General features: G+C 40.9%; 4 protein-coding genes and 1 long non-coding RNA gene across 12 annotated transcripts; 2 read left to right on the top strand and 3 right to left on the bottom strand.

Annotated features, from left to right (window-relative positions):
• FHL2 (four and a half LIM domains 2) lies at positions 46,113 to 72,591 on the top strand. Of its 5 annotated transcripts, none has more exons than XM_021414008.1 (7): positions 46,113 to 46,421; positions 51,612 to 51,638; positions 57,962 to 58,136; positions 66,581 to 66,755; positions 69,149 to 69,318; positions 70,777 to 70,963; positions 72,432 to 72,591. In XM_021414008.1, the coding sequence occupies exons 3-7, from the start codon at positions 57,981 to 57,983 to the stop codon at positions 72,581 to 72,583; spliced, it is 840 nt and encodes a 279-aa protein (XP_021269683.1). In that variant the 5' UTR covers positions 46,113 to 46,421; positions 51,612 to 51,638; positions 57,962 to 57,980; the 3' UTR covers positions 72,584 to 72,591. The 5 variants fall into 5 exon arrangements, with proteins under 5 accessions (XP_021269683.1, XP_021269674.1, XP_021269666.1 ...); XM_021413999.1 differs by having other exon boundaries at positions 57,957 to 58,136; XM_021413991.1 differs by lacking the exon at positions 51,612 to 51,638 and having other exon boundaries at positions 46,117 to 46,421.
• On the bottom strand, positions 73,172 to 87,431 carry C1H2orf49 (chromosome 1 C2orf49 homolog). Of its 2 annotated transcripts, none has more exons than XM_021414030.1 (4): positions 87,268 to 87,431; positions 84,851 to 85,017; positions 80,045 to 80,417; positions 73,172 to 76,860 (listed from the first exon to the last, which is right to left on the bottom strand). In XM_021414030.1, exons 1-4 carry the CDS (start codon positions 87,394 to 87,396, stop codon positions 76,804 to 76,806), a joined length of 726 nt encoding a protein of 241 aa, XP_021269705.1. In that variant the 5' UTR covers positions 87,397 to 87,431; the 3' UTR covers positions 73,172 to 76,803. The 2 variants fall into 2 exon arrangements, with proteins under 2 accessions (XP_021269705.1, XP_021269709.1); XM_021414034.1 differs by lacking the exon at positions 87,268 to 87,431 and adding an exon at positions 87,118 to 87,247.
• Positions 88,667 to 122,380, top strand: TGFBRAP1 (transforming growth factor beta receptor associated protein 1). 2 transcript variants are annotated; one of them, XM_021413970.1, is made up of 12 exons: positions 88,667 to 88,849; positions 91,941 to 92,642; positions 99,283 to 99,477; positions 100,475 to 100,629; positions 106,145 to 106,227; positions 110,263 to 110,604; positions 111,892 to 111,949; positions 112,261 to 112,404; positions 113,032 to 113,175; positions 114,824 to 114,983; positions 117,231 to 117,664; positions 118,487 to 122,380. In XM_021413970.1, exons 2-12 carry the CDS (start codon positions 91,958 to 91,960, stop codon positions 118,673 to 118,675), a joined length of 2,589 nt encoding a protein of 862 aa, XP_021269645.1. In that variant the 5' UTR covers positions 88,667 to 88,849; positions 91,941 to 91,957; the 3' UTR covers positions 118,676 to 122,380. The 2 variants fall into 2 exon arrangements, with proteins under 2 accessions (XP_021269645.1, XP_021269637.1); XM_021413962.1 differs by having other exon boundaries at positions 88,667 to 88,907.
• LOC110406883 lies at positions 133,597 to 137,800 on the bottom strand. Of its 2 annotated transcripts, XR_002443618.1 has the most exons (3): positions 137,419 to 137,800; positions 135,487 to 135,704; positions 133,597 to 135,379 (listed from the first exon to the last, which is right to left on the bottom strand). It is a non-coding gene; the product is annotated as an uncharacterized LOC110406883 (long non-coding RNA). The 2 variants fall into 2 exon arrangements; XR_002443617.1 differs by having other exon boundaries at positions 135,487 to 137,800.
• MRPS9 (mitochondrial ribosomal protein S9) lies at positions 143,653 to 176,984 on the bottom strand. Its single transcript, XM_021413937.1, has 11 exons — positions 176,815 to 176,984; positions 171,158 to 171,337; positions 162,414 to 162,476; positions 162,287 to 162,317; positions 159,954 to 160,033; positions 153,701 to 153,783; positions 151,081 to 151,156; positions 148,389 to 148,557; positions 146,206 to 146,314; positions 145,223 to 145,392; positions 143,653 to 143,965 (listed from the first exon to the last, which is right to left on the bottom strand). The coding sequence occupies exons 1-11, from the start codon at positions 176,896 to 176,898 to the stop codon at positions 143,874 to 143,876; spliced, it is 1,137 nt and encodes a 378-aa protein (XP_021269612.1). The 5' UTR covers positions 176,899 to 176,984; the 3' UTR covers positions 143,653 to 143,873.

Raw genomic sequence — 231,788 nt, 5'->3', positions numbered from 1 at the left:
CCTCCCTGGGCAACCTGTTCCAGTGCGTCACCACCCTCTGTGTGAAAAACTTCCTCCTAATATCTAACCTACATCTCCCCTGTCTCAGTTTAAAACCATTCCCCCTTGTCCTATCGCTATCCACTCTTGTGAACAATTGTTCCCCCTCCTGTTTATACGCTCCCTTCAAGTACTGAAAGGCCACAATGAGGTCTCCCCGGAGCCTTCTCTTCTCCAAACTAAACAAGCCCAGTTCCCTCAACCTTTCCTCATAGGAGAGGTGCTCCAGCCCTCTGATCATCTTGGTCGCCCTCCACTGAACTCTTTCCAAGAGCTCCACGTCCTTCTTGTGCTGGGGGCCCCAGGCCTGGACACAGTACTCCAGATGGGGCCTCACAAGAGCCGAGTAGAAGAGGACCACCACCTCCCTCTCCCTGCTGACCACTCCCCAGAACATAGTTGGCCCTCCGGGCTGCCAGCGCACACTGCTGGCTCATGTCCAGCTTCTCGTCCACCAGGACCCCCAAGTCCCTCTCCACAGGGCTGCTCTCAAGGAGTTCTTCATCCAGTTTGTATAAATTCCTGGCATTGCCCTGGCCCAAGTGCAGCACCTTGCATTTGGTCTTGCTGAACCTCATTAGGTTCTCGTGGGCCCACTTCTCCAGCCTGTCCAGGTCCCTCTGGATGGCTTCCCTTCCTTCCAATGTATCGACTGCACCGCTCAGCTTGGTGTCATCTGCAAACTTGCTGAGGGTGCACTCAATTCCATCATCTATGTCACTGATAAAGATGTTGAAGAGCACCGGTCCCAGGACTGAGCCTTGGGGGACACCACTCGTGACCAGCCTCCACCCTGACATAGAACCATTAATCACAACCCTTTGGCTGCGACCAGCCAACCAGTTCTTAATCCACCGAACAGTCCATCCTTCAAATCCATACCTCTCCAATTTGGAGAGAAGGATGTGGTGAGGGACCCTGTCAAAGGCTTTGGAGAAGTCCAGGTAGATGACATCCATCACCCTCCTCCCATCTACCGATGGCATCACTTCATCGTAGAAGATTGGTCAGGCAAGATCTGCCCTTGTTGAAGCCATGCTGGCTGTCTCGGATCACCTCCTTGTCACGTATGTGCCTTAACATGTCTTCTAGGAGGATCTGCTCCATGATCTTCCCAGGCACAGAGGTGAGGCTCACCAGCCTGTAGTTCTCCTGGTCATCCTTTCTTCCTTTCTTAAAAATGGGAGTAATGTTTCCCTTTCTCCAGTCACCAGGGACTTCACCGGACAGCCATGATTTTTCAAATATGATGGAGAGCGGCTCGGCAACCTGCTAATATGTCATTTTTTCTGCTACTCATACTGCATAGCACATCCAAACCTAGCTAACTGTGACCTTTTATAATTTTCCTGAATCTCTCACTCAGGCATGCCATGCTTTTCTTTCTTTAGATCAATGTGATAGCGATTTTTGGAGACTGAGAGACTACTGTGGGAAAAAACATTCCTATTCTTATTGCGACATACATCTTTTCGGCCACTTTTGGAGACAGGTGACTGAAATGATTGGACTTTTGGTCATATGTCATTATAGTTCCCTCCCCACAAAAAGGAAATTATTTTCTACATAACGGCATACATGGACAGGCCATGATCATGAGTTGCTTCATAACTCCATTCTCCACGTCTGCTATAGTTTAGACAGGTTATGTTTGTAGTGCAGAAGCCTTATTCCCTTGATACCTTTCCCAGGTAGATAACCTGCAGTAGGAAATAACACTGCGGATGGACCAAACTCGTTTTATTTCACAAGGGCTAATGAACAGCCAAGGTATGGCGGAAATCTTTATGGCCTCCACTTAGCTTATATGAAACCAGCTGCCATTTCTTAAGGGAAATTTCAGACTAAAAATCAGTCCTATGGACCATTCAAAAACTATGAGTGCACTGAGCACTGATCACTTTCCTTCTGGACTGTGTGTTGACCTTTGCACGCATTCTCTCTAATTTACTAGTGGAGATGTAAAAACAAGCAGTGGAAATATCGAAGCGGAAAGCTGTCTACGTGTCATTTAATCCTCATCAAAAGTCTCAGAGTACTGTGATGCAATTAGCTGAGATGGTGCAGATGATTGTTGTGCAGGTATCGGATGATAACTTAGTGGAAGAAGCAAGCTGAAGGAAAAGATGAATCAGTAGAAATGTAAGAAGTAAAGCAGCTTAGTTACCATTCTTTGTAACCTGAAAGAAAATCCAATAAAAGCAGAAAACAAACCATACAACCCAGTAGTTCAATAAAGCCATCATTAAACAGGATTTTTTTCTCAGCATTTAAATCACTTCTGCAGCTGAAGAAAAAAATCTACGTGTCCTTCATTATTAATTTAAAGAGAAAAGGCCAAGAGCAGTGTCCTCATTCACTTCCATGACACAGCAAAGTTCTGAAAAATGATCAAAGTAATATACCCTAACTTGTAGTCTATGCAACATTTCATGTATTTATTTTTAATGGCTATCAAAAACAGAGAAGGATTTCACACTATTATCTTAAAAGTTGATGAGTAAGTGCCAAAACCCTTCTTTTTCTGAAGTCAAAGAGGGTGGGATCCAGTGCCTTCTGCACTGTTTGAGTTTATCCTGGAAGATCAGAACTGAGTTCAGGGGTAGACAGGTCTTTTTGCTCTACCATGGTCTAACCAGGTAAGAGATTTGGGGTCTGCTGATGCTGATGAGTGCTTGATCACACTGTTGTCTGACGCATCTCCGCTTGGCCCTGACCCTCCTGACTCTTTCTTACACAGGAACCAGAGACAACCATTTCACATTAATTATCTCATCTCTCTATCTTTCTGTCTTTTAACACTTGAATATGACGTAGGATTCCTGTCTGGACTTGACTTAACATTTGCCAGTGAAGGCCATTAATCCCAGAGACAGGGCAATCTCTCATCTCGTTTTCTCTTCTGCTTGAAGACTCCTCTCCTGCTGCTCCCGGCCTCTCCCCTAACCCCATCTCAGAGATAACAGCCTCTCCTTGGGGGCGGTGGGAACTGGCTAGGTCCCCAAGGGGAGACACCCTGACTCCATTTGGCAGGTCAGCCACTGTGCAGGTATGAACTTGGCACAAGCACGATCTGATCGACCCACCCTCCCTTTTCTCCTCCTGAGGTCAGCATGCTTGTTTTCCTTGCAGCTCCTGAGTGACAAAACTAGCAAGGCTCTGGAGATAAGGCAGAAAATTACTGAGCAATTGAGGGCTGAGAAAATCCAGGGGTAAGATGGAGAGCCAGCAAGAAACTCTAGAGCTAGCAGGCAGCAGAGAATTGGCAATAAATCTCCATAGCCCTCCTTGGGTTTGTATAAACTTTCTACTTTTATATCCACGAAAGTGACTCATAGCTCCCACAGAACTGGATTTCAGGATGACGAGGCAGAACCTGGCAGATGGCCATCCTGTGCTGCTCCTGCTCTTGCTCAGCACTATTGCTCTCCTCCCACATGGCACTTGCTTTAAAACACTAGAGCTGGTTCTGGGGAAAGTCTGGAAATGCTAACATGAAGGCAAAATTGGGAACATACCTCTAAAACAATTTTCCTAATTCATTTGATATAGAGGAGACTGTTTAGTAAGGTTTTCGGGTCCCTGGGCTCTGCAGAATGCTGTAAGACTTTTAGGAGTGAGCAGCATGTTAGCTACGTAGCTGTAGATGTCCTTTGTATAGTCATCCTGAGTGTGTGCATCACACAACCACTAAGACCCTTTGATCACTTTCACATATATTGGAAGAGGGGTAGTGCTCTTAAGTATCTGTGTTTTTTGTGTTGTTTTTCTCTTCTTTCCTACAAGAATCAAGAAAATAAGCAGCTAGTTAGAGAGAAAACAAAACCAAAAACCTAGAAGCATGTAGTGTTGGGGCTGTCACCGCATTAGGTGTCAGAGTGCGTACGTATGCCTCAGACAAAGGGGAGTTGGCAGTTCGAATTTGTGCATTATTTGATACTGCTGAGTCTAACAAGAAGACAAAAATACTTTTCCATTTTATGTTTGATAGAGTAGAAGGACCTACTTCTTGTTTTTAACCACTAAAAGGTCTCTGCTCATTGTAATTAGTGTATATGTCGCGTATATTCTGGCATTTTTTCAGATTTATTATCTTGCAGATTATAAACCTCAACATGTCCTTATTTTAACTCATCAATCCTTTAATTTGTATCATGATCTGAAAGGTACTAAGGGATTTGTCAAACAAATGTAAGGATTTGCTATTAGCTTAAAATCTGTTACCTTCAAAAAAGAAGCATTGTTCTTTATTGTGTGTTTCTGGTCTCTGTTGGCGCTCCCAGGCACTATGGCAATACAGATAAATAATAACTTCATCAAGTGCCAAATGGCACAGGTGCAAAAATAGTTTGTACCAGCTGAGCAGTGCTTTACCCTTGTTTTGCAAGGAATTTTTATTTTTTTAAAGAAAAAAAAAAGGAAAAAAAGGGATCAAAATCTCTGGGTTACTACTTTGGTTAAAAAATATTTTTAAAATAATAAGTAAAAAATAGAACAAACATGTTTTAGAAAACCCTCTGAAATGGGTGATGAGAACTGTTGATACTCCCTGCAGCTGTGCTACCCTGCTGCTGAGGAGCAGAGCTTCCCGGGATTTGCAGCGCTTGGGGACATGATTTAGTGGTGGGTTGTTAGAGCAGTATGGTTAGGTTGCGGTTGGACTTGATGATCTTGAAGGTCCTTTCCAACCTGAGCAATTCTATGATTCTATGATTCAGTGCTATGGGTGAGGAACCAACATGAGAGAGAACAGCCTCTGGGCCGGCTGAACCACGGCTCTCGTAAGATCTGAGTGTCAAAGCCTCCATTCATCTCAGTTGTTTTCCCAAGAAACTGAACATACATTTCAAGCGTCAAATATTTCAGTGAAAACGAAAAGCTAAAATTTGTAAAAAATAAAGAGAATAATTTTGAAGGCCATTTTTTAATCAGTTCTAATCTGGATGTAGAATGTATTAGTCCTATATGGATGGTTTGTGATTCCCAGTGTCTGGACAAAGGAAGTGGAGGATCTACACAGTCACAAAATCACAAAAGCAAACAAATTTTTTCCTGTATGAGTGCATACTTATCCCAGTTCTTCATTGTGGTAGAGGATTACCATATGACATTTTCATCGTAAACTCAGATGGCTTAAAGAGAAGGCAGCCAGATGTGTTGCATGCACTTTGACAATGTTTCTCATTTACCATTTCATCCAGTGGTTAAATAATCTTTAAATCTTTTACTCCAGGTCCTGAAAACACAGGACTGAGGAAGTTCATCAGCTTTCATTTTTCAAAACGACACTTTCAATCCTTGTGATAGATAAAGAAAGCCATTAAAGGTAACAACTTGTCCTTCCCTTCCCACACATATCCAGCCCTTCCTTACACCACAAGCTGAAGCACCAGGAGGCCATTAACACAATCCAGAGACACGCTTTTAATCTCTAGTTTGTTGAAATCTGCCTCATTGTTTGTCTTTTTCTTAACAGTTGGCATTGGCAATAATTAATGCTGCCAATGTTTTCCTTCCCAGGAAAGATGTTTCTTTCTTCTCTGGAGCTCCATCAAGGCCCAGAGAAACCTTCCCCTGTAGCTCTGCCTCTCAATCCTCACTCACAGGAAGAGCAACTAAGGAGAGTGAAGGAAATCTTATGTCCCTCTCAGGAGGAGAGAGGCATTTCCTTGTGGGAAGGAGGGAAAACAAGCAGTTTGGATCAAGAGCAATGAGGAAAGAGTCAAGGATCTCCAAACACCTTTCCTCTTTCTTCTCCATTCCCGCAGAAATTTGGCTCAGAAGCTGCTGAAAAGCTCTCTTCTCCCAGGAACTGCTGATGGCAGACAGCTGGTGGTAGAACTCAGAGCAGGATGGACCTGCAGCCTGCTGTAGATTGAGCCACAGAACAGAGGCTATCAGAATCAGAACAGCTGGGTTTTCTCAGCAGTCTATATCCTGCCTATGGGTTAAAACTCCTCGCTTACATTGATATGGTAGTTGGGGTTAGGATGAGCTCTACACGGGGCAGATCTCCACCTACTTCTTATTTTTGCTCTCCCTGCAAGGTGGGGTGTCCAGGAGAGGCATTTTTTGCTGGCCATTTGCAGCAGGATGATTGCTAGCTCCTTTTCACCTCCTGAGCTCCCCAGAAGTGCCAGATCAGATTTGAGGATCTGGCCTATTACTTTTTGATTACTGTCCCAAGGATAGAAGAGCACCCTCTTCACTTGTCAGCAACTAACAGGTCACAAGTTGGACAGTTTACCAAACACGAAAACAACTTGCCAACAGAGAGGACTTACACCCTAAAAGGAGAGGATGTGCTTTAGCTGGCAACCTCGTCATCACCCTGAACAAAGGAGAGATATAGGGTATCAGTGCTTGTTTTTAAGTTGTCCTGAGTGTTAACTTGTTTCTGATTTCTGGCTGCCTGTCTTTTGAATCTTACTTGCCTACTGCTAACAAATGCTCGGTGAGCTAATACTTCTTAAGAGCTGCTATCAGTCATCCACACCACCCAATCTGGAAAGTACATACAAAGTTTCTGATAGCTCAAACCTTATCCAGCTGAATCAGTGGAATTCTGCCACTGGTAATAAAAGCCAGAGGGTTAAAGCCAAATTATTTTGCTTCCCATTGTCAGGCTTTGGTAATCTTAAACATTCAAATGTGCTGAAAGGGTTTAGACTTATTTCATTTCAAATGATGGTAGTGACATAGAGACAAAAATTCCCATTTATCCTTGATAGTATCTTAGTACATTTTCTTCCTTCCTTCATACAGAGAATTCAGAAATGCCAGTAGAAGATTAACAGGGTCTGGAAGTTGTATGGAGGTTTGGGGGTGTGGACAAAAGGTTTTAGCATGGCCAGCAAGGAGCTTCCACCATTGCCCAGGCTGAGTTCCTGTAGCCCTTCTCTTGAACTCTCCCAAACTTGGCAACATGCCTCCACCAAGGAGATGCTTTAAACGGGAAGGGGACTTCTAGGGCATCAAAATGTTGCCTTCCGCTGTGATTCATCTGGGAACAGTGCCCTCCATTTGGCCCTACAGCACACTTCAGAACAGAGGCTGGGCTTGGCTGCCTGAAGTTCACAGAGTTATAACAGGAACACTTTTTATTCTTATTAAGGAAATGAGCTGTGTGGTTATTTAGGGTGTTGGTGGGAAAATTCACCAGCCCTGATAGAGGGGCCTGCAAGTCAGGGAACTGATTCAACTGCTCACACAGAAGTGACTCACACAGTGTGAGGTGCCAGGGGGTACCCCGGGCAGCCACAACAATACAGTCACCTCTAGTTCCTGTGCCATAGAATCACCCATAGATAAACAGAATTGCTGGGGTTGGAAGGGATCTTAAGGACCATCCAAATCCAACCTCCTGCCATGGGGAGGGCTGCCCCCCACCAGCTCAGGCTGCCCAGGGCCCCATCCAACCTGGCCTTGAGCACCTCCAGGAATGGAGCACCCACAGCTTCTCTAAGCAGCATGTTTGTCCTCTCTGCCTGCCCCACATGAGTGTCTCAGAGACTCCAGGGTATATCCAACAGCATTCATCAGATCTGTCTGGGCAACAGCCTGGATCCCTGAGGGCAGAGGTGAGTACTTTGGCCTCCCTTTTTCAGAGATCCATTGGTTTCTCCAGAGTACAATTAAGTATCTAAGGGATGTCAGATGAAGAGAAATTGATTCTTCCCTTCTTTGGTCATTCCCACAGACTTTAGACATAACTTTCTTGTATATTAAGTGAGACAAATCCCACTTATTCTGTAGCAAAACACGGTGTGGTCAAAATAGATTTCCAGCATTTTTTAGAACTTTCTTTTAGGATCAAGTCATGGATCAAAACAACATACAAACCTCTATTTACCCTCTTTTTCCATTCACCCATTCGCTTTCTATTTTTGTGCTTATCTCTCAGTTTTCCCTTTTAATGACTGCCAAAAGGACAGCTACGTACACACTGCCCTTCACCACGGCAGCCCCTGATGCACCACATTTAGCCCCCCAGGTGTGATTTCCAGGGGATGAAGAGAGAGTAAGCATTGGCGGGGGCAAGCGTACGCTTTGTAGCAGTGTGACGATGCAGAAAAGCAGTATCTGCAGTGTTGATCATATCAAGGCAGCGTTACCAGGAGACACGCAGACACGCCGTTGGAGTCTCTTCACCCTTGGAGAGGCAGTGGGTGTAACACTCTACATCTCTCTCACTCACACATGAAGGACGAGCAGCCTAACAAGGTCACATTTGTTAGAGGCACGCATATTTCCATCTGCTTGGGCTGGTGGCAAGCAAAGTGCCTGGCATGCTGCGAGGCACTCTAATAAGGAATTGTTTAGGAGGGAGCAGCTAGGCAAAACTGAGGAGGTGAGTGGTGGTTATTACACTGCACAAACTGGATAGTCAGAAACACATTAAATCAAAACCTCACTTATTTACCTAGTAAACCAATAAAAGCTCCTTTTGATTTTCAAAATCTTAGGCTGCAGAACTGTTTGTGCTTACTGCTGACACTTTTCTAGACTTGGAAAACCTTGACTTTACGAACACTGTTCCATCTGGTGAGTCTTAGACACAAGAACCACAGAAACGCAATGATGGTTTGGGCTAAGGCTTGAACTTCTTTCATGGTGACCAAAGACAGGAAAGACCTCTTTGATGAAAAATGGACACTGTTTTTGAGGCGAGAAGTCAGAGTCTAAGAAAATTTAACTGTGACCATGTTTTTAGTCTAAATCTGTTTGAGATGAAAGCTTTAGTTCCACTTGTTTCATATCCTGGACTCAAGGATCTCCAGAGTACCACTGGTTCAAAACCTGTTATCCTGTAAAATCTGATTTCTTGAATCTATCATGATACTAGAAATGAAGATGTTCATTAGGCTTAATGTTGAAAATATTTTCTTAACTGAAAAACTGTTTTGGCTATACCAAACAACTGACTTTCAGATATAGATGAAGAATAGTGGATTGCAAAGGAATAAGGAAGAATAATGTATATAAATAACAACATTGTCTTTTGAAGTTTTTCTTTTTTGGCTTCCAGAAACATTGAGTAACTAATACAGAAAGGATATGAGAGTAGTTAATAAGGAAGTAAAGGTGTATTTTAATCAAATGATTAGTTTTCCATTTGGGCATCATTAGGATATGTTTTGTGGTATTTGCTTAGAAGTAGACCTTACTACACCCTCTTTCAGAATAACTAAGTTTTAAGGAAATAGCATTGTTCTCAGTTACTTCCTGAGAAGTGCAGCTCTTGTTTTAATACATACTGACATTTTCAATCAACAGTTATTTTCTTTCTATATAAAGCTTTCTTCAAGATTTGTGGATTTGGAATGTTCCAATAATGCAACTATCAAAAAGACACATTAAACTCAACTAAGTTTTGCTGAGACTGCTGTTTGAACTTTAGACTGCAGGAGATGTTTCTGCTTCTGGGGCCAGGGTTCCCTCCTCCATGCCTGCCTTTGACATTGGTGTGAATTGATGAGCAATGGCATGGCCCCAAAAGACAAGTTGGACATTTAGTCATGAGAGTAATGGTTGGCAGTGCCAGAAGGGAGCCCACCAACACAGCATCAGAGAGCCTGAGAAAGTCACATCCCCTGCGAGGGACTGACTAATTGTCCATCTGCATGGCTGGACACAAGCCATGGATGGGCCACACTATGATGTAGGTCCTCCAAAAATGACTCAGCCACTCTCCAGCCCCTGGGCTGGATGGGCACTTATCATAGAATTGTAGAATCATAGGATCATAGAATCATTAAGGTTGGAAAAGACCTCTAAGATCATCTAGACCAAGTGCCCAACTCGTGCAATAGCAGAGGTTAGAATGAGACAAGGCATATCCAGGTGGTGCTGAGCGCTATAACCCGTGTGGCAGTGTCTGTCATCATGGGCATCTCCAAGCTCAGGGACTGGAGACAATGGGCATGGATTGGTCCAGATTCCTGGGTGCTAACTTGGGCACCTGTGTGTGTCCAGTGAGTCCCCATAGCCTGGGGTCTGCTGCAGGAAGGCTGAGGAGCACTGACTGTGGGGAAGCCCCGTGCCAGCCAAAAATATACGTTTTGTTCAGAGCCAATGATATTGGCCAACACTGACTCCAATAATGCACTGTATCATCCCACCAAGGGTTTTCCTGGAAATCCTTTTCATGCTCCTAGATGAGGCTGATAGATAATGTGAATTGCTGTCACTGGTGTGGATTGACAGCATGCAGGTTGCTGTAAGTTGGACATGGCATAAAATTTCAGCCATGCCAGAAGCAAGATGACATTGTCTAAAATTAGGAGCAAATATAGCCAGAAAAGAACTACCTAACTCATTTTCTGCCGATGCTAGTATATAAACATACAGTAAGAACATTCCTGGGTATGGTTCTTAAAGCCAATGTTGGTCTTTTACTTGGCTTAATTAACAGATAATGGCAGACACATGCCAGTGGATAACCACAGAGTGCCTTAATCAACATTGAGGACTTATACAGCTCCTCATGGTGTTTGACTCACTTGAAGAGGACTATCAGCAGCAATTCATCACCTCTGAAGAGGGGCTGATAAGCACGAGAGAGCTTTCTCAGAATCTCCACTCCTGGGGAGGGACAGCAAAGTTTGGCTCTGCAAGAGCAGCCCTGAGGTCAGCAGCAGCAGTCAGGAAGGTTCTGCAGGGGCTGGAGTCCCTCTGGCTGCCCTGCCGAGGCAGCTGCCCTAAAACATGGGGGAAGGGCATAACAAAGAGTTTTCTCTGGATAAGTCAGTGAAGAAGAACCACTTTACTCTCTCGTTTTTTGTGCCAAATTGTGGGGTGTTTTGGATGGATTTTCAGCACTCTGGACTCCTTTTTTTTGGTTTTTTTGTTTTTGTTTTTGTTTCACATTTTGCAGGCAAAGATCTGGATTTCTGATTCTCTGGAAGGCTTCAAAAGGCCCAACTGCAGGAATAAATAATGTTTGGCTGCTCAGAAACCTTAGTGGCAGCTAGGAAGATAGGCTGCTCCTGAGGTGGTAGGCTTCCCTGCACTGAACTCATCAGGGAAAGGGGATAAAAAGTCCCTGGAGCCAGAGGTCCTGAATGGCAGACTCTGATCTGCATGAAGCCATTTCACCATTTAATAGCAGCCCTCTACTTCTGCCATTGTATGAAAACATGAGATATTGAAGGTACCAATATGGAACAGTAACATCCTTTAACTTGCTAACAGGGTTCATGTTCATTAACAGGTCTCATAACAAGTCCTTATTTCAGGAACTTTTACACAGAACATGAGACTGTGCTGATACAACCTATGCTAACTGAAATCTTTTTAAAAGCAATAGCCACATTTGTTTTTAAACAAATATTTTTAATTACGATAGCACTACAGAGACAGCCAGGTCTCTGATCAAATTGTGCAAGGTGCTGCACAAAAACAATGCAAAAAGGAATGCTTACAGTCCCACTGCACAGTTAAATGCCAGCCCACTCCACATTTAAGCTGAGGATAACCTTCCTCAATGTGCCTCAGTTACAATTATGAGGGAAAGACTTCAGAGGAAAAACTCCTGCAATTCTTATCCTTGGTGTGAGATGTCCTCCTTCCATACACTCCTCCTAAGCCTCTCTAGAAGTACAGATCAGTGCTTCATCTGAACATTACATACTGAACACTGGTCTGTTCAGCTAAACAAAGACTCTCACAGGCTGTGCTCAAAATAGCATCACTCCCCATGCAGACAATATTCCCAATAGTTTGTTCTCCTTAATCATGAGATGGAATGCTTCCTGTTCTTTGAATCTCTCAGGCAGACTGCATGTCATCTTATCAAGAGCAAAAAAGCGAAATTAAGATCAGGTTATGGCCCAAATGCAGCTCTGCTGGGCTTCTGTTCCCAATTCTCTTGTACTACTACCATTGCTTGTGGGGGCTCCACATTGAACCAGCTGGAGAATTGGTTGAGTTATATTCTTTTTTCTTCTTTTTAAGACTATTTTTTGAGGGTGGTTTGGTTCTCCCACTGCAGACTTGCACAGAGCTGTAGCAGCCCCGCCAATCCAGCTGTGCTCAGGGTTGTGGTAGCAGAGGTGAAGACTAAAGGAAATAGCAGGGACAGAGAAGGATTGGGCTTTGCTGGATTTGTTACCTGTGCATGTTGTTTAGTGAAGGGAAAGGAACCTGTGAACGAGCAACATATTTAGGAGATTGGAAAAGGGCAAATAAATTACCCCAGGAAAATCTCCTAAAGGCTTTCATTTTGGGGAAGTCTGAGTGTATCAAACAGGGAAGAGAATGCCTGAACAAATAATTAATGCAAGCTTTTGAGGTAGCAGTCCCTAAAAGATGTCTTCATGAAAGAGGAAGGTGTGATGTTTATAAACCCTATCCCCAGAGAAGCTAAGCATTGGTGGCCCATCTGATCTTCCTGTTGCCTTGTGCCACTTCTTATCTCCATGTGAGATAGACTGAGGTAAAAAGTGCCACAAACACACCTTCAGTGCATTATTATCTTTTTAATGACAGTTTAATTCATCCCTTTTTCTTTAATTTCTAGCCATTGAAAGAGTTTGACATCTCAGGCTCATCCTCATTGGGAGTGCTCAAGTCAAATGGGACAGGTGCAGAGGGCAAGGGGTTGCTATAGACAGACTAGGTTACAGCTGCCACCTTAAGAGTCAGTACTTGTTGGTCCAAAATCAGATGGATGCAACCTGACAGCTTTGTTCAGGGCCACAAGTAGCCCGCTGCAAACCCTTCCCATGGAGGTTTCCCATGGAGGTGTTGCTGTTGTACTGCAGTTTACAAATGCTGTATGTGACCTTCTATACTTCTCACGTCTCCTTACACTCTTGCTCCTGGTCACGTGCCTGTAGTTTTAACTTCAGTTTTAAAGTGCTGAAGAGCAGTAGCAGGCATTTCTGTGACATATAAATGTGTCTGGAAGCCTGGGCCCCAAAGCTGATTATTTATAGGCTGCTTGACATGCCCAGCTCCTATTTCTGAAGTAGGCACTTACCTCTTACATTTGTGACTATTGTGACCCGTATACATCTCATGCTACTTAGGTGATCTCTTGTGCTGTCTTTGCATAGAAGATATAAGTTAGAACCAAAATGAGTTTTTGCAGAAGCAATGAGCCATGAGCAGAGGGTTAGCTATTGTTAGTGACGGATTTGCAAGGCCACAGCTAGGTGGCTGACCCTAACACCAGAGCTGAGCCCTTGGAAAGAGCAGGGCTCTGCAAGCAGAAGCAGAGTTGTACTGGGCGAGCATGTAGACCAAGGAAATGTATGTAAGGCAGACCCTGAGCAGGGGCTTTGAGGTATTTTTTGGGTGACACTTTTGGACCGAGATTCCAAAATTCCCATCTGGATCTACCCAAGTCATGCCCACAACAGGTGAAGGCAGGGCATGGGGACAAAGTTAGCAACTAACAGTAAAGATTTTGGAGAGGGCACTCCAAGTGATACAGGTCATATGCTTTTCATGTGGACACTATATCTCCAGGTCAAAAGGGACTGAAAAACAGCCGAAAACCAACATTAAACCTCCCTCACCTATTCCAGTCTGCTTCGTGGATTTGTCCTTTGAGATAAAGAAAAGAGCAAGAAGAAAATAGCAAAAGCCAAAACAAGAAAGCTCGCTTAATTCTCCAAATATGGGTTGCTTCATAGCTGAAATTCCTCAAGCAAACCAATGTTTTATTAACAAACAAACAAATGGGGAACATCAGTCTTCCTGCAAGCATGTGGGTGAAAATCCTACTGCCACTTCTCTCCTCTTGTAGCAGGCAAGACAGCACAATCATTTGTGTAAACACCGGAGTCACCTCACCTAGCCATGATGCTTGTTCACATTGTGGGAATGCAAAGAAGTTACCAAGGAGAGGGGTTCAGCCAGCTCCCTGTGCACGGATTGTGCCAAAATCTCAGCAGTTCCCCACAGTTCCACGTTTTGGACCCCCTGCCAAACTTGTATCTGAGAGTTCTCAACAGATAACTCAGACGGAGTGAGAATTCAAATTGTGCAGGGAAGAAGCTTCATGATTTCCCTTGAACAGATCACTGAACACATGATTATGAACCCTGGTTCAAGAAAACATTCAAACGTGCACCATCATCCATACTACCCAAGATAAGTCATCAGCACTTTCGGTTTCCAGAACTAAGCACAGGTGCCTTCCTCAGGCTGTGGGCTCAAAATCCAAGGCTTGGAGCTTACTCTAGGGGGAGGGTGTGGGGTCGACATGTGCTCAGGTACCAGGAATTTTCCTTCCCCCCTCCTTCACTCATCTAGGCCAACTCCTGGCACCTCTTGCCCACCTTGGTGTAGAAAGAGCAAAGTTTAACCTTGGAGAGATATTGGAGAAGATGATAGACTCACAAGAGCAATGCTCTGCATGGAGAAGTGTCTATCCCCAGGGCAGCCTGCCCATTTGATAGCTACATTGCTGGTTAAGCAAAATTCCATTGCACACGGCTGCACATGAAGCTTAGTCACAGACGGAGGAAGATGAAGTGAAGAACAGTGAACCCATGGAGGTTGGTGGAAAGGACGATGGACCTGATTTCCAAACAGACTCAGCCACAAGATCTGCCCTTCTCAGTTGTAGGGCCTCCTCCTTCTCCCAAGATTGTGCTGAGACCTCACATAGTTTAGAGGCCACCAAGAGAAACTATGGGCCTCTCAGGGGCACCTGGCTAGAGCTGGGTGAGTGGTTCCTTGGGGAACAAGGTCACCACCATCTGCAGTGGCAGTAGTGATACACGGACAAGAGAAGATTGTCCTACAGTGAGCCTGTAGCAGTATTTTCCTCTTAAATAAGTATTAATTAATCCTTAAAGTCTCAACCCAGGCAAGCATGTGATATACAAGGACTCCTCATGGCAGCTCAGGTAAACTATGTGCTTTATAACCTTTGCTTTTAGTGTCTTATTTTAAAAGTCTATTGACTTAGCATATAAATCACATCTTTTAATATTATAAAGTGAATTTGCAGGCATTAGAATACAGTCTTGATTACTGTTCTTCCTCAATACTTCAAATTATAAGTGGGCTATTAAAGGCCACACTGACATTCACAAATAATGCTGTTTAAGCTGGATGGATATTTAAACATAAAGGTCCTGATTCTCCTTTATACGAAGATCCTAAAGTGATAGGAAAAAAAAATATCTAAATCCACTTCAAGACCTGAATATTTTAATTAAGAGTAATTTTTATAGCAGGTCTAATCCAATCTAATCTTGCAAAAGATGGTTTAGTAGATTTAGTAAAAAATATATGATAAGAGATAAAGTGAATATATTTTGCCAGTTCTTAAAATGTGGTTCATAATTCCAGTTCAAACACATATCTGTAAGAGCTGCTTTCCATTTCAGTGAACTTTCTGCTACAGAGAGGAAATAAATGATTTCTCCACATGGCTGAGCATCAGGTTTCTTTGAGTAGGAGAGGAGGCTTGTAAATGCTCAGTGTTTATGATTGCCTGTCTCCATCAGGCGTGTTTCTGACATGCAAATAACCTGCCATCCACTGGCACTCTTTAAGTAGCTCTACTTAAAACCTTCTGCAACCCTGTGTCTGCCCAGCCCACTGCGTGCACATATTTGCTTCATTTCAGGAGGCTGTGTAATTTCTTTGGTGCTGCACAGCTATTTGAGTAAGAAAATTATGATGGCCAAGCAAGAATCCACTGCTTAACACAGCTGGATTGCAAGAAGTTTGAAGGACAGGGACAGAAAAGCAATGCTGAGATAACTAATTGTCCCCAACAGTGGGGGGTAAGAGGGCTATTCTGTGTGTGAAGAGCACAGAGTGACAAAACAAGTGAAGAAGGTATCTGTGGATCATTTTCCCCGGCTGAATGCACTTCTGAAGATAACTTGGAAGAGCACTGGGGCAGATTTTGGACTGGATGTTGACTTGGAGCAACTCATTTTCCGCACTAGTTTCTACAGTTAATAGCTGGTGGTTTTTGTCTTGTTTTATTTTAGTGGTGTTCACTGTTTAAACAAGTGAGGATGTTTAAACAAGTGAGTTTTAAACAAATGAGGATGTCCTCATACTTGTGGGTCAGCTGGATAGTGCTTGGGGCTCCACAGACTGTGCATGGCGCCTGAGGATCTCACTCTGATGCAGATTTAGGCTGCAGTGTCCACATGCTCTCAGATGGTACCTTCCCCTTTGTACATTTGTACATTTGACTTTACAGCAAAAGAAATAAAATGACTGCATTGCGCAACCAGATTTACACCATGAAAATTCCACGTTCCCATCTGGCAGCTCAGGAATAACCTCAAGGTGAAGCTGGAGGCTACGTCTGTATTTGAAATACTTCAGGGTTAGCTGCTTCTAATTCTCACTCAGCAGAGAGAGGTCCTGCATGTAGCTTTCCACATGTGGCAGCCCTGACTATTGGGCCTCCCTTGTAAGGTCACCCCCTCTCAGAACCACAGGATGGCTGAGGCTGGTGGGGCCCTCTGGATCCACTTACGCCAACTCCTGCTCCAGCAGGGCCACCCAGAGCAGAGTGCCCAGGCCCAAGGCCAGGTGATTCATGGAGGTCTACCTGTTCTCCATGGCCATACTGCTCCTGCTGCGCCAGATCTAGCAAACAATACAGATGGAAAAAAAATAAAAAGAAAGAATAAAAAAAAGACAAAAAGAAAAGATGGCAGAATTAAAAACAACAACAACAAAAAAGTTGCCAGTTTCTCCCTGGGTGTCCCTGGTCCATGGAGGGTTTAGAGTTAAACAAGACCTACATTGGGAGCAAGGGGTGCAACCCCCAGGGTTGGCCAGGTCAGACCAGCACAACGAGCAGTACTTCTTGCATGTCACTATACATCCATGCAAAAATAACTGAGTTCAGTTAATATTACAGGGCAGCCAGTATTACCGCACTTTTCTGAAAGGCAATCCAGCCATGGCGGTGCTGCGCAGCTGAACACGGGGCTCCCATAAATAATTAGTTTTGCAAACCCTCACCTCGCCTTTTATCTTTGTCACAGCGACTGGAATGCAACCCACTACCATCTGCGATTACACTTCACGCGTCACTAAAACCACAAGGTATGCTTTTTATACCGCTGATGTCCACCTCTCCACCCAGCAGCTCTGCTCATAAATCTCACTTTTTTCCAAAGATGTTAAGACCCACTGGCAACATCTGAAGACCTGCCAAGCATTTGCCTGAAATATTAATATATTGTTGAAAACAGAAGCCCTTGACAAAAGACATATCTGACGTTTCCAAGGAGTGTCTGGTGAGTTAGAGTATCTGGAACGTGTCTGTTGTGAGCATGATGGAAGAAGCGGTTCAGAATAATCTTTTGCAGCAGGAAGCAGTTTTTGCAAGGATCTCGCTTCATTGAGAGGGAGATGCTGATAGAATCTGTCCTTAAATAGCTGTTACGTTTATTGCCATTGTGAACAGTATTGATTACAATAATAGTACCAATCTGAGCTACCACATTCAAGCAAGATGTCGTGTATTCCAAAAAATGCAGAGCGAGTTGCCTGCAGCAGGCTAATGGCCCCACAGCTTTATCTGCTTCTTTATCCACAGCACTGACTGCATAACAGAAGAAAAACAAAAAGAAACAAACAGCTGTACATATTTTTAAGATCCACTGCAAGCTCTGTATAAGCTGTGAAAACAAGTACAGCCCAAACAGTGAAATAAAAATAGTGAAGAAAATAATCCCCCTCAGACAACCCAAACCAACAGCCTTTTCTTGGGCACGCTGCAGTGATCCTAACCAAAGCCAGGGACTCTGCTTAGGGCAGAGGCTTCCTCTGGAGAAAAAGCCCATTCTCCAAGGGATCCTCGCTCATCTCAGTACCCCCGTGGGCTGATAAAGTGTTTTGATTCTGAAGATTCTTTCAGTACCCAAAACGTACTTATTGAAGCGCTGCCTTTCCCTTAATCTCACAGCTGACCCCAGGGGGCTCATGAGTTCTTATCGATGGGCTGAACTAATGGCTTGAGTAAAAAGACAGAAACACTTCAGGTAGACTGATGAGTATTGCACGGGTGCTACAGATGTTTAAGAACAAGCTGGCAATTTGTCAGAACTTCTGTCAGAGCTGACATGCCAGGAGCTGATCTTGCCTGGGGGTGATGGATTCAGCCCAGTGGCTCTTCAGTACCACTAAGTCCCATGGGCAGGAGGAGGAAGGCTGGAGGAAGCCACAGAGATGCTGAGATTCTCAGAAAGATGTAACATCTTGGAAAAAAAAGTTAATGAAGGCAGGCTTTAGGGAAATGCAAAGAGTATCAGAAATTGAAATTCTGAAATTTGCCTAGGGCATCATTTTTAGAAAAATTAAGCTACTATAAAAATCACTGGCTTGATGAGGGGGTTTCCTTACAGCAGTAGCATGTGTTTTTTGCTAAATGATTCAGTGCCTTTGTGAAAAGGCCCAGTGAGAGGCTTTCATAGACCTCATCCTGAGCTGTGACAGACACAAACTGCACCAAATGGATCTTGCTGAGTCAATGCTGTCTCTAAGTTTCACCTCAGCCATTTGCAAAGCAAACTCTGGGGAGCATATCTGGTCTAACTCACAGGAGTTGAAATGAATCAGAGGGTTTAAAACAGGCCCATCACCTGAGCCTCTACTTCTTTGTTCCCCAGGGGTCAGTGCTGGTTAATGAAGATGTTCAACATCTTCATTAACAACCTGGTTGAAAGGATAGAGTCCACCTTCACCAAGTTTGCTGATGATACAAAGCTAGGTGGATTGGTTGACACACCTGGAGGCTGTGCTACCACTCAGCATGACCTGGACAGACTGGAGACTTGGGCAGGGCAGAACCTGATGAAGTTTAACAAGAGCAAGTGTAGAGTCTTGCACCTGGAGAGGAATAACTGCATGTACCAGTACATGTTAGAGGCTGACCTGCTGGAGAGGAGCTCTGCAGAGAAGGACCTGGGGGTCCTGGTGGATAACAAGTTGGCCATGAGCCAGCAGTGTGCCCTGGTGGCCAAGAAGGGCAATGGTATTACAAAAAGTCTGGCCAGAAGGTCAAGGGAGGTGATCCTCCCTCTCTACTTTGCCCTGGTGAGGCCACATTTAGACTACTGTGTCCAGATCTGCGCTCTCCAGTTCAAAAAAGACAGCGATCTCCTAGAAGGAGTCCAGCAGAGGGCCACAAAGACGATTAAGGGCCTGGAGCATCTCCAGTATGAGGAAAGGCTGTGTAACCTGGGTCTGTTCTGCCTGGGGAAAAGAGGACTGAGAGAGGATCTGATAAATGTTTATAAATATTTAAAGGAAGGTGGAAGGCATATGGATGAGGCCAGGCTTTTCTCAGTGGTGTGTAGTGATAGGACAAGGAGTAATGGCCTAAAATTTGAACATAGGAAGTTCTGTACTAACATGCGGAAGAACTTCCATATAGTAAGGGTGACAGAGCACTGGAACAGGTTGCCCAGAGAGGTCCTGGAATCTCCTTCTATGGAGATATTCAAGACCCAACTGGACACCGACCTGTGCAACCTATTGTAGGGAACCTCCTTTAGCAGGGGGTTGGATTCAATGATCTTTTGAGGTCCCTTCCAACACCTGTGATTCTGTGATTCTGAGAGTCTGTGCCTGCCTGCATGTGGTGTTGTTTTTATGGCCAAATCTTTATCCAGCCTCTTTAATAGCTGTGGTGCAAGGGCTCACATTTATAGGCACTCAGGTTTGGTGAGGTTTATCAATCTGAGGTGTCAACCAGTGCCTCATCTATTAGACTGACACTGAACATTTGCTTGCAGATATTATTTGCATATTGGATAATGATATCTGAATGTTGACAGTTCAAAACACAAATGGCTTGGGCCAGATGGACAGTTTGGTGACACTTTGAAGAAATCATATTGAGTTCTACAGCCAGACCTGAAGAAGCAGTGCATTATCTAAAGGCTTACAGTGTTATCAGGTAAAGTGTCATGCAGTTAGAGAGTCGCAGAATGATAGAATGATAGAATAGCTTAGGTTGGAAGGGACCTTAAAGATCATTTAGTCCCAAAATCCTGCTGTGGGCAGGGTTGCCCACCACAGGGCTCTGAGTGAAGCTGTGCAGTCAAGGACCAGGAGGTCCTCAAGGACCACTCCTGTGACAAGGAGCTCTACTGGTAAATGACAACTTAATTGCTAGGAGAGAGCCTGACCCATTCTCCTCTCTGCTGACTGGCTCCTCTTTCAAAAGGAAAAGGTTTAGCCATTGTGGCACTGGAGGGACCTGCTCATGGGCTGGAGGAACAGGGAAAGGTAGATAAATACTTACATAGCACTGACATGAGACACTACTAGGACGTTTCTAGTTTCACCCTGAGGATAAGGGTGAACTTTTTAATGCCCTGCATTCAAGGTCTGACTCAGGAGACCTTGAAAACTTTCCACTGAGTTCTGTGAGTTTGGATCACACCTTCAATCTATCCAGAAGCCTGGAAAGGAGAAAAGTTAAACAGACTTTTCCTCCTGGAAAGATCCAGGAAAATGGCTCAGGCAGAGCGAAGGATACTGTGTTGTTGTGTGGGAGATTTTTAATGTAGCTTTGTTTTGTTTTGTTTTTCCACAGCAGCTCAAGCCTGGATTATTTTTAATGTTACATTCTTCTCCCTGTTGTGATTTCCAAGGAGAACAGCCTGCGGTCTGTCGGACCCACAGATCATTAACGGAGCAGCAGGATCTTATGCAGACCAGTGCAGCTCATGGCCCAGCTGGCAGCCGTGCTCCCAGCAGGATAGAGAATGGAGGGGTCATCAGGGAGGGAAAGCACAGAGCCCTGCGCACATGTCTCTCAAGGTCTTTGCTGAACAAATGCTGTCATTCATGGTAGAAAGAGTTTGATAGAAGAGCTTGCAAACTCCTCATGAGCTTGCAAACTCCTCATGGTCCCATCCTTATCGTGGACTATCCCAGTGGCTCGTGAGGAAGCTCAGATAAATAGAGTGATTTGTGGCTCCTGATTTTGGCTAACACGAGCCACACTGCTGTTTAGTTGGATCCGAGTCCAAAGTCACTGTTCTGCTTTGTGTCCTGGCTGAATTAATTTGCTGTTCAGTTTTTGAGAGACCCAAGAGAGCTTGCTCCTGGTGTGAGAATCCTACCAGCCAGGATGCTGACGTTTCATAAGCATCACATTTGTTTCTTTTCGCATCCTTTTGGCTTAGGAGTACATAGATATGTTTAACAGGAACACAAGCCCTAAAAATAACGTCTTCAAAACAGTTGGAAAACCAAGATTTGTAGTTTTTAATGATTACCTTAAGCAGCCCTGTTTTATGATCTGGTCTTGGAACTGGAATTAGGCAAACAAAAAGAGTTTTTATACTGTGTCACTTTTAAAAAGCCTTTGAATGGCCTTCCTATTAATTATCTACCATAACTTCCAATCTTTTTGCAGAGCCTCAATAAAACCACTCCTCGTTACGGTCTTTCATTCAAAGTACATCATTAAGAGACAAGCAAGAATGAAGGTGCTGCTTTCTCCCCACTAGCGGCCACTCCAGCAGTATCCTCCTGGACACCAGACCTGCTGTGTCAACAACTGGCCAGGAGAGGCTGGGGATGGGGATACCCCACAGCAGTGCTGAAGGGGCCAGGCGGACAGAGCAGAAGACTGTCACTATCACCCCGTCACAGGCTTGTTTGCTGCTAGAGGTAACCGTGATCTGTAGTCTCCAGCCTGGGATACAGGGAACTTACTTACAAAGCCTGCAGCCCTTCAGAGATCACTGTGCAGCTGTCATGAAGCTCCCTTACAGCTCTCCTCTTTCTCACAGGAGAGATCTTTAGGCAGAGCAATGTGCCAATAAACACGATGTCAGTAAAGAAAAAAAGCCATCTGAGCACAAATAAGAAGAGTCAATGCTTCTTTAGCTGTGGTCAGCCTCTAACTATCTCCATGAGCTAGATGTTGCCAACAGTAAGCCCAATTCTTGTGCTCTGCCTCTAACAAATGGCTTTGCTCATGCAGAATCAAGCATTGGCAGGACTAATATCAATAGTGGATATTAGAGGAATACACACAGTCACACTAGGGAACAGCAAATGATCTGGAGCATGCCCTTGGGTGCCCATTTTAAAATGAACATTCAGAGTCTCAGTCCTCCAGCAGTCCTCAGCTGAATCAGCCTAATGCCATATCCTCAGGATATGTCAGCATGGATCACACTGAACATCGACCTTTCTAGTCTTACACTGTAAGCTGGCTCATTATTCCCAGCTAACACAATTATCTCTGCTCCTATTTTCCACAGTCTTAATACTACACACAGACATTTCAAACTGATAGTTTAATTAAATTTTGGCAGACGAGGTTATTTCAGTTCCTGGATTATCTGAGGATAAATCTGGCACTTGTGCTTTCAGAGAAGGAAATAGACTCTATTGATCCCTTCCAACTCAGCATATTCTGTGATTCTGTGCTCTATGTGGAGATTAAGATTTCAGGGAAATGAATTTCATCAGCATCTGAACCCCCTAAAAATCATTATCCTTTCATGCATTTTGAGTTGGACATTCCAGGACAAAAGCCATCATGATCACCCTCTCTTAGGCACACAAGATCTGGAAATCCAGCTATTCCTCCATGCTAAGGAAAGATCTTGAAGAGGTTTAGACAGCATCCATGCAGCCAGGATCTGCTTGGCCATGGCTTTCACTAGCCAACTAAAGAGCACTATTTCCATGTGTTACGTTGTGTGACTTAGAGGTCAACCACAGCCACTAGTGGGACTAGCAAGGATCAGATGACAGATGAGGACATCCTAGTGACCTGACCAGTGCAAATGGGACCCACTGAATCTGTAGCTCCCTGCAGAGGGGATAGATTAGACCATTCCCAGCATGAATCCTCCCACAGTGGGACACCCAAATTAGTCAGACAGCCATGCAAGCTGACTGAGAGGGAGATAATGCCTAACAGGATACAGGACTTAGTATGGTATGCACAGGACAGAGAAATTAAGCATTGTCTAAAACCTCCTATCGATTCTCAGGGGACTGTGGGAATATATGAGTCTCAATAAGGGATGCCTAGGGGAGAAATGAGGGATCAGTGTGACTTGGGAAAATATCAAACATGAGGAAATGGAAAAGACCACTTTGCAGAGATATTCTGGCCCTGAAAATTATCCCTTCCAAGATCAGAAGCCTCATTATCAACTTTTTAAATGACCCATGCAGCTCACAGAGGAATATCTGGCTACCTCTGGCTTTGAATCTTTTATAGAACGGTCCAACACTCCCATTTTTACTGAATTGTCGCCTCTTTGGGAATGGAATGACGGTGGTTTGCCCGTTATCCTTAAATCAATCCTACAGCCAGACAGGCTTGAAGATAAAATAAGGAATGAATTTATTCAGGAATCCGAAGATCAACAGTACAATCTCCTTATTTAGAGGCAGCTGTACAGAAACAAAAGAGGACTTTGCTTACAGCTGCAGACAGATTATTCTCTGTTCTCTGTTTAACCAGTTAAAAAGCTCTCATCATGCCTGCACAACTTTCTGCTAGAAACCCATATTTAAGCAAGATCTGATCCAGAGCAAGTATTTCATTGAAGGGATCTTGGTTCAGGGATATGTACGTCCTCACATATCTCTTTTGTCCCCTGGGTAATTTCAGGTATCCCTTGCACCTCTTGCATTTGCTGCCATCACCTAACCTGCGAAGTGCCGATGCCTCCTGGATAGGTGGGATCTCCTCCTGCCCAGACCGGGAAAAAGTATCACCATGGTGGTGCTTATCTTAATGTGTGCTGACTGTGAAGGAAAGCTCTACCTTGAAGGCAGAACAGAATTCAAGTCTCCTTGCATCAATTCTTTATGTGCTCAGAACACTAGCTCGTATATATGCATAAGACAGCAATCACAGTATATATAAACATATGAACAGTGATAATGCATATAGTTAATTAGACCTGGACTGAACTGAAACAAGAATTAGTGTTAACCAAATCATTTCAGGATGACAATGACATGAACATGCTTGGCATGAGCAATGATCTTGCAATACCCTGTGAGGGCATTTTATTCCTTCAAAGTTATGGATCTACCAGATGAAAGTGTTCTGGAAATCTAGTAGTCATTTTTAAAACCCAAAATACTTTTAAAACCTAAAGTCATTTATCTTACTCCATATTCTATTATCAGAGTTTTATTTTCCTGTTCTTCCAAACTCAGGATCCACATTATAAGACACTTTGCATCAAGTTATCCCTGTGTTTGGAACACATGTGACAATGGCACCTACTGTCCCTTGCCAGTTTTCAAAACAAATCACTAATGACAAACATATGAATTTTTCTACTTCTTTTTTAAGGTTTGTAGACATATTTGCCACTGTCATATCAGCATGAGTAAGAACAATCTTGGGTTGTTTGGCCTTAACCTGATCTCATGCCTGTGAAGAGTGATTTTGAGCTACAGGTTATTTTGCTTGCCCAAGAACCACTGGCTGGTGAGTGTTATACAGGAGGGTAGCCCTGTTAGTAAACAAGGTGGTTTCCTCTTCTCAAGGTTGAACAGTCCCAGCTCTCTCAGTGTCTCCTTTCATCCTCTTGGTGGCCTTGCATTGGACTGTCTCCAGTATACCCATGTCCTGGACTGACCAGCATTGGGCACAGTGCTCCAGGTGCAGCCTCACCCTTACCAGTGCTCATCAGTACCTCTTCTGGAGCACTGAGACTTTTTCTTTCTTCTTATTTTTTTTTTAAGATATAACTTCTGCCATTCTATTAGATATTATTAATGAAATTATTGTCTTTCTATTTTTTTTCTCCTAAATTTTGGTCTCCAGAAGGCAAAGCCAACTACAGGGCTCTTCCAGCACTGGGATCTAGTGTTGTTTTAGGATTTACTTTAATGATGCATAGAGTTGAACATTATCTTTTCCCTACAAGCTCTTCAGTGTGCAAGGCAGCAATAACAACTTCTCCTTCTTTCTACTTGCTTGTCTCCCTTTGCTTCCAGGCTCTGCAATGCCAGGAGACCTTTCTTTTTGTACTCCTCTAGGTTTGGCAGCTATCAAACATGTTCAGGCCCACGAACTGCAAATCATGGGCGATACCTGCTGCTTGCACAGGGACTGAGAAAAATATCTTCTTTTTTATATGCACAGGAGCGCATTCTTCCTGAAAGCCAGAAAGAAGCACTGCTGTCAGCTGAGCAGAAGCCAAGTTTAGTCCAAGCACACAGCAAGGAGAGGCATGAACCTCTGGAATCCATCCTCGCAGAGTGCTCTGTGGAATATTTAATGCCCGTGCCCAAATGTTAAATGGCAGGCTTGTTTACAGAAGAGTTGTCCAAGAGATGCTTGGGCTATGCTCGACAGCTGCCCTTTTCTCCAGCCACTGGCATACCTGGCGGTTGATTTATCGATTGAAGTTGCTTTCCTCCAGCCTCCTGCTTTCAGGGCACGGCTGTGCTCCAGCAGCTGTGGAACAATGGCTGCAGCTCTTTACTCAGTGTGCAGCCCCTGCCAAAACTGTGCCAGACACATGCTCTTGTGCACAGCTTCATGAACACGGAATGAAGCGAGAACATTCATCCACTGAAAATGAAGAGGAGCCTTAGGGAGCCCAGGTTGAATGGGGAGGTGCGGGGGTGAGGTGAAGGGGGAAAATTGGTGGGATGAAAGAAGTAGTGCTGGAGCGCTAAAGACGTGGAGTTGTGAGTTGCATGGCTTGAGCAGAAGGGGGTGGCCAGCAGACTGGTGCCCGGGGCACAGGAGAAGAGGGAGACGCATGAATGGTAAAAGCTAAGATAAAAAGAGGTGGTGGAGCTGCAATGCTAAGTATTACATTGGATGGTGGTTCTGTGAAGCATATAGCTGGCAATTAGAAAAGGATCACAAAATTCATAGTCAGGATACATACAAAAACAGAACTCAGAATTTGCAGAATGGACATATGTCACTATCCTCCCATTGTATTTTATGTCAGCATATCTTTTTTGCAGTATGTGTTTTTTTTTCCGTCAATCAGAAAATCAGAGCACTCTTTGCATATTGTGATCAGTGTGCAGCTAACAGCTAAGCTGTTTCAGCTGACAGGGCACACATAGTAAAGACGTGTCACTTCCCTGCTCAGCATGCTTTGCATTTGGTTTCTGCACTCAGACACTTAATGGCTAAACATGTCTGTCAAAGCCTGTAAATTAACGCTTGGCCATAGAACTAATTATTTACGTTTGAATCCCTTTTGAAAAACCTGAGATGCTCTGATCACGATACGAGTAGTTCTGTTCAACTGAGGATCATAAAATGCTGCCATCAGGTTAAATGTCAGCTTCTCTGTGCAACCTGAGAAACAATCCTGGCCATAAAAATAGGGTGCCAATTTTTATATGCGTAGTTTCTTCCAGCTCTGTGAGTTGTCACAAAAGGCATCACTGAAACAGCTCAAGTATTAACATAGCCTGCTAAAAACTTCCTGTGTGATGGGTGAGAAAAGATGCAAATTGGTGACTCAACTAAGAGCAAAAACAAGCATTTGAGGCTTATTATAGTCACAGGATCTGGAGACGAGGAACGAGTGAGTGTCAGGTTTAATACTCGTTTTGGCACATGCATCCAGACTAATCTAGACTTTCCAGCAAAATTTTTCACATTGTGCTAAGTGGCCTTAAAGTTATGTGGTCCCCCTGGGCTGTGCTTCTATCAGCATCGCAATGAACAGCTAGAGAAGATTGAGTTACTAGTTACCCAGCTGGGTACATCTCCAGGGGAAGCTTGTACACCATGAAGCCAGCACCTGCTGTTTATAAACAAAATTTGTTAGCATGGCTATGCTTGTCTCCAATTGCACCAAGGCAATGCCAAAGAGGGAGGCCACCTGCTCTTGATATGCAGAGATGATACAAGGCTTGAACATTTTGTGGAAGATCTTAGATTTATCATCACTGCCAGCTGTGTCATCACAGTTTCTTTTTTTCGCACTGTTTTGGGAAGTGCCTTTGAAGGTAATATAGTGGTCATACTAACTTTATAGTTGAATTCCTATCTAATACGTCCTAAGAACAGCCTAGTGATTGTGATGTTGTTCATGCAGAGGGGACAGTTTTGCTGTGAGGTGGGCAGAATTGTTAATGAAATTGGAAAAATCCCCACATTATTAGAAAAAAAAGTCATAGACCCAACTTTGAGACAGTTCAGCCAACCTCTCCAGAGACTTCAATATAGTCTTCTTTGAAGCAGCAAAAGGGAGCTGTTTCTCTACAACACACATCCAGGCCCCTACGCAGCATGGGCCTTGAGGCAGAAGAAGCAGAGAAGGGGCATGATGGAAGGGTAACAAAGATGGGGAAGGGTATGCAGGGCAAGGGGTCTGGGGAGTGGCTGAGGCCCCTGGGCGTGTTCAGCCCAGAGCAGAGGAGCTGAGGGGAGACCTCATGGTGGCTGCAGCTCCTCACAGGGAGCGGAGGGGCAGCGCTGAGCTCTGCTCTGTGACAGCGACAGGGCCCGAGGGAACGGCATGGAGCTGTTAAGGGAGGGGCAGCTGGGGGTTAGGGAAAGGTTCTGCACCAGAGGGCCATAGGCATGGAACAGGCTGCCCAGGGCGGTGGGCACAGCCCGAGTGCAGAAGTTCAAGGAGTGTTTGGATACCACTCTCAGACACAGGGTTTGAATGCTGGGTGGTCCTGTGTGGGGCCAGGAGTGGGACTCGATGATCCTTGCAGGTGTCTTCCAACTCCAGATATTCTGTGAATCTATGATTCTTCTAATGGCCCTCAAGGCCTGGGAAACTCTTGGTCTCACTAAGGTGGGCTTTTCTTTTTGAGATCTCAGTGTATTCTTCTGATCTTGTTTTCGGCAATGGTCTCTCATAGCTTCCCCTAGGAGTGGAAAATCCGAGACTCTGGAAACTTAATATGATTTTTCAAAGTGCTCAGCACATGCAGCTCCCCTGCTCTTCAGTGGGACCTGTGTGCACTTGCCAGTTTTGATAATATGGATGTGTCATGTCCAAGGTCACACAGTGAGTTAATGCCAGAACTGGGATTGTTATTACTTATTAGGGGCAGGCTGGTGATTATACCTATGCTTAAGGCAATCCATATCTTCTATTACAAAACTCTGCTTTAGTCTCTTCTGTATGCCAAAATAAAACAGCTTAGACTGAAATTCCTTATCCATACAAGCACATGTGCACTGAGGGCAGGTAAAGCAGGGCTCTTGCTTGCTTCATTTGCTTGTGGCAATTCCCAGCTTTCACTGCTAGCTTCACAAAGCCGTACTTCTCTCAGATAACAGTTATCTCATGGGAAAATGCCTCTCTTCTGAAAGAAGCCCTGAAAGTTTCTTTTGCAGGTGTACTCATACTCACCAGTAGAGTGAGGTGCACGGTGATAAAGATGTTAATTCAGACAGGCAGGTGAGTTTGCGAAAAGGGCATGGAAATTCAGTGTTACTGGGACTGATTCCCCCATCCTCTCTGAACTCAGGCAATCCCGTGGATCATTTTGTCCCTGCCACCCACAAATAGTCATATCTCTGCCTGTAGTTAAGTGAAACCTGCTGAGATTTATTAGGACTTAGGTTGGTGGCTTATGAGGGTGGATTTAGCTTTGGACTGAAGAAGTCTTAGCATGATCCAAAAACAGCAGCTAGTGCAGAGTGAACAACTATTTCTGCCAAAATGGGAAAGGGCAGACGTGGGGGCCATGAAACAACTGCAAAGAGCAGTGGCCTTTGTGAGCTGTAACATTTGCTGCGCAGATAAATGGAGGAGTAAAGAAGAAATGAGTCCCACTTTTCCACCCTTGTTTGCACTCTGAAAATATGTCTAGAGCTCCTTCTGACTAAAGAGGCACAATTCTGTCCTCCATTGGCTCAAGGCAGTTGTCACCAGATGTGCAAAGTGTATCCTCAAACAGGGCCATTACAGAGGAGCAGGAAGGCAGCAGTGTAGACTAAGGATGGATCAGTCCATCTTGGTGTGAGTGGGGAAGGGGATGGAGAAGGGACAAAGAGGAAGGTTCAGTAGGTTTTCCAAGAAAAGTTTGGATTTAGAGATGTTGGTTGTCTGAATTTTCATGTTAAGGCATCATTGACCTTGGAGGGGTGTGAGCTGCATTGACTGGGCATGGTAGGTTTTATACATCTCAAGCTTTTGGGTTCAAAATCAGCTCAAGAAATTCATGGAAAATAAAAAACAAATCATCAAGGTCATTAAATACAGTTTGCTTCAATCTCAAGCAGTCCCTGGGTCAAAACCTGAGGGAATTCAGTCGAGTGTTCTGGGAAATATCTGTTCTCAAGCAAGAACTATTTGGCTGGAAGTAAGAAAATGGTCTGGGCTAGCCTATAACTGGCCCAGCACAGGCATTTTTGTGTCACGCTACACACAAGAAGGGAATCTCACACTGCATGCAAGGCGTTTCCCAAAGCCATAGTCATCAGAAGTTAGCTGCCTGCTGTGAGCTATCTACCTCCCTCTGCAGACAGCGGCCAGAGATAGGCACCTCCACCAAACTGAAAGCATGCAGATAACCACGTTGCACAAGATGTCAGCTTTGGATGGCAAAAAGTGGGTGAGCTGAACTGCTGCTGACGGTGGGCATGGAAAACAAGAAGTCACAGGGCTCCAAGCATTACATCCTGCACTTAGCTTTGCAGTGATGACATCCTCTTGGAGCCTCAGCTCAAAACACAGGACAGGAGGGGAAGCCAGCCAGAAGCTAGACCCTTGGAAATCATACACACTGGGCTGCTTCCTATGAGAACATCTTGTCCGTTTTCTGGAGCTCAAGTGCAGGTTCTCCTTTGCACATGCGCAAAAATGTCTCATTTGGAAGGGGAGCAGAGATGACCTCTGAGTGCAAAGGGGGAGAACTAGCAAACAGGCTGAAGGCTCCATAGCACATCTGAATCCCCCATTTCTAACAACAAATGCTAATTCCATCTTCCTCACCACACGTGTTCGCAAAATATTGACTACCGGCAACATCTCTGCAGGCTCCCTCTTCCACTCTGGCTCTGCTGTTAAGTCTCTGGCAGTCAATATCATATGCACCTATCTCTAAATCCCCCAAATTAGATTAAAGGCTCAAAGGCATCATAACACATTTTTAATCCCTGCACTACCTGCTATGAACACAGATGTCAGAACAGCAAGGTCAGATTCCCATGGATATCTGTCAGCAGAGATCTTCCTGTAGAAAAGGCAGTACCAGGACAAGCTGCTGAGATTTTCATGTTAAAGCTGCGCTGAAGATTTACATCCGTCTCAGCTGCCCAGGCACTGGCATCTCCTGTGATTTGCAAAGAATAGCAAGACGAGTCCTCATGGTGAGGATCAGAGATACAACTTCCAACCCCGGTAATGTAATCCGGTAATGACTGGATTACAGGACCTTGATGAAGTTCCCACAGTGGTAGGGCTTTAAAGCTTGTAGCATTTCCTTTGCATTCAAAAGGCATAGAAAACAGCTATTCTAGCACAGTCACCTTCCCTTGCCTCAGAACAGAGATCAGCTGAAATTCTTGCTTCATGTCCTCCCTTCAGCCCTATGGGCAGTGGGGCAGGCTGGTGCTACTGATCCATGCAGATGGCAAAGGGGCTACAGAATGGCTGCCTCACAGTCTGAATCATCAAGGAGTAAACTAATGCCCCAAATAAAACTGGAACAATTTAAATAAGGTGCTATTCATATCAGAAATAGTATAACCAGCAGGAGCAGGGAGGTGATCATCCCTCTGTACTCAGCACTGGTGAGGCTGTACCTTGAGTGCTGTGTTCAACTTTGGGCCCCTCACTACAAGAAAGACATTGAGGCCCTGGAGCATGTCCAGAGAAGGATCTGCCAGGGGCCATATTCACCCTAATACTGTCCCCAGTTTCTTGATGTTTACACCAGATCCAAATGCTCTCTGTATTTGGGCTGACACCTGGAGATTAAACACGTCACCGGTGCCCAGTATAGAGGGGGCTGGGAACCACTGTCTTTTCTATAGGGTATTCCTATAAACTGGCCCAGATCTTTGAATATTACAAAAAAAAAAAAAAAAATTGGCTAACATGAAAAGGCTGAGGCTATCCAGAGCTGTCCAAACATATGTCCTAAGTATCCACATTTTTGCTGATTATACAGCTTTTCATAACTGTTTATTGTTCTGGGAAATGAGAAGGGACTGTTTACACAGTAGCTACAGGAACATGTGGGAAAAGGCTGCTAACTCTTGGATGAACAATATTTTCATCAAGAAACAGTGGGATATTTCTCATATCTCCCTAAGCTGCGTCTCTAGGCAGTGCTCCTAGGCCATGGTGCTTGGAAGCTGGGAGGTTTCATATGGACAAAGGCAGATGTCATCTGTTCCAGGAGACTTGAACTCGCGCCGTCAAATTATGTTGCTTGGCAGGGGTTGAGGACATGTTGCTGTGAGCTTTTTTATGTCAGGATGAACCCTTCAAATGCCTACTTCTGATTGGTTTGGCATTAAAACCATAAAACCTGACTGGGCTCCAAATCAAACCATAAATCCATTTGTCATGTTAGAAACCCTGGCACGCATTTTGTGTCAGTATCCAGTCTCCACGGCTTGACCAAACAAAGTGTTCAGAGAAGAGCTGGGAGGTTACACGACCTCCTAAAAACTATTGAACTATCAACACTTTGAAGAGAAGAAGGAGACGGAGAGAATGGGCATTCTTTGGGACCGTAGAAGAAATAGATAAATCCAGCAGAGAGACTGATGGCAGATAATCCTGCTTCAACCAGGAGAAGAAACAACGGATAATCTCAATTTAAAGTGTAGTATTTCTTCTAAGACATATGTTGCCATGTAAGGAAGAGTCATTTTCCTGTGTGTAGAGGTTGCCCAATGCTCTTTCTTCACCTGTCTGTGTTAAAGAGGATTACCTTTTCTTCTCCTAAAAAGCACTTTAAAATAGTACAACATTCTCAACATTCTGGTCAAGGACCACATCTGTGCTGCATCTTGCTCTGCAGAAACACATCAAAATACAGAGATGGATCCAGTATGGGCAAGGAGCTAGGCTGCAGCCCTGATTCTGCACTGAGCCTTGCTTGAGCAGTTTTTCCTCTGCACCCAGAGGGGCTGTGCCCACAGGACCTGCCAAAAGACCTCTCTTTCACCTCTAATCTTTCACTCCTTAGATTTGTATGAGTGCCCCCTAACCAAGCTCTGCACCTCCCTTACAGCAGGCAGGGGGCCCAGAGGGGAGAGCTGGCTCCTGAGCTGTGGGGCCTCTGCCCACACCCACCGATTTGTGACCTCACACTGGTCACTAACATTGTTCTTTTCTTGCTGGGAAGTTGCAGCACTGGGACTATCTTCCCCTGGGGTCAAACAGGGCAGAATGAGGTGGACAGACCGCCCTGCAGTGAGGCTGCACACCTGGGATGGACAGACCAACAGATGAAGGGGAGCTGGAGTTTACTGCATCCACAGAGCAGCTGGTGTTTCTGTTAATCCCAGAGTTTTGGGGAATAATCTGGTTGAGAAGTTGGAGTTGCTTATAGCTCAGTGAAAATATCAAATCATACGATAGCGCTGGCTCTCTGAGGGATGCTCACAGGAGCTCCTGAAAGTAGGTGAGTGTATTTGGAGATCCAGCACTCTCAAATGGAGCAGGTCAGGAGCACAGCAGCCCTTTCCATCGGGGGCCTTGTGTTGCTATATCTGTGATGCCTTAAAAGGCCGGTGGCACAGAGGTGCTGCAGTCCTTATCTCCTCTGGGTGCCTGGGGCTCTGGAGATATTATATTTATAGCTCATCTGAAGTACAAATGTCTAACTGTCTAATTACTAAATACATAGTGTGGGTAATCCAATAAAGCCGCGAGTCCCTGCGTTTGTTCCCATCCTTTGCGCACTCACAAACAGAGGCACCACCGAGCTGCAGCAAGGTAAGGCAGTGACCTGCCTGGGTTTTACCATCCTTTGGCCCCTTTTCTCCTTTTCACCTTCCCTTTGCAACAGGGGCTGGAATTTTCTCAGGGCTTTGGGCAGACATCACAAGGGGAGGGCTTCATTCTTACCAGAAGAGGGGATTTTAGGATGTTTGTTCATTTCTTGTTGCCAGGGTGCATACAGAGTGCCTGACTTTGTATTTCCAGCCTGCTGTTGGGAACCAGGTGCTAAATAGCAGCTGCTCTTTAGTTTCTGCACTAATAATATGCTGTCATGTTTCCATGTTCTCAAGGAATACAACCATGTCTAACTATAGACACTTTCCTGGTTTGAATAGGAAACTGAATGACTTCAGGCGGAAAGCTTATGATTAGTTTTCTTTTTTTCCTCTCTATCAGCATTTTCTTCTTTATGAAAGTGGGGAAAAAAGAGGGCAGAAGGAACATTTTATTTTTTCCCTCTTTGAGACCATTTCCTAACAGCCTGTGAGGAAAGAAAGCCAAATTAGAGGCGATGCTTCTTGATTTCTTGTTTAAACAATTGCTTGATATGGGTTACAGCAGCTGTGTGAAGAGGGAAAAGAAAGAAAAGCACTAAAACACGTCTCTGTGTCAAAGCACGAATTCTTCAGAACCAGACTATAAAATAGCATTAGCAATAACTGCCAAATGCCAATTATCAGGCTATTGTTACATTAAATTACTTTTAACCTCATCTCATGAGAGCATTAATTTTCAAATGAAGCTGATAAAAGAAAACCTCTTTGGAAGAATAAGATTGTTTGTGCATATGTATATATGTGTTTGGATGAATTTATGCACACACTTTTAATATAAACATCCTTATAAGGAAAGGCTCTTTCATCCAAGGACCACAAAGAATGATACAAAGGTAATAAATATTTATTTTTAGCCCAAGAACTAAAACAATCACATTTTACACTAGAATTTGTTTACTGTGTTAGGAAATGAAATGGAGTGAAATGGAGGTTTGTTTGTTTTTTTTCCAAAATACTGAGCAACCATTGTTCAGTGGGCTTTGACAGGACCTCAGGTCCCCATCAACTCTGGTTGACCCAAACCTAAGGCTCGTATGTATGGTCACCTCACTTCAAAGCACTTGACACTGAGCTCACTCCCTAAGTGAGGATTTAAAAGGCAAAAGGGTAGGCCCTTAGCTGGTCCAAAACTGCTGGAGATCCACTGACTTTAGCTGGGATGTGGGTATTCGCATCAAGTGTTGACTGGGCACATCAGTGTGCAGAAGTTGAATCCAGTCTCGGGGCTGTCTCTGCCTCCATCACAGCAGTACATGCAATACCCTCTGTAATGCTCTGGGTCTGTGTCTGTGCCATTACATGCTTCTTGCATCCAAAAAAAAACCAAACAGCCACTTAGATGGGGCTCACTCCCAAACTATTCCCAGATAGGAGAGCCCAAGCTGATGTTTTCTCAGCTGGCCAGAGTGGTCAGTGAGTTGCAATGTCTGGGAGCACCCTGAGGTCTTCTCTGATACGTGCCATAGATGTGGCCTATAAGTCTGCTTCCATGTTTCCATCTTCCACTGAAGACATTGCCAGTGTGTTTGTCCTCAGTTAGCATGTCTCGCCTGGATGAGCTCTCCAGGCTTCCTCTGGCAGGAGGCTCTGACACTCTGAGGTGTAGACTGTGTTGAGACAGCGAGCTTAAGAACAAGCTTGCTCCATCTTTTATGTGAAGAACAGCACATAATTTCATCAGAAGTAGAAAGAAGTGATAAAGAACAAATAGTCTGCACACACGTCTATCTTATCTAGAGGCTTACTATCCCCTCAAGAATGCTTTGGCAGGCTTAACTTCTTCAAACACCACTGCTGGTGCCTCTGCATGTCCCTCTGTTCTACTGCAGTTATGGTCTTGCCATGAGACTGGTCTGTCCTGCTTGGTTCCATACAAAGCTCTGATCTGCTTTGTTCCTAGTACTGGTGATATGAGTTTTCTAAATTGGCTGGAGACCAAAGGTAGCACTTCCCACCAACGATTGCAGTGTTGGCTCTGAGTGGGCCACCAGCGTGTGCTGGGAGCTGCCCTAGCCAGATCTGCTGCTCCCCTTAGCTGTTTTTTTCCCTAGAATCCTGCAATTATGTTCAACTGATGTGCCTCTGTTGTAAATTGTGCATTAAAGAAGTGGTGCACAAAAATCACATTTTTATATAGAGTAGTCCCACCTACTCCCATGCTAGAAAATTTCTAATGTCCTCAAATTCTTTGGCTATCATTCAGGCCTCAGAATAAAACAATAGGAATAAAACAACTATTCTGGTTGGACTCCTAGTGTTAAATTATCATCATTGCTATATTGACAGTATTCCCCCTTAAAAAAACAAGAAGCAGAAGTAACATTCCAATCATGTGCAGCAAAACGTCAATGTTGTTTGTTGTTGTTTTTTTTAAATGTTAGCCAAAGATATTTAGCTTGAAAAAATGCAGGAACATGCATACTAGTGCAGATTTTTCAGTGGATTTGAATTTAAAAGTGAAATAAAACAAAAAGACCAAAAGCTTGTTCCCAAAGTGAACCCATGCTGAAGGCAGTCTTTCCAACAATAATACTTTGTTCTTACCTAGTATTTTAATACATGATGAATGGGTGAATATCTTTACTTATTCCTTTCCAAACAGCAAACCATCAGAACAATACAGACTTTTGACTGCAGCTGGCAAGAGGCTGGGAGTGGGTAGACTCATTCAAACACTTCCTTAATACAGAAAATATAAAAGGCCATTTTTACAAGGAAGAAAGCTGGAGAAGAAAGGGAATGTAAATACTGACTTGGGAGTGAAATCCTCACGCCACTGAAAGCAATGGGAATTTTCTCAGAAACCTTCACTGTTTTTTAAAAACCTCAGATTTTCTCCTTTTCTTTCTAATTTTTATAGTGCTAAATTTGTGTAAATATGTATCAGCAAATGGTTTTCACATTTTTTCTTACAAGTTTTCCTTGTTTTGTATCAGTGTATTGTCTAACCGGAGCATAGGCAATCTGAATGCTTCAGACACCGTTGTTTTTCAGTTAGATGAATTATTACTGGCTTCAATATTTTATCTCTGGCTCTATGTCTCAGTGAGTACATTTTCACACTGACAAATGTCAGACAGTTTCAACAGTGTTCATCATCTAATGCTGATTAGCTCAGAGAAGCATAGGTCATATTACACGGAGTCCTCATTTTTCTGAAAGTTGTTTGAGCGATCCTGCCTGGTTTTGCTCAGCTCATTCTGACATAAGCATGGAAGGAACACTCACAGTACACATTTTAAAGGGATCTGTCAACTTCTCAAAATGTTTCTGCTGATTTACTGGCCACCATTACAAATGCACTGAGAATCAGTGAAACTGAAGGAGCCAGAAGAAAAGATATTTCTCATCTATTCTACTTTATATTTTCAGTGGTATTTTATGTGAAGCCACTTGCACAGGTTTTATTTTATGCTTAATTTTTCCTGCTATCTCAGTGAAATTTCCATATCACAAAAAATGAGAGGGAAAAACTTTGTAAAAAAGAGTAGAATGAGTAAAGATGTGGGAAGAGAAATTGTTTCAAACACATAGGAAAGAAAGCCAGTGAGCTTTCAAATCAGTGTATTCCCCTGTCAAGCTTAACAGATTTTCACTGAAGTCTTACTGGAAATTTGCATACTTTCTGTTGGAGGAAAATAGGTAACTGCATCCCTATTTGGTAGTCTGCAGCTAGAGAAGCAAAGCCCTGCCTGCATGGAGATTACCATACGAAAACAAGGATACCTACCGTCCTCAGATACCACCACACAGAAGCCCATTATTCTGTCACTTATCCCATTTTTTAAATACTGAGTATCCTGATTTCCTATGCATGAAGTCCATTGACTGCCTCAGTGCAACACTTCCTGCAGCCCCCAGTGCTGGTAGTGTTTGGTAATGCAGACACAGAAGGCAGCATGCCATTCCAGGGGCTCAGACACCATTTAAAATGCAACAAGAAAGAGGTGCTAACACTGGCACGGCACTCCTGGTACAGAATGATTGAGGATAGGAAGCTGTCAGAATAATTCCTGTTTGTTGTAGTTTTCAAATTCTGTGTTTAAACTTCAGGTCAGGAGTCTGAATGAACACACGACAAACACTTTCTGTGCTGGGTTCTCATTTGGTTTGCTTTTTGTAATGTCAAATTGCTTTGCCGTCTATTTCTTTTTATAACATTCTTTTAGAGGAGAAAAGTAGCATCTTTCCCTGATTTAGAAATGAAGAGGGCCAGGTCCAAGAGCAGACTAGTGTGGTGAGGTTCAGCAGGCTGTGAGACCCAACTCAGGGCTGCAGTGACCTAAGGCTTCAAGATTAATGTCTTGGAGAGATATTTTGTCTTTTCTTCCTTTCAGCTGAATAAAAATCCTCAAGCCAGCATAAGAAATGTTCATGGAATCATTGAATCATAGAATGGCTTGAGTTGGAAAGGACTTCAAGTATCATCAAGTTCCAACCCCTCTGCCCAGGGGTTTGCCACCCACTAGATCAAGCATTAGATCAGGTTGCCCAAGACCTCAATCAACCTGGTTCTGAGCATCTCCATGTTCTGTCCAGCTCTGCTCAGTTAAGTAGGGGGAAATACAGCAGCAGAATTCAGGTGTGTGATTTCCACTCCTGGACATGGCTGTCTTACTTTGGCTAGCAAAGGTCAAATGTCTGAGCTAAGCATCTAAGTTCACTCTTGAGTGAATGGGGAAAGAAAAGCACATCTACATGGCAGTTCATTTCTTCTTCAGTAAGTGTCTAATGAAACGCCTCTTGCAGATGCTTCTCTTTCCACATCCACTACAGTGGGATCAGGATGGCTCATTTTGTTTGCTAGCATTTGGTCAGTTAAAATTAGGTGAAATGGATACCGGCATAAACTATTTGCATGAGTTATACAGAGCATTTTGTTTATCAAGGAGTGGACGGTGTTATCACAAGTCCCTGACTACTCTACAACATCTCTTCCCCTTTCTACCTCTACGACTCAAGGTGCTTCTGTAAGTTAGATTCTCCATAGTAAGATTTGTGTAAGTCTTACTTCTCATATTTCTCCTTTGTTCTTTTCACTTTTTGTATTGGTTTCCTTGTAAACTGATGAATTCTGGGACACTGGAGAGTCATGAGGTGAATCATGGCTATCCTGGTACTGTGAGAACTCCTGAAAATCTGCTCCCAGATAGTGAAGTGAGACCCTGAACATAGGAAGGAGCATGCCAGCTGCATGGAAAGCTTCTTTGATGTAGTCAGTAACTCTACTGGTGTAAGAAGTGGAAATATTTTATTAGGATTTTATTCTAGCTCTGTAGGACTGTAACAGAGTGCAATAGTCCGCAGAAATGATCTTGCTTCTCAAAACAACAAGGTGTGAAAACATTTATTCAGGAACAAAGAGTTATGAAAGAGCAAAGAAACAGAGAAGCAGGGATTTAATTGTGATGGTTTTCTAGATCATCAATTCCACCAGCTCCATTATCTACAGGGAGAAAAAGACACAAATATATCTGAAAATTTGTAGTGACAGTAGTCTTTCAGCCAACTGAAAAATTTTCAGTCCAATGCACTTACATGTTCAAAGTTGAAAGTCTCTGAAAAATTACAGATTATGAGGGAAACTTCAAGAAATCTTGAGTGCTGAGAAGAGGTTTTGCACGATGACTGGTGCTTTCTTGACTGATGCTGCATTAGACTTGGATTCCTAACTATTTTTACTGAACTTCCCAAAACACCAGTGTGACTATGGTACCACTGACTGTTGGTCAGCTAGGACACTGGTGTTTCTCATTTTGGATTGTCCATCTTCCATCACCTTTGGGCCAGCAAGGTCTACTGATATGGATGCAGGGAGGGAGAGCAGAGGGGTGGAGGGATGGGTGATCTCCCTGTCACTGGCACAAGTAGAAGGTTTCAGAAGGCAGAAACAGTTTGTTCATCCATCCTTTATTTCATTTTACCCAGAACATTGGAATTTCATTCACATTAAGAAAGCAAGTCCACCAGAAAGCCATGTGAATACAAAATTGTCAGGGACAAATACAATCCATCTGTCCATCAGGCTAACAATGGGTAATATTTTTTTTCAGTTCTGTGTGAAAAGTTACACGTGAAATTCACATCAGCAACCAAGTGATTGCTTTAATCCTGTTATTTAAAGAGCCTGAGCACTTATAGGGTTCAAAGTAAGTAGAGGCCTACAGCGATCAACAGCAAGGACTCCACTTCAAAGTGCACAATCTAAGCTCATATTTTGAATCATAATATATGTCTGAGCCTACATCTCCGACCCTTTCAGAACATGTGCAGAATATACAAATAGTGTTGAGCAGAAAAATAACTGTTGCCATACAGAAGAATCTATCTGAAAAACAGGGTATCCCTAGTCATACTCAAATTAAAGAGGGCAACTCTTTCTACTCACATCAAAATATTATGATTCTGAAGTAATCTGGGAAGTGATTTACAACTGTATGCTCCTTTTGAATTTAAGGCAAGTTGAATGTCATGGAGAATGACAGGAAAAATAGATAAGCAGAGCATAAAAGGAAACCTCAGGAAAGAGAAAGCTGTAGCAGAATAAAATAAATGATTTTTTTTGCTCTGGAGAGTTTCCCTCAGCAGAACATTTCCACGTGGGTATCATCAGAGGATCTATTTCAAGCTCAACTGTCTATAGAAGAGGAATGGAACAAATAAACAAGATGTATAGAAAGAAAATATTAGAACCAGATGGTGTCCACCCAAGACAGCTAGAGGGATTCAGTGATGAAACAGCTGAAATAAGTATATTGCAAGTCTTCTTATTTAAAACAAGCTTAGAAATGAGCACCTGAAAGTAGCTAATACAATGTCAGCTTCTAAAAATGATTCCAAGAGAAACTGGAAGAATTAGATCCTGGTAAATCTGATAAGTTTAGTGGAAACTAATAGGCAGGATAGAGAGAAAGGTAAACATGACACACTGGGAGAAATTCAGTACAGCTTTATAAAAGGAAGTCAAGCTTTACAAATCCATTGAGTTCCTGTAAGATGACAAGTAGCATGCAGATAAAGGAGATCTTTGATTGGCAGTATCTACTTACTTGTGCTTTTCCACATATTCATGAAGGCCTCTCACCAAATGCCCTTAAAAATATATAAGTAGTCGTGGACTAAGAGGGAAGATCTCTGCATAGATTACATTAAGATGAACAGGCAACCCTTGCAGTAAAGGAGATCAATAGTGGAATTCTACCAAGACTGAGGATCTTAGGGAAGAGAGTGATTAGGCATTGCAGTAGCATCTTAAACTGAAAGCAGATGGTCATAAATCAGTGCATGTGAGGAAATACAGAACTTTATCTATAAAGTAATGGTTCTGAGCTGACTACCTGGGTGGGAAAGTTGGGAGTTATGTAGATTTATGAAAATAATTGCTCAGTGGTCAAAAATAGCCAAAAAGCAATTTGAATGTTAATGTTCTCTCATTTCATCTGAGAAAGCAAATGGCCATATTGGAAACAGCTGTGGGAAGGATGATAAAACACAGGAAGTAGATTTCATACAGAGTAGATTCTCCATCCTAGGAAAGAATTGGTGGAGACGAGATATGATAAAGACACGAGCAGCCTGTAAAGTGTGAGTAAAGATCTGTTGATAATTAGTTCTCCAAATGTAAGATCTAGGAGGCATCAAATGAAGCTAATGGGTAATATGTTCAAAATAAACACAGGGAGGTGGTTCTTCAACAACATAGAGTAGAGCTACCTGTTACAGTAAACCGTGAATACTGAATTTTTCATGGGATCGGTAGGTAACTATGCAAGATCATGGAAGCAATATTCTGTACAGATATTGCCTTCCAGTTGAGAAACCCCTGACCCAAATGTTGTGGGAAGCTGGGGGAGTATTAAGAGGAGATATCACTTCAAGCTATTCTTAATTTCTTCCCAAGACATTTCTTAGACCAATAGGATGGGATAATGAGTTGGAGGAGTCCTTCTGTTCAGCAATTTCCATATTGCTATGGCATGATCTGAATATGTACAACTTACTCGTTCTGTCTGACACCAGTTGTGCTTTACAAGCACTCTAGTTAGACTTCAAACTATAGTCTGAATGCTGTTTCTTTTTACATCTGTATTAGATTGTCAAAACTTATCTGCATTAGACATCAGGGGTTATGGAAGTTATGGAGTCCCAACCTTAATCTTCAGGGGCAGCTTAGACAAAGATCTGCCAGGAATAAGTTAGATGTTGTTGACCATGCCTTGGGAATGAGTTCGGTGCGTTCTCAAGGTGCCTGCCAACCACTCCGTTTAATGAATCTCAGTTTGCTCAGAAGTTCCCTGGGACTCGGATTGCCTGATAACAGGAAGTGGCAGCTACAAACATTGTTATTGGCTCTCTCTAAAGGGTCATAAAAGATGTCAGGGATGCAGACTGAAAAGGCATTCAGGGGAGCAGGAAGAAAATATTCTCTGAGAACTAATATTTTGGAGGAGAAACTATGGGTAGTGCAGAAGCAAGTGGGGGAGGATTCTGGAAAGGAGAGTTTGTCTAAAAACACTGGAGCTCAGTGGGAGCACTGAGGGAAGTGCCTAGGTATGTGAGCTATTTTGTATAGAATTGCATGTCTCTTGTGCTATCAAAAATACAGAGTGATTAGGCTTTTGGAACAATCACAGTGTGCTTGTTTCATATGTCTGAAACAGGGAACTGTAAATCATGATTATACCGAAATGAATAAAGCCTTAATTAAGGGGTAGCATTTGCCAATTCAGAAGACCAGCAATTACTGTGAGCTCTGTAGTAAATTGACAGCTCAGGTTCCATCTGCAGGGATAGGAAACCCAAAAGCCTCTTCCCATCTGTCATAAGCAGGGCCATGCATGAAAATCAAGCTGAATACAGAAGAAAGGAAAAAAGCAAAAGTTCCTCCACATAGGGCTCTGCACTGTTACCTGGGTGTCCTCTACAACATACAGAGAAAACAGTTGGAGCAACAAAGCAGAGAAGAAATGTTTTCTCATCCTCATTTTTAAGATTATTTTAATAAAGCTCTGTGCCTAAGAGTGTCATGAAAATTAGCACTTCTAAAGACCACTCAACTCTTGTCAGAAGCTCTAGTCTCTTGATCCTGTGGCGCTTCCAAAGGTGTAAAACTGGGCTCTCTGTCCCTCGTGGTCATGGAAGAGGAAACGGGGAAGGAAAGAACTATTAGTACTCCACAACAAGAATTGCTACCTTCCACTCTCTTTGATACCACTCTTCATGGTTTCTTCTTCACTTGGCCAGCAGGCAGGTGATGGCTCTCCAGGATGTCTGGTCTGCACAACACAGATATCTTTTCTGGGGGACTTGTTCAATGGGCTTCCATTAGCCTGAAGTGGTTTTTATGGGCTTTTAAACCATGAAGATACAGGATGTCTCTTCTGACAAGGCTGCTTGTCTAGTGAAGAACTTGACAGTCATATAACGTGATGCAATATGGGTAACTGCACGTTTTCCTTCTGAAGATAATGTTTTGTATACAAAAACAGAAGTTCGTTAGCGCTACTGAGCCATGGCATCTTACTCTAAATTCACTGAAGAAAATTATTAAAACTTTCAGTGGAAAATATTCAAATATTTTAAGAAAGGAAACACTGAAAATACTTTTTTTCTAGATTAGTTTGGAGTTTCTAAAATACTAAGCTTTTCACACTGACTTAGGTTAAATGTCCTTATAAAAATAAAAGCTGAGCATCAGCCTAAATTAGACAGACTTCCAGTGCATGTAAAGGTCCATCTCCTTTGGTTGCAATGGCTTTAATGGATTGTCCAAAGGGATCTGTAATTCGGTCAGGGTTTGTGAAACCCTTATGTTTCTTACTTATTTTACACATTTATGATTATTTCTGCTTGAGTCTCTAGTCACCCAAGGGAAAAAAAAAAAAGATCAGAATATTGTAAAAAGACTTAAGACTGGAAGACTGAATGTGGAGATAAAACACAGACTAAAAACAAACCGTTTACCATTTGCATATTCTTCATACGCGTGAGGAAAGTGACTTATCTAAGAATATCCTATCAGAATGAAATTTCAGAAAGATTTAATATTGCCTGGTGGTTATTTCAAGTTTAATGAACTAAAATGCAACGTCTACACGAGCCTACACTACTTCCTAAGCAGTAGTGCTAGAAACAGCAGTTCTCCTAAACACACCCCCTCACATCCAGCGGAAGCTTGTATTACATGGGTTCCAGCATCAGAAAGGGATTTGTTGAATTTTGATAAAGTAACATAACTATTTCCAGGATAAAATCGTGATGGAAGGAATCAGTCAGTAGCTGAGCTATTTTCAAACTTTAAGGCACTGTTTTCCACCTTCCCTGCTCCCTCAGAGACATTAAGTTTCTCTGTGACTCAAGTTGGGGGAAATAGAAATATTCCACTTCCAGCCATCTTTTTCCACTATTTTTGTTTGTTCAACCTTTTCAGCCAGAAAAGGAGATAAGTGTTGAAATGGTAGTTACTGAGGCATCAGCCTAGTAGCTAAAGTGAGATTTCTGAAGGACTGGTGAAACCATTGACAAGTCCCAGTACGTGAATGATATTTTTCCCATCTCATTTCCTATATGTGATGTATGGCCTTCTCTGTATCAGATGTAAACCACTCTTCAGGCACACAGACCACTGAAGAACAAAAAATTTATGCTTTATAAATGCAACATAGGTGAGAAATGCATAAGCCATAGGTTATGTTTCTGAATCACAGCATAGCACAGAAATATACTTGTATTTCAGCCCTAAAGAAGAGTCATGTTTGGTGGACTCCACACACCACATTATGGGATGACGAAAGGAGCTGCCTGGTAACTCCATCTTTCCTTTCCAGCTCCATACAGGCTTGATGCTGAACCTCAGGTCCAATAGTGAGTCCACAACCCCACAGATACAAATCTGGGTTATAAATCAGCAGTGGTTCTTCTGCCTTCAGGGACTAAGTGATTTTTGGATAAATCAGACAAAAATGATCTTATCTTCTCAAAATCAACCCATGGCCTGCAACAGTTACACTAAACAATTTCAGCTAGAGCCAGCATGTATTTTTATCTTGTAATGGCGGAAAACACTGAAGTCTGTTCCAACAGCTCACATCAAAAAATCTCTGGCAGAGCTGCTGCCTTGGCTGACAATGGACAGATAGGGAAGTGAATATGATGGAAATAGAAAAAAATCAAATAACACATTCAGAATATTTAATTTCTTTTAGAAAGGCCTGGAAATAAACTACTCAAATAGTCCAAATCTAATCACCTTGAGAGCTGAGCTAAGAACTGTAGCTCAGATTGAACATAATGAACGTAATGGTTATTGCTGTCATTGTGAAATAATTTAATCTAAAAGAAAGATTATTATTATTATTATTATTCTGCATTGACCAATCCTTTGTAACTTTTGCAACAACTCAGACAGATAAGGAAACTAAAGACCAGGAAGATGCAATATCTTGTCCGAGGACATCGGGTAAGCCAATGATAGGACTGGACACTCAGCCAGCAGCCCTCCTGAGACAGGTGTGCAGCCCCATGGAAGCATAAGGGCTCACTGTCTGGCTTAACTCATCTGGCCAGTGCCAGTGCCAACACAAGAGAGTAGCCAGCAACACATGGCTGGGGAGTGCAGCGGCTTTGATTTAAATGAGCTTTCATTACCGTGGAACCAAACTCCACAGTCCCATATTTCCATAGTTGGTCCTCTAGGACAAAACGCCTGTGCTTTGGAAATGTGATTATTAGAGCCACAGAATCAGGCAGGCCCATGGTCATTGCTGGACATCAGAATAACTGATACCTGCAGAGAAGAACTAGGAATGGCCTTTTCTTGTCATTTTATTCTGTCTCTGCTTTTGGTAGACTTTGAGTAGAGTTGAGACTGACTAACGTTTAATTGCCATCCAAAATCAAACTACCCTTCAGGTATGCAAGAGGAGAGTGAGTGTAGGTCAGGGTTCTGGTACATGTTTTTTGTTGCTTCTGTGTGTCTGCTTTGTTTGTTTGTTTGTTTGTTTGTTTCAGGAGAAACCCATAACAAACCCATCTCAGGCAGCACTTATGCACTGTGCAGGTGGCACAGCACTGCACAGGCTGCCCAGAGGCTGTGGGGTCTCCTCCTTGGGGATCTCCAGCAGCAGCCTGGCCATGGCCATGGGCACCCTGCTCTGGGTGGCCTTGCTGGAGAGGGGGTGGGCCAGGGGGACACAGAGTGCCCTGCCTCAGCCATCCTCTGGTCCTGTGGTTCTGTGATCTGTATACCTGCACCACCACCCAAGCACAAGCCAGGACGAACACAAAGGACACTGGACTACCTTGCAAAACAACATCAGGCTAATGGGCTTTACTTTTTTATCCTACTAGTTTCCTGATGGTCAATTTGAAGCGCCTCCTCCCAGCAGGCACTGGTCAGGTGTTATCTTGAATTGCCTTCCCACTCTACTCCTCCAATGGCAGAGAGCAGGCACCCCCATTGCTTCTGATCCAAATTCTTCCCTTTAGGAAGTTTCCCAGGACCCTCGCTGTTTTGATTAACAGAATGTGTTTCTGCTAGAACGGCTGATAAATGAAATTGGATTTTGTAGCAGAAAAATTCATTCCTGGTTATAGGAGGATTAATGGTTCACCCTCTCCTTAGTGTGTGCCCACTGGCAGGGCTTTCTGTTGGGTCCCAAGCATGTGCTGAGGCAATCTGCTCCCTTGGCTCAGTCCTGCACAAGGGGCTTTTTGCCTTCATTGACTTCCCATGGTTTTCTTTCCCCCTCCTCACTACAGGAGGACTCAGAAAGAAAGAAAGAAGGGTGGGGGGAAACAAGGGGTTCTGAATGCTCGCAAGGACAAGTCTACAGACTTGCTCCTCATAAAAACATGCACCTCTCCACGAAGGGAGAGACAGTTCGTTCCACTCTTCTCCGGGCAAGGCACTGTCACAGGGGCAAAGCAGTCAAGTGACCGACCTTAACCAGATGCTTTTATTCTCTCAGCCAGGTGAAGAGACGTACAAACGTTTGGCTATGCAAACCCTTTCCTTTTGCAAAGCAAGATCCCTCAGCTTTAGCGGAGCTGTGTTATTAACAAGGATCAGGGGTTTAAAGAAACAAAGGCTGGAGGAGGCGGGGGGAGGCTTATTTCAGGAAGGGGGCCAACAAAGCCAAGATGTTTAGGAGGAGGAAGTATTGACACCCTTGGAAGAGAGCAAGAGCCGGGTGCCAGCTGCAGAGAGCCTACAAGAATGAGTGTCTCCGATGCTTTTGTCTCCTTATATGGTAAAATGATACCGAGGGGTTTCGCTGGGCTGGGGAAGGCAGCAGGCTGTTTCCACACCACGCTGCCTGCAGAGCTGAAATGAAAAGAGCTGCTCTCAGCAGGCAGGAGAGAGCCTCGGCTGGCTGCTCCTCAGCAAGCAGGCCAGTGTGCTCGTGGCATAGCTGTTAATGGATGTGACCCTCTGCCCCTGGTCCAGGAGGTGACACTAGCTGCCCACCACTGCTCTGTAAGTAAATATCTCTTTTTCCCCCCTCCCTCCCCACAGACTGTGCCTTAGGAGGTGCCACTTTAAACAAAGGGTGCAGGGAGATGGAGAGGGATGTGTGGTACCCAGCGGATTGTTGGGTAAGGATGCAAGGAGAGAGACCGCAGGTCCCCTTCCTCCTCAGCACACAGCCAGGGCTGTGAAGAGGAGGAAAAGACAAATTCCTCATCAGAGCAATTACTGCTGCTTGTCTGTCTGTATGGTGACATATAGCGAGCTGATGAGGCACCGGGTCATTTCACGTGTAACTGTTTTTAATGACCGTATTGTGCTGTGTATGTAATCCACTGGGGAGGTCAGAATAAGTAAAAGCCAGGCTCTGGATTTCTTACACCTCTCTGCACACCTCCCGTTTCCCAGCACAACAAAGGATGGTTTCTGTACTGTAGCAAGAGCAGATGCATATGAAACAAAGGTAGCCTGTCCTGTTCTCAGGGAAAAGCTGTGGGCAGATTGTGTACAGGGAAAACGGGAGCCATCAGCGTTATATTTATTCTTTGCACATGGTGAGAATAAATTAGAATGCAAATCCCAATTAATAGCTCTGAATCCCTTCACGCTTCTCTCTTTGTGCATGTGTGTGCAGCCTGGATAACTTGGGTGCTTATTATATGCCATCTCACATGGATTTCTCTGTGTACATAATAAAGGACATACTAACTTTCATTGTCTGCATTAATGGCTGTTCTAAACTTCTGACTTCCCTAAACAGATATGGCTTTTGTTTAGTCCACTTGATACCTGCATATTGTAACTGCTGTGTACAGTACAAGAAAGCAAACCTTGTAAAATCTACACACCAGCTGCTGTCGTTACTCCCCTGACACCCATCTAGAAGTATATTAACTGCAACTGCTGATTGATCGTTAGGTCCAAGGTCAATCACTCTAACGTACATTGTTGACTATATGTATTTGTGCAGTGTCTTAAATAGGAATCATACCAACACAAGGGTGTGTGTTATTAGGCACTTTACACACGTTCCAGTGCGAAGGAATTCTCTAGCTAAGGTTGTAATTTCTGTTATGAGCCCTGTTTTCATCTGTTCATACATTTACAGATCTCCCTACTTTCTGCCTAAAGTCTTCTGTGCCTCCTGTCAGCCAGATGTTTTCAGGTAAACTGAAAACAGTTGTTTCAGGCATTTGGATTTGAAAGGCAGAAAAACAGTTTTTAAAAAATATTCTTATAAAATTTTTGACTGTTTTCTGCATCTATACATTTAACTGTGAAAGCATGGACCCTAAAGGCTGCTCTAACAAAGCCCATGCATATTATAGGTCACATTTTGGGATTTTTTTTAATTAAAAAAAAAAAAAGGATATGAGGTGCTATATCTATTGAAAACTCAATTCCAGACACTACCATAGTAGCACTACCATGTCCGAATACTAATAAATCTATATTTTACACTAGCTATAGCATAGGTAGTGATCTTTTGGGCTATCCTTTGGCTTCCAAACCAACACATAGATAAGGTGAGTGAGGCAGCTGGAAGGTCAAAAAACTGCTGAGAAATCATGTTTGTGAAAGTTGCCTGGGAGTCCCAGGTGACATGTTCACTTGACTTGCAGGCCTGAGGCTGGTAGATACACCAGCATTTGAGGTACTTTGAGAAAATTTAGGAGAACCCAAGACAGCAGAAGACTTGGGGTAGAATGTACTTACTTTTGGTTCTCACCACTCTGCCATAAAGACCACGAAATTGCAATCTAGTCTTTAGTCTGTATCTGACCAAACACAGATAAGGCCCGGTTTCCTACATATAGGAAGACAGTATAGTTACATTTAACAGAGGCCCCATAGGGCCCATATGCCCCTCCTTATAAGGAATGTAGGAGCCTAGACGTATGGTCTGATTTTTGGGTGGTCTCGTGTGGAGCCAGGAGTTAGACTCAATGGTCCTTATGGGTCCCTTCCAATTCTGGATATTCTATGATTCCATGATACTATGTTAGTTTCTTAAAGCTGTCCCTTTCCCTAAAATCACATCTTTCCAATCCATACAGACATCAGCACTTCCAGTGGGCCCACTTCGTACCAGAAAAAATTTAGACAACTCCTTCTGCCACACACAATACAGTTCTGCAGGATCCCATCATGCTTTAAATATTAGGAGACACAAAAAAAAAAAAAAAAAACAACCCACATCAGTGGCAAAGTACAGATCCAGCAGTTGTGAGAGCTGGTGACACACTGCACTGCAAATTCAAAGTTTCACTCCAAAAAAAAACAGTGGGAGTGGGCTGTAAAGACCTTTTCTCATATAAGTGACTCTGGCTCAATTCTCCAGGGTACTGAGTTCCGAGCCTGAAAGCCAAGCAATGTCTTATCTGTAGTCACCTCTTTGCCTTGCAGGATACTGAACATTCAGAGCTTAAGGAGGAACTGGATAAATGTTAATGCTATCAGCCAGTGATCAGCATGCCTTCTTCTCCAATGAAATCAGGCTGAAAACTGAATGAATGCCTGCTGCTGCTGGCCAGTACACTGCCACTCTTTCTAGGACCCCAAAAGCAAGTTACAAGCAGGTCTGAGGCTCATTTGTGTTTTTCTGATGGATAAATGGATCCTGAGCATCTTCAAAGAAACTCTGGATGGTGTGGTGTTGTAGACAATCACCTTCTCTCATTTGGGTACTGCTTCAGAGGTTGGGAATCTCATAATTTGCATTTTTAGATTGATTAATGTTAATCATGCAATTTTAATGCTTCATTTACGTATGCACACATTTGTGATGTAGATTCTCCCCCAGTGAGAGTATGAAATGGCAGAGTAATGACAGGTTTCACGGAAATAAATCTTGGATAAATTGACAGCCAATGAAGCATTAACATTTAAACAATACTAATTAGCCATATAGAGGGAGAATCATAGAATCACAGAATGGTTTGGGTTGGAAGGGACATCAAAGATCATCTAGTTCCAACCCTCTGCCATGGACAGGGACATCTTCCACTAGATCAGGCTGCCCGAAGCCCCGAAGAACCTGGCCTTTAACAGTTCCAGGGAGTGGGCATATATATAATTGATTAGTAAATACTAGAGGCTTTTTTTTAAGGCTGGATGCCATAATGCTTGTGTCAGGTGAAAAAGTTGCAGTCCTCATTTTTTTCCTTTTTACATACCCTTCTACATTATATTGGCCAATATTAATTAGGATGCTAAAAGTTTACAGTGTACACAGTAATACACTGTTAAGAGGAGTGTAAGTGAGCGTAACACTGATATAAGAATATTCATCTCTCCCTTTCACAGCAAATTTTCAACTTTGAAGTTGTAAACATGCCAACGACAGAACAGCAATCCTTAGGGTCGCACATTTGGTGGCAGGAAGTAGATATAAACTCCTAACAAACACAGGCATAAGGTTCAAAACCCACCGCTCTTTACTTCATCTTGCATAAGAAAAGCAATGAGTTGCATTAAAAATATATATATCAGTAAGCATTTCCCTAGCCCTATTTTGTCACTGCTTTGAAGCATACTTGGGCTCAGTCTTTCATCTGCTTTGAAGGATTCTTGTCCAAGTACCTCTGAAGACCAGAAGTATCTTCAGAGACTAGGATCCTGCTGCTGCTGAATTCCTACTCCACACTATGCAGTACATTTCTCCATGGTCCACCCAACATCTTCCTTCTCCAGATAGAAAGAACGTTGCCCACAGAAGGACCACCTGCCTCCTTGTCTCCAGGCTCCCTTTGTCTTGTGCTTGCTTCTGTCTCTTGTGCACCGCAGACACTTTGACTCAACACTAACAGCTCATCTCTCCTTCACTGTGTTCAGCCAAACTCCAGTCAACAAGTTGGACACAACTGATTTCACCCAGATGTAATCCACCTATTTTTCTAAGACGTGCCCAGCTGAATGGGCACCACTAAGACTTGCACAGTTTTTTTGCCACATTTTGGAAAGCCAGAGGCACAGAAGCTTAGCAGAGAAGTATGGATGCTTCAGCACCAAGGCATTCACTGCTACAGTAGTTTTGCACAGCAGCTGAAAGACATGCATTAACAAATCCTCCCAGTCACCACATGTGCCAGTTATCATAGACAGAAAGGGCTTTGTGGTCTCGCCTCTGTACACAGAGCCAGAGAGAAAGCCAGAACTGTTTTGCTGAAGGCCAGGACAAATAACAAAGCATTCTTCCTCCATAGGGTCCTTCCAGTGTTGTTTCTGTCCTTTGTAGAAAGAAGCAAACATTGAATATTTGGGACACTGTTCTATTTTTGTGTCCTAGATTGTATTGTACAGGATTTCAAAAGTGTAGAAGAACTCAGAAAATTCATTGCATGGCAGCACAGTATCCTTTTTGGAAGTTTTAATCTTAGGGACAGATTTTCCTGGGATTAGTAGTGTTCTTGTCAATAAGCAATCCTTTTCTGGAAAAACATGCCTCTGTTGAAGTCCAGCATCTGCAGTCATTTAATTAAACATTATTACCATAGCATAGAGCCAGTAAGTTTTATTATTCTTATTTAGATAACAGTAGGTTTATTAGATAACAGCAGGTTTTATTAATCTTATGCTATCGCTATCACTTTCTGTTATCTGCTTACATAATCTTACTAGAAGTATGAATTTCTGTGCTTAAGTAATGCCAGGTATATGGTCTCTCACTTTTGAGTAAGCCTTTGTTTATCCCACAAGAGAAAGGAAGCAGAGAGCGGTTTAAAAAGACTTAGGAATAGAACATAAAGGCAAGCCTTTCCTCTGAAGAGCTGCACTATTCCTTGCTGTGGTGGATTTTAGAGTCATCCTCTGTGTCATATGATATGTATGAAGGAATGTTTTAAATCCATACATCCTCTACTCATTTCAAAGTCAAGCTCAGCTAATCACTGTAAATTGTGTGCGGTACACGTTCAGAGTATCAGTGCTCATTTCTTCAGTGCCATCTGTAGTTACCAATGCTGGTGCTCGCTCTGCAACTGCAGGAATGGCTCTAAGCTGGAGCAGATCCTTACTGAATGCCAAACACAACAAACCACACAGAAACCTCAGCTGGAGTCTTCCTTCTCCGCCACTGTCAACAGGATTACTTTAGGCAGCCACACTGGGAATCTTCCACTCAAGCAACATTTTCTGTTCTTTGGCATTGTTATTTTAAGGACAACAATCTTAAAGAGCAAACTTTCCAATTTCTGACAGGCTGACTGCGATCCGGACAGGAATCAGGTATGCTTTGGTTATCTGCACATGTTAATGTGGTCTGTCTGCTCAGAAAATTGCTCTGAAGTACTTATAAAGAGACACTGAAATGTTATACCATAGGTAAAATAAGTGTCCCATGAACAAGGAAGTTAAGTCACTGGAAAAACCTAACTGTTACTCTGAAAAATGTTTTAAGGTAACTTTAAAAGGTCTGTTATAAATGGAACATTTTAAAAATACATTTTGAAATTTATCATGGATACAGAATGGCCTGGATGGGATATTTATGATATGTTTGTGTTTTCTATTTACTTTGTTATTATGTTCAAATATCAAGTTAAGTTTTCCTCCTTTTGCAAGGAGCTTCTAGGAGGTCTACAAATACCTACTGTGAGCTTAAAAATTTCAGAAGCAGTGAGGAATACCTCTGTAATTAGATACCTCTAACATCTTAACCTTTATTTGGACAATGGCAAAGAAGTCTAGACACTGTTAACAGGGCTGATCTGGGACAGCAGTGACATTGTATTATGGGGCTTTGATTTCTTGAAGACAGGATGCCAAATTCTACTGAAGGGCTTACAACAGGATTTCTCTTCCTCAGCCACATCAAGAGAAAGATGTTTCCCCTTTCTCCTCAGCTTAAAAATAACAAGAGAAAGATAGACTGCAGCCAGATCTGTCTGGGCATCCATGCCTCGTTTAGAAGCTTAGCATAAGCTATCCCAGATCATGGGATACAAGGATATCCAGCAACTCATTCCCTACAGTAATCATGCCTTCCCTTTTCAGGGACCTGAACAAAGAATCATAGAATCATTAAGGTTGGAGAAAAACACTAAGATCATCTAGTCCAACCATCAAACCATCACCACTGTGCCCACTAACTTTGTCCCAAAATACTGTATCTACCCTTTTCTTGAAGACCTCCAGGAATGGTGACTCCACTGCCTCTCTGGGCAGCCTGTGCCAATGCCTCAACACTCTTTCAAATAAATTTTTCCTAATATCCAACCTGAACCTCCCCTGGCACAACTTGAGGCCATTCCCCCTCGTCCTATCAGTGTTACCAGGGAGAAGAGACTGACGCTCATGTCACCACCACCTCCTTTCAGATCATTGTAGAGAGTGATAAGGTCTCCCCTGAGCGTCTCCTTCTCCAGATTAAACAACCTCAGTTCTCCTAGATGATGGTATGAGCAGCTGTCATAGTAATAAGCTTCACCGTCTCAATAATTTTGCAAAATTATACCCTTTTTCTTCTCTTTGATCATGAAATGCACTTCACTGAGTGGTGCTCCAGCAGCCTGTGGCAGAAACAGAGAGTCTGTGGCTGGAGAAGAGCATGTCTGGGCTTTTTGTATCACTTTCATCTCAATATTTGGCTTAGTTTTCAGAAGCTTAGGAAATGAATGTCCCTTGGTGGCCCACTGAGAGATGCTTGGCTGTTCTGCATATGCTGGCTTGGCTCTCCATGGCCAGAAGCCTGATACCAGAGGGTCAGGGATGCAAGCAACACAAGGAGACAGCCCCTGCCCTGCGGCCAGCTAGAGCTCCAAGCACTCAGGTTCCCTTTGTTGAAGTTCAGGTGGATTCCCCTTGTTAAATCATAATTTCTTTTCTTCCTGAAGTAAATTAAAAAGAAAAAAGTAGCTCCTTCTCTCCCTTGGCACAGCATTATGACCTGGTTTTGAAAAATGATTAGCTCTTAGAAGAGCGGCTTGCAGTTGCTGCATCAAGATGGTAGGTAATGAACATGGCAATAGCTGCTAAGTAGAGAAAAATAACCGCCTCTTGCCAGAAATCCAGCAGTTTGAACTGCTAGTTCATAGTTGCAAAGGATATCATAAATCTTTGAGTTTTAGCCTTTGGAACATTAACATAAATTGTTTCCAAATGCTCTGAACCTGCATGGCTTATGTCACGGGAGTTGCCAGACACAAATCTTCCTTTCTCAGGGAAAGGAAAATAAACAGATCAAAAATACTCCAGAACTCTGGGGGGAAAAAAAATAAGTCAGGTGGGAGAAATGTGTGAAGAAGATGGGCTTCTCTGAAGGCCTTTTATTTCCTGGGCAGGTGGCTAAAGAACTTCCAGCTCTGAAGGCACAGGTAAAGCCATAGCTCTATTGACCTGGCTGAGGTCAGTAACAAATCCTTCTTTGGCATATACGGGGGTTTAATTTGGTATCTCCAAGTACCACTACAAGAGATCACAGCTTCACTTCATTAAATAAACTAAATAAATCTTACACGGTTTTAGACAATTCAAACAAGAACATCTCTTATTAGGCTTGCAAGCATAGCTGTCAAAAGAAGACAAAGTCTGGGAGAGCTAGCCCCTTCCCCCATCACCCCAGCAGCAAATCATGTCATGGGATGGGAGAACATCACTTTGTGGTGATGGGCTGACGGTTGGACTAGATGATCTTAGTGGTCTTTTTCAACCTTAATGATTCTATGATTCCTTAATAAGCCTTTAACAACAGCTTCTAGAAAAATGAGCCTGTTGGAGAAGAAAGGGGAAGAGGAATATAGAAACAGAGTTTTTAAGTCTGCCTACTACTTAATTTTTTGTAATTTTCATGCCAGTTTTTACTGCCTGGGAGACACAATCTGGGTAGCGCTAACATTTGGCATAAGCTGGAACTCTCTTCAGGGCATGTAGTAGAAAGCTGTTTTCCTTTTGGAGATGTACTTGTTGCACCTAATGTCGTAGGAGAGAAACTATATGACAGAAAAATCATTTTCTCCCTTATGATAATGTTGAGAACAATCTGGAATATCATAAGTACAAAATAGCAACTGCAACAAAATCTAAAGACCTTGTTGTACCACTGAGAGGCATAATAAAGATAAGCCTCTGGCTCACAGAGCTTTACAGTCAACAAGCACCAGCACAAGAGAAAGGCATTAATCAATGGCAAGGAGGCCAAGCAGCAGTTTGTGCCCATCCACAAATGTGAAAGCACTTGTTTGTTCTTACAGCCTAAAGCAGTGCATAAAAAACTGCACAAAGCTCAGTGTGACTTTTTATATATGACAGGAACCTCGTGACAGGCAGTGTAAATGACCACATGCACTGATAGGCATAAGCATGCTTGATGTGATTTCACATTTGTTTGTAAGACAGCAGTGATTTGTGTGACTTTCTTGCTAATATTTAGTAGATATGCCTCCTGATTACTTTACATTTAATTACTTCTCTCCAGAGAAGAATACAACTGCCAAATATCCTCAAAATATTGCATAGTGAATCTTGAGATCCAGCCCAAGACTCAAATCTAAACAGCGTGGAGCTTGGGATGTTTCACTCTGAATTGCAGCTTTCTGAAGGAAACCACACAAACCTTAACACTTAACTTGAAGGGATACTGGATCTGAAACCAGTGCTAAATCCAGTGAGGGGGTCACATAACTAAAACCAAAATGCATATCTTGGAAATTTTCCTTTTTTCTCTCAATTTCCCAGACCTCTGGAACAGTGCCTCTAACTCCATCCAGGGTCTTCTCAGAGTGAAGCTCACCTCAAATCTATGTGAGACACAGAAACTAAGTCTGCAGCTCCCTGCTCCGGGAGAGGCCCAATCCACAGTGACAACCTTGGAGCGCCTTTAACAAAACTGCAACCCTTTCAGGATAGGGAAGAAAGTACCCAGGTATTTTCTAACATAATGGCAGTAACTCTTATATTCAGTGAGTAATAATACTTGCCTCTGTTCCTGTGAAAATCACCCAGAAAATAACGGAGCACTCAAGAAGGACCACTCTGTAACAAAGACATCAGCGAGAACACCCAGTTCAGACAGAATAATCGTTGCTTCCAGTCCCAGTCCACTTCTGTATTTTATATTTTGCAGCTTTGGATGAAGGACAGAAATGGTATAAACCTTCAGAAGAATCACACTCTATATTTTTTTGCTTTGAAGAGAAATGCTTTGCTCTTTGGTATCATACATCTAATTCAGGGCTAGAAGAAAACAGTTCTGAAGGTGAAAAATGCCTGTCCATACACAGTTCCTGCTCAGATATCAGCTTTACAGTAACACAAATTAACTGTGGGACCAAATTTTATCACATAATATATGGTAGGGTCTGGAAAAAAGCTACAGCTTTCTGGCCTAAACACCTACCACTTGGACAAACTGTCACTCCTATCAGACTCAGACATACACCAGCGTACGCTGGTCTGACTCCATTCATTTTGCTGAAATTATTTTCTTGAAGGAAGTTAGTTCATCTCTACCTCTCTCACAGGAAATACAAGTGCGTTACCTAGGCTCAAAATGGAGGGGAAAATAAATCCGCCCTCATCTATTAATTGCTATGGCAAAGATTGCACCTTCACTTCAAGAGAAGACTAGCTTGCTGGAAGCAGATAGAAAGGAAAGATAACCCTATACCAGCCCTGTATCTCATTCTCCTCCCTTACGCTGTCATTGCCAGACACTGCTGTTGGCTAGAGGCAAACTTTGGGTAGCCTGCACTTCCCTCTCCAGCGTAATTCTCATATCTTCTACCTTTTTGTTATCAATCTCTGTAATCCTCTCTGCTCTACTGAGAGCACCTATATACTCTTAGCTCTCTTTTGGAATAAGGAAGTTAATTAGCTCCTCCCTATATCATCTGTACAAAACAGCTGGGCCATTGCTCCTTTTGGGTTGGCCATTGCACAGCTGACCAGCTGTCAATATTTGTCTTCCAAGCACGAGTTCTTTTTTCTTTAGCAGTTACTCAGAGCTCAAAAGACTTCTCAGCAGCTGAGCCATCATTTACCTGCTTCGTGCATGCAAAAGCTCTCCCCTTTTAGCCTATGCGAGTCATCACACAATTCAGCAGCTGACAGAGCATCAAAAAGAGAAAGTCTTCTAGCCACCAAAACAATCTTTGTTCATTCAGACCACTCTAAAACATTACTTAAACCCCAGTGAGAAGGGATACAAGATAATAAAAACTGAAATCTTGGAAGAGAACTAAGAATTTCAGAATGCCCTACGGGTGGCTCCTCCAGCCAAAAGAAGAGGGCAGACTCCAGAATCAAGGAACCTGTGCCAAGAACACTAAGCAAGTAACAGTTTTTTGTTTAAAACTGAGAGCTGAAGATGGCAAAAGGACTGCAGCTGCTGTAAGTGTTGCTTGTGTGTGAAAGACAGAGATAGCTGCTTATGCCATTAGTACCCAAAACATTTCAGGCTTTATAGATGAAATCTGGCTTAGAGGAGAACAGGCCTGGCAAGCAGTGAAGGTCATGTAGTGCAGGTGGAATGTGCTTTCTGCCTGGGAAATTCCCCTTCCTCAGCAGGCAGCTATGCCCTGCTCCATCTGTAACCTCTGAACAGATTTCAGGTGTAACACACACTGCAAGCCTTGGGCTAAGAAGCTGATGACTCCAGTGAAACTCGGACCCAAAACAAATTGTGCCAGGCAACAATGAACATTTATGGAACTAACCAAAAGCGTTTGTGTCATTGTTGCTTGTGTGCACATTCAGAAGATGCTGGAGACATAACAAGACCAGCAGAGGAAATAACAAGTGTCCCTGATTCAGACAAACCGATATATCCTTTGCAGTTTCTTCTACTAACTTTTTCCTTTGCTTAATCTCTATTTGACATTTGCCTGAACAAGAGTAGCTAGCTCTCACTTGTGTCCCAGTACACGACAGCTGCTGGATGAGTTGTCCAAATTCATTCAGCTGCATCAGAGAGGAATCAGATACACGATCACTGCCCCCTACTTCCTGCTGTGAACAGTGCCCATGGTCCCTTCTGAGAGCAGGAAGAGAGAGGCACTGGCTCTCTGCAGTGCAACTATTGCCAGTCGCTGGCTTGTTGAGAATGTAGAGGAGGAAGGAGCAGAAGTACACAGCAGTGATGTGTGATAGCCTGTGCATGTCTAAAGTCTACCAGCAATGCAAACCTACTTCTTGCCTTACAGAAGAGGTGCTGGTCTTTATGGAGATTAGCTGGCTCGTTCTTTTAAGGTACTTGGTTCCCTCCATGCCCTACAGAGACAGCATTTTGCATTGGACCTGACAGTCAAACATACCTGGTATTCTTTAAGCATCCCATGTGAATTCTTCACACATTGGATTTACTCATATTCTTCTCTCCCTGCTCTCTAACACTAGCTCTGGTCAAAGGCAGGTCAGTGAGTGGTTAAAATAAGTGGGCTACTGCCTTCATTGAACACTGCGAGATTTACAGTTTGTTTTCTTCTATTGTGTTGATTTAACTGACTGAAATTGGAGTTTGATAAACTGGAATTGATAACAAACCCTTCTTGGGGTATCAGATCAACTGTGGCTCAGTCTGGCATGTGCCCGTTTCTGTCTTTGTGGCAGGACAGCTGGACTCCAGGCATCAGCATGACTGAGCGTTTCGACTGCCACTACTGCAAAGAGTCCCTGTTTGGTAAGAAGTACATCCTAAGGGAGGACAGCCCCTACTGCGTGAAATGCTACGAAAACCTCTATTCCAACACCTGTGAGGAATGCAAGAAACCTATTGGAGCTGACTGCAAGGTATGGCAGGTTGTTTCTCATTATCATGGTAGGGTAGCCTGGAAACATTGCTCGTAGTTCTGAACACATCCTACGCTGTAGAGCACAAAGAGTTCAAAGCCTCTGCACAAAATGGGCTGATCTCTGAGTGTCTACAAGAAGGGGACAGTCTCTTTAGCAGGGTCTTATTGCAGGCGGCGATAAGGCAAGGGGAAACGGTTTCAAAATAAAAGAGGAAAGATTTAAGTTATATATAAGGCAAAAGTATTTTGCAGTGAGGGTGGTGAGGCACTGGCACAGGTTGCCCAGAGAGGTGGTGGATACCCTGTCCCTGGAGACATTCAAGGCCACGCTGGACGGGGCTCTGAGCAGCCTGATTGAGCTGTAGGTGTCCCTGTTCATTGCAGGGGAGTTGGACTGGATGACCTTTAAAGGTCCCTTCCAACTCTAAGGATTCTATGATTATATGATCTTATTCACAGATGTGATGAATAAATGATTTGGTCTTTCAACATGCTAGACTCATTTTTGGAACCAGTGGGAACGCCCAGGACATGTAGCTGGAGGGCACGATGCACAGGCAACCTCTTGCTATAGGTGAGAGGAATAGGTGCTCTGCAGCAGCAACAGAAATAATCCAGAGCGCAGAAAGAGTGTTAAGGTGAAAACATTTGATATTAAAAATACAGCTGATGCTTCAGTCTTCCCCAAAGTTACTGGGTTACATTTAGAGAGCTTTTTCCAGAGGTAATAAGTGCTGACATTTTACTTCATCATTTAAGATGGAGAACATTGTCTTTACATGGGAGCCTTTAAAGGTATTTGAGACACGATGCTATCAGCTGGATGGATCCATAAGTTTAGCTTAATGGTTACAAAGGTTTGATGAGAGAGCACGCTTTCTGGACCCCTGTACCTGCTTTTCACCACTTCCCATTACAAGCCCTGACTTAACAAGCATAATAGAAATGGAGAAGCACCCCTCTCTTCCTGTAAGACACAGGGTGATCTGGTCTTAAAAAGTCTCTCTATCTCACTAGGAGAGCTCAGCTGTCGTTGGGGCCAGCTGGGATCTGGAAAAGTGGCAGAAATCAGTGTTGCCTACCTTTGGATCAGAGGGAGCTAAGCCACTGTTAGCTCTGCACTAACCATAATTTGTTGTCATCAAGAGACAAGATGCTCAGGAAAAGCTGCCAACTCATAGACCACAATAAATTGGTTAACGCTGAAAGAAGTAATACATCAGTTACAACACAATTAGCCTTTTAAATGGAGAATAATGACAGTGGGCTCTAACTGAAGGTGACAAAGAAAGAGCAGATGCCTTGCTTGCTTTAGCTATGCACTGCTGCACCACATGGCAAAATCTACCTGCTCTAAATGAGGTGGCACCACCTGCATTCCTTTCAAATTAACCAAAACAAATGGAGTTCACACCAGTTTTACTCTGGGTGAATGAAGACAGACGACATTTGAGGAATCCAGTGAAGTGCTTGTTGGACTCCTATGAACAGATTTCATCCAATATACACTCTCTTTGCCCAAAATTGACCTGTTCAAATTTAGCTGAGAGTTTCACTGGCAGAATGAGTTTGCATGGCTGTGGGATTCTTGATCTGTTTTGTGGAGGTCTGACATTTGATTTCCAACACTGTTGGCTCATACCTCTAAAAACACCAATTAGTTCCTGATACTGGTACTAGCACCATATCGTTATTTCAGAGACTTTGAGATATAAAACCATATGCTTATCCAGATAGGAAAAATTTGAAGTCTTGTGTCTCCCATACTGATCTATTCTACCCTTTTGGAAATTGAGTAGAAAAGCCTCTTTCGGAAGCCTTAAAAAAGGTGAACATGTTTCACCATCATGACAGGGAACTGGCAATAATCTGTAAGAGCTATAAAACTGCCAGCTTTCCTACAGCTCATAAATATGCAGATTAGAGAAGAGATACAGCTGGCCTGACCTGGAAAAGCAAAATATTTCTGCCCCAATTCTAGAATGTGCTTTTGTTTTAAGGTCTCTTTCTAATCCCCCGAGAAGTTATTTCCATGTGTTGATATTCAAGAATTTCAAAACTTGGACTGCCTTCAACAAATCTCGGACAAAGTATTCAGGAATTAATCAGGCTGAACTTTTCAACTCAGATTTATGGATTTAGGGAGTGTGGGTGTTGTCCAATATACTTCTTTTCTGTATTTTTAAGCAAGGCCCACTCTAAAGCAGATGAAAAAAATAAAAGCACAAATTTTCTGCAATATGAAAATAGTTTTATATGTAAAAAAAAAAAAACAAAATTATATGTGGAGAACACAACTATAAGATAGCAAGGAGTTGTAAGTGTACCAGACACAAATGCACCCCTGTTTATTTCTGACTGCTGTTTGTGCCTACAAACAGTCCTTCATGCTATAGTTTTTCAACCTGACCAATTTTAAGCACGTTTTGACAGATGAAGAAGAGTTCCAAACTTAGCAAGCTCCTGCAAGTCTTCTGAAAATAAAATACGTGGTGAGTAGTAAAAAGGGGATCCGATTAATGTTCCCACTGAGAGACAAACTAGAGTAATTTTCCAATTACAATAATAGACACTAGAGAATGCATTTGAGAAAGCCCTTGTAAGCGCCTCAGCCACAAGTTTCAGTCAAAGCCTGAGCACTGTGACTGAGCATAATTCATAAAGCACAGACACAAATATCATGCTTCTGTTCCTTATTAAACTATGTATACACATATGTACATAAACAGATAAAAACATACATACAATCATACATATACATGTGTTTGTATATATATATTATGTGTTACATTTGCAATACAGTGACAACATACTGTGCTTGGGAATAAAACCATGCCTCCTGCATGTACGAAGTAGACTCTATATTTATTACTTATTCTGACAAAATCTTTGTACAGCTTTATAGAGAACTGACACCTAATGTAGTAAAAATGTTATCACCCACCCCACATCCACAGGACAGCCTGAAAAGCTCCATTTAGCTCTCAACTCAGATCCTCCTTTGCAAGTCCCATATTGGCCGCTGCTATTTCTCTGCACTGAAGAGAACTGAACTGAGAACTCAGCGGCAGTGAAGATAGAATCATAAAGGTTGGAAAAGACTACAGCGATCACCCAGTCCAACCATAGAGATATAGAATCATTAAGGCTGGAAAAATCATACTCTTCATTTCACCCAGCCTTCTTGCAGATGGCTTAGTTAGTCAACGGCTGCTTCTTAAAACATGAGACTAAAGATTAGGATTAAGATTTGGAGCACCTGATTCCCAAAGAGTGAACTCTTATTCACAGAAGTAGGTGCAAAGCAAGAATTAATTTTAATGGCATCTTAACTGCTTACTTGACTGGGTGAAAATTACCACACAAAATCAAGCAGAACAAAAGTTAGTGGACAAGAGCAACCCTCCCATAGCTGAAGGGCTTACCCCAGAGTAAACCAGGTGGTGACAAGAGGACAGCTGCTTCTCCACCTCTGACCTTACTGTGGTGTTCTCCTTGCTGTGTGTCATCTCACCTGAGTGACCCTTCAGCCTGCTCTGGCACTGGTAACACTCAGACTTGGACTGGGCTCTGAGAGGACCGAGCCAATGCCACATTTTCACCTCCTGTTTCCAGCACAAGTAGCCCATAAATTAACTACCCTGAAGACAAGCTGTCTTTGAATACAAAGCAGGAGAGAATTTGCTTCACCATCTTTCAATCTTTTTATGGTGATTTCTGGGTAATTGTATATGTAACAGAGTAATAACATTTTTAATTTATTTTCAATGCTGTCTTTTACAAAAAGAAAAAAAAAGCCTGAATGACAGCATGTGATGTTAATTACACCTTTGGATTTAGGCCATTTTGCTAACTGTAAACAATTCGGGTGATATTTATGAAATTTTCACAGACAGATTAAAAGCTTCATACACTGAGTGGTAGGAGATGCTAGCAGACAGAAGAAAAACACGATGCCATTTTTCTCACAGCTATCACACATTATCCATATGCCACCAGGCCCTGGTAGAAACGTGCTCCTTCTAAGAAGGAGAGCTTAGCATTTCAGTGCCGGTGTCCACTCACTATACCCACTGCTTCATGCTTCTTTCTGGAAATCCATCCATTATGTTCTCACCTGCTTAACTGTTTAAACGTAACTTTGGGCTGATTTTTTCCTTTAAAAAAATAGTTTCTTTGCAGGCCCTCTCGCACAGCAGCCATCACAAATACAGGAAATACCGCCAGTGCTCAAGTGCTCAACGCAGACCACAAGCTGGCTTTGGCCAGCAGGAGAGGGTGAAAATTCCCTCAACAAAATGTGAGAATGAAATGAAAAGTGGATTGTGCGATAAAGCTGCTGCAGCAGCATGTAGGTCAAAAGGAGTCAAATGGTCAGTCTCACCTGTAAACTAAATGAAGAATAAAGCATCTGATAATGTGGATCGGGGAAAGGAGAAAAGACATCCCAATTTTTAACCCTCGTTCTGAGTTGTAGCAATTTCTCAGTGCATTAGTGAATACTGGACCAGCTGTAGTGATGAGGAAAGGTGACCGAAAGACACCTTCATCTCTTCTCATATCACTACGGTGCTGACTAACGTTGCTTAATTTCATCTTTTCTGAACACATTTTTGATAGGGAAGTACCAGTCTAACATAATGGAGTGCTTTGTTACAGGGTGCTCACAGCCAAAATCTGCACACTGTTTTGTTGTTGTACCCTTTTTCCCATGCTCATCCTTCTGAAAACAGCATTCTGTCAAGCAAAAAAATTTGATGTGCTTTTCATTCATGAACAAATACATGCTCTTACTCTTCTGGTACCTCTAATCTCCTTTTTTCTGTCTAGTCCTCGCTGAGAGCCAGTTCAGGAGAAAAGGTAACACATAACAACATCAGGTTACTTAGGCCTATAAAGGTCTAAGACATAATACAGTTGCAGGATATAAGGAGCTGAAAACTGTTATCCTGACAAAGTTTTCTTTGAGAATGACATCAAGAAAATAAGATAGTTTGAAAAGCACTTGAGAGCTTTTCAAAACTGTAAGTTTCAAACTCATCATGCAAGGGAGGACACATTGCTTTTGATGCAGATAAGGTCTGTATCACATTTTGCTTATGCAGTCAGTGGTCTGTGTGTGTGCAAATAACCACCACTTGGTTCACCCTCTGATGTCTGGAGGAGAATCAGGCCAGAATTTGCCCCTCATTTGGGCATCCCAAAGAACGCTGAGCTGAAATTTTCACCTGAGGCTGAGAAATGCACTCATTCAAATTTAGGGAGTTTCAAGTTTTGCTAATCAGTTATTTTCATCCTCACACAAAAGCAGACCAGGGAATGATTACTTTCTATACTTGGATGAAATGCAACTGAATGAAGTGCTAAATATTTCTTCTTGCAGATTCTGCTTCAGGATGTGCCGTAACTCTGCAAAGACAGGCATTGCCATTCTTCCCTCCATTCTCTGTGGTAGCACATCTGCAACTGTCTGCAGCTCTTTGCTCTTCAGCTGCAAAACACTTGCACAGGGCAGACCACGTCCTGTGCGCATGCATCTCTATGTACATAAACACAGCTCCACTTCTCAAATGTCAACCTATGGTAGCTCTGTAGTCTCTTATCTGTGCGTATTTGTGCTTTATCTAACAAGAGCGCATGGCTGTCCATTTTCATAGATGCACAGATTGATGGTAAAGACAGCTGTTTTCCAGATTTCTTTTAGGCAACATAGGAGACCACTGAAAACTACAGCTAAAGTGGGTAGCACTGGGGACTCATTTCTCTCAAGCTGCATTAAGCAGACATGAAGTCATGTTCAGTGTTATTTTAAGGATACACTCCAGTTCTGAGTCCACAAAAGCAATTCTCTTTATTAGTTCTTCCTGGAAATCCAAGCGATAAAGAGGAATTAGTTGTATATCACTTGTGTCTTCTGCTAGAACAGATTTGTTTAGGTTACAGTCAGCTAGAGTAACTCAAGGTCACGTGCCTTGAGTAAATCAAATGCTCTTTCAGCTTAACTGAGCACCAGGCTAACAGACAAGCTTGAAGGCATCTCTGCAGACACAGCTGCTCCAGCATAGAGTCTGGTCCAGGTCAATACATTTACAACTTATGATTCCAGTTAGATGTGCAATACACTGATGTAGAAAAAACCTGATACCCAGTGACTTCATTACACTGACCTAAGAGCAACTGTGAAACAACTCAGAAACTGTTTCATCAGTACCTTGGACTTCCTTGCTTCGGTTGACAGATTCAGAGAGAGAAGACAATAACCATTTAATCTGTCCAATACTCTGCTGCAGGCACATCAAAGTCAGACATCTTAAACATCCCCTACATTTGATGGCAGTATCTGTTATAATCATCCAAGCCAGCTAGAGATTACTTGCACCAGTGTCTATCTTGCTTTCATTGGGTTGCGGCTATGATTCATCACTTTGCCATGATGAGGCATCTGCTACTTTGACCTACTCCACTATGGTCTATACAATCTACCATCATAACTGATTTAAGGATTAAACACTTCAACAGTAAAAAAGTAAAAAAAAAAAAAAAAGAGAGAGAGAATTGCTTTTTGTGGACTCCTTTTCTTCATTATTGCAGATCTGCGTGGCCTAATTTTATTGATAAAATAAGGCAAAACAAAAGGAAATACCAGCATGTGAGTTTGGGACATAAAAAGCAGCTTGCAGAATATTGCAAAATGAGGAAAAAGGCAGCATGTGGAAAAAAACTGAATATGTCCTGTTACAACAGAAAGAAAAACAGATCTGTTGTTATTCTGTTTTCTTGCAGGCAAATTTCACATTTTGGAAAGCTGTTGGCTGTGAGTTGTGTTTTTCTGTTGACAGTACTATTCTCCTCTGGGATCAGATTTAGACTATTAAATTAAATTAATTTTTTTTTAAAAAGTTAACTTTTAAACAAGACTTTTTTTTTTTTCATTTTGCTTTTACAAAAGTCTGAGATTTTATGGCCAGAAATTTGGGTTGTTTCTAAAGATTTAGCTGAAATTAGCAGATGAGCTGAATAAGCAACAGACTAAAAGCTGTGCAGCATGGAGCTAAAACATTCCATCTGAGTGTGCATGCTCAGAGATGAAAGACATGTTGGGCTTCGCTTGTCACAGTGATTTAAGAAATTCTTCACTGAGTGTTCAAATTCTTCTGAAGTTACTATAGTATAGAATGTTACTACACATCAGCTGAGCTATGCAAAAACTATTCCAGTATTTCCTGTTATTTGCTTTTGAGAATAAGGCTGCTGCGGACATAACGTGTTGCTATTTTAGGCTAACCTAAATTCACACTATTTTGCCCTGGGCTAGGATTGCACGTTTGAAGACACCTGTGACTGCGCTGACATGGAGTTCCTTAAGCCAAAATCGATAGGTCTGACACAATGCATTGCTTTCATTTTGCTTTACACAATTGGAAAAAATCTCATGTTCTACAGCTCATTTTTCCTTATGTTGATCAGAATAATCCAGAGCTTATAATATACATCAGATCGATCTTGGGCCTGAACCTGAGAAGAAATTTCTGCAGAATTTTTAAATTTTCAATTCATAATAACGCTAACATCTCACAGCCCTGCCTCAAACTGAAGCCTACGTATTTATGGGCAGATATTCTTCGTTGCTATGATCTGAGCTCCACTTTGTCTGATCTCCCAAAGATACTGTTCAGATGTTACACAATTAGTTCTTAGGACTGGTTTTTAGGTATGAGTGTCTTTTTTGTTGTTGCTTTAATTAATACAAGTATCGTAGGGAGATATCTTAAATACCTATGTGCTCCAAGGTGTTAATTCCTCGGCTAAGAGTGTTCTGGATCAGTGGCTGCAGGTACAATAAGGTCTCTCATCTTCCAGAGTGTTCAGTCACCATCAAGGTATCTGATTCACATCTGAAATGTACATAAAATGAAGCACAAGACTTAGTTAAAAACTAATTGCAGCATGCATACAAAGAAACGAGAGTATCAGGCCAATTTCACCCTTGGTGTAAACCTGGCAAACTATCAAAACATAACTGGAAAAAGGATATCTGCCCAGCATTGAAAAAGTACAAAATGACCTAGAAATTGGCTAAGAAATGTAACTAAGAAATGTATGGGAAGTCTATTATATCTCTACAGTTAACAAGACCTAATCTGAATCAAAACCAGGACTTCATTCTCAAAGGAAATACTTAAATGAAACTAGTAGTTCCTCTGCTGAATTGAAATTGAATTCAGTTGACCTGGAATTGAAAGAAGATTGATAGTTGTCATTAGTGACTTTTGGTAACCACAGTAAAATAGGCTCACCTTCATCAGAACATGATGTTTTCCTGAGCTGTGCAAATTAGCCTTAATTTCTGGCTATGATTCAGATCTGCATGTTTGCATTCTCTGAACTTCCAGTTGAGCAAACTATCCATTCTGTTTACTCTGTGGATTTTAATTTCTACAGGATCTGTCTTACAAGGACCGCCACTGGCATGAAACCTGCTTCCACTGCTTCCAGTGCAAGAATTCATTGGTGGACAAGCCTTTTGCTGCAAAAGAGGAACATCTACTTTGTACTGATTGCTACTCCAATGAGTACTCTTCCAAATGTAACGAGTGCAAGAAGACTATTATGCCAGGTTAGGATACTCACTTATGGGGCGGAGGAAAGATCAGGTTTAATATCAAGCCCAATCTCAACAACATTTGTGATATTTTTCCTTAACCTTCTCTGTTGAATTATGGTGAACTTTCACAAAATACAGCTGATGAAGCTTTCTAGGTTATTTCTACAATCAGAGCCCACAGTTTTCAGAATGGATCTTGACAGAATTGTTTTACACATGAAGAGGGTTCCTCTTGAAAGCTAGTGTTTATTTAACTTAGCATTTTTATTAATGAGATCTACAATTTTCTACAGAAGTATTTATTACAAGGTTTTGATAGCTGGGCAACTCATCTGTCCAGTCCCAACTTTTTCTCAATTCACTCCTCATGCTTGAATATCAGAGGCAGCTCACAAATTTAAATTTACTTAATTTATGACATAGCCTTTTACATAAATAGCCAAAATTTAGATTCTTCAGTAAAAATCACTAATTGGTCAAAATATCTCTAAGGTCTTCTCTGAGTTCAAAGGTATAAAGAAATATGAAAGAGCTATCTTCTATTTGAAGTTGCGTATCCAATAAAAGCAATGCCAGCAGCACAAAGTTATAGTAATAGATTGGTAAAGCCCCATTTACTCATGACAATACTAAAGCGCTTGGCTTTTGATTGACATGATTCATTATTTGAAGGCTTAAAGTAGAAGAAGTATTGGTTTCAGAAATAAAAAAATAAAAGGCAGTTGGAAGAATCCACATGTATGCTCCATAATGACCACTAGTTACTTTTTTCCAGTACAGTTTTTCCTTGGCTGGTTCTTTCAGTCATCTTTGACAAAGGCTGAGAAACACAGCTTTGTGTACCTAAGATGTTGTGATAAAAACGAGGGCTTGATGGCGACATATAAATAAGAAACAACAGATATGTAAAAGAAGATGGACCTATTCATTCATGGAATGAAAGGAATGTGGTTACTGGGCATGGTGGGGAGGGGTTGACGGTTGGACTAGATGATCTCAGAGGTCTTTTCCAACCTTAATGATCACAATTGAGTACAAGCATCTTTTATTATTGCATTTTTTTCAGATACAGCATGAAAAACTGACACTTGAGAACAATCAGTGCTAGTTTTAAAGCTGAAAAATATTATTTTTATCAAATTTTGATCAATGAATTCAGTCCCACAATCAATGAGCTCATTTACAGAATAGAACTCTATTATACAAGTTACAGATCGATAAGTAGTAATGGAGTTGGGATTCAGTGACTCAGAGTCCTTTCTTTTCTTGCAATTCAAAACAAAAGAAACCAATTTTTACAAAACTTTGCAACTACCACATGGTTTTTAGCAACTTAAGTTACTCTTGACATCATTACATTTGAAGAACAGTACGCTCAGCATGTATTGTCTACTTATGAAGCACACCATGTTAGTACAGGCACTACGTCAGTATCTTACAATCACCAACTGAAATATAATTCATTTTGAAAGAATCAGCAAGTGGCTGGATACTCTTTATGGAGACTGCTGATGCTACACTTGCTCAGTGCTTTGCCCACTGAATGTACAATTTAGATTTAATAAAGCATTTTCATGACAAGCTTATTAAATACTAAGTAATTACGAGCTTGATCTTTCAGTCCTTCTACAAACTGAATTCCCACTGACTTCAAACTAGAAAATAACAGAGTTCCCCCTGCCTTGTGTTTTAGTGATAACACAATCCCAAATAGAGAACAACTAAAAATGTGAAAATATGATTCTAGACAATTCCAAGAAAATACATCCACACCTTTTCCCAGAATGTCATTCCTTCAAGGACTAACTTGTCTGTTCCTTTTGGTACCATACAAAAAACTACCAGCACACAGAGTGCCTAATTCTTAAAAGGTGTCCATCAATAAAATGGTTCCAAAATATTAGAGCATGCAAGAAACAAGCAGAGATGATTAGCGATGCACAAGTCAGTTCTTTAAGAAGAAAATAATCTTGAAGTGTGCCTCGGGGCAGATTTTAATGAGATCAAAGAAAAAAAAAATAAAATTATGCTACCAGTACATGAAGAATTAATATTTGAGAAAGGGAGAATGGTAAAACTTCACCCTGCAGAGTTTGCAAAGGAATTATTACAATTCTTCATAATTAGGCAATACGTTATCACCTTGTCAGCCTTCTAGCCACTTAACATCATGTCAGTCCTCTAAAAAGTGGCCTAAGCTTTCATTATTAGCAGTAAATGTTTCTCTTCTCTTTAGGAGGAGAACCACTTACTCTCCAAAAACATAAAACGATACCCAAAACCACATAAAGCCACTCTCTCATAGCTGCACTGCTTACTGACCAACAGCCAGCTGTCATGTAAACAAGTTACAAATTGCATTAGTCTCAGCCATAAATTCAGTTTATGTTCTGGTCTCGTTACAGGTACTCGGAAGATGGAATACAAAGGCAACAGCTGGCATGAGACCTGCTTTATCTGCTACCGCTGCCAGCAACCAATTGGGACAAAGAGTTTTATTCCTAAAGACAATCAAAATTTTTGTGTTCCCTGCTATGAAAAGCAGTTTGCCATGCAGTGCGTCCAGTGCAAGAAGGTAGTGTCCTTGTTTTATTTACCTATAACATCAGGGATTGAACTCCATCACACTTCAAGTCCAGTTATGTAAAAAACATATTTTTCTCTGTGTTAAAAGACTCAAAGACAATTGATTTTTAGAGACAATACAGTTGAAATTCCTATTTTGCACAAGGCACAAAAATTACTTCAATGAGAATTCTTACTCAAGGTTAAAGATCCCTTTGTATCGAAAGCATACTAAAGACACGTTTTGGAAAACATACAAACAAAAAAACCTGTCTGCATTGGAATAACCTCATATCTCCAATGTAATCCATCGTATATCATGCACCCAAACATTTCAACCAGAAGGGAGATGAGCTAACACTGATTTATTTTTTTAATATTCTAATGAAGTTGAAGACAGAGAAATAAGCTTTACACAAGTGCTGCTCCTGAAGTAAAAACTAGTAAGCTCCCTATCCTCGGGAATGCAACTGTCTAGGCTCAAGATCTTTCATTTGTGTATTTCCTAAATTCGATTCAGAAAATAGTAAGATTTTTAGTCTTCTTTCCTACTAATAATAATAGATTTTAAAAAGTAATCTCATCATTTATAGAACCAACAAATACCAATTTCCTATCAATATGCGCATAGGTTTTAACTGTGGATATATCCACAGTTTTAACACTCCTTCCAGTAGTTTCCTCCTTGTTTTGTTTTACCTTCTGCATGCTCCCAGCCACCACTTATGCCCACACTACCAAAACTTTCTTTTGTGTCTGCCACATGCTCCTGTTTGCATTACTTTCAGAGCAGCACTCAAATACAGGAAAGAGGCAAAGACAGATGAATACACATATTTAGAGAGCATGTTTGTACACAAGACTGACTTCCCAGGCTATCCTCTTGAGTGAAGAAAGGAAGAAAAATTAAACTGGTTAATTTTACAGCTTTCTTAGGAACACTTACAAGAGAGAGAAATGTTTCATTTGTCTAACATCAGGGAACAATATATTATAAGAGGAAAAAGCCCAGACAAAATCCAGAGAAGCAGAAAACAAAGATTTCAGGTAAAATTTGAAATAAAGCTGTTGTTGTCAAGGGAAGTAGCAGGAATTGAAGGTGGTTTTTCCATTACAAAGAATGGGACAAGTGAACAAGCAGAGATAAGACAAATCCTAGCACATGAATATGAAAAAATGACCTACAAAGGAGACTAGCTTTAAAAATAAAGAGGGTAATTTAGACTGAAATTATAAAGAATTCAGAAAATAAAGTACTTTTAGCACAGAGCTCCTTTGTATAAATTGGGAAATGAATCATTTGCATGCTCTTCTCAAGGTTAACTCCAGACAAAATAATGATTTTGCTGCCATGAAGTCTTCTTTCCCTCCTCCTACCCACGAAAACCTCATCAACCTTCCTCTACCAAATCAAGACGAAAGTCTGCCACTCTAAAAAAAACTTTCTGTCTTACTTTCCATAAAACAGGCTATCACTACAGGAGGTGTGACTTACCGGGAGCAGCCTTGGCATAAGGAGTGCTTTGTCTGTACTGGATGCAAGAAGCAGTTGTCTGGACAACGCTTTACCTCCCGGGATGAGTTTGCATATTGCCTGAGTTGCTTCTGCAATCTCTATGCCAAAAAGTGTGCTGGATGCACAAACCCAATCAGTGGTAGGTCCCTTACAGCGAGTCACTTTGGTTTTTTTTTCGCCACTGAACTGCATCCAATATTAATAATGGTTCAGTAACTCATTCTGACTAGCTTGAGAGAATGGAGACACTACACAATTCAGGAACTGTGAACTTAAATACTTATGATGCCTTCCAAGTGCCTAAAAGATGTGAAAGAAGTCCTTCAATTGAAGTTTGCTCCATTTCACCTGACTTGTATGAAACACAGTGGACACACAGTGACATTCATGCATGTGGTGGGATATACCCATGTTCTGTGTGTCCCTTCACTTGTGCTCATGAGAGGGAACACTGACCTCAGTAACAACAGTCCCTCAGCCAGCAACTTTTAACCAGCTTACACCTCACGCTTGTAGCATAGCATATTTCTTCCCTGATTTTTCAGGACAGCAACTGAGAATCTCAATGCTTTTACATACTGCTTTCCAGTACAACAGTACTCTAAAGCTGTAAGCAGTTGTTCTCTACCACTGAAACACTTAAAATCTCCTATCTGAATTAATCACTATTTAACACCAAGGCTGCAGATCCGAGTTGATACTGAACCATTTTCTCTCTTGTTCATTCTGTTCTGCCCCACACTAACATACGCTTGTTTGCATATCTCCTAGAAATGTCACTGCATAACACCTTGCTTATTATTACCCACTCATGAGAGACATTTCTGTTGAATATCACAGTCCTTTCTTTCATAAGCTGTTTTTTTCCCAAAAATCGTTGCTACTAAAAGCAAAGCAAAAAACCCTCTCATTAAGTGATACGTCCAATGAAATCCTTTCATTGACTTTCAGCTAGTCAGTCCTAATGCATCATACCCAAATTGCTTATAATTTCTAAGCTTAAATAGTAATTACTACTACAAGAGAAAATTGCTCCTTTTATCTTTTATTCTGTACAATTCCTATACCCCATATGATAACCTCCACAGCCTCACATTTCTGAATTATTTTTGCTAACCTGCTTTTCGTGAAGCACTCCTCCTTGAAATCTATGATTCAAGTCATTACACAATCTGTCAAGACTTCATTTCTAATGATCTCACTGCATTTTTACAAAACAAAATTAACTTACTCTGACACCACGAGTACTCTGTAACTAACCACCATTCTCCTGTAGTTCAGAGGCAGTTGCTTTCCTTTTCTTAGGTTGCAAGCTAAGAGCTAAGCCATCTCTACATTTAAAGCTTATTTCTGCCACCATCCATAGCCAGTACTAACAATCTAGTTCGCTAACTCAGCTAAAGCAGGAGAACTACTTGATGATGAAAATCCTACTCGTTCAAGAACAAGGTGAAAATATTTGCACAGCAACAAACAGAAACAGATTTGATACAGTAATATTTTTTCACTACAATGTCAGACGTCCATAGCTATCCAGAAGTAGAATCTGAAGTAGCGTCACGTAATGGCTCCTCTTCCAGTAACAGAGCTTTTCTGTTTTCAAACAGGTCTTGGAGGAACCAAGTACATCTCATTCGAAGAGCGGCAGTGGCACAACGATTGCTTTAACTGTAAGAAGTGTTCTCTCTCATTAGTAGGTCGTGGCTTTCTTACAGAAAGGGATGACATCCTCTGCCCTGAATGTGGAAAGGATATCTAAAGCTCAAAGTAAGAAACAGGGAAGAGAGGAGTAAAGCTGTGCTTGCAATTTATAGTCTGAAACACAAAACTAGCTTTGCCCTTCTGTGTTTTGCTGTACTATAAACATCACTTAACCTTCTTATGAATTTCAAACTCTACAAGTACGGAGGAAAAACAACTTCGGAACCTCTAGTAGCAGAAATGGTCTTTAAGGTTTCTATAGCTAACCAAAACTAACGCAAAACCTGAGCTGTAAAGCCATTTGGGTGTTACTGACATAATACACATTTTTTTTTCCTCCACTAGATATTCCAGTTTAAGCATTTGATTTAAGTTATGAGCAAGTGATACAGTTCAAGGATTACAGTGGCCACAGGCAATAAATTCATAGATGGATATTCAGGGTGAAGCCCCTAGCCTATTGAAATCAATGGCAAACAGCATTCAATTTCAATAAGGCTGTGGTCTTGCCTCAGTGTTCTTGAGCTATGTGACTAGTGTGTGCTGTCAAGTACGTAGAAAGACTACAGACATAGAGGGTGTTTTAAAGTGCAAGGATTTGTGCAATGTCAAAGAGATAATGATAAAACAGTTGAAGTGGGAGTGCTTCGTAACAGATACATATTTTATTGCATGACTAGCTGATCATTGTGTGAAGTACAAGTTCTGATTGACAGCATCAGTATTACATTTAGTCAACATTACACTGCACATTGTATTTTTAAAAATAAAAGTCATTTAAAACAAAACTGTTTGCGTGGTTTAACTGCATTCACATACTGGATATTTACAAATAGAATGCTTTCACAGTCTTACAAAACACAATGTAAGAGCCACACAAACACAAACCTTTTTTGCACACCCAACTCACTAGGAAATTGTGGTGCTTAAACAATTCTCACACAGGCCTTGCTGATACATATCTTCTACCAGCTGCAGTCACTGGGAAAGTTATTAGCAAAACTAAACTATGTGAAAATACTGATTCAATTGCAGCTGATTAAATCATGTTCATAGGTTTTAAACTCAAAACCAAAATATTATTTTCAGAGACCAAGGTTAAAACATTTATCTTCATGAATGTCACAGGTTTAACTTCTACATTAGGGTATCCTATAATTTTATTACTGTATTGCAATATGTAACATCCTTTGCTATAGCATCATTTTTGCTACTTATCTGCTACAAAGGCAATAAAATTAAGAGGAAACAAGGCATTGGATGATAACCATCTTCCAAAAGCACACTTCAAGGAACATGGCCATGTTATGCAAAGCACAAGCCTAGTACACCTTTCACATGGAATTCATATCACAGAAGAGGAGGAAAGGGTTGTGAGGCCTTGGAGCATGGTTCCCCAGGGAGGTTGTTGAGTCACCATCCCTGAATGTGTCTAAAAACTGTTTGGATGTGGTGCTCAGGGACATGATTTAGCGGTGGGTTGTTAAGAGTTAGGGTAGTATGGTTAGGTTGCAGTTGGACTTGATGATCTTGAAGGTCTTTTCCAACCTGAGCAATTCTATGATTCTATTAAAGTAATGCCACTCTTCCAACAGGAAGCCTTCTTTACCACGAGGGTGGTGAGGCACTGAACAGATCGCCCAGATCTTTGTTCAAGGTGTAGGTATTCAAGGCCAGGCTGGATTGGGCCACAGGCAACCTGATCTAGTGGAAGATGTCCCTGCCCATGGCAGAGGGTGGAAATTGTACGGTCTTTAAGGGTCCTTCCAATCCAAACCATTCTGTGGTTCTCTGATCTTCAGATGTGGAAAGCAGAATTAGGCCTGTACTTACTCTGTATCTAATTGTGCAAGGTAGGTTTGCTTCTAATTCTTGCTGCCGCTCCTGAATTTAATGTTTTTTGGGTTTTGTTTGGTACCAAGCATAAAGCAGTCATGGGTTATCTCTCTCTCATTATTTCAACAAGATAAATAGATGTATTAGATCAGATTTGGTTTACTATATAGTTTGAAGAACTTCGCTGACATTTTTGAAGTGCATATCCTGCCAATCCAATCTCGCTAAATAACGACTAAAATCTGTCCTTCTGTGATTTCATTCTACAATGAAGGTTGCAGTAAAGAACAGCCAGAAAAAATCCTTCTTCTATTCATACCTTCCAAAGCACAAGACCACCTACCTCAATTACTTTCCTCCAGGGTCCTGACAATCCCCAGCACACTGTAGCTCTGCTCTAGTACTTCAGTAAGAGAAGGACTGCTATTAACCAGGAGAGCAGTGTAGGATAGTAAGAAAAAGCATGGTTTGCACCCTGCCCCCCAAACACTACTACATAAAGAAGAATGGGCCTGGCTTTAAGTAAAGGTAGGTGAAACATGGCAAGGCTGGAAGTCATTTCAGCTTTAAAGATGACTACAACCATGCAATAACAGCATCAGGATACCACTCCAGTACAGTTCTGCAAATCACTCCTTAACATGCACTAACACACACACTCTTCTAGCAACTGGAACTACAAAATATAACCTAGATTCTAACTCACTAAGAAGAAGCCACCCACAAAACAGAACTCCTACCAGTTACATTAGTGTGAGGACCAGCACTTCACATGATACTAACTGCTGCTAAAACTCCAACATAGCTATTCAGCCTTCTACGATGTAAGCTTTAAGTTCTAGTCACTTGAAGTCCACTGAAATATAACTGTAGAAAATGAAGTGGCCTAATAAATTGCTTCATAAAAACAAGTCAGAACTGCTCAGTTTGCTTTTAATTGAATTTATTTAAATAGGATAAGGCTACTTAAAAGACAACTCTTTACATACAAAATGTACATTACGTTAAAGTTTGCTGTACTCAAGTACAAAAAAATGCACAAGTGTTTAGTAAAAGGGAAACAGCACACAATTTCAAAACACACACATTCTTACCATTTTACAGCATTCAAGAAGTGCCTTTTATGTCCTAACAGTGAATGGAGTACTGTCAGTAATGAATTAAACTATGGTTTTTGGTTTCAACACTAACCAATCTAAAAAAAATGTAAACAAGTTCTCAGATCACTACTGACAGCTTCTTTTAGTGAGTTAAGTGGATTCACAAGTGGATTTTTTTTGTTTTACTAAGTCTGGAAGCATTATTGTTATTTAGCATCCATATCTAAAATGGATCTAGATGGGCTTCATCCCGAGCTACAGAGATTTAATAAAAAAGTTGCCATCAACTTGATTCCTGCCTTATAAGGGCACCACCAATTAATCCAGATGAAACCTCAAGTTTCACAGAAAACCAGCACCCACCTTAAATGATCACAGGAAGGGAAAGGAATAAAAGAATTAGGGAGAAAAAAAGTGCACCTACATACACTAATGCTCTCAAGGTACTTCTTTATCTTCCTGACTCTATCCCTCTCCAACTGTTAGTAAGCTGAGAAAGCACTGGTATGCATTCCATAGGCTTCCCCCACATTTTATCAGCATGACTGTAACCAGGAAAACAAGCAAATTTGCTGTATCGGCACATTTTTACACTTTTCTATGTATAAAATATGCCTTTGTGTATAAGACAACATGGCACTAATCCATTCACTACTTCCTCTCAAAGATTCCTATCAGACAGTTTAATATCATACTACCATCTGTGCATTTATTTCATAAGTCAGTAAGAGAAACTTCAATTTGAAGTAATGCTGTTAAATAGTTCATCTCTTATTACCAACCTAACTTGCACTGTAAATTCTACACTCATATTCTATGCGACAAAAAGGAAAAAAAAAGTTGTCTCAAACTATCTTATTAGCAGAATGGTCAGTTTTCTCATCTAAATGAATTATCTTTTTTATAATCAAGAACACTCATGGAATCCCTTGGAATCTCAATAACTGTGTTAACTACTTACCCAGAACTGGAACAAAAAGCCAATCTTACTGAAAACAAAATGAAACAAAAAAAAGAGTATTTATGCATGTGATTTGTAGGGATGTGCAGGAGATGAACTATAATAATCTTGAAAAACAAAAGTGGAGGGTTTAGTATATTGTAATATTACCACCATTTTAAAGAGGAAATAAATTACTTGGTTTAAAATAGTAGACGTTCTTAAGGTGACTGGTGATAATGACTTCAGATTTACAACAGGGAACTTTTAAATTTGCTAAAATTTCACAGCAATCTGAATCCCTGCAAGGTTTAAAAAGAAGTGTACCTAAATTGCTCAAATATGACTTATCTGTTTGAAAATATGGAAGTAACATTTATGTTTCGAGCACCACTAGCTGCTTCATGGCCATGTAACATGCTGGATTTTCTTTTTTGCTTCCGTAGGCTTTAGGTCATTCTGCAAAAGAAGAAAATACACAAGTATTCTCAGACATCCTGCTCTAAGTAAACATTAGTAATTGACCTGCAGTGCTCAAAATTAACACTAATTATTAATGTACTCAGGTATATGCTTCTTCAGCAGCTTTCTATTGCCATCTTGTGGAGAAAGTTAATATCACAGTTCCTCTACAGGAGACAAAAATAAAACCAATGAATTTAGCTACATGCAAATCATGTACATCTTCTGTTTTTCCTCAGTCCTTAAATTAATTATGCAAAAATATATCTGTAGGATAATGATGCATCTTAGTAACAGGTACACATTACAGCTTCAAAACATGCATCTGAGGTTATCTCAAATTGCCATCTCAAAACACGTTCAAAAATATGGTTTTATAATAGGAAAAAAAAGTCAACACAGAACTAGAAGATCAATTCACTTTTGTCAAATAGTAAATGTCAGGAAAAAAAAGTATGTTTTCCTTTGTAACAATCTGCCTAAAAGTATGAAGTAATTGCCAAAGCCTGAGATGAATACATCTTTCAAGAACCCCTCCTCTACTTCAAGAAACCAGAAAGTATTAATTCCAAAATAGAGAAAACAGAGATTTAAGGTTGAAATAAATACCCTTCACCATCTAAAATAAGAAAAAAGTCTGAGAAATTACAGTTTTAATAGCTCTAACAAGAAGAGTCAACACAGCGATTTATTCAGAACATTCTAAAACACACTAGTTTTGGCATGATCTAGAGATCTCTCTTAAGGAGAAGAGTTTACAGCAATAATGAGTCTCAAACCCTGAGAGGTTGTAGATAATTAGACCGCAGAATCAGAAGGATATTTCCATGCTATTCTGCATGACAGCTTCAGTTTTTCTTGGCAGTTAAAATAACAATTCAAAAAAATCACTTTATTGAAAAAGCAATTGTCATTACTATCACTATACTAAAAATACAGCAGGTTTTGCACTTCACAACCATTGGCCAAACATTTTGATTCCTCTCATCTGCATTAACTCCTACTTAATGACACATTCTACAGTAAAGTAATATCCATTTCACACATTTGCCTAACTTCAAACATCTTTGACTCATTAACCAAGGCACATAATTGAACTTCACAGTACTACCTTGGACGACAAGCTGTGGCTAAGAAAGTTACGTATCAGAGAGTTGGTAATGTTGGTAATAGGAAGCAAACCTCTCCAGCAAAAAGTTGATTCAGGGCCACAGTCATGATTCTTGTAAAAGGTGTTAAAGCCGTCTTTCAGAATAGAATCACCAAAGTTGGCAAAGACGTACAAGATCATCCAGTCCAACCATCCACGTATCACCAAGAGTTCTCACTAAACCACGTCCCTCAACACAACGTCTAAACACTCCTTGAACACCTCCAGAGACAGTGATTCCATCACCTCCCTGGACAGTCCATTCCAGCACCTGACCACCCTCGCAGAGAAGTAGTATTTCCTGACGTCCAGCCTGAATCTCCTCTGGCACAACTTAAAGCCATTCCCTCTAGTCCTATCACTAGCTACATAGGAGAAGAGGCTGACTCCCATCTCACCACAACTTCCCTTCAGGTCCTTGTAGAGAGCAATAAGGTCTCCCCTGAGCCTCCTCTTCTCCAAACTAAACAATTCCAGCTCCCTCAGCCGCTCCTCATAAGGCCTGTGCTCCAAATCTCTCACCAGCTTCATCGCCCTCCTCTGAACATGCCCCAGGGCCTCGACATCTTTCTTGTAGCGAGGGGCCCAAAGCACTCCCACAGCACTCGAGGTGCGGCCTCACCAGAGCTGAGTACGGAGGGATGATCACTTCCCTTCTCCTGCTGGCAACACTATTTCTGATACAAGCCAGGATGTCATCGTCCTTCTTGGCCACCTGGGCACACTGCTGGCTCATGTTCAGCCAAGCATCAATCAATACCCCCAGGTACATTACCTCTACACAGTCTTCCAGCCACTCTGCTCCAAGCCTGTAGCGTTGCCTGGGGTTGCTGTGGTCAAAATGCAGGAGACAGCTGTGTGTTTAGGTACTCATGTTTAACAGAAGACTGATGGAACCTATCAAATTATGCAGTAAATACATTTCCTGCATTCCTTCACATAGGAATTTAAACAGATGAACAGAAACCTTTGCACAAGGCAATATTGAGGAAACAGTCAATGCAACTGCACACCATATTTCTAAAGCTCCCCCTGCAGTTCAGTTGAGATTAGATATCTATTTTCTCCCTCGAAGCTTGGACTTACTCCAAGTATTCCTTCTTTCAGCAGAAATGCGAAAAATCCCTTGCATTAATTTATTTGCATCATGAAGTGATACAACACAAATAGAAGACTGATCCCTACCTCGCAGCACATCTCATAGCACAGATCTCTTCTCTACCTAGAATTTGTTTGCAGCTAAATCTAACATGCAGAATCAAGGTAACTATTTACCTTTACGATTAACAACACAGTCTCTTACTCCAGAACAGCATCCTTTTCTTCAAGATCTCAACACGTCTTTCTCATCATCTTACAGGAGACCAGGTACCCAGTCAAGATCACCAAGGCTCAAAATGAGCACTCAGCTTTTGACTTCTCACTCAACTAACATGGTTTGTTGTTCTCATCCCACAATCTAGGCAACTCTCCAGATTTTCTCATCTAATTCCTGCCTCTCACTTGCCAATTCCTACGTGAGATTTAAAACAGATGGCCCTCTTCCTTTAAGGATATATTCTACAGCTTGCAGCATCTCAGTTCAGTTCCTGCAGCATCTCCTCCTTCACTTTGACAAATTAAAGCTTGTCCTACTCAGTCATTCAAGTGTGATTTTTACAAATGTTATCATTACACATTTTTCTTCCTGACTACAAAAACCAGACCAGGATGTTCACGCTCTTCTGTAATACTTACAAGATGGTTATTTTGTTTGCTTTGTTTGACTCTGCCATCAGCAACACCTGACATATTACCTATTCATTTCACAATGACATGCACGCTTTCTACAGAGTTGCCTCTTGTACAGAATCTTCCCGTGAACTTCATTTCTTTTTCCTTCTCTCTCTGCCAAACCAGCTACTCCTTTGCCTGTTTGTAAATATTCTATTAGTTAAAATAATCCTGAAAGCTTTTACAAGGGGCTACCTTTCTACCTCTGGCCCCTTCATGTTTCAATAAACTGTGAAACAAGACACTGAATATACATACCGGCAAATCAGATTCATCTTTTGGAACAGATCTCTTTAACTTCACAACAGTAGTTCCTGCTACTGGAGATAAAGGGTGTGTCTTCAGACTAACCAATACACTGCTATTAGTCTTTGAAATATTGTTCTGCTTAGCCTCATTATTCCTCACTTCCAGCTTAGCGTCCTCTGATAAACTGGAGGCTGAAATGTATGTAGAGGCATTTGAAGGAGCCGATAATCTCCTCACAGTATTAGTGATGCTTCCAGCCGGGGGAGGTTTTAGGCGATCAGTAGCTCCATTCTCTGTCTTCTTCACCTTTATGCTTGTGCTTGTTGAACTGCCATCAAAAACAATTAATGGCCGTTTCCTTAATCCTTCCACCGCTGCAACACTGAAAATGCAAATTGTAGAACGATCAGAAATATAAGTCAGATGTTTCTAAAATAGCATACCCATGACACGAGTAGTAAAAATGAATGTAACCTGCCTAAAGTAATAACACATCCCCAAATACTGATCTTCAACTCTTAGCTGCTCCAAATTTAAGCAATAGGAATTGCTTCTAAAATAGAAAGGAGTGGTGGGAGGGAGGATGAAGCACAAAGGAGGTCAAAGAGGGTTGCGAGAGGAACTTCCTCACAGTAGCTACAGTAGTACATTCTAAGATTGTACCCCTATACCACTGTAGCTATTCCAGAATAACAAGAGATAATATTTGTTAAGTACTTCAAAAGGCATTTGAGAAAACGTGAGCCACCTCACAAGAACAGCATCTAATATTCTGATACTTCTAAGTCTTCCTGATTCCTCAATCATTCAAGATCAGATTGTTAAGATAGACAAAAAAAGAAAGAAAAAAAACCTGTGAGATAACAAACAAAAACATTAAGAAGAAAAAAAAAAAGCATATGTCTTTTCAAAATAAACTGTTGAACAGGAACCTTAAGCTTATTTAATGCCTTCTGAATAATTTGTGCCTTTAAGTCTATGTCTAGTCAGGGCTGGCCAATTTAGTAACAATTAATTTAGGGAAAAGAAATACTATCAAATATCAAAACAGTAGTTAGTATCAGAAAACATCCTGACTGGCAAAAAAGAAACCAAACAACCCACAATGCTATCATACATACTCTACATAAATTTAGAGATTTAAAAATGTATTGCTTTAGAACAGCAAAGATAAGCTGTGCATATTTAATACATTAAAAAAACGCTATTAATTTATAACATTCTTATTTAGAAACTTTGGCTTTCAATATGCACTTAGTGTTCAGTAATCTCACATTAAGCAGAGGAATAAAACTTGAACTACAGCATTTTCAACAATGGAATACAGTCATTAGTTTGTACCTTTGACAATATCAACATTAGATATCTCAATAGGCTTTAAAAGAAGCCACAAGTAGAGACTTCACTTGTTTGATTTGAAACACTACATCAGTAGCTATGGATAAATCTCACATCAAAATAAGAAATTACACATCTCTTGTACAATTTCTGCCACAACCAGAAGTTTCCTAAAAAAAAAAAAAGAGGAATAACAGTTTAGGGTCTCAAAGCCCAAATCTTCAGATTTGCTTCTACATTACTATGTCTTCACAGCTATACACGTCACACAATCCTCCTCTTTTTCTATTCATCTGGTTCCCAGAACTGAGACAAAGAGAGACCTTAATTTCATTTGGTACATTTGTCAAGAGATCAGACAACACTTTGCTCAATGTGCTATCCATGCTAAATGTGGTTTCTAGGAGAGCTTCTAAAGAACGTGATTAGCTTCCAAGGCCAGGAGCATTAACTACCCATGGGTAAGGTTTCACTGAAACAGCAGCAGTAGTTAACTCATCCCTTAAATTAAGGAGTATGATTTCACTCGAGAAGACTAAAAAGCTGATACATACTTCAAAAATGAAGCACGATACTTTTTGCTCACTTTGGCTTTGTCCAAAAATTTGCTACAAACTATGTGAAATAAGGAATGTTATACCTTTTTCAGTCACCTTTCTTAAAAGTGCTTTCCCTGCCGAGTTGATTTTTGTTATTTTTTATTTAAGCTTGAAGACTAATAAGTCAGGAACTAACTGCAATTCTACCAAGATTGTTATTGTTTCTAAACTGAGCTTTAGAAGTGCAGAATTTGTACAGATAACCACACGCTGCAACACTGATAAGATTCCCAGAGAAATACTTCAGACTAACTCCAAAACAAAACTGGACACTGTACCGTCAAGAACTGTCACATCTCATTTTGAGATATGCGGCTCACGGAAAAACACAGAACCTTAGGTATGATGTTCGTTTCTTTACATGAAGTACGAGAAGCTTAAAAGCCTCAGAGCAGGACTCATACTAGCCAGCACTCTTCAAAGGAAGGATACTGAATTTAACAGCTGAAAAGAATCATTTTGAGATCCTGTCCTCTTCTGCAAGACATTCTGTGAAACCTCAATTTCAACGCACATCTAAATTCTTTAGAAGTGCTCTAAACACTTTATAAACCAGGCTGAATGTGAGCATGCTCTAAACCTGCTGTTTACTACATAGCGCACGGTAAAGAAAACCAGCTTCACGACAGGTAGCAAAAACTCCTCTGCATGAGCAATCTGGGTTTCTGCCCTTTCACATGATTACTCAGATCACTCACAAAATCAAGGAGCAACTCCTGTTTGTGAGGACAATTTAATATAAAATGCTTCTATTGTTGTCTAGCCCAGTCTGGTACTTAAGGTAGTACCCTAAAATCAGGGAGAAGTGTAGGTTTAAACTCCCAACTCCTAAGTTTAACCTAGGTATTATCTAAGTTACCAAAACAGGCAGGTGATCGCCTCTTCAGCTAATGTATTTAAAACTGGTCCTAAATGCCACATCATACATTGAACTCGGTATTTTCAGTTCATTAGCAGTTCTCAGAAGATGCCAAAGTGGCCTGTCAAACTATTAAGGAAAAATCATGAGCCAAAGACCTGAGCATGTATGGCCACAGGGCTCCCACAGACTGAGAGTTTGTGGGTGAGATTCTTCAGAAACTACATCTGCATCTTGAGATTCAGACCATCCTCTTGTTCCAGCAGTCAAGATGATCCTACAGGCGCTTCAGAATTAACTGTCCCCGAAGACACAAAAGCTATCTGAAATGTTTTAAGTTGGATAGAGTGCATTCGCTCTTACTCAGTATGACTGTCTGCACGTTCAGCATTCAGAAATAAGATGTATAAGCTATCACCTGTGACCTCAGATAGTTGATTATATTATTGAGATACAATATGATAGTGCAGCTCAGCTGATTAACAGAAAATCTTTTAGGACGTGTCATCATCATCATCAGTAAAACTGCATTCAACATAGTATTAAATTTCAGTGAAGACGATTAATGTTTTTGCCTCTCACCACCACAACTAGAGATATGCAAACACACACTGAACTCTGCTGACCAAATCCCCAAGCCCTATATTAATCCTAGCACACTGTGAAAAGCAGTACTTTCCACAGCGGAATGCAACAGAAAGCTCCTGTAATTTAGTCAGCTTATTTGAGTTTTAAACTGAGCTAACAGCACAGTTACTTAGTATCTCTGACTTGCACAGAACTTACAGCCTCAGAATACCTAGGGATTTTGTTCTGTATTTAAAAACAAGAATACCAAGGTCTACTTCTTCCTCCACACATCACGCCAATTCTCTTCAAGCAATGAACACAACTATGCGGGAGAGCCTATCTTACGCCTTGTAGCACCCAAAAAGATGACTGAAATTTCTCAATTCTTGCCATGTATACATCATAGCTGAAGCTTCCTCTGTGCAGCTTTTATTTATCAAAAGTGCTGAAATTCTATTATCTGCTCCCAGTTAGTAGGTTAGTAATAGGAGCAGTAAAATCTGCTTAACTATTCTAGTGCTTTGTCAATATATTTTTGAGTCAGAAAGACACTGACTTAATCTTCAAATCACATACAGTCTGAGGTACAAACAGACCTTTTACGCACATGGGGGAAAAAAAAGGGAAAAAAAAAAGCACAAGACAATTTAGTATCCTTGACATTGCTTTAAAAAAAAAATACTAACTTGCCAGAATTGGTTAAGCTCTTCCTTGTTAGAAACCTCAATAACGATAAAGCAGACTCATGAATCTAATAAGCTGTAATAGTGCAAAAATGTATTAAGAGAATTTATGTCCACCTTTCCTTTAGCATTTATTAATGGAGTTAAATCAAACTCCCACCCATACATATAACGCCAAAGTTAAAGTGTTGGACAGGCAGAAGATTCAGGGGAGAAAATATTCAGTTAAATAAACTTCTGAGAAGGTTTTGCCTTCTGATCAGATATAAACACAGGTTTTAAAGGTAAGGCAGAAAGGTTCTTTCAGAAAGAAGATGCTCATTTTGAACTTGACACTCAAAGCAGCAGCAGCATATTCTGACTCAGCAGACCAGTCCTGTTCAGTGAGCAATCGCAGTTAAATATGCTTCTGATATATTTGTCTTAAACATCATTAACATGATTCACCTTAAAAGGCAAAGTAGACAATACTTTTTCTTTCTTTCTTTTCTTTATAAAGTATTTTGAAACATACCCATAAAAAGCAAGTATTGTAAACTAGATGCCATAAATAACATTTAGATGACAAAAAAAAAAAATTCTCTCCCTTTTCCCTAGTATCACAATAGCAGAATCTAACATTTCTGACAGACATCTCATAGCATTCTTTATAAACCATAACAGTGTTCAAAACCTGTACAAGTTCTAATAATCAGACAGGTAAAGAGCAAACTAAATGCTTTTTTTTCCAAATTCTCCAACTTCATCCCACTGAAAGCTAAATTACCTCTTATTCTCACTTTTCGGCTCATTTTGCTGTCTTTTCTTTTCCATCATTTTCCCCCATCGACTTTTTGGTAAGTCACGCTGAGGCAGGGGAATGGCATGTTGAATATAGAGATCTGTGAGCCCATCTTTGTCCATCTTTACATCATTTTTGACCAATATGTTCTTCTGTGGGGAACAGGAAAAAAACAACTGTTATTATGATGAATGCAAAGCACTAACAACTTAATGGCAAAATGTCATCATTCAAAAGTCATTTTGAAGTAGAATTTAAGACCAATACCCTGGGATCTCAGAAGCGAAGGGGCTGCAGGGGTTAACTGCATGAGAGGCCATGAAGTACCCTTTGCCAATGACAGCCATTTCCAGACAACTCTGAAAATGATGAAAACAACCCACCACACACCCAAGCTTCACACAACCAGAAAAGAACACGAAGCCACTGCTCAAATACCTTTAACAAAGGGAAGCAACCATTAAGGGCAGAGGAAACAAAAGGAGACACAGGAGAACACATGAGAAGCTATGTGAAAAGGAGACACAGGAGAACACATGAGAAGCTATGTGAAAAGATGAGCTAACAGCTAACTTTAGTAAAAAGAAACCGTTACGTGCTAATCCCCATGTCCTGTATTTCCCACTGACTCATGGAAAGAATCAGGAGGGTCAAGTGTAATCCACACTGAAAACAAGAAAAGTTGAGACTAGGAAAGAAGCACTTCCTAAGTCTTTGTCTAATGGCCATTATTTCTTACTCCTTATGCTCCTTACCCTACTGTCTTAGTATGGATTTTTCTATAGGACACAGTCTACCTGGAGCACTCCCTGTTCCCAACTTGGTTCTGCACAGGCTGGAGCCCACTCAGAGACACACCTACTCTGTGTGCAGTGCCTCTTTTTAAGAGTGGTTCTCCAGCCACATCCCCAAAAACTTCAGTTTTTCATGGAGAAGCAGGACCATTTTCCTCTATGTCCTCATCTGTCTACTCCTCCACGTTCTGTGCCTCCTGCCTCCTCAGCCACTGCCATCCAGCGTGAAGAACATTTGAGCAGTATCACATGCTACTGATTGAAGTCTTGCTGTGCGATGTGTTGTTTTCACTGCTCTCAGACAAGCGAACCCAGCTGTGACCAGCCCTGGGCAGTTCAGCATCTTCGCCCACACAGGTCATTCACACATACCACCGTTATGTGAAATCTGCAATTTTTTTTTCCCCCAATGAATATAGTAATACAAGAAAAAGTAAGTTACGGACCTAGTGTTAAAAACTGAGATTTTTGCACACTCTTACATGTGCTGCCCTGAATCCAACTACAGTCCTGGAGCTCTCTTTAATATTAACAAAAACAAGGCAACTGGAGCATAACGCAGTTCAAACTCCCAGATGTAGAGCTCTGCTTCCCCAGTTCCCTACACGTAAGTTGATCAGAGAGATTTCTAGTAACTGTCAGTTATAAGAGAACACCAACTTTCTCTCTAATCATACACAAGGTTGTGAAAACAAGTGCTTGGTACCTTCTTCTAAATTTATTAACAGAAAAAACCACTGACTTCATACAAAGTAGGCATCATTGGTAACAGGCCAAGTCTCTTCTACTACTGGTTTTTACAATACTTTATGACTTCTACTACGGGCCTAAAATCTGTACAATTCTGTGCACACAAACTACATGGTCAAGAGCCAGGAGTCGGACTCAATGACCCTGGTAGATCACTTCCAACTCAGGATATTCTATGACTCTAAGAGTATAAAAAAATGCAGCAAGCTCATACAAAAAGCCTTAGATGACTATTCTGCATTCACCTCAAACTTGTAGATAAGACAACAGCAAGAACTCCAAATTACATCCACTGAAACCTCACATATCCAAAATAGGCTATAGCTTACTTTCAAAGTCAGATTTTTCAATTCAGTTTGCTTAAAAATTAACTTCACTGATTACACAGGATGCATGTACCAATTTTAGGAGAGAAAAAGCCATCTTTCCACAGGTAATGTTACCATATGCAAGTGCTGCTTCACAGATATGTCAGCTTGGATTATTACTCTCCAGCAGCTACAGCAGTGTTCAAACACAGCCCTCTGAAAACACGTGGATAGCTCTGAGATTGTACACCTTTTTGAAAAAAATATTCACCCTAAAGAACACAATCACCCTTTTTTTCTTTTCTTCACTGAATCGTTCTTGAGAAGAGCGATACAGCAACTGAAAAGCAGAGAGAGACTGCGAGAAAGCTTCCAGTATGAGCTCGAATAAAGAGTCTACCTGCAGAATACAACGGGGAAATAAACGGGACGGACACGACAACTTGCAGGGCCGGAGGCCTCCCTCTCCCAAGGAAGGGCCAGGGCTAGAGCCAGCTCCCATCCCGCCCCGCCCCGCCCCGCCCCGCATCCGGGCGATACTCAGGCACACCTGCTCCAGCGTGAGCAGCAGGAACTCCTCCGAGAGCAGTTCCGGGTGCAGCAGCAGCTCCGAATCCGAACGCCCCGACACACGCTCCTCCTTGCCACCACCCACCCGACCCCTTCCCTGCGCCGCCATCTTCTTCCCCTGGCGGCCCACTTCCGGTCTCCCACAAGGCCTCCCGGCGCGGGGGGCGGGTCTAGCGGCGGAAGTAACGTAAGGCACGTGATGTACGCTCACCCAATGAGCTCCACAAGTAGGCTGCAAGCGGCTGCATTGTGTTTGTATTTACTCCTCAGCATATAGAAGTAGAAAAATATTTATGCTGCTACATCGAGGAGCTTTGCTATAGAATTAAATCAAAACTAAATCTTGTTCATAAAAGTACTAACTGCAGTTAACGTTAGTGGATCTGCAATAGCAAAAGTTGCTTTGTAATTTCCAAGTAATATAACTGGCTGTTAACTTGAGGTAGTAATCTGCTCATCCATTTAGAAGAAGAGCAGGGAATTACAAATACTTATATTACCAAATTAACTATTGCTATTATAACACAGAACGTAATTTCAAGTACTTATTGATACCTTGATGTCCTCCACTTGTTTTTTCTGCTTGTCTGATATGATGTTGCTTAAATCATAGAATCACAGAACGGTTTGGGTTGGAAGGGACCTCACAGCCCACCCAGCTCCAACCCCTGCCGTGGGCAGGGCTGACCCCCACCAGCTCAGGCTGCCCAGGGCCCCATCCAACCTGGCCTTGAGCGCCTCCAGGGATGGGGCACCACAGCTTCTCTGGGCAGCCTGTGCCAGCGCCTCACTACCCTCTGAGTAAAGAATTTTCCCCTGACACCTTATCTAAATTTCCTCTCTTTTAGTTTTAAATCATTCTACCTTGCCCTATCGCTATCAGATGTTGTAAAAAGTCACTTTCCCTCCTGTTAATCAAGAAACAAAGGCAATGAGCAATGTTGGAAAAGACCTCCCAGATCATCATGTCCAACCCCCAGCCCACCCCCACCATGCCCACTGACCACGTCCCTCAGTGCCACATCCACACGGTTCTTGAACACCTCCAGGGGCGGTGACTCCACCACCTCCCTGGGCAGCCTGTGCCAGTGCTTCACCGCTCTTTTTAAGAAATATTTGCTAATATCCAACCTGAACCTCCCCTGGCGCGACTTAAGGCCGCTACCTCTCGTCCTGTCATCAGTTTATCTAAGTAAGCAATGCAATATCATTTATCGCTCATTATTCCATACACTGCCCTCAGATAAGGCTTCTGCTCAACGTAGGCACCCCCAGCCCCGCCCCGAGTGGGTGCAGCCCCTCGAGGCCCCGCCCACCACGTGACTGGAAGGCGCCCCTCCGTGCTTGCTCCGCCCGCATCCCGCGGGAGGCGGTGACGCTGGCGCCGGGCGGGGCCTTGGTGGCACCGGAAGCGGAGTACCGGCCAGGCCCGGGCGCTGACAGCGCGGCCTCAGGCCCGGCGCGGCCCTGGCCACGGCTCTGGCCTCGGCTGCCGGCGCCGCGCGGCAAGGCCTCGTTGTGGCGGCCTCGGTTCTCGGTGTGGCGGCGCCCGGCGCTCGCAGGTACCGGAGGACGCGGGGCGGGAGGAGGACGTGAGGTTGCGGCTACGGGCCTGCGAGGGTGAGCGAGCACGGAGCGACCGGGGGGCGAGGCGCTTGCGGCACGGAAGCGGCCTCGGGGGCTGCGGGCTGCGTGGGGCCGTCACGCAGAACACTGCCTCGGCTGCGGGAGCGTGTTTACGTGGGGCAGGCCGAGAGCCGCTTGTGGGCGGCTGCGCTGGGAGGCGAGTGCCTGGCCGGTGTTACCTGGCGGGTGGGGAGAGCCTCCCGCAGTGAGTGGGTGCCGGGTCGTCCCTTCATCCAGGGAAGTCAGGAGTAATGGGCCAGCAGCTTGCTTCACTGCTGAGAAGCGAAGGCTGAGGGGAGGCCTCATGGCATATTAAATGGTGCTTAATTAAGGTCAGCAGTTCAGAGTTGTCTTCTTGTTCCTTAAGACAATTTGGCAGTACAGTAAAATTAAATGAACTGATTTGTAAACGGTATTCATTTTTCATAAGTTGGATTGGTCCTTTGACAGTGCTTGGTTGTAAAAGGGAAGGTTTGGTTTGCAGAACTGGAAGTGCTGCTTAGCACTTAAAGCCAATCTTCTGGATTGGTTGTGATAATAATAAACAAAAACTCTTGTAATTTCAGTAATGTTGCTTCTTGAGCTTAACGAGTGCTGTAGGGCCATGCATTCAAAGTAGCTGTGTGGCTGTGCCTTTAGACAGAGAGGAACTTGATGATGTTCAACAAGACCAAGTGTAGGGTCCTGCACCCACAGGGGAATAACCACATGCATCAGTACAGGTTAGGGGCTGACCTGCTGGCAAGGAGCTTTGTGGAGATGGACCTGGGTATCCTGGCAGGCAGCAGGTTGGCCATGAGCCAGCAGTGTGCTCTGATGGCCAAGAAGGCCAGTGCTGTCTTGGAGTGCATCATGAAGAGCATGGCCACCACATCGAGGGATATGATCCTCCCCCTCTCCTCTGCCCTAGTGAGGCCACATCTGGATCACTGTGTCAGGTTCTGTGCTCTTCAGCTCAAGAAAGGAACTTTGAGAGTTCAGTTGAGGACCACAGAGATGATTAAGGGCCTGGAGCATCTCTCTTACATGGAAAGTTTAAGACACCTGGGACTATTTAGCCTGAAGAAGAAAAGACTGAGAGCTGATCCCATCAATGTTTATAAATACCTGAAGTGCAGGATTCAAACAGATGATGCCAGGCTCTTTTCAGTGGTGTACAGCAACTGGACATGGGGCAATGGGCAAAAACTGCAATACAGGAAGTTCCATACAATCACAAAGAAGAACTTGTTTACTGTGAAAGTGACAGAGAACTGGAATAGACTGCTCAGAGAGATTGTGGAGTCTCTTTCTCAGGAGATATTCAAGACCTGGTTGCTTTCCGGTGCAACTTACTGTAGGGAACCTGCTTTAGCAGTGGAGTTGAACTTGATTCCGAGAGGTCCCTTCCAACCCTTATGATTCTGTGATTGTGTAATGCTTGTTGGTACATATAGTCTGATGTAAAGATTATGTGAGTAGCACTGAATGAAACTGACAATGGTATTAAAAAAATCGCTTTTGTGGTGAGTTGAATGATGCTTTGCATACTTAAATAAAGTAGGTGGAGATTTATGTATGCTTTTGACTGTTGGAGGGTAAAGAATAGGAAATTTGTTAAATAAAATCTGCATATGATATTTCACCATAAGTTCTATTAGGCCTGAATCTGGTCAAATAAAATGTAAAGCAACATGAGATGTTAACTTGTAGTGCTACAAGCCTTGTGGCTTCTCTAGAAATCTGAGAGCCAAAGCTTGTATCTTTTCATATGCAAGTGATCGCAGAGTCACAGAATTGCAAGGGTTGGAAAGAACCTCAAGAGATGAGTACAACCCCCCTGCTAAAGCAGATACCCTACAGTAGGTTGCACGGGTAGGTGTCCAGACGGGTCTTGAATATCTCCATAGAAAGAGACTCCACAACCTCTCTGGGCAACCTGTTCCAGTGCTCTGTCACCCTTACAGTAAAGAAGTTCTTCTGCATGTTTGTATGGAACTTCCTATGTTCAAATTTTAGGCCATTACTCCTTGTCCCAGCACTATATACTGCTGAGAGGAGCCTGGCTTCATCCATTTGCCTCCCACCTCCCTTTAGACATTTATAAACATTTATCAGATCCCCCCTCAGTCGTCTTTTCCTTAGGTTGAACAGACCCAGTTTACTCAGCCTTTCCTCATATGGGAGGTGCTCCAGGCCCTTTAGCATCTTTGTGGCCCTCTGCTGGACTCCATCTAGGAAATCCCTGTCTTTCTTGAGGTGATGTTTGTAAAAAGCCTTGTACTGCCCTAGTGTCTGAAAGAGCCAGCGATGTGCTACTTTCCATGTGGAGAAAGCATCTTTCAAAATGGCTGAGGACTGCTGTTGTGGATCTACTTCAGAATAGATGTATAGTTAAAGTATAGAATTTGAATAATTTCTGTGGTTGATAATGTGCTCATTCTGGCTTGGGTAATCTGGTTGGAAATAAGAGCACAGACCTGTTGGAACATGGTTGACAGAGGGCCACGAAAATGATCTGTGGGATGGAAAACTTCTCCTATGAGGACAGGCTGAAAGAGCTGGGGCTGTTCAGCCTGGAGAAGATAAGGCTTTGGGGAAACCTGGTAGTGACCTTTCAGTACCTAAAGGGGGGCTGTAAGAAAGAAGGGGACAGACTCTTTAGCAGGATCTGTTGTGTTAAGACAAATGGCTTCAAACTAGAAGAGGGGAGATTTAGATTGGATGTAATGAAAATGTTTTTTTTTTTTTTCACAGTAAGGGTGGTGAGGCACTGGCACAGGTTGCCCTGAGAGGTGGTAGATTTCCTACCCCTGGAGACATACAGAGTCAGGCTGGACGGGGCTCTGAGCAACCTGATAGAACTGCAGCTGTTCCTGTTCATTGCAGGGCGGTTGGACTAGATGATCTTTAAGAGTCCCTTCCAACTCAAACAATTCTGTGACCATTAAAAATACAACAGTACAGCTTTTGTACAGGTGCATGTTAAATTTCTGTTGCTGGTGTTTGTGTTCATGGAGGTCAATAACTTTTTTCCTCTTTAATCAGATCACCCAGAAGACACGATGAGTGTTAAAGCTTTCAAGCTCGTTACTGCCGTTGAGCGGGAGATGTTAATGGGAGACAAAAATCACATCAACATAGAATGCATTGAGTGTTGTGGAAAGAACCTCTATATTGGAACCAACGACTGCTTTATCTATCACTTTATGTTGGATGAGAAGATATCAGCATCCGGAAAAATAACTTTTGCAGCCACCAAGCAACTGCATAAATACCTGGGCTTCAAGAAGCCCGTGAGTGAGTTGAAAGCAGCCTCTGCACTCACCAGGCTTCTTGTGCTTTGTGATAACACAATAACGCTAGTTAATATGATGAACTTGGAACCTGTTCCCACTGGCGCTCGAATCAAAGGAGCTGTGACATTCACATTAAATGAGAATCCTGTGAGTGGGGACCCTTTCTGTGTTGAAGTCTGCATTATCTCAGTCAAGCGACGGACCATTCAAATGTTCATGGTGTTTGAAGACAGGGTCCAGATCGTGAAGGAAGTGGTTACCCCAGAGCAGCCCTGTGCTGTGGCTGTAGATGGTTATTACTTATGTCTTGCACTTACTACGCAGTATATAATTTTGAATTACAATACTGGAATCTCCCAGGATCTATTTCCCTACTGCAGCGATGAGAAACGGCCAATTGTGAAAAGAATAGGCAGACAAGAGTTCCTGTTGGCTGGTCCTGGAGGGCTAGGTGAGATTAAGCTTATTCTTTTTTTCAGTTTTTGAACTTGTGAGTCAAAGCTTAAGTAACTTAGTATTTTACAGAATAACAACACCTTTCTTTACAGGTCTGTACTGAAATGCTGATATAAAAAATTCAATGATAAATTGTTGGTGATAAACATTTTTATTGCTCTCCTGTATTAATGCACAAAAATCTGGTTATTTGTATTTTAGTCATGTCAGTAGAAAGCTTCACATCTACGTAGACACCTAACAGCGGAAGTAGTGAGCCCAGAGCAGACAAAACTTGGTTGGTACCGAGTGCAGTTTCTGAGGCTGATAGCCTGTCTACAGTGACCAGACAAACTGGGTTTGAAGAGCCTCACTCTGATATAATTTCGTTAAATCAGAGTAGGCGAGTTAGTTTGTTTTTTTTTTTTTTTCCTCTGCTACTCAGAGTTCATACAAACTGACTTTCAGAGTGGTAGAAGACTAGCATATAGGTGTGTTTTACTACAACATTAATAAGAACTGTTAGGGGAATTCAACTGCAACCCAACTCCTGCAGAAGTAAACTGTCAGAACTATAGGTGTTGTCATGCTAGCCAGTGGTGATATTTCCATTTGCTTTATTTTTTAGCACTAGTTTTCAGTTTTGTAAAAATAAAGCTAGATGATGAGAAATAGCGCTCTCCTCTAATAGATAATTTCAAGGTTTAGTGCTGCTGCAATTTGTCTAAACCAGCAAATGCTGTGAGTTCAGTAATCTTGAGGGTTTTTTGGAAAAGCTGCAGTATCCTGGAGTTGACAGACCAAAGGCATAATACTTTTGTATGCTGTTTGCCACAAGACTCTACATTTTGGAAGATACAGTTTATATATGATTCCTAGCATGTTATGAATAGCATAATATAAATAGCTCTCAAATAGTTAGGTTCTTCATTTTTTGTTGTTTTTTTTTGATAAATTCCGAAGAAAAGCAAGAGTTATGCTGAATTTTCAGTTTGTGTAGGATACGAGAGATATCAACTTAACAGTTTTTCCTGATAGAAGTGGAGATTAATCAGAATATCTGCATATGTAAATTAAGGATGTTCTGAGAGGTGCTTGTTTTTTCAGACTTGAGACTTTTCTAAGCTATATTGGTTGTACAGTCTATATTAGAACTATTCGTTGCTTTAGATGTCAACATAAATGTATGGACATTAACAAATTTAATAGTGCTGTGAAAGTTAAAATTTGTGAATTGACTGTCTGGAAGTGTTCCTTTTTGGCATGTTTACAAGGAGATCTCCTTTCAATTTTTTTTATGAGCGAAACCAGATTCTGTTCAACTGCTTTGGTTTTATCTATCTGCTACTTTATTTTTAGGGGAGTGGATATGTTATAAAAAAAAAAAAGGAAAGAATTGTATTTAATTAAATTTTTACTTTCATCTGTTTTTCTAGAAGAGGACTGTACAATAAAGCCCTTATAGAAACCGCTGTTCCTGTTTAAGTAGATTGTCCTGTGGTGAAAATATCAGATATGTGATATCCTAAGCAAATCTGCTTATCTAGGCATACTTTAAGCTTTGTTTTTTCCCCATAGTACAGGCAAATTTTAAGCTTGGACTTAGTAAGACGGCTTGCTACTATATAGATCATACAGTTTTTCCTTGCCAAACTCAGCTTCTGATCTTTTCTAATCATCTGTTCCCCATTCTACTCCTGCTGTAGTTCTGTACAGTGTTATTCACCTAGCTGTTCTTCATCAGTAGAATTCTTGGTGAACTTAGCCTTTTTTGAAGTAGGGAAAATAGTTGAGCAACTTCATAATACAAACGTTGTATATCTTAGCATTTGAGGTAAGCAGCTGCTGTAAAGTGAATGGACTTGGAAAGGCTTGATATAAATCTTAAGTGCCAATTTTGATTCGCTTTTGTACATCTTATCAATTAAGGCACATTCCTTTGGCGCTTGGTAGTGCATCTATGTTAAATTCAGACTCTTGTTACTGAGGTGGTAGTATTCTACATTACTATATTTGGGTTTATAGGGTTTAAGGTGACATTTGTATACTAGGTTAACTTGATTTTGAGTTAGGACAGAAATTAAGAATTGGCAACAAGCAACTGCTTGAAATCATTGTCATGAAGTAAAATATCTGAGTTTCTTTAATGTAGCGTTAAAGCAAAGAGGAAGAGTTATTCATAGTTGTTCTATAAACTTAACTATTCAGTACTTCTGTTCTACTTGCAGCTAGTGTATAGTTCATTCTTTGGAAAGTAGTGGGAACTTGATATTTTTTTTTTGTGCATCTTCATTCTGTCCAGTAATTAATACATACAGAATTGAAAATCAGTTCTTTCTGATTGCATATGAAACTCTGCTTGGTAAAACTCTGCTTTTCATTTCATGAAGCTGTTGTTCTGTGCTTCTAATCAGATTTTCTGCAGCATGGGCTTTATTTAATAATTTTCAACAAACAGTTCTTACATATTGGCACATAGTACACATTCCTAGCACCAGTTAGTGTGACTACCCCTGGAATATCAGAGGTTTTGACACATTTTAGGGTGAGGCTGGGTCAGACACTGGGCAGCATTATCTAGCTGTGTGTGTCCCTGTTCATTGTGGGCGAGTTGGACTGGATGACCTTTAAAGGTCTCTTCCAACTCAAAGGATTCTATGATTATATGATTCTGTGATCTGTGACAGCCAGCACAGCTTCACCAAGGGCAGATCGTGCCTAACCAATGAGGTGTCTTTCTGCGATGGAGTGGTGGCATCAGTAGACAAAGGAGAAGCAACTGATGTCATCTACCTAGACTTCTGCAAGGCCTTTGATATGGTCCCACGAGAAGTGGCAGCAGGGACAGGTGACCTGGGAGAAATATGGAGACATCATCCATATCTGTGATGTAGATATACTGTGCAAGCCAAAGTCCATTCGGCATTGAATCTGGTTGACACCATATAGGGCAACAAAAAGAGCTTCCATGAGTATGTTTACAGGAAAGGAAGGCTAGGGAAAATGTGTGCTCGACACTGAATGGGGCAAGGAACCACATGCCAAAGGACATAGAAAAGGAAAAGTCTGAGGTGTTTAATGTGTTCTTCACTTAATTTGTTACTGGTATGACCTTCCTTCAGGAATCTTCAGCCTCAACAGGAAAATCTGGAGCAACAAAGACCTGCCCTCAGGAGGGAAAGATCAGGCTTTGGACCCATGAAACCTGATAGGTATGCACCTAAGAGTGCTTGAAGGGTAGTGGTTGATGTAATTATGAAGCCACTCTTTCTTTATCTTAAAAAATATTGTGGTGATCAGCAAAGAGTCATCGGGACTGGAAGAAAACAGATGTCTTCGCTCTTGTCTTCAAAATGAGCAGCAGGGAGGATCTGGGGAGCTTCAGGCTGGTCAACCTTATCTTGGTGCTGGAAATGTGATGAAGAAAATCTTTCTGGAAGATGTTTTCACATGTTTCCAAATGTGAAGGGCAGGAATGTTATTGGGATTAATCAACATGGATTTACAAAAGGAGAATTGTCTGACCAGCCTGGCACTCTTAGTGGATGAGGGGAGAGAAGTAATGTGGACTTCAGCAGGGCTTTTGATGCTACCTCTCATAACGTTCTTACAGACAAACAGATGAAGAACAAGCTAGATAGTGAGACAGATTGAAACCTTGGCTCAAAGGGTTGCAGTCAGCAGCACACAAATCCCAGCTTCGGTTCAGTTGCTAGACATGTACTATGGCCCACTGGTGGGCCAATAGTGAGGACATTACTGATATTAATGACACGGATAGTGGTACGCATTGCACCTACAGCAGGCTTCTATGTGATACACAAGTGAGAGGAGTGGCTCATACAGAGACGATTGCTGCAGTTTGTATGAGGAGAGGCTGGGCAGCCTTAGGTCTGTTCAGTCTGAAGAAGAGAGAACTTGCATAGGTCGTATCAAAATTTAAGAAAAAACTTCATTATGATGGTGGTCAAAGTACGGAACCTGAAAAGGGTGTGAGTCCATTCTCAAAGACACCTAAAACCTGACTGGATTAGGTTTTGAGCAACTGAGTTGAACCTGCGTTAGTGGGGAGGTTCCTTTCCAATTTCTACTATTCAACTTCAATGATTATATAAATTTTAAATAATTAATTTTAGTTAATTCTTTTTCCAGCATAAACTCTTCTCAGTGGTGCATGGTTTGAACAGTTGCATGGTGACTGAGTAGCCTACAAATGGATGGCTGCACCCTATAACTTGCAACAAGCATGTGTGCTAGGCAGAATGATTCATAAAAGGTTATGCAATTAATTTTCTCGCAGTTGGTGATACCGCATAAAGCGTAGTAGTCAACAGTAACCAACATGTTCCCTTTCTGTTTTCACCCACTTGTGGTATTCCTTGTGCTGTCAGCTATTATGATAACCAAAAGTTTTCATGTTGTTTAAAAAAGGAAAGTAAATGACAGTGTTTTTCCTACTGCACTTTCTTCCAGATATTTTCACTAAAACTTTTTTTAAAACAAACAGAAAAAACCTACGGAGTCCATCAGACAAAGCTCTGAGTAACTTTATCTAAGTTGGTCCTTTGAGTGTAGAGGGTTGGACTAGATGTCCTCTGGTTGTCCTTAAACTTTTGTGGTTCTACAGATTTGTAGATTTCTTAGTGCTGAGAATAGTATTGCTGTGTTTTGAGTCTCTTTTGCAACTTTTGGATAGCATATGCATTTCTAATATGAATTCAATCCATGATTTTATCTCTATCATAAAGCACATTTCCATACTTAACCGGAAACCATGACCTTCCTACTGTTGCTATGGTATCCCTAGGTGAAAGTTTGATGAAGTCTAGAAATGACGTTGTTCTACCTCAGAGGCCTCAGCTATTGAGAGTTGAGGGATGCAGACAGATATTGAGTTGGAAAAGTACTGTGCATTGCTCTGCTTGTCTTTTCCTTAAAGATTTTTTTGATGACCAATTAAAAGAGCTCTGTGATTTAAAAATAATAGTAATGAGAAAAGTTTTCTAATATTATCAAAGAAATACAAAATTTTAACGATTTATATTTCAAATATAACTATTCCTGACTTTGTTACTGAATTTTTCTCCCACCTTTAGAAATGGAATTGTAGTACAGAGTAGCAAAGAGTCGCAACTGGAAGGCATCAAAACTGAGTAGTGCAGTCAGCCTTGCCTACAATTTTGCTTCCAAACCGTAAGAATATCAAGGTCAATTTGGATAGTATATTGTGGCAAAGCAGTACTTTTTGCAATGTACTGTTTGAAAAAGTGATCATTATAGTGTAAAAGTAAATAACATTTGCTAATAGTTGGATGTGAAATCATGACTGTGCAGCACCCTTAGTCAAAGGAACGTGTTGATAATTTCAAAGCTGCTTTAAAGGATCCAGAAACTTAGTTGCTACACCATAGCTCTGTGAAAATCCACAACCATCTGTTTTATTCACTTTTTCTTGAGTCGGGGAGGGAGAGGTATTAGGTTTTTGTTTGTTTCCCTTCAATATGGCACTGCTACCCAGCCACCCTTACCTCACCCTTGCCTCATTATCCCCTGTTTGGAAGAGCTTTTGTAAATTGAATAACGTAATCTTTTAATCTCCTCTATCCTTTAGAGCTCAGGCTCATTCTGCCAGCTGCCAAGTGGCTCATTCCTGCCAAAGAACAATATTCATAGGCATGTCGTTCTAGTGGAATGAGAATTCTGATTTTAAGTGCTACGCACTCATGTTTAAAACAGAAATTTACATTATGTTCAGTTGTCAAAGAATTATTGAACAGCATTTGCAAGTCTAGACTGGAATTTTCCTTCAGTTAATAGTAGAAAAGTTTCAGGAAGCAGAATTAGAGAATACTAAGTACAAGAAATAGAAGCAAAGGCTTACGATCCAGAAGCAAGTCGTACTTTTAAGCAACTAGGAGGAAGAACAGAATAGATAGGAAGAAAGATAGTAGCAGGAAAAACACAGATGAACTGGAGGAACTGTATTTAATATCATTAATTTGATAAGACAGTGTAGGTATCATTGGGATCTTAAAGAAGTTTTTAATCTGTGCTTGGCTTGTGTAAACATACGCTTGTTTGTTTCTGAATATTTTTTTTTGAAGTGGTTTGAAAACAGACTCCTTTCAGGAATTGACTCTTCTGAAGGAACTCTAATTTCGTTCTGTGAAAATTTTGCTGTGGCAAAGTGAAGAACAGCGTATGGACTGGCATCCTCTTTGGGCATATGATGCTGCAAGGACCAAATATGCCTCCACTGCGGGATAGGTCAGGCTGTGCAGAGCTGCAGCTCTTACTAAGACAATTTTGTTTGATTATTCAATCTCACTAAATATTTACGGTTTGGGATGAATCTGAACAACATGTCATAATTGTTAAAGATGCTTCTAAAAAATAATTGGGTTATATATCGGTAGTTTAATATTTCCTTTTTCATTCTTCGTGGTATTTGTTTCTGTGGGTGCTGGATAAAGAAAAATTTTGAACTGGACAAACTACTAGGTTTGTAAGATCCAGGGAGGTGTGATGCACTGCCACTGTGCCATCTGATCCCATCTGTTCTTCTGAGACCTGCTATTTCTATACCTTGGTTTCAATATTGGTGGGAGGAAATGCTCTTCTGTTAGTGTGAGCCTCAGGCTTCTTTCTTTTTGTAGGCATGTTTGCAACTGTAGATGGCATTTCACAGCGTGCTCCTGTGCACTGGTCAGAGAACGTGATTGGAGCAGCTTTGTGCTTTCCCTATGTGGTTGCTCTGGATGAGGAGTTCATTACTGTGCACAGCATGCTGGACCAGCAGCAAAAGCAAACCCTGCCATTTAAAGAAGGTCATATTCTACAGGACTTTGAAGGTATTAAAGAACACTTTTTTTTTTTTTTTGCACCAGTAATTCTGGAACAGTCACCACTGTGAGCACAGTCACTTCATTTGTTGGGGTTTTTTTGTGTTTTTTTTTTGTTTGTTTTTTAAACAAATATCTAGCAAGCATGTTAACTATTGTAACTTCGTCGTAACAAATATTTTTGTCATTAGGTTCCTGCAGCCTGTGATAAGAAAAAATTGTCATGCAGAATTCAGTGCTTCTAACAATATGTTGAATGTGCTAAAATCATCAAGTTAGTTGTTGGATAGCAGTGTATGGGCCTAGGGTTTTTTCTTGTAACTTAATACTGTTCCTTTAAAAGAAATTAACTTGATGTTATGAGTCAATAATTGTGGGCTACAGATAGGTGTCCCCTGGTTCTCCTGGCAAAGTTTTTATATCTTAAAATTGTTCTTTTGGATGCCTATCTAAAACATCTGTTAAAGCTTCAGAAATAGGTATTTCATAACAAGTTGGAAAACAGAAATACACATCTTTTTAATGATCTAGCCTTCAATTAGAGACTAGCTGTGCAATATATTTCATACTTGTTTTGTTTTTCTTCTTTTCCCAAGAGAGCTACAAACTCTAGTACTGCGAACTGTATGTTCCTTGTCACTTCTGGTGTACAGCTGTACAATTTCCTAAAGCAAGCCTGGGGAAAATAGGCTGGCAGTTAAGTCTGTTCTCTTGAATCTAATTTTAAAGTGATGAACTGTATGACTTAGTTCAACATAAGGGAAAGATAATCAGTTTCATTTACTCAGAGTGGGACGAAATCTGCTATAAATAAGTAAGTTTATTAGATTTGAGGGCAGTTTACAGGTAAACTGTGCTATCTGGGGAATACAGTACCAACAAAGATAAACAGGGTTAAAGTTTTAAAACTTAGGTTCTCGTATCGTAAATATTAAAGCTTATTTCTGAAATACTGTTGTTTTTCTCTAAAAAGAGTGTAAACTCAGTGTCTGTTTGCTTTCTCCAGGAAAAGTGATTGTTGCAACTAATAAGGGTGTGTATATCTTGGTACCACTGCCTTTGGAAAAGCAGATTCAGGATCTTCTAGCTAGCCACAGAGTGGAAGAAGCCCTTGTTCTAGCAAAAGGAGCTCGAAGGAATATTCCAAAAGAGAAATTTCAGGTCTGTCCTTACTTGATTTTCATGCAAATGTGAATTTACAGTGGGACCGTTTATGCCAGTGGTCAAATGACTGGGCAGGATGGGAGATGAATTTGCGTTGAAGAGAAATCTGCTAATACCTTGTATTATTTTTGGCCTGAAGAAACAAACTTGCCACTGAATTGATTAGTGTTGTTAACAGCTGTGACATTTGCAGTGCTGAGTGTTGCTGTTCTGCTGGTTTTTGGTATTCTTTTTTCCCCTTGTTCGTAACTTAAAACCAGCAAACTAGTGATAGGGGAAAAGAAACATTGCAGTGCTTACTGTAGCTCTATGTTCAGTTGTTAGATATTATTGCTGTTTAAAGAAAGTATACTTTATTTCCATTCAGAATTTTTAAGTTTGACTTTTTTTATCAGACATTACCACTCTGCCTTAAACTCCATAGTATTACAACTTTAAATACTGTGGTAGGAAATCTATAACAAACACATCCCAGTTCCAGACTTGCACTGGTGTGTAACAAAATGGTTAAGATTTCAGTGGAGTAAAAAAAAAAAAAAAAAAAGTGTCTCAGTAGGTCTTTGATTAGTGTTAGAGGCTTGTACTCATTTCTTTCTCCCTCCAGTTTATATTATAATACATATGCTTCTGAATTTACTCCTATCTCTGATTTGGAGTCTGAAACTTGGATAAAATGACATGAAATCTCTTGTAATATAAAGAAATAATCAGTTTATTCTGGAGCAGTATTTTAGGAAGTGAACTTGAAACTATTCACCAAGTATGTGAATGAATGAATGATGGTTTCTTCCCTTTTGATCCGTAATCTGCATGAAATCTATGTGCAGAGCTGAAATTAATATTTTTTTCTTTTTTCTAGATACTTTGGAGTATTTCACTGCCATCAAAATGACATCTGTTGCATTACTTTCAGATTGCTTAGAATACATTGAAATTTTGGTACCTGACTGTGGGAATTTTAAAACCACAGTGGACCCAAATGAATTTAGTCTATCAGGAAGTAAATATTTTGATTTTAAGAACTTTGTAATTTTGTTCATATCATAACATGTAAATTTTGTTCAGTGCTCTTGGGAAGAAATCATTAAATGAAATGAAAATTTTAAGAGCTTTCACTGGGATCCTTAATTCCTCTGTAGAATGAGTAGCTGGGAGATCACTGGATGTAAAAAATGTTGGCAGAAAAGTGTTTCCCTCCTTTTAGTAAGGTACAGCTATATGGGAGTACTTGAAAAATAGCTAAGTATTGGAAAGTATCTCTGCAAATTCCGAATTCAGTTTGCAGTTTGTTTTTATGCCTAACTTTTCCCTTGGAATCTGAAGAGGCAAACAAAAATCCTGCTCTGAGGACAGGATGCATGATTAAAATGTCTTCTATGTATTACGACCTCTAATTTTTCAAGTATTTCTGGTTTATGAGGATTTAGTCTGGGAGACGTCTTAATGTTTTTTCCACAGATTTAGCTGCAATTCACTGTATAAAATTCATGATTAATTCCTCTGAAGTTTTCTTACTTTTAGGGTTTGTTTTTGTTTGGTTTTTTTTACCTTGAGGTATGTCGCCTTCTGTTTACAAGTGCCTTATGTACACTTATATGTAGGTCTTGCTTCCCCAAATGACTGTTTCCAAGAATATTATTAAGTTCTGACTTTGTGTTTTCAAGGGTATTCAGTTACCTTGGGTCAATGCTATGTCTGAAAAGCAGAAAATTTACATGTAAGCAAAACCTGTTGAAGTTTTGAGTTCTAACTGCAGACTGATGTTAGCTGGCTTAAATTGATGAAGTCTCCCAGTGACTTGTTAAAATGATTACACTTGAATTCCTTGTTGACATGCTAGTCCAATTTTTCAGAATGCATCAGTAGCTGGAAATGTAATGTGTTGAGCTTGCTTTCTAATGTGCCTCTGATAATTAATGCTGTCATTACAGTTTTGGTACAAACAGATCAGTCTTTCCTTTACTGTAGTCTCCCGTAATATAAGCCTGATAGAGTACATCCAAATTACATGCCTCACATGCATCTCTTGCATCATTTCTTGGGCATTCTTTAATTGGTCACATAATCTCTCCCAACTAACTCCTATCTAATAAATATCTTCAGGTATCTATTTTGCAGCCTTTACTGATTCTTGTATAGCTGACACATTCAAGGTCTTAATTCACCTTTTTATACTAGTAGGAGTAGGAAGACGAAGGTATTGAATTAAGATGCTCGATCCAGCAGCTATAATTTATCTATATGGAAGGGTGATTGCAATTGTTTGATACACTTAGTATACTGCCTTCATTTTCAGTAAGCTGTTTTATCTTCCCCAGTTTGGAATGGCTTTTGCCATTGCATATGTGACTTGAACTCAGTCAAGGGAGTTCTTGAGGACATAGGGTTTTTTCTGCAATTCAATACTGCGTTGTTGTCGCATGCATACACATTTGCACACTCCCTCTATTTATATCTACATAAATGTATTTATATATATGCCAATAATGCAGAATGATAGTGGGGTTGAAACAGTGAATCACTGCATTCTCAGAATTGTTTCTACAACCAATGTTTAGTTTATGGGAAGAAGGTCCTGCATAGTAGCTCTAACATATTATTTAACACATAGCTCTGCAGACTGCAAATTTCTCTGTTATTACATGAAAATGTCTTTAAGCATCAAGGATTATCATTAAGTAAAAACTGCTAAGCAAGAGAGGTGCAAGGGAGACAGCTTTGCTGGATATCATTTTTGGTGGAAGAATGGCAAGGCCTTTCTACCATGCTACCATGAAATGACTGAACACTACTTATTAATTTTTCAGGACAGCTGAAGTTTGCAGAAATCATGGTTGATGGTAGTGAAGACCTTGGTTAGATTGACACACCTCTTGCATAGGTATCTCTTTTTTTGCCTCTCATTTCTCTCTAGTTTCAAAAAACTTGTTAATTGCACACAAACCTGACGAAAACTGAAGTAACTTTCTAGAAAGAATCTTTTTGACAATCTTGTTGGGAATTCTGATAATCCTAGAAAGGCTTTTTCTAGCTGCTGGTAGAATTAAGGCTTTGCTATAGCTAATGTGGCTTCAGCAGTCAGCTTTGTTTACAAGTATTTTTTCAAATATGAATTAATAAAAATCTTTATTCATGTTTCTGTAGCTAAACTTCTTTTCTTGCTATTTTTTTAATGTGAATTCAGTCAACAGTATAGAATTTGCCTAAGGCACTTCAAGTCCTGTAGTTGTTCTTCAGAAATGTTGAGGGAATAAATAATGCATTGAATTTTGACAGACTGTAACTTAGTACCTTTTTAAAATGTGCCAATTACAGTGTTCTGGCAAACTGGTCTGGAAGAACTCAGGATCACTTCTGTATCATAAACAAAAATAAACAAAAATAACAAAAATAAATTTGTAGTTGGCATGTTGATCTAGCCTGTTTTTAAAACCCTGAGAGATATTGGTGTATTTTCCAGATCTGTTGCTTCCATAATCTTGAGGCGTTTTAATGTGTAGCGCTTACCTTATTGGCTGAAAATCAACCACAATACTCCATACGTTATTAGTGTATCTTTTAAAAGTTGGGAAAGCGTCTGCCTGGAGATGTCCATTGAAATTGGGTAACAAAGGAATACGTGAAGATGCATCAGTGTTTAAATGAAAGTGAATACCACTTAATCAGTTTAGATGTAATAGCTGATTTTTTAGGCCTATACTTAAACTGTCCGTGAGCTCTTTTGAAAATTGCTGTAAAGTGTAAGCCATACAATTAAGGCAGCATCCTCAATGTGTTAAATCAATGCAAACTTAACTGTAATATTGTAATTCCCAATGTGTAAATATTAGTGGTCCATAGACTGGAAAAATTAAAAATGAGCTTCAAACAAAACCCTAACTTTAATTTTGGTTACTCTAGCAGTCTGATCAATGTTTGTCCTTTAGCCCTCCCTAGCAAGTATGAGATTGCAGTGAGATGCAGGTTGAAATCCTTTGCCGGCACCTATCTGCATCCTCAGGCCGTTACCAGACAAGTATTCATAAGTTCACAGATTTCAATTTATTGGTATAATAACACAATTGTAAATCTCAAGATTATTTTATATATGCATTATCATCTGAGGTAGTTTTAATTCTCTAATTAAATTCCCTTTTGGTATTACATTTGTCTGAAAATAAGTGCCGTATAACATGTCCCTTTGTTTACCCTTCTATTTCTAACACTGGGAGGCAAGAGAAGTCCCACAAATCTACAAATCAATAGTTTGTAATGGTTTACTGAAGATCAAGGTTAAGTATTTCCTTAGGATAATCCACTAGTAAAGTATGCACCAACTAAGTGGACTTAAGCCAAGATTTTCTCTTGGTAAATCCACAGTCTTTAATCGAGATGAAAAATCAGTTATTACAATTCAGTCTACCCTGCTTGAGATATGCCTGGATTGTGTTCATAAATGTATTACAATTCTTCTGGGTGTTCTCATTGAAAATAGAAGTCTGCATAATAACAGCATTCCTGTACTCTTCTTGACATCAGAAAACTGCATATTCATGGTAAAGTTGAAGGGTGAAGTTGAGAGCATATGGAAGTGGCTAGCTGCGTTCACAAAACACTTGTGCCGTCTCAAATGGTAGATGCTTTGCGAATCACAGTTCAGGTTCCTCTCAGTAATTCTCTTTTTGCCATTGGAAATATTTGAGCTACATTTAATCCAGTGGTAACCAATTCACCATTCAGATTTTAAAAAAAGATACTACAAAACTTAGCATTTTAGTATTTAAAGCAGATTTGTGCTTTTTCTAGGGATTTTTTTTTTTTTTGTAAACTCTCTTTCTGTCTAGGCGTGATCTTAACAATGACACTCCGTAACACATTGCTTTCCTTATGCTTTACTTGTGCTTTTCTTTTTAACCATATTTTATGTACATTTCACGATGTAATTCTATATTTGATAAACTGCTTTAAACATATCGATTACAAACAACAACAAAAACAACATCTGTCAGAAAATCAGAAATACCGTCATCAACTGGGAAAGAGGCTATGAAAATCACCAGCAAGGTGGCAGGAGAAGTATGGTCAAAGTTGGTTGTGTGTGTTCAGCGGGGACCCTTGAGTTTGTCTTTCTGTTTTTTTTTCCTAGTGATTCACAAGAACTTTAAAGATAACCATTGGCCTTCACATTTCTAAATACCATGAACAAAAACTTGAGGCGGGTCAGACTGATGTTAGATAAGTCCATGTTTGAATAAGAAAACTTAAACTTGCTATTCGTTGTTCTTAGTAAATTTTTGTGGATAGTGTTGTGTTTACACACATCTGTGAAAGTAACGCAGTCTGGGCAGCAGATTCAGAGTGTATTTGGGTACATACAATTTCAAATCGTGATATTGTTTTTGCATGCAACTTAATGGTTCCAGTTGAAGGTCATGTGTTCAGTGTTTTTATGATGTACTTGTTACAGCTCTGCCTAGCATCATATGAGTAACTCATTTGAAATATAATAGTTTTTTCCCCTTCTCTTTTATAGGTAATGTACAAACGAATCCTGCAGCAAGCAGGTTTTATACAGTTTGCACAGCTTCAGTTCCTTGAAGCAAAAGAGCTCTTCAGGTAATTGTGCGACAAGAAATTTAGTAATTTATCTTCAAATAAGGGGTTAATGTAATTGGCTTTAAAAACACTTGGTCTCTTGAATATTTTTTGATGCAAATTTGAGTTCAAATGGGATAAAATGGTTTCCTAAGGGGAAGATGCAGAGTTAGATTGAAACAACTTTGCATTTCAAGAGTTAATGCAACTGATTTTTTTTTTGTATGCTAATATACCGTAGTGTTAAGGCTACTTTAATTGTGTAATCTAATTGCATGTAGGTAGTAGACTTCTATGTTATAGGAAAAAGAGTTGTTCTTGAGTTAATGGAAATATTTCAAGGAAAGTGAAGCTTTGGGAGAAGTTACTGCTAGAAAGAGAATTCTCTGTTTTGCCTCCAGCTTACCAGGGTAATGGGAAACATGAGACGTGAATGGGCAGTGTACATGGAGTAGAAATTGGAGAATGACAAGGAAGGTTTGAACAGTGTTTATGAGCAATTTGGTTTGGCCAGGACCACTGTCTGTATTACCTTGTAATTTCTGGCAATAGTGAGCAACTTACAATCTTCCTCCTTGTGATCTTCCAAACACTGGACTAATTCATTACTGGGTTGTGTATCTGAAGCAGAATTAAAAGGTCTATGAAGTAAGGAATCCTTTACAAAATTTCCATGAAACTTTTCAGTGTGGATTTCCAATAGGCTTCTTTTTACTGTGGCCAGCTATGGTAAAATAGTTTGAGGTTGTCTAGGTGTGCTAGGTTGCCAGGATTCTGTAGCAGTGCAGCTATCTTGACTATGGTTTGACCCTTCAACCTCAACTCCTTTGTTCCTTTACCCCACCCTTCCTGGCAGTAATTTCCTGCAGTCTATTCTGGGAGTCCTACCTTACTAGCAGTGGTTTAAATGTCTTTAAAACCAATGAAAAAGGGGTTTCACTGGGGAAAAACCAATGAAAAAGGGAAAAAGCAGAGAGCTCCAGCACTTTGTGGGTGAAAGGGAGATGGAATAGCCAAGTTCAGTTATGCAGCACCTATCCAGCTGGCAGTTTGTCTGACAAGTGAGTTTCAGTGAACAGTGTTGTGCAAGCTCCTTTGTGGAAAGTGTTTCATGAGAAAACTTGCTGTCCAAGCGTGAATTTTGAAGCTGAGTCAGCATCCTGGGGTGTTCCCTTCCTCTGAAAGTTGCAGCTTGAAAGTAGAACAGCTGTTTATGAAATGATGAAGTCTTTGGTATGAGAAGAAAAGAATAAGTATCACTTCTCACCATCAGCATATAAGCTATTAATTTTTAAGTGAGTCTTACAGAATGCAGGGTCTCTGATTTCTTTTCAGCCTCGGCCGTCATACACAGTCCAGGTAATATCTGAGTGTCTCAGTATGTATCAGGGCATAATCTTGTTCATTCTAAGTTTTTTGATATTTGTAGGAAAAATGGGAAAGATAATGACAATCTATGCAAACACTTCCCTGTCTCCATGTATTGCTCTATAGGTGTTTCAAGTTAGCGTTAGTCAGAAATAATTCATTTTAAAATGCCAGAAGGCCACTTGATACATGTCTGAGGAAAAGTTGGACTTAGCAGTGAAACAGTAGCAGCAGAAGCTTCAAGACGTGAGATGTGGATCTGCTTCTGGCCAAATCTGTAGCAAGATTGGCTCATTTCTCAGAAAACATCTATGAGTTATAGATTAGCCAGGAAATAATTGCATTGGACTGAGTCTCATTTTCTTGTTTCAGTAATCCTTGTTTAACCTTGTCAAAATAGTTATCTTATTCTTAATGTCATAGTTCTTAGAGGCTGAAACCTTTATGAGGAATACTTTCTTACTAAGTTCCTTTTGGTTATCCTGATACTTCCAAGAACTGGCTAATGTTGAAGAAAAGGAAGGAAGTGGTATCTGGATTTAAACTCCAATAACTAAACAGAGGGAGGGGAGATTTTATTTTTTAGCTGAATCTATTAACCTTAAAATGAGCTGTCGCAGTAGGACTCTTTTGGTTTGACAGACTGTTATTGCTAGCACCGTATAATCCACTATAACTTACAAATTGTGCTTTTTCATGTTGTTATCATTGGGGATTTACACACAGTTAAAGCAAACAATGTTTAGCAGGCTATTTGCTGAATTCATTGTAGTGGGTGAGGTCATCATAATGTGGATCTAAAAATTTCAAAACCAAATGCAAACTTGAAAAGAGGAATTAAAAGGAAAATTCAGCTGCAGGAATCTGCACAGTAGATCTGAACGCTTCTTTTATTAGAGGCTGGCCTCTCTAGTTTGGAGTTGGAGCTTTCTAAGCAGTAGAAGCTTTGCGTGTGAATCAAATCTCTTCCTGTAGGAAGGCTTCCTATGTTCAAATTTTTCTGTTACAATTTTCTGTTTGTTTCCATGCTTTGCAGTCACGAGGCTCTGGAACAAGATGGTTACTTACTGCTCTTAAATTTCTTGCTATTGCTGCTCTCTCCCAGAATTTTGCTGTTCTGGTACAGATTCAGTAGCCTCAGGACATCCTTAAACTGTATTTTTAAAGTAGTAAATAGTTGTTAACACTGAGGTGCTTCTTACTAGTTCATGTGTTCTGGATGGTTTGGGGATTATTTGGCAAGAAGTGAACAACTTGGGGCATGTCTTCAGCACTTTAATTACTTCAGAACAATAGATAAGGGATTAACCCACTTCACAGAATCACAGAACAACAGAATGGTTGAGGTTGGAAGGGACCTCTGGAGGTCCCTGCTCAAGCAAGACCACCAAGAGCAGATTGCCCAGATCTTTATTTGGAAAGATAGTGATAGGACAAGGGGGAATGGTTTTAAACTAAAAGAAGGGTGACTAATGTTAGATATGAGGGAGAAGTTTTTACTGAGAGAGTGGTGAGGTGCTGGCACAGGCTGCCCAGAGAAGCTGTGGTGCCCCATCCCTGGAGGCACTCAAGGCCAGGTTGGATGGGGCCCTGGGCAGCCTGAGCTGGTGGAGGCAGCCCTGCCCACAGCAGGGGTTGGGGCTGAGTGGGCTGTGGGGTCCCTTCCAACCTAAGTCATTCTTTAATTAATTCCATGATCTTTTACAGTTACTGCCTGTGGAATGAAAAAAATGTTCCTGCTCCATTTAGTTCCTTGATTGTGACTAGTTTCCTTTTAGAATTTTTTCTAATCAGTTTTGTGAATGGAAAAGTCTTTCTGAGGTTGCTGATCATGGGGTAGATAAAAACTTTTTATTTGCGGGGGAAAAAAGAAAACAGGGTTTCTTTTGGCAAACTTTAAGTTCATTTTCAGTTTTTTCAACAGCAGTATCTTCCACCTTCCAGGAAAGCTAGTCTCTAAAGATGAATTCTGAATAATGAATTGACAGTGAAATAAAGTATAAATCCTGATTTCTTGCCGTTCTTCAAAAGCAAAGCCTAGGAGGAGGTATCATTCTAAGTGTGAAAATCGGGGAGATATTTGCCATATATGGAGCAGATTCTGATTTTATTCTTCTTTCATAAAATTGTCTTTCCCATTGCTTGAGGAGTTTCTTCACTGTGACAGAAAGAAACTGTATGGGGTAACATACTTGTGTTAATATCTGCTACTCTTGCATAGCCCTTTTGGCTTGCTTGAAAGGGTTCAGTTTTGTTGTTGTTTTTTTTTGTTTTTTGCCTCAGTCAGCTATCATGATGTATTGATGAATTCTAGGACAGTCCCAGGAACTTCCCTGGAGCTGTTCAGCCGATTTTTTTTTTTTTTTTTTTTTTTTTTTCCTCCCTGTATGCCTCCAAACACCTGTAAGATGTCAAAAGCAAAAGACTGGACAGTCTCTGAATTCTCAGTAGTCTAGTGGAGATTAAAAAGAGTAACAAATCTGTGTAGAAATATAAGGGAAAAAAAAATCCAAATTTGTTCTGATGATACTTTCTCTGGTGCAGAAGGCAATATCTTTCAGAAACTGATGACCTGTTGGTGTCCTGCCTCTAAGCATACGTGCACACATTCCCAGAATGTTATTTTTTTGTGCCTATGTATACTTTTTCTTTCTTTTTGCTTCATCTAGTTTGACACTGTAATTGCAGAAGCGGCCAGCTTGATGTCCGGGAGCTGATCTCTCTCTACCCCTTCCTGTTGCCTACTTCCTCTTCATTTATACGGTCTCATCCTCCTCTGCATGAGTATGCTGACCTAAACCAGCTGACCCAAGGGGACCAGGAGAAGATGATCAAATGCAAACGATTCCTCATGAGTTACTTGAATGAAGTCCGCAGCACTGAGGTTGCAAATGGCTACAAGGAAGACATTGACACAGCTTTACTCAAGTTATATGCAGAGGCAAATCATGAAAGCCTGCTGGATCTCCTGGTTTCAGAGAACTTTTGTCTCTTAACAGATAGTGCTGCCTGGCTGGAAAAGCACAAAAAGTGAGTGGATTTTTAGAGTGTAGCACCCTTAAGACCAGGAAGAAAAATGCTTGACTTAATAAGCTGTTGACTTCTAGAGGGATGTATTTCTGACTTACTGTCCAAAAGACAATTTGACCTGACTTGTAAAAATCCCCAAATTCAGGGAGAAAGGTCTTAAATGACAATCAAAGGTAAAGAAAATGTTTCTAGAGAAATACTGAGTTTTCCCCCTGAAACTGTGTCCAACACAAAAACTAGTATTGGTATGGATCTCAGCAGGGAAAAAGTACTTTATTTGCCCTTGTGATAGTGTGAGAATCGAATGGATGCAGCTGCAGTAGTACACCTGAATGTCTAGGACATAATGAAAAGATGCCTCAAAACATGCTGTATCTTAGGCAGAAGCTAATAAGTAACTAGGAGCTTTTAAATTATAGCTGCTTATTTGGGGAAAGAAGGAAAGATAGCTTGCTTTTGAATTTTGAACTGAGTGTGCTCCCACTGGTTTGCAAAAGGGACACTGTTTAGGATGACTGAAAATGACTTCAGTTTGGAAATGCCAGTGGATAAAGAATTAATTGGGAAAAAAATAAAAATGCTTCTGTCATAGGTAGCCTTTGATTTCATTTTGTCAGTCTTTAAAGTGGGTGGTACAGTAGTAGCAAATAAAGTGGTAAAGAGCAGTCTTTAATCGTGATCAGATTTAGTGCAGGTGTTTTATTGAATGCTCTTGGTACGTATGCTTTGCATGGCAAGCCTTTGCAAATGTGAAGTGCATAACGTAGTCTTGTGATAACAGTTTATAGAACGTGAGCTTCGTTTGTATTACAGTACACAAAAAACAATCTGTAATAGTATTGTGGGAAGCTTGTCCTTACCTAGCTTGATTTTTGTGCAGCAGTAAAGAAGAAATGCTTCTGATAGTAAAGCAAAGTTTTTAAATAAAAGCATCGTATACATTTGATTTTAATTGCACATGATTAACTGTTGGCAGAACGCTTATTATTTAGAGCTGCGTGAGGTCTGTACAAGAAATTCAGAGAACAGCGTGAGAATCATCTCTGATTTGACAAATGATTTGTAGCCATTTAAATTGGAGTTTGTAACTTCTAATTAGGGAAAGGAGGGACATGGATGCTTTTTTTAGGAGAAAGCTTCTCTCCTTTGGGTGTAGACATGGTCACGTGCATGTCACCTAGAAATCCCACTGTAAGCAGCTGTTTGTTATGTTCTGTGCTAATCAAACCATAATGGAATTGATGGGAAAGATCTGTCAATTTTAATCTGTTTTCTCTTTTCATACAGGTATTTTGCCCTTGGTCTCTTGTATCACTACAATGGTCAAGACGCTGCAGCACTTCAGGTTAGCATAAAGCTTTTAGTATCAACTGTAAATCATTATAAAATCCTACCCATTTTTCCCCTCCTCGTTCTCAGATGGTGAAAACCGACGCATTATGGGGACTGAATTAGTTGAATCTGGCAGGTACAAGAAAAGTCTGTGATGGAGAGGAAGTATGAATTTAGTAACCAATGAGGTCCCTTACAATTAGTGTTTGTAGAAGCTCTTTCTAATGGCACAAATACCAATGGCTGATGTGAAGTGTTGTTACAGCTTGCATACTTTTTGAGTCATAAGAATGTTTAAATAAAAATCTTTGGGTTTTTTGGCAGTTATGGGTGCAAATAGTTGATGGAGACATCGAAGACTCTACACGTTCAGATCTGTATGAATATGTAGTAGACTTCCTTACGTTTTGCTCAGACCAGGATCTGGTGTGGAAATACTCCGAATGGGTTCTACAAAAAAATGAAGAGGTTTGTGATTGATGTACTTGTTTTCTTCGCATTTCTAAGATAATTTTCACATCTTTCTTTAAAAAAAAAAAAAATAAAAGCTGATTTAAAAGGTCAGTTGCTGCTGCTTTTGCTTATAAACAAATTCCAGTGAAGAGTGAGTGCTGTTTACACTAGGCCGTGGAATAAACAGCGTTCATTCAATACAACATCTCATTGCTTAAAAACAACAGCAATAAAACTTATTCCAGTAGAAGTAAAAATGCAATTTTGTAGTCTCTTGTTAGTGTGCTGTGAAGAGACTTGCTTTATGCTATATCAGCCTGTACTGTTAGAATTTGTCACTACCTCATCGGTATTAATTTGAAGCTCTTGTCTTCTTCAGTGCTTCTTGTAGCTTGTGTAGAGTGTACTCAACAAAAGGTTTATAAGCATGGCAGTGTGTAGACTGCTGATTGAGGTGAGGGAGATAGGAGTGGGTATGATCACATTAAGCACAAAGCGTAATCTTAGCGGTACGAGGGGAAGTTTTGCATTGTTTGTCTTCTGAATAATGTGCCAACTGATCTGACAGTGCTATTAATTAAATATTTAAACGATAATAAAATGGTTGCCATTGAGTTCCTAAATGCAGTTATCTATTTCTAGGTTGGAGTACAGATTTTTACTAAAAGACCTTTGGAAGAACAAGAGAAAAACATTAATCCAGATGATATCATCAATTGCCTTAACAAATATCCTAAAGCGCGTATTAAGTACCTAGAACATCTCGTACTGGAAAGAAAAATAGAGGTGAGTCTTACAGGAATATCTAACATGGTCTGCCCTCTAAATCCTTTATGTGTGATGAGCAACTCTGAAACAAGCCAAAATCTAGAAGAAATGAGCATAATTTGAAGGCTTTTGGATTCTAAGCCTTCTCTACTCTGTGTGTTTTACGATTAGACTAGGAGATAGGAAGCTGTGATCTACATTCTGGGTTTCTTTCAGCTTTTCAACTCTCACAATGGCAAGACAATTGCTTATCTTTGCATTTGATTATCGCATGCTTTTCTGCCTCACTGGTGAGGCCCACTCCACAAACAGTGATTTTAGGATATTTAGATGAAAATGTCCTTGGTGTGTTTGCTACTACTTAGTATGGCATTCATTTAGACTAAACTGTGTGTCCTGAAAGAGCTGTTAACACATAAAACTTTGAACCCCCTACAAAGTGCACAGGGGAGGGTGAAACAAGAATGTGTTCAATCTGTCAGAATTGGCTGCACATCAATTGCTGGAAACCACATTTTTTCCTGATGAGTGCCATTTGTTTCAAACATCCAAACTTACTGTGCTGTAGATATATAGATACATTTTATTCTGTCCTTCCAGAGAAATCTTCAGAACTGATAGAACTAAAGCATGCACTTCTAACTCTAAAATGCCAAGCATCCCTAAATGTTGAATGGCCAAAAAAATGTGTTCACTAGTCAGAAGTGACAGTATAGACAGGGTACTCTCTTTCTCAAGCAAGAAAATGTTATGGTACTTGGATATGAGACATCTTAGACACAGACAAAATTGCTTTAGTCCGCAAATAATGAAATGAACATTGAAGAAATTCAAGAGACCAGTTAATGAATTTACGTTTCTAAAATATACATGCTAGAGCAATGGTTTTTCTCTGCTGCAGTTTCAGATAGTCAAATTTCTGATGTCATTCATGATTTCAAATAAACTTTTAAGTTAGTTTTGTAGAATATCTCTAGCAAAAATAATTTGTAAATAAATCTACTCTACCTGTTAATAAATGCTGTGTTATATATGTATTTGTTCTTCAGAAAGTTCTTGGTTATTCCAACTGCTGTAGTGAGGATGTTTCAAACAGTAGTCAAATCATCAGCTTGTACTGATGACCGTGAAATAAAGAGTAACACTTACCTACGTCTGGCTTTCGTAGATTTTATTGCAGAAATAGAAAAGTTAAAAGAACATACTTAAATATAGAGAAAACTGTGTTAGGTCAAAATTACTCTTTTACTAGAGAAACAAGAGGAGAAGACAATGTAGAACATACTTGTACTCAAAGGGGAGAGATCTGTTTTAATGCATTGATAGGACTTCTGAAAGGGAATAATTTTTGTACCAAAAAAACCCTATTTAATTCCATTATTTAAGGTAAAGATGAGCTTACAAATAAGAAGTAATCAATTTTTCAGAAATATCTGCTCTGGTGAGAGGGAAAACACATAGCTGTAGGTATACCATATCCTATCTTGTGAAGCTGGTCTGAATAAGTTGACTATTTGCATGAACTTAAGACTTTTGAATAATTTGAATTAAATGAATGAACTTAAACATCTTTATAGAACTACGTAAATGTTCGTCAAAATGTTATTGGTGGAGAGAAGGGATTGTCTTTGTAAACTTGAGCTAATGTTGTTCTTTTCATCTGCAGAAAGAAAAGTACCATACTCATTTAGCTGCCTTGTATTTGGAGGCAATACTTCAGCTAAAATCTGGGACCACAGATAACTGTGTGGAAACAATTGAACTGCTGTTGAAACTACGCAGCCTTCTTCAGAAATCTGATCTTTATAGAATTCACTTTATTTTGGGTAAGATGCCTTTCTCTGTAACTTAGCTTTCTGCTGGAACTGACATATAGTATTTACTAACTCCTCATAAGGATAGAAAATGAAAATACTTGAGCTATCATAGAATCACAGAATAGTTTGGGTTGGAAGGGACCTTTTAAGATCACTAGTTCTGTCCTCCCTGCTATAGGCAGGGACACCTCCCTCTACACCAGGTTGCTCAAAGCCTCATCCAGCCTGGCCTTGAATGCTTCCAGGGAGAGGGCATCCACAACCTCAGTGGGCAACCTGTGCCAGTGTCTCACCACCCGCACAGTAAAGAATTTCTTTCTAAAACCTGGGTATATTTGGTTGATAGGCTTGTCTTTTTCAAACACAAGCTGATTCTGCAAAGGCAACAGCTGTTGCTGTTGCCTCAGGGTATGTGAAGTAGAGTAGTATGTTTGCCACTGCACCGAACACAGAGCACCATGACTAGATAGGAAAAGTATATTTATACAATATCTTACTTTATATGTTCATCATTAAAAAGAAACTGAATGTAGCTTGTGAAAGTCTTCTGCAAATGGAAGAGTTAAGAAGCTTATTTGTTAAGTAGTCTGTTTCTCAATTAATGTGAATTAATGCAAAGCTTTGTAAAGATTTAAGGACTTTTCTTGTATGTACCAAATTCCCATCTCAAAAACATGGTTTCATGCTAGTCAGGAAAAAGAGAATCCTCACTTAGTGAAAAGGACAACATGTATCTTAGTGTTATCATGAGGGAAGCAACAATTGAGCTAAAATGTTTCCTTGGCCAGTGCTGCTTTGGCTATTTTTTTTAATGTACCTCCCAAGAATGAAAGGGAAATCACTTGTTCTTATGCTGCGAGATGTGAAATACCTTCTGAAATTTGATGGAAAAAAGCCCACTGGGTGTAGAAATAAAAACTGGTGAGTAACAGCTGAAATAACTTACCAAGATTTACTGTCCCCTTGCCTTTCCAGTCAGCAAAACATTGTATGACAAGTAATATACAAGCGTAACAGTGTCAGTGAAAAAATTCCTTTGATTTGTGCTTTTATTTTTAACCCAATTCTTGAAAGGAAGATTTACAAGGCAGAATATTCTCCTGTAATCCATGTACTCCAAAATGCAGTACTTCTTGCGTGAATATTTTTTCTTACATGAAGAAGAGATTACTGTAATGCTGGTATTGTTCCTCCTTGATAATAAAAATATTCTGTGGGGGGGGAAAAGCATCATATTTCCATGCTTTTTACCAACTTTGCTGACTTTTACAATTAAGCTGCCAGACTGGATTAAGGATTTGTAGTGTCCTTTTCATAAAAGAAAACACTATTTGGTCTTTAGTGTCTCTTGTAGACTTTAAACTATTGTCATTGAATTTTTTGAGGCTTAGATTTTTTTCAATGGTTTGTTTTGGTTTTTTGTTTTTTTAATAAAACTATTTACTAAGATAAGGAAAAGGATAATACTTATGACTGTATGTGTGTGAGTGTATGTGTGTGTGTATATATATATATATATATGAATGTATGCAACAAGTGATACACAAGCAATTGCTCACCACTCACTGACTGGTGCCCAGCTAGCTCCATAGTGAGCAGGAGAGACAAGCACTCCCACCCCCTTCAGGATGACTCTTCTGCATGATTCCATGTGGTATGGAATATCCCTTTGGCCAGTTTAAGTCAGCTGTCCTGATTCTGTTGCTTCCCAGCTCTTCTCCGAGAAGCTGGAACGGCCTTGGCTCTGTACAACACTGCTTAACACACTGATGTTCATAGTTGTTGTTATCAACGTTGTTTTTCTCCTAGAACCAAAACATAGCATCATACCAGACACTATGAAGAAAACAATTCAATCTCAGTTGAAACTAAGAGAGCAGTCTGTATTTTTGTGTGATATTTGATGTGAGCAGAGCTTAAAAATATTGTAGTTTCATCTCAGAGTTTATCACATGTGGTAGTGTGTGCAGGAATGTGTGAAACTTAGCTGCTAGAATTTTAAAAGACTGTACTGACATCAGTTTTATCACTTGTTGCTTAGTAATTTCTTCCTTATTTTGTGGTGCTCTTGTTAAGAGATGTTTCTGTACACCTGTGCATTCTTGTACTTAAAAGTATCTGTATACAGCTGCCAGCTTCTCTGCAAAATGAGTGGAAATTGAGCTCTGTGGACTTGTTTACATTGAATCTGGGAGAGAAAGTAGCAACCTCTTCCACTGAGCAAACATTACCTCATTCATGTTTCTCATTTAACAGACAAAATCCGTGGCACAGACCTTCACATGGAAAGTGCAATTTTATATGGAAAACTAGAAGAACATGAGAAGGCTTTGCATATCCTTGTCCATGAGTTAAAGGACTTCCGTGCTGCTGAAGAATACTGTATCTGGAACTCTGAGAACAGAGATGTGCAGTACAGACGGAGGCTCTTCCACATGCTGCTGTCAGTGTATCTAAATCGAGACGCTTCGGATTGTGCACTAGTCGTGGCTGCTGTAGATCTCTTGAATAACCACGCTGCTGAGTTTGACGCAGCTCTGGTTTTGCAGCTGTTGCCTGACAGCTGGTCAGTGCAGCTCCTCTCCCCATTCCTGGCTGGAGCAGTGAGGCAAAGCATGCACACAAAAAGAATGACTCAGGTTGCACTTGGGTTAGCACAAGCCGAAAACATGATCTACAAATATGAGAAGGTAGGGTTCTGTTCAGTTTTGTTATTTTTTAATAGAGGCACTTTGCAGCTTGATTTAATTAAAATCGGACACTTCAAGAGTTAGGGCGAAGTTGACTTCAGGTCCTTGGCAATTTTAATTGCTGCATTTATTACGTTTTTGCCGTGGCTACTATCGTCAATATTACGCTTCTTCTATAAAACAGTAGGGAAGGTGAGGCTTTAGAAAAAGGAGCATCTTTGAACTTGGGGGCTGAGTGGAAATACACTTGAGATTTCCAGATTAATTAATTTCTTCCAGAACTTTCAACAACTGGGCATTTTTATTTTTATTTTTTGCTAGGATTGGGACATGTCAAAAGTTGCAAGAAAGCTTGCACAACACTTATTAATAAGCTTTAATGCTTTAATAGCTTTTGTTTTTGCTAGAAACACTTGCAAAGTATTTTATTCCTAGCTGTAGAGCAGTGTTGCTTAAAGTTTTCTTGGGTGTGATTAAATCTGTTTCCTTCTAATGAAGGTTTATCCAGCAGAATCTGTCTGCAATAAGAATTTGACAATACTCTGTTTGCTGTGGGGTTGTGCTCTCGTTTAGGAGCCCGTACTGGGTTTTTAGTTGCATTAAACGTGAGTGCCTTTCTAGGTGAGGCACAGAAACACACTAGTCTGATTCCAGAAATTGAATTGCACGTTAAATAGTTCGAGCTACCTTTGCCATATCTTTGGTACATTTGAAATGACACACAGGTGTTACCGACGAAGTGTTGCAGTTTTTTTCTGCTGTGTCTTGATTTGACTTCATTCATTGCTAGATTCATATTTGGATTTTTTTTTTCCTCCTTAGGTCAAACATAAAGGAACTCCAATTCTCCTTTCAGACAAAAAGATCTGTCAGGTGTGCCAAAATCCCTTTTGTGAGCCTGCATTTGTAAGATACCCAAATGGGGGTGTGGTCCACACGCACTGTGCTGCAAACAGACATCTGAACTCAAATGTGAATCCTCCCTCTTCCAGCTCCAGCAGTGACACTTGAAACGTGTTCCAGGTCCCAGATTCCCGTGACTTATACTCCACTGAAAGCGGACTGGAAGAAGAAAAAAAACAAGTGCAGCTACTTTAAGCATAAATCAAGATGAACAGATAGTCATTGGGTTAATGGGAAGACTTCAGTAAATATACAACACGGCCAATTGCCTTCTCAGTTTCTAATGAATGTAAATAGAGGAAAAAAATTCACTACCGGAAATGGAGAGGTGCAAACATAGACTTCTGTATATAGTAATAAACAGACAAAGAAAGTGAGCCTTTTTTTTCCACAGTAAGGATGAATGTTACGGAGACAAGGTAAATCATTATTTTCAGAAATGTCACTTTGCACTGAATGTGGTGTTGCTTAAATTTGTAGAGGTGGAGATGGCATCTATCGGAGTAGGAATTCTTGGAGCATGACACAACAAGACTGGCATCACGCAGCTGACTATCAGGACAAAAGCACACTTTGGTTATGATATTTGCTGCAGCGTGTCCTCTTTTGGGCTGGATTCTCTTCCCTAGGATCACATAATGAACGTGTTCTTTGCTCTACAAGTTGTTGGCTTTTGCACTTTTTAGTACTCTTATTTCCTTCCCCTCTCCTCTGCTGTATAAAATATAAACTTAAGCACTAGCCTGTTAAATTTCTGCTCCTATGGTTACTGTAGTAAACTGAGTGGAAACTGGTAGCCTCGGTCACACAGCTGTGCTTGGATGAAGAAATGAAGTCAGATTATCTGGTCAGACTGTAGTCACTTTTTTATGGGGGAAGAAACTTTTAATATTGATTTATTTATTAATATGCAAATACACTGTACATACAGTTGAATAAATTTATCTTATATCATCATAGAGTTTCCTTGGAGGATAAGGATGTAGCTGATGCGTAAGTGTGTAGGTTACGTGCTTAAGTGTTTGTTATAACGTAAGCAGACTGAAACTCAGCAAGAGTAGGTATTAGTACCTGTGGATGACTCTGTGCAATCAAGATCATGGGAAGGTGGTATAACTGGGAAGAAATCTACAAAGGTGCACTACAGAGAATGTAGGATTTGTTGCATTCTACAACATGTTCTGTAAACTAAAGCTTTTCAGACAGCAACAAGACTCGTACTGAACTGCCACGATAAATCATTCAACCATTTTAAAGCAGTTGATGGGCAGCTTCCCACAAGAGAGGCTCAAAAACAATGACTATAAATAAAATAGTATTTCAAAGTCAAAGCATTTCTTTTAATTTTGTAAAGTTAAATACTAAGCTTAGTGAGCAGCATGCAGTTGAGGGTGCCAGTAGGGCTGCTTACTGTGTTGGTGTTCCAAATCAGAGTTGAGACTTCCAGCAAAGTGGGTTATCTGCACGGTATCTCCTAGGTGCGCTCTCAGAAGAGATCTCCTGTTACAGAAAGGCTGGCTTATGGAACAGCTTTGTCAACACTGTTGCATTCTAGAAATGGGCATCCGAGGTGGGGAGGAGTATCCATTTCTGTGTCTTGGAAGTGAAAGCCCTTTGGATCTTTCTCTTTCCTGAGTCTGAAATCAGAAAAACATAGCTGTTGTATTGAGTCTAAAAAAAAAATAATAATTAAAAAAAAAAGTGGTGCAGCTCTTTCTGCTCAGATATGAAAGACAGACTTAATGAAAAGCACCTTCCAAAAGGCGTTCTCTCTCATTTCTGAGTTGTGGTTTGCGTGATTCTCCTGTGTTGCCTTGGTATGAGCAGGTTCTGTATCTTGTATTCATGATTTCTGAACAATCTGCGTGCAAACAGCAATGGCAAATTTCTAGTCCCGTGTCTTCAAAATAGTTGCTCATGGGGCAGAGGCTTTACAAAGATTGGATAAGCCTTTTGTGTTTGGCAGCACACTGTTCTTAGATGCTTTCTTTTGCTGTGAGCATCCTCAGCGTGCTCTTTTTCTGTCTGATAAGGAGGTAATAAGGTAAACATCACTCTCCATGGCTAAGACATTCAGGCCATGAGGTAGCGATGAACTCTGTCAGCTCGTGTTGCAATGGAATAGAGATCATATTATTCGGATCACAAGAACATCCTTAATGGCTATTGCGTGAAAAGATAAAAGATACTAATGTGTAGCAAAATGAAAAAGCAAAAACAGAGTGCGAGGCTGAGGTGTAGGGCCCAGCAGGGAGGTGGTAGGTGAGGGATGCTGTTGCAGTGTGTGCACAGCACTTCAGCAACTGGGGTAGCACTCCGCCAGAGGAGATGGTAGCCTGTGTCAGAGTGCTGTGTTTTGTTCTCTATGTGATTGACAGGAAATACATGAAAGGTGTCTGCACTGAAATGCCCTTTGGCAGGGCAACCACTACACCTCTCAGGCTCGGGGAGGTTAAGCTTGATGCCATCTTTTTTTCTCTTGATTCAGGAGTTCTTAGACCTGCCCTTGGAGAAGAGAGGTTCAGTCAGAATATTTCTTCTTAACGTAGCTCTTGAAAAAATACTTCTAATTCTTTTTTTTAAACCTTTTTTTCTGCTAGCAGCTGTCCTCAATTTTGTATGTGTTGAGATCCAAGCAGTAGCGCAGATATTTGTTAATGTCACTGGGTGTCTGTGATCCAGGGTGCTACAGATGAGGTTAGCTTCTCGCACAGATGCTTTCACACAGACACATTTACCACATAATTTCTAATTACAGAAATGCTGCATTTCTGACCTTTTTAGTCATCTCCTGTCACGGTGGCTGACGCATACAAAAAGCACTTATTAACCCCCTTTCTACTCTTTAATATTTTTATGTATCCGTTCTTCCTCTCATAAAAATTTCCTATAATTTTTATGTCATCATGTGATGTTTTTTTCCCTCCCTAAAGCAAAAAGAGGGGGGAAAAAAGGAGAAAGAAATGCCCGTAATCTGATGCACTGTTCAAATGAATAGCCGTAAACTTGTGACTACAGAGAATTTCAGTTAGGTCTTAATTTCTGTGGTTTAAAGAGGTAAAACTATCGTGCCAATAATAGCACAAGAGTCATGGGCTGAAAGTGTGGAGAAAACAGACTTTGTTACACAGAGCACACCACGCATACCTATGGGCTGACTGCTTTAGCCAGCATTGTGGCTTCTGGCCTGCAAGGGGAAGCTGTTTTTAGTGCCCACTCTCCAACCTCCAAAAGCTCAAATCTCTGTTACTTTTCTAACACTAAATTGTTGTGGGTGTAGGCCTGGAGAGTTCTGGATGTTCCTTAGCATGTCAGGCATCACTTAAGTACATCAACAACGTGAAACCCGATTAGCGTCAGCTGTGGAAAGGTGGTGGCAAGGATAGGGCCATACCAGATGTTTTGAGACCTCTATTAGATGTTGGAAAACACAAGCATTATCCTATCTATCTGTCTACTTCGTCCTTATAACAAAATGTATTTGCAAGACTCCTATCCCGAATGACATTAAAAGTGTTATTTTCTACAATTTCAAGAGGTAAATTCACTGTATTGCTCTTCTTAATTTGCTTAGATCTAACTCTTTTAGTACATCCTGCTGTCTGTAACAGGCTGTAACCAGCACCTTTCCATTGTGAGTTGCCCTCCCATTGTCTCTACTGTTATTTTTCTCCTGCTGTACAAAACTTTGGAGCTTATGCCCTGCAAGCATTGATAATTAAATGTGCTGCTATTTGTAAGGGAAAAAAAGAAAGATAATGATGTTCTGTAATGTTTAATTATAAAATTAAAAGTCCCTTGCATTAAATTGGTCAGATGGAAATTGATACTGTTAATGCTTTCTGAATTAATGATTATGTTGGTGAACATATACAGCAGTATGCGAGATGTACAAATGTATAAATATGTTGATTTGTAATAAAAATTCTTTTAATTATACTTTAATTATACTTGTTCATTCCTAGATACATAGGATGTGAATGGCCAAGTGAAGGACAAGGATTTCTTTGGTTAGAGAACTCATTCAGTGACTGAGAGACAAAGGTGGCCAAAGGGAAAGGCTGAATTTCAGCAGCTACAGGGAGTTCATGAAGACAAACAGGTGTTCTTCAGCACTGGTGGATTTTACTGAATCTGGGTATTTGTACATATTCAGGTGAAAGTAGCGATTGCCATTCCAGATTTGGGAGGCCTGAATTTGCTACGTGAAGCCAAAGTCATTCTTTCTGTGATTAAAGCCTGTGGTTACACTGGCAGATACGTGGGCAGGGGAAGGCTGGTTCTTCTCTGATTTTCAGCTACTTTGAACCTGCTGCTTAAACAGTTTTTTGGCCTTCACTGGAAACCTAGACTCTGTTGTTGTTTTTTTTTCTTCCTGTCTGTGATCATTTAGTCCAATCCCCAGCCCATCCCCAGCATGCCCACTGACCACGTCCCTCAGTGCCACATCCACACGGTTCTTGAACGCTTCCAGGGATGGTGACTCCACCACCTGGGCAGCCTGTCTGTGCCTCACCGCTCCTTCTGAGAAGAGATTGTTCCTAATGTCCTACCTTAACCTATCCTTGGCACAACTTAAGGCCATCGCCTCGCTGCCTTACTGCAACAAAAAAGGCAATGCAAAAAGACAGCGTTTTAAAAAAAAAAAAAAAAAAAAAAAAAAAGGCAAAAATCAATTGTGGCTTTTGCACAGTGGGAGTTGAGCCTGTTTTGCCTCTAGACAGGGGTTATAATAGGGTCCATGCTCATCACCCAGATGGCAACTCCTTGCAAGGCAATAATCAATAGAGCATCGCTGTTCTGGCAGCATTGGGCACCAGGGCCCAGTCCACACCAGCAGCCATAGCTGCAGGACAGTGCAAGGTCAGGAAGGCCAGTGCTGCCAATGGGATGCTGATGGCTGAGCGCCAGCAGGTTTTCGGTAGGTAATGAGGCTGATGATAACAGTGCCTCAAAAGCCAATAGCAATCAGGAGCAATGCTATTATTGCCTGAAGGCGCTGCCTTGTCAACGTGTAGCTGACTGCCCCTACTGTGTGTTAAAAACAGGAAAACTTGGGCCGTTCAGGTTCTCCAGATCTGGAACAGCCAAAGCAGGGTCAGCCTGGGTCAGCTTGGTCATGTGGTTTCAGGCTACTGCTGACAAGATTGGACCTAGAGGGGGAAGGGTCCAAATGATCAGCTCTTTTCCAGAGGAGAGCAATGCTTAAGCATCCAAAAGAGTCTGTGGCACTTTAGTGGCTAAAAGGTGCCTCTGTTTTGAGGGTTGTTTTCTTTTCACACACTACAGGAGAATTCAATAAAAAGGTAATTTCTGGAAAAGAACAAGCCACTTTGGGATTTGCAGGAGCTATAGCTGAAGGCACCTTCAGGAGTGTCTGTTTGGTGCTCCTTTGACCTGGAGAAGACGCATATTCAAGTAAAATGTAAGTTCTTTACCTCTATTTGAAACTCACAGACTGCAATCCCTACAGCATACGAGGTGGCTCTGCCAGAAGCTGCCAGAGTTTGACACAGGTATGGATTTTTCTGCTTGAACCTCGAGCAACTGAAGATGGGACAGAGGCAGGATGTACTTTACATCTGCTTTTTTTTAAAAAAAAAAAAAAAATCTGTACTGAAGGTTTGTATTTGCAAAGGGGAAAAAGAATTTCAGTACTTACTGAAAAGTTTTAACTTTTCAAATCTTATTTCAGAGTATTTCTGTGGCCTGTTTTGACATACTAATTTGTCAAGCAGTCAGTTTAGTGTCCCTCCTTCCAAAGAGCTCTCATTCTGGATAGCTGCGCGCAGTTGCTTGTTCTGCAATGCAAAATGGCCTAGCAATATGATGGTTGAATATAAAAGCTACCAACGAGGAGAATCTCAGTGCTGGAAAAGGGAGAAACTCTCATTTAGCTGCAATTAATTATTGGTACCTTGCTGTTCTACGCTTGTGGTTTCTCTGCCTATCTGATATCAAGTTGCTTAAATCAAAGAATCACAGAATGGTTTGGGTTGGAAGGGACCTCACAGCCCACCCAGCCCCAACCCCTGCCGTGGGCAGGGCTGCCTCCACCAGCTCAGGCTGCCCAGGGCCCCATCCAACCTGGCCTTGAGCGCCTCCAGGGATGGGGCACCACAGCTTCTCTGGGCAGCCCGTGCCAGCGCCTTACTGCCCTCCGAGTGAAGAATTTCCTCCTAACATCTAACCTAAATCTGCCCTCTTTTAGTTTAAAGCCATTCCCCCTTGTCCTATTGCTATCGGACCATGTAAAAGTTCAGCCCCCCCTTCTGCCTGTGAGCTCCCTTCAAGTATTGGAAGGCCACAGTAAGGTCTCCCTGGAGCCTTCTCTTCTCCAAGCTAAACAATCCCGACTCCCTCAACCTTTCCTCATAGGAGAGGTGCTCCAGCCCTCTGATCATCTTGATGGCCTCCTCTGGACCCTCTCCAACATCTCCACGTCTTTCTTGTACTGGGGGCCCCAGACCTGGACGCAGTACTCCAGATGCGGCCTCACGAGGGCAGAGTAGAGAGGGACAATCTCCTCCCTCACCCTGCTGGCCCCTTCTAATGTAGCCCAGGACGCTGCTGGCCTTCCAGGTTGCAAGCGCACACTGAGGGTGCTATTAAAGCGCCATTATTTTGCACAAATAATTCACTATGCTGACAACTTTCTTCCCTGTGGGAGGAAAAATGGGAGACCTCCTTGGTTTAAACCATACCATGACAGGATTCAAAGCCAGCTGAGAACAGTTTTGCCAGAGCCCTTTTTCAAAGGGCACACCCCAACAAGTTCCAAGAGGACTCTGAATTAAAAGCCAGACTTCGGTGAACAATGAGCTAGAACAATAAGGTTTTTAGTACTGAGAAAGCTTGTGAGCTGGGTGTGGAGAAAGGAGCCTTAGAAATCTGAGAGCAAATCTACCCCCTTGTGTCCTGCCAGATTCTGACTTTATGCTAGGCTTCAGAACAGATTTCAATGGCTAAGCTGCAAAATGTCTTCCACCCACCCTGTCCTGCTCCACTAGAAGAAATCCGGCTGGTTTTCCCCTGGGAATAAGTACTGCTAATTCTTCCTGGGGACTGCAAAATCTCTATTGTGCCTGCAGGCTCCTGCAGGCTCCTGGACATCCTCTTCCCATCCTTCCCTGGCCTGGCTGCGTGGCTGCACTTCATTCTTCAGGCATCTTCCCTCTCACAGCTCTGCCCTCTGTACTTGGCATTATGAATTTTTTTTCCCTTTCTACTGTGCTTTCTACAAAAGACTTCTCACCTGCCCAGCTCTTCAGCAATAACTCCATCACTGCCTTCTTATAAAGTCCTGGGGAACTCACTGGATTGAAAGGGCTCTGTGAGGAGAGGGAGAGTGTAAAGGAACTAACAAAAGGTGAATGACAGCCTTCAGAATGGCAGGGCCTTTATCACTCTCATAGCAAAAGCAAAGCGCTGCTTTCATGCAAAGCAAAAGCCTCCAACAAGTTCTCCTGAATCAAACCATCTTCTGAACTGAAGGAAGCAGAGTTGAACCTGCTACAAGTTTTGCTCCATTTTACACTCTTGTAACAAGATGTGGGCTGAGAGGAATGGGGAAAGGACTAGCAAAGACTGCTAAGCTGTTCTTACAGAGATGATATCTGTGAGAGACCTTCAACTTCATTTTCATTCTTCATTTTCACCAAAACCCAAGCCAATGCCCTCTTCCCATCAGAGCACTGTGGGTGTTTGGCAAATGCATCAATTATTCCTAGTTTCTTACATCCATGTTTCTTTGGATGTAGCCTGGACCCTGGCAGTGAGGGGAGTTGTGCCCACACCTGGGAGCAGACATGAGAACCGCATCTGGACTTTCTCATTTCTTTCTTGTCACCAATGTAACACCACAAAGCTAAAGCTACCCAGTGCGTTTGGGCAGTTCTCTTTGTTTCATTGCATTTTCCTAAATAAAAGATCTTTTTTTTTTCCCTAGTATTTTGAGGGTGAAGTTCATTCCAGTTGCAAACAACAAGTTTTGCAGGCTGTGAGTTTCTTGACCTCCAACTTCGGTGGAGGAAAAGCTAAGAGCTATCAGTATTTTTCTATCATGTGATGATGTCTCACTTAGACGTTATACTAGAAATAAAATACCTAAGCGTTGTGTGCTCCCAGCAGTGTGGGGACTTATAAGAAAACTTTTAGATATGTTTAGGGCTACCTTTCAAAAATGGACATGTAGCTCCTCTAGCATAATGATGGAGAATAGATTTCCAGCCCTCACTAATGCTGGGCAGAGCACTGGCACAGTGGAATGCTATCAAGATCTTTTTTTCTTCTCCACTCCTTGCCCTGGCTCACCTCTACAGCATTGCCATTGTGTTTACGGTCTGTTTTCAATATTTTGAAGTATGTGGTCTGTGTTCATGCAAGGTCTCCACGTGCCCACCTAGCACTATAAGCTCATTCACTTGCCCTTTCCAAAGATACCGAGTGTATTTCCCGTGTTTCACCTCATCAAAAACATCACATTACTTTCTTCCACTAATTCAGAAACGGTGAGAAAAATCCCACTCCCACAGAAAATGTCAAGGATCTCATCCAAGGGGCCCAAGTCCAAAACCAAAGTCATCCCTCAATTATTTCATCGCTTTAATTATTCATATTCAATATTTAAGGTTCAGCACAATTTGGATTTGCTTTTGAAGAGCCAATTCAAGAGAACAAATACAAGAACTTGAGGCCTGAGAGGTCTGTGCACAATCATGCAGAGAGAGGGAGCTCTAAGAAGGAAAACAAACAGAGGAAGGGATCAGCATGCTGTGTCTTAACAGGACAGAAGCTGCAGAAATGGCACCAGAAATCCAGAGTAAGGCTGCAGGTGGGTGGTAGGATGGAGGAAGGGCCGAGCATATCCTCAACAATCTCAAGACATTTCTTAGTACAGATACATACAAAAAAAGATAATAACAAGCCTGCTTAATAAATGTGAAACACGCTTAATACCATCTAATTATTGCACCTGTACCAAAAGGCAGAAGGGAAAATATAATTAGACTGCAGAATTAGACAGGGGGGCAAGAACAGCCTAATAATAGCTGCCTCACCAATAAACGTGGGGGTTATAACTGGAAAATTAATTGTGACTGCACTGGTGGAAGCAATGTGAGCAGCGAGTATTAACTGACCTTGTGACAACTAGCATAACAGCTTCACTTCGTCACCCACCTTTTTCAGTTTCCTCCTTGCAAAAATTGGCAGGATTCTCCCATAAAAGAAAAGGATGACTTGGCTTTGTGTTGGAGTTAGCAGCTTAAGGCAGCTTGGTATTTCATACAGATAAATTTGGTTTTCAGATCTTTGCAGACAGCAGATGACCAAAATTCCCATGGTTCTTCAGTGTGACTGAGCCATGACCTGCTGTCAGCGAGCAGTTTCACTCAGAGAACGCATTATCTAAGAGGTGGTGCAGGCTTCTAGGCTTTGGGAACTGCTTCCAACCAGGCCGGGCTTGGAGCTTTTCTTTGCTTAGAGACTGGTGTGGGGACATAGGAATCTGCCAGCAGCTTATGCACAGGTAAGGACAAGATTTCTGTATTTACAGCACTAACACTTATAAAACTAATTTACATTTCCCAGTACTGTCTTTAGACAATTTTTCCTTACCCTCTGTTCTATGGTGGTTACTTATAAGATGAAGGGTCTCTTGGTAGACATATTTTGTCTGCCTTGGGACAGGTGCTGTGGAAATCTGTGCTGTTCACACCTTAATGAACCATTGTCTTCAGTAGAACTCACTGCTTGCTGTGGTTTAACCCAGCAGGTGGTTGAGCACCACGCAATCGTTTGGTCATTCCCTCCCTTCCCAGTGGGATGGGGGGAGAGAATCAGGAAAACAAAGTAGAACTCATAGGTTGAGATAAAACTATTTACTAAGATAGAGGAAAGGATAATATTTATGACTTCATCTATATATGAATGTATATAACAAGTGATGCACAAGCAGTTTCCCACCATCCCCCAACTAATGCCCAGCTAGCCCCCGAGCAGCAGAAGAGAGCAAGATGCACTCCCATCCCCTTCAAAACTCCTTCTTCATGGTGTCATACGCTATGGAAATCCCTTTGGCCAGTTCAAGTCAGCCGTCCCGATTCTGTTCTCTCCCAGCTCCATGGGCCCTTCACTGAGAATGGCCTTGGCTCTGTACAACACGGCTTAGCAGCAACCATAAACATTGCTGTGTTATCAACATTGTTATTCTCCTAGAACCAAAACATAGCATCATACCAGACACTATGAAAAACACAATTCTGTCCCAGTTGAAACGAAGACACTGCTCTAACAATTATTCAGCCAAACACGTCAGTTCAATACATTTTTAAAAGGCAGTTACACCAGCAGCTTAGTCAGTTTAATTTTCTTTCAAAAGTTTTGGGTTCAGTGCATCAACATCATGAGTATGTAAGCTGAAGAAATTAAAACGCATTTAGCAAACTCGGGATAAACTCAGGGATGGCAGAAAGCAGCATCTATGTCAAGACATAAGTACGCAACTTTGAAAACAGAAGGACTCAATGAAGATCATTACATTGACTCAGATCCCAGAGGAGTACTTTTGTGGAAATATGTTATAATGACTAACTATAAATAGCAACACAGCATTGCAAAGTTCCCTATTTTCAGTGGATGTGAGGTCAAGGAGTGGGTAATATTGCAAGGAGAGAATCTACTGCACTCGTAGAGGAAGTGTTAGAGGCTTCTGAGGTCCTCATCAGCTTTGGGTTGAAAAGGTGAAAAAAATTACTAACTTTATGAGGAAATTTTTCTCTCAGTATGAGATTCAAAGCAGGATACGTAGAGTTGAGCATTGTCAGGACCTACAGAGGCATGAAAACATCGGTATTGGACACAAACTTAGTGACTCCTTCTCTGTCCACTCATGCTGGAGTTTGCCTGTGGGCAAACATTTTATCAGATCTGTGAAGCAGACAGACTCCAGCACTGCTCCAGATGTCAGTGAAGCATCCTCTGACTGCCCACAGCACTTTAGGATGTGCTCCCACACCTTGCTGCCGGCATGCTGGAGCATCTGCTGCCCCAGCGGGTGCATTGCCGCATCCCTGAGCACACCACTTGCCATCCCCCATTACACAGCGTCCATGCTGTGCTTTAATCCAAGAGCTTCCACAGTGGTCCTCTGAAATACAGGCAGGAATGGTGCACAGGCTGTTATTTACCTCATCTCTAATATCTTTAGTTTCAGTAAACAGAAAGCTGGATACAGCATTTTTTTCTTCAAGTTCTTCATGCATTGTGTTCATACTCTGCCTTTCAAGGTGCCTATCAAACTGAATCATTTTTTTTCCCATCACCCTGCAGCAGAAGAAGAGTGTGCTGCACCCTACACATCCCTTTTTGCCAGCCCTTCCTTGGTGTCCCTACAGAGGTGGTACCGAGGGTGTGAAGGACCACTGCTCTCTATGCGTTTAAATACAACATACGGTTTTCTCTCAAGATGTGCACTCACTACTGTGTTCAAAACAGATTTCTTTGTTTTGGCTGCACACACTTTGCCTGGCAGCTTAACTTGTTGTGAAATACCTTGTTCTGAAGAGGATTTCCTACAATATGTTTGGCTAATGAACAAGGAGGGAGATCAAGTCAATCCTTCAAGGTATTGTTCAATAAGCCTTGAAGAATTACGTCTTTTGATCACAGAGTCATAGAATGGCTTGGGTTGGAAGGGACCTCACAGCCCACCCAGCCCCAACACCTGCCGTGGGCAGGGCTGCCCCCCACCAGCTCAGGCTGCCCAGGGCCCCATCCAACCTGGCCTTGAGCGCCTCCAGGGATGGGGCACCACAGCTTCTCTGGGCAGCCTGTGCCAGTGAACAGGTTGACAAATGAAAATACATTTACAAAAGTATTTTCTTGTGCCTATTTTTGATCTAAACTTCTAATAAGCAGTCTGATTCCTTCATAGAATATTGATGCTGAAACGCACAGACAACCTGACTTAGCAAAGCATCTGCACATGATATTACAAATGATATTACAGTGCCTTGTTGACGATTAAGGAGATCCTTCTCTAAGGGAGGAAAAGACATGGATTTGGGAAGAGAAAGTCTTCAGCAGCTAGTGTTTTTTCCTGCAGCAAATATTCAAGTACTTTGCGCAATGTAAGATAAAACATTGTTTTGTCTTCTGCTCTCTGGAGTCCTGAAACATGGAAGGTGTAAGGTTGGTGTTTATTTATTGTGCTGGAAGGATGCAATGAGAACCATTTTAGGGAGCAGTTCTAGCAGTGGACTACGAAGTGAGCAAAGAGAAAATCAGAGCTGTCTCTGGGGGAAGGAGTGGAGCATTCTAAAGTTGCAGAGATGCCTTCCTGAAGAGATGCATCACCGTGCTGCAGGAGCAGCTCCAGGGTAGCAGAGGGCCTGTGAAAGTACCTTTGAACTTTCTTGCGCAAGGACTAAGAAGTCTGCACATGTGTCAAATTAATTGATGAAGGCTAGCTTAGATCCTCCCTACTAATAAAGACCTCTGGTGGATTGTAACGGATATGTTCTCAACACAGGGCTCAGAAGACAGCTTCATGAATTGCTCCAGTCCAGGAAAGCAGCAGAATGGGAGGGTGTGGATGTGATGTGCATGCTTGCTTCTGTTTTCAACAAACTAAGGAGAAAAAATGTGAACTCATTTACAAGAATTCTGCTTTTCACTGAAAAAAGGTCATCCAAAGAACTGAGTTCAACACTAGCAAAGAAACAAAGGGGCCTTTCTCTTATGGTGAAAAGAACGCTTTCCATTTTTATGACCACCTCACAAGAGCTTATATCATTAATATCAGTGTAGCAGAAACTCATTTCCATGTGCTTTACTAGTACAGAGTCACTATAATTTTATATTAATACCTAAACCTCCTCCTCTACACGTGTGAATATATAGCAAGCCTCTGCTGGTAGCTCTATTAACCTCTTCTGGCTCCATTAATTTTGCCCACTTTTTTATCACTTCCTTCAGAGTCCTTTGCCTCAGATGCAAATAACTCCTTGTGGAAGATGTCCTATGCTCAAAAGTGGCTTTTCATCCCTGAATAAGAGTCCACGCAAATGAGCTGCTCAGCTGAGTAAAATGCAGCTTGCTAAATACCGTTGAAATTGTGTCATGGAAGCAGATCCCCATAACCTGCCTTCGCTTCTAGCCAGCACTTGTCAGACATGATCACAACAATAGCAAATTAACTTCAGAAAAAAAACCCTGACAGGGCAAAGATACTCGGGCAATATTCAAATGAACCACTTAACCTTTTGGTACTAAAAGCTTCCTGCAATAATGAAACATTAGTCATTAACTAAATGTGCTTTGTTAAATATTAGACAAGAGAGCACATTCAATTTAGATCTCACATACACTTAGCAATAAAGAGCCATCTGTGTTGAACACAATCTCCAGGACAGGAAGTGTGCTGTGGATGGCCCTCTGGTCTATAAAGCTCTGATGTGTTGGGAAGAAGACACAGCAACCAGCACATCGTGGAGAAAAGCAATGCAGAAGGGAGAATAAGCCTATCTGGGAGATTATTCCTCCTCCCCAGAATGATCCATCTGGTGCAAGCACAAGAGAGAACTGAAGTTACTCAGTGGGTAGACAATGGAAACTGCCCAAAGCAGGATGTTACCTTTGCAAACCTAGCTAGGAAGACTTGTAAGTGTCATAAAGTCACTAAGGCTGGAAAAGACCTCTCAGATCATCTAGTCCAAGCATTGGCCCATCCCCACCATGCCCACTAATCATGTCCTTCAGTGCCACATCCACACATTTCTTGAACACCTCCAGAGACCATGACTCTACCACATCCCTAGGCAGGAGGGTGTCCTAGTTTTGCTGGCTGTACCATTTCTGATACAAGCCAGGATGCCATTGGCCTTCTTGGCCACCTGGGCACACTGCTGGCTCATGTTCAGCGGAGCATCAACCAACACCCCCAGGATCCTTTTCCTCCACGCAACTTTCCAGCCACTCTGCCCCAAGCCTGTAGCGTTGCCTGCGGTTGTTGTGGCCAAAGTGCAGGACCTGGCACTTGGTCTCGTTGAACCTCAGCCCATTGGCCTCAGCCCATTAATCCAGACTGTCCAGATCCCTCTGTAAGGCCTTCCACTCTCATGCAGATTGACCCTTCCTCCCAGTGTGGCGTCACCTGCAAACATACTGAGGGTGCACTCAAGCCCCTTGTCCAGGTCATCAGTAAAGACATCAAACAAGGTCTGGCCCCAGTACTGACCCCTGAGGAACACCACTAGTGACTGGTCACCATCTGGATTTAACTCCATTCACCTCAACTCCATTCACCATCACAATATTCTCAACTGTGGTACCAAACAATATGAGAGATCTGGCTCTAGACCTCTCCTTCCTTTGAGAAAAGCAACCCCTGGAGGTCTGTGGGTTGCCTGAAAGCCGCTGTGAGCTGAGGGAGCAATGCCTGCTATGGGCAGGTTGTGGGATGGGGTCTTCAGCGCTGCTGGAAAATTTGTAGGGATCCACAGACTAGGAGGGACCCAATGTGAGAAGAATCCCACTAGGCAGCATTGTATTAGAGCTAACAAAACTGGTCAGCGCGGTCATTTTAGTCATCAGCTTTTGCTGTTTCTTCCCACCTGTGAATTGTCCATCAACCAATCATCAGTCTTTCTTTACAGAATCATACTACACATGGTACAGTGTGTCTGTTTTCTGTTGTCTTTACAGATTAGTTATAGCATTTCCATCCTTAAGCAGCAGAAAGTTACAATTCACTGGCCAGTCCCTGGCTGACCACATAAGTCACTGGGTGGGACAGGCACCCGAACAGCAGCACTCCTTTTCCTCATGGACACATTGGCAGAATCTGTCTGCTCTCCTACATTTGATACAAGGGATAAAACATCCTGACAGATCTCCATCAGTCACCTGACAAAGCATGGGTGTTAACCCACGTTACTGGATCCTCAAACAAAGGTTCTCCAAATGATCTAATTTGTCTAAATGTCATTTACCGTATAAGTAAATAAATAAATGAGATGGTGAACATCTGAGATGTACAACATTTTATTTCTTCCTTTTTAACAGGCACATTAACAGACCCACAAATTCACTTTAAAACAAGAAGCATTATTAGGCTGGAATCACATTTTTTTCATTTGCCTTTTTCTTACTGCTCCACAATATTTCAGAAAGCGCCTCAGACAGCTCCTGACCAACACCTAGTACAAGTGCCATCTTGTTTAGCTTTAATGATATTGCTCTGAGCAAGGTCAACTGTTTCATATTGTTCTGTCAAGACAAGAAAATGCATAAGCAATAAGATTTGAAAGGTTTCAGCCCTTCTGGGAATCCTCTCTGTAAGGATCACTGCAGTCAGATGTCTCAACAGGAATAGCAAGAAAAATGTGTAGCAAGAGGAACAAGGTCCTACAGCATACAGTTATTTTCTTAACTATATTAAGTCCTTTAGACTCGGAAAAATGCCTTTTCATTCAATGCTTTTCAGTTTCTATTGAGTCCTTTAGAGGGCTCCTCATCAGCTCTTGAAAATGTAGGGTATTCCTTAGTTCTTTATTTGTGGCATAGATCTAAACCCACAACTAAGTTTCTGGAAACAAACTATGCTTTACACAAAATATAAAGAAACAAATAAAACTAATTTTAAAAAATCTTGTACTGTGAGCCATGATTTCTGCATATTTTTGGTTTCTCTGTGAGCTGGTTGCACCATTCTTTCCAAGGACAGAGATTATCTCTACTAAATCTTGGAAAGTCTATGGAAATTTCGCCAAGGTCAGTCATAGGAGACTTCAGCTGGAAGATGCTGGACAGAAACACAATTATCTTAAAAACAGATGGAAAACAGCAAGAGAGGATTTGCTACAATTTGTCCCGAATCTTTTTTCCTTCAGCTACTCAAGTCACCCTTGCCATCCACAGTGAAGAGCTGAGAATACATTAAACACCAAAATGTGAAGCTGAACAGTCCTTGTCACAGTACATTGTGATATGATGATAGTGCTTTTTCTGAATAGTTCTATTAGAAAAGCTATTCTGAGGGGGGGGGAAATGATTAGCAGTCAAAATATTAGCAAGAATTCTTTGTAAATGCCACATTTAAAAGTCTACCAGAATAGCTATTGAGAATGCACATATATAGCATAATGATATAGATTAAAAAAAAAAAGAGAAGGAAATAGGTTTACTCTGGTATCTATCTATAGCTGAATTTAACTGAAAAATTCAATCTATTTTAGTCATTAATAGGTCAACAGAGCTAAGGGAAATAAGATACATTTCTGTAAGTATTCAAGTTTCTGGCCAGTTATAAACAGTTGTATTAAAGGAAACTACCAAACTGAGTCCATAATTGAGGACACACAGATAGGCCCAGAAATACAGACAGGAAATAACCTGAAGAATGAGAAGCTGTGGGAACACCAACCCAACTTCAGCCGTAGAGGTACAACTGCATGGTGTGAAGACAGGACTTTGGTCCTCAAGTTTGAACCCTGAAGGATCCGCTCCAGGTGGGTAATGAACAGAGCTGGTTTTAGGAACTCGTACAACACAAGTTATTTGGGTTGTGGCAACTGCTCTTACAGATGTGTGAGTCTCTACATCCCATGGACAACAACACTCAGCGTGGAGAGCTCAGAATCCCAGACACTGAAGTTCACTCCATGAAGACCACTCAGACCTTAAAGAAGTGCCCTTCTTTATCTACTTTTATTAAATCAACAGTTTTTTACTTTTTCCCTGGTCCACTCTATTCGGCGCATTTCCATCGGGACTCTCTGTCCAGCCCTTCCAGGCTCCTGTCTGAAGTTCCTGTTAAAAACAGCAGGCTAACATTAGATTCTGACAATTATTACCAACAAGTGCTTCTGATATTAATAATACAATTGCAACACTGTTGCTGTGGAGAAATAGCGCACCTCGGAGAAACCAGGACAGCCAGGCTGAGGAAGCACTGCTGAATTTCCCTTCAGAAGCAAAGAGGAGCCCAGGCTGTGTAGTTGTGGTCAGCACATATTTCCAGAGGTCAAGGGTCATCTCCTGTGATCCTTCTCCAGGGAGATCTCAATTGCAGACAGATGAACGGCTGATGGAGCAGGGGGGCCTTTCCACAGCGCTCCGCTCAGGATAAGCGAGTCTGTCCATGGGCATAGATACATGCATAAACATGCACGTTAAATTTGTCAAGGTGCTTACACCTAACTTGGGTCAATTGTTGCCAGATTTTGAATCAAAAAAAGTTGAAAACCACTGCTTTGAAGAGCTGAGATTGGCTTAAACTTTGCCCAGAGAAGCTGGGGTGCCCCATCCCTGGAGGCGCTCAAGGCCAGGTTGGATGGGGCCCTGGGCAGCCTGAGCTGGTGGGGGCAGCCCTGCCCACAGCAGGGGTTGGGGCTAGGTGGGCTGTGAGGACCTTCCAACCCAAACCATGCTGTGATTCTATGTATGATACACACATAGGGTACCTATTTTTTATTTTCATTTACGTATTTACATATACCTATATGTATCTGTATTACTATAACAAAGTTCTTCTAGATTTTGGAGTAGAAAGGGTGGGAAGGAAAGAGGAAAGTAAGAGAGAAACTGCATGTGAACATTTTTGTTTGGGGGAATTGAAGGCATTCGAGGGACCTTTACAAAAATCACATTTAAGAGACCTCTCGTTCATCTTGCGAATAGCACAACAACAGCTTGCAGGAAATGATAATTATCTCCTACTACCACTCACTGGTATCCTCTAAAATATTCTTTTAAAATATCTAGTGCGTTGAGGTGTGTCAAGTAGCTTTTTCACCATGCAAAGTGTGATAAACAGGATATCTCTCGTAATCAGAAATCTAAAGTATAGGGAATGTAAAGATTAAAAGAGCAGTGCTTTTCTTTAAATGAATGTAATCAATGTGCTTATTAGTTTGCTGCGGCAGAAGGAGAGAGTGGGTGGGTGTTTCAGAGTTGGCACATGTCTATTTGGCACCAGTGAATAGCCTGAGTGTTTATAGAGAGAGCTCTGTGGAATCCCTAGATTCTGCAGATTTCCTTACCAATTTTGTCCCAGATAATTAAGGATTTTAAATAATAAAAGAAAAAAAAGTTAAAGTTAAGTACAAGCTCCAGCTGGATCGAATTAAAAAAAAAAAAGAAAGAAAGAAAAAAAAAAAGAAGGGTTTTTAAATTCTCAATATTGCCTTAAAACTAAAAATCAGCAGCCAAGCACAATTTGGCTCTTAAAAGTAACTATGGAAAATCGGCACCTGCTTCCTCAACAGATCGACTCCTAAAGCTACATCTTCTTAAACTTGTGATTAAAATGTTTCTACAGCTGTTGGACCTGCAAGACACAACCCATAACAGAGCTGGAGCTGAGCTGGAGCCTTTCTGGTCTATACCTGGTTGAACTGACCTGAGGCCCTGGCAGAGGTTAGGATAAGGCTGTGGTTAGCCATGGTGATATGTGAGCAACAACCCCAATGCCTTCAGGTCCCACTCCCTCCTTCAAAGGAAGCTGAAATGTTATGGTAGCCCTCTTTGTCTGAGATACAAAAAAAAAAAAAAAAAAGTACGTTTGCACAGACATGGCCTAGTCATTCTTTAGCCACCCAGCTCATACAGAGCTGGTGAGCACGCACAGAAGAATCTCTCTTGTCTTGAGGAAGGGCTGGTGTCACCCCAAACAGCAGTCACTCATCACACCTCTCCAGTTCCGCTAATGGCAGCAGAAACAAGACATCTGACTGTCCCTCCTCTTTCTACGGCCTAAGCCCAGGCTCTCAACCTAGAATCAGCACAATTTTACCTGCAATGCTGAAAAGCCACAGGCCAGTTTTGACCAACAGAGAACATTTGTGTACCTGTATTAAGTTCCCTAAAGCCCTGGGAGGGCTGGTGGCCAGCTTGGAGCCAAGAAGAAAGCAGTGTTTCTCGCTGTGAGCAGCATCTCCATCCAGTGCTACCAGCACTGCTACCAGTGGTGAAGACTTGTCTCAGGATACAGCGTGGGAACAGCAGCACGTCACAGGCTGCAGGGAAGGACAGGCAAGGTCAGGGACAGGGGCAGGCATCAACACACTCTTATCTGGATTTGCTATTGGAAGCTTGGACGCTGTTACAGAGTCATAGAATCATTAAGGTTGGAAAAGGTCCATCACATCACCTAGTCCAACCACCAGCCCATCTCCATCATGCCCACTGACCACATCCCTCAGTGCCACATCCACAGAGCACCTCCAGGGATGATGACCCCACCACCTCCCTGGGCAGCCTGTGCCATTGCCTCACCCCTCCTTCTGAGAAGAAATGTTTCCTCATATCCAACCTGAACCTCTCCTGAAGCAACTTAAGGCCATTACCTCTAGTCCTATCACTGTTACCTGGTAGAAGAGGCCAACCTCCACCTTGCTGCAACCTCCTTTCAGGCCGCTGTAGAAAGCATTAAGGTCTCTCCTGAGCCTCCTCTTCTCCAGACTGAACAATCCCAGCTCTCTCAGCTGCTCCCCATCAGACTTGTGCTCCAGACCCCTCACAGTTTTGTTGCCCTTCTCTGGAAACACTCCAGGGCCTCAATGTCTTTCTTGTACTGAGTGGCCCAAAACTGAACACAGTACTCAAGGTGCAGTCTCACCAGTGCCAAGTACAGAGGGACAATCAAAAAGACCAAGAGCCAAACAGGCATAGAGTGCAACTGCACTCACATGGCTTGAGTGTGACCAACCTTCAGCAGCTCATGGTCAGGCTGTGAGCAATTTCTCTGTGATCATACACAAGATCTGTAAAAGAGCAGGACCAGCTATTTCCTACGAGTAGACCGGCTATGTCCAGCGCCATAAGAACTTCTTAACTGTAGCTCTGAATTATTTCAGTCTTTACAGCTGTATGACTTCCCTAAGATGTTCAGATTATCAAATTCATTCAAGAAACTGTTTACTGTGGGAAAAAATAAACCATCATCAGTCATCTTTCCTAGTTCTAATGCGTACAATATACTCATACATATCTATAAGCCTATAAATATATATTGATTATATCTATATAATACCTTGACCAAATACTGCTTTATTATTAAATGGTAATGCTTGGTTGTCCAAAATCTATCTCCTACCCTTACCATGAGTAAAAGAGGTTGGTACTCTTGCAATGTATTATTTTGCCAGTTATGTGAAATTAAAAGTTAAGCAAGGCCAGCAGCAATTCAAAGTGATAACTCTGGGGAAAAAAAGACCTCTCAGATCATCTAGTCCAAACGCCAACTCATCACCACCATGCCCACTAACCATGTCCCTCACCCGAGTTCCTGAGCGTACCAAATGGCCCGATATTATAGGTGGGCAAAACCAGAAGGAATGTCATCTGGAAGAATCAGGCTCAGGACAGATATTTTGCTCATCCTGAGACATGAGATACAGTCAAAGCCTCATTCTGCATCCTCTTTTAGTATGCATGCTGTCTGGATAGAACACTTTAAATCATATTCTTCAAAGCACTTTCCCAACTATTCAGATTTGGCGGTGACCATTTTCTCACGCTATGTTGATTACTCCTATGGTTTCCAAGACCATACCTTATAAATAATGGCCATGCACAGCACTGTGTAGGTGAAGCACATTAATGTTGATACCATTCTGCAGGCGGGGTGCGCTAAGCTGCTTCTATGGGAAGCACCCTGCCCCCTCCTATTTTGATTTTTCTGCTCTATACTTGATGACTAGCAATAAAAATGGGTAAACAGAGATCCAAGGGAAATGAAACTACATCTGCTGAACATTCAGAGCCAAAATACACAAGGTGGATAATTTGCATGCTCTATGTAAAAAGTAGTTACGCAGCTTTCTTCCTACTCTTTACATCTCCATAAAACATAATAATGGATTTCTAATTATACATCCAAATAATAGGCAAGCTGCAAGATGCTGGGAGAAAATTGGAAAGGGGGAAAGAAATGAACGAAAGGTACAGATGTAACGAGGGTAGTGACATTTCCATAAAGATGCTGTGATGGTTGCTAAGTAGTCATTTTGAAACAGAGATTTGTAAGTGTTCTAATAGGAGTTTTCATTTTCTGACAATTTGCTACACAGTTGAGTGATGTCAGACTACAATCTGTAATCTGCTACAATGACCAAAGAGGAGCTGTTTTCATGACCATTAAAATACATAATTGATTCCTAAATTGGCTTTCTACAAAAGAAGCCAATCAGATTTATGCCAAATGCAGGCAATGGATAAAGTCTTGACTGGTTGATTTTGATGATGTTGAACATTCGAGAGACTTGATGCTGAAGTAACACGTTCTATTTTGTAAACGACAAGTTCCTTGAGGAAAAAAGAAATTTACGGCGGAACACCTGCAGGTCCTCTCTAGGACCTGAAATAACTGTACCAAGACAAGGTTCAAGGTTTCGGAATCACCCCAGTACCAGTGGTGCACTTCAGCTTTGTCTCGGCATCATCACACCTCACCTTGCCTTACGAGAAACAGCAGTTAGCAGGGGAAAGTGTTCAAGGACAACAGTCCTCTTTTGGACTCAACAGTCTGCTTTTGCCTGAAATCACTTAGGGGATGCTGTAGCCCATTCAGGACCACACCCAGCCTGTAAGCACACACATCATTCCACTTACATAACTTATTAGTTCAGTAATGTCAGCATCTGAACACTACGTTCCTTGAAACAATGAAGAAATGCTCAGCAAACATTCTGAAGGTCATAAAGATTTGGTTTGTTGAACTATAGACTTACCCCGAGGAGGCTCCATGAGCAAGGTAAAAAAAGAAAGAGCAGATGGGATTGGAATTGCCTGTTGACAAAGACTCCATTATTTCATGCTGAAAACCAACAGTGAAGGTGACCACTGACATAGTGCATAAGAGCAGATGCTAAAAAATGTGAAGCTTAAACCCATTATCCTCTATTTGTTTGCATGCTTTGTCTTCTCACACTGCTCCTGTTATATGTGGGCAGGTACATGGGCAGCAATGTGCACCCACCCCCACCAGCTCAGGCTGTCCAGGACCCCATCCAACCTGGCCTTGAGCACCTCCAGGGATGGGGCACCACAGCTTCTCTGGGCAGCCTGTGCCAGTGCCTCACTGCCATCTGAGTAAAGAATTTCTGCCTAACATCTAACCTAAAGTTCCCTTCTTTTAGTTTAAAGCCATTCCCCCTTGTGCTACCCCTATGTACCTGTGTAAAAAGTCAGATAACTCCTGCTTATAAGCTCCCTTTAAGCACTGGAAGGCTGGAATGAGGTCTCCCCAGTTTATGGGCTTTGAAGTAGAGGCAGAACCATACCTGAAACACAAGCTTTGAGGAAAAACTCGAGTTAAATGTTATTACTTTAAGAACAAATTTTCTCAACATTCATGTTATGTCAGTATTGTAAAATTCTCCTGTTCGTTTTAAAAAGGTTCCAAGATGTATCAAGATTATGGCTACTCACTACCAGAATAACATCAAAACTCTCCAGTTCTATTCATTGAAATTAAGATTTCTGAAAACTAGCACCCTCTCATATGTATTATTTCGCACTGAAATTTATGTCCCTTACCAAGAGAAAAAAATCCTTAAAAGAAAATATGAATCTGCACTTCAAAACCCAATTCCATTATTTTTATATTAATCTGCTGCTACAGAAGTCAGTATTTATAGGGAAGATTTTTCATCGCTTGTTTCCCAAGCGTGCACACACCGCTTCTGAAAGCAGCTAGTTTCATTAGGTTGCAAACTGCTCCATCTTGTGGTAAAACAGCAGCACTAATACAAACCAAAGATCTGTAGTTTCTCTGTACTGTGGGAACCAGTCAAAAGGTAAACTACTAGAAATCAATGGCACTGATACATTCCATTTGACTTGGAGCCAGCTTTGGTAGTTTACCTCAAAGCAAACTATCAGTGAGATAAAGGGGGAAAAGAAAAACCATACGAACCATAGCATGCAATGATCAGAAAGTACAGGCTGCTTATTTCCTCCTCATTGCCTGCAATCACAAAACATTTCCACGTTTTAAGTATGAGCACTTGCCACATTCAGTATACTTTTCTGAAATCCCATTGACATGCTAAGTCGGTCTACACTGCAAGTGATTCAAAGTTGAGACCTGGGAAGCTTGGCATGGATGGAGTTACAGAATCACAGAGATGTTCAAGACCACTGCTCTTACCAACCTTGGCAATAACTTGGGCTTCTCTTGAGTAACTCTGAGATGGGAAGCCAGGCTTATCTAGATGGTACGCACAAGACATTTACTCACATGCCTGTGGAATTGCATTCTGCTTTTAATAACTAGTTTTCAAAGTGCTAGTTCCATACATACAGCTTTTCTCCTCTGAGAGGACGTATGTGACATCATTCACTCAAAAATCCTTGAAAACTGGCTCAGACCTCCCCCAGTACAGTATACTCTACCACAGGACAAACCGAAATTAACAGCACCAATAAAATTTCTGCACTGTACGGCCATGCCCATACTTTTTTGGAAGGTAAAAGCATTAAGAAATCCTTTGAAACATGATAAAAGACTTCCTATGTTGGAGGTACTGATATCCTGCTGCACTCTTATAGCTTTACTGCCTAATACATAGGTAGTAAGATGAAAAATGATTTATCATACTCATTTGTCTTTCAAATGCAGGATTCTTGTCTCTTATCCTCTTACTTCTTTTTCACTTTATTTGGGAATTTACTGAATGCTTTCAACAAAGTCACAACTTTTACTGAAACAAACCTCTTAGTTATCATGCTATACGCTAACAATTTGGACTTAAATTAGTGGAGAGGCTAGTTAGCATTTTCCATTTTCGCTGGTGTAAAATATGTCCCACACAGCCTCAACTTGCTTTTCAAAGAGCCAGGTGAATTATCTCAGTTGTTAAATTCAGCTTGAATAAATCACATATTTTGAATGAGATACACTACTTTAGTGATGTGAAAGCTATCAGCGACTCTATAGAGAAATCATGCCCAAGTTTACTGAGCATTCTCAATAAACAAATATGAGTCAAGTGGCTCTAGGGAAGCAATCAGAAACACACCTGTCAAGGATGCACCCTGCTCTGTTTTACTCAGTCCAAGAGATCTATGCATTTGCTGCTGCCTCTTGAATGGCACTTAGGGAAAACAACAGCCCAATACAGATCACAGTTATTTATCAGCTTTCATGACCTGCTAGCAACTTTTGTTATCACTGAGGTGTCATATTTTTGGTATCTACAGCAAGCATGATGCAAGGACGTGTTCTCATCATACTCAGAGAAACTCGGAGTGGGCCTTGTTGTTAGAGCTACAGAGAGATTTCTTTTTGTCTGCTTCCCCTTGGCTTGATGAACATTGTTTTCTCTTCCACTGTAACCAGTTCCTATGGGAAAGATGGAGGATATGCTTTTCCTGGAAGCTGTATGTATTTGACCTCTGGCCCAGGAAGGAAGATGGAAACAAACCAAAATTTTGTGCTAACCTATTTTGGCAGAGTACAATTATAGACAGGAGGTGGGCTGCACTGTCATCACCTCCTGCTTCTGATTTTAAAAAAAGAAAAGTTCAGACTGGATTTGGCAAAGAGTCCAATGCTATCTTTGTGCATTAGCCATATTCTGAACACGCCTCTTTGATCAGATCCCTTGAGATTTGAAAGGGTGGAGAAGATTAACTTCAACCTAACCCCTCCAGCTCTTTTCGCATTTGATGGAAGAAAAAAACCTGACTCCTCCAGAGAGTGATTCAGAGCACCTAAAATTAGATATTTATATGAATCACTTCCTCCTTAACCCTGGGGAGGTATCCTGCAGGCAGTTTCCACTGTCAGAAGTTAGCCTCTGTGAATGTTTCTCTATCAACATCTCCTCAAAAACTGTCAGTGTCATTCTAATTAGTTCCTTAACTCCACCATTGCTTAAGTTGAGTAATGTGGATCACTTATCCTCAGATATCTAAGATGCAAAAAGGGAGGAACTTAACACTCAGCAAACACCTGTTTAGGAGCTGCCAAATTCCAGAACTTTGACAGTCGAGTCACTAAATGAGCAGGCTCATTTTTCAAAAAATTACAGTCCATCAACAGTTTCATAAATTGTTACTGACTTCAGCAGAGCTAGAAAGCTGGCACTCAGAATTTATTATTTCAACAAATCGTGTGACAATTTTCAGTGATTTTAAATAAATTTTAAGGAAGTTATTTGTTGATTCTTAAGTAGAGAAAACACTATTTGTAATTGAAAAAAGTCTTTATTATTAATATATTAATACAAGTTTTAAAGCGTAATTTGGTATGCTTTGAAATTCATGGAGTATTCTGCCTTTCTTTAAATACTCAGACTTATCGCTTTTTCCAGGTGAACTTCCGTCGTGCTCCTTCTTGACCAGGCTTCTTCCGTTCCCTCACACGTGGGTCAACTGTTAGCAGCCCAGCTACAAAACACAGAGAAGCACCCATCTGGTTACTGTTATTAGTTAATATTACAGGTCTAGTTTGTACATGAATTACAACATCTAGAAGGATAAAGGTCCAGTGTAAAAGAAGCTAAAATGAATTTAATCAGTTTCTCCAGGTCAGTTTCTTTGTTCACCAAACTTTCTTCACATTTTACTTTAGGGACCACTAAGAAACCCCATGATGTCCTATTATAGATTTTGTTTAAGCCTTTAGAGCAACGGTCTCTCACTTTTTTAATTGCACACTCCTGTCTGTAACAGATTTTTGAGCATGCACTTCAATTAAATATATTCATTCATTTACAAACTATATACATGAACTATTGAAGTTCTAGTATTTTTCACCAATATTACAAGGGATCTTGTGTGGTCTGTTCAGAATTATGCTGATCTCCTTAAAGATACCAAACTCATTACAATATCAGTTTAAAGGAGTATTCCCAGCAAATCTCTCTTGTCAATACTGAACAATTATAATCAGAGAATTGTGTTGCAAAAACACTAGCACAAGCAGAGCTTTACATCTGTGGATGGCAATAGAGTGGAAAAAATATCAACCGTTCAGCCAATAATAAAGAGAGGTAATCCCTACTAGTTCAGAAAGAGCATAGTTAAAAGTCCCCTGTTCATAATTCTATATTTGCTGCAACGGTATTGCATCTAATCACTCAGAAGTACCAAATACTGCAGTTATCCAAGTATTTTCCATCTTATTTAAGTAAATTGCCAACTCTAATGCAAGAGAGAAAAGAAACTCCATCAGTCTGGTTCATCTGATATAGTATGTTTATGCTCATTACTATCCCTCTGATGCTCCAGTGCTTAAGTTTGAGAATAATACTTTCTAAACATGAACAAGACACAACTATGCAAGCAAAATGAAATACAATCTCAGTGCTCTACAGCTCACAGAGCTCAATCCAGATTTATTTGATACTGAATCTACAAGCACATTCTGTGATTTTATGTAGATGCAATATAAGCTGGTTTACAGATCTAACACAGGTCATGAACAGATGGAAAAATGCTTAAGTCGTCCAAAACATATACAAAGGATGCTAGGAAAAAAAAATGAAAACAACTCACAAATTCAGATCCCATTCAGACAGCATACAAGGTTTCACTGGGATTATTTATTCAAATTTGCACGACGTGCTCCTTAATTATTCTTGTATTAATTCACTTAAACTAGAAACACACTGGGCAACACTGAAATCAAGTCTCTATTCCCACCTTGTCTCATAAATTCCACCTCTTTTTCCGTCACAAAACTTCGCAAGGCTTTTGCGGTGGCTAAACGAATTGCTCCAGCCTGCGAGGATCTTCCTCCACCAGAGACTGTGCAAACTGTATCATGCTTTCCAATTCTGTCAAGAAACTGGAAAGGGAACAACAACTGCTCTCTAAAAATAAAAAAAATAAGGTTCATAATAAATTAAAGTCGTATATAGAGTTGTCATGTACATCTCCTATCACAATATATACAAAAACAGTTAACTTTAAGACAGACGTCCAGAAAGGTATTTACATTCCTGAGGTACCACTGAAATAAACAAAATCAGAGAATTAGAAGCAAGGATGATTTTCAAACTGTCAATGTTAAGTACCTGAAGTTCAGTTTTGCAATTAATTTTGTCTCGCTAATTAAATATGGATGCCAAGATCTGGATATTGCGAGTGAGCAATCTCTCACCCTACTCTCCAGCTCAGAACCCAAGGTTCACCAAAAGGCTGACAAAAGAAGGTTTCCATCCTTTTCAAAAAGCCTTCTCTACAGCAAACTGTGCACATCCTTCAAAATCAGAAGCTGCATATGAAGTTTCTCACCTTGTTTGCTTCCACTATATTACTGTACGATACGTGAATATAATGCGCACATCTCTCAAGAAACATTTCAATACCTTTTGTTATTATTATTATTTAAATTAAATTGCAAGTCTTTCCTAAAGCAACCAAAATTTGTGCTCTTTGTTTCTGCACCCCCGCGGAAAGGGATAAGAAACAAAACAAGGCTTGTCAATCAGTTCCTGTATTACTGACTCCTGAAAAGGAGGAGGAGAAAGGACTAATCTTCATAAAATAGGCAGTAATACAGGAAAAAAGAAGATCACAGCATCAACTCTGCAGAATATAGCATCAAAATGTAGTTGTATAGCATTATTTTTGGTGGAATATTTTCAGTACATTAGAAACACAGCATTTCATTGTGCTCTCACCTGTCCTGCAGGACTGGGAAGTAATGTAAGACATCTATTCCATTCACCGTCATTTTTCCAGTCCCGTTGTCATACACTACTGCAGTAGCTCTTGATGTTTTTCTTACTCCTTAAATAAATTAAGAGCAATCTGTTATGTGCCTTTAATATTCCACAGAATATCAAATACCCAAGAAGTTAAGCTGATCTTTACATTTCCATACGGTACCAGATGTTTCCTTTCAGAGGCTGATGCAGCAACAAAAAAAAATGGTGGGGGGGGGGGGGTAAATACAAACAGTGAACAATCAGTTTAAAATCTGTTTTGATCAATACTATTAAGGAGGGAAAAAAACGTGAACTGAGGCAGAGTAGATTTCATGGCCTACCTCCTTTAACTTCAAAAGGTTGGGATACTTTCTGGACCTGGTGAGGTCAGCATATGCAAAAATTAACAGTTTGCCAAACACCTATGCACAATTTCGAAGTCTAAAGACTTGACAAAAATCAAACAAGGACAAAGAAGTTTAAGAATATTCACATGGAAAAGGTTAACACTAACTACACTGATATAAGCAATACCTATGCAACATTCAGCACTGTTACCTCAGAAATTACTAGCTGCAGTTCAGTTCTGCAGCTTCATGTTAAAGCAAACTCTATTCTAAAGCCTCAAAACAACCTTCTGTAGCACAAAGGAAGCAATCATTATACTGAAAGAAATTAGACATTTCGCTTAATTTAGAGAAAGGATGGGACACGAACAAGACTTTTCTTGAATGTATTACAATGGATTTTCTTAAATAAGATGGCTTGTATAAATACAGTAACTACTATTCTGAAGACGCTACCAAAAACAGTGTGGATTAAATTTCAGTTTGGCTCTTTCACACTACTTTGTTTTCATGTCATCTTGAAATCAACCCAGCGAAAACAGAGTTTGCCAGGCATTTTGGTTCTCAATTTCATAAAATCATAGAATGGCTTGGGTTGGAATGGATCTCAAAGATCATCTGGTTCCAACCTCCCTGACATGGGCAGAGTTGCCAACCACTAGCTCAGAATGCCCAGGAACACATCAAGCCTGGCCTTCAATGCCTCCAGGGATGGGGCATCCACAACTTCTCTGAGCAGCTTGTTCCAGTGCCTCACCACCCTGAGAGAAGAATTTCTTCCTAACATCTACCCTAAACTTCTCTTTCAGTTTAAATCCATTCTCCCTTGTCCTATCACTATCTATCTGTGCGAAAAGCCAGTCCTCCATCTGCTTGTAAGCTCCTTTCAAATACTGGAAAATTGCAATGATGTTTCCCCAAAGCCTTCTCTCCTCCAAGAGAAACAATCCCAACTCCCTCAACCTTTCATCATAAGGGAGGTGCCCCAGCCCTCAAGTTCTTTGAGGCCCTCCTTCTATTGTCCTTTGCACGCTGTTTAACAATACACATCACTTTTAAAAGTACAGCATGAAATGTGCACATGCATGCACACATATGCATACGCTTTGTCCAGAAAGAGTCTTCAGACTTTCCTATCCATATTGTTGCTATATTGATTTTCCCAGACAATCACTCCTGGGTTTTCTCTAACATCATCTCTGTCTCAGCACCAGCGACTGATTCCTGCCCCTGTCTCATAATGCCAGCAACTTGCATAATGTTCATCAACTTGCTAGAAAAATTAAGTTTTCTAATTCTTTGCATTTTCCTCAGCTGCTTGTATACATTGAAATGCCTTGCTACTTTTCCTTCATATCTGAAAATTCTCATTTGATGAACTGCCTACACAGGTCACGCTAAAGGTTACTTGTTGGTCTAACCACGCCACTGCTGTACAAAGCAACAATGCTGTTACATCCATGGAATTCTCTGTATGTGTTTGTGCTCCTCTCAGCCCTCTCTCCACTATGGCCAACAGACAACTTTTCACAGTAAATTCTTTTTTTCTTGTATGTGTAGCACAATAAGGTCCTCTCTGCGTAGGCCTCAGAACTCATAGTTGATATATTGTGCCAAGAACTTTGATTTTGTTAACAAGCTCTATCATAACTTAGTGTTTTGGTACATAATTAACAATTACACATCCAATATACAAATAAGTATATAAAACAAAGCAGTCAAACAGTGTCATGCACACATTGGCATTATAAAGAATGTAGTATGAAGAAAACAAATCTGTACCATTACCAACCAACTTGAAATTATTACCTTCACCAGTGCTGAAGGCCACTCCTTGCTCATCATACTTCAAGGGCTCAACAGATACTTTCTGCGACTGCACAGCAATTTCTTTGGAAAACTTCTTAACATAATCCTCCTCGATGTCACCACATGGCAACATCATCAGTTTTTCTAAGAGTCGAATAAACCTTGAGTACTGTAGACAACAAGACTTCATTAAAGGATGCAAGTGTAATTGCATTTGCTAAAACTTTCTATTTTTACACACTTGATTTTTCTACTTCACTTTTATTGATGATTTCTGACAAGATGACACTTTTGCACCTACAAGCTGATTTAAGAACAGCATGCAGATGCATCATTTTCTGTGTGACTAAAGATACCTAGTTCTTTCTTCAGGCAACAATGAAGCATTAATTCAAAGTATAACCAACCCCTTCATAATACAGGATTATTGTATTAGAATGAAGTTCATCTCACTTTTAAAAAGAAAACATTGAGGAGGTCTTCATTCCTTTATTATTATTAAAATGGCAAAAGGAAAAGATTTTCACCTCATTTTCAGTAAGTCAGCATATTCATTCACTTGGAATGAATTTCATTTCACTAAACTGAACCTCTTAAATGATTATATTTCATAATATATACAGGAAATACCTATCTATCTATCTTTGGCTGTTCAAGCTGAGTTACTTTAATGTTTATGATTTCCTTTAAAACCTAACAATCAAGCTATTTAAAAATTCAAGAGATACTTGACTTAAAGGGCAACCTCTTGAAATAAATTATCCTTTGCTACTGTGTGGTTCTCTTTCCTCCTTACACCCCCTCTGAAGTTCTTCAACATGTGATTAAAGAGTAAACACCACTGTGTTAACCCATTTGTGCTAAAAGCTGGGATGTCCCATTAAGAAGTGTTACCGGCAGGAGCACTAGATAGCTGGTCACAGGATGTAAGGTACGCCGTCTTCTAAAATGGATTTTTTCATACAGACATTGCATCTTTATTCTTGAAGTTTGTCTTACTTACAAGTTCTTATTAAAATATTTTTTCTTCTGTTTCCAGAATTTCCTGCACAAAATTTTTTTTTTTTGTAATCTTGCAATAGACCCTGGAGCTCTGACGCCACTCAAAAGCTACTTCTGTCTAGCGATCTGACACACATCTGTGGTAAAGCCTTTGAACAGCAGGAATATACAAAACTTTAAGTACTACAGAGGCTTCAGGTGAATAAAGCTTCCAAGAGCTTTTCACTTGCAGAATATGAAGAAAAAAATCAATAGTTATGATTTTGTCTAATAATGCACATACCACAGAAAACTTTTATTTTGTCACTGCAAAAAAAAAAAGAATTTGAGCAGGTAACACTAGCAGCTCATACTTAGGCATTTCAAATACATTTAAACATCAGTGGTTGTTCTATAGGCTGAGACTTTGTGATTTTACATGCAAGAGCTCACAACACAACGGGTCTTTTCCCCCTCCCCCCCCATCTCCTGCACAGTCTTTACAGATGTGTTGCATACAAAAACCAATCAGTGAAGAACACAACCAACCATCCCAAATGCAGAAGCTACTGAAAACACTGAGCTTGTAACTACTTCTAATAGAAGTAAGGTAGTTGAAGTCTCCTTGGTATATCAGAATGGAGATTTACAACAGCAATTTCTAACTTAGACTTGAGGAAATGAATCTGCTGAAGACCTTTAACTTCATCCATAAACAGCCAGCTATCACATGTTACTGCTCTGGATGACAAATGAGCAAGAGCTATCATACTATTTTTATAATGATACTGTCCAAAGGAGATTCAAGAACACTGTAGGTGGAAAAAATACTTGGAATGCCCAGATAAACAGTATTTTATTCTCTGGTACTATCATATCCAAGCTTAAACTTCCAAAAGAAACCTGAAGTTGGTCACACAGTTGTTACAAAACCTAATGCTATTTAAAAAGCTCTGAATAAAAAAATAAGATATGTAAAGAAGTACTCCAAATCTGTGATCCAACAAACTGATACAGCCTACTGATACTGGGAAAACTACTAAAAATTTTTTCACTTCTCCCATACTTCATATCAAGAATAAATGAAGAGCTATCCCAGATTAGACCACAGAGTTATGTAGCTTTATATCTTGTTTCTGATACTTGATTCTGTACCCAATCACTAAGAAAAGGAATCCTTATCCTTATTTCTGACCATCTTTCTCTGTGACTTTTCTATCACTTAGGATTATTATGTCAAACATTCTCCACACGTTTGTCATTTAACACACACAAATCCATTGCATTTTCATCCTGAACATTCACCTCTACAATAAAGAAAGGTTCTAGTCCCACTTTTTCCATCTGAAATTAGAATTTCTATTACAAATTGTCACTGTGCTCAATCCCTGACAACACAATTAGATGACACAAGTGCTTTTATTCTAGGCCTCACAATGCTACCAGAAGAAAAGCTAAGCTATGTTAGCTACAATGGAAAACCCTTAATTGTTCTATACTATGGTACATAAAAAAAGAGATGCTGGGCACTTTTAAAGGCAACATGAAATCAATGTGATAGTGCTATAAGCATATACACTTCATAGGAAGGATGGCAATATTTGTGAAGAGCACCTGCCTCTGTGTAGTACCTATTAGTATCCAAAAAATGCACAGAGTCCACGTTTTGAAGACAAAAGCTTCCTTAAGATTAGAAAGATTAATTACTTACATCATCATCTGACAGTTTTTCTAACAACATTCCTTCCAATTCCATCTTAGTCAGCCATCTGCTGCCAACCAGGTTTCTGTTAAAAATATCACATATATTCTCCCTTTAATTAACCAAGCAATTAGAGTTGCATCACAAAGGACCACGCTTACAGTCTTAGTTCAGAAATACATTTTCCACCACAAATGAATACAAATCACATTCCCATAGTAAACAGGACAAGGCCTATGTTGATTTTAAGAGATATTTTGAAAGGAAGGGTAACTTCACATATTGAATGTATCAAATTAAAATTATGTATTTCACTTGTGTTCTTCATATTATTGAAGTCTGATACTGAGAAAGAGTTATCTTGTAAGAGTAAGCTATCTACTCCACAGCTGAAAATTTAGTTTTAATTTAAATGTAACCCTGTGTAAGAAAAGTCTGGTTTACAAGCAACAAAAAATAAAAGGCAGGATGTTAAAAAAAAATCTCAAGCAACAAAATTTGGTCTGTGCTCTTCAATTTTTTGATTCAATACCAGAACTCCACTAGCAGTAACCATGCTCAAAGTAACAACATACCATATATTTTCTACTACGTAATCTTGATACACACAGTACAGTAATTGCTCTGAAATGATAGCAATTGCAGAAATTTTTAAGAAAATAGCCTCATGTGCAGATGTTAACACAAAGAAAGAAAGCTCAGAACAAGCCTTTGGGAAGCACGCATCGTACAACGACTGACAATACAATGCCAAAGTTATCTAGAACATTTAAGGCAAAGCAGTAGCTTTCTTAACTCTGCAGGCTGGAGTTTTTTTGTTTGTTTTCTTTTAAGAAATTATCTTCATGAACAATTTCTGATTCAGAAAAGCATTCCCACTCAAGGTGATTTTGAATACTACTCGTTAAGTATACATTTGAATGCTTTTCCAAGTCAGGGCACAAGAAATGTTTACTTAGAAACAATGCTGGTTTCAAAAGGAATTTTAAGAAGTTCCCAGTTCTGACAAACTCAAGTATACAGAACATATCTTTACAAATAGCTACTTCCAGTGAAATTAGTGGTTTATTTATTTTAAATATATGAAAAGCTATAAGCTTAGGTATTTCAAGGTCAAGTTTCAACCCTACAGTTAATATTACAGTGTGTCCATGATAGATTGTTTTCCAGAAAAAAATAAAGATTTCACTCCCTCTCCAACCTACCTTGCGGAGATAAATTATCCAGGCTAATCTCAGAGGAAGTACCACGTCCCCTTAAATCCTTTAAACTCTCAGAGCTTTTATAAACATAACAGAAGGAGGGGATAAAAACAAACCACACTTTCAACCCTGACTACCTTTAGGTCATTTTTCACATCAGTAAATCCACCATCTGAGCTCTGTAAGGAGTTATTTTTCAGCAGTATACACCAAGCAACTAAATTCATTTGTTCTCGTCTGTTTAGAAACTAACATCAACCTATGATAAAACATACTGTGGCCTACAGTAGGCTATACAGACACCACAAAGAAACACGAACATCTTTAACTTCTGTTATTAAAGAAGGAAATAATCTCAACAAATTAACACTATCTCTTCCTCCAATAAATGGCTGAAATTAAGAAATGACAAACCAACATGATCTGCAACTAAAACCATATACAACTGGCCTGAAAATGCACAGTAAGAATGAAGACAAAAACAAGTAGGACACTGAAAAAGAATAATCATACCAAAAAAAAACCCCACTGATATCAAAGCTTCCTAGCTGTATCCAAAAACAAGAAAACAGCTGAAGAGAAGCAAATATAGCTCTTAAAGAATATACCCATTTCAAAGAAGATCTGAACTGTGCACATGGAGAAACCAGCAATGATAGCATTCTCCACAGCTTGTTCTGTTTAATTTGTACCTTTTCCATCCAGTGGACGAGGGCAAGCTGAAGAGCTTGCTGTGTGTACCAGAAAAGTTAAAGAAAGAAGAGAAACTGAATTCAACTGCTAGTAATGGTGATGCTTACACAAACTCAACCAAATAAACTTTTCTAAAATTACTGTGCTTCTGATCATTTAGATGTTCAAAGCCTTTAAAAGAAAAATAATAAAGGGTTTTGACGCTCTTCAAAGTAAGTATCGGTAAGTAAAAATACTCAAGAACTGTAATTAATGAAAGACTATTACAAAGCTCAGCTTTGGCATTTAGAGTTTTCCAACAATCAAGCAACTTACCTGGTATTTACAAAGGCCTTGTTTTCCTCAAAGAGCTTACTTCCCTTTCAAAAATCATTAATGAAGAAATAATTAGAAAACTCTATATAGACACACAGAACCCTGGATACTCACTAAATATTTTCAAGACACACTTTAGAAGTCTTCTACAGGACAGAACATTGGAAAGGAGAGAGATATTAAAGAGCAAGAGAAATAGCTGGGAGTTCACCAACTTTAGGAGTGAGCAATGAGTACTCCGCACATACGGATTACAGATAGACTTTTAAACCTGAAATTAGCATACAAATGTTAGCCAAGTAATAGGAAAAAAGTCTGAAAACATATTCAGGCAGAATGGGGGAACTACATAACGCGCCAAAACAACTAAAGCATTTCAAGAAAATTAATCTCAAGATCCACTCCAACCAGAAACTTACTTTTTCTCCTTCTGTGGAGAAAAGCCTTGAGCAGCCAGTTGGTCTTGATGTTTCTGAACATTTAGTAGTTTTTCATATGTTTCCTAAAATATATGTGGAACAAATATTGAAATGCATATTAGATTTTGTTATTAAAATGCATTTATGTTTTCACTCTCCAAACATCTAGAATTCAAGAGATCAAAAAACAAGCAGAGCTCTAACAAGAAAGATAAAAAATACAGTTACATACAAGCTAAATCAGTGAACATGCAGAGAGTATATGTAATATTTTCATATGCAGTTTAACATAGTTAATACTGAATTCTGCATTTGTTGCCTTCTCACAACACAGGGCTTGTACAAAAATTCCCAGATGTACGCAGTAAGACAGGTACATCTGTACAACGACTGTGCCTCCAAAACATATAAACACAATAGTTTCACTACAGCATTCATGTTTCAGTTTGCCTTCTTCAAAAAAGTGAGAAAACTTAAAACTGCAGATTATTTCATTTAGCAAGATTTTTGTACACGTAGACTGTCAGTTTTATCAGTGGTTTGTATCAATCAGAATTCCCTGTTATCATGGCACACTCACAGGGACAAAGTTATACATTTTCATACATTTATCAAAATCAGAATTTCTGTCCTCTCAAACACTGCAAATATACCAGCTCTAAATGTTTTGTACAACTTTCCTTTCAGAACAGCTTTCTTGAAATTCACAGCTATGCATTTCCAAGCCATGCTGCTATGACAGTGATTTACAACTTCAGAAAACCAAAAGCAAAAATATTCAAAAAGCCATATCGAAAATATTGCAGGAGTGACATGCTTTTAATGAAGTCTTTGCACTTTTCTTCAGTTTAGAAACTTTCAGAATATTCCGTTCTAAAATACTACGTCTAGTACACTGAATTACAAAAGTGATTTAAATCACAAGTTAATATTTTGAGAAATAATTACAAATAATACTGAAAACAAAGGAATTGTTGTACCAAAATGAAGTAATTGTATGCCAAATTATTTACTTCCATTAACAAGTGAAAACACAAAGCTTGTAATCAATTCTACATACTTATATTACAAAAGAACAGATCAGGAAAAGAAATGTGAGAAAGCTATGTACTGTCAAAAATTAACCAGTGCAATTCTAGTTCTCAATATAAGTAACACTGTGACTTGGAACAGGACGCAATGAAATTTCTTTAAGTTTACATTTGTTAAAAAACACAACAAATCCGCCTTGCTTAGAATTACAGGCATCCACTGTCCAAGCTGATTAATCCACTAATAAAAACACCAGCACATTTACTAAAAATATGCGCACTGAAAACATGTGAACTAAGAACTGATTGGTATCTGAGCTGCATTCAAAGCGCTTAAAAGGAGGACAATTCTCTGAGGCCCGTGATGCAGATCACTGGCAATACATGTAACAGGATTGTGAAACAAAAGTATTTTTGGAAAAACTCCACAGTACAAAATCCTGAAGCATACAGCTGTCCACTTCTTGAGACAGCATAAGAACTCACATATTACAGTAGCATGCCTCGAAGAAATCCTTCAATTTTGACAAACTGTTTCAGGAAGGAACTAGGACAACTTCTCAGTTTAAAAAAGCCTATTTATCTTCACACAGATGGAACAACGTATAAAAGAGCATAACAAATCCTAATTTCAAGGACTCCCAGTCCTCAGAAATATGTATACAGATATCTAAGATAATAAGGTGTGGTAGCACTACTTTGGGTAAGATTTGTTTCACTTCAGCTCTGTCAACGGTTTACGGGCGTTAGGCCCGATTCCGTGACAAAGGGGACGGGGGACCCAAGGGCCCACGCCCCGGGAAAAGGGGAAATGAACTTAACAGCTCTAACTCCAAGTCGACTTTGCTAGGCTGCAAAAATTATTTTTTCTATAGGAAAAGCAGACACATGGTTTGTGTTAGATGGCACGAGATGTGCCCAACGCGAAGAAACTCAGTATGCGTTTGTAGTTAAACATGAAGAAGAACCAGGATGGAAGCTTGTGCTCTGGACTGTGGTGGGGAGGGAAGAGAAGGGCAGGAAAGTTTTGGCTGCAGGTATCTGCAGAGAACTCACTAGAACAGGAACTTTAGATTCCAGTGAGCAATGAGAGTTTCTGTAGGTGGCAGTCATCAAATGAGGCATAGAGAAGATATTTTGGTCATTGAGCAGACTTGTCAGATAATCAGATAGAATAATGGATTATTAGCTCATAAATACAGAACTACAGAATGGCCTAGGTTGGAAGGGACCTCAGAAGATCATCTAGTTCCAACCCCACACTGTGGGCAGGGTCACAACAAATATATACATTGAGTGCTCACTCTTGTGCCAGCCTCTCTGCTTCTCTCTTGGAAGGCATGCAGTGTCACGTTCCTACCTGGCAAATTCGGCTCTGCCTACTCATAAACATCCATCACCTTCATGACACTCCTGCACATGTTTTTTATTGGGATAGGTTCTTTTACTGGAAAAATAAATAAATAAGCACCAACAAAAGCCTAACAAGAACACAACTGTATCACAGTTCTTTAAAAACCCTACTGATATACACACGCAAATAAAATGAGGCATTGGTTGTCACCCACCGGTTTTTAGACTCAGAAATTCATTATTACTCCCAGAAATAAAACTTCACTATAGTTAAAACAGCAAGATCTTTCCTTAAGACGCTCCGTAGCTACTACTAACCAGAGCATGCTTAAGTCCTAAAAATGTGCACTTGCAGGAATTAAGACGATCTCTTTTAAACATTCTGGCTAATCTATAGTGGTAATGTCCACTGAAATTAAAAATTATTGTAAAATACTTTGATGTGCAAAACAAATCAGTAAAAGCCAATTTGAATCTGCTACGAGATAGAATTTTGCTCTAAAGTATTAAAAAAATGAATTCAAATGTTTAATCTCTGTATAGAGAGGGAGGCAACAGACTAAAAGAACCACTCACGTGCAGCAAAGTATGTGGGTGATTCTTTGCAAAAATCAGGAATTGCGTGTAATGCCCAATAATTTATCTGACAAATCTTCACTCCCCAAAGGCTAAAGAACGCGTCTGAAGGCACGCTTGCATTTTCAAAGCTGGCAGGTGAAGATTTTACCAATCACTTCAGGATTCAATAGTCCAATTCATGAATGTACACATCTGTGTGTCTTGTAAACTCAGCTATTACACAATCAAAATAGCTGATTTTACAAGATTGGCTACGTACTGAACTCCTTCCGGACCTAACAGAAGGATCAAATTTCAGATCCACGTAAGGATGCAGCCTTTTGAAATAAGAAATAATATTTTATCCTATATAATTTTTTAAAAGAAATTAGCAAATGGAAACCTAGAAGACGACATGCTTTTTTGTTGTTTTAAATGGCAAATACCTATTACAGCATTTAACTGTAATATTTTGATTATTCTGCAAAGTCCATAATATTTTTACTTTGCATTTCGCCTTTTTTGCTTATGTTTTTTCACTTCAGCATGTAGGATTTTTTTTTTAAGAGTTAAAATGCTCTACTGTATGTACTACCCACAATTTCTAATATTTGTAAAAAAGTAAAGCAGCAGTCATATAAATTACTATTTTGCTGCATACAAAATAGTAAGAAGACCCCATTGTCTCTTACTCTACATATTACAAAAATATGACCATACCCTCCCTGAAAAACTTTTAAGTTCAACGATGATCAAACATACTGTCAAACGTTTGTGAAACTGTTTCATGCAATAAACATTTTTCATGTATCTGAAGAAAAAGAAACTGTTCTTCCCCTACAGCTAAACTTTATTCAACAGGCAGAACAAAGACAACAATGGAATATAAAGCGAATAACCTTTATGAAAGTTCGTTTAATATTCAAGTCGTAGCAACGCGTATATTGGCTGTTGTAAAACATGTTGATACATACAGTTTCTATTTTCACTAAGTGGATAATATTATTTACTAGCATTAACTACAGAAACAACGCTGTTAACATTGATGTCACCGAAAACTAACAAAAGTGAAATTCCGCAGGAGTCTATGTAGTAATTAACAGCATACAAATTTAAGCTGAATATGATGTTTATCCGATTTATTAGACTTAATGTAGCAATTTAAAGGACATCCTCAAATGCAACTGATCACTTACACCAGACTGTATTAGCACACAACCCCTTTTTTTTTCCCTAGCCAAATTAATTAGCTTTGAGATTTAAAAATACATTTTCTTAAATACACATTAGCCTAATAAGAGGTTAAAACAACACTGGGAATTTCATGCAGATTTCTTCTTTAATTTGGCTGACTGAAAAAAAAAACTGTTAAATCTCCCTTAATGGATTCAGGCTTATTGGAGTCTATTTAATGAAGATATTCAGAAACATTCTAAGAACACTCCAGCACTTAAATATCCTATACTAATGAAATTTGTGTTTGTCAAAGGGGTTTTGTTTGAAGGTGGTTGCCACTGTTAGAAACAAGATGCACGCTATTCTCTTTGAGATTTCCAAGGCAATCTCGCATACTCTAACTACTCAGAAGAGCTAAAAATAAACTTGTGCTCCTTGTAAAATTTGTAATTTCTTCATTATGATGGAATGCAACAAAACATCTTGCCCTTGGGTTGCTCTGTTTCAGCCAAAACAAATGCAAATGGCTTGTCAGATGACAGCTGTTTGATAAGGCTCCTCTACAAGACCTGCATGCTTTACTTTTTTCCGTGAAACTTGGGATGAAAGGCAGAAGGCAGGAAGAGAATTAATGTAGCATACAGTCTAAAGGCAATGCTACAACCGTGATTAAGTAGAAAAGTTAAAAGGCACAGATTTTCCACAGCCTCGCTGCGTGCAACCCATCCGTGTAACAAGTTGACAGGCCTAGCGCGTCAGCTCCATCATCCTCTCCGACAGCTAAAACGCAGCATTGCATCCCTTTTCAGAGAAAATTTGCGTCTGCACCATGAAGCGTTGTACATTATTTCTTAGCACTGCAGGGGGCTCAAGTCCATATGGAACCTTCACAAATATTACCACAGATCAAACCAGCGGCGTTTCGAGGCAGATTTGACATACCTATTTAAATGAACAGCAGGGGTCCTCGGGCTGCCTCAGGCTGTGCAGGAGAAAACCTCTGTGGAAAGCCTATGCTGCAGCTCCATTACTCAGCAAAGACACACTCTACATTTATCATTCATTTCATTTCTGCCAGGGCAAGAAGCTCATTTGCCCAAGGTCAACAACAAAAAAAAAAAAAAGGAAAAGAGTGGGGGGAGCTGGTTTTTATTCTCCTAAAGAAATAAATGTACCTGACAAGTGGGGATTTTGTCCTTTGGGTACACAGAACACGAATACCAGATAATTCTAATGAAAACACTACACTCCATAAACCTATGCGCTGACTTTGATAACAAATTATTTTTTTTTTTTTTTGGAGAACAGACTAATCACAGAATTAATTTTTTTAAAGACTGTCAAATGTGGAAAAAAAAAATCCAAAATGACTGTGGAATTAAATTCTTCAGCATACAGCAGTATTGCTTTCGTCTTCTCTAAGTACACATAAGAAACACACGCATCTTTATAAACTCTTCTGTACAGATGGATAATGTTTGCCCTATTGATGGTCACAGATATGAAGCGTCTATTCATAACCCATGTTAGGGCTCGGGGCCTTGTTATGTTCAGATAAAGCTCCTACCATAAAGGTAAACAGATGCAGATCCTTTACTCCTGGAACCATGCTAATCAGAAAAAAGCCTCAAGTTTGCATGAATGAAACAGTCTCAGAAAAATCAATTAAGCAGTTTAAATGCAAATTTTCTTCACACTAAATGTCAGCACAAATAACGTTTCCTATAGCTTTGCCCTTCAAGGGAAAAAAACAACTTTTTTTTTTATTTTATCCTACAATGATTTTTCTAGGACTAGCTATTTTTGTTGTCTGTGCATTCTCCACTACTAACCTTATGCTACTAAGCAGGTACAGCCTACAAGAAAGCGTTCAGACTATTCAGATGCAGATCTCAGCCAAGACTGAAAAATAAACCAGAAATTAAGCAGGAACAGTTACGTGCTCTATTCTCCTAAGTATGACATTAAAACACTCCTAATAACAGATATTATGACAAAAATATACATTGCGTCTATCTTCAGTGGTGATATGGCCTCCTGTGAAAATAAAGTAGGAGCTCCTGACAGGCATCTCTAGAATAACATGTACTTGCCTTGGAACTAACATTATTTACTATAGATGATAATGTACTTACATGCATTAATGAGTAATACGACTGCTTGCCAGTGTAAAAGAGAAAGTGAAATGGACGGCCATCTTCTCCCCACTGGATTTCTAATGAAAAGCACGATTAGACAAGAAAGCAATACACACTAAAAAAAAAATCGTTGTATTTAATTGCAGTTATAAACCTCTTCCATAACACTGATTACCTTTTTAAATATCAGAGAACAAAGACATTCCATGGCTATTCAAATTGTCTGGAAACGTAATGATTTAGACTACCTTGTTAAAAAACAATCTCTAGCTGCAATTATAATGATGTAATATAATACTTCTAAATATCTCTCAACATGGGGAAATTTCACATGTACATCTTAAACTTCAAAAGACTGTGCAGTTGGCTTTACAGACACAAGTATCCCCTTCAGAAATAAGTAAAAATTAAGAATTGAAATCTACATAATGACTGTGAAAGACTGAAGATCAACTGCTCTGGAAAACAAAGCTTTAAACCCAGAGCGCATTATTTACTAGCACAACATATCTAAATCAAACTAAGTATTCGTACAATTGTTTTTTGCAGGTAACTCACTTAAGTTCAGAACTTGGGAGATTTTATAACTTGTTCATGTTGATGCCTTTGGGCTATATTTAAACAAAAGACTGACGCTATGGTTTACAGAATTAGTACAGCAACAAAACATTTAATTCAGCACATCCAGTTTATTTTTGTCCATTTAAAAAATAAATCTATTTAAAGATATGAATTTCAACCTAAGTAAAAAAACAACAGATTACCAAATCTAAGCGTCTTAACATGACACACATCCCTTCCAAATACAGAAAACAAACAAAAATAAATACCTGAGAGCTTTTTAAAAACTGAACTGTAAAGAAACTTCCAGCCATTTTATCCAGTAAGGCTCAGAGGAAGCAATCTATGAGCTATAGACAAAGATAGGACTCCAAGAACCTGTCTGATAGGGATGCTATACATTGCATTGGAACATTAAGCAAGAATACATCAGAAGTGCAGTGCAAAGGCCCAAGTTTTACAAAGACAGAAAAAAAACAGAGGGGTCTTTTACCCACACACACTACCAGGGAATGTATGAATTTGCATTTATGTGGCTATGAAAGCCTATACAACAGAAATTAGTATCCAGGAAACATTCTGAAGGATAAATTTATGGCTTTGTACTCAAAATTCTTAAGGATACAATCAACAGTCAGGCAATGCTGCCTTTAAAAAAAGTATATTTATTGAAAAGTGTTAATTTTACACATATATATTCATATTAATTGGCTCGTACATTTCTTAGGGCAGAGTTAGTATCTCAACAAATTCTTTGGTTCTGAAAAAACACAGCAGTAGCTTAGTTCCACCATAAACAACTCCTGGATTTTAAAATAGCATTATTAACCATCTTACCTTTTTGTCTTCTACTTTGTATTTCATGTAAGGATTTAGTTAGAAATTAATGCATGTTATCATTTGATGGCTGACATTCCAAGATTTCTGGCAAAGTGACACCTTTCTAGAAGATGCACCAACCCCCAAAAACATCAAGAGTCTACTGACTCCAGGTGCAGTAAAAAGAAGCAAAGAAAATGGCAGGATTTTGCTGATACTCAGAAATATTTACCTGTGACTTAATAGTTCAGAGAGTAAAGAATTCCACATCCATGCTACTAGTTCATTTTAAACGACAAGAAAATAAAATGAACAGCAATATCTTTTAAGTATTCTTTATGAAATTAATTTGGTGATTTCAATCAGGTTCTCACCAAGCAACATATTGGCATGTCACTGATACAACCGAGACTTCCTAAAGTGTCTCAGGAAGGAAAACCAAAGACTATAGATTAAGTGCAGAGTTACGACTTTCAGAAAAAAAACAGGACACGATGAGGTGAGTTTTCACTCGCATCACTCCCAATTCTCTCAAATGGCAATTACAAGGCTTAATTTCTCTGCTTTTTGAGCACCAAAGTTACCAAGAAAGCTTCTAGATTAAAATAGCATTAACGAATATTTTATGGATGTGATAGACAGCACTGTCAGAAAAGCTACTGAATACAACAAAAGGTTTTCCAGTGACTTCAATGGATTCTGTACGTCATTCTACCTGTTTATTTTTAAATAGTGAAAAACATTTATCTATAGTCAGTTCACAAATGCCTGAAAAGACCAACAGCATGCCAGAATCCAGGATTTTTTAACCCAAAAAGCTATAGTACTAGATCAGCTTTTGCCCTGCTTGTTAGTTCCTCCCCACACACACACCCATTGTTCCTAAATAGACACACACAAAAACTTATAATACCTAGAAATAAATTAAAACCAAAGTCATGAACACTTACTCCTCTGTTCTGGAAAAATTTCAGTGGGATGCTGTAAATAAATAAAAAAAACAGTATCATCAAAGGAAAAGAGTTACTTGAAATGCCATGCTACAGTTATTCAGAAAGGCAACAAAAAAAATCCTACCTTCATCATTGGCCTGGCTCGTTTGTCGAATAAGCCCGAAGGAAAGAGATAGGCAATAGCTCTCTGAAAACAGAGATCACATATGTAATTTTTCCATAAAAGCAGCATCAAAACATTACTTTGGTTCTTTCTTGTAGATAAAATGGAGCTGCTGCACACCTGTAAGCATGTCAGTAACAAAGACTACCGCGTATCTGCTGTGTTGAGAAGAAATTTCCTCAGGTATCCTCAGGAAAAGTAAAATTTCATTCTGACAGTTGCAATCTAATACATCAGAATGAGTGAACCTTCTTCTGCAAAGTTTTGGTTTTTACAATATACAGTTGTCATCACTTACCAGAACTACTCAAGTGCAAAAACTACCTTTCTAACAAGTAAATGCAACACTCAGTATTCCCTAAAACTCTGAATGCTGCAACTTCTACAGGAAATTTAAAACATTTCACCCCTTTTTCTGAAAATATCAGTGCTTGTTAGTAGTGCCTACTGACAGACTGAGCATGAAAGTTTTATATATTCAAACATAAAACAACTGGACACAGCACAGGTTTGCACATTCAGAACCTCAGTTTCTACAGACTCTGTTTCCTGAAGCCTGAAAGCAATGCCTGTGGCAGTACAAGATATTTTACATAACTTAATAAGCTTTTCATTGAACGCTGCATTTTCAAACAACTGTGAATCACTGCAATCTTTGCTGAACTTGAACTAACAGTGCAGAGAAGCAAGACTCCTCAAGCCCGTTTTCCTCTTAAAAAAAAGATTAATCATCTCACCTTAAAGATACCTAAGGGTTTGTTATAACAATTTAGAAAATGACATCATATACTTGTGATCCACCACGGTTCTTAATAAGAGCAGCACAAGATGCACCATTTGCTTTTACTTTACCAACATTTTGCTAGTCCTGTGATACATAAAGTCATGCTTATTTGCCTCCAATAAAATTCAAAATTATTCCAGCAAAACGCAAAGCAAAGCAGGGTTAAGTCCAATGGGTTGGCAAGATGATGTTGAACAGATGCATCCCTTTTCAATGCAACTGAAACATAAATGTATATTTTTGCTTTATTTTCAGAATGGTTGGGGTTGGAAGGGAACCTCTGGAGGTCACCTGGTCTAACCCCTGCTCGGAGCGGGCCACTCAGAGGAGGCTGCCCAGAGCCACGTCCAGGTGGCTTTAGAGGATCTCCAAGGAAGGAAAGCTTATTCAACATGAGAGCTGTTTATTTCCATTTGTTTTGAAAACTAAAGAGACAAAGCTAGCCATCAAAACCTCCCAGAAGCAGGGCTCTGGCAAGCACAGCAAACTTGACACAGTGGGTAGCAGAACTTGAGATAGAAATCTTTTGCTTGATAACATGGACTGAATAAATATCTGGCTCTAGTCTCACTTATATATCCGTTAGGCAGTAAGGAAAAGCAGAATTACAATTGAATCTCAGTTAAAATAACTTATCTTAAGAAGAGTGTCCATTAGGCAACCTGAGGGCTATTATTTCCTGATAATTTTTTCCATGGGTATGGAGCGGTTTGTCAGTGCTTCAACAGATTTAATACGCAGAGTGCAAAAGAACCTAACCTATTACTTTCATTAATCCCCTACTGGTATTCTGAACAGAAATTTTGAGAATTCCGAAGCAAACAAAAGGCTTAACTTGATTTTATGAAATGGTAATTTTGTTTCTCTTAGTGACTACTGTATTCCCATTTGTTAGTCAATGGGCATTTTATGCATACACACAGTAGGTGAACACCTATTTATGAACAAATGGGGATTAATTATGATGACAATAGAGAAATCCGCTGTGAGCCAAATGATGTTAAACAAACACATTATATAATATATTAAAAGAATCGATTACAGGATTCTGAGACTGACTGTGTATTTAAGAGGTAGACTTTATACAAGCATTTTACAGAATCCCAATCAAAACAGCTACTGTAACTACAGTATCTTAATAAACCCTTATAAATGGTGAATTGTTATGAGCAAAAGCGACCGTCATCTGAGATGTATTATGTCTTGAAAATTTACCTTACATTGCAAGTGTGTACTCACGTCTTTCAGGCTAAGCCATAAAGAAACCCTGCATTAAGTAATCTTAACATCTACTTTCATCTCTCCACACAACTAGCCAAGGAACAATTTTTCTACTTTACAGATTCCCTGTTCTGTTGTTTTTGTGTTTTTCCCTGAAAAGAGTCTTACCACTTTCCCCCTTTTTATGCAAATTTAAACAAGGAGGGATATCTGTCTTTGCAAACTGTTAGGATGCAAAAGACTCCAGATGATGCCTTGTCATCCTTTATTCAGAAGAGTTTCTTGTTTGTTAAATAGCTGTGTTCTCAGTTTTTACTGAATGTGACCAAGAACAGCTTTCCTTAGGCCATCGTTTCAGGTAGGTAATGCTCATTAATCCCACTCTAACTTCCAATGATTCTGGGCTGCTACTTCAAAGTTCTATTTGTTAAACCATACTACTGTCGTTTTCAAAGCATGGCAGCTCATAATTAATACTCTATTATTAAGATGGTTTACTTGAGATATTTCTTACACCGTGTTGATAAACTTAACAATTTTTACCAAAGGAAAGGAATCCTGTTATATCAGCACTTGGGGAGATATCAGATGATTGAGTATACTGCTATAGGACCACAATGTATTTCCCTTCCAGTTTGAATTCAAGCCAGTAGGCATAATGAGAACAAGCCTCCATCCATACAAAAATTTATACCTGGCAGTCCTTCAAACAAATTACATGCAAAACAATTTATTAAATAAGCTGCCCAGCACTGTATGTGGCATGTGGTGCAAATTCAGTGTATCCACCCTACCTTCATCTTCCCTCTTTATTGTGTATGTTGCATGTGCTGACTCCTGATCCTCTCTATGCTTCCTGCCTACAAGCTAAAAAGCTTTGTTCATGATCTAAAAGCCAGAGACTATAACTGTGAGTTAAAGAGGTTCGCTTGGGTCAGTAAAGTTTTTTAAATAACCTGAGAAATTAAGAATTTGATACTTCAAAACAGACAGAGCTGATGGAGTCATACTGGGGCTGGGAAGAGACAGTGAGCCAGTCAAATCCTTAAATTACACTCCATGAAGAGGAGGGAGGTTTGGCAGGGCAAATTCACCTTGCCCAAGTGCCTTCCCACACACTTTTCTTGACTCTACAACTGAAATACAAAACATTCCACTCTAGTTTTCGTTGCTCAAATCCCGTGTAAAGATAGTCAACTAAGAAGGATCCATCAAATAAAGAAAGAAAAAAAAAAATTGAAAAAACTTTCCAGGTGGGTTCCCTTGCAGCAGCATCCTCTTTGGCACAGAGAGCTGAAGAATACAGCACATTCTCTTTTCAATAGTTTTAATAATCAGAATGGTGACTGAGAAGTGACACTTCATGCCACAGCGTTTTAACAGAACGTCTGAGCAGAAGCTTTCTGGCTTCTTCTACTCCTCACATGAGACCCACCACTCTTTCAAAACCCAGACTCTGCTGGAAGTCTCCAGGTCTTGAATCACATTATTTAAGCACTGAACTTCCCTATTTCTCAAACTTGTGTGTTTGCTGAACTGACTCTTAACAATATTAGCAGCATTCTTTAAAAGTTTTCAGCAACTAAAAATCAAGAATTTCCAGTTGAGTTGGAAAAAAAGTATTCTAGCTTCAACTACTTAAAAAAAATCCAGTAATCCACTATTTGCGGTAAGGACAACGCTGGACATGATGTTCTTGCAGCTAACTGAAAATACAGAAACATATTTGGTTCTGAGTAACGTTTCTGACATTTCACATATGTTAATATTCACTTATTTCTAACAATCTGAGTTACTGAAATTTGAACATTACTTAGAAATCAGATGCTCTGAGCCATTTTGAAATACAACTAAATATCACTTTTTTTTTTTTTTTAACCCGTTACAGAAGTCTTAACTCATTGAAAGAAACTACACCCTCTAAAGAATGAAGCTTCTCATTTGTACAACGTTTTAATTGTTAAGAACCTTACTGGTACTTTTGCAACAACATATATGCAACTGAATATACTTAGGAATACGTGTATATTTTAGACTAAAATTCTTCCAACTATCTTCATGACAACAATCTATTAGGTCATATGGCAGACAGCAGAAGAAAATTAACACATTTCTAGCCTTCAAGTTTCGCTAACTTACAGGGAAAGTTCCTGATGAGCTCGTATCTCAGAGAGCATTTAGTGATTACATAAAAATGAATAATAAAAGTACTGACATATCATATAAATAGGTCAAGGAGATTAAGATGCTTTTCTTATATTAATCTTACTTAGGTTTCTGGTCTTTAAAGTAGAATATCACAGAACTGACAGTGGAAAATGAAGGTGGGCTGTTTACTACAACCGTAAGAAAGTGAAATAAAAAAAATAAAAGGATTACAGATTCAATCAGGGAAAAGCACTAGGTCAGGACTGCAATCTCTATTAATTAGGTATCCCAGCTGGGCAGTGGGTACGCAGCTGTTAACTTGATCAATGACGTACCTAAATGTCATCTCTACTGATTCGCTTATAAATTACCAGCAAGTGAGACTAATGTACAGGTGCTAATTTATTTAAACTGTTCTCTGCAGTTCTACATAGCTTTATAAACTGCATCTGGCACCTAATGTTAGCTGTCAGTTGCACTTAGACATGCCTGTCCTAACGACTCTGTTCATTAGAAATGAGCACAAATTATGAAATATTGTGAAAAATGATACATCAAATGGAATGGGCAAAGCAAATCAATTAGAGAAACTTCATACCACATACTCACACATAGGAGAATAAAACATCTCAGCTTCAGAGTGAGGTCTATAATACCAATTAAAAAGCAATTGGTAGACTTCTGCAGAGTTATACATCAATTTGCTGGATTTTTTTTTTCCCCTCCAGAAATAAAGTTGTAATGCACAGCTTAACTTTTCATTCCCAAATAAAAGCATCAATAAGAGGCAATTCTGCTTCCACAACATCCAGGAGAAGGATTAACAAGTAAGTCAACTTATTTTCCGGTTTAAAACTTCACAAGGTTTAGCTTTTATTAAACTATACCTAAAACTCCAGTGAAGGACAGAATCCTATGATGCCTACTTACGAACTACACCACACGGACTATTAACAGTAGAAGACATGGAGGTACGTAAGCACTCATCAGTAAGAATTATTACTGTTTGAAATGTAAAGCTTGGTAATTCTCCTGCCAGTGCTTAAGCAGCTTTTATATTTTTATAACAGTAATTTAATTATGCATAGCAGACACTATTATACACTAAGTATTTTCCAACACCTGATGAAACACGAAGAAATTAAATATGCACCACAGATACTTGGTATCGCTAAACAAAACACTGCTCTTTTGGATTCACTTCACCTTTTCAGAAATAGAGTCTGCAAAGCAGTCACATACTTGCCACATGCACTGCATTTACTAATTACAGAGCTCAGTTAATTTTATGCAAGTGATCACAGTGCTGTAGATTCATACAGAAGAAACCGCTACCTATATACATGCTCATCTTCCACTTCCACTCTTACTGTCTGACAGCCTTTCCTCTAGACTCTACCAAGAGAAGGATTGTCTAAACATTAATTTCTCAGGCAAACTACCTAAACCATTAGGAGCAGCACCATATTGAGCCACAGATTTCATCTATCTGGACTTCAGAAAGGCCTTTGACACTGTGCTGCATAACACAGAATCACTAAGGCTGGCAAAGATCTACAAGATCATCCAGTCCAACTGTCCACCTATCACCAAGAGTTCTCACTAAACCATGTCTCTCGACACGATGTCTAAACATTCCTTGAACACCTCCAGGGTCAGTGACTCCACCACCTCCCTGGGAAGCCCATTCCAGCGCCTGACCACTCTTTTGGAAAACCAGTATTTCCTAATGTCCAGCCTGAATCTCCCCTGGCACAACTTGAGGCCATTCCCTCTCATCCTATCACTAGTTACACGAGAGAAGAAGCCAACCCCCAGCTCACTACAACCTCCCTTCAGGTAGTTATAGAGAGTGATCAGGTCTCCCCTGAGCCTCCTCCAGACTGAACAATCCCAGCTCCCTCAGTCGCTCCTCATAAGGCCTGTGCTCCAGACCTTCTCTCCAAATGGAAAAAATATGGATTTGATGGGTGGGCTGTTCAATGGACAAGGAATAGATTATGAGACTGTACCCAGAGAGTGGTGGTCAATTGCTTTGTGTCTGGATGGTAATCAGTGATGAGTGGTGTCCCTCAGGGGTCAGTACTGGGAGCAGTGCTCTTTAAGATCTTCATCAATGACATCAACAGCGGGATTAAGTGTACCCTCAGCAAGTTTGCAGACAACACCAAGCTGTGTGGTGCAGTCAACACACCAGAGGGATGGAATGCCATTCAGAGGGACCTAGACAAACCCAGTGGGCCCAGGTGAACCCCATGAAGTTCAATACATCCAAGTGCAAGGTGTAGCACCTGGGTTGTAGCAACCGCTGCAATCAGTACAAGCTGGGGAATCTAAGGATGGAGCACAGCCCTGTGAAAAAGGACCTGGGGATACTGGTGGATGGCAAGCTGGACATGAGCCAGTAATGTGCCCTCACAACCCGGAAAGCCAACCATATCCAGGGCTGCATCAAAAGAAGCACGGCCAGCAGGTTGAGGGAGGTGATTCTGCCCCTCTACTCTGCGCTGGTGAGGCTTCACCTGGAGTACTGCATCCAGGTGTGGAGTCCTCAGTACAGGAGAGATGTGGACCTGTTGGAGTGCATCCAGAGAAAGGCCACAAAAATGAGCCAAGGGATGGAACACCTTCCCTACAAGGACAGCCTGAGAGAGCTAGGGCTGTTCAAACGGGAGAAGAGAAGGCTCCAGAGAGACCTGAGAGCAGCCTTTCAGTACCTAAAGGGGGGGCTATAAGAAAGACAGGTACAGACTCTTTAGCAGGGTCTGTTGTGAGGGGACAAGGGGGAGTGGTTTCAAACTAAAGAAGGGAGGTTTAGATTGGACATAAGAATTTTTTTTTTTTTTTTTAAAATAAGAGTGATGTGGCACAGGTTGCCCAGAGAGGTAGTGGAAGTCCTGTCCTTGAAGACATTCAAGGTAAGGCTGGACCAGGCTCTGAGCAACCTGATCTAGCTGCAGGTGTTCCTGTTCACTGTAGGGGAGCTGGACTAGACGGACCTTTACAGGTCCCTTCCAACGCTAAAGATTCTATGATACTGTAGTAGAGTGAGAGGTCTTTGCAGAGGCAGATCTGTGCACAAATTCTTTTTAATTACCTTCTTGTAACATAAGTGTCAAGAAAGGTAGGAAAAAAAAATCCGAAAAACACAGAGAAAGGAAGTTCTGCCATCTGTTGAAAAGCAAGAAAGCCAGCGTAAAGCAGGCTGCTATTACTTCTAATCCAAATGCCTCCCTCACTGGTTATCTTCACTGTTGACAGGACCTTAACCACCTCATACAGAGACCAGAAGGCACTTGTCTGTAGAATAGACAAGTGAATGAAAGTCACAGTATCGGTGCCTAGCTTTGTACTCATAAAGCTTGATTTCCTATGGATTTCTGACTTGAAATCAAGTTTTCCGTATGAATTTCCTGATACCTGATGAGACTCAAGTCTCACTTTGACCTTTTTCTCAGCAGGCCATTAAATGTCTCTTTTCTACTTTGTGATCTATTTTCAGAGAAATTTGAAGAATTTCATTTTGAAGCCTCTCTGTCAAATGTGGTTGAAATCACCCTGCATCACCACCTACAGGTGTAGTTGTTCTTTGCTGTAAGCGGGTTGTCAAGCCCTCTTACATGGCAACAGCTACACTAACAGAATTTGCCACCGGAATGTGACAAAACCATGCAAGCGAAACAATCCCCTTCCCCTGACAAAAACAAAACCACACATACCTCTTTCATCACATACAACATCTACCCTAGGGCACCACTGATACACCGTGCTGCCATGGCTTTAGTAATAGTGTTGCTGCTGTGTAGAAAAAGCAGCATGCAGTTTCACCTACAACTGAATGTCACCAAATGACACTTCTCCTCACTACCTCTGATGCGTGATAAAATAAGATAGAAATGATGGAAGCGAAGTCCTAGTTGGATGTCAATTTTTTTTTTTTTTTTTTTTAAGGTGAAAGACAGTGTATCTATACATAAGTTAAATGGCACAGAGAAAGAAGAGGCCACCCACCTGCCAGTTGTCAGAGGGAATGGCAATAAAATAATATGTTTTGAGATACTGATGTGAGCTCTAGATGCAGGTCTACATTAGAATCCCTAAGCTAAACCAGGGGGTTACTTGTAAAACATCCTATAAAATTTAATTTGCATTACCAGCAACCACAGTATCACACAAGAAAACCCAACCTAAATATACACAGCAGGTCAAATTGTGGGAAATTTTCCAAAGAGCTACATAAACCTTTGCAGGGCCTCTCATAACCTCAGATCAAGGGGATTATCCATTAGTACTTTTAAAAAGAACCCACTGTGCTTTAGCAAGATATGGTATACAGCTCTACACTGTGATATCTGACCTCACACGGTAGCACGAGTAGAATCTCTATTCACAGTCACAGTTGCAATGTTTGCAATGTATAGTAGTAGTCTTTCTTATTCTGACAGTTTGATTAAAAATCACAGAAAGCTGAGGGGCTCATGCTGAAGCAAAGTGCTTTCAATATCTGAAACTCTACAGTAAATTACTTCTCCAACAGAGCAACCGCACTTACATCAATATCCTCTTGTGTAAAAGTTTCTGGATCTTCTCCCATCATGTTGGCTAAATGTCTCTTTCCTAGGTCGAACTCTTCAATTTGTTTCTTAATAAATGCCTCCGTGTATTTTTCAGGTCCTGAGGCTGCTACATTTTTCCTCCATGCAGCTGCAGTGGTATAGATAAGCCTCAATGTCTAATAAAAACAAACAAAAAAAAGTTAGATTTTTATATTTTTAGCATAGTGAGCTTTAAATGAAATCAACAGTAAAACACATTCCTGTAGTAAGCTAGAAAATGCAGTTACACTCATGAAACCATTTTCTTTCAATTGTTTAATGCCAAAGAACAGAAAAACAGATTCTAGAAGTTGAACATTTTCACACATCACAATCAATTTGAACAAGTACTTTTCTTCTTACTGAAGATATCTGTATTTTTGCACCTGCCTTTTAAAGTTTCCTTTTCTTATTTTTTTTTAATAATTTAGTGAGATTTCACTGATGGAAAGAAATGTAGTATTACATGTTGGGAACATCCAGCAAAAGGGAAACACAGCATTGATCAAAAGATGCAGCCTTCATTTGTATATATATATACACACATCTATCAGCACGTAAGAAGGCTTTGCATTTATCTAAAGGCACTCCATAAGAAAGTGTGAAAAGAATCTGCAAGGCAGCCCTCTAACACCGTCTGGAAGCACGTGGGTACCTTGTGTCCCGTGGCACAATGGACAACCACTGCTAGAGGTACTGGAAAATTATGAATTACTCCTTCCTTGCTCAGTGCCAGAGGGTTCACTGACTCAGGTGGAACAATGAGAAAACAAAGCAGGGTGATTCTCATCAGCTGTGCATGGCTTCAGCTCTGAAATCAAAACTCCAGGGACACACATTTGTCTCCCACTAAGATTGACAGATAAGCTTTTCTTTTATCAAAACAACCAGAAACTAAGATGACTAATTTCAACCAAGTCTTCTGCCAGAGGAACAGGAGCTTCATTGACAGGGCTAAAATGTTCCAGTTTCAGCTTCGTGCCAGTAGTGTGCGTTATTTTGTTAACACCAGCTTTGGAGAGACGAAGTTCTCTGCAGCTCTTTGGCTTCGGCAGAACACTGAAATTTCTGTGCCCTGCCAAAGAGCAGGGAGCTCTCTGCTGAGCGAGTGAGAGCAATCCAGAAAAGGCTCTCCCAGATGCCAAAGCTGACAGGAGGTGGCTAAAGTGTGAGAATGAAGAGTCCCCTCTTTACCTTGATTTCTTTCAGCAAGTAATTAAATGGTCTCCACTTCTCCTGGTGCTGCAGCCTCAGTCTACCTTTCACGAAACATTAAAACCCAAACACGCATAACAAAGTGAATTAGTAGCCTTATTATTAGGAACTGAATAAACCTAGCAACCGAAACAACTGAACATCCTCAGCCACAGAAACAGCCTTCTGTAACTCACAATTTGGACATGCTGACCATTTTGATTGATTTGGTCATTCTGAATTAAGCTAATATGAATAGCTTAAAACACTTACTATCTTCCTAAAAGTAACATGAATACAACAGCAATCTTGAAGCCTGGCTAAACAACCACAAAGACATGAACATACATAAATGTGCACTGGCCACAAAAGGTTTAAAAACAGCTCCATGGCAGAGCATTGTTGCTTTATTTTCTCCATGGTTTATAAGCATCATATACATTGCCAGTCCTGGTTTGCTCCTTTAGAAAAATAAATAAGTAAGGTTTCTGAGAGGTTATGTTCATGTATATAGAATTAAATATATATATACACACATCAAGATTTTAAATATACAGCCTCCACCAACAAGGCTCTGGTGACATCCACAGAAAGCAATAAGCTATCTCTGCATATTTCCTACTCTTCTCCTAGTTGCTCCTCAGGAAAGAATTCAATTCATCCTCTTACTTGTTGTAATAGTAACTAATTATTTGTAATTCTTGTTAATGAACACATGATTCCATATTACTCAGCCCAAAATTGCTTTCTCTCTGCTATGCTTTCAACAGAATACTTTAAAAAGACTGCTTTCATCTTATTCCTGTCAATTTCTATTGTAATTTTCTCATTTTTGTCCTCCTTCCCTCAAGCTATTCATATTCTTCCCTAGTTTCAATTCATCACTAATCAAAAGTCCCTGGACACACAAACTGTTCATAATTAGAAAACAGCCTCTTATGCAAATCAGTATCTATTGTATTGGGTACCTCTTCTGGGATAAGAGCACTATTTCATGGGCGATACAGGCAAGAACTGCAAAGCAGCACCAGATGCTTCTGGCATTTCAGTCAATCGAGAAAGCATGCTCCTCAACTTTCCAAAGGAAACTACAGAGGTTTGCATTTACTTATTACACATTTCACAAAGCATTACTGCAGACAGCAACCTCACCATTTTTAAATAATACTGGTTATTGCCAGTACTTCCAAAGTAGTAGGCTGTTCCACCAGAATAAGAAAGAAGGGAAAGCCTTTACTTCTGGACACTGCTTCTGAGCATCAGCCTCTCCTGACAACCCCTCCCCAAACAACCTAGCATTCAGACAGTTTGGCAAATCCTTATTTTGCTGGGATACAGGAAAATCAGCTTATGTAAAATCTGTTTCCAAAAAGAACAACAACAACAAAAAAAAACAAAGTCTCAGACAACTCCAGCGCCCTATTTATGCTTAGAAAAGATGCAATTAAGACTTTTTTTTTTTTTTTTTTACTATTGCCCCATGAATCTGGCTTCACTGGGTAGTGATAAGGGCAAAAAAAAAAAAAAGGCTACAAAGATGGTCAGAAGGTTACAGCATCTCCCTGAAGAGCAAAGGCTGAGAGACCTGGGAGAGAGGGGATCTTATCAATGCTTATAATTATCTAGGTATCAAGTGGATGGGGCCAGGCTCTTTTTCGTGATGCCCAGTGACCAAACAAGGGGCAATGGGCAAAAACCAGAACACAGCAGATTACATCTGAACATGAGGAGAAATGTCTTTGAGGGTGACAGAGCACTTGGGACAGGCTGCCCAGAGAGGTTGCGGAGTCTCCTCTGGAGGTATTCAAAACCTGCCTGGACACTTTCCTGCGCGAGCTGCAGTAGGGAACCTGCTTTAACATGGGGTTGGACTGGATCTCCAGAAGCCCCTCCAAACCCCACTGAAAACCAGTGTGTATCACTGAGAGAGCAATCAAGCTTCTTTGCTTTTGGAAAGGAAGGAAAGGGGAAACAGAGATAATAGGTTCAAATTCAAGAGGAAACACAGCCCATTTTACATGATATTGCTGCAGAGGTGAAAGCAGACACCAATTTACGTGGCACATCCACTGCTGCACCATTTTCAAGCCTCTTCCATGCTCCACGCTGGCAGATTTGAACCACCTTCTCTTCCAGAACCGCACAATGCACAGATTTGTACTAGAATGTTATCTTTGGGGTAGAACTTAGCTGGCAGATGCATGGCTGGAGGTGTATAACCACAACAGCATGCAGGAATGGAGCTGCCCTGTGTCCACAGCTCCAGTTACTGGTAGTATAAACAAGCAAAATGCAAACAGCAGTCCTTAAGTCACGTATTGTACAAGACAAAGCATGCAATATGTAGTCATCACACAGAATGAAAGCGAAAAGCTCACGTGCTCAAGTGTGATGTTTTACAAAGCGTTTTAATTCATTTACTTAAATGACATTTACAAAGTCTCAGATTCCCGTTGGCCTACCAATTAATTAGGTAAATCAGTATCAGGTTTGTGTTTTAATAAGCATTTTGTGAAACACATCAGGAAGTATCACAAGATGTCAGTAAACACACCAAAGTAATTTTATATTACTTTAATAAAAGACTTGCCAAAGTATTTAATCAGAAGAAACTTTCCCCTAATTGAATTCTCTCCTCAAGGTAACTAAAAGCACATCTCTCCCACCCACAGAATCTACTTCTTTTGCTTATTTGACCAAATCTATGTATTAGGTTTTGCCTGTACTGTATATTATGGAAATAAATGTAGACAAACAGGGTAAACATCAAACCTGCACAATGGGGGCAAGGATTTAGATCTAGTGATTTTCAGGTATAAATTATAAAATACCAGCAGGCTCTTCAACTCTAGCTTGGCTAGCAACTGCAGAGAAAGCCATTCCATTCTTAGCATGCAGTTCCAAAACCTCCCAAAATATTGAGGCCAACATGCAATGACAAACCATTTCTCAAGCACGGTGTGATAAGTAGCCTAACATCCACAGAGTTACAACCGATGACTGCCTCGTGCCCAGCCCATCTCTTGAAGCCAGACTCTGCTGGAGACTTGCTAAAATAGGTATGGAGGTCACACATTCTGGTTTTACGTTCTCCACTGGCTGGACAAAGTGGTATCATATTTCTGGTATCAGTACATATACCATACAGAGAAATTCACACACAGTATTAGACTTGATCAAATGCAAAAGCCCATGTGGTACTCGGAATTCTACTAAGAAGAAAACTACACAACCACAACAGGTGTTTTCTGTACTCACATAAATGCTTAGCACTCAGAACATCCTCACCAAATTGTTCTACGGGTACCTTTCAAATTTCCTGTGCCCTGTGTCCCCTTAGTTCCTTCTGCACCCTTTAGGTCAGATATTTAGAAACAGGATACGTTTACAGCGATGGGCTCAGGTAGAGATCCCACCCTCGGGAGAGAGAATTAGACATGTTATCAGTGAAGGCCCCTTCCAGCCCTGCCTTCTACAGTCACTCCTTCAAGTTCACTTCCTCATTTATGGTACAGGATTCTCAGCTCAAACTCAAGTAGGTGCCCACCCAGGAACGCCATACCACTGTCAGCCATAACTTTGATGCAGGATAACCACACAAAATCTTCCAACTGAGAACTGCGATCAAGCTCTAGGGTTTCTTTAGCTTTTGTCTCAGTCCTTGGGCAACTTCAACGTACTTCTGTCTGCTGCATAAGGAACCACCCACTTGGTCATCAGGTCTTCATCCCTAATTCGTAAAGCCCATCTGCAGTTAACCAACATAAAATAGTTCAGATTGCTCCTTCATCTCCTTACTGCATCTCTCTTCTGCTACTTAGGGTTTGGTTCAGTCACCAAACAGCCCCTCAGCCCAACGTGGTTTGTCCCTTGGAATTATTACCAGCTTGCCTCTGAACTCATCTGTTGGCCACTGCGGGAATGCACATATCAAAAACTGCTGCACAGCACCACGACTGCCCGCAACACTGACAGCAGCGAAGCGGCAATCTGCTGAAATCCAGCGTCCCTCAGAACAAGCGGCTAGCTCTCCTCAAAAAGGAGCTGCCGCACTCGTGGAGAGCGCTTCCCTCCACACTGCGGGAATTCGGAGATTTCCTAACCCCTTACCAAACATAACTCAAGACTGTTTGAGTGCTACACATTCACGAATCTCACGCTGCTCTGTTTCTGTGAACACCTGTGTGCTACAGCCCGGCCCTGCTAGTCCTGCTCGCACACACACTACGTCAGGCCTCCCCCACACTTTTTACTTCACGACGAAAAACAAACGAAGCCCAGCGGAGGCTGATCGGAAGCGGCCGCCCTGCAACCCCTGCAGCTCCCGAGCCCGCTCAGCGAGGAGAACGCACGCAGGCTGCCGCGCGGCCCAGAACCCCGCTCCCCCCCGGCCACCACGCAGTGCCTGGGCGGCTCTCACCTGGACGCTAGGCCCGCCCGACGCCACCGCCACGCTCCAGCGGCCGCCCAGCCGCAACACGCGGCCCACCGCCACCACGGCCATGCCCGCCACAGGGGGACGGGACAGCCCGGTGCGGCGCAGCTCGCAGTAGGCCCCAGAGCCGCCGATTGGCGGGCACGGTGAGGCGGGGCAGCGCCTGCGCGCTGCTTCGCGCCGTGAGCTGGCGGTGTGAGGGGGTGCTCGGATTCGGGCTGGGGAATCCCAGCCTGGAGGGCACAGCTGCCATCAGATTCCTGGGGGAGCAGGCAGTGCTGAAAGTTGTAGCAGGTCTGGTGCAACCCCACCGCTCTTAGAAGCTGTAGCAAAAAGTTTTATTTCAACCTAACCTTGGGTTTTTGTTGATGTAGTAAATGTCCCCCTTTTTTTTTTTTTCTCCTTTTTGGTACATGTGTGTATACCCTTAGAAGCGATTGGATTTTGGTGGTAGTGTTTTATGCCACAGGAAAAGTGGAAATGAATTAAAGTTTTTATTTTTTAAAAAAAAGTTATTTTCTAGACTTTTGCAATTATTATTTGAGAGGACGTTCTGGAAGCAAATCTCAGCTTTTGCAGGTTTGTTTTTCTTTTCACATTTTTCACTGGTAGCTTTTGCATCCTCCCACTTGGTTTTAAGTATGATTTCCTACCAGGGATTTAAAAGGGAGAGTAAGAAAACTGGTAACAGGCAAGGGAAATCACTCATGCAGAGAGGTCGAGGAGAAACCAGCTGGAAATGTGTGTTTATTCCCTAGGTCACCAACCGTGAAAATGACACCATCAGTATTTTTACTGACATGGATACATATAAGCAACTACTATGAATACTGTACGAAAGGGAAGCAGTGAAATGGCCCTCTCCTGTGCACAGCTGACCAAGCACTGGGAACAGCAGCCAGCTCTCATTCACCTAGCATGTAGGGATTGCACATTGGGAGCAGCTGTTTCTCCAAATGAGACTAAAATGAAGTTGTTTTGGGGGTCACAGTCCTACTGACTCTCTGAAGGAGCTGAAGGGTAGAGAAAGCCAAAAGTGGTGCAGCCTCTTGAAGGTTCATGGCAAGTCTCATCTGTCGCCTGTTGTTCCCTTGCTTGGCTGTGCTTGGGGATGGAGGAGTTCCTCAGTCCTCACCACTGCCAGCTGTCTAGAAGCAAAATGCCACTGGAGTGAACTGCTTTAATTCTCTACATGCAAATAATTATCAGTAAAATCCAAGGAGCACAGATGCCTATACAATATTGGCTACTTGTACTTTGAAGCTAGTTGATGTCAATCCAGCTCCCTCCTTGCCTCAAGTCTATCTACTCCTATGCCTACTGGGAAATAAAACCAACTGCAGTTCAAAGCATATTTTCAAGGACATGGGAGTCTGTATATGGCTCATTGTTTTAGTCTGAGGTTGTAAAATTTTTCTCGCAAGAGAAAAACAATTCCTTAGATGAATGGAGACCTAAGTATATGTGGAGACTAGTATTTAATGATGAGGACTGTGTTGTGTTTCTTTTGAGTGGTCAGTTCTTAGAAATTACCCCTACAATATAAGAGACTTTTGCAGAAATTGCTTCGAAATCCTTGGGCTCAGGTATTTTTCCAACCATCTTGCTGCTGCCAAGGAGTTTACCTGAACTTTCTTGTCTCTGGAAGACATTTCTCCAGAAGTCTGGGTTACTGGTTTCTAGCTAAATGTAAGTAGTTATTGTGTGAGATGTTTTGAAGAAAATGGATTTTTGTGGTGGGCATGGCTTGTGTTCCAGAAGAATTCCTTCTGGTTTAAGGGTTACCACTTCTACTCAGATGGCATGAGTTTCTATTTACCAGCTCAAAATCAATTCTTAGCAACAGCCATGAAAAGATAAAAATGAAGTTGTGGAAGTTACTTACATGCTCAACTCCCGCATTCCCATCTCTCTGTCAAGTTTATTAAGACAGAGCTTAGGAGAAATGCAAGAAAACCATGTTTAATCTACTTACCCAAGACTAATTCCAGAGGGTTTCTCTATCTATCTCTATATTTAGTTGACATACTGTAGATGCTTACCTAATCCATGCAAACTATCCTGATGTTTTGCTAAGCCCTCTGTGGATCTTTAGTCTCTATGTGTCAGGAATGTCTTTTTGAGCCTGAATGGGCAATGCTCAACTCTGGGAACTTATTCAAGTAGTGAACATTATCACCCATATACTGATATACCTAGCTGATTGTACTCTATACAATCATGCAACTGGAAACTGCTGCCTGCACAACATTACCTACTTTTGTTTTGGGACTAGATAATGAGGACAAGGATATAATCTGGGGATGTAGCAGGATCTGCTGTCATGCAATGAAACAAGGTAGCCTAAGGCAGAAAGGAAGGGACTCCATGATTCCGAAGACCAAAGAAATAGTTGTAGGAGAAATAAGACTTCTCGGGGTACTATGATCTAAATCCACTTCTGAAGAGATGTCTAATTATTTTACTGTTTTCACTTCTGCTCCACAGAAATAAAAGAGTAGATTTGCTTTTGATTTCTGAAGTTCTTAGAAACTATTTTTTGTTCTCATTCACCTGTTCTTTTCTTCCTTTGTCGGTGAGTATTTTGGCCTGTCCAGGGACCAAGCAGGTGGGTGACAGACAAAGCATGCACTTAGATCGTAACCAGCGGCAACTTCTGGCTTCTCCTTAGAGCCAGGAAGCTTAGAAAAGCCCAGGTCTAGTCGCTTGGAATTCAACAATAGCTTGAGTTTTGGCTACAGAGAGCACTGGAGAGGGGAAGCATGGCTTGACAGAAATCTTTGTTTCAGAAGATAGTCGGTATGTGTTTGAAAAAAAATGCATGTTAAAAATGTAGATAATTCAGCAGTATTTAAATTCTGTTCCATTTAAGTAATTTCTCAATATTTTATAGCATCTGTGTGCTTTTTGACATTGAAATTGTTTTGCATTTATCTTTTTCATCACTGTTGAAAGGTTTAAAGCTGATATATCCAGAAATCATGCTTTCTTAGATGCAAACACATTAATTTTACTTTTAAAAATGAATAAGAGCAACTACTTCATTGTACCTAGATTTCTTCAAATGCAGACTGATCGCACTCCAATTTGTAGACTGCATGTGCCAGCTACCTAAGGGTTGTCAATTAAGTTATGCTATAAAAGGCACAGCATTTAGGGAGCTGTCAATCAAGCCTGTTGTGAGAGGTTTCAAGAGTCATTTTTCCAATGGTATTTATTGAATATAAAAATAAAATTTACATGAAAACACCCAATACGGTTGGATCATATTTCATTTTATTGTGAGAATGCTTTGCGGTGAGCACAGAAGCAGTAAAGATGACATCACCAGAGATCATTTCTTGTAAAGCTGTGCCCCTGGTTTGTTCCTTTGGACAGCTTTCCTTCTTCGTGAAGGAAAGTGCTACCCTAATCCCCCTGACTTCACCGCAGTTTGTATCACAGCTCCACATCTGTTTCATCTTTTCTTCAATGTCCAAGTGGTCGTGTTCTTTTTATATTTATTTTCCCTTTACAGCTTATGTGTATCTTTGAGAACTGAAAAGCTTTTTGGGGAACATTCCTTTCTGCATTGCTATGTTCCAGCTCTGCCATAATTTATGTGCTTCAGTAACCCCCATTGAATTTGCAAACAATTCTCAGAAAGAAGGAGAATTTGTATGGATGTAATTTGGAGGCATCTGAAGACAGTTTTATTCCACATGGATGCCAGAATCAGCCCAGAGAGATCCAAATGCAGTGTCTGGGCCTATTTTTAGTTGGCAAGTGCTTTTAGACTCTGTAATGTCTTTGTCGTTTGTCTACGATAAGCTTTGCCTCCATATGTTTATCACTGTTGCTATTGCTGATTCAGTCTTTCAATATTAGAATCACTTAGAGCTGTGCTTTCAACTAAGGCTTGCATCAGAGCTTTTAGACAAATGTCACTACTGATTCCAGAAGCAGCTTAGGGTCAGAGCTGACATTAGATCCATAAGCTGTGTCTATACTGCTAAATAAAGAAGGCCTTACACTGGCCTAGAGAATGATTGACCTTGCTTGAATCACATCGGCTCTGGTTAGACCTTCCTTAAGCTGTGATGCTGGTTGGAGTGGCCCCAAATAGAACCAGAAATCCAAATAATCTCCCTCACCCACAGATAGATGAGTAGTAGTTTTATGTCTTTATCACACAAATGTATTGCTATTCCCATTACTGAGCCTTCTCAGTAACTTTCCATTACTGATTTTTCTAAGTACATATTTTCTGTGTACATATATTCAGAATAAATGGAAGAAAACAGTAATTTCTCCAATTGTACGTGCTTCCCAAGTTTCTCTTGTAGACAGGGAGTAGACACTGTAAGTCCTGCCTCTCTCACCAGATAGCCAGAAAATACATCTTAAAGTGTTCCCTCCTGGGATGATGCAAGGAATTTGGCTATGTATGGTTTATGGATGCTATTTGAGGTTGTGAACTCCATATACATCTTTGTCAGACTGCAAGTGCCATCTTGATTTTAAGGCTGAGATTCGTCTTTCTGTTGCTTCATGTCTTTCCTGCTGAACTGAAATTCATCCAGGGTGCAGATGCAGAGCAGCAGTTGGTGCCCAATGGTTATCCCATGGAGCACCGTGCTATGGAGCACCATATCCCATGGAGCTCCTAGATGCTGTTAGCCCTGCCAAGGAGGCCAGGTTGTTAAGGACATCATCACCTTGGTCACAAACTAGTCTGGCAAGAGGCTGTGTTCACCTGAAAGCTGGATCTGGATTAAGGAAGAAGAAAAAAGCACCAAGTACTGCTGTTACTTTCTGACCACTATATTTGAATAATGAAGAAGATAATCTGGTCTGTTTTCTGCTGTAGTTTTCTTCCCAGAAAGAATCATTTTATGTGTCTGTATTGAATCCAGTTAAAACACATTGGGATCAGTAGCTTTCCTTTATGCTAGACAACTAAGTAAGAGAATAAATGTTTTTGTACCTGTTACAATGTTTTAGGTAGAATGTAATGTTTTATGTTAGAATGTGAAGGCTATAAAATATCAGGCAAAAACAAGTGTCTACGCTGATGTCCTCCCCAGGTGTTCTGTCAAAGGAAGTACTGGGGTGTTTTTGACTTCTCTGTTATTTCAGCAGTGAGGCCCTACCTACCGTCTATGATGTGGGTACCAGTACATGAAGAACCAGCCAGCAAAACACCTGGAAAAGATGCTTCCTGTATTAGTCCCACACAAGAGCTTTGTCCACAGTGGCCTTCTTTGGGAAGTCTGAAGGGGGAAGTAAGCACAGGAAGCTTCTTCAGCATTCACACGTGTGCAAGAGCTAGCCTGATGCAGTGCTCTGCTCTTCGTGAGTCGAGCTGGCATTTAATAGGTGGGCCTCCTGGCAGTGTATACTAGCCATCAGAAACTGTCAGCCACTGACTACTAAAGTTGCTTGGGAATTTCAGCTTAGGAGGGCAAATGGTGCAGTCAGGAGCTAACCCATAAAATAGCATGTGTAATTGAGAGGATTATCAGTAGAAGCTGCCTGAATCATTGCCTCCTTACACATGAGAATCTAATACTGTATGTCAGCCTAAATCTGAACATCTGCAGCAAGCAAGTGTATTTCTCAGATTATGATAGTTCTCTTACAAAACAGGAGGCAAGATGGGAGAGAAAGTTTGCAGGAGCTTCGGGGAAAGAGAAGGGACTCTGCAGCTTCTGTGGGCATAGTCACAAACTGGCTGATTTACTTACATGTTGATGACATAACTCATGTGCCATTTATAATGAGCTGTCAAAACCCAACTGAACATGGTTGGCTGGCAGCAAATTATCCTGAACCTTGCAGAGGTAAGTAGGCTCCAGCCTATTTTAAAGGATACCAGACATTTTGTCTCTTTGGCCAAGCCTTCCCAGTCATTTATAATAAATTACATGCAAAGGTCAAACTGTACAGAAATATAAAATATGGTTAAAACAAATCACATTTAACCATTTCAGTTTACTTAAATAAAAGGCAAAGCAACATGAAAAAGCTTGTTAAATATCTCCTGGGAGAGGACATCACTGTCCCCCATTAAGTGCTCTATGATTGCTAGTTTTCTGGATAGACCTAAAAAAAAAAAAAAAAAAACAGAAACAAACTGGAATTTCATCAGGAGTTTTTGTTGGGGTCTAGAGATTCTGAGCAAATGTGCAAAGAAATACTTTTTACGCAAGGTAGCTTCAGGAAAAAAATCAAGAGTGGAGTTGTCAGGGAAAATGTGATGCCATTCAAAATAAAAACTTCAGTTTAAAACACTGAAAATAAAAGGGAAAGGGAGTCAACTAAGTGTTGCACCTTTCTGGAATCAATAGGATAGACATTTTTCCCTGCTTTTCTTTTGCATGTCTGCGGGAATCTGCTATCATCACACACTTCTCTACATTGCTATAAGTCTAACACTGGATCAGAACTTCAAGACAAGTCTAACTTGTCCACAAAGATCCCATCATTTGGCATTTCACTCTTGCACATACTTGAAGAACATCTTCATACCTTACTGATCCTGCCTACAAACAGGCTTGACCTTACTGATCTGATTTGCCTGAGTCTGTGGCAGGTATGACACTGATCAAATCCTGTCTAAATAGCTTTTATATGTTCATTTTCCTTAGATTTATGTTCTGCTAAAATAGGAAAACAACAGATGGCCACTTTCCGTGGAGTGTTTAGCAGTCCTGGGACCGGCAGTCATTAAGAGTAGGATTTCAATCTCACCAGAGGCAAAAGTCCCTACTTGTATAAGGACCCAACAGTAGAACAATTTTAAAAGGTTACTTTTGATTTTTAAAAGTGCTTTCCTGACAAACTAACAGTGTTGTCATTCTTCACAAGAAAAATGTTTTCAATTCTAAGGCTTGTTTTAAAAATCATTTCTTTAAGTGGAAAGGCTGAGACGTGATCTGTGCCTGATACAGTGCTGACTCCAAGGAATCACTGCACTAGCTGACCTTGGACAGTTTTGTGGCTCTGAGCAGATGCTCTTGAGCCCTTTCCATTCAAGGCCAGGCTGGACGGGGCTTTGAGCAATCTGGTCTAGAGGGAGGTGTCCCTGCCTACAGCAGAGCAGTTGGAACTAGGTATCTTAAAGGTCCCCTCCAACCCAAACCATTCTATGATTCTATGACTCTATGAAGCTGATGGAGTATTTTAAGAAATGCAGATGGCTTGGCTTATAGATTTGAAAACTCTCTGGTGATGGGCTTTGTCCCAGTGTTATTTCTTTCAGTGGACGATACACTGGAGAGCATGATGTAAAATAAGGAATTATTTGCTAAAGTATTTGTGCACTCAGGACAGTACTCTGGTCACTTTTTGAACACCTTTTGGTAGCCTTCAAGCAGGGAACCCCACAGTGAAGATCGGGCTTGGGAAAATGAAATTGGTTTTGCCACATTCAGTTTGAAAATTTCTGCAAGTGATACGTAGTTCAATTGTTACCTTAAATTATTTATGTAGGTTTGTTGAAATGGGTTTTTACACTTTTCTGCTGAAAGAAGATAGCAAATTTGCAGATCCAAAGATTGGAAAACCAATGCGTTAACCAGAAGTGTTTTTAGAGATATTATGTCTTATTTCTTCTTCTTCCTCTTTTTCTTCCTTTTCTCATTTTTCTTCCTCTTGAAAAAAGAGGTATTGATTTATCTCATATCAGAACATATCATATAATTTGAAAACTTTTTCTTAGTGCTCTCTTAATTTTAGTCAGATCTACTGCTTTATATTTAACTATGATGTTATTATTGCTGTACCAAAAATGCCACCAGAGAATAGTTTTCCTTACAGTCCCTTACATTATTAGTTCCCGTACCTTTCCCTGTTATATTTGAGTTGCATTTTCAGACTGCATACACTACAAGACAGGACAGCACTACTAGCCCAGAGGTTTTAAGAATTATCAGCTGTAAATTTGAAAATATTTTCAAAATCTTTAACTTTATTCGAGGGAAAAAATGTATTTTACCTATCATTCAAATATTCATCACATCATAGCCAATGGAGATCTCACTGATGAGCTCAGTAGAGTTGCTTAAATTGGTGTTTACTTGGCTTTAGAAGACTCTGCTTCATTTTTCAAGATGTACTTCGGATTCATTACATTTACCTGTATCATCAGATCTGTGTCTTTTCGCAAAAGACTTCTAAAAAGATTCTGGATTTCATACTCAGTCTACCTAGTCTCTCTTATCTCCAGTTTGTGGTTTAAAGCAGTAGCACTAAAGTTGTATAATCAAAATGAGTAAAAAATAATGTAAAACGGTTGACATTTGAAAATTGATCCGTTTTATTTGAATTGTTTATTTTTAAACCATTTTCTGTGTTTCCATTAGTTAGTTATTTTAAAATACAAGCACACAAACCAAGGTTAATTGCTTCAAATGTGTGATGAGAAGTTCAGTGCTCATGGTCTTATTTGGAATACTATTTTCTATAATTTTCTGGAAAACTTCCCAATTAAAAATGCTGTTTACACCAACATATTTAATGCTCGCTTATTCTAAACCAAGTAAGATTATATACATAAATCAAATACAAGAATAAAAATGAAAATAATATTCTCTCTTTTATACCTATTCTGTGCTTGTTTCATAACTTATAGCAGATGGAAGTCAAATGTTTTTAAAGAATCAAAATCAGTTTTTTAAGAAGATTCACCTTCTCTCAGTACTTCTCCTTAAACTTCCAGCTATACTTAGGATTTCATAAAATCTTGATTGTTGGAATACGTTAGTATTTTGGATATCTCAAAGTGAACCCACATTCTTGAACCTTTTTCCATATTCCTTCTCTTCTTTTTAATACTGCTATTTTATTTGTCTTTGGAAAAATCTAGAATCTTTTGTGACACAGCAATATTCTCACTCTCTGTTAACAAGCTGTTATGGTATTATTTATGGTAGATTTTCTTGATTTAGATCAAAATCTGTTTTTTAGATTTATTTTATTGCAGTGACATATATAGTACATTATGAGTAATTCTAAGACAAAACAATGAAGATTTCTGTCTTTCCGTTAATATTTAAAGAATTTGTAAGTCCAAGAAATGAATATATAGAAAGAAAAGAATCAGATTTCAATAAAGTAGAGCAGGAAGGAGATTAACAAAGTAAGCTTTCTCTTAAGTGACAATTCCAAAATATGGAAGGAGTTGATGATAGGATGGAAGCCTATGGCAGGAAAGAAAACTACAAAGGATTAGAACATATAGGTAGAAGACAAAAAGTGGGTATAGATCTAGTGTGTATCCAAAACACCTAAGTAAATGAGACTTAGAGGAAAAACTCTTGTTCATAAATGCACGGAATCAATGTATTGATTGCACATCTAGGTTGCTTAATCAGAGCTTCAAAACTTGAGTCATGAGTAAAAAATACAGAGGAATTATATTTAATTCAGAAATGCAATCCAAGTGGCTAGGTTATCTTAAAGTGTTGAACAATTATTTTTTTCTGATCTTTCCTCAAGTAAATATCTGAAAAAACTTATGAAGGAAACGTAAGAAAATAAGTATACTCAGAAAATGAATTTATTGAAAATTTCATTTGCCGAGTAGACTATCACAGAGCAGTTGCAGAGAACCCATTATTACTTGGAAAGCATCTAATACCTTATTATTTCTGGGAGCATTCTTGATATGGCAGTGCCATTGTAAGAGAAATATCTCCTACCTCTCAAAAATAACCAAGAAGAATATTAACCAAGTTGAATCTTTCTATGGACAGAAGATTTTTGTTTGAGATGTTTTTGTACATCAGCCCTGAAAAAAGAGTTCGCCAAATTACCCGTTAATGATGATCACAGGAATTTCATTGGGATTTTTTCTTAAAATTGAGAATACAGTTTTTGGATGTTTACCACACGAAAGGAATGGTTTAAAGTAAGTGTTTCTGAAACAAACATATGCTTTCCCTTCATCTGGTAACAGAGAAGAGTGGGTAGAGTTTGTGTAATTCCATGTTAGAAGTACAAAAATTGTACAAAGCAAAGAAGTAGATTATGCTAGTGTTAAGTTGTCCAGAAAGGCACATCAAGTGTACTTTGCACTTCACATTTTATAATGCCAAAAGTTAAATGTATAATACAAAATTTCCAGAAGCTGAACTATAAGGTAATTATGATAATTAGTGATAATTTCTCTCCAGGGATTGAGCTCTAATAAGTTAAGGAGTAACTCGATGTTAAAATAAAAAAATTCCCTATGCAATGATTAATTAAATACAAGGAATCCAGGAGGTTTATTGCATAGCACGAAGGCACATAATTCTATTTTCTGTGGGCCACAGTATATGTTTGTTATCAAATGTATTTTTCTTTAGCAGAAGTTGAGACAGCAGCAGGACATTGCAGCTACTGAAATGAGCACCTAAGTGGGAAGATCCTTTTGTTTTTTGTATTGCCTGCAATTCCATGCTCCATGGTGCTTTCACTTGCATTTCTGGATGCCACCAAAAGAAACCCAAAATAAACACTTCCCTTACTTTCATCAGTAAATAATTCAGAATAACACCAGCACCCTGAGATTGTTCTCCAGGGGCATGTCAAAGTGCCCTGGCTGTCTTAGGGCAAGGAAAATGGTGTGGCTTGCACCCACCTTCTCAATCCCTCCAGAACTTTGGTGATCAGCTTCTCACATCTGACCCTGAATTTCTGCAAAGGCTAAGCAGACCTTCAGTTGGCAGGTCCCTAAGCAATGTTATAGAATCAGAGAATCACAGAGTAACCCGAGTTGGAAGGGCCCCATAAGGATCGTTGAGTCCAGCTCTGTTGGCAGTGGTAGGCCAAACATCCCATGACTCTTTTCTGGCAGTGAGGCTAACTGTCACAAAGTGGCTTACAACTATGTTTGTAAAGTCTCTACCATTCAGCAAAGAGCTACCACATCCAAAACATCTGTAGAAAGAGGTGGCAGTACTGCGCTAATTCTTGAGGTATGCTTGTCAGAGGCCTAGTTGACACAGACCAAAATCGTGCCAGGAGCTATTCTAGCAGTGTGATTTTACAGTATAGCTGATTGTGTATTGATAGCTCAATGCTGAGCCAGCTTAGTAGATTGGAGTGGCTTCCTCACGATCTCTGGAGTGAGGATGTTGCTAGCTGCTAGTTGTTTTGGGGGTTGGTTAGAGTTAAAAAAGTGCTTTTGCAGAACCTTGTTTTCAGGGTTCTTAAATCTGCAAGGGCAAACTCAATCAAAAGTAGCCTGGATAAACAAATAGTCACAGGGCAAGTCCAGCTCTGAAATTCACCCTCTGCCTGGCGACTCCTCTTTAAAGAAGTGATGTCTGATTCAAGTCCCTCTGCTCCTTTTGGCTGATGCAGTCTGACAGGAGGCAAGCAGCTTAAAGACCAAGGCAGCTGATTTGGAGTTCAGAGAGTGAGACACTGAAGAAGAAAACCAAAGTGTTTTCATTCTCAAATCATCTTCTTAAATGACTCATCAGAGTTATTTTAGTTATATTAGGTTAGATTAACACGATGATGGTGTACTGATGAAGCTTGTTTCTCCCAGGGAGTTTACCTGTGATATGTTTGTTCTCTTTGTATGTTCTACTAGTGGCATATATTTTTACTATGTAGATGATGCAATGTTAGAAGCTGCTTTCCACACAGTTTATTCTGAGATTGTATGCCATAACATTGCTTATACTGATATGAATATTACTTGAGCTTACACTGGAAGAGAAATAGCTATCTCAACAGGATAGTAAAACAGCTGATTACTTTCTGAAGCACCTCTCTAAATCAGAAATCCTCTCAATAAAATGCCTTTTAAAAATCCTTTTAATATTAGAGCATACAACAGTTAATCACCTTCGAAAACTGTAGGTAGGGTGGTAAAAGTAGGCAAATGTCCTTCTTTCCACTGGTACTTCATCACTGTTTGAGTTCTAACTGCAGCTTTGGCTTAGCATTTTTAAATGCCTTCATTAATAATGAATTCAATGTGATTTTTTTGGTAAAATTAAGAACAAAGCCAGGATGTCAAAAGCCTCCTCTCAGTCTAGACTGCATTTTTTTTTGCGTATGGAGGCAGAACATTTGATGTCATTCCTGAATAATGCCGAACAATGTTTTATCCATCAGAGTTATCCAAATACAAGCAAAGGGCAACTCCATATTTCAGTGACCTTCTGACTAGTCCTTTTTCTGGAAGGTCAGCTCCACATGATATAAAAGTATAACACATTACAAAAAACAAAGTGCTGTAAGCACTCCCCACTCCACCTATCCTCTGACATACATAGACTAGTAATAACTTTGAACACATACCATTCCTTTCCCAGAGTGAAAAGAGAAAAAAGACAAAAAGGAAGGTTGCAGTTTGCAAAACAAGTCAGTAAGCCTGACAGTTCATTACCAAAGTAAACCAAAAACACTAGCCAGCCTTTTCAAATGGAAATCTATGTTTGGGAAACTGAATGCATTTTTCCTCACTAAAATGGATGGCCTTCATTTTGGAGGTGCTGAGTTGATGCATACTCTGCATGTTTTTCATCCACAAGAATCGGGCCAATTGCTTTGCTGTCTGTATGTGGAATGTAGTCACCCAAGTTTGACAGTTTTGGCTCTAAGGTTTAACTTGACTGAAAACAAACTGGCTTCAAAACTGTAGGGGAGGTTAGCAGCAGCTGCTCAAACCCATGTATCCAAGAAAGTAAATTTTAAAATGTCAGATGGATTTCTTCTCATGAAGTCAACCAGCAATAAGGAGGAACAGAGGCATACCTGTAAGAGTAAAACCAGACCGCATTCCTATGCTTCTTGCTCAGACAATGTTTCTCAGCACCCCTGCCCTCTGTCAGGGGCTCAGGTGTAATGATACACAGGGAGCTGAGTCTTGTCATGTTCATAACACCTAAGATTTAAATATTGCCCTCTTCAGTTCTATGGCCTGTCATGATGATAATCTCTATATCATCTCTCTTCAAAATAAATTAATACTTCTGTAGAAAACAAGAGCTGCTCAAACTATGGCAGACTGGTAGAGAATTGCTGAAAGATGTTTGCAAAGCTTTCTGCATCTGCAGATACAGTGAGGTTCAAGGTAAAGAGATAAAGGTAGTTAGGAAGCTTTCCCATTGATTTTGGTACTATTGAAATTCAAAAGCTGAGAGCAGAATTAGTGAGCCTTTTGGATTTAAGTATTTGAAATTCTAGCATAACATTATCTTTCAGTAATGGAAAAAATAGAAATTAATATTAGAATGATTCCGCATTCAAGAAGTGCAAATCTGTCTTCAAGTTCATTTAGCAAAGTGACATTTAAATTACTGTGAAGAATTGTGTGCGCTATATGTTATTTGTAATTTCACAACATGTTGGGATGAGATTGTCCTGGATACAGCATGTGATTAAACTGATTATATACCGTATATACATGGTATGTTTCTTATTCAGTCACAATCAAAATACCATTTACTTTTATTAATATAATAATTTAGATGTCATAAATGAAACCTCAGTTAAATATTTTTTAATTTCTATTCACAGCCTCTTCATCTCAACAATATTAACAAATTCATTCCTCTCACCTAAAAGAGATTCTGCTTTTCCCATCCCCACGATGGCTGACATCTGCTAGGATGACCCCTTGCCCCTAGCAGCAAAGCACAACTACATACAAGCGAACGACAGACAGATGCTCCTCTCTGGTTGTAAAGAACTTTAAAAATATGCATGAGTGCAGAAGAGGGCACCAAATACTAACCAGCAAAGCAGACACTGTTTTTCTCTCCTTAACACCCATGCTGCATATATTTTCTTTACCTCATCCCATCCTCTGCAGATGCATATGTGTCTTAATGCTCAAAATATGTCTTATCGTTTAAGTTTGAGTCCAGAAACGCTTAAATCTACCATCCTCCAGGCTTGTTGATCTTCCTTTTATGCTCTGAAAGAAAGGGTGTGAGTGGTTACAGCAGACAACCAACAAAAATATTAATATAACACTTGCTGGCATGGAGTACGTCTCCCCTGACCAGCATAGGTAGTGTTGCACAGCAGAGGTTAAAGCTACTAAACCCAGAAACCCATATTTCAGTTCCTGCTGTGCTTGCTGAGCCCATCCTGGGCACTATGCAGTGAAAACTTTCAACATAATGCTAAAACCGTACGGTTAAAATAACAGCAGGAAATTCCAAAGTTAACATTTTAGGGGCAATATATTAATGGGATTATACTGCACGAGTGCCTTCTGCATTTTTTATTGCTTTTGTAGTTATATTATCTATTACACATGCATTCTGACCCACTTTTTCCAAGTCAGAATTGAAGGTGTAGTCAAGGTTTTGTCACAGCAACCCAGGGACTATTAAGTATCATACAATGAGGATAAAGTGCAGGGGCAGGGCAGAAGACAGAAGTAATGGCTGCTCTACCTGCCCATGGGATTCCCGTTGTCACTGGTGATAGAATGAGACTCCTCCTTCATTGTTCTCTGTTTCTGGCCCTTTGTATGTTGCACTTTTTGTACACTATGGCTGAATATCTATAGTCTGATCAATTCATATCTCCTATGGAAAAAAAAGGAATCACAAATTACGAGGCCCTTTGGTCTTAGACAAGTGTAGTTTTCTTCTGGATTAGCAGAGCACTGAAATATGTGGGAATTAACTGCCTAGCTTGTGACGTATGAAAGCAGAGCTCTTAAGCGTGTGCAGAATGCTTTGTTTTGGTGTCTAGGAAACTTCATGTCTGAAAGCAAAGTCAGTGACATATATTGGACATGAAAGGCAGTTATGCTGTGCTTGTTCAGAGACTCAAGAAACAAGCAAACTAACTAATGTTTTTGAGAAAGAAATGAAAAAATTATGAATCAGCAAACAAAAAAATGTTTGTATGGAAATGCAGACAACTTCACTGACACTAGAATATTCTGAACATTCAATATGTGGGATGATTATTTTTATCTTCCTGTCTGTCAGTTTCTTTGTCTAAAAATATGTGCCCAAAGAGACATGTAAAAATGTATTCACACTTTTCCATACATGGGATTGAAATCTGTACAACACCTTTTTATCGAATCTGCATGTTGTTATGGCTATGCATACATGTAACTCAGGCATGTATAGACTTGGGGGGCAACATGAGGGCTAGTAAGTCAAAGTTGAGATCTCTCAAAATCTAGAAAATGTACATAGCATAAACCCCTCTGTAGACTAACAGTTGTGCTTAGGGACCACTGACACAAAAATCTTTAATAAGTACCTATCTGTAGGGTTTTAATTCCAGGGTCTCCTCTACATAACCACTGAGGGGTTTCTAAGGGTCTCTTCCAGGTTTGAGATGGGAAAGGAGGCTGGGATAATACTCATGCAAGCATGACAGTCAAATCATGGAAAGCTGAATGTCACTCAAGTCTGTTTTGGTTGCTACTGAAAAAAAATACTCTTTAGTTTGCAGATGGATTGTATTTTTTTATTCTCTTTTTAAGTTCCCACCTTGGTTCTGTACTGATTCTGTGATTCTGTGATCGTAGCTGATGTAACTCCTTGCTTCCATTTTCCTGACTGTTTGCTGTCTATTCCTACTCAACCCATCACCATTATTTGACTCTTGCATCTAATTGTCCCGTGAAGGCACAGTTCCTGCTCACCTATCACACATCCAAATAAGCACTGTCAGCTTTTTCCTTAAGCTTCCACTTGGGAGGAATTCCCATCAGATATCTGTAAACTTACGTCAGTCCCTGCTTTGAAAGTGCCCTGATGCCTGCAACACACATGACAGCAGTCAGGCAACAGGTTCACCAAAGCTCCTGACCATGATGTTAAACAACGTTGGCTCACTTTCTCTGCATTTCCTTATCAATGTCCATGTTCCCACTGATGTCTGTAGCTTTATCTTTTGTGGTCTGTTGGTGCAGCACCTCATCTTGCAGCACAATGTGGGCTCCAGATGCAAGTATAAGACATCATACTGGGGCCAGATGGTCTTAGGCAATGACGGTACTTCCCTCTGTGGAAGATGGTCTGCCAGTTCCTTTGCTGGATTTCCAGGCTGCTGGTGGAGGAGCAGAGGGCCAGTTCAGGTGGCACTTCTGACCCAAAGTGCTGTACAACGTATTCCCAAGAGCACGTGGGTGTGAAGGCTGAGGAGGGTCTCATTGCTATAATAGCCTTTGGTCAATGAGAAAAGTTAAAGCTGCCCTCCACAGTGCTTTTTAGGAGCCCACTCTCAGATGAAACAGCATCTACTTCATCCAGGCTGTGACTTGATACTGTTGTTCTCAAACCATTGACCCCTACTCTGAGAGAACACCAGAGAAGAATAGACTTGAACTAAATCTTTCACAGCTTCACTCCTCTCCCTCCCCAACATTTTGAAGCTGAGTCACTTCTTGTTTGCTGGAGGAAAATTGCACAAAGAAACCCACCAGCATTCAAGAAATAGCATAAGTCATTGCATGGCCATTCTTTCTTCCATCCTGGTTGTGTGATTCATGCAATTTTGTCAGCGTTCCTAGACAGTGTTCCCGTACTAGAATGGTTGTGACATTTTAACATTACAAAACACTGAGTAATTCCTTACTAGGTAATTGTGAGATTTTTCCCATGGAGTGTCTTAGACACTGTGACAAATATTATGGAGGGAAACTGGCATTTTTAAGCTGCACTGCTGCCACTACAGGAAATAAATGGAAGGGGGAAGACAAGCAAAACCAGCCCAGCAGCTAGCACTTGGAATATTATTTGGACATCTGTTACAGTTGTGGAGTAACAATGTCTTTGGGAAGCCTGTACTTAGTTCATCACCCACAGATTTTGTTCTTGCTGTTCACAAACTCAAAATGTTGCCAACGACTGATCCCAGTGCATGCATTTCATTTGCAGCTGATTCTCAAAGATATTGAATTAAAGCTAATTTGAAATGATACCTGACTGTTGCAATGCAAGCATCTGTAGCTAAGCCCAGGACCTCTCTTTGATTTATTGTTTTGGCTGTCTGATAATCATATACAGTGAAAAGATATATTTCTTGTCTGTCTGTTCAGTATTCAAATTACATAGCTAGCCAAACACAGTTGCCCAAGCATCTTTACTTTTATAAAAAAACACATTGAAGCGTGGGAAGCCCAGTCAGTTCATGCAAAGCAACAAGTCGTCTTCTCTGTTCTTTTCCTTAACCAGTGTAAATTTTGTCTGAAACCATAATAGATGCAGACAAGGAGAAATAACTGCTAGGCTTCTAGTTCAAAGGCCATAGAAATCAGTGAGACATCTTCCATTGCCTTCCATGGATCTTGGATTATATCCCAAAAGCTGACCTTTGACTTAGCAAACGTGGATACTTGCCTTTTGTTCAGTTTAATGATGTTTAATGAACTTGTCTAAGGCATGTTCGAGCAGTCCTAGGATGGCGTGAGCAGGAAATAGGCTCAGCACGAATATGATTTAAGGAGATAAAAGTTATCTGGCATTTTTTAAAGATTAGCTCACACCATCCTTTTTTTTTTTTAAACCAGATGCAGTTAGCTATTACAGTTGTGTTAGCCATCTGGTACTATAGTCTTTGGCTGAAAACAGAAGCAATATGTATCACCACTGGTTTGTGTTTCCAGGGAAAAAAAGAACGCTGTTTTTATGATCATCCATTCATTTGGTATCGAGCACATTTCACACATGAGTTAACTGGAGACCTGCAGTTGATATATTCTGTGGTAAGAAGAAGAGCTTTGTATGGCTAATGGTAGAAGCAGAGATATAGGGAGAAAGGTTGCATTTTCAGTGTAACTGAATATAATATCATTGTGTTTTTTTGCATTCTGTTCACAAAAGATTCTTTATTCAGTGACACAATGTTTGGTATAACAAACAGTTTTGTAGTACTTTCTGGTTTTGCAGTTCAAAGCAGAGAACGTCTTCATCCATACTGTTTACTAAGCATAAAAACATTTTCACTTACTTTCCACTAACCCTCTCAACAAGCTACTGGTAACTTACTGTTGTATATTTACACACTTGAAAACAGCATTTTACTTTATTCAAGCACCAAATGCATGGAAAAAAAAAAAAAAGCCAGTAATAGAGAGCAGAAAGGAAACCATGAACTCAGTGGGCACGGTGGCTGCTCCTGACTTTCTCCAAGGAGATATAAAGTCTTTACAGGAAGAAAAGCAATACTGTTGCCATACCATGCAGTAAGGGACTCCCAGGTCTCTGTATCCTCAGTCTCCTAGAGTTAGGAGTAGAGCTGGAACGAGTCTGTAACCTCAGTTTGTCTGTGTCTCCTGAAAAATTCTATCACCCAAAATGATGGAAGATTGAAATGAACCTTAGGCCCTTGTGAGGCCCCATCTGGAAGTACTGCGTTTGGGGTCCCCAGCACAAGAAGGATTCAGAGCTGTTGGAGTGGGTCCAGAGAAGGGCCATGAAGATGATCAGTGCACTGGAACACCTCTCCTGAAGAAAAGTTGAGAGAGCTGGAATTGTTTATCTTGGAGAAGAGCAGGCTCTGGAGTGACCTCACTGCGGCCTTCCTGTACTTAAAGGGAGCTCATAAACAGGAGACACTGACTTTACATTGACAGATAGCAATAGAACAGGGGTGAATGGTTTAAAACTAAAAGAGGGGAGATTTAGATTAGATACTGGGAGAAAGTTCTCTACTCAGAGAGTGGTGAGGCACTGGCACAGGCTGCCCAGAGAAACTGGGCATCCCTGGAGGTGCTCAAGGCCAAGCTGGATAAGACTCTGGGCAGCCTGATCTGGTGAGGGGCAGCCCTACCCATAGCATGGAGTTGGAACTGGATGATTTTTAAGGTCTCTTCCAACCCAAGCCATTCTATGATGACTCCATGATCATAACTGGATGCAGAGTTAGGAAGTGATACAGCCCAAAAAGGATGCTCAGTTGTTGACTGCTTGACAATGCTTGCATCATTTTTCTGTAGGATAGATTACAGCTCCATCATTATTATCCATTAACACCCAACCCCCACCCATGCCTTGTCAATCAGCATAAGAAATGTCATACCCTCATAGGCCCCTGTCTGTACTTACTGCCTGGGAATTTACTCCGGGGGTGCTGGTGGCCAGGAGATGCACATGGCCTTTTCCTCAGCTGTCACTCAGCTAAGATTGATCCTGCATCCCACGGTGTTCAAACACCTATCTTTATCTTCAATATGTCATCCAGCTATTGTGCACCTTTGATACCTGTCACCTCAGTATCTAAATCCTGAAGGAACAACTTAAGCAACAGCTGGGAAACTGGAACTAGGAACAGACTTTTGTGGAAGCTGGTAATCCAACCCACTGAGATGTCTGAAACGCTTTCACATAGGTATATATGTGTATAAGTACTTGAATAGCTTAAAGGATCTGGGCTTAAGGACTGATGTGACTGTGGAAAATAGCTCCTACATCACTTACGCTTTATTGAAAAAAAAGAAATAATAAGGTGTTAAATACAGAGAAGCTTCAGATATGCTACAAATATATATAGCTGCACAGGCTTCTCTGAGCAACAGTGAGTGATACCAGCTAATGTAGCTGCTCACACATCTGCAAGAATGAGCAGATCATGTGGCTCAGTAATCCACACTCCTAAAACACCACTGGAAACATATTCTAAGTATTAGGAGCTCACGTGATGGCAATGGGAATTTGCTCTTGGGATTAGAAGAGTCTGCCACAGAGCAGGCATATGAGCAGGCAGCTGGGCCCGCTTCGTGCATTAAGATCTAATAGGGCATTTTGTTTCTTCATGGGTCAAACCATACAACTGGTTGTGAGAGTGGTCTTGTGAGGTGTTGTGCTGCCATGCAGGGCTGCACTTGCCCTCCTTGCTGAGCTCTGCTTTTTGCCAGGCACAAGGGGAGATAGGAGGTGAGCTCCCTTCCCAGCTTTGCTCCTCCGTCAGCCATGGGCTGCAAGAGTGCCACAGTGATGAGACAGACACATTTGGGACAGACACACACCCTCGGTCCTCCCCATCACAGCTGCATCTGGCCCTGCAGTGGGCCATGCCACCTCCAAATGTTTGAGTCATTATGGCTTTGACAAATCCAATATATATAGGGAGATCTCCAGGCAAAATTTGTATTTCCAGAAAACGAGATTCCTATACCATCTGCAGCTAATTGTTTCATACCATATTCTCCTCCCTCCTGCTGGGCCCACTTAAGGCCTGCTGAGCCCATCACTTAACGCTGGTTTTACACTGGAGTAGCTCCACTGCCTGCAGCAGCCAGGCCTGCAGGAGGGGGAAGTGGGGGTGAAGGAGCACCCATCACTGTGATGCAGCCTTAACCTAGGCTTGTGATGAGGAGAAGGCGCTTGCTGCCCCTACTCCAGGCCTGCAGGCTGGGAGAGGAAGAGGCCCACAGCAAAGGGCTGCGGAAACACCCCCACGCACACGCCAGTGGTGACTGGCAGCGTTTCTCCTCATTCAAAGTTAGAGGAGACAACAGAGCTCAGCAGCAATCTCGATTCTAGAGCCTCGTTGAAACTCTAGACACACATATCTGACAGATACAACAGAGATTAATGAGGCATGACCAGAAGTTTGATTTTTCTGTCAAGTGCTCCCATCCGTTTTTAATAAACAGAGGAACAACATAAACTCCAGTGCCTCCTCTCCACCGCTTAAACTAGGCAGGTTGCTTTTTGTGCCACATATGTCTGAGCCCGGTTTTGACTCCAGAACACTGACAAATGCTGTGGAGGAGGGGTGGCTTTTTCTCCCTTCCACACAGGCCCTTTTGTGGGTACTTGTGATCAGCTTTGCACCTCGCATGGCGTTTCTTCTCTCCTCAGCATGGACTGTCTGGTGTTTTATCACTGGAAAGTGTCATGTGTAATATTATGTTTACAACTAAATGGGTCCAATTTAGTGGAGTTGGTGGGTTATCTGAGCGTATGAGTGCCTAGAAAGCCCACTGCTTTGTTTTAAACAGTTCTCCGCGTGATTTTTATGGGGTTTTGGAACATGGCCTCCAAATCTCTTCCAAGGGCAGTAGGTTGAACCAGATAGTGCAGAGCCCGGAGGCTGTGTTTTATGCTTCCCATGCTCCCAGTTACTTACATTACAATCAGGCATTGCTCTCATAAAATAATAATCAGTACATAGCCATCTGAATTTGTCAGGGATTCATGGCAAAACAGTCCCTGAGGATTTTATGCCACATAAATGCATGTGAGAATTCCTCTGGTTTCATTTCTCACAAAGCGTGATAGAAGCCACAAACAAAACAAGAGGTTATCATAGAATGGTTTAAACCCTGAGGTATTTATGGGAGGGAGAAAAGGCAGCATGAGCAAGCTGCCATAAATCTGACTGGCCACAGAATGTCACTCTTGCTCCATGCAAATAAAGCTGAAAGGAAATTTACCTGGTAATATAAAACCCGAGCCTTAAGGAAGGAAGCTGGGGAAGCTCTTTCCTTTAGAGGAGGAAAGGAAGTACTGCAACTAATTTTTCTTGTGAAGAAAGAAGAGGGAAAGATGCAGAGTGCCAAAAGTGCACTCCATGTTGAGGCTGGCCTGCCCAGAAAGTCTCAGCCCTTGCTTCGGGACCTCAGCTTCACCCCAAAACTACCCAATTTCCAGCAGGGGAAATTGGCTGGCTGCGTGGGATGTCCTTCCTGCGTGGATGAGGCTGTGAGATCAGGGCCATGGAAACATGGGGCATATTATTTCAAACAAAGCTGGTCTTGAGAGAAAAGCATGAAATAAAGGCCGTTCTGCGACTGAAATTGTCCTTGACTTGATGCTACCTACAACTAAAATTGCCACTAAATTTAACGGACTGATGCTTAGCATTAATTGCCCCTGAAAAGAAAACACCATCAGGAGGGAACAGTATCAAAAAAAAAAAAAAAAAAAAAAAAAAAAAAAAAAAAAAAAAAAAAACAACAACCTCACCACAAATCTTTTGGTTTTCAGTCAAGGCTTTACTTCAGTAAGAAGTCGTCTGTGGCTTTCTCTGTGCCAAGACTTCAACTGGATCAGGAGACAAAGGTCACCCTTTGCGATGGAGGAACTCTACTGCCATGCCATCTTGATGTGATGCCACCAGCACCAGGGCACTTCTCTGTTGTCTTTTGGGAAAAACCTGTTCCTAATGTCTGAGCTGAGACTGGGGCAGCAGAGCAGAGGTGATCTGGGTGAAGAGCCGCATCCTCTCCTCTCTGGCTTAGTGGAGCTTCTCTGGAGAAGACGCCAGAGTTTTTAATGGATTGGTCTGTAGTCCGCTGGAAATATGCTTCTACAGATGAGCAGAAGTGGAAGGAAATTGTTTTCTGCTCTCACCATACTTTGCAAAATTGCAAAAACTTTTTCTAATTTGGATTGGCCCCAAAAGTAGAAATCTTGGGGGAAAAAGAATGAGTAAAGAATAAAATACAAAATTTGGATCTGAAAGAACTTCATTCTGAAAAGTTTGTCTTTGGTGAGCTTTGAAGTGTTTTGACTTAAGTGTTTTTGTTTTTGACATTTTTAGTGTAAATTTACTTAGATTTCAAAACAGAAGCTTACTTCCAGCCTAAAAATTACATCTTTTCTTGTGAAAGTACAGAAAGAGAATATTTTGATCATTTTAAAAACATTTTTCAATTGTGTGTGAATACGGCATATTCATTTTTAAAAAATCCCCTCTCCTCCCTAAGGCTTTGATTTTGACAAAACCACATTTTTCAGTGAAAAACATTTCCCAGAACACTTCCCAATTTTCTGTGATATTTACATCTGTTCTTCTCTGAGAAAGTGTCACAGCTGTAGATCAACAGGAATCACACAGCACACAGTTGATTTACGGTCAAAGTAATATTTCTAAATCAACTTGCATTTAAGAGTAGTGAATAGTACATGTCCATATACCATCAATGTATCATAAGGATTTTGTGCTGCTTTTATATTTTTTACATTTCTTTTGCATAATTATACACGATTCATGTGTAATTGTCATTTTTACAATTATTTTACATAATTACATGTTATTAAGCTAAAATTTGGGCACAGTTAAAGATTGCGAGCCAGATCCTCAGTGTTTCAGGCGCCCACCCTGATGCCATCATCTGTCTCAGGAGCGGGGCAAACTGGTTCTAAAGGGACTTCTGTCCTCCAAAAATAGGACAACCTTACAGCGATACACGGCTGTTAAGCAGCAAGGGAAAGGAAATGGTCTCTGCCACTCATGTCCTGAGCTGCGGCTTTGGGCTTATTGCTGTTCTAGCACGATCCAGATGAGACGTGGAGCATCCAAGGAGCCAGAAAAAAAATTGGCAGAGGTTTGTTCACATACATCCGTCCCTGCTTTGCCTTCCTCTCTAGCCCCAAACCACAGGCACTCAGGTGCAAGCCCACTCACCAAGGGGCTTCTGTTTCATCACACAGTATTGATTCCTCTGGCAAGAAATAAGAATTTTCAATGCACTTGGGAAATGACAGAAAGAGTGGCCCAGAAGGCTGCAACAACATAGTGTTTTCTCCACCACCACCTTCATCAGGATGCTTTCCTCTGTGGAGGCAAAGGCTAAAGCCAAGTTTAGCTCCCCAGCTTCACCAGCACCCACTTTCTGGCTTCTTTTCTGCTCCACTGGGGGAAGTGAGATGTTTGGGGTGGATGCGCACGCACACCCCGATGTGTTTTAAGAGCCATGGTGGGCCCATTAACAGTTCCTACCTGTTTCCAAGCTGGCAGGGGGAGGCTGAATGGCTCGCTTCATGGGCCTGACGTGATTTATGTAAATCATAAAAGGCGGTGCGGTGACCTCGCGTGTGCCCAGCACTCCCCACGCACGTCCCCGGGCAGCGGGGCTCGTATTTATAAACAGTGCCATATTCATGGCAGTGTAACCTGCTCTATTTACTCTGCCAGCGCAGGGCGGCCGCCACACAAATGAAATATTATTCCCTGCTGTGTGCGCTGCGTTTTTCTGTCGGCTGTGTGTTTTCTTTCATGCTCTGCCCTCGCTGATGGTGAAGTTGTCAGCTGCTCTCCCCAGGCAGGGGCTGGGTGATCCTTTTGCTGCCATTTCCAGGGAAGCACAATGACCCCAGCAGGGAAAGGAGCTCGGCCTGCTCTGGGGAATGGGGCACCTGGCTGTAGCTGAGCCAGATGGAGTTTTCTACCAAAGCCATCTCTCCTACATCGTTTTAAGATCTTTTTAATTCAGCCTCCAAAGAGCTCGTTTCTGGCTCATGAATTAAGAGAAAAATGTCTTCTCTCCCAAAATAATCACAGTAATGAACTCAATAATAAAAGCAGCGTATCACCCTTCTGTTGTTTTGTTTTTTTTATTCTGTTCATATTTTCTTTTTGCCACTAATTAAAAAAGGAGGAAGGAAGGCTTAATGCTTTTTAAAATATCTTGTTTAAAGTTGTGTCTGGTTTGTTATCTCCCCAGCTTCTGCTGTTTTGAAAATGTCGTTTCTCTTTTGAATTTTCGCATCGAGATGTTTATGGTAAATATTAACTGACGAGCAAGTCAGGAAAATCAATAGCTGGAACCCCGTCAGTCTCAAAGGAGGCTGAGTGAACTCCTCGGCCTGAAGCTCTGTAGGAGAAAGAGGTCTCTATTGCCTTTACTGATGGTAAGGGAACAGCGTCTCATAAAAAGCTGTATTCCTGCAAACTGCAGATGTGTGCTTCCTCCAGTGGCAAATGGACTGCTTCTAAACCACAGAGGCCCAGCGCACTGCCTGGCTCGTGGGTTTGGATGCAGGTCCTGGCTGCATCTTGACCATGTGTGGGGATGGGACCTGTGTGTGAAACCCATCCTCCTCCTCCTGCCCCCAGCCGTGCACCATGCCTGCAGTGGTGGCAGTGGAGTGGGGAGAGAACACATCTGGGAGCAGAGCTGCAGCTTGCCACTTTAACCCAGGCTTGGTGCACATGGCAAAGTGTGCTGGGGGGACTGCTATCCCAGGATGGAATAAGGGGGAGTGGGATGAGCCAGGACTCTGGAAAACTTGCTCAGGAAAAGTGTTTTTCTCTTCATGTGCTCACATATCCTTTTACCTGGCCTCCCAGGTTCGCAGCTGCATTTGCTTTTCCCTCGTAAAGATTTCCTTTTTCGATGTTGTTCCCAGTGTGTGTGTTGCAGGGGGAGGATTTCAGCATTCAGAAAGGCTGCAGTCTGCCTCCTGTTTTTTGGCTGAGATCGCAAGGCAGTTCAAGTGTTTGTCAAAATGCACTTGTTGAAACACGGGTCCTTCTGCTTCTCCCCATCCTTCAGAAGGCTTTTAGGAAGGGGTTGATTCTTTCCAGCCTTCTTCATGGTAAACAGCATTTTTTTCCTAGCGTGAGTGGGGTTACTTATGCACACTCACAGCAAATAAAGGCAGCACAATCTGGCTTCAGGAAACGTTCAATATTCTTAAAGTATTTAATCAATTATTTCAAAAATCAAAACAGCACTGAAATGAAAAATTGCTTCTCTGAACCAAAGGGAAATTTAGCTGGGGAACCCTCCACATTTTGTGTTTTATATTTTGAAAAACATCAGTATTTTCTTCGGTTTCTAGCTGAGGAACTGAGACCACATTGTAATGCTTACAGGATGGATTTCCTGCTCTCACTCGAGGGGTTTCCCCTATAAAGTTTGCTAGGAAGTGTGTTGAGCCTCATTAACTCCCATCTTGCTGCTGAAGCAGCACTGGAGACTTTTGGAGCTGTGTATTGGCAACACTATCCCAGCTGCAGGGTCAGCAGTGAGGAGTTCTGCAAGGTGAGGGAAACAAAGCAAAAGTCTTCAGATATCATTGCAGGAGGAAGTTTCTCTCCAGAAAGTCGTACTGTATCGCATTTGTTTTACGTGTCAGTACATAGCATCAGATTTTCTTTCCAAAATCAGACAGGACTGAGATGGGTACTAAGCTATCCTTTGCATAGCTTGACTTTTTCTTCCTATTACATTTATTTCCACTGTCCACAAAACCTGCATAATATCTCGATAGATCTCAGAAAAAAAATATTCTGGTCTCACTCAGTGCTGATGCTGTGGATTTTATTCTCCAGCTCACTGCTGGGATAGCCCACATCCATGGATGGCTCCAGGTGGTAGCACTACAGAGCACTCTGAAAGCAGTGATGGGTCCTAATGTTCTCCTTGGATTTCCTTGGGGGTATGAGAAGATGCAGATGGAGATTCTCCCAAGCACAAATACTGGTTGGGCAGAGAATGGCTTGAGAGCAGCCCTGAGGAGAAGGATTTGGGACTGTCAATTGATGAAGGACTCAACATGAGCCATCAGTGTGCGCTTGCAGCCCAGAAGGCCAACTGTATCCTGGCTTGCATCAAGAGAAGCATGACCAGCAGGTCGAGGGAGGTGATTCTGCCCCTCTACTCTGCTCTTATGAGACCTCACCTGGAGTACTGCATCCTGTTCTGGGTCCCCCAACACAAGAAGGACATGGAGCTGTTGGAGCAGGTGATGATCAGAGGGCTGGAGCACCTCCCCTATGAGGACAGGCTGAGAGAGCTGGGCTCTTCAGCCTGGAGAAAAGAGGGTACCAGAAGGACCTTATAGCGGCCTTCCAGTACCTGAAGGGGGCCTACAGGAAAGCTGGGGAGGGATTTTTTTATAAGGGCAGGTAGCAACAGGATGAGGGGAAATATCCTTAAACTGGAAGAGGGTAGATTTAGACTAGGTATCAGGAAGAAATTCTTTACTGTGAGGGTGGTGAGAACGGGTTGCCCAGAGAGGTTGTGGATGCTCCCTCCCTGGAAGCATTCAAGACCAGGCTGGATGGGGCTGTGAACAACCTGGTCTAGAGGGAGATGTCCATGCCTATAGCAGGGGGGTTGGAACTAGATGATCTTAAAGATCCCTTCCAACCCAAACCGTTCCATGATTCTGGACATAAACTTTCCCAGTGGGAGGACTTATGCAGCACGTTTTATATGTGGAGGGAGAAGGCTGAGGAAAAATTGCTATCCTATGACTCATCTGCTTCATGATGTGAGCAGGAGCACTTTATAACACCCAAAATTCTGCTGAGCATGCTATGTACACTACACTGTTCAAAAGGTAATAGCATGTAATTGATGTCTAACTACATGGGCCTCAACCTTTGAGTCTTGAGGGACCACAGGGATCTACATCTGAAGAGCACCCATAGGACCAGGGCACAGATTTGCCGGTGTAAATCAGCATATACAACTACAGATCACGTACGTGCAAATGTCACGCTCCGATCTTTCACGCTACCACCCATCAGGCTGCAGACAGAAACCGAGGCACCATGCAGAGGCCCATGAAAACCTGCACTCCTAATTGTTTAGCAGCTTGCCAGGCAGAGGATGCGTGTCCTCCTGCTTCTGTGATGTGCATTTGCATTTTCCGGCTGGGCTCGAATGCTGCCTCTTCCTGACAGTTTCAGAGCCCGAGTGGGGCTTCACTGTCCATTTGCACCCTGTCCTGATGTGTTACGAACCTCCCATGGAGGTGGATGGATGGTTTTAGATCATGACACCACCTGCCTTCTTTTAGCTTTACACATTCCCAAATACCTGTAATATTTACCAACAAGAATCTCTCCTCAGTCTAATCCAGTTCACATGAATATCACATAAGGCTTCCTTTTGCAAGAGGCAGCCTTAAGATGTAATGCTCGTTTTCGTGCTTGCTGTCTTCCTTCCCTTGTCCTCATTTTGCCTTCAAAGGGGCTGTCTGTGTGAGGGGGCTAAAAGACGTGGGTCCTGGCATGGCTCCTGCCTGAATTAACGTCTGTGAGAGCATAGCTGAACATTTGCTACCCAGAGAGCGTGCAGCACAGCAATTGCGTTTATTAAACATGTCAGTGTAATTTCCAAGCTCCGGCACTGCCACGGTGCTGTGAGAGTAGGCTTGTATTCCTGTACGAGTCCGGTTTGTCTGCCAACATGTCTACCCTTTCTGCAGGTGTATGCGTTACAGCCCAAGGCAAAAATATCCATGCCTTCCCCAAGGATCTCATGGTGCTTCTGCGGACCAGATGGTTCCAATTTGAGGCCTACACTCGGTGATGTAGCTGTATTGAGTTTCTTCCCTGAAACCAACAAAACCTGCTTTAGCATTTTGCTTGGATTAAAATATTTGTCCCTTTTTTCACAGGGCAGAAGAGGGACTCCTGAAGCCACTGAAGGAAGGAAATCATTACAGGGTTCTACAGAAGTAGGTCATGTGCTACAGCTGCTCATAGTTTAAGAGGAAGAAACATGGGACCTCAAACATGGAACATGACTCCTTCAAAATGCTTGAGAGCAACCCAAGAAAAACATCCTCAGAGGCTTATTTAATAAACATTATCTATAATAGTCTCAATGTGTGCTCATGTTTCCTTAGGAGTTTGCACCTACTTCCCAGAGCTAACAAGATTCCAAAATAGAGCACAGAATAATTTAATGAAAAGGATTTAATAGTTTGTGTTAAAGCTAATATGGTCCATTAGGAGCTGTCATTTTATAAACAATGAAGATATGTTACCCTTCTATCACTGCAAAGCCATTCCAACCAAGGTTTGTAAACAGTAATGATCTATAGAACACGCACAAAAGACAATTAGAGCCACATTTGAAAAATGTGCTTTCCCTCCCATTTGATTTCTTTCTAAATAAACCTAAAAGTAGCATATATGTATGTAGATGGATATATGCATAGCATAAAGACCGCATATAGATACGTATGTGTGTGTATGTGGATTTCATTAGTAATCATACAATGTTCATTAACTTAAAAGAGCTGCTATTTCCACAGCCCCAAAAATGCCTGAAGTGAACTGTTAAATCAACTGAAAAGTTTTTAATTATAATCAAAGTGTCACTTCACTGCAGCTTTTTTTTTTCCCAGCAAACTAATATTTTTGTGAAGGCTCAAAGTGCTTTCTTTAACAACTGTGAACACAAAAGATGATGAACCAAAATAGCCCCAATTTCAAAGTGCAGAGTTTATTTCTTCACAACAAGACTTAATGTAACTGCAAAAGATTTACATATGTTAAAAGGGCCCCTCTAAGGTTTGACGATGCTCTTACTTGATCCCATTTCCCAGCAGTGTGACCCCAGAGGATGGCAGAGCTGCATGAGGCTGAGGAGAGACATTGCAGGAGCGCAGACCAACCCATTCGCCCCTCTCACCTGTGCAACTGGCCTATGTGAAAATGACATCACTACTGCTTGCTGGAACTTTTTTCCATGCACTCTTCTGGAGGACATCTCAGTGATCTGGGAGAGGAAGGATGGACAACCGTGAGTGGTCCTTATGTCCCAGCCACTCTCCAGGGCCACCATAATCCCCCAGAGCTGGTAGGGTAGACACAGCTAAAAGCAGCCCAAGAACGAGAAGGACAAAAGATCTGCCCAGGCCAAGTCCTCCTCCACTCCCCACACCCCAGTTTTTGGAAGCCAGGCAAGAATGAAGTATGAGAGAAATCAGACCTAATGACTGCAGGGGAGTTACTTCTGGTGTACAGTGAGGTAAGTGTTTGGAAAATCAGATCCATAAAATGCCTTTATTTCTTATTACTACATGATCTTGAAGCAGATGGAATAGTCAAAAGATGACTAACTTCGTAAAAAAAATGGATACAACCTTATTATTTATAAAGTGAACTGCTCATTAAAAAGCACAACTTTTTCAAACGGCATTTAGATTCTTACTTAAGAAAACAGACAAGAAGGAAACTTCAGGCTGGGGTCGCTCTGTTATCCTTTTACCTTATGAAGATTTATCTCAGCTACTTCTGTGAGGTTTGTGCAGTGTCTTAGGACTGCCAGGTGCGTGAAAGCCAAGTCCATGGAAATCCTGCTAAAAAGCTGAGTAGAAACATGTATAAAGAGGTTGAATCAAATCTGAGTAAGCAGTTGCAGCAAGTCTTAAACAGGCTTTTCAGAAAGTTCTGTTACTCCATTTATTTTGCTGTTTCTTTTTTATAAATGGTCTGCTTTTGTATGAATGCAGGGCTGGGCTGAGAGCAGACACTGAACAAGACAAAAGATCCTACTTTAAATCCCATATAAACCACAGAGAAAATGAGGCAATGTTTTCTGTTTCTTCACATGACAGCAACACCAAAAAAATGTGGGAAAAAATACAAAAGTGCTGTTTGGATATTCCCTTCTTTCCTATAACTTGTTTAATTTCTCAGGCGGATAAGAAATGAAACAATTTTACATCTGCATTCTCAACTACTGTCAATGGATTTGATTGAAATTAAACTACTATTACTGAATTACAGTGCTGTCTTGGCTGGTTTCATGGTAGCATGCTTATGAGACCCAATCAAGTCTTCTTGTTGGTCAACAAACATCTTTCAGATGTTTTTAATGGGGACTGCATTGAGTCTGATCTAGCATTAAGTCCATGTCTAAGGTTATTCAAATCTGCTCCTAAAATGCTGGGGAAAACTGAAAAAAATCACAAGCAGCCTTAAACAGAAGAGATGTTCATGGCAAAAAAGTACTTTGTCATCTTAAACTATCATTGTCACAGTGGTAAAAGCACAAATCAGTTGTTTTCTAATAGAAGACATCCAAATAAAATGAATGCAATGGATGAAGTTAGACCCCAGCAGGAGAAACTGAGCAGATTTTTGAAGTCTGAGGATGCATCTGAGCACCCAGCATCCTGGAACTCATCTAATGAAAAGTAGATGTTTCTATCTGAGATAGCTTCAGGATCCTTTTGAAGTCAGTACAAAGAAATTGACATTTCTAGGAGGTTCATTGTCTTCTGCGACTGGCATCTACATTTGGCCAGATAACTGAGTCTTCAGAATAATTATTTCACTCTGTTGATGACAGAATCATGGAATCACAGAACAGTTTGGTTGGAAGGGACCTTAAAGACCTTCTAGTTCCAACTCCCATTGCAGGGACACCTCCCACTAGATCAAGTTGCTCAAAGGCCAATCCAGCCTGGCCTTTGGGGTCCAGGGATGGCTCCAGGGATGGGAAAATCCACATTGCAGAGATCCAAAGAATCTACCTCAGACAATAGTACACACAGGACAAATGTCTAAAATTAATGGCCAGAGGAGCCCATCCCACAACCTACAGAAATATTCTTGCAATTCATATGAAGAATACAGAAATGTGTTTTGCTGCGTTACATCCTTTGAGGTGGGGAATACCTAGATTTTACTAATCCTGAGTTTCTGTTGTACCATTGTTATTGGTCTTGCCCCAGATATCAGATATGATGGATTTGTTTTACTACTGCTGGTATATTAAGTATTTACATCTTTGAATTGGTAAGCACAGAGCAAGTCTCGTTGTTCCAAATGTAATTTCAAAGTTTCCTACTACCTGATTGTTTTAAAATGAAAATTACTAAGAAAAAGATCATTTTAGTTTTTCATTCGAATTGATATGTTTCTGATGTTGATTTACTTTTAGAAATCTCCCTGCAGCCAGAGAGCATTGAAAAGGAGGGTACAGGATGGGAAGAGAGGTTACTGCATTCACATTTACCTTACTTTCAAGGAAAATTTCAGTGTCTTAGATTTTTTGCTTTTCACATAAAAGAGAAAACAAAATATTGGTGCCAGGGACAGGTGCCTCTAATGTATTCTTGTCAGACATGCTGGGAACAGGAGAGCTCTATTTTTGAAATACTACCGTTAGCTACATTACGTGGAGGTCTTGTTAGCGGTAAGCAGTGAATTGGTGTTTAGCGATGCAGGTGACAGCACTTATTAATTTAGGGGAGAAGGAAAGAAATCTCCAAATTCTCAGGGAGACGGGCATAGTCTTGTGTGTCAATATGAGGAATTTATGCAAGCATCCTCTCATTTTAATGAGGTAGAAAAAGCAGTACTGCAGAGGCAGTAGTAAAATGCCAGCTTATGCCCTGCTTCAGGAAACATGTACTTAAGCCATCTTTATGCAGGACAGCACTTAATCCTCTGCTTAACTTTGATTTACATGAGCATTTGTGTGGTACGTCAGGTAGGGAAAGCTAAAGATTGGGATGAGCATTGTCTCAGCTAATAACAAACTCAGCTCTATTTTCATATAGTAATGATAATAGCAATAACAGTAATAATAAACTGTGATTAGTTAGCTACTTTTTTTTTTATTTTAAATAGATGAAGTTTAAAGCTGTACATACAGTAACGGTTTGAGGCTCCCTACATTACTGAGCTGGATGGAGGTACGGCCATTCTCCTTCCCTGATGGCAAGTACCTGAGAGTGTCTGGCATCAGGATTATCACCACTCTGGTGTCTGACATGGAGAGAGCAAGTTGCTCTTGATCTCCAGCAGCCAACTCCCAGTATGCCTGCTAGGCAGTCTGAACAAAGAACAAAAAGTGAAACCCCCTCCCAGTCCACAAAGACGGCCTTTGACAGAATTCAGAAACATCAAGGGGGTTCTGAGTACCCCATGCCAGCACATAGTCACAAGAACATCCTTTTCCTTGTCACTGCCTAATAACACACAAAGGGGAATTTAATTTAATTTACTGTCTCCATTTTAAACAAAAGCTTTGAAATTTGCATCACCCATGCAGAATTTTTCTTTTAAAACAAACTGACTTGGAAAGAATGGAAGCATGAGCTATGTCTGGTTTGGTGTCTGGGTTACACTCCAAAGTTTGATGATCACACCCAGATGACTAAAATAATGAAGGTGATAGATTAGTGTATTGATGCATAATCACTGTCTAGCCTGCACAATTTATGAGCTGCATGATTTTGAGAACAATTACTTGTAATTAAAGCAATGCAGGCTCCCCCCCTCAAAGAAATAATTTGTGGATAACACCAATTAATTACATTTTTCAACAAGAATATCTCTTAAATGCCTACACTGCTATTTATTTCTGACCACATTCAAAATTCTGAAGAGATATGAATTATGTATTGTTTAGCAGTATTATTTTGATTTGGGGATTGTAAAAAATGCCTCCCTCTTTTTTGATAGCATCTCTTGAATGAATTAAAAGCTAACTACTTCCACAGGGTGAGGATATGAACTGACTCTCATAATGATGAAAGGCAATTTTTAGGCAGACAAACATTGTCTGATGAAGTCAGTATATCTATCCAGCCTAACTATCTGCTTATCCATCTCTTTTTTGATTTTCCACATCCTTTAAAGATAGATTTGGTGAAACTAAGAGGCAACCTCATGCTCTGAAAAGAAGAAATCTACTGTTGTGTTGGTTTCTCTACTAAATGTTACTACATTTGCTTTTTAAAAAGCCAGAATGAGGAACTTTCAAACTAACAAATGGTGTATGTCTTCCTTCCACTGAAGCTATAGTATAGAGTTGACCTCAATATTACAGCTCTCCCATGGTTGATCTCACTATTAGAATAGTGCTTTGAAGAAAGGTTCTTGCAGTATTCTAGCTTTCCACGCATGAACTATTAAACAGGAATTAAAAACGAAGCTAGGTATCTAAATCCTAGCTCAGTATTTGAAACCTCACATAGTCTTGAAAGAGTTGTATGAATCAAAAGAGCCATCCACAGTTTGTTTTTTCTAAAACTGCAGCATTACCTCACTGATTCTGCAAAAATAAACTCTACAGTTCATCTCTAAGTGAAATAAAGTACAAAGCCTGAGCTTTGTTCTAAGAGTTGTTGCGCTTATGCAACTCCCATTAAATCTCTTCTCCCCCATCTCCTCTTCCCTAGCTACCACTGAAGCCTCTAGAACATTGGGTTTGGTAACCACATCTCTTTGACACCTTTCCTTCTGGCAGCTGTGGTCTACTGAAAAGACAGATAGGTCTCACTCTCTTTTCTGCTTCGAAATAGTGAGTTCTCACTTCCTAAAAACAGCCAGGCATCTCCTGATAAATCTCTTCCCAACTTTGTATCTCTGACAGCCTCAGGAGGGGTTGTTTTCAGTCCAGAACCTATTTTCTACGCAAATAGCCATCCTCAGACTGAGGAGTGCTCTACTGAATGCAGCCATGGCCAAGAGAGGAGCAAGGAATGGGTTCCAGCTGCCTTCCCAGCTTGCTCCCACCACCCAACATTTTGGCTTGTCACACATGGGAAAGAGAAGCATCCCCTGCAAATGCCTATACCTCCTAGCAGGCATTCAGGCAGCTGAGTACAGTGAATGGTTAATACAGCATATATGTCACACATGCCCCAGGAACAAAAAGCAATACAAAATCCCCTTTAAAATCCCTGTCAGCACTCTCAGCAGAGAAACTTGCCCGCATGATCACACACCCGCTCGTGACTGATAAAGATTGAAATCATGGCCTCAGTGCATTCGCGCCTTTCTGATCCGTCACACTGAGATCCCCGCAGCAGCTCAGCCGCCCGCGGAACGGCACGCTTTGCCGCTACGACTTTTCTTCTGACCCACAGAAATGTTCTCCACGTCTGTTTTGGCAGCTGGGCGTAACTCAATCTGCTATGGTATCCACGCTTAGACAATTCTACAAGTAAGCAAAGCAGCTACTGTTTTCGTCTTCCCGTGTTTTTCATAGTATCTGGATGTTGAAATAACACTGCCAAAAAACGCTTTGACAATGGTTGCTACTGATGGCGTGTAGCAATACATGATCTCAGGCGCAGCAAGGGGCCCACGCCACGGGTCCCCGACACGTCAATCACCCCTCAGCACCTATCGGGTTCATGCACAGCAAGTGAGTCCGAGCAGACTGGCTTGAAAATGACTGCAGCCATCCTGGAGAAGGAGGCATGTTTTCCACAATACCGTGAACTTGTGAAAACAATTCTGCAACCCAAACTGAGAAAAGCCTTTGCAGTCGCTCCCCCTCTCAAGCAGCTAGCTCACTCCCAGGTGCTATAAATACCCAGTACTAAAGCGTACCAAGAAACCATGATACAGTAATGTTACAGTAAATTCTGGTAGAATTGCTTTTGAGGTGCACCGGCCTGTGAAAGAGGAAGAGAAATGGGAGACACTCGCATGTTAGAGGGAACGAAGAGGAAATACCTTAGCAACCTCATTTCCTTACCTCTGAACACAGCTCTCCTGTACTTTGTCTGTAGCCTATGGTGCCCTGGCAGCCCATTCATGCATAGAAAGACTTGGCAGAACACATGGTTACCCTTACACTGAATTCTTTTGCCATGTGTGTTTAATATATCTCTGTGATCTGATTCAAGTAGAGCAGATTTGAATATCTCATTATACGGAGACCAATATGTCTTCATACACACAGTAATTATATTGTTTATTCTGATGTTAGAACACTGGATCTCTTGCTGAAAGTCAGAAGACTCATACATTTTTCAGTCACTTAGACATAAGTGACTACGCTGACATTCATGTTCTAAACAAATTGCTAATGATCTTCCCCACTTCTTTTTTTTTTCCCATAAAGCAGATTTCTCGGCCTTGGAGAGAAACAGAATGGAAGACGTGAGAATGAGAAGACGTGCATACATGAGGGGAGCCTAAGGAGTAGAAGCCCATTTCTCAGCCAGCATGATCTGCCAGAGCTGCACTGGCTCCTCAGGGAGAGTGGGGAGGCAAGAGGAGCCAGGCAATGGAAATACTTGAGCCACATGTCATATGTCTACCTTTGTACATGGATTTTGTAACTAAGATTTATCTAGATCTTGCTAAAGTGAGTGTTTTCCCCTAACGGAAACATTGGCTGCAGACAGTCATTTCTTTCCTTTCAGTTCTCCAATACTTTTTTTTTTAATTTTCTAACGCTCCTTCTGTTTTGATGTACAAAACATACTTGTGATGCTACTTACATTCGTATTCTTTGGGGTTCTCAAACAATGTCTGAGGGTACTTTGAGACTGCAGGGTATAGTGTGGACATACATAGGCACAGATGGGATAGACTGGCAAGATGGACACAGTGAACATAAGTGGATTGTGAGGTACAAAGGTTGTGTCTGTGCTCATTGTGGTGACCATTATAGCGTGACTCTGTAAGGATTTGCAGCATGTGGGTCGCAGCTGCCTGGCAGTCACTCTTCTCCCATTCCTGTATCCTAGAACTTGAGGTCAGGTGCTGAAATCACAGGTGGGTGGCCAGGGCCTGAATACTAGCAGCTGGCTTTCCTTCCAGCTCCCAGAATATTTACTGGGGAGGGGCTGTATTCACTTAGAGTTCACAGTGACGTTTATATTCTTATTATTATCCTGTCTTAATTAAATTTCATATTGTTCTTAATTGTATGTGTGGCCCCTGAGACAATGTGTCAGACTCACCATGAAAGAGACACCATTGTGTAGTGCAGAATTCAGCTCTACAAGACGCCTCACTTTACTTATCTGGGGAAAAGGCTTAAAGGGAAGGGAAATCAATGCTGGCACACTGGTCAAGAACCAACCCAGTGGGCAAGGCAAAATCAGAAGGGCAAGAATAAGTGAAAACTAGCTCATGTCGTTAAATTTCACTGAAGTTGCAAAGAGTAAAACGTAGTTGTAATATTAAGGGGCATTCTACTTTTGCCATGCCACATTTTACGAGAATGTTTCTGATGCAGTTTTTAATTCATCTCCAGTCACAAAACTGTTAGGTGAGAGACAGGAAGTCATGGAGCAGGGTGACTGTGGCTGCACTCGCATGGCTTCAAGCATGTGCATGAAGCCAGGCAATGACAATATATCTCCTTCCCCTCTCTGCCATCGGGGTCTGCAGAAACCATCCATGGGCACCGCTTTGAGCACCTTTCTTAATGATCCACTCCTCCACGAGGCTGTGTATCTGTGTTTATCACCACTTTCTGTGGAAAAAAAAAAACCAAAACCACTGTACAGCAAAACAAACAATTTGTTCAGGAGGTGATGAGTATTTGTTAATAAAATTCCTTGTCTGTGTATGTGCATTCACTAACAGTTAACTGCTCTGCCTGATGGAAACTGGAAGTATGTGGGCTTTCTCAGCAGTGACACTCCAATAATATCGCCTTCAATGAACGTGATTTTCACAGGCTACGTTCCCTTGTTTGCCACCCTATATGTGGGAAAATAAATGAATACACAATATGTATTATTGTTCTCAGTAACTTCCAGATGTGTTTGCTGGTTTCCACATTTTTTGTCAAATCGCTCTGGATGTTGTTTCACTGCTTCCCATACAAAAAGGCGCCTTGGTGAAACACAGTGTGTACCAGCTGGCAAAGGGATGGGCTCCCAGCAGGCTTTTGGCATTTGATATGCTAATGTATGTGAACAGGTTGATATGATTAAGGTTAACGAATAAGAGACAATTCCAGACTTTTCTAATTATTGTGTAGCATTAAATATTTGCTGGCATTTTTTATTATTGAAGCAGTCAGGAAGCCATTTAATGTTTGTAATGGCAGCCCGATGGTTAATAGATAAGTGGCATTCCAGCCTTCTTTGACCATTGCTATGACCAAAAAACACACTTAGAAGCAGAAAAGAATACAGCACAAAACAGAGCTGTATTTTCAGATGTCCAAGATTTGAAAGCTTCACTACCAACAAGAGAAAAGCTACACAGGTTTAATTTTCATAGCACTTAGTAGAAAGTTATTAGGAAGTGCTTTGGGGACTTCTACAGCCATAAAACCAAGGACACCAAGGGGACAGAAATCAGTGGAGCCAGTGCAGTGCAATTTGCTGGTTGGCTTGGGTCTCCTTTCAGCCCTAGTGCATTCCCAGCTCTCTGCGTGCTGTACTCAGGCAGGGCACAAAGCTGTTTTCTTTCCAGAGAGTTTTACCAGTGGGCCTGACTGCTTAATTGCTTTGGCATAGCGTGCCAGAGCTCCACCATTTGTCTGCTCTTCCTGCTTGCTTCTGGTCTGTAATCCAGGCTGGGGAATTGCTCTTGAAAGTTTGGTCTAGTACAGTGTGGCAGATTGTGTAGCAGATTGCATGTGTTCATATTTGGTGACAAATTTGGTGTCACTTGGATGGCCTTAGGTAGCTCTTGACCCTCCAGCCACTCAGCCACTCATTTCTAGTTCCACGTCACCATGATACTTTGCTTAGCTTGCTGTTGATGTGGCCATGCAGTATAGAAATTGTCCCAGAACAAGATTAATCTTTTATCGTTGTCCTTTTTTTTTTTTTCAAAGCCAGGAGGAGGTGATGTCATGTGTAGTAAGCTACATTTTGTTAGGAAGGCTGCACAATTTGATTTAAAAAAAAAAATTGATTTCTTAAAGATTTTCATTACTCATAAATTGCTAAAACAGATCTGTTGTAAAAGCAAGAACATGTCTTAGGAGTGATGAGGGCTTAAGACAGATATTAGCTTAAAACAAGAATTTCATTTGTTGATTAGTGGAAAAAAATCACAAAGGAACTGAGAGTTATAGTTTCATCTAACCTGTACTGGGAGAGCTCCACTGAAATCAGTGGATCTGTGCTGATATGCATCAGTTGAAGATCTAGTCATGACTTGAGTTAATTCCTGTACTAGGTTTGTTTTTGTCTTGAAAGAAGGATTTGAAGATCAGGATTGATTAGCTCTTTTTTTTTTTCAGAATTATTAGAGCACCTTTGGTTTATTTTAAATTTGCTTTGCAGTCAACAGCAGCTTTTGTCTCTTGTCCTCATAACGTATCCGTTAAAAGTTCTTCTGAGTGTCAAATACTTAGAGTATCTTTCAGACTCTCCGGTGACTAAGATAGGATTCTTTCTTTAATTAAAAAGAAGAAGATTGAGTTTCAGGGCAATCATGTTTTGATATTCCCATATGTATCTAAAGTCACTTGGATTAGGAGAACTGGGCTTTAGTTTTTGAAATTAGACTTTGTTAAATTGAACTCTGAGAGTGCATTTTCCTATCTAACTAAAATACCAGTGGTTTTAAATATTACCAGGCAAATCAACTCTGATAGATGCTAAATGTCATCTTGCTTTATGATTCAATTCTCACCTCATCTCTTACTTTGCAAATCTGGTGCAACTCCATCAGACTCAGTAGAATTACTTCAGATTTAGACTGGCATGATGATGGTTAAAGTCTGTCTCTAGTCTTCTACTCCAATAAAGAAAAATGGTTTGCAGTGGTAATCAGTGTAACAAAAGCCAGTAAGTTAGACAATAGAAATTAATACAGCAACATTGAAAGCTTTGGAGTTAGGCTAATTTATACCATGGAAAATATGACCTTCTGTTTTCCTGAATTAAAATACCATCTTTAGGGTATTTTCCTGAACTTGATTAATTATTACAACTAATTGGAATTCAGAGTGCCCACTTCTGAGGCACCATACCAATAACAGCAGTGAAGAGTGTGAGACAGGATTCTTGGTTGAGTGAAGAGTTTTTATTGGCCAGGTGTGATGGACCAGTGTCACTGTTCAATCTGATCATCTCCTCAGACCACAGGTAGTCAGTGCTTTTCCCCTTCCCTTCCCTTCTCTTTTTCTCTTTGTTTTCACTGGTCATTTCTCACAACAAAGCCTCACACTTTTCTCTCTTGAGCACTTTTTTTCCCAATGCCTTTCTAGAGTGATAGTGTAGTGACAGCTTCTCATTGCAGATGCTGGTGAGGAGAAGTCAGCAAGGGTGAGAACAAGCTAGAGAAAGTCTCTGGGATCAAGTCTTGTGTACAGTGAGGTTTTATGACTTTCACAGCAACAAGCACACAGCACCACAGCATCTCCAGCAGTAATCAGTGCCTCTGCACAGAATAGATGGGCAGAATACCCACTGCAATTTGATTCTTTTTGTTCTGAAAGGCAAAGAAAGGTCATTTCACAGCATGTAACTCCACCTTGATCTTCTCCAGACTTTTTCCATCTGCTCCCCCTTGCTTGCTGACATTGTACAGAATGTGATCACAAACCTGACAGAGAAAGTCCACATCTTGCTCTTAGCAAACCAAAACAACAAATGAAAAAAGTATATTTATTACTATTCCACAGTTTGCCTGGTGAAACCTGAAGTGCAGTGGATTGTGGCTGAAATTAGCAGTGAAGAGTCACTGAGATAAAATGGATGTTAGATGGCATGATTTAGACCTTGATAAGCTTAGCTTTTAAGGAAAACTGAGATACTTAGATAATCTTGGATGAGCAAGAGCTGTGGAAGAACTTGACATAATGTATCTTAGCTGGCAATTGCAGGGAAACAATGCAATGAACAGCAACAGCTAAAAGCACAATAGAAAAATATGCCTTTCAATGAGAATGTAAATGACAGGTTACAAGGTGAGCAGAGAAAATGGAGTGATAGGTCCTCTAATGGCTCTGATAGAGTCCAAGCTTTGTGCAAGCAATACCTATAGAAAGCACAGTGCAAGTGTCTTCCAGACAACAGAGGTTACCTCACAAGAAGGCTTTCTGATTTTCATCATTTGTACCTCCAGCTGTTTAGAAAATGTAATTTGGATTCTCAGTTTCCACGTGATATTTACAAGCTCCTCCTCAGCATTTCCTGAGAATGAGGCTAATCATCTTCCTTACCAGCTAAGATGCAGCTCAGATTTCTGGAAATGATATCTTTTGTCTTTTTCCATAGCTGATCATCCTTCATTTACATCATAGTCTTCTGTTACCGTTGTGTTCCCTACCAACCTGCCTTTGGTCCACAGTAGCCCTGCCATCAGGTGGACAGGCAGCCAGCAACTCCTGATGGCAAGCAACATGTGTGGTTGCAAATGGTGTCCTACCTCTGCTTGGAGCCCAGGCCATAGAGCAGAATGCAGCAGGAACCTGCATGCCTTCTTACTGCCACTTGTATGACCATTACCATGACAAAGAACATCCTACTTTTCAGTGCTGCTTGCAAGCGGCATGGAAGAAGCAATGAGGTACATTGGTATCCTGCTGTTGAAATAGTGTCACAGACGTATAGTGAGCTTCTTTACTTTAAAAACAGGTAAACAAACCCTCTCTGAGGATGTCTCTACAAGGGTCCTCAGAACTAATTCACTTGGGCTGGGTTCCTGTGTTCTTAATGAGCCAAGGCCAAAGTGCAAACTGAGACAGCAGGCAGTGGGGCTGTAACATGCAAATATCACATGGGGAATTCAACTGAAACGTGTGCCCCATATGAAGCGGACAAATTGTGTTCTGACAAAGAATGCATAAAGCAGCCCTAATGACTGCAGAACAAGTGTTACTGACAAGTTAAAAATAATTCCATAGATATGCCATAGACTGCCCTATAACCCAGCAGATGTAGATGTACTTTGGTCATATGCCTGCCCTGGATTAGGATTAAGATGGAAATGGACATAGTCTTCGTACATGAACATTCAAAGTAGACTGACAGTTGATCTCGCCCATGCTTCTGTTTTTACCTGGAGTCCCATTCAGAAGTAGCTGAGTAGCAAACACTGTGGAGGAGCTGTTCACATCCATCTAAAGGTCTAAAAGGCAGCAGACATCTGAGAGAAACTGCCATCAGCAGGAGCTATCAGCAAGGAATTTTTCTGTAATGCTCTGCTTATGATGTAAACTGGACCTGTATTTAAAATATACTGGACACAACCTGGGGTGTGTATGAATGCATTTGTGTGTGTGTGCATTTGTATGCGTGTTTGGAGGTGTAATTTTGGCATTCTCATACTCTTCTACTCCTCAGCACTACACAGTTCTTTTGCTTCCATCTTCTCACTGACTTCACGCGATTTGAAGTGGCTGAAATATGTAAAGACAGTGGTTGTTATTGTGTCATGTTTACATGCATTGATGTGCAGTAGAAACAGGGGAAAAGTGATTGTGGTCAAGTGAACTACTGCAGGATAAAGAGAGATAAATAATTCAGATTCTCATTATAACAGAAGAGTGCAGCTCCCATAGAGTGGAGAGAGACTGTCTTTGTGTGAATTGATATGCAGTAGCTGTTTAGTAGCCACAGCATGTAATCTAGCATTAGTATTAACATAAATCAGTGGCAGGAATTAACAATATTTCTAAAGTCTTATATGATAACTGGATCCGCACTATATTGTTTAGTCCTCCTGGGCATTTTAATAATCATGTAATAGAAATGTTGGAGTAGCTGAGATATTCTTTATATTGCTCTATGAAAGGTCTTTAACACAATGTCTTTAGCAGACAGTTTTGATAGAGTGTGTTGTACAAAAAGAAATATGCCTATTTTGGTAATATGGGTATGTTTCATTAGCTCAGCCCGCAGCGATATGACATTACATTTAAAAAGGAATACAATTAATAACAATGAGAGGGTTTTTTTAGCTCTCAGAGTATAGCTGGAGGAACTGAGCAAGGTGTCAGGGCAATTAAGTAGAGGCACTGTATTACCTTTGTCTGAGCACTCATAACATCATCCTGTCTCAATATGTTGAATAGGGGATTTCTTTGCAGTAGGATTCCTAATTTATTTTGATGTTTCCTATAACTCAGATAATAATAAGGTGGACTTTTTTATTAATCTTTAAAATTGCACAAACCTTGGGAATTAGCATGTCTTTGGATCCGTATATTTTCTATTTTCCATAGAGTATGGAATGATTGTACAAGAGATATACACAATAGCTTCTCCGTGCTGAACTTAATGGAACTATCATATCAGCACTGTGGAAAAGAACAAAATACTGTCGGTGCATGTACAACACATGGATTCGATAACTGCAGTCCAGGGAAAAAGTTATACTTTGAGACTATTATAATAATCAACACGGGTATTATTTTATTCAGCATTAACCTTTATGTTTTATGTTAAATGACAATGAAACTGGTGGAACACAATCCTTCCCTGGAGTAACAGTATCCAGCTTTTCCTTCATCTCGAAAGAGGCTTCTTAATATCCTGCAATCCTAAAAATGCTATTTCCCCCCCCACTGCAGGTCAGATTTAATAACGGTAACAGGAGATAAATGGATTGGGCTCAGAGGAGACTTAGACAGCTCTATGAATGGGAGGCACCAGTCTATGCTCTCTTGGGAGAAGCATCAGCAGGAGGCAACAGAGGCACTGCAGGGGGGGCCTCTGGGGACCGAGTCCTTCCCACTGAGGATGCAGTCCTTCCCTCAGGGGATCCGCTCCTTCCCACTGGGATCCACTCCTTCCCATTGTACTTATTTCTACACTGGCAGCTCTCCCACTCATCCCAAGCTGGTAGTGATGAGAGTGGCAAGGATGTAACCAACACCAAAATGTGTATGATGGCTCTGAAAAGCAAAGGCCTAAGGTGCCTCTCTGCAGAGGTGGGTCGCTTGTACTGCTCATACTCTCAAGGCAGTGACGGTTATGTGAGAAAAAGACTTATTCAGGTGCCTAAGCAGAACTGCCCCTTCCCTCTCCCGGGAAAATCACGGTCCCAGGGGGTTAATAAACAACTCCAAAGCCATTCATGAGTAACATATTGCACTCGACAGAGAATAAATTCCTAACCCACAGAGCTGTGGGTTGCTCCTCTGGTAGCAGCACCCAGGTTAATGGCACACAGTGCTGGCCGCTTGGGCCATCCCCAGGTCTTGCTGCCCCTGGCCCTGCTTAGCCCTGCACATATGCAGCGGCACACGGCTCCTCGAGCAATTAAATCACCCCAGCGTGCCAGGGACAGCCTCCTTCCCCTGCTAAGCGTTATTGACAGCCCCATCAGAGGGGTGATGTATCGGCATCCACCTCAGCCCCAGTCAGTTGGGCCCCAGGGTGACACGCAGTTGCCGTGGCAATGGTGGTGCTGGGCCTACAGGGAGGGGCATGGCGGCTGCCTGGCGGCCATGTTGCCAGGGCCCAGTGGAGGGGCCTCGTGCCCTCCCATCGATCTGCCAGGCCTCCGTGCTATCGACTGCTCCAATTTGCAGGAATTTATTGTATCGATGCAGAGCTGATTAACATTTTGCGCCAGAGCAGTTCAATACAGGCTGGTAACAGCTTTTAATGATTAATTGACTTTTATGATTCCGTCTCTGTGCTGTCAGCGAGCTGTGAACGGCGGGCATGCACGTCCCCGAGCTGCTCTCCAGTGGCACGGGGCAGTGATTGAGTGCCTGGGAAATTAGTGTCCTTGCTGTCTCGTTTTATGAAAGATAAATGCTATGACATTTAATGCAGACCTTAATTTAGAACAGAACTAAGCAGATCATTTTGCAATTTAATCGTAAACAGGTAAATATCAAAACTTGTTTAGCATTTCACGAGTTAGGTGGACAGGCAGCAGAGGCAAAGTGAAGTAGGCAGCGGAAGAATGGCAGAGGTAGGGTAAGGTAATGAGAGTTGGAGCAGCGGTGTTTGAATGATAATGGCAGTACGAGTACAGACAGTATCACATTCACATCTCAGGTTTGCTCTTCCCACATGGCCATCACTCTCTCTCTCTCTTTTATAATTTTATTCACTGTTCCTATGCTAGCTGTAAAAAGAGGGCTTCTGACACGACATATGAAAAAAATATGAAAAAAAAAAACCCTCACCTACAGTTAATCTGTTACCTAAAACAAACATAAACATTATGGAAAAATTGCAAAGGAAAACAAAAATTTTATTATACTCCATGATAACTGGGAAAAAAAAAGATTGTCTGGAAGGCTGTGTGCTGTCAACTTCTACCTTCCTGCGTTCATATTTATAGCCTATTCCTTTCCATTCACTTTAATTAAAAAGACTGTAAGTTTCTTTTTAAATAACTGTCTAAACAAAATGTCATATTATGCGTGTTTATACGTACAGAAGCTAAAATGGCATATTTTGATCCTCTTTGAAATTTTGTTCTCTACCTTCTCACCACTCCATCATCTACAGTATTTGTGCTGATTTACAGAGGAAATGGGGACACAATGGGCCAGACTCTTAAATCATTTAGAATGATTTAAGAATGATTTAAGAATGGTCTTCCACTCTGGAAGAGCTGGAGAGGTGCCGAATCTCCCTATTCAAGGATTCCCTTGGCACGAGGAAGTTCCCAGCTCATACAACACTGACAGAACCAATTCCTATGCCATCTGTTCCCACACAACCTGTTTAGAGGAGTCTAGTAGAGGCAGAGTAGGGGTGCAATTTAGGTATTTTTGCATTTTCTCTCTTCCTTTCCAAGAGACCCCATGGGGGCTATAGCTGACCTGTTAAAGTACACCATGAATCCCAGAAACAGAAAGCTATAGCAGGCTGCCTTGCAGTGCTTCCCATCCCTTAGAGCTGCACTCTGTGCTCCCTTTGTAGATTATGTGGGATACAGCAAGGACTTGCGCAGAAGAGGCCAGCTTCAAAAGCCCTTCTTTTTCAACATGAATTGTGTTATGGAAACAGCTGTCAAAATGCAGACAAAGAGTTAAACTGCAAAACTGATTGGACAGTAAACTCAAACTCAGGGGACAAACTTCTGGAGATGGTTGATTACAGCTACATCTTAATCAGAAGTCCAAAGAGCTTGTCTGATAGCCATCCTCAGTGCTGCTGTGCCAGCTAAGAGTTACCTGAAAGGGGATGCTTAGCTCTTGAATCAAAATTCACAGTGCTGAGTAAGACAGCTAAAGCTCTATGTACACTGGATGTTTGCCTATGGATCTATCCTGATGAGCTTTGTGACCCCCCTGGAGCTGCGATCAAAAAGACATGTACTCAGGCATAAATCTCCACTGGAAAGCACAAACTATAAGCCAAGAGGTAGCAAGGGATGGCTTTCTAAACCACTTCTCAGTTGGTCTTACTTGTTATACTGCCACCTGACAGTAGGAGCATTCCTCCTTCTCTTCAGGACAAAGTCAGGCAGTCTGGCAGTGAAAAAGGTTGTGCTGTCCTCGGAAGTGAAGCAAGGACAGAGAACCCAAGCAGTCAACCTGTATCAGCAATGAGGTGCTGACTATGTGCTGAGGAGCAGCCTTGAGATGTTGTTTCTTTGCAGTGTTCTCTTAGCAATGCCATTCAGATATTCAGTTCTGCCTGTCGGCCTGAGCTTCCATGAGACTGGTACACATGGCACATGACAGCATACCACACTGTGCATGGGAAAGTCCAAGAGGTGCCTCACAGCATCCCAGAATATGGTTTTGTTGTGCCAAGAAAGAGAAAAGCAGAGCAAGTCCCCAGGGCCACTCTGGCCACCAGAAGGAAAGGGAAGCAGTGAATGGTGGCAGAGAGCTGTACTTGGATGTCACTGAGTGACTGGAGGAAAGACTGCTAATTCTGGGAGGAGCAGCATACCCAGAGAGGCATACTCTGACCTCTCACTTCATGTCATCAGTCACCCTGCCTTTTCAGGACACAGGATACTGGTTAAATGGCTGTTAAAATAGCCCATTATAACTTGGGCAAAGGTCAGTCTAAGCCACAGCAATCAGTTTGCTTGTTCTAACAGCTAGCCTTCAACAGTTCTTGAGTGCGTCCACACAGACTGCCTCTCCACTGACCCCACAATTTGAAGATCCAGCCTAGAGTGTGCAGTCTGGCTTTTGAGATCAGCAATGAAAAAAATCCTGAGTTAGGTCACAAGCCTGGGGTGAGGTTCTGTCAAAATGAGCAAGTAGATAAAGCTCAAATTCCTTACACATTGACTGTGGAAAGCTAGCACTTAGAACGCAGTCGTGCGTAGATGAGTGCAGTGAGACATGCCTGCACTTGCCACATCTGGTGACCCAGCTCTGATCCCACAGCTATGTGACTGTACAACTTCAGCACTGAACCTGAGCTAACAAGCCTTATCTCCTGGACCAGAATACCATATATCCATGTGGCCTGGATCATGGACAGAGCAGACCTGTCCATCTATACCATGAATGTAAACGCACTCAGAATGTTCACAGCAAACTAAGTGAACTGCCATCGGATCTAATAGGAAATTCCAACTAGGGGAGTTTTGATTCTCATCAGAGCTGCAGTTAAGTAAGTTTTGAACATCAGCTTCTGAACTGGGCTCCTTCACCTGGCCTTGGCTACCTTAGTTGGACATTTTGAGACAACTGGCTCTTCACTTTGTGCCCCAGAAGTGGGACTCATGACCTATCTCAGCAGACTGTACACCAACGTAGAGAAGGCGTTCTCATCGGAAGGATTTAGGTAAGAGTGAGAATGAGAGTGCTTGTGTTTTCTCCATATCAGCTGGGTCTCTATGCAGCCCAGAAGTCACAGCTCATGAAGTCAGAGGGAGTAGAAAGGACTGTTTCGAGTGGCACAGGTAATGAGTATTCCCACTGAGAATGGGAAGCTCTGAACCCCGGTTTTCACTCTGTGCCTGTCTACATGCAATGCAAAAGCAGTAACTTGCCTTTGCTCTGTTTAGTTCCACGACTCCTGACTTCTTACATGCACCATGGCTAACTTCACTGTGAAGTATGATGTGGTCGTCTCCCCTGCTACCTCTTATCTCTCAATGAGAGTTCCCTTAACAGACTTTCAAACTCTAGGCTAAAAAGAACTGAAAACTTTGACTTCCCAGAGAGTTCCAACTGCCAGGCAATTGCACAAAAGGTAGACAGAAGTTATCTCTTTTGAAAGGAAGTGGCTGCGAATGCTGAAGCCAAAAGCGTATGAGATCGTGCTAACATGGTATTTTGCAAATGGAGGTGATCCTATTTTGTCTTTTTTCCAAGCCAGGTAGGGAATTTCTTCATTGTAAGCGGATCTTGAGCTAATGCAACTACACAGCTTCAGGTTCAGAAGCTTCTAGTTAGTACCATGTGCCCTGGAAAGCAAGCTGCAGGGAATCTCAGTTGCTGTCAAAATCCAGAGCGGTCCTGCATTCTGGTCCTGTGCACCGTCTGGGTAAACCTCCTCAGTTCTGATCAGCAGGATATGAGGTAGGGAGGGCCCAGCCTGTGAAAGGAAATAGGAACATGGTTCAACTCTGCAGCCTTGTAGCAGAGCCAGTTCAAGACGTAAGAAAAGCAGGCTGTTGCTTTGTCTACCTCCTGTTGCAAAAAATAATAAGGAAAAAAAAGAAAGAAGTAATAGCACTGCTTCGGGCAGAGCCCTGGAAAATGAGGCAGAAGCCTGGGTTGTGGGGCAGAGACTGGTGCCTATGTTTCTTTATTTCCCCAGCAGGACCAAGAGCCTTTCTCCCCTAACCCCTTCTGTCTTGCCCCACACTCTTTCCAAGCCTGCCCTGCACCCTAGCACTTTCTGCAGCAGGGGAAGCCATGTCCCAGCTCTTCACCTCGCAGGAAGGCTGTGTTCCTGCTCACTTGATCTGGCTCTGTATAGGACTGGATGTATTCATGCAGTAGGACGGTACTGGGTACCTAAGGAAGTCTTACCTAGCCATATACATGCCTGGGAGATGCCTAATGAAGATGGGCAGGATTTTCTGTATGACCCTCCATATGCACCTACATTCTGCCCAAGCTGCATTTTAGGTACACAGAAGACAGTTTGGGATCATGCGCATCTCCATCATTTGATGTCATTAAGAAGTTCTGCCTGCTTATCTGCACAGTAAGTCTTTTTAATTCCTGCTCCTTGAGTAGAGAAGGTGAGGGAGCAGAAAGTGTCTTGAGTTGTCTGAATAGGACTGCAGAACAAAAATCAGAGCAGAAGAAGGCAAACGCTGTGGGCAAAATCTCAGCCCCACTGAAGAAAGATCCTGGCCCAATCTCCACTGACTTCAATAGCTTTCTATTCTGTGGCTGGCCAACCATGCAGCACTTTCACTTGTACAGCGTTAATACATTGTATGACTACTATAGAAGGCAGGGTGCTGCCGTCCTCCTTTTTATTATGGCACAGTACATGCACTCTGACTAGAAAACAGCATCTTGTTACACTAGACCTTGTGCATCAGGTAACACAGGAAGAATATTGTGTTGTTAAGAAAGTAGTTCTCTCACAAGTTAGAATGACTGGCATTTATTCTTTTCCCTATCTATTCTATTGCATTTTGGGCCATACATATGCTGCATTCACTAAATATTCCCCTATTTAGCCTCACTTTTGCTTAGGTGCATCACTAGGAATACTGAGGGAGGAATTCAGCGGACTGCAATCTTTGATATTTATCATTTCAAAAATAGCACAAAAATTTTTGAGCTAAAATAATACGCAGCACTTTGCCAAGACCGATCATTGTTTTCCTGCAGCCATATGCCAGCTATTCCTTGATAAAATTCCACACATTGTCTTTTTCACGAGTTCAAAGGGCATTTACCAAGTGCAATTTCCACCTGTAGGCACTGATTTAGTTTTGGTTTTATGATTCCTCTTCCAGATTTACAACAGAATTTAATTAGGCTTCTTATAGATTTCTTTGGCAATTTTAGTGTATATATATATATATTTCTCCTTCTTGATTACGATCCCCTTTAACTCACTGGATGTCCCAAATTATAAGCTTTGCATGGAATCAGTTGCCTTTGGCTATGTTTGGTATTATGTTACCTTCTGTTCAGTTAACGGTGTGGAGATAGGCCATAAGCACTGGAAAAACCTCAAAGCTCTTTTCTGCTGTTTTGAAATTGAGAAAGCAGAAACATAATTGCTTTTGTTGGATCACAATCCTGAATAGCAAAAGACTTTTTAAACATCTGCCCTTCCTTTGATTGGCTTTACATCTTCTCTCTTTTTTGTCTACTGTTCATTATTCTGCATTTTATTCACTAATGAAAAATTCTATCCATGACAATATTTTCATATGCTGTAAGATGACTGGGATTCAGTGCATTTAATCTGATCTAGCCCTACAGAAAACCTTAATAGAATATGACAATATATGTTAATTCTGTGAGGTTTGTATTTCCTTCTTGCTCATGTAGTATCTGATCTGTCCCGCTTGCAATCTCAGCGCAATCTCTTGCAACTCTGACTTTTAACGGAGGCAGAGTCTAACTCCCGGGATGCATTTGCAACACCTATTGAAGTCAAACAACACTATGTAGCTGTATGGGAAATAAATTCTGCTTTCTTTGTCACTGGGACCTTGCTCCCATTCAAATCTGTGGCAAATATGGCATTAGTTTAAATTCCACCAGGATCAGGCACCAGAATCGTTCCCCTTTACATGGAATTCTCTTTGATGAGAGGACTCGTGTGTGCCTCCAGGTGTTGACTTCCCTCTCCCTCTTTATCACTCATCGAATCACTCGATACATCTCTCTCTCTTTTTTTTAAATACTGCTGTCAAATACCTGCCACGATATTAGCAGTCATTCCCAGGGAAATGTAGCAGCCAGAAATAATGCTGGTCCCCGAGTGGACCAGAATAATCTGTTCATTCTGCAGGGAATAGCTATCCTTATTCAATAATAATATTGAAATTAAGAAATAACATTCCGTCTTTTAACATGGGAAGACAATACAAATAAGAGGGGAATTTCCTAATGAGTCTGTGATTAAAACAGTATCTAGAGGAAACCTGAGCATTCAGTCAACTGAAATGTGTCCTTTTTTTTTTCCTGGTTTGAGTACAATACTTGACATCAATACCACAAGTATTTTCAGTGCTACCTGGGAATAAGGGGAGGATGAAGGCAGGAGGCTTTTGAAAAGTCACTTCTGATTTTGCTCATTTAAAGCCTGAGTATTTCAAAAGCAATGTGGGCCAAATTTTCAAGTGTTGATAGTCCCCAGTTGGATCCAGTTTTTCAGAAAGATCGTGTTCTCATTTACACTTCTCAATAGAGCATTTTTCCACAAGTGCTTGGCAGCCAGCAATTCTTTCTGGCCAGGAAGCCACTGAGAAATCTGGCTTTTTTTTTTTTCCTAGAACCTAAAAGGGAATGGGGAATACTTCTGTGAATCTGTTCTTTAGAAAAGTCATACCTGATGAGCCCAGCTCTGAGGAAAGAAGTTTCCTCTCTGAACCTCTAAATGCAGCAGGCAGACCCGACGTAGCACTGGGCAGAGGTAGCTCTGACAGAGTTCATCTGGAGACTGGAAGGGATGGAGAAATACCCATAATATCTCCTGGAGCTGTGCAGTGTATGAGAACCAAGATTTCCATGAGCACCAGAATGATTCCGGAAGCCTAGTTTCCAATGGAGTCAGTTATTCATGGCTGACTGACATTTTAAGTGAATTATACTATTGCTGCAGTGTGAATTCCACCCTTATCAGACACTAGAGAATCCATGAGGGAGAGCAGTCTCGGCTATTGGGTGGATTCCCTGATACCTAACAAGGTATAAAATCTGGCTGAAGCATCCAGTCTCTCTCCCAAGTGGATCATCTCTGCGTTGAACAAGAGCTGAGCGTGGGCTGCAGCCTTTCTGCCAGTGGGAAAACTTCAGCTTTCTATTTTCACAAAAAAATTTACGAACTTGATTATCTCTGAAACCTCTAACTTTCTGCCAGGTTTAGCTACAACTGGTCAATGGGTTCAAAAGTTATTAGACAAACATGCACTCAAGCCCGTATGCATGGTGCAATTATATGAGCTGTGCTTCCTTATGGAGCGAGTCTAAAACACTCACTGCTAAACTCTGAATGACTGCAGCCTGCTGTGTCTATGAGTGCACTGGGGAGGCTGTAATAAAGGACTTGATGGAAAGAGAAATAAATTATCCTGCATCTCCTATGTGGGAGCATAGCCATCAGTCGCATGTTTCCTCCCTTCCTAGCCGCAGGGTCCCCCCATCAGAGGGCGACCGCTGCAGAGTCCCTTTGGCGAGGAGCGCATCTGGGGGCAGTCAGGAGAGCTGGAAGCGTTCCTGGCCGCTCTGCCAGTGTGAAGGGTTGGCAGAGCTTCTTGCAGTTTCCTTTCCCATGAGCAACTAGCAGCAATCAAATACAATCTAGCCCTCATTATTTGCCGTTAGTTTCTTTGATTGTGATTTGGAAATACGTTGCTAAGGAAAGCAAAAACCGTGGTTAACTGATTGATAGAAAATAAGAGTCATAGAAAACATCTGGAGAGCCAGATGAGTACAAGCCATTGTTTAGTTTAATACCCTTATAATATTTGCTGCAAACAGCCAAGCTGAAGGGTGGATTCTTCATCATTTTTATTATGTGCTTATTCAAAAATATTAATGAATAGGCTTTGACAGCAACGTTTGATCCATGCCCTTTTGCCCAGACATTACCATGTCTTGGCTTTCTGAAGCTGCATAAGGCCAAGTTATCAGAGCATAATATCAAAATTTAAGAATGGTCATACTGGTTCATACCAATGTCCCTCTAGACTCTTGCCGCTGATGGTGACTAATAGCAGACATTTAGGGGAAAATGCAAAGCCAAAAAATGCAGCCGTTGTTCCCCGATGCACCCTCCTCGTGCCTAGCAATTAGCAGCCCAAGATGAGGCTGAGGCAGAGGTGGTGCTTTTGTGTTTACTATGACCAGGTGGATTTCGTTCTTCCGGGAGACTCCCCATCAGTTTTTAAAGGTAGAAGCAATGAAGAGCTTATGTTTCACCTCAGAACAGAAAAACATAGAAGGAAATACTACAACTGGAAACGTTAGAGGTCATCCCTGGGAAATAGGCTCCACCAAGTTGCAGGAGGATGTCTAATCCTAAATTAAGGAATGAGAGAATGTGCTTCCAGTTTGAGCTTTCAGTATTCACTCTTCAGCTAATTGGACAGTGATTGGGCATCAGAAAACTGGAAGAAATGGAGTGGGAGCAGAGTGCATCTGCCCAGAGCCTCCTTTTGGGTAGGCAAGAGGAGAGGAGAGCATTGCAGATTTGCAAAGGAATCCTCTATGGACCCAGAAGGACAGAGAAGTGTTAGCGTATCTCCATGGGGGGAGGGGAGAGGAGAGAGGGGGAGCGGAGGCACACTGGATGCATTTTTTCTTTCATTTCCTTACACATTTTCCAGTGTTCCAAACTCAGTTAGATTCTAGGTGGATTTTTATAACTTAAAGTATTCAAAATATTAACTTTTCAGCAATGGCTGCTGAACATTTGTTGAGCCCTCGGCTCAGAAGTACTGACTCCCATGGAAGTTCAGCGAGCAGAAGACATCCACTAGAGCATTCACTCTAGCCTTTTATAATTTAACACGGCCTGTTACTGCCCTTTCTCACATTGCATTTATTTTCAGCCAAAACTGGTGTGGTCCTAAAGCCACCCCTACTGAACCCCCTCCAAAGCAGAATCCACATGGTGTAGTCCCTGCTGTCTGCCATTCCATTAGACTTTGTTCTCTGCATGTGAAATCACTTGCCAGCAAAGCTACAATAACATAATACCAACAGAATCACCCCAGTGGAAGCATTTTGATGAACAAAATAATATATCAGCAAAAAGACTTACTTTCCCCCCCGGTATGGTTCTGTCTACCTCAGGCAATTGTTTTTATGCTTCTGACTGACATAGCAAAAATGACAAAACTCTTTGCATAGATGAGAAGTCCTGAGGGGGGAACAGAATATTCTCTGCTGGCTCTGGTTGCATCTCCGTTATCTCTCTGGGCTGGCTGCTTGCATGAAGGAGTTAGCTTTTAGAACTGTATTGCTGGAGATGTGGTGGAGGTGTCATTATCATTTTTTAATTCTTTTAAAATATTGCTTATTTAAAAGTAGCACTAGAGTCTAGAACTTCCTTATGCTATAGGAAGTAAAGAAAGATCAACAGATAGCCTGTCTGGGTTTGACCATTGGGATGTTTTCACTGAAAGAAGACCTTTCTGAAGGACAGACTCCATTGGAGAGTCTTTGGAAACAGCCTTCTGAAACAAGTCTGATAGAACTGGTAAGCAGAGCTTTGAACAGAGAAATGAAGGCTACAGAGTCAGAGCCTTGAATAATCTCCATGTGCCCATCAAACACCAGTGGAGAAAGCCTGGGGACATGAGGATGTGCCAAAGGATAAAGACATTTCAGTGATCAGAATGATGAAGAATAAGAAGAAAGAAAGTGTAAAGTGTGATGAGAGCTCTTCCATGTTGGCAATACAGTGTCAGGAGCAGGTCTTCAGACAGCTGTGGTATGGAGCACAGAAATATTTAACAATGTTGTATGTACCCAAAAAATGGAAAACCATGAACTAAGCCAACAGGGCATTAAGCAGGACAGGTATTAAATGCTGGTAGCACAACAGAACAGCAATCATGACTGGAACATCGGTCTCAAAGTGTATGCTTTACCCAGAAAGGCAAAGATAAAGGTTGTGGAAGAAAATCAAGTATTAATGATATGAAAATCAGTGAAGAAGGATGTGTAGAAGGGATAGCACTCAAAAACAAACAAACAAACAAAACAACCAGAATTTGCTCCAGTTGAAATCATTTCAGGGAAAGATGGCAAAAGAGAGAACTTGGAATGTATGAAGCCCCTGATTTCATTCTGGTTGTGGGTAAACTAAGCATTAGAGAAATAAGTCCTTTGGGGTTAGTATCATGCAGGGAAATTCTTACCTTCCCAAATGCAGATTGAAAAATAAATGCCACTAATAATGATAGAATACAGGTATTTCTGGATGTAATAGTCAGCAAATTTCTTAATAAAATCATCAGTCAGGAGTGATGCTCTTTCAGACTTGCTTTTGGTAACTGATGACTAGCAAAAAAAATGCCCTTGGCTCAAGCGGTCAGGGACTGACACTTCCTAATAAAACGGAATAAATAAATGAGCATATTAATAAGGTTTTACATTTCAAAAGGGCAAATTTTGGTAAATTCACTGAATCGATTAGTAAAGTCAGATGGATTGTGAAGTCCAAGTATTAAAGTGTGAGAGAGGCCTGGAGCGCCGTCTGCATGACTAAAAGTTATGGGAATCTGAAGAAGCAGCAAAAGAGAAAGGTTAGTTGTGTACCTACTTCAAGAAAGGTATAGTGTATTTGTTTATGTCTTTTAAAAGAAAGGCCAGGTGCTAAGCAGGAAGTGGAATAAAGTGTAACAGGAAAGATCATACCAAACTCCATGAGAGCTGTCTTGGCAAGATGATACCCCAGTCAGAAAGAACAGAGTGAATGCTGTCTACTTGCATTTTACTACGGCATTTGACAGTAGTTAGAAGACGTTTGTTAGCTGAAGAAAAGCTACATATATAGTAAGGATCTGGCTCACAGCATATAGACAACACTGAAAAAGGCATTGCAAGGCTGGAGAGAAGTAATTAGGAGAGTTCTTCAAACTAAGTGTGGAAACCAGTCTTGTTTAATGCTTTCATAAATGATCGTGACTTAAGCATTAGAAAGAGATAGATTTTTGATGACACAGCACTGAGAGGTGCCATCAGTACAATGAAAAGCACATCAAGACCCTGAAAACGTAAAGAAAAAAGAAAGAAACACACACACACCAAAAAAAGGGGGGGAGGAAGGGAAGGGAAGGGAAGGGAAGGGAAGGGAAGGGAA

The sequence above is a fragment of the Numida meleagris genome, chromosome 1 (genome assembly GCF_002078875.1).
Source record: "Numida meleagris isolate 19003 breed g44 Domestic line chromosome 1, NumMel1.0, whole genome shotgun sequence".
Lineage (NCBI taxonomy): Eukaryota > Metazoa > Chordata > Aves > Galliformes > Numididae > Numida > Numida meleagris.
The sequence above is the reverse complement of the archived record's forward strand: the minus strand, read 5'-3'. Positions and strand labels throughout refer to the sequence as shown.

What these genes read in the sequence shown, in the direction of transcription:
- TGFBRAP1 (XM_021413970.1), top strand. Translation starts at nt 91,958, where the DNA reads ATGAGTGTTAAAGCTTTCAAGCTCGTTACTGCCGTTGAGCGGGAGATG. An exon ending in GGCTGGTCCTGGAGGGCTAG is followed by an intron (nt 92,643 to 99,282) that starts GTGAGATTAAGC and finishes TTCTTTTTGTAG; the next exon opens with GCATGTTTGCAACTGTAGAT. An exon ending in GAAGCAAAAGAGCTCTTCAG is followed by an intron (nt 106,228 to 110,262) that starts GTAATTGTGCGA and finishes CTGTAATTGCAG; the next exon opens with AAGCGGCCAGCTTGATGTCC.
- C1H2orf49 (XM_021414030.1), bottom strand. Translation starts at nt 87,396, where the DNA reads ATGGCGGCGCAGGGAAGGGGTCGGGTGGGTGGTGGCAAGGAGGAGCGT. An exon ending in TGCTGCTCACGCTGGAGCAG is followed by an intron (nt 85,018 to 87,267) that starts GTGTGCCTGAGT and finishes TGTTCCCCACAG; the next exon opens with AAGAACATATTGGTCAAAAA. An exon ending in CCGAAAAGTGAGAATAAGAG is followed by an intron (nt 80,418 to 84,850) that starts GTAATTTAGCTT and finishes TTGCATTTTCAG; the next exon opens with TGTTGCAGCGGTGGAAGGAT.
- FHL2 (XM_021414008.1), top strand. Translation starts at nt 57,981, where the DNA reads ATGACTGAGCGTTTCGACTGCCACTACTGCAAAGAGTCCCTGTTTGGT. An exon ending in CAAGAAGACTATTATGCCAG is followed by an intron (nt 66,756 to 69,148) that starts GTTAGGATACTC and finishes GTCTCGTTACAG; the next exon opens with GTACTCGGAAGATGGAATAC. An exon ending in ATGCACAAACCCAATCAGTG is followed by an intron (nt 70,964 to 72,431) that starts GTAGGTCCCTTA and finishes GTTTTCAAACAG; the next exon opens with GTCTTGGAGGAACCAAGTAC.
- MRPS9 (XM_021413937.1), bottom strand. Translation starts at nt 176,898, where the DNA reads ATGGCCGTGGTGGCGGTGGGCCGCGTGTTGCGGCTGGGCGGCCGCTGG. An exon ending in CGGGCGGGCCTAGCGTCCAG is followed by an intron (nt 171,338 to 176,814) that starts GTGAGAGCCGCC and finishes TGTTTTTATTAG; the next exon opens with ACATTGAGGCTTATCTATAC. An exon ending in TCTCCACAGAAGGAGAAAAA is followed by an intron (nt 151,157 to 153,700) that starts GTAAGTTTCTGG and finishes TATTTTTAACAG; the next exon opens with AAACCTGGTTGGCAGCAGAT.